Source organism: Syngnathoides biaculeatus, chromosome 12 (assembly GCF_019802595.1).
Source record: "Syngnathoides biaculeatus isolate LvHL_M chromosome 12, ASM1980259v1, whole genome shotgun sequence".
Lineage (NCBI taxonomy): Eukaryota > Metazoa > Chordata > Actinopteri > Syngnathiformes > Syngnathidae > Syngnathoides > Syngnathoides biaculeatus.
The window spans coordinates 27,494,104-27,782,461 of NC_084651.1; the positions used below are offsets into that span (position 1 = coordinate 27,494,104).

Below are 288,358 nucleotides of genomic sequence, written 5' to 3' on the forward strand. Positions count from 1 at the left end.
TGCCATCGGTGACGTGATCCACTCTAGTGGGGGAAAAAAATGGTATCATAGCTGTCAGTCGTGCCCTGGATGGATCAACCATCCGCAATTTCAGGGACCAGAAAGGGGTACCATCACCACCATCCAGTGTGTTTGTGAACAGTGTAAGGACATTGGACTGGTTGAGAATGGCTGTGGTTCGCTGCCAGCGTTGACAGGTGCGTCAGTGTGTGGGCAGCTGATTGGTTCAAGTGGAAGTGTAGTTTGCTGGACTGGCTCTCACCTCCTGCACCACCGTATTGGCTGCCATGGTGGTGAAGACTTCCCTCATTATGTCTGCAGGAATAATTGTGAATATAATTATCATACATCTGCTTCCAATAAAAAAAATGCTTTGCTCTGCTCTAGATAACATGGCAGCCGCCTAGCAGGAGATAGATTGGGTGGAGAGGAGTTCCCCGAGGAGGTTTCATCGACTGCCCGTGAATTTGTTTTAACTCAAACCAAGACAAAAAAACGTGGACTACAAAGGCTAGTTGTGCAGCTGCTTTAAAAGAAATGTGTCATCACTTTTGCCGATGACATGGCCAGCCCGGAAGCAGTGTGGCAGTCCAAAACGAGAGCTAGCTACGATGGATATTTTTCAGACTGGAGATTAGTCAGATACTTAATTTGAACTCTTGGCCAAGAATGTTTAATCTAGTGGCTAAACTGCACTATGCACAAACATTTTATACACAAATATTTAATCCATCCATACATTTTCTTCGCTGTTTATCCTCACAAGGGACGCGAGAAGTGCTGGAGCCTATCCCAGCTGTCAACAGGCAGGAGGCGGGGTACACCCTGAACTGGTTGCCAGCCAATCGCAGGGCACACAAAGACAAACAGCCACACTCACAATCACACCTAGGGGCAATTTAGAGTGTCCAATTAATGTTGCATGTTTTTGGAATGTGGGAGGAAACCGGAGTGCCCAGAGAAAACCCACGCGGGCACAGGTAGAACATGCAAACTCCACACAGGGTGGGATGGGATTGAATCCGGGTCCTCATAACTGTGAGGCCAACGCTTTCCAGCTCCGCCACCGTGCCACCCACAAATATTGAATGCAAAAAAAATTTCAAGTTAAACAGTGTTAAATACTTTAAGACTGTAATATGTTCTATTAACAGTATTAATAAAATGTTCTGCCATTATTGAGCATTCATTTTGGTTGGTTGAGGGACTCTGTTCTGACAATTACAGGGACCAGGACAAGCGTGTCCTGTGGCCTGTCCCGAGGTATAGAGTACCGCTACATCAGCACAGGTACAAAGATTATTAATGATTGTTGAACAGGCATTTTTTTCAAAAGCAACACAAACCTAGCAAAATAGAACTACAAATACATATTATTCCTAATATTTTGAGCAATGCAAATTAGCGGTGCGCATTGTACATTGCTAGAAGGATTTTTTTTTTTTTAGGTCAACTTTGAGGTGCACATTATATTTCAGGACGCATTATACTCGAGAAATTACGGTAATGTATCTGCGGTACTTTTTCTCGGCATGAAACCACACTGTTGTTCACAGATACTTACCACTGTCCTGAGTCTAGCCTCCACTACTCTTTCCCATAACTTCATTTATGGCTCGTCAACTTTATTCCTCTACAGTTCCCAGATTTCTGCAAATCGCATTTGTTCTTGAAAACGGGAAGTAGCACACTTTTCCCCTATAGGAATCTTCTCGCCTGCAAGTATTCTGTTGAACAAGTTGGTCAAAAACTCCACAGCTACCGCTCCAAATCGCTTCCATACATCCACAGGTATGTCATCAGGACTATGAAACTAAATATCTGCCACCAGGTTTTGAATTAAAAATGGCACAGAAAATTTTAGGTTGTAAAATTCACATTGTTATTTCCAAGTGATCACATTTTCAACAGCAGAAATTCACCGTCAAAATTCAGTGTTAAGAAGGCAGGGTTACTTCAGGTCAGAACCCAACACCCAGCCAATCTGCTTTCTTAGTCACGTGATGTCACATACTAAGAAAGCCTAAATTTTCCTAATCATCATACCAACCAACAACTGACCTTTTCCTGTCATAGTCCCAACATTCAAAGTCCCTACACTCATTTGTAGGGTCTGTGCATTTCTGCCTTAATACTGAATTTAGAAAGTGAACTTCACTACAGTGAATTGTAGCTGGTTGAATCTCAGGAGACAGGAGACTGAAAATATTGCGTTTGAATTTTAATGGTTGATTTTTTTTTTAATATGGGTTATTTGTTAACATCGAAAAGTTAAACAAATTCAGCTATTGAAAATGTGATCACTGAAATTTGAATTTTACAACATAAAATTTACTGTGGCATTTTTAATTCAAATCCTGGTGGTTTACTTCCGTACAGGACTTACTTCTTTTTCATTTTTCATCCTCTTTCGTGCCCTTTGAACTTCCCACTTACGAACCATTGCCACTTCCTGGTCCTTCAAACTTTCATCTTCCACGCTTCCTTCTCTCTCATTTTCTTGATTCATCAACTTCTCAAAGTATTCTTTCCATGTATTTAGAACACCATTGGCACCAGTCATCAGTCACACATTTTCATCTCTATCCTGAATTACCCTTTCCTGCTGCACATCCTTCCCATCTCTATCCCTCTGTCTGGCCAACCTGTAGACATCCTTTTCTCCTTCTTTCGTGCCCAACCTGGTGTACATGTCATCATATGCCTCTTGTTTAGCCTTTGCCACCTCTATCTTTGCTCTACGACGTATCTGAATGTACTACTTTCGCCTCTCCTCAGTCCACAGTGTCCAACTTTTTCTTTGTCAACCTCTTTCCTTGTATGACTTTCTGTATTTTGGGGTTCAACTACTAAATCTCCTTCTTTCCTTTCCTCTCAGAAGACACACCAAGTACTCTCCTGCCCATCTCTCTGATCACCTTGGGATCACCTTGGCTGTAGTAGTCCAGTGTTCCGGGAGCTCCTCCTGTCCATCCAGAGCCTGTCTCACCTCTTTCCGAAAGGCCGTACATCATTCTTTCTTTCTCACCTTCCACCACATTTTTCTCTGCTCTACTTTTATCTTCTTAATCTTTCTTCCCACTACCAGAGTCATCCTACACACCGCCATCCTATACTGTCGAGCTCCACTCTCCCCTACTTCTACCTTACAGTCAGTAATCTCCTTCAGAGTACATCATCTGAATAAAGCCTCATCACTTGATCTGATACTCTTTTCGCTTGCAAGACGTTCTTAGCCGGCTCTTTATTTGAAATAACCCCTACTCCATTACTCTTCCCATCTACTCCATGGTAAAATACTTTAAACCCTGCCCCTAAACTTCTTGTCGTACTACATTTTCACATGCTCTCCTGGATGCACAATATATAAACCTTTTTCCTAATCATCATGTCAACCAACAACTGAGCTTTTCCTGTCATAGTCCCAAAATTCAAAGTCCCTACACTCATTTGTAGGGTCTGTGCATTTCTCTACTTCTTCTGCCAAAGAATCACTTTCCTCCTCCTCTTTGTCTTCCACCCACAGTAGCTGAATTTCCACTGACGTCCTCCAGCTTCACGGTGTGTGTGTGTGTGTGTGTGGGAGAGGTGGGGGGGCGTTGTTAACCCGGGCCGATCCAGTATGGTTTTCTTTAAATGAACACTCATATTTGTTTGGCAAAGTTTTTACGGCGGATGCCCTTCCCGACGCAACCCTCTGCATTTATCCGGGCTTGGGACTGGCCTACATAGGGCTGCATTAGTACATAATTTACGATTACCTTATAATACAGTAATAATACTTGAACTGATCTCTGACTGAGTGGGAGAATGTGAGCGTTTATCTAATAAAATAATAAAAATTGTACTTACATTTTGTACTGTACAGCAGTGGTCCCCAACCACCGGGCCCGAGACCAGTCCCGATCCGTAGACCATTTTGTACCGAGCCGTATAGAATGAATAATAGTTGATTCGTTTCTTTCGTCCGAGTGTCTTATTTTGAAAGTCAACCAGTTCCACCCTCACCTCATTTCTCTGCTTGACTATTTGGCGCTAACCCACGTAAAATGAACCAGAAAAAGTTCGTTGGATATTTTCTTTGGAAAGGGTATATAAGACAACGATGAGACAAGAGAGAAGTTGCAGACTGCTCGCAAAAAAACCAGCTGCATTTCAAAGAAAATACTAAGACTCCTATCAGTGTTACGGATTCATCACAAGAGGTGGTTCACAAGCCCTGCACCGATGGCGATCAAAACGAGAGCCCAAAAGTGAGAAGTGCTATTACAAAACTGATTGAGCATTTTCATTGTGTGGACCCTCCCGCTTTTTTTAATGTGCCCATTATGCTCGAGCAGGGGACATCAAGGCAGTTACTACAGTTCAGTGTTGTGTCATTGTCGAAAGCAGATAACTCGATGAGCCAAAGTTTTCTTCTGCTCAACCACATCAAATAATATAATTGTTTTTGCCAATAAAGAAAAGAGGATTAGTGTTTGGAAATACCTGGACTCCCTATCTTAAAAAAAACAAAGACCAAGTCTGAAACCTTGGTGTTCTGAAAGATTACGACCTTTCAACTGTTATATCAAATCAATTACTAAAATTGGCTTTTACCATATATAACATCCAGAGTGAAGGCTTGCATGTGTCAAGCAGACCAGGAGAATATCCATGCTTTTATCTCAATTAGACTTGACTATTGCAATGGTTTTCTAAATGAAATCCCCAAAAAGAACCTTTAAAAGCCACAGTTCATTCAGAATGCTGTAGCTTGGTTTCTCACCAGAACAAAGACATCAGCGTGTATAACTCCAATTCTAAAGTCTTCACACCGGCTTCCAATCAGCTTTAAAATATATTTTGGTGTTCTGCTACTCCTCTATACATCACTAAATGGTTTAGGTCCTGAATGGATGCAAAAAAATGCTTATGGAATACAAACACAGTAGGGCTCTGAGATCGACAGATGTCACCCACTCCCAAGAGTTTATGTTTTTAAATCCAGGTTAAGAAGTTTTTCCTCATGCTTTTTAAGAGTATTTCCACTTTTCAATATTTCTTGCTCTGTCTTTAATTGTACTTTTTTCATCTTTTCCCTGTTTTAAATGTTTTATTTTTTTGGACTTAAATGCTTTTAATCTTGCAAAAAACAGTTACCTTGTGGATGAAATGTAAACATTTTCTTTCTAAACACCAATAGACATTTGTCCTAAGCCAATGTCCTTCTTTCCATTCATACACCTGATTTTCTCTTTTATAATTAGTTTTTCCTTTTTTGTCATTAGCAGTCATAGTTGTTCAATATAGTTTCTAATAAATTTCATCTAAAATTTCACTGCCTGATGTTTTGGTTTATTGTGGACGTCAACAACTCTGATATTTAACATGTAGCAATCTTCATACAATTTTTTAGACTGATTAATAAAAGGTTTGTTACTTCGTTTTCCTAAATGTAACCCATCTAAAAAAAAGAAAATGGTGCTTTTATTTTTCTAGACAAATGCTAACCCGGAAGTGGGACGCAAGAGTTCAACTCCACCGAATTTACCCAATAAATTATCATTGTCTTCATCCAACCCATATATGCTAAACAGTACATGTATATACACACACACAGACAATTTACGAGATAAATTAGATGCATTATGATAATATATATTTACATAAACATTGAGGGGTGCAAAATGTGATGCACAAGCTGTTTTCCTTTTTATTTTTGGAATTAAAATAACTTAATTCAAGAAAAACAATCTATTACTTTGGACTTCCAATTAAAAGATGCTGGTATGTTTGTTACATTTTCTTTTATTTCTGAAGATATCATATAGGTTACGCAAAAAATTAACGGGTGCCAATAATGGTGAGCAGTACTGAAGAAAAAATTGTCAAACAAAGTACAAGGTAAAAGTAATAATAAATTGTTTCAGATGTTTATTTTTTAAGTATATAATACATTTTACAACAATGTATAATCTTATGTCTGCTGCAAAAACCAGGCAATATATGGCCTTCTTAGAGGAGTAGTGGGGAAATGGAAAACATTCATGTAAGGTGCTCATGGACCCTCAATAATAGAGTAACAACCTCAAGTAAAATATAGAAGCCCCTTTGTTCAACACCAAAGGTAAGAAAACTCAAAAAAATGTAAAATAAGACAATGTAAATGTGAATTAGACATTGGTTTTCTTTTTCAGACGGAGAGGAGACTGTACATTCCACTGCCTCGGTCCAGCAGGCCTGCATCACAGAAAAGCTGAGCTTTAGCAACGTTTAACATGCAATTGGATATTACTTTGATTGCCTTGTATTGGAATGGCTTGAGCCTCATCATTCACAGAGCACACTTTAACATTAATACACCATTATACAAGCATGTCATTCAAGAAATAATTTCGGATGAGTTATCTTAGAAATTATCCAAAAATATATATACTGTATTAATTTTACAATCATGGCAACTCACTTCTTTTCATCTGACCGAACATGAAGAACGTTCGTCTCCTCATAGGAACCTGTTAGTAATTAGAGACAATGATGGATGACGCTGTAATTTTAATTACTTTTTGTAATATTGTAGTAATAACAATAATTGTGATAATGTTGACCATGACAATTAATATGCAATATTAATACGGTCGCATCTATAACACTAATGCTTGCTTTCATAGCTTAACCTGCTATGACGCACAGCTCATCTGACTTCAAACCTTGACACATGCCTACATCCATCCATTTTTTGAGCTACTTGTCCTCACAAGGGTCACGGGAGTGCTGGAGCTTCTCCCAGCTGTCTTCGGGCAGAAGGCGGGTTTGGAGGAACTGGTTGCCAGCCAATCGCAGGGCACACAGAGACAACCATCCATACTCACAATCACATCTAAGGGCAATTTAGAGTCTCCAATGATGCATGTTTTCGGGATATGAGAGGAAACTGAAGTGCCCGGAGAAAACCCATGAAGGGACGGGGAGAACATGTTAACTCTAAACAGGCTGAGCTGGGATTTGAACCCTGGTCCTCAGAACTGTGAGCCAGACGCTTTAATCAGACGCGCCACCCCGACATTAAAAAGACTAAAGAAATTAAATAAAATTGATAAATATTTATAATTTAGAGTCTCCAGTTAATGCATGTTTTTGAGAAGTGGGTAGAAACAGGCAGGCACGGGGAAAACCTGCAAACTCCACACAGCGGGGCTGAGAGATGAAGCCTGGTCCTCAGAAATGTGAGTCAGATGTTCTAAACAGTTGCGCCACAGTGCCACCCCTCCATTGACTTGACTAAACAAATTCAACAAAATTGATAAACCACATTTCTACAAAAAGTAGATGACTTGAGTGTAATCATGCAACCCATTTTAGCAAAACAGTGTAAAGGAAATTTCGTACTTGTTGCTTTATCACTGTAGATAGCACTGAATCCCTCAAAGGTTACATTGAAGATGTCACCTGGATAGGTTGGGGTGAGGAGGAGAAACTTATGCTGTAAGGTAATACCAAAATACTGTAGGTCTGTATAAAAATAGTAGTTGTGGTATTATACCATTGGGTGTGCTGATGGCTCTGTTACCCACACCACCTTGAGGTATTACTGCAAAAGACACACACGCGCAGACACACACACAAACACACACACACAGACAAAGGATTATTCATTGTTTACATATGTTCAAGAAAGATTAGTGTCATAGAGATCATTTAAGCAGGCACATCTGAAAAAGTACTTCATTGCTTGTTCTGGATCTTTTGACAAGGATCCACAGTTGGGATGGAGAATCTACAGAATATGAGGACTATATCTCGAGTTGCTCTACGAGATGTGTAAAAATATGATTATCATGTACATCTCTCACAATGTTTTCATGCTTTCAGTCCCTGCTGGTGGGCCTCCAAAGTAAGCAACACACTACCTCTTGCTTTGCCTTGCTCCCAGCATGTCCTGCGGCACTAAGCTGCTAAGCATGCGGGGAGGATGTAAATGGCTTTGAAAGTGCATGTTTTGTGCTCATTATTTCGTGAGTCATTATTTTATTTGTTTTATTATTTGCTACTTATGCTACTGTTTGCTGTGGCAAGATAATTTTAGTTTTGATGTGACACCGTGAGTGTCCAACATTGTCGGTACAACAATGACCTGCCTACACAGGTACTAAGTTTGTGGGGCATTTTAAGCTTCTTCTGCTTACAGATATGAAATGCAATTGTTCCTCACTGACTTGTGAGCTGACTGCCATTTTATGGTAGCTTTAATACATGCTAAAACAAGTCCTAGAATGCATGCTAACAGTCTAACCAGTGTGTTTAAGTATACTTTGTTGGAAAAGTCACATTTCCAAATGTTGAAACTCAGTGTGCAGATAAGGTGCAGCACATTATGAGCCGCCATGTACAATGTGGCGCCTACTGCATTTCGAAGAGAATTTAAGACCTCCAACGATCATGAAAATATGGTACATTTAAAAAAAAAAAAGAAAAAGAAGCAAAATCTGCAAATATGCAGGGGAACAAACGGTGATCCGTGAATGGCGAGGGCACACTATGTTTAAAACGAACAAAAAAATCCTTGCGATTGGTTGGTGACCAGTTCGGGATGTACCCCACCTCTCACCAGAAAATAGCTGGGATAGGCTCTGGCACGTCTGCAACCCAAGTGAGGTAAGCGGAATGGAAAATGAATGAAAGAATGAATTTTTTTTTTTTTTTAAGGACCATACAAACTGATTTCTTGTAATGTGTCACTCTAAATAAAACCGTTACTACATTACTGATTCTGATACTAAGATATCGTATTGAATACCTCAAAACAAATCTATTTTCTGAGCTGATTATCCTCATGAGGGTCGCGGGAGTGCTTGAGCCAATCCCAGCTGCCATCGGGCAGGAAGCAGGGTACTCCCTAAACTGGTGAACACCCAATCACAGTAAACATCGAGACAGACAACAGTAACACTCACAATCACACCTAGGAGCAATTTAGAGTCCCCAATTAATGCATGTTTTTGGGAGGAAACCGGAGAGCCTGGAGAAAACATGCGGGGAGAACATGCATATTCCACACAGGTGGGGCCGGGATTTGAACTCTGAGCCCAACACACGACAGTTGCACCACCGTGCCGCCCAAAATAAATCAAATCAAAGACAGACAATATAAAACTACAAATAAAATAGTGGTATTATTCAGTGTGTTCGTGTGAGATGCAAATGTTCCTCATACAATATTCAGAATGTTCCTAAGAGGTGATGATAGGTCTTGGGATATCTGAATCAAAATGCTGATTTTAATATTTATTTAGTGATTTGAAGAATTGTGCATCACATTATAGCCTAAAAATACAGAGATATTTGTTTGAGGCCATATGGCCCTTCTCTTGAGTATGAAATTAAATAGATTTACAATGAGCCAGTGTTTGGTTAGTAAACTGTTCGGAATTATGTGTTTTGTAAAATTGATACTCAAAGTTATTAAAAGAGAATTATAAACATTGTGTGGATGTCATTAATTACTCATGCCATTTCACAACTTGCAACAGGACTCAAGGATCCACAGCTGTTAATGTTTACTGTACAGTAATAGGGACATGCACCACCATGAATTGTTTTAAAATTCAACTGATGCACCTGTTCTTTCCAGAGAGCTGGATTTTGACCTTGTTCTGGGAAGGACACGCAAATGCCTGCAACAACAAAAGATATTTTTCACAACCATGCATCTGCATACTGTACTTGTATTTAGATGCACACTGTAGATCTGCAGCCTCTGTAAATCGAGTGAGATGTAAAATCCACTTCACTCAAATGATCTCAGTGACATCTTTCTTTTAAGGTTTTGTTCAAAGTTTACGAGAGCGGGATCACAAAAAATGTGAAGGACAAATCAAGATCCAAGAATACAAATGTACCATTCAGACTTTGTTTGTCTTGCTGGCAGGCGATTTGGACCCTGTGGCTGTGGAGTGGAGAAGACATAAGGATGCAAAAGCCTCGACCGAACAGGAGAGCAATGGACTGAGTCCTGCAAAAAAAATAAAAATAAAAAAACATCATGATTTGAAGGTCCATCACACCATGAAGCACAGGCAATGAAAGAAAGTAGTAATCTTGAGATGTTAATGTTAAATTTCAGTGTCAATCAGTCATAATGTTATCCGGCAACCAAAATCGCACATCACCAAATGTCACATTAAGTGAATACATGAGTCAATTCTACAAATTATGTGCCCTCCCACTTAGAAATCATGGAGGGGTCTGCAATTTTCATCGTAGGTGCATGTCCACTGTGAGAGAGATAATCTAAGAAATCCAGAAATCAGAATCACATTTATTTGTGTAATACAGCTGCAAATAAGTATTTAAACATCTGAGAAAATCAATTTTAATATTTGGTACAGTTGAATTTGTTTGCAATTACAGGGGTCAAACGTTTCCTGCAGTTGTTCACCAGGTTTGCATACACTGCACGAGGGATTTTGGCCCACTGCTTCACAGAGATGATCTCGAGATCAGACAGGTTTCTGGACTGTAGCTGAGAAACACAGAGACTCAGCTCCCTCCAAAGATTTTCAATTGGGTTTGGGTCTGGAGACTGGCTAGGCCACGCCAGAACCTTGATATGCTTCTTATGGAGCCACTCCTTGGTTTTCCTGGCTGTGTGCTTCGGGTTATTGTCATGTTGAAAGACCCAGCCACGTTCCATTTTCAATGCTCTGACTGAGGGAAAGAGGTTGTTTCCCAAAATCTTACAATACATGGCCACGGTCATCCTCTCTTGAATACAGTGCAGTCGTCCTGTCCCATGTACAAACAAACACCCCAAAAGCATGACGCTACCACCTCCATGCTGCACAGTAGGGATGGTGTTCTTGGGATGGAACTCATCATTCGTCTTCCTCCAAACACGGTTAGTGGAATTATGATGAAAAAAATTCCATTTTTGTCTCTTCTTACCAGAAAACTTTCTTCCATGACTCCTTTGTATCATCCAAATGGTCAATGGCAAACTCAAGAACCTGTCTGATCTAGAGAAGATGTGTGTGCAAACCTGGTGAACAACTACAAGAATCATTTTACCTCTGCAATTGCAAACAAAGGCTACTGTACCAAATATTAACATTGGTTTTCTCAGGTGTTCAAAAACTTATTTGCAGCTGTATCACATAAATCATTTGTTAAAAAAAAATCATGCATTGTGATTTCTGGATTTTTCTTTTTAGATTATCTCTCTCACAGTGGACATGCACCAACGATGAAAATTTCAGACCTCTCCATGATTTCTAAGTGGGAGAACTTGCAATATAGCAGGGTGTTCAAATACTTATTTTCTTCACTGTATGTCCCCCCCCCCAAAATACCCACGTGAAGTGAAATCTGTGTTGAAGTTGATTTTTTTTCATTTTCATGTTTTTTCATTCAATGTACATTTTTTTTTCCATTGAGTGTTTTTTCCATTGACTATTTTTTGTTTTATAGTATATATTTTTTGTTTCTTGTCTTTTTTTTCAAGCTGTTAAACCCCCTAACCACCCACTTTATAAACTTTTGTCAGACAGTATTAAGATTTTCTCACATTTATCTTGTTTAAACACTCTAAAAGTTCAAACTTTCAGAGCTAAAAAAAAAATACATTACTGCATTCCAGAAGGCAACCAAAGATCAAAACCTGTAAGAAGCCAGAACATTTATTTGAGAACTACATATATAAACATCCCATTATCCATTCTTCAGCTTTATTCAGCACCGGGTGTAAGCGTTTTCCTATAAAAAGAAAATTTATTTTTGAAATAAATGTAATTTTAATGATTAATGAGGTTGAACACAAATTATTAATAGCGACTCGGGTGTATTTTACAGTTCTTCTGACCGGTTGGCGTTATGGGTTGTTAAAACTTTTTTTTTTATTCTTGGCGACAATATTTTTATAAACATATTTCTACCCTCGATTATGTTGGAAAACTAAAGCCCCAACGCTTTGTGCAGGTGCACAGAAACCCTGTGGGGCCCGCTGGCCGCCCCAGGGACTTAGGGCGGTTGATAATGGTCTACAGTGCCTTAGCCAATCGGGACATGGAACACGATGCACATGCATCCTCCGTTAAAAAAATAAAAACATGACAAGATTTTTAATGGAAATTGAGTTAGTTATTATTAGTCCTTGGTTGAGTTTACTAGGTTTTTTTTTCAAGGAAAAAAAATGATCCATTTTAGTATAGTATTTATGAAATTATTAATTTTTAAAAACTTTTATACGGTTTCTGTCAGGTGTAGACATGCAAACAGAATAGGCATGAAAAAGGTGACCATAAAAAAACATTGTAGTGGGGAGGTGGGGTCATCCCTGGGCCCCTGCAGAGAATTATTGATTGATCTGAACACAAATTAAGCAATCTGGAAAACTGAGTAAGGCAAAAAAAATAATTCTTCATGTAGAAAACGTTACACCGCTCAAGCACATCTTGATGTATGAATTTAAGATTTAAATTTGTTATGGCCTAGAGAAAGGCCCATCTGCACCTGATGCTTTCTTGAAGCTGTGCAGCATGAATAGCATTCTTCTCTTTAAGTGCTCTCATTCTGAAAAAGAACTCACTAACGTCTGTTTCACTTAATTTTTCACCATGATCAACTTCAAAGGCTAATCCCAAATGTATCCTCCAGGAAAATATTATCCATCCATCCATTTTCTGAGTCACTTATCCTCATAAGAGTATGCTATTAACTGAGACAAATTAGTCCCCCACAACTATTTTTTTTAATAGCTCTATACACACTTACCAGTCATTTAGAACCCACAACGCTCTCGTCCTTTGCACCTGTGCAATCCATTTTTCATGACGAACCAGGTGTTTTGGAAAAGTGTTAAGAGTGGATCCATCCGCCCCAGTGTTCGAGCAAAATCCAGCAATACGTTGAGGCAGCATTTTGGCTAACACGATGAAAAAAAACCATGGAATTTTTCACCGGTTCAATAGGTATAAACCAATCTAAACACTCGACCTCACGGCTGTAAAAGCGTTACACAAATGCCTCGAGAAGATTTCATGGTGGGAGATGCAAAAATCCATATACAAAATCATGACGTGTGGTGAAAAAAAAGGATGGATCCATTCCGATTGACTTTTTCTCCCCCTTAAGAACGTACTAAAAATCATGATTTACGTGTCGGTTGACCTTCAACCAAACAAAAATGTAATTTTTCTCTAAACTTGATTGTTTTAATGAAATATTTAGTAGGATGATCAAATGGTAACTATTCAATTCCTGCTGCCCTGAAAAATAGAAATGGCATGAGTCCACATCGTCGACCGATTCAAAGACCTCAAACGGGGTTCATACTCAGTCTGACCCAAAAAATGTAAGGGCTTTTTAGGGGCATTCTTAGGGGCTGACACGGAAAAAATTTAGGGCCGACACGAAAAATTTAGGGCCTTCGTGGGAAAACAAGAGTAAGGAAAAAAGACTCACCCAATGGTGCCATCAACCGTTCTTGGTTCATCAAATGTTCCAGTACCTCAGTACCTGTGATCACCTGTCGCCCCTTGTGGTAGTTCTCATTGCTATGACCATTGTCAACGTCTTCACATAACAGTATACAGAAAAACAGATTCCAACTACAATTGCAACTATATACACAAATGTCTTCTACTGATGTCTGTTTCAGCACCCCTACTCTAGCTCCTTGAGCCTACCCAGTGCCACCTCTATTTGTTGCTGCAGAGGTGCCAAAATGGCTCTCTTGTCCTTTGCTTTGCCTCTGAGTGCATTGGCCTCAGTGATAAACCTCAGATTCCTCTTTTCTTCTGCCTTCTCAATAAGCGTAGATATGTCAGTCTCTATTCTGGATTTTTTGGCTTTGAGGCAGTAGAGATGAAAAGTGGGCAGCGATGCCAAATGGATGGAGCAAGGTACAAAGTCTTCCTTTCTCACAGTGGTAGTTTTATGCAATGTCACTGTCTGGGAACATGACTGCAAACACTTTGGAATTATATTCACAAGATTTGTAACTGTAATGGCTGAAGATCACTTTTAAGGTCCACACGATCTCTGCCTTTAACGAGTCTGTCTTCGTGTATTGAACTACATTCATAAAGCCTGACTTCCGGCTGGTTGAAGTCGATGACTGGACAACTGTAGGTGCGCATGCACTGCTAGTACCACTGCCTGAAGTTGATGCTTCACTATCTTGATATTTTAGAAACAGATTCATACCAGCGGAAGATGAGAGAGTCTTCGCCAAATCAGTGTGTCTCCTGTTTTTCCGGTGTGACTCCAGCGCTTTGACGCACATCCTTTCAAGCTGGTAACTCTGCTTGCAGAGATGGCAGTAAAACATGTGCCGATCTTTTGGATCTCGACGAACCCAGCTCCCGAACTCCTTACTTTCAACCCAAGCATATTGAAAAATGCACTTCCCCATGATACAAGTTGGATCGATGAAAGAACTACGCTACGTCGCAACGAAGACGAAGTGAAATGCCTACTCACGGAAACAAACAATGGAATATCGACAAGATGGCGACAAGTCGTCAACAAGGTGACTTCTGTTGACAATTTCCGGCTGTTTTGAACGCCAGACGGATCGCAATTTTTTTTTTTTTAAATAAAAGAAGTTTTTGCCGGTAGAGTTCCTCCCTTTGATTTTTTTTAATTTAAGGCCTTTTTAGGGGCTTGACCGGTTTTCGCGGATTTTTAAGGACTTTTCGGAGCTCCTAAATGCACCTTTGAAAATTTAGGGGTTTTTGGGGACTTTTAGGGCCGCGTGCAAACCCTGTCAAATATGGATTCTGAAATTTTGATCTGGCGGTATCTCGATCAGAATGTTTTTCTTCTTTGAAAAACCACAACCCAAGGTATAAGAGCCTGATAGCAAAATTTCCCCCTCCTCCAAAAAAGGGGTGGGGTGGTATTCGACAGTCCAGGTCATCATAATTTAGATTATTAAAGTTTTTTTTTTTTCTTACTCGGCCCAGGAGACATCACACACACAATTCACTCAAATGATACATTCCTACCTGATGGGTAAGCATTTTGTGATGTTCATTTAAGTTGCAGTTCTCCATCTGCTTCACCATCTGACGCTCCTTTTCAGCTTCCTTCAGGGTAAACTCCACTTCTGCTGCGAGTTGCTCATCTCCGGCAAAAAAATCCTTTACTTCATGACGGTAGTCTTGCATTGTCACCTAAAACAAATCATACCCGTGTCATAATTTAAGTGCCTTCATTGCCTCCTACATACCAATGCAGTATTCCAGTTTTTCCTTTGGCTTTATAACACAACATCCTGAGGCTGCACAACAATACCCCAATTGAACTAATGAGAAAAATATGCAGTGTGACACATGTACCTTTAGGTAATTAGTGAGATCTTTGAGAACAGGAGACTTTTTCCGTTCCAATAAGTGCTTGAGGCTAATAATAAGAGGAACCGTGTTCTCTATGAAGGCCTTCTTCTTGACCTGAGGATCCAAAAACCGAGCTGTCAACCTATAAAAATTCACTCCCACAACAATTTCTCATAAAAAAAAAAAAATTGTTTTAATTTCCATATTTTCAAAACATTATCAACATTTCCGTGAAAGACATAATCTTTAATAAAAGTTTTCAATATCTGTCATGTTAAAGTTTTAATTAATCAAGTCTAATCATGGTGGACAGTTGCAGCCTGAACCAAAGTACCACTATATGAGCTTTTGTCACTGAGTCAAAAATAGTGTCTATGAATTAAATTCACCTTTGCAAATTCTGTTTTCAACCATGGTAATAACAAACAAAAACAAACATTATTGATAAACTGACTTGGATAATTTATGTATGGACAATAGCTCTGGTTTCTTTTATCTGAAATGTACTTGTACAAGTAATACATGTAAGAAAAGTAAATGTAATTATGTCTTGCATGTTTTAATAATCTATATTCTAAATCCACAGTTGTTGCTGAAAAGATAAAAAATTCGCTACTTGTCGGAGGAATACATGCAAGCTTAACCTGACTCTTTAATTACTTGTTGGAATCAAGAAATGCACTCAAATATGTCTGCCATTAACTCACCTGAGAAGCCATATTATTTTGAACTGCCTGAAGAACTGCTTTTGCCATAGTGGCCATGTTGCCCTCTTCCTGCTCCTCTCCTACAGCACTTCCAAGTGTTGGAGACGTGACCTGCAGCTTCATCTCCTTCAGAGTCAGTATGTTGAAAGTCTCTGACAAAATGTTTGTACCATCTGCATCAAGAGGAAGCTCTTCAACTGCAAAGCAAGCTGCAATATAAAAAGGCAGAAGAATAATTTTTAGGGCTTTGTTGTACCACATGTTACTACTCCAAGTTCCAAGGGTGAAGTACTACAGTGATTATAAAATTCAATACACGCTTTTAAATACCAAGTTGTTGCTATATGAAAAAAGAAGACAAATCATTTACATCTTTCTCCACCTTTAATGTGACATACTTATATAACTGTTGAAAAAAATTGGGAGAGGAAGTAAAAATAAACAGCTGTATGTGACTGTTCAGCTCTCAATTTGACTGTGGAAATGACTTGTGCCCTGCCACCTTAATTTCTCGTGTAATGTACCGTACATTTGTTCCACCCCGAGAAAATCTTCAAAAGCCTGTCTCTCTTGCAGCGTGTGCAAACCTGGTGAACAACTTCAGGAAACATTTGACCTCTGGAATTGCAAACAAAGGCTACTGTACCAAATATTAACATTGGTTTTCTCAGGTGTTCAAATACTTATACTTACTTAGATCGGTAAAAATCATACTTTATGATTTCTGGATTTTTCTTTTTAGATTATCTCTCTCACAGTGGACATGCACCTATGATGAAAATTTCAGACCCCTCCCTGATTTCCAATCAGAGAACTTAATATATAATATAGCAGGGTGTTCAAATACTTATTTTCTTCACTGTAAATTCACAAGTATATACAGCAAAATGAACAAGTCAGTTGAATAGACATGTTGCTCCGTCTTGATTGGTAATTGCTTTTGAATTCGCTGATTTGATCAACACCAAAAATCCTGATCATGGAATGCCTACTTATTCATTGGTCTGCTTAATTTAATAAGCACCCAAATGTTTAGCTTCTGTCTTTTGATTGCTGGACTTAACCAATGCAGCTGGGGGTTCACCTACATTTGCACACATACAATTACCAGTTATTGAGGGGGAAGTATTGTTTGTTGAATTCCATCTCTATTTTTCTATTTCTTTTTGGAGTTAATCAGGACCGTTATGTGCTAGCTACGACTTAAGAGTTTGAATGTGTTAATTTGAAATAAGTGAAAGTTTATGGTATTAAGGCATGACCTGTTAATATCTGGTAAATGTATTTTTGCGCCCTTTTGAGGAGTCACAAAATGCTGGAAGGAATACCGGAAAATTTGTAGTCAATCTGTTGTAGCATTGGGGGAAATCATGTAAGGCTTCCCAGCATGACAAGCTGGATGTGTAAATAGCGATCTGCTAGTTACGTATTTTGTTAGTCGTAGTTTCTGTTTCCTCATCGTGTAATACTGTGGTACCTCTACTAATGAACGTCTCTAGTAACGAAAACTTCAGATTACAAAACGCCCCCTTGAAAAAAATGTTGTTTTAAGTTACGAAGGAAAATTCAGTATTCGAAGGAAAATTCAGTATACGAAAGGCAAAAATAGGCGCTGGATTCGCAGCCCCCAAATTCCATCAAATGTAAACATCCTTGATCTTGGTTTGAAAGTGGCGCAATAGAGCCACTCTCTCATTGGCTATAGCTGTAGCATCTTCCTGGCATTCCACTGGCTAGGAGTGATGTGACGTTTTACCCATGATGCTTTTCGTTTGTCTTGTACACTCGAGTGTGAACGAATCACACCCTAGCAGTTTCACTCTGGATACTCATCACTGAGTGCTTTCACACACTAGTGCACTTTAGTAAACTACAACTCTTTCGTATTTCTTTTATTGCAATTTTTCTTCACCATGCGCCCCAAGAAACTTTAGTGGAATTAAGTTGTGTGCGTGCGTACATTCATATGTATGTTTTCTCTCAACTGGCAAACATTTGCCTCCTCCTCCGTCCCACACAATGCCTTTTGCCTGTCACTCACCCTTCTCTTCACATATTCGGCCAACGCCAAAGGTAAATGAAGATAATTTTGATTATTCTTTACATTTTGTACTTTGAATGCTAAGTTTTTGTTGGGGTCCAGGGGTTTGGAATGGATTAGGCTATTTACATGAAAAAAGCGCTTCTACTCACGAAAAATTCGCGTTATGAAACGATTTCCGGAACGAATTAATTTCAAAAGTAGAGTCCACTTCAGTCATATGTGTTGTAGTTGTGGATCATTTTGCTGTACCTTAAGTTAGCGTTCTGTTTCAAGACCCCATTCATTTCACTGTGACAAGATCATTGAGAGCTTGCTTGTGGCCATTCCTCGCTCAAAAAAGTAAAAAAATTAAATTCCTCTAGCAAAGCTGAAGTACTTCTACTCACGACAGGGTCCTACTTGATAATAATCGCATACGTACTGTAAAAACAATTTTGCATCAAGAAAATTGTTGAAAAAAATCTCAAGATAAAAGAATGCAATCAAGCTTGGAAGAATATTATACTGCAATTAGTTTGAGATTCTTAATTCTGCAATGCAAGATGTGTTTTCTTTTATGATGAAGCAAGTGATTTTTGAGGGTTTCAGCTGTCACGTCAGTGGTCACAAAACTGAAGTAAGAGAATTTCTCTTCCCACAAGGAAAAAAAAAATCTGAGAAAAACCTTGAAAGAAGAAAAGATGAACGGTGCAGACCTACGGTGTGTGTATGTTAGAACCACCACTGCCTTAGACAAATTACAAGGTGACGCATGACCAGTGACCACGTTCACATCCAGTTTAAGTCATCATAATCCTTTAATAAATGTGTAGATATTTTATTGTATACAGTGGTACTAATTACAAAATTAATCCGCTCCGGAAGTCGTTTCGTAATGTGAAACCTTCGCAAGTAGAAACACATTTTACATGTAAAGAGCCTCATCAATTCCAAGTTAAGTTAATTTACCTGAAAAATAAGCATTCATAGTGTACATATTGTAAAGAATAATAAGAAATGATGTTCATTTACTTTTGGCATTGAAACCATGGCAATCAAAAAGGCGTCGTGGCGTCTTCAGAATGGAGGCACGCACACAACTAAATTCTGCAAAAATTAATAAATTCCACTATACAACTATAAATTCAAAAACTTTCAATGTTATTTTTTTTTTTTTTTTAAAGATTGTTGCTGCTCCGAGCCAATGGAGGGATGTGATGCCAGAAAGATGCTAAGTGCGAGCCAATAGGGGGAACTGCTCAATTGCACCACACATACCAAGAGACAGGATCATGGCTAAAGATTGACATCCCTCCGCCCCAATGTGATGCGAGGAAACTGCTCCAGCAGTGGCCAATGCGAGAGCACCTCTACCGTGCTGCTTTAAAACCACGATACAGTACAAGATGTTTAAATTCGGTTTAATCCAGCCCCCCCCCGAATTTATATCCTGAATTTCTTTCGTAACTAGAGACAAAAAATTTCCAGGGAGGCTTTTCATTACATGAAACTTTCATTACAAACTTTCGTAAATTGAGGTACCACTGTATTTCAAAAAATGGTTAGATTTAAGTCATCAGTCCAACTTATAATGTGGTCAGTTTTACTGGGTTATTTACCATTTTTGATCATCTAGAAGACAATTCTTAGCAAACGGCTTTTTATTCATAGACGTGTTATAATGAATGCTTGTGTTTCATCTTCAAGAATCAGTTTAAATGCAGGTTGTCGTTTCTTTTATGGCACCACAAATTGCCTTGTAATAATTGCTCACCCAGTACACTTTGGTTAATCTTGTTGGTGATGTTGAAGCGCTGAGCATCACTGAAGTGTTGCAGCAGAAACCGGTAAATCCGAAAACGTTTCTCACGATGCTGAGGACCTTTGAGGGAGAACCTAACTTTTTCACTAAAAATATTTGGGAAAGGAAAGAATAAACACCATCGTATCAGGGAGAGACTTGATCATGGGCTAAAAAATAAATAAATAAATAAAAAATTTAAAAAAGGGATGGAAATGACCTTGCAGATATTTCCTGGCAAGTTGCATGGTATTCAATTCCTACCTTCCAGTTTGAGGGAACTTGTTGTAGGAATTGTGTCCACTGTAGGAATTGAAGTGGTAGATGCACTCAATAAAATGTTGGCCAAACATTTCTGGGTTCTTCTTCAGGAGTAAGTGGACAAGACAGTACTCACACAGACTGTAACAGACAGAACACAGTAGGTGTTTATTTTATTTATGTAGGTTTTCTCAGAAAGCAGCAGCATGTCAGTTTCTTCTGAACTTTCACTGGATGTTTTGAAATGGCAAGTACAAAGCATAGAGATAAAGTAAACTTTCTTGAAAATTCCGGAAAATACAAATGCAAACACTATGGGCGTCCGGGGGTGTGGCCCCCCGGGAAATTTTTGAAAAAATGGATGGCTGTGGTGCATTCTGGCGATATCTGTGAACAAAATTCAGACAAAAATTGAAAGTAAAATTGCTAAATCCGAACCAAAGAAAAATCGGGCAGAAGTTCCCCAAGGGCCAAGCCCAGATTTATTTGCCCCCCAACCCCCTGGATAGCACAAAATCGTATTTGTCATTAAAATATGTCATCTTATCTCAAGACAAATGAATTAAGTGAACTATTCAGTAAAAGGACATCTAAAATTATCTTTTTCCCCCACATTATACATATTATAGTATATTACATTGCTCATATATATATATATATATATATATGAGTCAAGCTGCAGATAAACTTGCGGGTATGATTAGGGATGGCCTTAAAATAACTTACCAGATTAATATAACATAACTGTAAATTAAAAATAAAATAAACAAATACATAGATAAAATAGAATGCAGCCCTATGGGGGCGCAAACCAGTGCAATCTGTCGGCCGGTCCCAAGCCCGGATAAATGCAGAGGGTTGCGTCAGGAAAGGCATCCGGCGTAAAAACTGTGCCAAACAAATATGACCGTTCATCTAGAGAATACCATACTGGATTGGTCGTGGCCCGGGTTAACAACGCCCGCCCCTGCTAACCTGCAGGGCGTCGGTGGAAATTCAGCTACTGTGGGTCGAAGACAAAGAAGAGGAAACAGGATCAGTCGTCAGAAGAAAAAAAAGGAATGCACATAGCTCACAACGGAGTGCAGGGACTTTGAATGTTGGGAATATGACAGGAAAAACTCAGGAGTTGGTTGACATGATGATTAGGACAAAGGTTGATATACTGTGCATCCAAGAGAGCAGGTGGAAAGGTAGTAAGGCTAGATGTTTAGGAGCAGGGTTTAAATTATTCTACCACCGAGTAGATGGGAAGAGAAATGGAGTATGTGTTATTTTAAAGGAAGAGCTGGCTAAGAATGTCTTGGAGGTGAAAAGAGTATCAGATCGAGTGATGAGACTAAAATTTGAAATTGAGGGTGTTATGTATAATGTGGTTAGTGGCTATGCCCCACAGGGCGGATGTGACCTAGAGTTGAAAGATACATTTTGGAAGGAACTAGATGAAGTAGTTCTGAGCATCACAGACAGCGAGAGAGTTGTGATTGGTGCAGATTGTAATGGACATATTTGTAAAGGAAACAGGGGCGATGAAGAACTGATGGGTAAGTACGGCATCCAGGAAAGGAACTATGAGGGACAGATGGTGGTGGACTTTGCAAAAAGGATGGAGATGGCTGTAGTGAACACTTATTTCCAGAAGAGGGAGGAACATATAGTGACCTACAAGAGCGGAGGTAGAAGCACTCAGTTGGATTATATTTTGTGCAGACGATGTAATCTGAAGAAGATTACTGAGTGTAAAGTAGTGGTAGGGGAGAGTGTACCTCAACAGCATAGGATGGTGGTGTGTAGGATGACTCAGGTGGTGGGTAGGAAGATTAAGAAGACAAAGGTAGAGCAGAGAACCATGTGGGGGAAGTTGAGAAAGGAAGAATGTTGTGCGGCCTTTCGGAAAAAGGTGAGATAGGATCTCGATGGACAGGAGGAGCTTCCAGAAGACTGGAGTACGACCGCCAAGGTGATCAGAGAAACAGGAAGGAGAGTACTTGGTGTGTCATCTGGTAGAAAGGGGAGAAGGAGACTTGATGGTGGAACCCCAAAATACAGGGAGTCATACAAGGAAAGAGATGAGCAAAGAAGATGTGGGACACTGAGAGGACTGAGGAGAGGCGAAAGGAGTACATTGAGATGCGACGTAGGGAAAAGGTAGAGGTGGCAAAGGCTAAACAAGAGGCATATGAAGACATGTACACCAGGTTGGACACAAAAGAAGGAGAAAATGATCTCTACAGGTTGGCCAGACAGAGGGATAGAGATGGGAAGGATGTGCAGCAGGTAAAGGTGATTAAGGATAGAGATGGAAATGTGTTGACTGGTCCCAGTAGTGTGCTAAATAGATGGAAAGAATACTTTGAGAAGTTGATGAATGAAGAAAATGAGAGTGAAGGAAGAGTTGAAGAGGCAAGTGTGAAGGACCAGGAAGTGAAAATGATTAGTAAGGGGGAAGTCAGAAAGCCACTACAAAGGATGAAAAATGGAAAGGCAGTTGGTCCTGATGACATACCGGTGGAGGTATGGAAGCAATTTGGAGTGATGGATGTGGAGTTTTTGACCGACTTATTCAACAGAATACTAGTGGGAGAAAAGATGCCTGAAGAATGGAGGAAAAGTGTTCTAGTTCCCATTTTTAAGAACAAAGACGATGTTCAGAGCTGTGGGAATTATAGAGGAATAAAGCTGATGAGCCACACAATGAAGTTATGGGAAAGAGTAGTGGAGGCTAGACTCATGACAGAAGTAAATATCTGCGAGCAACAGTATGGTTTCATGCCTAGAAAGAGTACCACAGATGCATTATTTGCCTTGAGGATGCTAGTGGAACAGTACAGAGAAGGTCAGAAGGAGCTATATTGTGTCTTTGTGGATCTAGAAAAAGCCTATGACAGAGTACCAAGAGAGGAACTGTGGTACTGCATGCGTAAGACTGGTGTGGCTGAGAAGTTTGTTAAAATAGTACAGGACATGTATGATGGCAGCAGAACAATGGTGAGGTATACCTTAGGTGTGATAGAAGAATTTAAGGTGGAGGTGGGACTGCATCAGGGATCAGCTCTGAGCCCCTTCCTGTTTGCAGTGGTAATGGATAGGCTAACAGATGAGGTTAGACTGGAATCCCCTTGGACCATGATGTTCGCAGATGATATTGTGCTATGCAGTGAAAGCAGGGAGCATGCAGAGGAACAATTAGAAAGATGGAGACATGCACTGGAAAGGAGAGGAATGAAGATTAGCCGAAGTAAAACAGAATATATGTGCGTGAATGAGAAAGGTGGAGGGGGAAGAGTGAGGCTACAGGGAGAAGAGATAGCGAGGGTGGAGGACTTCAAATATTTCAGGTCAACAATCCAAAGCAACGGTGAGTGTGGTAAGGAAGTGAAGAAACGGGTCCAAGCAGGTTGGAACAGCTGGCGGAAGGTGTCTGGTGTGTTATGTGACAGAAGAGTCTCTGCGAGGATGAAGGGCAAAGTTTACAAAACAGTGGTGATGTACAGATTGGAGACGGTGGCACTGAAGAAACAACAGGAAGCAGAACACACGAAAAAAAAAACTGGACTTAAAATGATGTGAAAACGGACATAAAAGGTATCACATCTCATAATGTTGATGTAACATAATCCATCCAAGGAACGGAAGACTTGAGAAAATCTTACCACTTAAATGGTGTAGTGTACAACAAATTTGGATGACAGCAAAGTACTTTCTCACAGCAGCAGGGAGTTCATGGGTTAATATAGCGCATTTCTGCTAGATTTAGACAAAAAGCAAATATTAAAGCCATTGGAAGAGCAAAATAAAACCAATGAACGATTTGAAGAATATAGAATTGGAATGACTGCATGTTTTAAAGCAAACAGTGGCAATCCTGAAGATCACACTCCAGGGAGTGTGTATCAAGAGCAATTAAAAAATGCTCTTCATCCATCCTTCCATCCATTATCTACCGCTTTTCGGGGTCGGGTCGCGGGGGAAGTAGCTTCAGCAGGGATACCCAGACTTCCCTTTCCCCAGCCACTTGATCCAGCTCTTCCGGAGGGATCCCGAGGCGTTCCCAAGCCAGGCGAGAGACATAGTCTCTACAGCGTTTCCTGGGTCGTTCTCGGGGTCTCTTTCCAATGAGATATGCCTATAACACCTCACCAGGGAGGTGTCATAAAATGCTCTTTATGCGAATTCAAATAATCCTGCAAAACAATGGATTGAAAAACATTGGGTTGACAAACCGACTGGCAGCCTGTAACAATATGTTAACCAAGCACTACATGCAGAAAGACTGCTACAAAATAAGAAAAAGAAAGTTGACACATTTCTGTCAGAGGAAGGAGAAATTTATGGCGCTTTATGCGAAACATTTAATAATCATGGCCGCAGATGAGGAAGAGGCAGGGGAAGAGTAATGGGGAGGGGATGCAAATTTGATCAAAAAGAAATTTTTTGCTGGTGTTGTGGTGAAAAAGGTCACATTTCACGTGACTGCCCTAAAAACAAAACACCGACCACCGCATAACTAGAGCAGCCATCTCCCCATCAAAAATGTCACAACTAATGCTCCCAAAATGCAACTTTTTAATTTGCCCCATATGTTTGTTGGGAAGAGATGGCTTGCTGAAACTAGGACAGGGCTTAATTCCCTCTCTGACAGGAAATATAGAAGTAAAAAGAAAAAAAGGAATTACTGGGAGGACAGTTAAATATCTTGCAATATAGGAAGCCAGCACTCTAATATTACACCTTGGATATTCCAACCAAACCTCCCACAAGAAGAGGAGCTCTCTTGCTGGAAACAGCTCAAGACGTGATTGAAAAACCACAAAATGAGGTAGGAAGTGACTCATTGCATGTGACTATGTATTATAAGATACTGTAAACGTATAATCGTGGGCCAAAATCATGATTGATTATCTATACTCATATGGTATATCAGTCGTGGTGGCAGGAACAAGACTGACTGACAAACTAAATGCATTACACAAGGAATGGACACCATCACACACGTCATTGCACAAACAAATTTAACAGGAGTGGAAGAGTTTGGAAGAATTTGTATTGGTAGAACGAAATGTTCCTGATTGGACAGAAAAAGAACCAGATTTGGATTGGGAAGACCGAACTTTAGAGACTACCTTATTGGACAGTGTTAAACAATCGGAGACCAGATGCTGCTGCATTCACAGTGGTATCACAATCTGCACAGACAATACTAGAAAAATAGAGGAATGGTGACAACTTCAGGGAAAACAGCGGCACATGCAGAGCTACTACAAATTTTGCCCATAGTAGTTTAATTACCAAAAGAAATAGCCATGTAAATGTCCAGTCCACACATCAAAGACAGAAAAGTATCATTAGCAAATTGATTTACAGATGAAACAGCAAAAGAAGTAGCAGCCAAAACCTTTATGGGATTAGCTGACCATGCAACAAACGAAGACGTTCTTTCAGATGATGTGTTAAACAAAATGCAACAACAAAGCTTACCAGCAAAACTAAGTGTGAAAAAATAAAGGTGCTACATTACAAAATGGGATTTATGTCAGCAGATACAAAACCCACTCTACCAAAAAATGTTTGTGGTATTGTATTGAGCATTGGTAAGTCTCAGGTCTCAACAGTGGGAATGGTAGCCCTGATACAAAGGATTTACCCATGGATTTCATTTGTATGCAAAAAAATGTTTGTAGGGCTTGTTTGACCTGTGCTCGACATTATCCACAAAGGAATGTGTATCCAAAACGTGGTCAGTTTCCTCAGGCTACACATCCATCCATCCCTCCATCCATTTTCTTAGCCGCTTATCCTCACAAGGGTCGTGGGGAGTGTTGGAGCCTATCCCAGCTGTCAACGGCCAGGAGGCAGGGTACACCCTGAAATGGTTGTCACCCAATCGCAGAGCACATGGAGACAAACAGCCGCACTCACAATCCCACCTAGGGGCAATTTAGAGTGTCCAATTAACTTTGCATGTTTTTGGGATGTGGGAGGAAATCGGAGTGCCCGGAAAAAAACACGCAGGCACGGGGAGAACATGCAAACTCCACACAGACAGGGCCAGGATTGAACCCAGGTCCTCAGAACTGCGAGCCCAACACGAGGGTGCATGAGAGTTCGCCCAACGAGTCTTCATGTGTTTTGTGGACTTGGAGAAGGCATTCGACCGTGTCGCTCGGGGAGTCTTGTGAGGGGTTCCTCGGGAGTATGGGGTACCGAATCCCCTGATACAAGCTGTTCGGTCACTGTACGACCGCTGTCAGAGTTTGGTCCGCACTCCCTTGCAATAAGTCAGACATTTCCGGAGAGAGTTGGACTCTTACAAGGCTGCGCTATGTCACCGATTTTGTTCATAATTTTTATGGACAATTTCTAGGCGCAGCCGAGATGTAGAGGGTGTCCGGTTTGGTGGCCTCAGCATCGCATCTCTGCTCTTTGCAGAAGATATGGTTCCACTGGCTTCATCAAGCCGTGATCTCCAGCTCTCACTGGAACGATTCGCAGCAGAGTGTGAAGCGGCTGGGATGAGAATCAGCACCTCCAATTCCGAGACTATGGTCCTTGGTCGGAAAAGGTTGACGTGGCCTTTCAAGTGATGCAGACTTTGTATCGGTCCGTTGTGGTCAAAAGGAAGCTCAGTCGAAAGGCGAAGCTCTCAATGTACCAGTCAACCTATGTTCCTACCGCACCTATGGACATGAGCTGTGGGTCGTGACCGAAAGGACAAGATCCCCGATACAAGCGGCCGAAATGAGCTTCCTCGCAGGGTGTCTGGGCTCTCCCTTAGAGATAGGGTGAGAAGCTCAGTCATCCGGGAGGGGCTCAGTGTCGAGTCGCTACTCCTCCGCATTGAGAGGAGCCAGATGAGGTGGCTCGGGCATCTGATTCGGATACCTCCTGGACGCCTCCTGAGTGAGGTGTTCTGGGCATACCCCACCAGAAAGAGATGCCATGGGCGACCCAGGACTATGTCTCTTAGCTGGCATGGGAACGCCTCGGGATCCCTCCAGAAGATCTGGAAGAAGTGGCTGGGGAAAGGGACGTCTGGGTATCCCTGCTGAAGCTACTTCCCCCACGACCCGACTCTGAAAAGCGGTAGATAATGGATGGATGGATAAAATGACACGGTAAATCCGCAAATGTAAAACCACATTCTTGTGACAATAATCAGGCCATGAGAGTTGCAAGTGTTACAATATGCGTACCTGCAAATGGATCTAGGGCCTATGTGTTTTCCAAAAATTTTATTTTCCATGTGCAGATTTGTGCAGGTGACAAACTGCAATAACTTGCCTTTGAACCAGTTTTGTGGTTGAAGGGAGTGACTGCTTATTTAAAAACTAAATTAGATGTAGAAAAATAGTTTCAAATCATGATGGGCATTTCCAGACAAAAAAATAATTGGCTCATAATAGAAAAACAAGCATCAAAAACTTGTTCCAAACATTGTGTTGTTTGCCCGGATTCACAGATAATACCAATACCTGATAATGAATGCAAAAAAAAAAAAAAAAAAGAGAGGGTTTCCGTGTGTCCATTAACTTCTTTTTAAAAATAAACTGTTTTCTAATGACGCGTCACCAGGAAACTTCACATGCATCAAATTGATAGGAACATGGATGTGTGAACAATTTTTGTGCAATTGTCACGGTGGTACCAATCTTTTTGATTTTTTACGCCGGATGCCCTTCCTGACGCAACCCTTCTGCATTTATTCGGGGAGAGAGAGCTGGAGCCTATCCCAGCTAACTTCAGCTAGAAACAGACAACACCCCGAACTGCTCGACAGCCAGTCGCAGTGCAGATATCAAAACAATCACTGAGCGGGAATCGATCCCACGCTGCCTGCACTCAAAACGGCACTCTGAGGGAAACCCAAACTACAACGTCGCCCCCAGGAGGAATGAGTTTGACACCCTTGCACTACACCATCAGAAAAAAAAAATTAACAAGTTACTGTGCTTTAATAACTTTATTATTGCCATACGTCTATTCATCCTGTCTGTTTATGAATTAACATCTACTGTACGTGCAGTTTTACCCGAACACTGGCATGGACTGAGGAAAAGCTGAATGACATGGGCAAAATAGCAGAAGGAAACACGTGGATACACCTTCCACACTGTAAAAGGTTATCTCAGCTGAGTCACCCAAAGGGAAAGGTGAGCAAAATCGAGCATAAGGTGGGTGCATATTTATAGTATGTGAAAATACCTGAAGGCTGGTGAAGATTTAAAAGACACCTGACTCATTTAGGGGTGACTTGGTCGACAACTTCAAAATGGCTAAATAATATGACAGCATGTTGGGCTGCTACGTTGCCAGCCAAAATGATAATTTTGTTCATGTGGTATTTTTGGGCACCTGTAAAGCTGACAAAAATACATAATAGAACCAATAGTTATACTTAGTCAACTATGCCTACCACACATAAGATAGAGGTGAGACCTCATTTCAAATAACATGTTAAACAACTATGCGGCAGTCACCGAGGCATGAGGGAAGGAGTCTATGTGTGCCTCCCAATGAATCAGTTAAGCATAATTTGAATTCCTTGGCCGAGTCAAATTGTAACACTCAAATAAAGGGACTCTACAAGAAATAAGGTATAGATCAAATAAATGGTATCTGACAAATAATGTCCGAGACTCCAGGTGGAACACCCTGGTGGCGGACGAAGGTAACAGATGGACCCCCTCCTGGGGAACATAATCATATTCTCGGCATCACAAACACCTAATCACTTTGCTTTAGACAAAAATGGGCCTTACAATACAGGTAAATTTAACTTAAAAGTTCAATTATTCCCCCGGCTGTTAAGCCTTCTACCACATTTTGCTGGGGACTCCATTTATGGGTTTATGCTCAGGGAAACCCCTATTTTCTTCTCACCATTACCAATTTAATGCTACCCTAAACCCCAATGCCAAACAAAAGCGTCCGTATACTACGGAGGGAGTTTAAGTATTTTAACCGAAAAAGTGTGATGAATATTTTTTTTACAAATAGGAAACAACTGGTTGTTCTTAATGTAGAATGCAGCTAACAGGCTAAACTATAGTTGCATCACGCGCATGGGCCCTAGGCCACTACTACGGGTCATTCCAGCAGAAATCCCAACAGTGTACAATGAAGGTAATGACTAAAACAACTCCCAACACCACTTGTCAGAAATGGAATAGTGTTTATCCAACAACTAAGGCAGTAAATAAACTGACTAAACTAAACTAATCCATCCATCTGTTTGTGTCTGAAGGTCTGTTTTCAAAATGATTTCCTTTTTAGTGGATGTTGTTCCTCATTTATGTTAATCGGCATGTGAAACTGATTGGATGCTTCTGAAATGGGAAAATTTATTCTCATAAAGGGTATGGAAGGTCCTTAATGCACATTTTTGCTAATATTAGTTTTTTAATGCAGAAATCCATTATGAAGGAAACATTTTTATTTTTCAATATTCTGCAAAAAATTATTGTACAATGCTGGATTCGCCGGAAAAAGACGGAAAACCCCGAGAAGTAACGTGACGTCAGACCCAGAGACAACATGACGAGCATTGGAATACATTGTAAGAACGACGATGTATTTTCCGATATTTCGAGCGATGACCACTATTCTGAAGGGTCCCACGAATATGGTGAAAAATGCAAGTGTTAGAAAGGCGTTAAAGATTATCAATTTGAGCCAGTGAGACAGCACACATGTTTGAAATTGCTGCCGATGAAAGTAAAGACCCAGCTCGGAGGACATGCTTGTTTTGGAAACACGGAACTGGTAAGTATTAATGAAGTTGTTTTGTTCATTTAGCCATAAACTGATAAATATCCTCACAAGGGTTGCGTGAGTGCCGAGTCTATCCTAGCTGTCATCAAGCAAAAGGAACTGGAGATCCCGGAAAAAAACGCACACATGCACAGGGAGAACATCCAAACTCCACAAAGGTGGGGCCAGGATTGAACCCGGGTCCTCATAATTGTGAGGCCATTTACATTAAGATTTTTCCTCAATAAGTAATTATTTATATTATTATTATTAAAACCAGCATTTGTCCAATCAACGGTTGTTCAAACAGTCCAATTCTGGAAAACTGTCATATCTTCAGGTTAATCCAACATACTGCTTATCGACACCTCGTGAGATGGTGTTGGGAAATTGTTGGCAGAAATAACGGCGTGGCACTTCCTCTGTCAAAGATTCATGACACCTTTCCTAATCCAGAGAGCAGAGAGTACATAGGATTTAAATAGTCTACATCCTGATTTTTTTTCTTTGTGTAAATGTTGATGTATATGTTTGCATATGAAGTCAACATACACCCCAGAACTAGATACATAGCATTTTTATTGAACTGTATGCCTATATTTTGTATAAATATGTTACATATTATTTGCACATAATTATTATTTGGTCTTTCAATAAGAGTACTTTCAGAACACCTGAGGTTGAAATACATGTTGCAGTATTCTCTCTGCTGTCAGAAAGATATGTGTTCCTTTCTCGTGAATAGGCACTTCATCAGTCTGGTAACTTTTGGAATGGATCAAAGATGGAGATTGAGCATCTGCTGGTTTGATGTCAACCTATTGTGCAGAAGATGATCCTGCAACATCTGTAATTAATATAGAAAATTAAGGTTCAAAGTTTACAAAATGAGAAAAAAATGTGTACATAAAGCATTAAGCATAAAGCATTCATTTCATTTCAATCTATTTCATGGTGCCCAAATTATTCTTGATAAATTGCAAACAAGTCTGCTATTCTGTGAGTGACTAGTTTGTAATACTGCTTGTTTTAATACTATGTAGTATTTTATGGAAATTAAAAACCTTGCAAAAATAAATAAAGTTTTGTATACATCCATCCATTTTCTCAAGCAGTTATTCTCACAAGGGTTGCGGGAATGCTGGAGCCTATCCCAGCTGTCAATGGGTAAGTGGCGGGGTATACAGTGAACTGGTTGCCAGCCAATTGCAGGGCACAGTCGCACTCACAATCACACCTAGGGGCAATTTAGAGTCCAATTAATGTTGCATGTTTTGGGGATGTGGGAGGCAATTGGAGTGCCCAGAAAAAAACCTACGCAGGCACGGGGAGAACATGCAAACTCCACACAGGGAGGGTTCTGCACTGTGAGGCCAATGCTTTCCAGCTGCTGCACCGTGCCGCCATTTATACACATTATTATCCTGTTTTTCGAGTTGAGAATGGTCAAACGATTTGCAGTAAAATATTTTTCGCTAAGAACGACATTTGCTTCTATCATTCAATCATGTAAACTGTGTTAATAGTTTTCAGGGGAAAAAAATACCTACTTCCGCAGCTTGTCCTTTAACAAAAGCTCTTCGCAGTTTTGGTATTTTCTCGGGGCAGCTGAGCTTGTCGAAGCGTGTCCAGGTTCAGCAGCCGATCCAAGTTCGCGTTTTGAGTCTTTAGCAACAGCGATCTGTTTAGGTGTTGGAACTGGCTGTATGGTAGGTTTGATCCAGGTTTCAACAGTTTTAAAACCCCTCTCAGACATGAGTCCACCAGTAAAAGAGTCCGGGGTGAAATGTTACCCGCATATGACAGAGTGCCGACCGGGTTTAGAAAAATTAGCAAAATTAGTTTGCACAAATCTTACCCACGTTCTTCTGAGGCTTGGGTCTTTTGAAAAACAATGTAAACTGTGTTCAGAATAACTCGAATTGGTACAAAACTGAACCACACACGGGTTCACCATTTTTACGGATTGGTTTTAGTTTATAATCAATGAGGAATCCTCGAAACGTATGGGGTTTTTCTTCGACGTAAACCACCGACGCTCGGTGCTAATGCTAGTCCCACAACAGAATGTTTATCTTAAGTGACGTCAGAGGTCAGCCATGCGAAAGGAGGCATTTTTCAAACAGGAAACTAGGTCAAAGTTCGCGGACTTTAATTCCTAAACATATTTTTCGGTAAAAACATCAAAAAGGTAATGCATATGGTATAGTTGAACATATATTTTTGTCTAGATAAGATAATTTGCGTTAGAAATTACACATTCCATACACTTTAATGCTTGAAACCGAGTGGACTTATACAGTGCTGCTACAATTTTTAATCCAAATACAGGAAATAAAATGTGATTTACCTGGCAATGGCAGGCTCAGGATCAACCAGCCCCACCATGAAACGGAAAAAGAGAGAACCCTTCCATTTCACAAACTCCTCCTGAAAATACATATGTAAAAAAAGGTTTAGCAATAGACAATATGTAGTTATAAATACCCTTTTAGAGTCTGTCTCCCATTACGTTCATTTAAAGGGAAAACAGGAGTTAAGTTGAGTTGTTTAAAGGAGACGTGCCACATTTTTTTCTGGGTCCTGTCTCCTAAAAATGAACAACTGCTCACCCTTACCCATTATATCAGTGGGTAAATGCAGAGGAGAAGAAGTCTCATGACTATGAACAACAAAATATACTTAAAGTAGCCATTAAGCCTCTTCTAAAAAAAACAGGACTGGATGCTTCTGCATTCGCAAGATATAGACCGATCTCTAATCTTCCTTTTATAGCCAAGATTGTTGAAAAAGTTATTTTTAATCAAGTGTAGGAATAATTGTGATCATAATTATCATACATCTGCTTCCAATAATGAAATGCTTTGCTCTGCTCTAGATAACGTGGCAGCCTCCAAGCAGGAGATAGCAAGAACAAAAACATCTAATCATCAGAACTGTTAGAACTGCTGCCTGTTAAAGAAATGATGACCACACATGTATTGAGCAATCTTCCACACATGCACACGCACATGAACAAACATGCACACCTTGTTTCAAACTGTTTTGCTTGTCGTCTGCTTTTTGTAACATCCATGTAAATAAGGGACGTCTTAAAACTAAATAAATAGAGGTGCTGAGGAGAGGATAATCAGAGAGTGCAGTGGTGAATTGTACGAGACAGTTCCTCTCCTCTCTCCTCGCGAGACTTGAACTGGTGTCTTTGCTTCCTTTTTTGTCCTGTTTAATGAATGTCTGATTGGTGAACCTGACATCAAGCCAGCAATTTCTTGAGTTTAAATGTTAAACATTCCAACAAAAGATCGCTGGTCAATAGTTTATGATCGACTCAGAACGTCTCGATACATCTGCACTACATTTAACTTGAAGAGCCATGTGACATGCGCACATTGAATAAATACTTGATTAAAAAGTTACAAAAAAGTTAAGATTCCTGTCACAAACTGCCATATACTGCACATTTACTTAAATTATGAATTATTACAAAGGTGGTCAGTTTTCAATCACAAGTACAGTAAATTACAATACTGTGTCACTGTGTGGCGTATGTCCAGTATACTACCATTTGATGTCTAAGTTGTTATATTTTGAGTTCTGTTGGGGAAAAACATGGGAAATGTGTTCAGAGAGGAATAAGTGTAACTGTCGTTTATACACATTCGATTGTTTTGGTGAAGTCGAATGAAAGAAATATTTTGTTTCCTCACTTGTCTTCATTTCAGTTTGAACAAAGGGGACACTTTCAAAACTTGTAGTCATATAAAGATTATTTGTCTTAATTCTAATCAGCCAGTCAAGGATCATTTATGCACACTGAATTTACTGTATCGCCGTATGATAAAATGCAAACTGCTCTCATCAAGTTGCATAATCCACGTTAATGCCTATTTTTTTAAATGCATTATCTTTTATGAATGTGAAGCTAAAAAATGACTATATTTAAAAAAGGCAACCAATTAGCCAGTCATTAAGTGAAAGGTTAAAAAAAAATATTTTGAGCCGAGCAAGGGATCATGCCATCCCAACAGCTCAAGGGGTACAGAACTCTTTCCATGCCCCTTTTACTATGAAATCACTTCTGGCATGTCTCCATATATGGTATGTAACAAAAATAATATACAATACTGTGTAGTTGAAGTTAAAGTTCTCCGTGAGACGTGATGATCAGGATAATAAATATTCTGAAAATGTACACAGACAAAAAAATCTGACAGGAAGATGGTACATGAGCAATGTTCCCTCTAATTTTTCATGTCTGGCCATACAAACAAGCTCCCTGACCACACCCAGGACCACTGTGATCAAAATCTGAAGGGCTCACTGCGGGCACACACCAGTATCACGCCTGGGATCATAGAAAGTTTCATGGCTTATGAAAAGAATCAAATGAAAACACCAATTTCCATTAGTTTGCTTTTAAGATAACTCACTTGTCCCACTTAAAATGAAAGAATTTTCCTCCCTGAATTTGATATTCATGACCAGCATTTTGTGTATAATGTCTGCGGTCTCATCTACTATCAGGGTATGCCAGGGTGCATTTTTAACCTTACACATAGTGTCATTCTGCTCATTGATTGAATTCACAAATTCAATTCTGGTATAGAGCTCGTGCACCTATGTCACCGAAATCACATAAGTGGCCATATTGCCGGTCAAACATCGCATTGTTCAATGCTAAGTTGGTTGGAGACGAAACGAAAATACGTTTAAAAATGAGAGACACTTTGCATAGGGGACCCATATTTAATGCAAAAGTCTATGTTTTCGCTGATAAGAAATTGGACTGTTAATTCGCTTTTGCTTGTCTCGGACAACTGGATATACAGGTGTATCTGTTGTGTAAGTCGTCGAGATTTACACAGAAAAGTTTGAAAGCTTAAAAAAGTCTGGATACATACAAATACTTCGTTACTGGATTTGTTCTCAACGGGGAGACTGCTCGTGAACGAAGAAATGTGTTTGGCTACACGTTAACCTTTGCCGAAATCTATCAATCTTTTCAGTTAGTATTCAAAACAAATACCAATATTTAAACAAATGAACCCTTCGTTTTACACAAACTCGCATTCATTAATTAGTGAGAGGTAGGAGCGGGGCGCATCGCCGCAAATAGGAGGCCGGCTGGCTAGAACTTGCCTTTATGTGCATCCGCTCGATGTATTGGCCATACCTGAATCAAGCGATGAGGTGGATGGTAGTCTAACGTCTTTTTGGGGGGTAGGGGTACGCTGTCACACTGCCTCGTGATTGACGGAATGAGAGCCCCTGGTGTAACTGAATTTTCATTGACATGGCTCAAGATGTTGATGACTTTCGACGTGAAGCACCTCAGTACATGCTCAGGACGCTAAACTTGCATTTCCTGGTTTGGGGTGAATACCGGTTGTTTTGGAGCAGGCTTGTTTAGTTAACAATGTTTATGACAAACACGTAAATCTCAAGATTTCATCTTGAGAGAATGTGAGGGGAGGGGCGTTACTGATACTAGTGTTAGTGCCTCAACATGGCTACGCTCATGAAAGCAAAACAACAAACTCAAACGCTTGTTCGTTCAATGTTGTCAACTAACATCCACATTAATTTTAGGCAATTTATTCCTCAATTTTCTGGGGGAATTGTCATGAAAACTTGAAAATCCAAAATTCTGGGAAAATCCGGAGGACTTTCATCACTACAATGCGTATTTAAAAAAAGAGAAACCATTGTAATAGGCTTCAGCCCTTGTACATGACAGTCGCGGCCACACGTAAACCTACGTAAACCTCTCAGCGACAGGCGGGTTATTTTCTTTTTTTAAATACGCATTGGACTCATTTGAGAGGAATGCATATTAAAGGAAAAAAAAACACGTCTGTCAGGGAGAGGTTTATCGAAGTTTAACGTGTGGCTGCAACACGTTGCCGTGTACGTTGGAGACGACTCCCTGTCTTTTTTTTAACGCATTGTTCTCAAATGAGCCAACTTGTCATTATAAATATGTCTTGGGAATTTAAGATTGGGAATAATAATTCCTACCTGAAATGAAGTGATTGCTACACAGTCATGTGTATTTATTTGGGCACCATCCATCACATTTAATTGCCGAAATCTATCGATATTTTCTCATTTTTTCACCTGGTATTCTATAGAATGACCTCTGAATATATGTCTCATCTGTTGTAACAACCAACATCACAACAAATCGAGCGTTGTGAATATTCTGGTCTGGTTCAATGTCCCTAACACTGTCAAGCAGCCCTCTTTGGCCGGCATTATGGCGCCGTGAAAATGGTGACGTCACATGCACGATACTCACATACTTTGCCATGTGATTGTGGATTTGTTGAAGTGACATCAATGATGCATTCATTTTAATGGCAAGTAAAATATTGTCAATGAGAACTTGTAACCTGCTCAGGGTCAGATTTTTTTTTGTGTGTGTGTCATTCTGTGTCATTCTTTTTCTCCAGGTTCTTTGCGCTCTCCCACAATCATGTACCAATCTCTTTTCCCATCTTGAGTCTTTGTATAATTCCAACAGCATTCAAATATATTTTCTGTTGAATGTGTAGCTTGAGGTAGTCCAGCTTCCATTTAGTCCATATTTTTCCATTGGAAAAGTCACTCACAACTTTTGCTTTGTTGCATGTATTGCAGAGCATATCTTTGGGTTTGGGAGTCGAAATATAACATTCACTGCCCGTTTGTTTCACCATAATCAGGAGTTAGCATTAGCATTACGTAACTCCTCTGCATGTTATGAAGTGTTTACAAGCAGAGCATATGCATACTGTCAATGCCATGACTGGCTGCGTAGCATAACTGCATCATATCGTATGATTAGTTGGACACCTGTTACTCACTGAATTACACAGCAAAATGATACAGACAAAAATATATTTCATTTGCAGTGTGTTCACTGCGCTGAATAGGTTTTTGAGAGTGTGCGACCAGTGTGCAATTGTGCATCTTAGAGGGAACATTGTACATGAGTCCATCAGTATAATTTTTATCATATTCTATAATAGTACAAAATTGTCAACTGCACACTTCGTGCAGTTCATTTTTAATGAAAGAACAGATTTTATTCCAAGAACTTTTTCTCAAACTTAAAATGATATTTTGCAGAACCTTTGTCTCTTCTTACCTGGAGGAGGTTGGTCAGCATGATGAGAGTCTGCTCCCTGATGATTGCTTCATCATCTCGTAGACAGGCAGAAATGTTGGAAATATAGTGATCCAACAGATTTGTGTATCGAACACATAGATCACACATCACAATCACAACATTGTTGCGTACAGCGACTTCTGTGCCAACCTTCAGCTCCCTGGCAAACACTGGCAGGTACTTTTGGACGAGTTCCTCATGCTGCAGACACAGCTTACCTGATCCAGTAAGACAGCATTGAAAAAAAGAGCCAACCCTTCTCACACAATTTTTAAATAAAGAAAAACAAGAAACAGGAAAACAAAAGTTTGCTTACCCAAAGTAATGACACCATGTGCTCTGACTTTGGTTGGCAGTGAGTTTGCTTTAAACTTCGAGACAGGCAGTGAAGCTGTTAGCTCATCCTGAGAATCTGGAAATAATAAACAGAGAAAACCATCAGTAACCTTTCAACCATCTTCACAAAAAAGAGTGATGCAGTTTGAGTTTCATAAGGGAATCTAAAGTTTGTTTCATTTTCCCATGATTTAACAGACGTCCCAATACAAATTATGCTGTTAAAAAAGGTCAGAAGCTTGGGAAGGTTGGCTTCCGGTTTCCGAACTGGTGAGAATAATTCAAAGCGGCTCCGACTTGCGAGTCCGTTCAATAACTAAATCCTGCTGAATTTGGACCGAATGTTGTGAGCGCTCGACGTGGGACGCCCCTGGTGATGACTTCAGTGGACTAAAATAATCATCTGTATAATTTTAGTACCCAAATTGGAGCAGTTTGTGTTTGTGTTGAAGCTGCGGGGCCAAGCCTAGCCTAGCCTAGCCCCGGAAAACAGCAAAGTTTGTAATCAAACATTTGCTGAGGAGGTAAACATTCAAGAATGAGTACCTACACGACCTGCAAAACCTACGTTTTGTTTACAACGAGGACCGTGAGTACTTACTTACTTATACCAATTTAAATGTGCCTTTCGGCCCAGACCTCCTTAGCTTAGCTGGCTAACAACGGTGAGCATTTGCGATCAAACAGTGCTGTTGAAGAAGCATCGAAGGTGTTTATCTTCATAACATGTACAACTGGGAAAACAAGGGACGTGAGGACTTATCGGAAATTTAGTCTTATGTTAGTACCCAAATACGAGCCATATTGTTCGCGTTGAAGCTGCTCGACCCTAGTTTAGCCCAGCGCGCAAATAACGTTACCTAATTCCTTAAATCTACATATTCTTTGAATCGTTATACCCATTATATTTTCACACAGATAGTATGTGATTTATGGACCCGATGTGCTGACTGTCCTTATTTGATAGCTTTTATCCGACCTAAACTTTAACATAGATTAAGTAGTATGTAAATTGTGCATCTTACATGTTGACTTTGTATATTTGATTGCTTTTATATGACTTTAACTTTAACATAGACTAAGTTGTGTGTGAATTGTGTATCTTATGTGCTGACTTTGTTTATTTGATTGCTTGTATTTTGTCTATCTGAAGTCCGTTGGGCAGCACATTATTGTGCTATCTGTTGGCCGGTCCCAAGCCCGTATAAATGCAGAGGGTTACGGCGGGAAGGCCATCCGGCAGAAAGTGCATCCGGCGTTAAACTGTGCCAAACAAATATGAGCGTTCATCAAATGACTTCCATAAAGTGGTCCGGGCTAACTACGCCCACCCACGACACTGTTAATTTGCAGGCCTTAGGTAGAAATTCAGGTAATGTAGGTCAAAGACAAAAAAGACGAGGAAAGTGACTTAGTCAGCAGAAGAAGAAGAGGCATGCACAGTCCCTACAACTGTGTGTTGGGACCTTGAATGTTGGTACTATGACAGGAAAAGCTCAGGAGCTAGTTGCCATAATGATTCGGAGAAAAGTTGATGTTTTGTGCATCCAGAGAGCAAGTGGAAAGGGAGTAAGGCAAGAAGCTTGGGAGCAGAGTTTGAATTCTTTTACCATGGAGTAGATGGGAAGAGAAATGAAGTAGGGGTTATTTTAAAGGAAGAGCTGACTAAGAATGTCTTGGAGGTGAAAAGAAATTTGAAATTGAGGGTATTGTGTATAATGTGATTAGCGGCTATGCCCCACAAGTAGAATGTGACCTTGAGTTGAAATTTTGAAATGAAACCAGACGAAGTTGTCCTGAGCATCCCAGAGAGAGAGTTGTGATTGATGCAGATTTCAATGGTCTTGTTGGCGAAGGAAACAGGGGTGATGAAGAAGTGATGGGTATGTATGGCATTCAGCAAAGGATCTTTGAGGGTCAGATGTTGGTGGACTTTGCAAAAAGGATTGACCTGGCAGTGGTGAACACTTATTTCCATAAGAGACAGGAACATAGTGACCTACAATAGCGGAGGTAGAAGCACGAAGGAGGATTATATTTTGTGCAAACGATGTAATCTGAAGGAGGTTACTGATTGTAAGGTAGTGGTGGGGAGGAGTGTAGGTTGACAGCATCGGTGGTGTGTAGGATGACTGTGGTAGCGGGTAGAAAGATTAACAAGACAAAGGTGGAGCAGAGAATAAGGTGGTGGAAGTTGAGGAAGGAAGAATGCGATTTGGCCTTTCAGAAAGAGGTGAGAGAGGCTCTAGATGGACAGGAAGAGCTCCCGGAAGACTGGAATACTACTGCCAAAGTACTCAGAGAGGCAGACAGGAGAGTACTTGGGGTGCCTTCTGGTAGGAAAGAGAAGGAGACTTGGTGGTGGAACCCCAAAATACAAGAAGTCATCCAAGGAAAGAGATTAGCGAATTAGAAGTGGGACATGGAGAGGACGGAGGAGAGGCAGAAGAAATACATTGAGATGCGACACAGGACAAAGGTAGAGGTGGCGAAGAGGCATATGACATGTACACCAGGTTGGATACGAAAGAGGGAGAAAATGATCTCTACAGGTTTGCCAGATAGAGGAATAGAGATGGGAAAGCTGTACAGCAAGTAAACGTGATTAAGGATAGCGATGGAAATATGTTGACTGGTGCCAGTAGTGTGCTAAGTAGAAAGAGTACTTTGAGAAGTTAATGAATGAAGAGAAGGTGGAGTCGGAGAGGCAAGCGTGAATGACCAGGAAGTGGCAAATATTAGTCAGGGGGAAGTTAGAAAGGCACTGAACAGAATGAAAAATGGAAAGACAGTTGGTCCAGATGACATACCAGTGGAGGTATGGAAGCAATTTGGAGAGGTGGCTGTGGAGTTTTTAATAGAATACTAGCAGGAGAGAAGATGCCAGAATGTCGGAAAAGTGTGCTCGTCCCCATTTTTAAGAACAAAGGCGATGTTCAGAGCTGTAAACTATAGAGGAATAAAGATGATGAGCCACGCGAAGTTATGGGAAAGAGTAGTGGAGGCTAGACTCAGGACAGAAGTAGGTATTTGCGAGCAACAGTATGATTTCATGCTGAGAAAGAGTACCACAGATGCACTATTTGCCTTGAGGATGCTAGTGGAAAAGTACAGAGAAGGTCAGAAGGAGCTCCACTGCTTCTTTGTAGACCTAGAGAAACCCTATGACAGAGTACCAAGAGAGGAACTGTTGTATTGCATGCGAAAGTTTGGTGTGGCGGAGAAATATGTTAGAATAGTACAGGACATCTATGAGGGCAGCAGAACAGCGGTGAGGTGTGCCGTTGGTGTGTCAGAAGAATTGAAGTTGGAGGTGGGACTGCATCAGGGATCCGCGCTGAGCCCCTTCCTGTTTGCGGTAGTAATGGATAGGCTGACATGTGAGGTTAGATTGGAATCCCCTTGGACTATGATGTTCGCAGATGATATTGTGATCTGCAGTGAAAGCAGGGAGAAGGTGGAGGAACAATTAGAAAGATGGAGACATGCACTGGAAAGGAGAGGAATGAAGATTAGCCGAAGTAAAACAGAATATGTGTGTATGAATCTGAGGGGGGGAGCAGGAGGAGTGAAGCTTCAAGGAAAAGAGATAGCGAGGGTAGATGACTTTAAATACTTGGGGTCAACAACAGAGAGCAATGGGGAGTGTGGTAAAGGATTGAAGAAACAGGTCCAAGCGGGGTGGAACATTTGGCGTAAGGTGTCTAGTGTTCAATGCGACAGAAGAGTCTCCGCTAGGATGAAGGGCAAAGTTTGTAAAACAGTGGTGAGGCCGGCCATGATGTATGGATTAGAGAGGGTGACACAACAGGAACCAGAACTTGAGATAGCAGAAATGAAGATGCTGAGGTTCTCGCTTGCAGTCAACAGGTTGGATAGGATTAGAAACGAGCTCATTAGAGGGACAGCCAACGTTGGATGTTTTGGAGACAAGGTTAGAGAGAGCAGACTTAGATGGTTTGGACATGTTCAGAGACAAGAGAGTTAGTATATTGGTCGAAGGGTGCTGAGAATGCAGTTGCCAGGCAAAAGAGCAAGAAGAAGACCAAAGAAAAGGTTGATGGATGTTGTGAGGGAGGACATGAGGACAGTGGGTGTTAAAGAAGAAGATGCACGAGATGGGCTTAGATGCAAAAAGATGATACGCTGTGGCGATCCCTGATGGGACAAGCCGAAAGGAAAAGAAGAAGCAGCAATTAAATTGTCATCTCTATCTGTAAGTGTTCGTATTCCATTTGGATTTGCTATTGAAGAGATGAAGCAGGGAAGAAAAATATCTTCAAAAAGTTATTTGCGTTGGAATGCTCTTGAAATGTTTAATTTCACAAAAGAGAAATGAGAGAGTAAAAGAGTGACTACTGAGCTCGGAGTTCACTGTGTGACTGCATGCTCACAAAAAATAAAAATATTGCAATTAGGTTTTTCCAATATCCCAATGTGTGTTTTTGCCATTCAATTAAAAACGTTCATGTAATACCTGGGAATCTCCCTCTGTGTGTGGTGAGGATAGATTCCACAAGCAGGATCATTCTTTGGGTCACTCTAGCAGGACAGTTGAGCGACGCAAGACCAAAAGTGTGAAGGTATTTCACCTGGAAGACATTATCAATTCAAAAGCACATCTTGAAATCACTATTAGCTAAACAACAGGCGGTCAATGTAATTTAATTTTACTGTATACTGTTTCATAGCACTGAACATTGCCCAGAAACATTATTTTAATGGAAAGTTATTCTCACCATTAGCTCCTCATTAATGTTTTGGGTTCCATTTTCATTCAGGATGATACCAGCTAAATAATCCTCACAGACTGACACCAGCTGACCACAGTGATGATTCAGGAAAGACTAACAGGGGACAAAAGTTATCCAAAACAAAAAACTAATTTGTCTTTTCATCAAAAATTTAAAAATAAGGAGGCAGGATTTCCACCTGGGTCTGTTTGATATCTTCACTGCTGCCAAGTTGGTGAAGAGTATCGATAGCTGCACTGATAACCTCAAGTGACATGGTAAAGGACTTCAACCAACACGTTAAATCATCTGTGGACAAACAAATTAATTAATCCAGATGTTAAAAGAAATGTGACCGTTCCATAATAAATTACGCACCAACTATCCTATCTTTTGTGTCTTCATTTAAGTGAGCAGAAATTTCTCCAATCACACACATAATGTGACAACAGGTTGTCACACTCACTTTCTTTGAGCTAGGGGGAAAAAAAAGTTTGGACTCTTCGTAATCAAAATCCACACGATTGAATGTAATCTTTGTGGATAAATGTCCACTGTACCTGACCATGTCTTCCCAGAAATCCAAAATTTTTCCACAAGGAATTTGGGGTGATGCAGAAACTACCGTGGAAAGTAGCAGCCAGGCTCCAGCACTGTGATCAGCCTCAGTGTGTGAAATTAGGTTATTTATAAATGTTGCAGTCAACTGATTTTGTTTCGTCCAGACAGTGATGGCTCGATTGAAATACTGGCTGAAGAACAAAAGATATAATTTATTGTAATCAAAATCACCAAATAAAAATATAATCACTGTCCAAATAAACAACTTTGAAGGCCTACAAAAGTAGATTTTGAATCTTTTTAAAGAAACACATTAACTGGAATTGCAACATGTAAAGGGTTCCACTTATTATATTTGACATGAAAATTCCAGTGTTACATGACCATCCTTCACATAGAAAGACAAACTGACAAACCTAAGGTTCTGACATTCATCACAAAGCATATTTAGCAGCTTCCAGGTCAGCCTCTGACTGGCATCCAGATGACGGCTCGCAGAGTATGGTTTGACCTGGCTGAGCAAGAAGTGGTCCAGAGCCTCCAGGGACTTCTCCTGGACAGAGTTCTCAGAATCCACCACAGCTGGTACCACACCATGTAGCCATGCTTTCTGCACTAGGTTGCAATCTGGTCTAGCCTGGTTATGGCAATCAGCAGGCACACAGAAACATCATGAAAGGCAGCATAATGGAAACAATGCATTACACATTAAATTATTAGTTGTCTGAAAAGTTTCTCAACTGTGGGCTCACATCCAGGATTTCTCCCACACACTGCAATGCTTTCTTCTTCACAGATACAGCCGGGTCTCTACAGCGCTCTGAAAGCATAGACAGGTTCTCCCACTTCATTGGGATCACACCATGCTTCAGAAGACCCACAAGGGCCTGAGGAAGGGATTTAAAACTAAAGTTTAATGATCCATCCAAAAGCTCTAAATCTGCAGACTGCACATTGATTATGGAATTATCAGTACCCAGTTCACAATACCTGCAGTGCCGATTTGCGAACATTAGATTTGGAGTCTTGTATACGCCGCAAGAGAAGAGTGATGTTCTCTTTTGCTGCATCGAAAATAAACATGTAAATTACAACAAATCATCTAAAATGTCTCCTCAACATACCATTCATGTAAATGAGAATTGTTCATGTGAACTCAATGACAAGTTGTGCTTCATGTTCTTTTTCAAACCTAAAACTTTCAGTCTGAGTGAGAAATCAAATAAAATGTACTTCAATGTTATGAGTATGGAATTGAGAACTTGGTAGTTGTAGCCAATAGGTTAACCATAACTGTCAAACAGTTCATTATAGCACCAAAACCACAAAGCTGTTCGTTGGGCATGAGAAGTCTCTTCACATGCATGTCGCACCCTGAAGTGCATGTGAAAGCATTATTCTATAGGTCATTGTTTTTCAAACAGGGGGCATGGCTGCCATGGACACTTTTCATATTAAGTTACAACTAGCAGATGGAGCTAACTTTACTACTAAGCACACAAGCCACACCATCCACTGAAATGACTGCAGGAATTCAACAAGTTACATTTTACCTGAGAAAAAAGGTAGTTTTTTTTAATCTTGGTGCCTTGGTAAAATCGCCAGTGTAATTTTTCACCTGTAAAAGTGACCACTCAAATTTTTCATGTCTGATCAAACACGTTAAGGCCCTAAGCAGTCCCCTTGACCACTGTGAGCAACATCAGATGTGTCATCCACTGAAGTTACATAGCTTAAAAGAATCAAATGAAAGAATTTACATTCCTGTCAGAACACTTTTATGAACAATTGTGTTTTTGCAAACTTACAATGAAAATGACAAACTTATGTTCTCAAAAAATACACTGCTAACCAAACCATTCAAATTATAAACTATGAACTCTAAGTTTTAAAGCCCGCTTCCAAATATATTTCATTCATTTTTTAAATTGACTGATGTCCCTGTTTGTTTTTCTTGGTGTAAAACCTACTGCTTGCACAATATCTTTTGTCGTGACTTGGTGACAGCTGAATGATACTCTCAAACTGTTTAATGGTGAACATTATTTTTGCTTCCTCTATTTAAAATACAGAACAATGTTTTGGGATTTTCTGAATTGTCTGTGCGTTCATCCTTGACGAGGGTGTCAATGTGGACGTTTAACAACACACAGTCTCATCCTGCACTATTTGACTGATTGAATAAAAATCAAGGGGCATAACTTTCGCTACGTCAGCTTTATCATATACTTTGCCATGTGTTTGTGAATTTGTTGAACAGACAACAGAGATGCACTCCTTTTGATGGTAAGGAGAATATTGTCGATGAGAATTTGAACTTGCTCTGGAATTGATTTATTTCCCCAGAGTCATCTCATTCTTTTTCTCTGTATTTGGCACTCTCCCCCTTCTCTTGTTGGATGGTTGAAGCTCGGTAGCAGGAACAAGAATGGAACGAAGCACCAGCTTGCTGCTTGAAAGGCTTTGTTGGCTCCTTTGAATAATACTCTTCAACGGTTTCCGGCACTAAACTTTTACTCTACTCACCCGCATCTATATGCGCTCCTTTACTCATTATAATCCTCCCCCCCCCCCCCCCCCCCCCCGGTACACACCTGCACAGTCCTATCTCACACACATATAAACGCATTCACCCACACACACCAAGCTTGTTGTCATGATACCGTAACAAGAAAGTTCTTGCCCAGTTCCACCGCTTTTTCTTCTATTTGCACATACTCTATCAGTCATTGCATCTTAAAATAGCATCTTTTTTTTTTTTTTTTAACTTTCGACATTATTATCAAGAGTAAACAGCGTGTTTAGCTCATCTTCGCTCTGTGTTGCCAAGCCTGCCTTGCTAAACAGGTGTTGGGCGGCGCATAAGGATGCTACCCTGGTCACTAACGTTTACAGGCTGTGTAAGTACGTATGTGAATTTAATGGATGGAGCAGACAGTCACCCCTCAGTCATTGAATCACATTGCAAAATGTCACAAATTCAATAGTTGTATGTTATGCTTTCAATTCGGGTTGGATTTTTATTTTTTCGTGTGCAATGCAGGGACCACAACAATGTGGAATTGTGCATACGTGCAATTTAGAGGCAACATTTTTCTCAAGCAATAATGTTTGCAGGCTAAGCCTACAGGTGTAAGACTATGTGGGGGACAGGTGGGAGGTGAACTGCAAGAAGAAAAACAAAAGGTGTGTTGCAAATAAAAGTTTGGGAACCACTGTTTTAGGTAAAGCACAATAAATATGGAAGTAAGTGGCTACCTTAAATGATTCCCACCAAATGTGAAAAAACACATTGTTGAGTGTAAGACTTCACAAGAAGTTTTGGTTCATGGACCAGACAAAAAAATGTTTGCATGAAATGCGTAGTGTCATGACTTCATATGACTCACCATCAGAGAAAATGCTGTCGTTGCTACAGACCTCAACAGTCCTGAATGGCAAAGAATGGTAGGTTTTCTGATGCTGCTGGGAAGTTCCTGAAACACAGTCAAATGATTCAATGGAAATTAGCATTACTAATCCAAAAATTCTTTCCCAGCTTGTCTTTAAATGACAAATACATTTTTCATGAAGTGTAATCCAACAAATGAAAATTCATCTCAAACCCTATGGTATATTTTTGTTGCACACGACATGTAGGCCACTACCCAACCAGTCTATGTTTTGTGGACTTGGAGAAGGCGTTCGACCATGTCCCTTGGGGATTCCTGTAAGGGGTTCCGAATCCCTGATATGGGCTATGGGGTCCCTGTACGACCAGTGTCAGCATTACGGGCAGTAAATCTGACTCATTTCAGGTACGGGTTGGACTCCACCAAGGCCGCCTGTTATCACTGATTGTGTTCATAATTTTGATGGACAGAATTTCGAGGCGCAGTAAAGTTGTAGATGGGGTTCAGTTTGGTGGCCTCATTATTGCAGCTCTGCTTTTTTGGAGATTATGTGGTTCTGCTGGGCTCATGAATCCGTGATGTCCAACTGGACCGGTTGGCAGCTGTATGTGAAGCAGCTGAAATGAGAAATCGACATCTCCAAATCTGAAACCATGGTCCTCAGTCGCAAAAGGGTGGTGTGGCTCCTCCAGTTCGGGGATGAGATCCTGGCCCAAGTGGAGGGGTTATAGTATCTTGGGTTTTCTTCGCAAACGAAGAAAGAATGGAATGAGAGATGACTAGCCCATCGGAAAAGCATCTGCAGTGATGCAGACTTTCTATTTGTCCACTGTGGTGAAGAAGGAGCTAAGTCGAAAGGTGAAGCTATCAATTTACCGGTCGATCTACATTCCTACCCTGACCTATGGTCATGAGCTGTTGGTCATGACCAAAGGAAGAAGATCTCGGGTACAAGCGGCTGAAATGAGTTTCGTCCACAGGTTGTCCGGGCTCTCCCTTGGAGATGGGCTGAGAAGCTCTGTGATCCGGGAGGTGCTCAGAGTAAAGCCGTTGCTCCTCCACATTGAGAAGAGCCAGATAAGGTAGCTGGGGGTTCTGATTCGGATACCTCCCTGGTGATGTGTTCAACCATGTCTCATCGGAAATACCCGTGGGACGACTCAGGACACGCTGGAGAGACTATGTATGACAAGCACAGGGACGCCTTCTGCCTTTCGTCTTTGGACATTTCTGGAACATTCGTTCACTTGGAGAATATATGCTGGAAAGAACATTGACCTGGTTGGGAACATTTGTTCAATGTTGGTGACTATTCTTCGTTTGGCTCGACTACTAGGTTTTTTCACTTCTATTCTGTATTGGTTGTTTTATCGTCTTCGTGTTGTATTGTGTCTGTGATTAAATTGCCTTAAACCCAATACAACTGCTTTGTCACATTTTGCTGGTTTGAGCAAAGGGGATTTTAGTCTACATTCACACGTAAATAAAGTGGGTTCTCGTCCGGGATCGAATTCATTTGACATTTGAGACATCTGTTTAAAAGCGTTTTTCTTCATATTTGCAACTTAAACTGTGAAGCCAGCAAAATATAGTTTAAACTTGAGCACTTAATTCAGTCCCCTGCCCCTGAATAAGTCTGTGCTTTGCACAAGTCTGCTCTTTTGCAACTTGCTAGTCATTTCTGACTTGATGTCAAACCTGCTATGAGAAAATTCCAAATTTTGAAAATTGTTTTGAGTCATTACATTGATAAATTTTTTGTTCCTAATGTTTTGGCCTGGTAAAAGAGGAACCTGCTAATGTTTTGGAATTAAAGGAACTGTAATTAAAACACATTGAAAGAGAGAGACAAAGGACAGACATCGAACTTGGAAAATTAGAATTTGACAAAGACATTGAACTGAAGAAACTTGAAATGTCCTCTGATTCAGTTAGTTCTTCATCTTTTGATATCACATGGTATGCCAAAATGGTCCCTCCTTTCAATGAGAAAGAAGTTGGTAAGTACTTCCTCTACTTTGAGAAAGTTGCTGAAAACCTCAAGTGGCCTAAAGAGTCATGGACTAAGCTATTGCAAATATAATATAAAAAAGGGAAAAGCTCAGGATGTATATCCGGCCCTTTCTGTCAAGCAAAGTTCTGATTATGATTTTGTCAAAAATAACCGATTGGAAGCTTATGAGTTAGTGCCTGAAGCGTACTGTCAGAACCTTTGAAATACTCAAAAGAGGGACAATGAGAGCTTTGTAGAGTTTGCTAGGGGAAAGGAAACTTTGTTTGATAGGTGGTGTAGTTCAAAGGGGGTTTCAGATTGGCAGACTTTGAGGCAGTTAGTTCTGATGGAGGAATTCAAGCAAAGTGTTCATTCTGATCTCTGGACTTAATTGGATGAAGAAAATGTTAAAGACTTATTTGATGCAGCGATGTTGGCAGATAATGGTTTTTGACTCACAAGAGTTATTTTCAGTCTTCTAGCAATTGCATTTTTTTCGCCAAAAGGACTATTCAACGGGAAAGACTGCTTATCTATCATAGAGGGTCAAGTGGTGATACAGCAGGTTCAAATTCTTCTGACAAGCAGTCACATTCTTCTTCCAAACCCAAGTCTTCTAAGTGACACTTGTGACTCTGGTCCTGTCTGTGCTTATTGTAAGTAGCTGGTCACTTCATTTCTGCTTGCAAAAGGTAAAAGTATGTTTCTTTCGGCTTGTCCCTTTCGGGGTCGCCACAGAGTGTCATCTCAGATGAATGCACATATATGTTTGGCAAAATTTTTTTACGCCGGATGCCCTTCCTGACGCAACCCTTCTCAGGGAGTGGAGGTTGCACTTTAGTTTACCAAACCAGTGCTCTAACCACTGAGCTACGGGGCCTCCTAAGTTTAACCACTGCGAGCAGGGTTCTGCTTGCAAAAGGTCAAATACAAAAATCACTCCACTAGTCCCCTAAATTCTTGTATATCTATCACACCTTAGCCTTCCTTGCCTGGTGGTTCTGAGGAGAGTTTTGTTTCTGACAATAAACTTTCAGATTTTGAAGTTCTGAAGAAGTATTTACCTTTTATTCACACTGGCTTGGTTTCACTTATGGGAGATAATTCTATTCTATTCTGAGGGACACTGGAGCTCTTCAATCTTTAATTTTGAAGGATGTTTTGCTTTTTTCTGCAGAGTCTTTAGATACTCAGATGTTATTCTTACGGCTATAAGTGGCAGTTCTCTTGCTCCTTTACATTTTGTGAATTTGACTTCAGATCTGGTTTCTGACACCATCGAAGTTGGTGTTCTTGACTCTGTTGTTCTTGACTCTCTTCCAATTCTGGGTGTTGATTTGTTGATCGGCAATGATCTTATGGGGGCTCGAGTTGGCGCTGAGCCCATTGTCACTGTTTCTCCCGAGTCTTCACCCAGTACAGAGAAGTTGGAGTCTGACTTTCCAGGTATTTTTCCATCTTGTGTAGTGACTCGTTCTAAGTCAAAAGACATTTCTTCCAAGACTTCTTTGCCGAATTATTCCATTTGTGATTTACCAGATACATTTATGGTTCAGTCTTCAGCCATAGAGGGTGAGGACTTATCTTCGAAGAGGAGTAACTCTTCAGGTCTTACTGATAAGTCTGAAAATTTGTCGAATGGTGATCACATTTTGTCTAGAAAGCAGCATCTTAGTGCACAAAGTGACCATGTTGAGCTAAAAGATTCTCAAGCCAAAATGTAACAAAATGACAAAAAGTCAAAAGAGCTTTCATTCCTGGTGAAAAAGTGTTAAGTTTTACTTTCCATTCCTCGACAAACACTCAGAGGTAAATGTCAGGGTCAATATTGAATAAACAAAAAGGTTAGCGACACTGACTACATTGTCCTGACTCCTGGCCATCGTAAGCACAAAAGGTTATGTCGTTTGAACATGTTTAAGAAATATCATGAAAGGGCTGAAACCAAATAAGTCAGTTGTATTGTTACAACACTGTCCTCTCCAGTTACCGATTGTACAGTTGATGATAATGTGTCAATGACAATGTTAATGATGTTGTTAGCGATGTCAGGTTTGATGATTTGAGTGATAATGCTTCACCAAAGTTGGGCAATTCTGATGTGCTAGCTAACCTTGATGAGAAATTGACACATTTGTCAGCTGACCAGAAAGCTGAAATGTCATTTGCTTTTTGAGTTTTCACACCTGTTTCCAGATATGCCTGGCCGCACATGCCTAGTCATGATATAGATGTGGATGATGCTGTGCCTGTGAAACAACACCCATATCGAATGAATCCTGTGAAGAGAGAGATTCTGCAGAAGGAGGTGCAGTACACACTGGACAATGATATTTTAACCCCACTGACAGTCCGTGGAGTTCACCTTGTGTACTTGTGCCTAAGAGTGGTGGTGGTGATGGTTAGCGCTGCTGCGCTAACATGAAATGCACTGTCACGAACTGACTCCTACCCTCTGCCAAGAGTTGATTGATTACGTCTGTCAAGCTACATACATGAGTAAGTTTGACCTTCAGAAGGGCTTCTGGCAGGTGCCGCTCACGGACCGTGCTAAGAAGATTGCAGCATTTGGTATACCAGACTGACTGTATCAATACAAAGTGATGCGGTTCGGCTTAAAGAATGCCTCAGCAACGTTCCAAAGGATCGTCAACAATGTGACATTGGGTCTGGAAGGTGTCAAAGCCTAAATGGATGATGTCATTGCTTACGCCATGGAATGGGATGTTCACCTGAAGAGGATCCGGGAGTTCTTCGAGAGACTGTCAGCAAGGAAACTGACTGTCAATCTTGCGAAGTGCGAGTTTGGAAAGGCCCAAGTTGAATTTTTGGGGCATGTTGTAGGGCACAGCCTGGTACAACCAGTTGGTGCTCAGGTGGAGGCTATTGCATGTTTCCCAGTTCCACAGTGTCAGAGACAGCTAATGAAAATATTTTGTTATTCCAGGGTGTAAAGTTGTGTTTGTTTGATACTTGTGTTGTATTTTTCTGTTTTCATTTCTGTATTTTCTGCTTTAACGTGGTTTAAGTGTTGCTTAGTTATATTAAAACCAAAAGTTTCTCTGTAACTTTCTTTTTACCACAGATGCATTATTTGCCTTGAGGATGCTTGTGGAAAAGTACAGAGAAGGTCAGAAGGAGCTACATTGTGTCTTTGTGGCTCTAGAGAAAGCCTATGACATAGACTCATTGTACAGGACATCTATTAGGGCAGCAGAACAGTGGTGAGGTGTGCTGCAGGTGTGACAAAGTTGATGTTTTGGAGACGAGGTTCGAGAGAGCAGACTTCGGGTTATGGTTTGGACATGTCCAAAGGCGACAGAGTGAGTACATTGGTGGAAGGTGCTGAGGATGGCGCTTCCGGGCAAAAGAGCGATAGGATGCCCAAAGAGAAGATTGATGGATATTGTGAAGGAAAACATCAGGGCAGTTGGTGTTAGAGAGGAAGATGTAGGAGATAGGCTTTGATGGAAAAAGCTGACACGCTGTGGCGACCCCTTAACGGGGCAAGCCGAAAGAAGAATTATTGGGATTCAAATAGTCTTTTTGATCATGCTGTTCATTGACCTTAGATCAACAATGTCTCAGCACAGTGAGGCATAAAACAAGATGTTCTCAGAGGTTTGACTCATCAGGCTTCAGTTTTATCAGCAGGTTGCAATCAAGATACTGGAAGAGTCACAGAAAGCAAAACTTGAGAAAGGACTTGACGTCAAGTTAAGATAAACATGGCTGCTGTTTGATTCCCACGTGAGGACAACAATTAATTTTCCGATAATTCGGGCAAAGAACATGATTCTGAAGGGTCTCATGAAGACGGTGAAGAATACGAGCTTTATAAAGGTGTTAAAGCAGGGGTGTCAAACATACGGCCCGCGGGCCAGATCCGGCCCGTCTGGTGGTTTGGTACGGCCCGGGGAAAAAAGCTGCATTGTATAAAAAAATATGAATTTTCTTTAAAATTTGTAGTTCTTGTATTATTCGCTAGGGGGTGCAGTGTTTTAGTACGTGCAGACAACATGAAAGCAACACTGTGGCGGAACTAGGACCACCTTGACCTGGTAAAATTGAACGTCTGTACAGCGTCTATTGGCGACAATTGCATTATCTACTTTTCTGTTTGCCTCGCACCCTCATCAGCAAAATGTTTTTGTCAAAAAGGAGAAAAGTAGACACGGAGTGTCGGACTTTTCAAGAAAAATGGACTTGTTCTTATATGTTCACGGAGGTGAATGGGAAACCCGTGTGTTGGTGTACCAGCAGCAAGTTTCGGTGCTTAAAGAATACAATATTCGGCGCCATTACGAAACTCAGCATGGTGAAAAATACAACAGTTTGCATGGAGAATTGAGAAAACAGAAGGTAAATGAAATGATGGCGCGTCTGAAGAAACAGCAATCTGTTTTCACCCGGAGCCGAGAAGCCAGTGATGCTGCGGTGAAAGCCAGCTACCTAATTGCGAGCCAAATAGCAATGGCATCAAAGCCGTACAGTGATGGAGAGTTCATCAAAAACTGCTTGCTGACGGCTGCTGAAATTGTGTGTCCTGAGAGGCGACATGCTTTCGCCAATATAAGCTTGACAAGAAATACCGTGGCAGACAGGATTTCGGAACTCTCTGCAGATTTGGACCACCAACTAAAACGCAAAGTGGGGTCATTTGTGACATTTTCTGTTGCGATTGATGAGAGTACTGATATCACGGACGTCGCTCAACTGGCCATATTCATTCGTGGAGTTGACAAGACTTTGAATGTCACAGAGGAGTTTCTCGAGCTGGTGCCGATGATCGACACCACAACAGCTGAGGACATTTTCAGCTCAGTCGTTGGAGCGCTGGACAGAGTCGGAGCGGACTGGTCACGCGCCGTAAGCCTGGCTACTGACGGTGCGCCGTCAATGATCGCTAAAAAGGCAGGTGTTGTGACAAAGTTCAGAGATAAAGTACAAGCCGCAAATGGGGGAGGTAATTTTTGGACATTTCATTGCATTTTGCATCAGGAGGCATTATGCAGCAAATCGCTAAGAATGCATCACGTCATGGAGGTGGTTGTTCGAACTGTTAATTTCATCCGAGCCAGAGGTCTCAATCATCGTCAATTTGACAGCTTTCTCAGTGACTGTAACATTATCCATGGTGTGCCTTACCACACGAACGTACGATGGTTAAGCAGAGGTGCTGTGCTAAAGCGCTTCTTTGATTTACGTGATGAAATCGGACAATTCATGGAGAAAAAAGGTAAACCTGTTCAGGAATTACAGTGCCATCTGTGGCTGCAGGACCTTGCGTTTATGGTTGACATCACTGAGCACTTGAATATTCTTAACAAAATGTTGCAGGGACGCAAAAAAATCGTAACAGTATTATGACAGCATACGTGCATTCAAGTTAAAGCTCGGGTTATGGGAGACGCAGGTGGCAAGCGGTGACCCTGCTCATTTTCCCTGTTTAAAAGATATGTGCGCAGCAAGCGTTAATTCTGACGTGAAACGGTACAAAGAGAAGATTTCAGGGCTGTTGATGGAGTTTGACAAAAAATTTCAGGTTTTTAGCGAACTCGAAACAGATTTTGCAGTTTTTCGCTCACCATTCACAGTCAAAGCTTCTGATTTGCCCGTTGCCATGCAACTTGAAATCATTGATTTGCAGTGTGATGTAGAACTGAAGGACAGATTTGCCTCTGTAAGCTTGGACACATTTTACAAGTACCTCCTACCAGGCTATCCCGCATTGACAGCACTATCTGCTAAAACATTGTCCATGTTTGGGACAACCTACCTTTGTGAGCAAGTTTTCTCACTAATGAACATTAATAAAACAAAGCTGCGCTCAAAGCTCACACATAAGCATTTGAATGAGATTCTGAAATTGGCTGCTTCTCAGGACATGATGCCTCATATTGATGCACTTGTGCAGGATAAACGATGTCAAGTTTCAAGGGCAAATTCCAAGCAAGAACGAATAATTGCTGTGAAAGTTATTCATTTGTTCAAATTGCTTTCCAGATGTTGAAAAACAGTGTTTTTAAGTTCCACAAGGCTGGTACTAAATGTTTTTGGAACATTGTTACTATTTCTGTGATCAGTTTAATGTACAACACACTTAAATATATGTTTAACTGTGTAAAAGTGTTGTTAAAATTGCACATACTTTATTTATGTTCTTATGTTATTCTCTTGTTCGTAATATATTGTTCATAATGTAAAAGGAAAATTCTGTTAATAAACATTTTGATAATTTACTCGTTCTTTGCACTAATTATTAGTATTAGTGACTAATACAAAGGAAAAAACTGGGCTTATTGTTAGTTCTATGTAATTTTGCAATGAGTTTACTGGTCCGGCCCACTTGATCTCAAACTAAGCTGTATTCGGCCCGCAGACCAAAGGGAGTTTGACACCCCTGTGTCAAAGGTTATCAAATTGAGCCAGTTCAACAGCACACACGTTCAAATGCAGACAAAATAGCTGGCGATGAAGGTGCCAAGCTAGCAGTCAGACCCAGGGAGGAGGACATGCCTCGTGTTGGAAACATTGACTGGTAGGCATTTGTGAAATTTTTTTATTTACCCATAAACTGATAAACAGAAATATCTTCTTTATCACGAATGAATATATGAAGCTTTCAGTCTTGTTTTAAAATTATGCAAATGCCGTGTATTTAGTCTGAGTTGGTATATTTTCAAAATAAGGATTTTAACGAACGAAATCCATTTAAAATGTGGTCACGTTAGTTTAAGAAGCAATAGCTGGTCATAACTTGCTTCACCATATAGTTTCACGTGGCAAACTGATGCCATAACCAGACAGGACCCAGACACATCCATCCTCATTTTAGTCAAAATTTTCCCAAGATGTCATGAGCAAAACTGCGAAATTTTATCCTGAAAGCTGCAAACCGGTAGCTTGTAGTTTGTTTGGGCGCTAAATGCTTAAAATAGAAATAGGGCAGATGGTTCCGTGTACTGGACTGATACGGGTCTTTGAGCCGTCGATGTGAATGTGAACAAATTTTAATTTTTTTATTATATCCACGTCTGTGCATGTAAATGCAGCATACCCATGGAAACAGAAGAAAGATGTTGTTGCCAAGAGAGTCAACATATTCACCAGAAAATGGCCGATCATCCAGACCTTCCACTGCAGTGCACCCAGGATGTATTGCCAGCTGTCTGAACTCGTGAGTACTTGAGATTACAGATCTCCAATTCAGGCAACAGTATCGGCAGTGACTGGATTTTCAAAAGCATGAGAGCTATTTTAAAAATTATATTAATATTTCTCCAAATCAGCCCAGCTTTTTGCCATTTACATTCAGATTTTCCTGCTAAAAGCAATATTTGTCCAATCAATGCTTGTTCAAACAAAGTCCCTCTGGGAAATTGTCATAGGAGTATACCTTCTTATTTTCAGGTCGATACTGCTTATAGACAGCTTGTGAGATAGTGTTGGGGAATTGTAGGTTTTTAAAAAAAATAAATAAAAAAAAATAAAAAAAACGTGTGCCGCTTCCATCCTGCTGTGTGTCTAAGATTTGCGACACTGGATTTAAATGGTCTACATCCAGATTTTTTTTTGTTTTTTCTTTGTGTAAATGTTGACGTTTGTGTTGGTTTATGAAGTAAACATACACCACAGAACAAAAATCATCACATTTTTATTGAACTGTATGGTTACATTGTGTATAAATATTTTTCATAACATTTTCAATGAATGCTTATTTGGTCTGTCAATATGAGCATCTTGAGGACACCTGAGCTTGCAATATCCTCTCTGCAGCCAAAAAGATGTGTTCCTTTCTCATGAACAGGCACTTCAACCGTCTGGCAACTTTTGGAATGTACCATAGATGGAGATTCAGCATCCGCTGGTTCGATGTCAGCCTCTTGTGCAGAAGATGCTTCTTGCAAAATCTGTAATTAATATAGAAAAATGACACTTTCCGGCTGCTCCGCCGTGCCGCTGTTTATACACAATATTATCCAGTTTTTCTAGTTGAGAATGGTCACAATTTGCTGTTCGCCGTGAATGACATATGCTGCTTTAATTCAACCATGGTAACAGTGTTCAAAGTTTTCAGGAAATAAAAGATGATCAACATACCTCTGCAACTTGTCTTTTAGCAAAAGTTCTTTACAGTTTTGGTACTTTCTGTGTGGGGGCTGAGCTTGTCGAACCATGTCCAGGTTAAGCAGCTGATCCAAGTTTGCATCTGGTCCCTTTAGCGACACTGATCTGTTCAAGTGTCAGAACTGGCTGTATGGTAGGCACTGATCCAGGTTAAACATTTTTTTTTTTTTTTTTACATTTAAAATCCATCTCAGACATGAGTCCTCCAGTAAAATAGTACAGGGTGAAATGTTCACTGCATATGACAGACTACTGACTGGGTTTGGAAAAATTTCCTTTCTTCGTTTGTACAAACCTGACCCACCGTCTTCTGAGGCTTGGGTCTTTGGGAAAATAATATTAACTGTGACCTGAATAATTTGAATTGCTACAAAAATGAACCACACACGTCTTCACCATTTTTATAGATTGTTTTTAGCTTACAATCACTGAGGAATTCTCGAAATGAATGGGTTTTTCTGCAATGTAACGACTAAAAGCTAGTGCACAATAGCATGTCTCCTAGCTGTGACGTCAGAGCTAAGCCACACGAAAGGAGCCGTTTCTCTAGGTCTGGTAAAGTAGGTCAAAGTTCGCGAACTTTCATTCATAAATTTACATTTTTGGGTAAAAACATCGAATAAGATATGCATTTTACGGTACAGTTGAACATATATTTTCATCTAGATAAGATAACTTGACTTAAAAATTGATGTTACATCCACTTTAAAGTTAATTCAAAACCACTACAAAGACAAACAAGACTTTACCTTCTGTACTTTCCCCTTCCAATACAGTCTGTGTTACAGCTAGAAAAACAGAGGTAAGTGTAATTCAGTGATTCTGGAGTAACAAAAACATCCACATTTCCTTTGCATTGAATTGACAAAAAAAAAATTGAAAAATATTCTAGGAACTGTTGACATACTGTAATTGACACTTCTGAGGGAGTTTTTAAAGGTTGTGCTGATTAATGAATTCAGTTCAAAAGTACATAATAATAAATTCAGCATTATGAGATGGGAAATTGAGACAAGAATGAGCTTTTTAGGAGAAAAAAATATTTGGAATTACTGGCAGAGAAGAGGTTTTGGACAGCATAGGTGGCATTGTGTGAAGGCAATTCCAGACACTGGGCCAGGCAGGTGAAGAAGTGGCTTTGGACAGTGGGTGAGGGGTCATTACGTCGCGCAAACAAGAGGCTCTGAATTAGGAACTGGTGTGGCAAGTAGCAGGAAAGACTCGGATCGTCATATTCCTCAGGCCTCCTCTCCGGCTGCCCGAGTAGAACCATCACGACATCCACAGAGAACAGGCGTGACACCATCTACCAAACCAGCCAACAATATTGGTGAACATTTTGTTTGTTGTGAAGATGTCAAAGTAATAGTTATCACAATGAAGCTGTATTATCATGTACTAAACATACCTTACTTTTAATCTGCATGTACTATTTGTAAAGAGTAAAGATACTACCTTTGAGTGTCTTGAGAAGTTATGCAGCCACCTGATGAAGTGTGCATAGTCTGTATTTGACATCTCAGATGTCAGGATGCCAACAGCCTGGGCTCCATGGTATCTAAATTCACATTTTTCCACAATCTAGGTGTCAGAGAAAAATACATTGAATGACATTACATAAAATGACAAAGTGCTACTGAAACATCACAACCAGCACAATATTTTATCTGAATGACTAACCTGGAAACAAATGTGCTGCAGGAGCACTTTTAAGAAAGGAAGTGCCAGATCCTTCAGCTCATTCACAATGTGACTGAAATTTCAAATGCAAAGAATCAGGTTAGAGTACAAATAGTAAAATGATTCAAATGGAAAGTACTTATGTTACTAATCCCAAAAGCATCAGAATCAGCTTTATTGGCCAAGTGTGTCACAACACACAAGGAATTTGTCGACTGCCGCCCTGGTACGACATTCAGAATAAAGAACTAACAAACTCACAAAATTAAATGCCTATTTATAAAGGACAGTATGTGTTTCACTACCACTGAAAATCGAGGAAAAAAAAAAAGCTAGTGATTTCCTAATTGTGTTACCACTTATGTGGGCTCCATCTAGTGTTACATCAAAGAATCACTGGATAAAACTTTCTTTATACTGCCCCGTTTGACTAATGCACTGACATCACGGCAGCTCTTCTGAAGGTTGTTTGGCTTTATACTCATGCGCAACCAAGGTGCTAGTGTTTCCAAAATATATTGCAGTTTTTCCCTATAAGTCAGAGGTGTCGCTACGACTGGTAATGGCTAAGACCCCACAGGGTGGGGTTTCCTCAGCACATTTGATCATTCCCAGTAGTCATTTTTACTTTCCTTTCCATAAGGAAAAAAGCAACAATTGCAGTCGTGGAAGCGTGGCTACTTGAACAAATGAACCTAAATGACCAGAAGATATGTTTAATTATGCTGCAAAATCGATCAAAAAGGCAGCAGTGTAGATTATCTGTGTGGCGTGACAAATGGTGAGACATCATCACAGCAAGTGACTAAAATGAGAGATGAGCGCCACGGCTTTCGCAGCAAAGCCAGCTTTTTTGACATGCAGCAAACTAAGATACGGAGAGGTGCTAAATGGGGCAATACATGGGTCACGTGATGTAATGAAGGCATTCTCGGACGCGAGACAGCGGGAGTATAAAGTGGATTTAAGTCTACTTTTACGTTTAATATTTACATGTAATCGTTGAGAACTGTTTAAAGAAATGATCAAAGTACAATTTTTAACTTATGTACATTTTAACTGAACCGTTAAGTACAGTTAATTTTATTTTTGTATATTTAAGCACAGCATTAACATTCAAACTGGATGTTTCAGTGGCTTATTAAAATGCCGAATTTACTTTATAGGAATTAAATACTTTGATGAACGCTTAAGTCTTCTATGCAATGTTGGTCATGGTGGTAATTGGAGGGCTGGGGGCTCATGTACAAAGACTTGCATGGACATCCTACTGAAACATGGTGTTTGCTCAAATGCCGAAAACATACGCACAAAAACAACCAGATGTATGAATCTGTGCAATCGCATGAATTAAACCACATTTCTTTCATTCATCTCCAATCAATGTAGAATTGAGCGCACGGAGTACCTGGCTCATTCCTGACCACATCCCCAATTTAAATCAAATCGTCTTAAAATTAACCCTGCCCTTGAGATCCCAATGTCTGCATGATTAGAAACAAAATTAAAATGATCAAGGTAAAAAAGAAAAATGTTTTTCTGAATGTAAAGTTGCTCAATGAGGTGGAGGTATCCAAGAAAATCCTCTTTTGTGAGGCTCTCCTCCAGCCTTAACAAGTGAAAGAGGAGCGAATGGGACAGCATGTCACAAGAACGCACACAAAAGAGATGGTCAGACATAAAGGTGGATTTGAAGAAGATCTTTCTTGTTATTTTAATAAATTTTAAATCATGTGCAACCGATGCACACGTTCAAATTAAGTAAATGGACTGGATTATTTTTATTACTGCAATTGTAGCCATGAGCTACATGTTCGGGAGATTGGACCACGGTCCCTGGTGTCTCCTCTGGCATCCCCAGTATCTCCTAGGCAATTACGCTCAAACAACCACCTGCTTTACTCGTGCAGAGTGAGAAAACTAGTCCTCTACATCTGTACAGGGGTGGCATATGATTATCCATCTTCTACAGCTTCTCCAAGTCACGTCACGGGGGCCAGTAGCTTTAGCAGGAATGCCCAGACTTCCCCTTCCCCAGCTCTTATGGAGATATCCCGAGGTGTTCCGAGGCCAGGCCAGCTGAGAGCCATAGCCTCGCCAGTTTGTCCTGGGACGTCCCCAGAGTCTCTTTCCAGTGGAAGGTGCCAAGAACATCTCACCAAGGAGGCATCCGGGGGGCATCTGAATCAGATGCCCCAGCCACCTCATATGGCTCCTCTCAATGCGGAGGAGCAGCGGCTCGACACTTAGTCTCTCAACCTATCTCTAAGAGAGAGCCCGGACACCCTGCGGAGGAACCTTGTATCCGTTCTTTTGGTCACGACCCACAGCTCGTGACCGTAGGTAAGAGTCAGAACTTAAGATTGACTGGTAAATTGAGAGGTTCGGCTATCAACTTAGCTCCCTCTTTACCACAATGAACCAGATTCAATATCCGAATCACTATTCTATTTCAGTACTATGTCAAAAGACAGTCATTTTGGCTTGTCCCGTGAGGGGTCGCCACAGCGTGTCATCTTTTTCCATCTAAGCCTATCATGCATCTTCCTCTCTAACACCCACTGTCCTTGTGTCCTCCCTCACAACATCCAACAACCTTTTCTTTGGTCTTCCTTTCGTTCTTTTGCCTGGCAGCTCCATCCTCGGCACCTCTCATTCTTTTGCCTGGCAGCTCCATCCTCAGCACTCTTCTACCAAAATACTTACTCACACTTTCTCACCTCTGAACATGTCCAAACCATCTTGGTCTACTCTCTCTAACCTTGTCTCCAAAACATCCAACTTTGGCTGTCCCTCTAATAAGCTCCTTTCTAATCCTATCCAACCCGTTCACTCCAAGCGAGAGCTGTCCTCCTACTGTATATAAAAAATAAGAGATATATAGATATACTGTGCACGATTTAGATGGAGTAAATGTCTTTGGATGACTCGGCTCAGTGAATATCCCATTAAAGCTCATCTGCATAAAATGCCAATAATCGGGCGATTGTGATTAGGCCAACAAATTCAGCCTTAAGTCTACTTGGGACATCATTAGTCACGAGACAACTGTGGGGATTTTTGGTAATGGAGGAAGAGTTTTTCTCGGCCAGCCATTAACATTTTCTCACATTTTTCATTTAAACACTCTCAAAGTTCGAACCTTCATAGTTAAAAAAAGAGGGCAGTACTGTCAAGATCAAAACCTGTTAGAGGCCAAAATATTTGAGAAATAAATATCTAAACATCACTCCATCGATTTCCCTCTGCATTATCCAGGATAAGCGTTGTCCAATAATAAAAGTTTTTAGAAAAAAAAATATTTTAATGTTCAATCTATGAGATTGAACACAAAAAAAAGTATTAATCACGACTGGCTTTTTCCTTTCCCCCCTTTCTGCAGCTCTGCTGTAGCATCTTTCTCCGCTAAAGCAGGTGTGTGCTTAAGAGTGAAAAACAACAATGGGTCTTTTTTGGTGCCTTCTTTTTCTGGGTGAGAGTATTCTCATAAAACAGAGAACTGAAGCCACGACGAAACACCGCAAGAACCACCTGCATCCTTAAGCGGTACTCAATGCGGGCGACCACACCGCCCGGTACTTTTCAAAAGTCTGTAGCCTTTGTCAATATGTTGAATGGCCATATCTATTACAATAGTAAGTGCGTAACACTATACTTTATGGAATGTGAACATGTGTGCACCATATGCTGTCACATTTGTTATTTGCATTTTTTTGGGCAAATGGTTCCATAATTGCAAGATGACGTGAAATGGGAAATGTTGTTTTTTGTTCCCAACTTAAGAAATTCGGTGGGATGATTGAGTTTAAAATGGATTGTCACGTTTAGGTTTTAAGACAACACGTCTTTGTTGCAACTTCATACCGTTATACTTTGATTTATCAGCTGATTGGCGTAAGCAGGATGGCTATGTTTATCAGGCTTCAGTCCATAATCTTTCAACATCATTGTGGTGGCATTAGAACTATTTTCCATTAATGTCACTCAATTTTCTATGACTGTTCATAGCTTAGCTTCGTGCATGTGTGCGACTGTACTTTGAAAAGGTCATGGACACCCAGGCACCCTATTTTTGTTTGTTTATTTTCGGCAATCAGAGAAGCCCATGCTCGTTCACTACATCCGCTTGGCTTAGAGACAATGTGTTTCATGTGCACATTTGTTGTTGCGGAAGGTTCCCCCCCACTTTCTGTAATGACTGAGCACCTAAATGCATCCTCTTTTTTGCGGCGATAGTTCCAGGACTACTGCCATGGCACAACGCGGGATCCGTTCATACTCTATGGGGCCAGCAGCCACCTAAGACCTCCACCCCTCTATGGCGCGGCCCGATACTTCGAACAGTTAACAATGGTCTACAGTCAGCCAATTAGGATGCAGCACACATCCTGGTTTCGCTTTGCGAATCAGAACACAATGTGCATTCCGACTCTGCAAAAAAAATCTGCTACACTGTAAAAAATTGAACACAAAAAAAAGTGTTATCACAAGACCAAGTAAAGTGAACCGCACTGTCGTGAGGTAGCACTGCAGCAGTAACTCTGAAGAACCAGTACTGTACTTTAACAATGCAAAACCTAATAAAAATTACCATCTTCAAATTTATTAAATTTTGTATTTGGTTTGAAAGTTGACCCTCAATACTGTTTACCAGACAAATTGTATGGCTTGATCACGTGCGGCGAGTACTGCAGGAGTTGGTACAAGCAAGGTTGGTCTCCCTCTGTCGCCTTTATTCATCATCAGGATCACATAGAGAAGTCTGTGGAAAACTCTCCTCAGGGACTGGACAGGTTGAGAAACAGACAATCCAGATGATTAACAACCTTCTATTACGCATTATCTATGGTTACACTAAAAATATGTGATTTAAAAATACTTCTTTTTGGTCTCCATGTTTTGGTGTGCAAATCATCTGCATGCCATAGAAGGCCATCTCAGGGATGCTCTGCATTTTATTAATATTTCTGAATAGAAACAACAATCAGCAGGTTCCTGTATAAATAGTGTGATAAAGAAACAAAATATTAACTTACTGTCCAACAGCAAAGTTTATCTCTCCAATGACTGGCTCAAAGTAAAGCAACTTGCTAAAAATCTGTAGACAAAAAAAGGGTAAATTCAAAAAGGCTGCAGATCAGAAAAAAAAATGCCTGCAATGTAAATCATTACCAAATCAAATGTTATTTATATAGTGGTTTTCATATATAAAAATTCAATACAAAATGCTTAAAGAAAAAAAATCCCAGCAGCGCACACGTACACACACAAAAACACAGAAACGAGCTGTCAAAATTAAAGCATCAATACATGTGATTAATCACAAAATAATATGCATTGACTAAATGTAGGAAGAATTTTGAAAATAATTATCATACATCTGCATCCAGTAAAGAAATACTTTGCTCTGCTCTAGATAACGTGGCAGCTGCCTAGCAGGAGATAGCAAGAACAAAAACATCTAATCAGAATTGTTAGAACTGCTGCATGTTAAAGAAATGATGACCACACATGTATTCAGCAATCTTCAATACATGCACACGAACCAACATGTACACCTTGTTTCAAACTGTTTTGCTTGTCGTCTCCTTTTTGTAACATCCATGTAAATAAGGGGGCTCTTAAAACTAAATAAATAGAGGTGTTGAGGAAAGGATAATCAGAGAGTGCAGTGGTGAATTGTACGAGACAGTTCTTCTCCTCGCGAGACTTGAACTGGTGTCTTTGCTTCCTTTTTGTTCCGTTTAATGAAATGTCTAATTGGTAAACCTGACATGTACTTGGTCCTTCGAGCTGGCTCTCAAGATACCTGAGGTTTCCAGGGGCTGAGTCGATGTCCAGGCAAAGACCGAGGCCACGCCACTTTCAGGGACTGGGCCTCAACTATGCGTCTGGAGGCTGGGGGTTGACGAGAAGCCAAAGGAAGTAAAGGCATCGCTGGTGAGTAGGGAACTCCCACACTCATGAGGAATGAGTGAATGGGCTGGGTGACTGGGGCAGAACCAAACCTCGAGAATACTAGTCCCTATGGAGTAGAATAATTGATCTATAAAACTGAGAAAAGGGGAACGTGTGTCCTGTACATACTTGATCTCCGTGAAACGTGTGCATGTGTAAAAGTGTGAGTGGATGTTCGCTACCTTATTTGAACCGGAAATTGTTTGAGGATGCAGAGGTAAGAATTTTTCGACATTTGTGGTAGAAGCTTCAGAATTACCTCAAACAGAAAGTAATTGTCACCCTCTTCAGAGGGAAGTCAGTATAGTCACTCTCGATGAACCACTGGCTCCAACAGGGTAAAAACAAATAGCAAAATAGTTGATAAATAGCAAAATAGTTGATACAAAATATCTGAGAAGAAAAAAAAATGCATAAGGACGATTGTTTTGTAAAAAGCCAATGTCCTACTAAAATAAAACATCTAAATTTGGGGATAACACAAAATGGCTTTGATGGCCAGCTCAACACACACATACACACAAAATATATATAGGTACTGGAGGATAAAATAAGAAACACAAAATTAAAAAAAATGGATTCAAGATGTGAAAACGGCCATAAAAAGTATCACATCTCATAAAATTGGCGTAACATAATTCGTCCAGGAAACGGAAGACTTGAGAAAATCTTACAACTTAAATGGTGTGGAAGTACAACAAATTTGGATGACAAAGTACTTTCTCACAGCAGCAGGGAGTTCAAGGGTTAATATAGCACACTTCTGCTAGATTTAGACAAAAAGCAAGTTTTTCTGCCATTGGAAGAGCAAAATAAAATGAACCACTTGAAGAATATAGAATTGGAATGACTGCATGTTTTAAAGCAAACAGTGGCAATCCTGAAGATCACACTCCAGTGAGTGTGTATCAAGAGCAATTAAAAAATGCTCTTCATGCAAATTCAAATAATCCTACAAAACAATGGATTGAAAAACAATGGGTTGGCAAACTGACTGGCAGCCTATAACAATACGTTAACCAAGCACTACACGCAGAAAGAGTGCTACAGAATAAGAAAAAGAAAGTTGACACCTTTCTGTCAGAGGAAGGAGAAATTTATGGCGCTTTATGCGAAACATTTAATAATCGTTGCCGCAGATGAGGAAGAGGCAGGGGAAGAGTAATGGGGAGGGAATGCAAATTTGATCAAAAAGAAATTATTTGTTGGTGTTGTGGAGAAAAAGGTCACATTTCACGTGACTGTCCTAAAAACAAAACACCTACCACCGCATAACTAGAGCAGCCATCTCCCCATCAAAAATGTCACAACTAATGCTCCCAAAATGCAACTTTTTAATTTGCCCCATATGTTTGTTGGGAAGAGATGGCTTGCTGAAACAAGGACTGGGCTTTCTTCCCTCTCTGACAGGAAATACAGAAGTAAAGAAAAAAATGAATTACTGGGAGGACAATTAAATATCTTACAAAATAGGAACCCAGCAGTCTATTATTACACCTTAGATATTCCAAACAAACCTCCCACAAGAACAGGAGATCTCTTGCTGCAAAGAGCTTGAGACATGATTGAAAAACCTGTACTCAGATGGTATATCAGTCGTAGTGGCAGGAACAAGACTGACAAACTAAATGCATTACACAAGGAATGGAAACCACCACACACATCATTGCACAAACAAACCTATTAAGAGTGGAAGAGTTTGGGACAATTTGCATTGGTAGGACGAGATGTTCCTGATTGGACAGAAAAAGAACCAGATTTGGATTAGGACGACTGAACTGTACGGACAATATCTTATTGGACAGTCTTAAACAATCTGAGACCAGATGCTGCTGTATTCACGGTGGTATCACAATATATACAGACAATACTGGAAAAATAGAGGGATAGTGACAACTACAGGGAAAACAGTGACATGCAGAGCTACTACAAAATTTACTCATAGCAGTTCAATTACCAAAAGAAATAGCCATATATAAATGTGCAGTACACACATCAAATACAGACAAAGTATCATGAGGAAATGGATCTACACATAAAACTGCAAAAGAAGTAGCAGCCAAAACCTTTATGGGATTAGCTGACATTGCAACGAATGAAGACATACTTTCAGATGTGTTAAACAAAATGCAACAGCAAAGCTTACCAAAATGTGGAAAAATAAGATACAGATACAAAACACATTCTACCCAAAAATGTTTTTAAGTGGGCAGAAATCTTGAACCATGGGAAGTCTCCGGTCTCAACAAGGGGAATGGTAGCCCTAGTACAAAGGCATTACATGACCCATGGATTTAACTTGCATGCAAAAAAAAAAAAAAATTATAGGGCTTGTTTAAACTGTGCTCGACATAATCCACAAGGGAATGTCCATCCAAAACGTGGTCAGTTTCCTCAGGCTACACATCCATCCATCCCTCCATCCATTTTCTTAGCCGCCTATCCTCACAAGGGTCACGGGGTGTGCTGGAGCCTATGCCAGCTGTCAACGAGCAGGAGGCAGGGGACACCCTGAACTGGTTGTCAGCCAATTGCAGGTCACATGGAGACGAACAGCCACACTCGCAATCACACTTCGGGGCAATTTAGAGAGTCCAATTAATGTTGCATTTTTTTTGGGATGTGGGAAGAGACCGGAGTCCCGGAGGGGGCCCACGCATGCACGGGGAGAACATGCAGGCTCCACACGGTCAGGGCCGGGATCGAATCCGGGTCCTCAGAGCTGTGGGGCCAACGCTGTACCAGAAAATACACATTGATTTCATTGAACTAAACAAAAGTAAGGGAAAACAATAGTTTAGTCATCGCTGATGCTCTTTCAAAATGGGTAGAAATATTCCCAGCTAAACAACCTGACTCACTAACTGTAGCTGAAACATTACGCAAAGACATCATACCAATGGAAGACATTTTGTCAACAAAGTGGTCGAGAAAATGGGCTCATGTTCCACATGAACTTGAAACACCAATCTTCTTACAATCCACAAAGTTAGAGAATGAAAAACAATTTAAGAAATTATATCAGCATTGATGTGTAAAACCATTTTTGTGCCATTGTCATGGTGGTGCGTCGGTAACTTTTTTTTTTTTTTTTTTTTTAACACCGGATGCCTTTCCTGACGCAACGCTTCCGCCGCATTTATTCGGAGACAGAGCTGGAGCCAATCCCAGCTAACTTCTAAGGGAGTTGAAGTATTTTAACCGTATTTTAACCGAAAAAGCGTGAGGAACATTTATTTATTTATACAAATAGTAAACAACTGGTTGTTATTGATGTAGAAAAAAACCTAACAGGGTAAACTATAGTTGCATCACGTGTATGGGCCCTCAGCCACTACTACATGTCATTCCAGCAGAAATCCCAATACAGTGTACCCTGAAGGTAATGACTAAAACAACTCCTAACACCACTTGTCAGAAATGGAATAGTGTTTATCCAACCACTAAGGCAGTAAATGATAAACTGATATTTTCTACTAATGTTGTAATGTAGCTTTACAGGGACAGGTGTTAAGGTGGGAAGTTTCAACAAAACATGGTGTCTTGATATCCATCGGGAAACTGCCCCACTGCTCCCATGCAGCGATGTGTGGTGGTGTTGTGTTGGTCAAAAGTTGTATGACACACTGATAAATGCACCAGGAACGTGTGCACTGGTTTCACTGCTCGTATCTGTGACTGCGTTTCCATCCAAAGCAGAGGATATACAATTGGCCGTATCCATCTTTGGACCTCCTCTTGGTTCCTCCCGAAGGCGAAGGTCCTCTTAGAAAGATGGAGATCCGACATACGTTGATGCAATTGGCATCCCACGAGGGGTACCAGATGAGTATAAGTTATAGATGTGACAGACAGATGTGACAGAAGAATTTAAGGTGAAGGTGGGACTGCATCAGGGATCCGCTCTGAGCGGCTTCCTGTTTGCTGTGGTAATGATAGGCTGACAGATGACATCAGACTGGAATCCCCTTGGACCATGATGTTTGCTGATGACACTGTGATCTGCAGTGAAAGCGGGGAGCAGGTGGAGGAACAGTTAAAAAGATGGAGGCGTGCACCGGAAAGGAGAGGAATGAAGATACTACGTGAAACCCAATGGTAGAGCAGACCGGACATTCTGTTCACTAAACTAGCCATCCCGGACCTTCCTCCTCTGACATGCACCTGGATCAAAGATGTTTTGACCAACAGACCCCAGACTGGAAGAATCAGCTCCCAACTTTTCTCCACCTGCAGAGCGAGCACCGGCTCACCACTGGGCTGCCTGCTGAGCCCCCTTCTTTACAATTTCTACACTTCTGGCTGCAGCCCACTCCACAAGAACAACATAATCAAATTTGGTGATGACAACATTGGTCAGTCTGATCTGAAAGGGAGACAAGGCGGCCTATAGAGAGGAGGTCCAGAAGCTCACAACCTGGTGTTCAGACGACAATCTGACACTGAATATTACAAAAACAAACGAGATCATTGTGGAGTTCAGGAGGAATGGAATTGAACCGCCTCCACTACTCAATGGCGAGTGTATGGAGAGAGTAACCATTCAGTTTTCTACGAGTCCTGATCTCTGAGGACCACTCCTGGACAGACAACATCTCAGCGGTCATCAAGAAGGTTCAGCAGCATCTCCACTTCCTGAGAGTCCTCAGGAAAAACAATCTCGACACAAAGTTGCGCCTGGCCTTCTACCGGTCATCAATTGAGAGACTGCTGACATACTGTGTCTCCATCTGGTCCGGGAGCTGCACTGAGGCAGACAGAGCAAGGCTTTAGGAGGGCAGTTAAAGTAGCACAGAAGCTCGTTGCCTGCCTTCTCCCCCTCAATGGCGGACATTTCGTATGTTCAGTGCCTCAGCAGCGCTCCAAAAAAAAAAAAAAAAAAAAAAAAGCACGATTGACGGTTGATCTCCGCGGACTGGGTGCCAACGCAACATGAGCGAGAGAAGAACACCACGGGCAGTAGTAGCTGGAACAAAAACAAGAGGCGATGGCCGGTCAACTAAACCTCTCTCCTGGGTCAGGTCTACGCAATCCGCAAACTCCAGAGGAGACGTTTTCCATACTGCTCCGCCTGAAGGGCATCATTTACTGGACAAAAAGTCATCAGGGTCCATGTCTGGGCAGTTCGTTCTGTCACGAACGTGGGGTAAGACCCAAATGCAGGACTCCAAGGCAGTGACATGATTTTCGAGGGTGGTATAATTCCCGGGAGATGTCATACACATTTCGTCCGCGCAGTGCCTCAGCAGCGCTCTGGGGGGGGGAAAAAAAAAAAAAAAAAAAAAAGGGATACTGCACACCCCGGTTCTCAAATGTTTGCACTCCATCAATCTGGAAGGTGGCAGGGTTCATACTCAGTCTGACCCAAAAAATTTAAGGGCTTTTTAGGGGCATTCTTAGGGGCTGACACAAAAAAATTAGGGCCAACAAGGGAAAAAAATTAGGGCCATCGTGGGAAATCAAGAGTAAGGAAAAAAGACTCACCCAATGGTGCCATTAACCGTTCTTGGTTCATCAAATGTTACAGTACCTCAGTACCTGTGATAGTGATCACCTGTCGCCCCTTGTGGTAGTTCTCATTGATATGACCATTGTCAATGTCTTCACATAACAGTCTACAGAAAAACAGATTCTAACTACAATTGCAACTATATACACAAATGTCTTCTACTAATGTCTGTCTCAGCACCCCTACTCTAGCTCCTTGAGCCTACCCAGTGCCTCCTCTATTTGTTGCTGCAGAGGTGCCAAAGTGGCTCTCTTGTCCTTTGCTCTGCCTCTGAGTGCATTGGCCTCGGTGATAAACCTCAGATTCCTCTTTTCTTCTGCCTTAGCAATAAGCGTAGATATGTCAGTCTCTATTCTGGCTTTTTTGGCTTTGAGGAAGTAGAGATGAAAAGTGGGCAGCGATGCCAAACGGAGCCAGGTACGAAGTATTCCTTTCTCACAGTGGTAGTTTTTAGCAATGTCACTGTCTGGGAACATGACTGCAAACACTTTCGAATTATTTTCACAAGATTTTTAACCGTAATGGCTGAAGATCGCTTTTAAGGTCCACACGATCTCTGCCTTTAACGAGTCCGTCTTCGTGTATTGAACTACATTCATAAAGCCTGACTTCCGGCTGGTTGAAGTCGATGACTGGACAACTGTAGGTGCGCATGCACTGCTAGTACCACTGCCTGAAGTTGATGCTTCACTATCTTGATATTTTAGAAGCAGATTCATACCAACGGAAGATGAGAGTCTCTCCTGTTTTTCCGGTGCGACTCCAGCACTTTGACGCCCATCTTTTCAAGCTGGTAACTCTGCTTGCACAGATGGCAGTAAAACATATGCCGATCTTTTGGATCTCGACGAACCCAGCTCCCAAACTCCTTACTTTCAACCCAAGCATAATTTAAAAATGCACGTCCCCATGATACAAGTTGGATCGATGAAAGAACTATGCTGCGTCGTAACGAAGATGAAGTGAAATGCCTACTCACGGAAACAAACAATGGAATATCGACAAGATGGCGATTAGTCGTCAACACGGTGACTTCCGTTGACAATTTCCGGCTGTTTTGGACGCCAGACTGATCGCTATTTTTTAAAATAAAAGAATTTTTTAGCGGTAGAGGTCCTCCTTTTGATTTTTTTTTATTTAAGGCCTTTTAGGAGCCCCTAAATGTACCTTCGAAAATTTAGGGGTTTTTAGGGACTTTTAGGGCCGCGTGCGAATCCTGGGTGGTACAGATGCAGAAAAGCAAGGACCAACAGACTGAGAAAGGTCCAACCCCCACTGAACTCTCGTTTTTCCTCGAGCCGTGCTATTAGTCAATATATGAAAGTACACTGATTTCAACATCTAGAACAATATATTTTATGCATTCCATTCTACATATTTATTTATTTATTTATTTAAAAAATTCTTTTATTTTTTTTTTTTAGATGAGCCACACAATGAAGATATGGGAAAGAGTAGAGGAGGCTAGACTCAGGACAGAAGTATTTGCGAGCAACAGTATGGTTTCCTGCCTAGAAAGGGTACCACAGATGCATTATTTGTCTTGAGGATGCTCATGGAAAAGTACAGAGAAGGTCAGAAGGAGCTACATTGTGTTTTTGTACAAAGAGAGGAACTGTAGTACTGCATGCGCAAGTCTGGTGTGGCAGAGAAATATGTTAGAATACAGGACATGTATGAGGGCAGCAGAACAGCGGTGAGATGTGCCGTAGGTGTGTCAGAAGAATTTAACCCATTTGTGGGCAGCGTCCCATTTTTGGGACATCATGATTTTCACGCATTATATCCTTCAGTATATCAAAATATTTTAGTGTTTTAATCTGAAGCCATAATTTGGTATCAGGAGAGGATAACTCAATGGTCAAAGCACAGTCATTTCCCTTTCCTTCCTGACCCAACATGGCTGCCTCAAGTACACATGGAGCGTTTTCCAAGAGAAGAAAGGGAGAAAGGTCAATATGCAACCACGTTTGTCTTCAAAATGCTAATCCATCAGTATTATTAACGTGTAAGTGTCATTCTAGAATAAGAATTAATTAAAAAACATATCTGTAGTATATACCACTTCACAGAACTGATAACTAACCCTAACCTCGGAATGAAGATTAGCGGAAGTAAAACAGAATATATGTGCGTGAATGAGAGGGGCAGAGAGGAAGAGTGAAACTCCAGGGAAAAGAGATAACGAGGGTGGATGACTTCAAATACTTGGGGTCAAGAATACAGAGCAATGGTGAGTGTGCCAAGGAAGTGAAGAAACGGGTACAAGTGGGATGGAACAGTTGGCAGAAGGTGTCTGGCGTTTTATGTGACAGAAAAGTCTCCGCTAGGATGAAGGGCAAAGTTTATAAAACAGTGATGAGGCTGGCCATGATATACGGATTCGAGATGGTGGCACTCAAGAGACAACAGGAAGCAGAGCTGGAGGTAGCAGAAATGAAGATGTTGAGGTTCTCGCTCTGAGTGAGCAGGTTGGATAGGATTAGAAATGAACTCATTAGAGGGACAACCAAAGTTGGATGTTTTGAATTTCATGTGTTCCTAAAGAACGTATCCATACTTACAAAGAAAACCCGATCTGACAGATAACTGAACCAGCTAAACAGTACCAGAGAGGCTAACTTAATAAAATGTGGTTATCAATTGCATTAAAGGCGAAGCCAAGGTCCACTGTCACAAAGACAGTTTTTGTGCGTCTACATTACAACTGATGTCATTTAAAACCTTATATTCATTACCTGAGTACAATTGTAGGCACTTTGGGGTTTGTCTCTGAGTGTGAAAGTCTGCAGAAGTCTGAGGAGACTTTGAACCAGAAGAACCAATGCATTTCGGATCCTTTTAAGGTCTTGGCTTGATAAATGGAGTTCCTCTTCCTCTTCCTCCTCTTCATCCATTTCCATCTACAGGTAACAAACTTGGGATAAGTATTGGCTGACATCGTTCAGCAACATCAGTGGAATTACATAAGCTACTGTACTGTACATGGGTCTTTTCAGAAAAATGTTAAAAATCAAATCTTGGGTCAGTTTGAGTCATGCTTTGGCTCGTTAACATTTTACACCTAGAAATAGACAGTGAGATTTTTTAATATGCAACGCAATTTAGCTTTGCTCTGGTCAAAACGCTGTTATTTTTAATTCAAATATGGAAAAAAGCCTTGGTGTGATTGGTCCTTGACGATATCACAGCCTCTTGTGGCAGCTAAGCGTTTAGAGTTAAATCGCATTTGGATCCCTCAATGTGAGGTCGCTATTTTGAGGTTGGGCTCATCCTCCATGCCCGGAGCTGCGTGGCACATTCACGACTCGGCCACATTTTGGCGAAAATAAACACGCTTCGTCATTTCATTCATAGTTATGTTACCAAGAATAACTATTTCAAAAACACAACACGTATACTTTAAAGACAATAAGTAGGTTGGCAAGTTGGGAGCCCAAGCTGGTGTGTGAAGTCGACAGGTTCTAACTACATATAGTCAGGCTGCCCTCCACACAGTTTGGCCTCTGGCACCAGTCCTCCTTAGAGAGGTTTAGCCCTATTCCTCTCTGGAGTTGCCCAGAGTGAGAAGTAAGTAGCAGGTGTGGGTGGACAGCTGGGGGAATGGGTTCTAACCATTTCTGCCTATGCAATAAACAGCTATTCAGAGAACCCACCCTTTTTGTAGTCCTCGAAGGAGGTGCTTGAGTCCTCTCCTGCTGGGGATGCCATCCTTCTAAGGGGTCCTTCAAAGCTCACGTGGGCAAAGACATGGAAGGTCGTGATCAGAGGAATGGCCTGTTATTGGACTTGTTGCTCACCAGAGATTGTCCATAACAAACACCACAAATAATAGAAGTGTCCACATGTGCACTTGGGACCAGGACACTCTAGGTTGCAGTACGATGATCGATTTTGCTTGTGTTATCGAACTTGCAGTTGTATGTCTTGAACACTCGGGTGAAGAGTCTGACAAGGCAGGCCCTAATGTATTGTGAGGGTTTGCTGGGAACTTCTGGCAGAGGCGGGAGGCGGAGGAGATTGAGTCCAAGTGTGTGCAATCTTCCGTGCCTCGATTGCAGTAGCCGCTGACAGGACCTGTGGCCGTGGCGTAGTCAAGGCCTATGGTGGCAGGAATCCCCGAGGACCTTGGTGGACACCAGCGGTGAGGAATCCCATCAAGCTAAAGAATGAGTCCTCTTGGGACTTTTTGGACTGTGGGACTCCTGTGGCAGCTGATAGGTCGGGGCTGGCCAAGCGGAATGGACCTTTGGTGGTCACTGAGGCAAAAACCTTGACATGGGAGAAGTTTGGTGAGGTCATGGTGAATAACTTCAAGATGGCTTTGAGGAAATTCTGGTCCACATCTGGCGTCCAGTGCACCATTGACACTGTATACTGGGGAGAGAGCGTGGCAGACCTTGGCTTGGGATGTTGTGAGTCAATGGGGAGTATACTTCAAAGACGCATCAATTCCACCATCATGCTCTCTCATGAGGAAGCAGAGTCTGGGGTCAATGAAGTAGGCTCTTCTATCTCTTGGGTTGAGGTCACCGAGGTAGTTAAAAAGTTCCTCTGTAGTAGGCTCCAGGGGTGAATGAGATTTGCCTGGAGTGCCCAAAGAATGGATGTTGTGGGGCTGACCTGGTTGACACGCCTCTGCAACATCACGTGGGCATCGGGCACTGTGCCTCTGGATTGGCAAACTCGGATGGTGCTACGCTCTTGTAAAAAAAAGAGGGACCAGAGAAGCGTGTTCTAACTCCTCAGCCTCCCTGATAGATCTCTTTAGGGCTGTTGGAGAGGAGGGTCCATCGCGATGTTGAATCTTAGATGCGGGAGGTGCAATGTGGTTTTCATCCTGGGTGTGGAACAGTGAACCAGCGCTACACTATCGGCAGGGTCCTCGAAGGTGCATGGGAGTTTGCCCAACCGGTTTATTTAGGTTTTTTGGACTTGAAGGTGTTCGATCTTGTTCCTCTGGGAATCCTGTGGAGGGTGCTTCAAGAGTATGGGGTGCTGAAACCCATATATAGGCTTTTCGGTCCCTCTACAACCAGTGTCAGGGTTTGGTCGGCATTGCCATCAGTAAGTCAGACTAGTTTCCAATAAGGGTTGGACTCTGACAAGGCTGCCCTTTGACACCAATTCTGTTCGTAACGTTTATGGACAGAATGTCCAGGGGAATATGGGGGTTCACTTTGTCTCTGTAGTGCATATTTGCATTTTGCAGATGATGTAGTTTTGTGGGCTTTATCAGGCAATGATCTCTAACACTCACCGGACCGGTTTGCAGCTGTGGGAGAATCAACAATAATCTACTGGGATAAGAGTCAGCGCCTCTAAATCTGAGACCATGGTCCTTAGTCAGAAAAGGGTGGAGTGCCCTCACCAAGGACTGGATGAGATCCTGTCCAAAATGAATGAGTTCAAATATCTTTGGGTCTCGCTCACGAGTGAGGGAAGAATGGAATGAGAGATGGACATGCGCCTCTGCATCAGCATCTATAGTGATACGGACTTTGTATTGATTCGTTGTGATGAAGGAGGAGCAAAGTAAAAAGGTGAAGCTCTCTACCGGTTCATTTATGTTTTATGTCACAAGCAGTGGGTCGTTACCGAAAGAAAAAGCTCACGGATACGAGCGGCCAAAACAAGTTTCCTCTGCAGGATGTCTGGGCTCTTTCTTAGAGACAGGGGGATTAGCTCAGACAGGAGGGGCTCAGAGTAGAGCCACTTTTCTCCCACATTGGGAAGACCCAGATGAAGGGGGTCGGGGATCTGTATAGATGCCTCCTGAATGCCTCCTTGGTGAGGTGGTCCGGGCACATTCCACCAGGAGGATACGCTGGGGATGACCCAGGACATGTTGGAGTCTTGCCTGGGAGTGCCAACCCCTCAGATGAGCTGGAGGAAGTAGCTGGGGAGAGGAAATTCTGGCCTTCCCTGCTATATTTATTTACCCGTGACAGGACCTCCGATAAGTGTAAAAAAAAATAAATAAATAAATGGATGAATGGTCTATCGTCAACAATGTCACAGATTCATTTTGAACTGTTATGCATCAAACAGTACAAAAAATTATTTTGACGGCACGGAAAGTTTAGCATTGCCTTTAAGATCAACCATATTAGTGTGTCATTTGCTTTTACCTCTTGAATTTCCTTCCGGTGTGGTTTGGAACGTTTGCCCTCAGCTTGAGAACTTTTAAGCGTGTCCTTCTTGCGTTTTCTGCCAATGTCCTGAGGCCAGCACTGAGTTGTTGCACGCAAGCACGTGTGGAAAAAAATCTCGTGAAAAACTTTGTTTGCAATACTTCCTAGAAGACAGACAATTATGTTTAACTGTTTGATGAGAAGGTGAATACGAAAAATATTTTCTATGGTGTGTCCACAACTCAGTGAGACTGCTTACCTGGGATTCCAAGCAGTAACAGATAGAGGGACGCAGCATGGAGGCTTCTGACCCTCTGTTGAGCATTTGCGGCTTTGGCTTTTGCTGTCAATACAAAGAAGGACAGCACTGCCACCAAAGATTGCACCGAGACACCACTCTCCCTAAGTTGTTCCCAGATCCACTGCAATAGAATAGAATAATAAAATCACATTTATCCAGTTATCTTTTATTTATTTGTACTGTATAGTAGAAAAAAATCCTTATGGGTCAGCCAAGAAGGACACTTGATGGGTTATTTTCAGTTATTGTTGCACATAATAAAAAGTAGTTTGAGTTTGAAGTCAGTAGTTATTTTTATATATCTCTTTATTCTGTCATGCATGATATTACAGTGGGGATCAAATATACCTGTGAACGGTCATCGGTGCTTGAAAACTCCAACTGTTCCTTCGAAAGAACCAGTAGGCATGTGTACAGACTTTTAAAATCTTCCTCTCCACAAGATGCTAGTTCCCATTCTATGTTATCTTCCATTGGTATTGTCGCTGTAAATTCTGAATCCCACACATCATTCACCCAAGCTGAAAATAAAAGTTCAATACATTACCAAGAAGCGCAACAATTATTATTTTTAACAAGGCAGAACGGTGGACGACTGGTTGCCTCACAGCTCTGAGGACCGGAGTTCAAATCCCAACCTGCCTGTGTGTAGTTTCCATGTTCTCCCCATGCCAGCGTGGGTTGTCTCTGGGAACCCCGGTTTCCTCCCACATCCCAAAACATGCAACATTAATTGGACACTCTAAATTGCCCCGAGGTGTGATTGTGAGTGTGGCTGTTTGTCTCCATTTGCCCTGCGATTGGCTGGCAACCAGTTAAGGGTGTACCCTGCCCCATGCCTGATGACAGCTGGGGTAGGCTCCAGCACTCCAGTGACCTTTGTGAAGATAAGCGGCTAAAAAAGAATGGATGGATGGATTTTGGAGAGGGGCAGGACAGTAGAGCAGCTGGATTGCATTGGCTTCACAATTCTGAGGACCCGGGTTCGATCCCAGCCCACCTGTGTTGAGTTGGTGTGGGTTCTCTCTGGGCACTCTAATTTCCTCCCACATCCCAAAACCATGCAACATTAATTGGAGACTCTGTTATGACTTGGACAGTAGTTCATGTGCAAAGATTGACTTCCCTCCTACCCAACGGGATGCGAGGAAGATGCTACGTGATAGCCAATAGGAGAGCAACTCTATTGCGCCACACAAACCAAGATACAGGATGTATAGGTTCGGTGGGATTTGAGGAATTCAGCTCCATTTTTTGTCCTTTCATATCCTGAATTTACTTCCTAACTAGAGAAAATATTTTTCCGGAGGAGGAGTTTTGTAATCTGAATTTTTCGTGACGTTCATAATAGAGGTAACACTGTAATAATTTTATCATCATGGTTTGTGCCCATTGTGTGTGGAGTGCCTGGAGAAAACCCACACAAGTACTGGGAGAAAATGAAAATTCCACAGGCGAGCCGGGATTGAATGTGGGTCCTCAGAACTGTGAGGCAAACGCTTTACAGCTGTTCCACTGTGGCTCCCCTCTCCAAAATACTTTAAAATATTTTTGAATACGTGCCCTGTGATTGACTGGTGACCAGTTTAGGCTGTAGTCCGCTTATTGCCCGAAGTCAGCTGGGATAGCCTCCAGAACTCCCATGACCCTTGTGAAGATGAGCACCTCAGCTATTGGACGGATATATAATATACTGGATTTATGCATTTAATATAACTTCAAATTCGTGTGTATTTTCCAAAACAATGCTTGGGAGGATAAGAGGTTTGGAAAATGGATGGAGTTTGTACTTGGACATTAACTACAGTGAAGAAAATAAGTATTTGAACACCTTGCTATATTGCAAGTTCTCCCACTTAAAAAAAGTCATGGGTCTGAAATTTTCATCGTAGGTGCATGTCCACTGTGAGAGATAATCGAAAAAGAAAAATCCAGAAATCAAAATGTATGATTTTTTTAATGATTTATTTGTGCAACAGCTGCAAATAAGTTCGGACACCTGAGAAAACGAATGTTAATATTTGGGACAGTAGCCTTTGTTTGCAATTAAATCAAATATTTCCTGTAGTTGTTCACCAGCCACACTGCAGGAAGGATTTTTGGGCCACTCCTCGACACAGATGTTCTCTAGATCAGACAGGTTTCTGGGCTGTCGCTCAGAAACACGGAGTTTCAGCTCCCTTCAAAGACTTTCTATTTGGGTTAAGGTCTGGACACTGGCGAAGTCACGCCAGAATCTTGATATGCTTCTTAAAGCGAAGCAAACTTATTTGTATAGCGCATTTCATACACAAGGTAACTCAATTTGCTTTACATGATTAAAGGCATTTGAAAACAGAGATAAAACATTTAAAACAGGATTAAAACAATAAAAACGACAAGTTTTTTTTAAGACAAAAATGCATACAGTGCAAGTATTATGATCAAAAAGTGGACATATTCTAAAAAGCATGAGAAAAAAAAGAAGAGTTTTCAACCTGGATTTAAAACCATTCACACTTGGGGCTGACCTGACCTCTGTTGGCAACTTATTTCATTTGTGTGCAGTATAACCATCACCATGTTTGCTTTGCACTCTGCGCTGCACTATTTGACCTGAGTCAGTCAATCTCAGAGCTCAACTGGGTTTGTATTTCTTAAGCATTTCTTTCATGTATTCAGGACCTGAATCATTTCGTGATTTATAGACCAGTAGCAGAAGCCAGTGCAAGGACTTTAGGATTGGAGTTATATGCTCTGACTGCTGTGTTTTGGTCAGAAAGCGAGCTGCAGCATTGTGAATGAGCTCCAGCTGTTTAATACTCTTTTTGGGGAGTCCAGTCAGAAGACAATTACAGTAGTCAGGTCTACTTGAGATAAAAGCATGGATGAGCTTTTCCTGGTCTGCTTGACGCATACAGGATTTGACTCGAGATGTGTTTTTCAGATGCTAGAAGGCAGTTTTTGTAATTGATTTGATACAGGGTTCATACTCAGTCTGACCCAAAAAATTTAAGGGCTTTTTCGGGGTATTCTTAGGGGCTGACACAAAAAATTTAGGGCTGACACGGAAAAAATTTAGGGCCGACACGAAAAATTTAGGGCCATTGTGGGAAATCAAGAGTACGGAAAAAAGACTCACCCAATGGTGCCATCAACCGTTCTTGGTTCATCAAATGTTCCAGTACCTCAGTACCTGTGATCACCTGTCGCCCCTTGTGGTAGTTCTCATTGCTATGACCATTGTCAACGTCTTCACATAACAGTATACAGAAAAACAGATTCTAACTACAATTGCATCTATATACACAAATGTCTTCTACTGATGTCTGTTTTAGCACCCCTACTCAAGATCCTTGAGCCTACCCAGTGCCTCCTCTATTTGTTGCTGCAGAGGTGCCAAAGTGGCTCTCTTGTCCTTTGCTCTGCTTCTGAGTGCATTGGCCTCGGTGATAAACCTCAGATTCCTCTTTTCTTCTGCCTCCTCACACAGCCTGTCAGCCTTCTCAATAAGCGTTGATATGACAGTCTCTATTCTGGCTTTTTTGGCTTTGAGGCAGTAGAGATGAAAAGTGGGCAGCGATGCCAAATGTAGCCAGGTACAAAGTCTTCCTTTTCCCACAGTCGTAGTTAATGTCAGTGTCTGAGAACATGACTGCAAACACTTTCGAATTATTTTCACAAGATTTGTAACTGTAATGGCTGCAGATCACTTTTAAAGTCCACACGATCTCTGCCTTTAATGAGTCCATCTTCGTGTATTGAACTTTGTTCATAAAGCCTGACTTCTGGCTGGACAACTGTAGCTGCGCATTACGGATCACAACCGGCTACAAATAACCAGTTATAACCGGCTTTCTTTTTTTTTTTTTTAAACCGAAACCGTAATCGGACTTTCGAAATCGGTTAAAATTTCTAATCATTTCTTCCGGTTCCGGTACTCCACATTGCGCTACTTTTTCAACATCAATTCCACTTTTTTCAAGTTTCGCTGTTAGAGTAAAGTTGGACTCAAAAGAACATTCAGTTAAATCAAAGAAACATCAAACATGGCATCGAGGAAACGCTACAAAGTATGGGAGTAAACTTGTTTTATTGGCAAACATCAAAACACTACTCGCATACCGGGGGGGACTCTGTGAACTCATCACTCCGGAAGAGCAACAACAAAAACAGTCCGTGCGGAACCTTGCACGCCAACTCGAGGTCCCGCGGGTGATATATGCAAACACCACTATGGTACCGTTTTTTTGCTACAGCTGTTCGGTTAAAAACGGTTATGGAAGTAAGCGGTTTGTTGCGATCCCGAGTGCGCATGCACTGCTAGTACCACTGCCTGAAGTTGATGCTTCACTATCTTGATATTTTAGAAACAGATTCATACCAACGGAAGATGAGTCTTCGCCAAATCAGCGTGTCTCCTGTTTTTCCGGTGCGACTCCAGCGCTTTGACGCCCATCTTTTCAAGCTGGTAACTCTGCTTGCACAGATGGCAGTAAAACATGTGCCGATCTTTTGGATCTCGACAAACCCAGCTCACAAACTCCTTACTTTCAACCCAAGCTTCTTGAAAAATGCACTTCCCCGTGATACAAGCTGGATCGATGAAAGAACTACACTACGTCGTAACAAAAACGAAGTGAAATGCCTACTTGCGGAAACAAACAATGGAATATCGACAAGATGGCGACTAGTTGTCAACACGGTGACTTCCGTTGACAATTTCCGGCTGATTTGGACGCCAGACGGATCGCTATTTTTTTTTTTTTAAATAAAAGATTTATTTTTTAGGGAGAATTTTGGGGGTAGAGGTCCTCCCTTTGATTTTTTTCTCATTTAAGGCCTTTTTAAGGGCTTGGCCTGTTTTCGGGGATTTTAAGGACTTTTAGGAGCCCCTAAATGCACCTTAGAAAATTTAGGGGCTTTTAGGGACTTTTAGGGCCGCGTGCGAACCCTGTGATATGATTGTTGAAAGTCAGGTCGGAATCAATCAGAACACCAAGGTTTCTGACTCTTTGGATTTTAAAGATAGAGAGTCAAGGTGTTTACTAACACCAATTCTCTTTTCTTTATTGCCCAAAATAATTGTCAGTCTGGTTGTGATTTAGTTGAAAAAATTTTTGGCTCATTGCATCCAACTTAGACAGTGGCACAATACCTCAATTGAACTGTAGTCGTCTGGAGAACCTGCTTAATATAACTGTGTGTCGTCTGCATAGCTATGGTAGTCAAAATTAAACTTTTGAAGAATTTGACCCAATGGTAGCATATACAGGCTGAACAGGAGAGGTCCAGGAACTGATTCTTGAGAGACCCCATAGGTCATTGCCATTTGCTGAGACCGAGCCCCTCCAATGGTCACAAAGTAGCTCCTTTCCTCTCGGTAGGACTTAAACCATTGAACAACCTTTCCATTTAGTCCTACCCGTTTCCAACCTGTTTAGCAGTATATTGTATACATTATATATTCTACCGTAACATTGAATCGTCCAGTGCTGTTTTTTAGAAGAGGCTTAACAGCAGCAACTTTGAGAGCTTTGGGAAACTCGCCAGACTGAAGTGAGGAATTGATTATTTGCTGCAAATCAAGTAGCACTGACTTCACAATAGTTTTGAAAAAGTCAGATGGTATTGAGTCAAGGGAGCTCGTTGATGGTTTCAACTGCTGAACAGTTTTCTGTACAGTTTTTTGGTTAACTGTATCAAATTCTGACAAGTTAATGGAGTTTTTTATGAGTGGCTTCAAATCTGAGATTATTCTATCTTTTTGCTGATTTGTCAGCTGTTACTAGTCTTGGATCTATCTGATTCGGGGGGGGGGGTTTAATCTTGTCAACCACAGCAAATAGAGCACGAGTATTGTTGCGGTTCTTACTATGACTTCAGAAAAGTGTTGTTCTCTAGCTCGAACTAATTCTAACAAAGACACTGACTGTAGAGGTCATAGTCAATTTGGAGTTTAATTTTTCTCCATTTGCGTTCCGTTTTCCTACACTTCGATTTAGATGTCTTGACCATCATTGTGCTCCTCCACTGTGTTCTAGGTTGCATCAGGATGGTCTTAGTTTTAACAGGAGCAACAGCATTCATGGCATCTGTGATTTTCGAGGTGAAATTGTCCAAAAAGGTCATCAACGGTCTCAGCAGCCACAGTCTTCATAAACTTAGTGGCAGTACTCTCATTTATGTACCTTTTCCTAATAGAGATTGTCTCAACCTTTGGAAGAATCTGTAATTTAAAAAAAAATACACAAAAATGGTCAGAAATAGCCATATCCTTAATGTCATTCGATAGAATTTCAACATCCTTAGTGATGACGAGGTCTAAGATGTGACCTTGAGTGTGAGTTGGACTCTTAATATGTTGAGAGAGGTCAAACGTGTCTACTATTGCAGAAAGGTCTGTGGATGTTGTCAACATGAATATTAAAGTCCCCTGTTGTGACAAAATAGTTGTACTCAGTACAAATAACTGACAGCAGTTTTGAAAAATCCTCCATAAATTTACCATTGTACCTTGGAGGTTTATAAATGATTAAAGTGATAACCTTTGGGTCACCCTTAACTAAAAAACACAGATATTCAAAAGAGGTAGAATCACCCACTGGAAATTCTTTACCTTGAAATAATAATTTAAAAACAACAGCAATACCACCATCTTTTTTCCCTGTACACTTGTTCATAAAATTAAAATCTGATGGTGTTGCTTCCTTTAAAATGGTATTACAGCTACTTTCTGTTTACCACGTTACATTTCATAACAAAAAGTCCAGGCCATAGGTTGTAATAATGTCATTGATCAACATTGATTTGTTACCCAATGACCTGATATTAAAAAGAGCTAGTCTGGCTAAAAAGAGCTAGTCTATCAGAGATTGCTGGAGAGAATGGTTTGATAGACTCACATTTTATCCTCACTAAGTTGGAAATTCTACTTTTTTGGTGCCATATCTTTTTGCCCAACTTTCTGTCCCTTGTAATTACAGGGATGAAAAATGCCTGATTCTCCATAGGGGTTGGAGTTATTCTGGAAATGACCCGGTAAATAGTCAGATTTACAGATCTTTATGGGTGGAGGAGGGGCCTTTCGCTTCTTCGTGGACTGTGGTTTCAAACGAGGGGGCGTGGGAGGAGGATCTTGGCGTGGTATGGGCTGGACTCCATCGTTGACAATGGTCTTCATCCTATCTATCTTTGGTGTTCTTCTCACTGCAAAAGCGTTTCACATTCTTAATGGCTCCATCACCAACTATTAGTGTTTGGGGTCCCAATTTTTTCTTGGATGATTTCATTTCATACCTTTCAGTGTTGGTTGAGGATGAGCCTTCTTGGCCTGGGACTTGTAAGAGTGCCTCGAATCTATTTGTAAGTCTGACATCAATATTTTGCACTGACTCACATTCTTTTATCTCGCCCTTTGCTGTAACGCTAACCGCTCACTTGGTGTTGAGGCAGCTCGCAACGCAGGCCAGCAGGATTCTTTACTAATCTCCTGGTGCTTTTGTCTCTTCCTTTATAAATGTCCCATATGTTTGGGCTTTGCGCCCAGTAATAGGGAGAACTGCTGGGGCGTCCATTATACTTTCCACAGTTTACATCAGTCCTCATTGTTGAGCTAGGTGGCTGTGTGTTAGCATGGCTCTGCTCACCATTTTGAGACATCTGAAGAGTGGTTTCATTTCCCGACTGTCCATTTACATCCATGTAGACTTCAAGACGACAGATTTTCGATTCCAGAATTGACACCCTCTGCAGTTGTCCATGATAGTCCTCAGGAGAGAAGGGAGGCATCTTGACAGCTGGTCTTGTTGCTAACATCAGGCTTGTGCTAATTAGCAGGCCACGCTCATGTAATGACGGAACAACTGATTATCCACAAAAAAGAAAAATACACTCCCATAGATTTAAAAGTATCCAGGAGTCGTTGCTTTTAAAATATAACATTTTAGAAGAAAACGAGCTTATCAGCAGGGAAAAAAAAAGTTTCAACAGGGGCAAAGCAAGGAGAGCAAGAGCAAAGAAGAAAGTGTTTGCACTGTATGAGAAGCGAGAGATAATGAGCCACTCCTTGGTTTTCCTGGCTGTGTGCTTCGGATCATTGTAGTGTTGAAAGATCCAGCCACGACCCATCTTCAATGCTCTGACTCAGGGAAAGAGGTTGTTCCCCAGAATCTCACAATACATGGCCGCGGTCATCCTCTCCTTAATAGAGTGTAGTCGTCCTGTCCCATGTGCAGAAAAACACCCCCAAAGCATGATGCTACCACCCCTATGCTTCACAGTAGGGATGGTGCTCTTGGGATGGATCTCATCATTCGTCTTCCTCCAAACACGGTTAGTGGAATCATGACCAAAAAGTTCCATTTTGGTCTCATCTGACCACAAGACTTTCTCCCATGACTCCTCTATATCATCCAAATGGTCATTAGCAAACTTAAGACGGGCCTTCACGTGCTGGTTATAGCTGGGGAACCTTCCGTCCCATACGTGATTTCAAACCATGACACCGTAGTGTATCACCAACAGTCACATTGGAAACGGTGGTCCCAGCTCTTTTCAGGTCATTGACCAAGTCCTGTCGTGTAGTCCTGGGCTGATTCCTCACCTTTCTAAGGATCATTGAGACCCCACGAGCACGGGCACTGGGTGTTATGACAAGCTTGACCTGATGACCAAAAAACTAGATTGCTTTTTTTTTTTTTTCATTGTTTTGCACAAAGTAATACTTCTTGTCAGATTACATTGTTAGGCAATCCCTCTATCACATTGTTTTTGTAATTTGCAATTTGGCTGGAATATTCTGTGGTTCTGACTAAAATGAAAAGGCTCCTGAATTTCAGCGTGAAAAAAATATGTATATATATTTTTTTTTTTTAAATAATCAGACATTCATTGATCTGGTGACAATACAAAAACTATATGGTCGTGATTCACTGTAGTTCTTGCTTTCTATGAAATTTGACTACTACTACTCTGACTATTTGCTTCCTCTCAGTTTGAGCATCAAAAAATGAGATGCACAGATACGGAGAATGGGCTGTTTGAATGTCACATTTACATTACAATTAATATAAGGCATCCAGGTAGTTATCTAACAGAGAGTCAATGTTTCCGTCAAACATTTCTTCGCGATTTACACTGATTACTGGGCAATAAAATATTGCCAAACCTTTAACATATAAACTGGCATACAATTCTTACAATTTAGGACTCATTTTAACCAACTGTGAGCATGTGTGGGAGGGAAAATGGGGCATGAAATCAACACCAGGCTACCACTGCATACTCAATTGGCTTATGTTACGTGCATTTACAAATCTATCCATCCCTCCATTTTCTGTATGGCTAAACCTTGATCAGTCGTGGGCGTGATCAAGCGAGGAGAGAAGCGGGTACAACTCTGAACATATCGCCAGCCAATAGCAGGGCGCATAGAAATTAACAACCATGAGCACTCTTTTCAATAACCTACCATGCATGTTTTGGGGACCTGTGAGGAAACCGGAATACCCATGGAGAGGACACGCAAACACACAGCGGAGACTGGATTTGACCCGGTAAAGCCTAAACAGTGAGGCAGATATCCAAACAAGTTGTCCACTGTGGCGTTGCATTCACAAATTTCCTCCATATTTTCCACACATACAGGACAAGAGGACAGTTCCTGCGTTTTTTTAATGTTGTATCTGAAATATTATATGGCCTGATTGTGTGTTCGCCCGGAGAGAACGAAACCTTCAGTGTCCAAGAAAAAAAAAATCCAACCGGAGCACATGATATAGCAAGTCTCGATATAACAAACAAGTTTATTCAGTGTAAAGGAAATAATTACGCTGACTTAAACCGGACGCAATGCCAAAGGTTTTAGCAATGCAAATGCAAATAATGACGTATGTCGTACAATCCAGCTCATGCTCTATGAAAATGTTTGAATTTTTGTGTATCTACTAACATGATTTGTTAAAGCAAGGTTCATTTTGTGAGCAAATGACTCGAATTGGCGAGTTTACCTTGTGGGACTTGGTGAAGGTTCAAAAACTGCAACGCAGACATCAACTCCATCTTGAATAAACCCGCCACAAGAGGTCTGCACACAGATAACGTCAGTAGATACACTAACTGTTCGAAATCATAGGGTCACCAACGTGGCTACGTGGCGGCCATGTTGGAAAGGTTGAGCTTCTCCGAGAACAATGTATGGACGCTGAAATTAAGTCTTAACTTGCTCATTTCTCGGCTGATTTTCATAAATATTACAATCACTGCTACGAATAGACATCATTATAAAAAATACGAAATATTATCGTATTGGATTGGGACTCCAAGGGCCCTTGTCGTACTTATGTGCCCTTTTGCGCAACCTTATGTAGCACTGTGCACTAGCAACTTTGCTCTTTCGGTCGTCTTGCCGTATACATGCACACTCATCCACACAGGCGACTTTTGACCTTCCTACTTTAGCAACAACATTGGCACGCACAATGGCGTAGAATTAACAACTAGACATCGGACTCTGTATCCAGCATTGGTTCCGCCATGGTCAACAGGCTTTGACTTCCGGTCAGGCCAAAAAGCATGGTAAACATGCACACATTTTTTATGGAAAAGGATGCGATAAATCTAAATACTTGGAATGTTTTGGATCCCTAGAGACGTGAATATAATCTAAACATTTGCAGCAGGCCCAGGAAGGTTAGAAAACCTAACCCTAACCCACATATATACGTAATAGGAGGTACAGACATGAAGGTTAAGATGAAACAGGGTTAACGTATTCCAATTAAATTTGATTTTATTATGTTTCACAATCTATAACTGTAAGGATGTCAAATAATGTTAACTTTCACGTGAACTAGTACCCAAAGCAATGTTTTGCCCTGACCGGAAAATGACGCCAAATTACCATCTGAAAGGGGTTTGTGCGCGGTCTGTTTTTTTCCTACGTCGTTGCACACGAAGCACAAATGTATGAATAACGCATCTGTATGACGTTAGATCTAAGTAGCTAATGGCTCGCATCACAGCAAAACCAGCACGCTATAGCAGCCGTGTGCATAAGTAGTGGCTATGTTTGTAAGGTCAACGTTCCAGTCAAAGTTAACGCATATACATTCCAACTAAAGTCGAAACTTGTTCATTTCCCAACCAATTTTTACGAGGCTTACTTGTCAACTCGAAATAGTCTGCTAGCAAAACAGAACAATTGAAACATAAAAACCTGAAAAATATCTTCCTCTTTTCTTTTCGGCTTGTCCCATTATGGGTCTCCATAGCATGTCATCTTTTTCCATCCAAGTGCATCTCGCTCTCTAACACCCACTGTCCTCCCTCACAACATCCATCAACCTTTTCTTTGTCTTCCTCTCGCTCTTTTGCCTGGCAGCTCCATCCTCAGCACCCTTCTCACAATATACTCTCTCACTCTCTCGCCTCTGAACATGTCCAACCCATCTAAGTCTACTCTGTCTAACCTTGTCTCCAAAACATCCAACTTTGTCTGTCCCTTGAATGAGCTCATTTCTAATCCTATCCAACCTGCTCACTCCGAGCGAGAACCTCAGCATCTTAATTTCTGCTACCTTCCAGTTCTGCTTCCTGTTGTTTCTTCAGTGCCACCCTCTCTAATCTGTACATCATGGCCGGCCTCACAACCGTTTTATAAACTAGTGGAGACTCTTCTGTCATATAGAACACCAGACACCTTCCGCCAACTTTTCCACCCCGCTTGGACCCGTTTCTTAACTTCCTTACCAGACTCTCCATTGGTCTGTATTGTTGATCGTGTCTCCTTACACGCTTTAATGACTCCCCGTCATTTACTCTTTGAACCGGTTTCACTCTTTTTAAACCAAAATTGGACTCACCCTGTTGTTTTCTCTCCGTCTCTGGATCCCGTCAACCGTCGGATACCAGCCGACGGGCTGCACACCAGTCCGGGAAAGGGTTTTTAGGCTCTGAAAGAGTCTGCCGTGGTCACGGTCTTTCTGGTGCTCAACACATCCGCTGGAATCCTCAGGCATCTTGGGATCCGGCTCGAAGGACCAATTTAATGTCAGGTTTCAGCAGCCTAGGACATTTAAAGTACAATTCTCAAGGAAGGAAGACAAGAGGAACTTTTGGCTCACGAAGAGAACGTGGGATGTGTCTCTTTCACAATCTCCAACCCGTTCTAATCACATCTCCACATCTCCACTTTTTTATTCCTTAACGTGGTCCGCATCACAACAAAGCAAATGTAACAAACAAAGCAAATGTGACAAAAACAGTCTATGTGAGTCTTTGCGATGTGTTCACCATTCTCTTGAGATCGTCAGTCTTTATGTTGTTTTCTCCATCACTGTCTGGTGTTTCCACGGCACCCAATGTAACTCTCGATTGCATCACGTCACACAAGCAATGAAGCATTAAAAACCAAGAAAGCAAATATGAGATAACTTTATATCCAATTAATCCAACAGCTTCGTCGGGAACCAATCCTCGGCCGCCCGATGACCATGTTCACGCTTCGTCGGCAACCTATCCTCAGCCATCTGACGACCACGCTCCAGCGGCGACCAATCCTCGACCACCTCACAACCATGCCTCGATGGCGACCAATCTTGGGCCACCTGGCGACCATGCCTCAATGGCGACCAATCTTTAGCCGCCTGATGACCACGTCTCGATGGTGACCGATTCCTGGCTGCCTAATGACCACGGCTCAATGACGACCGATTCCCGTCCGCCTTCTGCACCTGTTTCGGCGACAATAGATTCCCGGCCACTTGATGACCACGTCTCGATGTTGCCCGATTCCTGGCTGCCTTCCTCCTGTTTCGGTGGCGACTGTTTCCCGGCCGCCTGATGACAACCCTTGGACACCGACTAAGTACCGGCCGCTTGATGACCACGTCTTGATGGCGACCGATTCCTGCCCACCTTCCCCTCCTGATTCGGCGGGATTTGGTTCCCGGCCGCCCAATGACCACATCTTGGTCAGCTGGATTTGAATCTTTCCTGTGTTGGTGGTGTGCAACCAACAAGAACGTGGAGAGAATAAACTACATCCACCACAATGTCAAAATTAGGAAATTGGACTCAAAAGTGTTTTTGAGGCTGTGCATGAACAACTTAACCCAACTTAACAACTTAAGCCACTTAATTAATCTCATTTCAAAACCAAATGGCCATGGCCATGCTCCTGGCTGAAAAAGGTGGTGTCTGCGCTCTCCTTGGGGACCGATGCATCTTCATCCTGAACCGTATGGTTGCCGACGGTAGTCTGACCAAGGCTAAGAAGGGCTTAGGGTCCTCGACGGTAAGGTGAATGAGCACTCTGGTGTTGACACCTCCATGAAGGACAAATGGATGAGTGTGTTCGGCAAATACAAACCACTCGTCTCATCTATTTTAATTCCATTGCGGTTTTTACAGCAATTTTGACTTTGTGTGGTTGTTGCTATATTCTCTGGCTGCGCGCTTGCCTAAACTGAATTATTGTCACACAATCTCACCTATGGAGAACAAAATGGCGTAGATGTATCCTTTGCTGGGGTCAAATCATGAGGGAGTATTCCGGCTGACTAGCCTGATCTGTTTCCAGATCCCGGCTGTTATGACGATGCATAAACAACTGTGATGGGTGATGTGACAATTGAAGCAAATTTTGGATAAACAGGAGGGAAATGTTGGATTAAATGGATATAAAGTTATCTCTTATTTGCTTTCTTGGTTTTTAATGCTTCATTGCTTGTGTGACGTGATGCAATGGAGTTACATCGGGTGCCGTGGAAACACCAGACAGTGATGCAGAAGACAACATAAAGACTGACGATAAGGAATAAAATGGAGATGTGCAGGTGTGATTAGAATGGGTTGGAGATTGTGCAAGAGACACATCCCACGTTCTCGCGAGCCAGAAGTTCCTCTTGTCTTGCTTCCTTGAGAATTGTACTTGAAATGTCCTAGGCTGCTTAAACCTGACGGAAGCTTGAATGTGGTCATTGGATGGTCGCCGTCGAGGCATGGGCATGGCTCAGTGGCAGCTCAGTCGCCACCGAGGTGTCCAACACTTCCGCTTCCAGTCCACATGCACCGGCTGTTTTTTTCGCCACTGTTCCGGCACCGGCAGTGAGTCTGAGCATCCTTTACTTTCACAGGATTTCCCCTTGTCCTTCTTGGATCATCATTTGGTCTTCTGTTCCTAGTGGTTCCATGGAGTCCGTGTTTGGGACCGCTGAGCTCTCAGGCTGTCTAAAAAGAAGAGACTGCAGATCCTGCTCTGACGGATTACTGCTGAGGAGCTCTTGGTCTATGATCTGGACTTAGTGCTGGGAGATCTGCTCCTGAACTGCTTTTTGTCTTTGTGTCTGTTTCTGCCAGTAGGGGGGAAAGAGAAGCCATTTGTGCATTATTTTCTTTTATTAATCAAAATTATTTTCAAAGGACTTATCTTTTTAAAAGGCTGCTTGTTCTGTACTGCTAGATATCAGTTCTTCAGTTTTGCACATTTTATCATTATCGCGTGTTCATCAGTTAAATTTGTACACAGCTTTGTTCATTCAATGTTTTGGTGTAATTTCCCATCTGACCTCTGGGTGACAGCACTCATTCGTTCATGCTTAGTGCACTTACGGAGAAGCACCAACTTTTTCTTGTGTTACAAAGCACCCACCAAACGCACATGAAGTTCATCATTGTGTTGTCCATCATTTCGTAGCCTTCAGAAAGCATTGGATTTTCACTACCGTTCTTTATACATGTTAACATGCTCAGGGTAGAATGCAGAATTAACACCCAACCAAACTCTGCTTCAATTGTTCAATAAAGGATCTATAGAACACTCGTCTCCAGGCTCTTGAACAGAGTTTGGATGGCCGTTAATTCTGCGTTCTACACTGAGCCCGTTAACACGTAGAAAGAACAGTACACTGTCCCCTGCCAGTCCCTGTCCCGGCTGTACCGGTCCCCGATGCAGCACACACCTGCTGCACTCATCAGAGACTCATACCTGCGCCTCGTCTCAAGTAATCACGTCCCATTGATATAGAACCACACGTATGGTCTGGCCTCTGCCAGATTGTTGCCTCATGCCTCGTTGCAAGTTCCTGATTCTGTTCCTGCTCTCTCGACTCCTGCCTACCTATTGACCTGCCTCTTACGCCTGCCGATTCCATTGCTGCTGCTACCGCTTGACTGCCCGTTGGGTTTTTGACATCGGTCTGAATAAAGACGCTTCCCAAACTGCCTCTGCACCTCCTAAGTTGTGCATTTGGATTCAACCCCGTGTTCTGGTCGTGACACACTGCTATTTTACTTTTATAATTGCCGCCTACATTTTAATACACTCTGTCTGCTGCCGAGTTAGTGGTACATTAGCCTATATTTAATCATGAATGCTCATGTCATTTGGATAGTGGGCTAATATAGATGCAACATGTGTTGTGAAGTATGTCTTATGCCCATATTTAGTCATGACTGCATAATTTCCTCATGTCCTCAGTGGGGCTCTGCTCTGTAGCCAGAAGTGTCCATGATATCTGCATCTCTGCACGTAGGCTAACCTTGCTGAACTGCATACTGGACACTTTGTAATAATCCATTGCCAGCTAGAAGTGGTTGAGACAGAAACCCTTTGTCAAGGTGCAAATCCCCGATGTTATGCCACAGGTTTGATATCACCCATTGTCTGCCCTTCTGACAAGATAAAGGATGTAAGGCGGCCGCGAGCCGGTCACCATCGAAGCAGGAGCGTGGGGCGGCTGCGGGCCAGTTGCCGTAGAAGCAGGAGCGGGGGGGCGGCCGTGGGCCAGTCGCCGTCTACACAGGAATGAGAGACTTCTGAATACCTGTCGCCGCCAGTACCAGAACGAAGGGGACCATGATGATGCTGGACAGGAACATGAGGCGGCCGACGAGCTATCGGCGCCTGCTGGACAGGAGCGGGAAGCAGCCGATGAGCCGCCGCCACCTGCTGGACAGGAGCGGGAGGTGTGGGACGAGCCGTTGCCGCCTGAACAGGAGCGTGGGATTTGGAGAGTGACTCCTGAAAAACCACAGGCCGCAAAATCCTGCATTCTTGCTCTTTCGGTGTTTGACCTGGCACACCTGAACTGGGCGCTTGCCTTTGAATGAGAGTCGACGGCTTCAGACAGAATCCGAGTGGCTCAGAATCAGGGTTCCCGGAGGAGAACTGACAGAAACTGGGGGGCATGAATAGATCGTTCTTGGGTACAGCATGGAGCGACGGGAATGATAAAGTTTAGTTATAGTTTTCCTCTTTACTGGAGGAAAATAGTTCGTCTCGTCTTTATCTGAATTCACTCCATCCTCTGAACTTAAGCCCTCTGCAATTCGTTTCTGAGTTTTGTCTTTTGGGAAAACACACATTAGAGGCACTCTGGCAGGGTTATCATCGATCCCCAATTACGCCCTTTTACTTCGATGCACGCCTGGAAGTCTGTCGCCACCGTGACGTGGGTGTGACGCGCCAGCGGATCTGTTACCACCAGCGACGTGAGCTAGGTTCGGAATCGGGTCGGTGGATACCATGGTGTGAGCGTGGGTCAGCAGTGCATTTGTTAAAACCGCGATGTGGGAGTGGCGAGGCGGCGGATCTGTTTCCACCGCAACGTGAGCTTAGCTCGGTAGCAGATCGGTGGCTACCACGGTGTGAGCATGGGTTTGCAGTGAATCTGTTGAAACCGTGACGTGAGCGTGGCGCGGCAGCGGATCTGTTGCAACAGGAACGTGAACTTGGCTCGGTAATGGGTCCATTGCTACTGCGGCGTGAGCGTGGGTCAGCAGCAAGTCTGTTGCAACTACAACGTGGGCGTAGCTTGGCCGGTTATCTAATTCTCGCCAAACCTAGGCTGTGAGGACTGCAAGTTCGACAGTCTGTCGCTCTATTTCCGCCCTCAACTTGCGATAGATGACCTCATGATCCTCGCGTCGCTGCACCTCGAGAGTTGCAAATCCCTCCTCCACCTATGCCGGAGGCTTTCCGTTTGATACAGCGTCTGCTGGCTTGGTTGTCGGCGACGCGTCGGTGGGAGTCGGCTGTGGCTTGGTCGCTGGCAAAACGTGGGCGGATGTCGGCTGTGGCTCAGCCGTCGGTTGAGCGGGATGCCGCTGTGGCTTTGTCGCCTTGGTCGGAAGACACCAGGTGGCACCCTGCTTGGGCGTCTCCTCTGGCCGCCACGCAGAGGACCCGGATAGATGGCCAAGCGGGTTCCCAGTAAAGGATTAGAGGAAGAAGATTTGGGCTCACAGGGCAAAGGCATTCGGAACCTGGATGCGCGGAAACACGCAATGAAGTCATGGAGACTCATTACCGGGAGAGAGAATTCGCCTTCGTCATCTGAGTCAGAATCAGGCAGCCGGTCATATAAATTCAGGTCTTCCTCATAGTCCGAAAAATCTGAGTCCAAAAATATATACCGTGGAGAGCGAGTCAGAGTCGGGACGTAATCGTGGTACACGTACGGTGCGGGAGCCAAGATAGAAAAGATGACATAACGGAGCCCACCAAGATAGGAGATGGTTGATCCTCAGGCAGGCGGCATCCCCGTCAACGTGCACCGCGACGCCGCGTCTTCCCTGCTTTGTCCTGTTCTGGCCAGTCGTTTTGTCAGGGCCCAACGGTGCGCGGACCCAAATGCAGGATTCCATGGCGAGGACATGGTGATCAGTGGGTTTTATTCTTAGTAGCACAAAGCACACTTACAGACTCAGGGCACAACGAACATAACGAACTGGCGAATATCAGTGAACAAAACTCCAACTTAAATTCAGCATCTAATTATAGTCCCAATACAAAACAGCTGTGAGCGGTGGCAGGTGTCACCGACAAGGGCAGTGGTCCACCCTGACTCATGACAGTTGCCTTCATCATAAGGCTTAAATAGGCCTTTTGTTCTTTTGCTGGCTTCCGGTCATCTTTTGAATAGATATTAAAGTTCTGCTACTAGTCTACAAATCACAAAATAATTTACAGTGCCTTGTGAAAGTATTCGGCCCCTTGAACTTTTCAACCTTTCGGCACATTTCAGGCTTCAAATATAAATATATAAAATGTTCATATTTTTTTCAATAATCTACAACAAGTGGGACACAATCATGAAGTGAAACGAAATTTATTGGATATTTTATACTTTTTTAACAAATGAAAAACTGAAAAGTAATATAAGTGGAATAAGTAAGATAGCAATATTATTCTGCCCCTTTACTCTCAGTACAGCAAACTCACTCCAGAAGTTCAGTGAGGATCTCTGAATGATCCAATGTTGAGTGATGATGATAAATAGGATTGACCTGTGTGTAATCAAGTCTCCGTATAAATGCACCTTCTCTGTGACAGTCTCAAGGTTCTGTTTAAAGTGCAGAGAGCATCATTAAGACCAAGGAACATACCAGGCAGGTTAGAGATACTGTTGTGGAGAAGTTTAAAGCCAGATTTGGATACAAAAAGATTTCCCAAGGTTTAAACATCTCAAGGAGCACTGTGCAAGCAATCATATTGAAATGGAAGGAGTATCAGACCACTGCAAATCTACCAAGACTCGGCTGTCCCTCTAAACTTTCACCTCGAACAAGGAGAAGACTGATCAGAGATGCAGCCAAGAGGCACGTAATCACTCTGGATGAACTGCAGAGATCTACAGCAGAGGTTGGAGAGTCTGTCCATAGGACAAAAATCAATCATACACTGCACAAATCTGGCCCTTATGGAAGAGTGGCAAGAAGAAATATGTTTGGGGAAAAAGCAACACACCTCATCACCCTGAAGACACCATCCCCACTGTCAAAAATGATGGTGACAGCCGCATGGTTTGGGCCTGCATTTCTTTAGCAGGGACAGGGAAGATGGTTGAAATTGATGGGAAGATCAATGGAGCCAAATACAGGACCATTCTGCAAGAAAACCTGTTGGAGTCTGCAAAAGACCTGAGACTGCGACAAAAATGTATCTTCCAACAGGAAAATAATCCAAAACATAAAGCCAAATCTACAATGGAATGGTTCACAAATATCCAAGTGTTAGAATGGACAAGTCAAAGTCCAGACCTGAATCCAATCGAGAATCTGTGGGCAGAGCTGAAGCCTGCTGTTCACAAACGCTCTCCATCCAACTTCACTGAGCTCGAGCTGTTTTGCAAGGAAAAATGGGCAAGAATTTCAGTCTCTCGATGTTCAAAACTGACAGAAACATACCCCGAGCCACTTTCAGATGTAACTGCAGCAAAAGGTGGCGCTACAAAGTATTAATGCAAGGGGACCAAATGCCCCACTTTTCAGGTTTTTATTTGTTAAAAAAGTTTTAAATACTCAATAAATTTTGTTCCACTTCACGATTGTGTCCCACTTGTTAATTATTGACAAAAAAATTAAATTTTATATCTTTATGTTTGAAGCCTGAAATGTGATTAAAGGTTGAAAAGTTCAAGGGGGCCGAATACTTTCATTACTTACTTATACTTTTAGGTCCTGAACACATGAAAGAAATACTAATGGAAGACAAACCCAGTAGAGCTCTGAGATCGACTGACGCAGGTCAAATAGTGGAGGACAAAGTCCAAAGCAAACATGGTGAAGCAGCTTTTAGCTATTGTGGTACACACAAATGGAATAAGTTGTCATGGTCCGGCTGGTCCAGCCCTGGCTGTGTGGTTCCCCGCACAGCTGCTCTGATTAGGAGTCGCACACCTGCGCCTCATCGGCAGTGATTACCCCGGTGAATATATAGAACCCAGGGGACGACTGGTCTTTGCCAGATCGTCGGTGTACCGACCTCCGCCTGTCCTCGGACCGACCCCGTAAGCTTGACGTCTTTGATACTCCCGCCTTCTCTCTTCTCCCATGTACTGACCCCTGTCTGCCTGCGGACCTGCTCTCTACGCCCGATGTCCTGACTACCGCTGCTCAACTTGACCATCTGCCTTATCCCTGACTTTGAACCGAATAAACACTTTTCCCGAACTACCTTTGCATCTCCGGAGTCCTGCATTTGGGTCCTCCCTCCGTCTTGATGGGTCATGGCATAAGTTGTCAACAGAGGTGAGGTCAGCCCCAAGTGTGAATGTTTTTAAATCCAGGTTGAAAACTTTTCTTTTTTCTCATGCTTTTTAGAGTATATCCACTTTTTAATCATATGACTGTACGCTTGACTGTATTTATATATTATATAAATTATTATATTATATATAATTTCTTTTTTTTTAAATATATATTGTGTTTGTCATTTTTATTTTTTTTATCCCATTTTAAATGTTTTATCTCTTTGTTTTCAAAACCTTTTAATCATTAAAGCACATTGAGTTAACTCATGGATGGAGTTACTTCGTGCATGAAATGTGGTGTACAAATAAATTTGCTTTTCTGGCTCAAGCCAGATTTGTTTTCATTTTTTTTGGGGGGGGGGGGGGTTCAGTACGGCCCTTTCAACATTTTGGATTGCAAACCCCTGGCCAAGATGGATGTTAGCAGACGCAGAAGGATGGTCAACCTCTGAGCTCACTGGATGCAAATGTCCTTTTTTTATTTAATCTTATACTTTAAAATACGCGACAACAGCAATGCATGTAGTGCTTCAGGGAACACTTTGAGTAAATTTGAACCTCAATAATCGATCATTAATGGAATGAGGAAGCATTGGGTCTTTTTGTCACGGTTGCTTTGTCACATTTCCTTTGTTGTGATGCCGACCGCGCTAAGGAATAAAAATGAGGATTCGTGGGCAGATTGGGTTGGAAATGATGAAAGAGACACATCTCACGTCCTCCTCGCAAGCAAAAGTACCTCTTGTCTTCCTTCTATGAGAAATTGTACTTTAAATGTCCTGGGTTGCGTGCGCCTGAGTCCAAGCAGGTTGGAACAGCTGGCGGAAGGTGTCTGATGTATCTTATGAGACAGAAGAGTGTCCGCTAGGATGAAGGGCAAAGTTTATCAAACAGTGGTGAGGCCGCCCATGATGTATGGATTAGAGACGGCGGCACTGAAGAGACAACAGGAAGCAGAACTGGAGGTGGCAGAAATGAAGATGTTGAGGTTCTCGCTGGTTGGATAGGATTAGAAATGAGGTAATTAGAGGGACAGCCAACATTGGATGTTTTAGAGACAAGGTTTGAGAGACCAGACTTCAATCGTTTTGACATGTCCGAAGGCGAGAGAGTGAGTATATTGGTAGAAGGGTGCTGAGGATGGAGCTGCCGGGCAAAAGAGTGAGAGGAAGATCAAACAAAACGTTGATGGATGTTGTGAGGGAAGACATGAGGACAGTGGGTGTTAGAATTCTCATGGCCCTGCCGGTCTTTGTCCTGACTGTGCCGGTCCCCGATGTGCTCGGCTGTACGCGATTGAGTTCACCATCCGAGCGGCAGAAAGCCTGTGGAACTCCTCGATGTGTTCTTTCAGGGGCTATCCCCCAGGATTCAAGACCGCCTCACCACAGTGAAACTGCCCACGAACCTGGACTCGCTTATCGCCCTCTCCCTGAGCATCGACCAGAGGCTCGCGATAGAGGGATGGATCGACGCACTACAGGGGGACGCCCAACGAAACCTCGTACAACAGACCGCGCTCCAACCAGGTGGGCCACCTCATGTCTTGCTGCCCTGTCAAGCCCGCACAACCCGCACACAGGGTGTCCACGCTGGTGAGTTTAAACTACACCGCTGTCGGACCGACTGAGTCCCTGCTTCGGGATATGCAAAGCGCAGATGTACGTTCATGTTAGGTTACGGCTTTCATCGACTCCGGATCAGATGCGAACCTCCTTAAGCCGCAAGTAGTCGACTTAATGGGGTTGGAAATATTTAAGACACGGTGTCATGCATGCTTACATGGCGAACGGCATGTTTTTGTGCCGAATAACCCACCACACTCAGACAATGGACATGACATTCCCTGACGCACACACCGAACACCTGAGTTTCCACGTCTTCGACTCCCAGAATAGTGACATCCTTCTGAGGAGCCCCTTGCTCAAGCAGCATAACGCCGTCATTGACTGGCCTTGTGGCCAAATCAAATCATGGGCCTCAGAATCTGGCGTGGCGTGGCGTGCCTCGCACCCCGTGAGAAAGGTGACCCGCAGTACTGCAGGACTCGTAACCGGAGCCAGATTTGTCGCTAGTGCCTCCCTGCTCTTCCAATTTGAAAGAAGGGTTCTCTGAAGCAAAGCCTGAGTCTCTCCCGCCTCATGGGCCGTATGACTGTGCCATTGAATTACTGCCTGGCCCCTCACCCTCGTGTGGGAGACTCTTTTCTCTTACAGGCCCGGACCACCAAGCCATGAGAGACTATGTGGAGGAGTCGCTGGTGGCAGGCCTTATCCGACCTTTGTCTTCACCCGCTGGCGCTGGTTTCTTCTTTTTTGAAAAGAAGGACACAACCCTGCGCCCCTGCATCGACTACCGGGCCCTGAATAACATCACAGTTAAGAACAGGTATCCCCTTTCCCTAATCTCCACAGCCTTCAAACTGCTGCGAGGGGCTCGAATTTTCACCAAATTGAACTTTTGGAACACATGCCACCTGGTGCGTATTTGGGAGGTGGACGAGTGGAAAACCACCTTGAACATGGCCACGGGCCACTACGAATACCTAGTGATGCCGTTTGGGCTCAAAAATGCGCCTGCGGTATTCCAGAATTTCATAAACGATGTCCTGCGTGAAATGCTTAAGAAACATCTTTTTGTCCATCTCCACAACATTCTGATTTATTCTCCAGACGAGGACGTCAGGCGCGTCAGGGCTGTGGTGCAGCAACTGCTGCGGCACAACCTATATGTCAAACCAGAAAAATGTGAATTTCACCAGCTCTCCGTCGCGTTCCTGGGTTTCAATCTTACGGAGGGGGAAATCCACATGGATCCCAGCAAGATCGAATCCGTCCTTCCATGGCCCACCCCCACGAACATCAAAGAGGTTCAGAGATTTATTGGATTCACTAACTTTTATCGTAAATTTATGAGAAACTTCAATGGAGGAATGGAAACACTGGCTGGAGGGGTCTCAGATTCCTGGTACTGACAGACCACAAGAACCTTGAGTACATCAAGACTGGCAAAAGACTAAATAAATGCTCGACAAGCCAGGTGGGCACTCTTCTTCACTCGTTTCTGGTTCACGATGTCCTACCGACCACGGACCAAGAACGGAAAGCCCGATGCCCTTTCACGAGTATACGAGGGGGAACAAGCTGAAGCCAGGCACGCCCCGATTCTCCCGGAATCCTGCATTGTCTCGATCGTCTCGTGGGAGATTGAGACCGAAGTGAAGGAGGCACTGAAGGACTCTCCCAGCCCGGCCAGATGCCCCGCCAACAGATTGTAGTGCCCCCACTGAGGGGGAAGAAGAAGTTGTGTGAGCCTGACTATCATAGGATGCTGTCAGGTTTAAAAAGGCTGACTCTCTATTAAAAAAAGGCGAACAGACAAAGCTTCAAGTTTTACTTGCTGCAAGGGGAGCGACAGGGCCTCTCCCTGCTTCAAACCAACTCCAACTCATGTCCCCTTGCAGCTTCTTTTTGTTCACATAAATCACATGATGAGTGTATGTGTGTGGCTGATTGACTACATCTGTCTGATTGATGACATCTATTTTCAAGACAATACGTTCAAAGGTTGAAGGTGGTGATGTGTAACCAACTACAGTATGTACAAAATGAGAACATATGAATGATTACTTAAAGAGATGTGATATAACAGGACACGTCACTGACCATATCCCTGACGAAGCTGTCCCTGACTAACCAAAAGGCTGCGTAAACCTGACAAAAAACAGTAACTCAGTTCTTGATTGTTTCACTGCTAATATATATATAATATTTTCATGAATTTGTGGAATTCCTCTATCAGGGGCCATAATTTGAGGGTTTTCCAAGATTTGATATATTTTTTAGAATTTTGTACACAGGTATATTGTGTTTGATTTGAAGTTTACCATATAAGAATCAATAGGTATTTTATAGTGTGTTTTTATATTCTGAAGAACCAGTCCAGGCCAACTAGTCATAGAATGTGTACTTCATCCTTGGAATCCATGAAAGAACAGACGTTGGTGCTTTGTGTGGAGGTTGTAACTTCAGAGCACAGTTATGCCTGCCAGCCTGATACCCAGAAATGGAAGTACCATGATACACCCTCGTTGAGCAAGAGGAGATGCAGACTAATTGTCACGACCCATCGGAACGGGAGTAGGACCCAAATGCAAGGCTCGGAAGATGCAAGGTAGTTCAGGGAGAAACGTTTATTATTCCGTGGTCGGGGATCGGGGAGGCAGTCAGGTGCAGCAGCGGGAGTTGGGACGTCGGGAGAAGAGAGCAGGTGAGCGGGCAGGCAGGAGTCGGTACACGGGAGATCGATCAAGGAAGGCAGAAGTGTCAAGGGAGTCAGGCTTACAGGGTCGGTCGGAGAACAGGCGGAGGTCGGTACACGGGTTGACGATCAGGGATGCGGAAGTACTCGAATGGGGCATGAAGCTCAACGATCTGGCGCGGACTAGTCGTCATCGGGGTCATATAAATACGCAGGATAATCAACCTGCATGAGGTGCAGGTGTGCGCCTCCCAATCAGCGCAACCGGGCGGACACCCGCACAGCCCGGGCTGGAGCGGCAGGATCATGACACTGATCTCCACAAAACAAAGTGTCCGCAGAAGCAGGCCAAGCTCTGCATTGGCAAGATCTTACATGAACTGGAAGAGCAGAAGAAACTGTTTGATGATAATAATAATCATGTTGCTACTGCTCGTTTACATGATCTAATATTGCATGTGTATCTTAACTGTAAGTGTTTCTAGTTATAAATGTGTAGTAACGTTTGTATATTTTACGTCTACAAATGGATGATATCATTGAAGTACTCAATGCTGGAAATTTTAAATTGTTGAATAATAGTATTCGGAATTGTTTGTTACAAGTTAATTACATTACATTTACATTACATACGTTACATTTTTATGTTCACTTTCAGATATCTTATACCACTGAACAAAAATACTACAATAAAAGTTTCCTGTTGTATTTTACTATTATAAAATAATAAAAGTGAAAGAAAGTCATACGTTATGATGAAAGGGATAATGGCTGTAACGTTTAGTAGGCCGATTTGGATAAATAAAACTAACGTAAATGCCCCAGATGACTTATAATGATTTATAAATTTGAGAGCGATACTATGGAATTTATTGATAACATTTCCGAGATTTTTCATCCTCTTGTACAAAAAGTGTCCGAAAAATTCCTTGTCATTTGTGGAATATATCGATTGAAATGCCTGCTGGACGAAGACGAGAGGTAGGCGTTTCAGTTGACATATTAAGGTCTGTACCTCCTATTACACATGTTTGTCAATGTATCATCTCTAAACCTTCCTGGTCATGGTGAAAATGTTTAGATTATATTCATGTCTCTAGGGATCCAAAACATTCCAAGTATTTAGATTTATCGCATCGTTTTCCATAACAATATGAATATGTTTACCACATTTACGTAAAATGGTCGGGACAACCAGTGACGTCACTACGATTTCGGTTTAGTCCATTTGCACAATTTGAGGGGTGAGGTACCAAAGGATTTTCTGAGTTATCCAAAATATATTAGATGAAATTTATGTTTTATATAACTCAAAAAACATGTTATTTCACACTCATTACTCCTTAGCATTAATAGCTAAATACAATTATGTTTACATCTTTACGTAAACCCTACATATTTATCAGTGTGTTCGTCCTGCATTGGCGCGAAAGAAAAGGAAAGCAGGCCTTTCCACCAGTCATGCTTGAATCAAGCTAATCACATTTGTTAGCAGAAAATAACGGAAGTCCGAGTTTTTCTTTCAAAATAAATGTTTAAATCATGACTGACATGATGTAACCTTTTACTTACAAATACCAACCGAAGCTTCACGAGATTGAATTGACAAGGCTGAAGCTCAGCAGTCCCAAAGAGCAAGATTTTAGTGGTTTTAGTCCTGTTCAACTTGATGTCCGTTTCAATTGCGACGAAATAGTTGTTTGTATCCTGTATTTCAAATCACTTGTACTTGTGACTATAAAATTACTCAAGTAAGAACTAACTTTTTTTTTTTTTTTATAAATGTCGAGCCTATATTTCGAACTTTAATATTTACGTGCTTTCTCTCGATGAGGTGTTGCTTCTACGCTTGGAAATAATGAACTGGTAGGTTGCATCAGTTCCATTTTTTTTAAAACCATGTGTAGACATTGGTATTATGTGGCGGTTGAGAAGAACAAGATAGATTTATTTTAAGTACTTGGCGTAACGTGAAGATTTGATTTTCCCAAACACGTGGCAAATGATTTACATTCCCTCGATATTTACCCACATTTGTAACTTATCGTGCAAAGGAGATGCGGCGATGATTCCGGCATCAACAGCACACTAGAAGTCGATTGTAGAGAGTAGATTTTTTTAAAATTGATTTTTTTATTTATTATTATATTTTTTAGTATATAAAGATTCGTAGATATTACCACCGGAAAGATTAGGCGGCGCACTAGTTTCCGGTTTCAAATACTAGTTATTCCATTTTTTTCAAAGTTTATCCTCACTCAAAAGTAATGAGTTTTCTGACGATTTTTTCTTGTCTGTATTATTGATATTCGTATGGCGTCTATGTGAATGAATCTACGATGATGTACTGTATTATCGCTGTGAAAGACCAATTGCTATCTTACGTTGATAATAACCCTAAATATAGTAATGGTCACCGTTTTGAAGACCAGTTGGGACAATTACCTTTTTGTGTTTCATTGTTTCTCCCTCTCACACCTTTTTTACATGCTGCTCAGCATGAGACAAGAATTTCGAAGCGTTTCCCCTCAATGCCCCACACCTGATGAGTCTGAGGTGCCGCTGGGGACAGCCATGGAGACAGGAGCTACTCAGGGTGATTTAAGGAAATTACCTTAACCCAAACAGGAAACGAAAAGTGCCCCTGAAACAGCTATTGTTGCCAACTGATTTTTAGAACATTAATTGGCTGTTATTGTCTTGAAAAAATAAAGTCTCATTGTGGTTACTCTTAATGTCGCATAATCTGTATGGTGGAATAATATTTTCACACACTATTTACATTTGAATATAATTTTTTTTCTAGGTAATGGTATAAAAACTGAGAATATGTCATCGGAAGTAATTGTCACCAAAGAAATGGAGGAAGAAGAGCAGCTTCTGAGGGTGGAAGGAGAAAAGAAGGAGAAGGAAATGATAGTGAAGGTTTGTTGCTAATCAATCCAACCAGTCACTGACAAATGTTGATCTGTAACATAATGTTTAAAGGGTGTATTTAAATCCCCTCCTCAAGCAGTCAGCCTATCATGGTGGACGGGTTTGTGTGTCCTGATGATACTAGGAGCCAAGTTGTCTGGAGATTCACACCCCTGGTAGGGTCACCCATGGCAAAAAGGTCGAGGTGAGGGACTAGCCAAAGTATAACTCCAAAGCTCCTATGACAAGTACAAATTTTGAATCTCGGTTTTCCTTGCCCGCATGGGACCCGCTTCCTATGGGCTCAGCGCCTGTGAGGTAGGGGTCAGATACGATGTGAGCTAGATGGTGGCCAAAGGCGGTCCGATACCCGGCTACAGAAACTAGCTCTACGGACATGGAATGTCACCTCTTTGGCAGGGAAGGAGCCTGAGCGTGAGGTTGAGAAGTTCCGACTAGATATAGTCGGACTAGCCTCTATGTACGCCTTGGGCTCCTGTACCAGTCCTGTTGAGAGGGGTTGGTGGACACCAACAGTGAGGGATGCTGTCAAGCTGAAGAAGGAGTCCTATCGATCATTTCTGGCCTGTGGGACTCCCAAGGCAGCTGATAGATACTGGCTGGCTAAGCGGAATGCAGCTTCGTCAGTCACTGAGGCAAAAACCTGGACGTTGGAGCAGTTCGGTGAGGCCATGGAGAACGACTTCAAGATGGCTTAGAGGAAATTCTAGTTGACCATCCACCGTCTCAGGAGGGGGAAGCATTGCACTGTCAACACTGTGTATAGTGGGGATGGGGAACTGCTGACCTCAAGTTGGGATGTTGTGTGTTGGTGGGGAGAATACTTTGAAGACCTCCTCAATTCCACCAACACGCCTTCCTGTGAGGAAGCTGAGTCTGGGTTCTCAGAGGCGGGCTCTTCTATCTCTGGGGTTGAGCTCTCGAGGTGGTTAAAAAACTCCCCAGTGGCAGGGCCCCGGGGATGAATGAGATTCGCTCAGAGTTCCTAAAGGCTCTGGATGTCGTGGGGCTGTCCTTGTTTACATATTGCGTGGACATTGGGGACAGTGCCTCTGGATTGGCGGACTGCTGTGGCGGTCCCCCCTTTTACCAGAGTGTTACAACTATTGGGGGATCACACTCCTCAGCCTCCCCGATAAGATCAATTCAGGGGTGCTGTAGAGGAGGGTCCATTGGGAAGTCGAATCTCAGATTCAGGAGGAGCAATGTGGTTTTCATCCTGGCCGTGGAACAGTGGACCAACTCTACACCCTCTGCAGGATCCTCGAGAGTGCGTGGGAGTTTGCCCAACCAGTCTACATGTTTTGTGGACTTGGAGAAGGAATACAACAGTGTCCCTCAGGGAGCCCTGTCGGGAGGGTTCTTCGGGAGTATGGAGTACCGAGCCCCCTGAGACGAGCTGTTTGGTCCCTGTATGACCGTTGTCAGAGTTTGGTCCGCATTCCCGGAAATAAGTCAGACCCGTTTCCGGTGAGAGTTGGACTCCGCCAAGGATGCCCCTTGTCACTAATTTTGTTCATAACTGTTATGGACAAAATCTCTAGGCACAGTCAAGGTGTAGAGGATGTATGGTTTGGTCAGCATTGCATCTCTGCTCTTTGCAGATGATGTGGTTCATGAAGCCGTGATCTCCAACGCTCACTGGAGCGGTTCGCAGCAGAGTGTGAACTGGCTGGGATGAGAATCAGGACTGCCAAATCTGAGACCACGGTTCTCAATTGGAAAAGGGTTGGGTGCCCTCTCCAGGTCGGGGAAGAGCTCCTGCCTCAAGTGGAGGAGTTCACGTATCTTGGGGTCTTGTCCACTAATGAATGAAGAATGGAGCGGTGGATCGTTGCAGCGTTCGCAATGATGCAGACTTTGTATCGATCCGTTGTGGTGAAGAGTGAGCTCAGTCGGATGGGGAAGCTCTCAATTTACCAGTTGATATAGTTTCCTACCTTCACCTATGGGCACAAGATGTGGGTCATGACCGAAAGAACAAGATCCCAGTTACAAGCGGCTGAAATGAGTTTACTTTGTAGGGTGTCCAGGCTCTTCCTTAGTGATAGAGTAAGAAGCTCGGTCATCAGGGAGGGGCCTAGTGTCGATGAGGTGGCTGGGCCATCTGATCCGGATGCCTCCCTGATGAGGTGTTCCGGGCATGTCCCACCGGAAAGATACCACGGGGACAACCCAGGACACGCTGCAGAGACTGTCTCGGGTGGCCTGGGAAAGCCGCGGGATCCCTTGGGAAGAGCTGGGCAGTAGTGGCTGGGGAAAGGGAAGTCTGGGTATCCCTACTGAAGCTACTTACCCCGCAATCTGACCCATAGAAGCGCTACAAAAATGGATGGATGGGACATTTATTTATTTATACATTTATTTATTTTTTTGTATTTGTATTGTCTAGTCTCTGGCTGTGAATTAAAACAATCTTGTCTGCTTATTTATGAAATAACCCTGAACTGGTTGCCAGCCAATCGCAGGGCACATGGCGCCAGACAACAGTCGCACTCACAATCACTCCTAATTGCAATTTGGAGTCTCCAATTAATGCATGTTTTTGGGATGTGGGAGGAAACCGGGAGACCGGAGGAAAGATTGAAACTTGTAACATGGCCAAGACCAAAAAGCTGTCTAAAGACAGCAGAGACAAAATTGTACAACTCCACACGGCTGGAAAGGGCTACGGAAAAATTGCCAAGCAGCTTGGTGAAAAAAGGTGCACTTTTGGAGCAATCATAAGAAAATGGAAGAAGCTAAACATAACTGTCAATCTCAATGGGAGTGGAGCCCCATGCAAGATATCACCTCATGGGGTCTCAATGATCCTTAGAAAGGTGAGGAATCAGCCCAGGACTACACGACAGGACTTGGTCAATGACATGAAAAGAGCTGGGACCACCGTTTCCAAGGTGACTGTTGGTAATACACTAAGACGTCATGGTTTGAAATCATGCATGGCACGGAAGGTTCCCCTCCTTAAACCAGCACATGTCAAGGCCTGTCTTAAATTTGCCAATGACCATTTGGATGATACAGAGGAGTCATGGGAGAAAGTTTTGTGGTCAAATGAGACCAAAATGGAATTTATTGGTCATAATTCCATTAACCATGTTTGGAGGAAGACAAAAGATGAGTTCCATCCCAAGAACACCATCCCTACTGTGAAGCATGAATTCCACATAGTGATGGAGCTATTCAGATTGTTTTCAATACAAATACCAATATTTTAAAAAATGACCCCTGGTTTTACACAAACTCGCATTTATAATCTATGATTGGAAAAAAATAGTGATTGTGATCGGCTCCTCGTACACGGAAGCACGTTGCGGCCACACGAACTTCGATAAACCTCTCTGTGACAAACCTTTTTTTTTTTAAAATATGCATATTTCTCAAATGAGTCCAATGCGTATTTAAAAAAAAGTTTTTTTTTTTTTTAAAATGCATTGTTCTCAAATTAGCCTACTTGGCATTATACTTCTTGGGAATTTGAGATTTAGAATAATAATAAAATAATGAGAATAATTCCTATCTGAAATGAAGTGATTATTACACAGGCGTGTGTGTATTTTTGTTGGGCACCATCCATCATGTTTTAATTGCCGAAATCCATTGATATTTTCTGGTCTTTTCAGCTCGTATTCTATAGAATGATGTCTTTGAATAACTGTCTTGTCTGTTTTACCAACTGACAGCACAACAAGTCTCGGGCATTGTGAACATTCTGCTCCAGTTCAATGTCCCCCACACTGTCGAGCAGCTCTTTTTGACTGGCAATCTTGCGCTGTGAAAATGGTAACGTCACGTGCACGAGCTCAGTATTTGATTAGTCTATCATACAAATGTAGATAAAATTTCAGAAAAAAATGTTTTAAAAATTCTTCCAACAGAAATGAAATAAATTAGCGTCAAAGTCAGTCTCAAGATTTTGTTCGAAATGTCTCTTAGATTCGGCAAGTTCCAGTTCTCTCTGGAATGTGACGTCAAGTCACAACAATATTTAGCCAGAAAGTGAAAAAGCTAGCAACGATAATGAGGAAGCGTGTTGGATACAGCTGTTCTGCGTCAAATACCGATGAAGTCACCTGACATGAATGGCCGAAAGATGAACAGATAGGCAGGTTATGGACTAGGTTTGTGAAGACAAAGCGGGCGCATTGGACTTACTAATCAAAAGTCGACAGTAATATGTTCCAAGCATTTCACGGAGGACTGCTTTGAAAACCCGGTGCAGCGTTCACTTGGCTTCGGTAGCAAGTAAGTACATACGTGTTCAATTGTTTAGTATTGACAAGTATCTACCTCGTTTTAAATCTAACTCCGATACAGATATATATGTCAGCTAATCCGTATCCATGTGATGTTTAGGAGGTGGCGGAATTTGTACACTGTATAAAGTTAGTGTACTGTTGACGCACTGTATGAAGTTAGTGTACTGTTGACGCTGAGGTCTTCCTCAAATTTGACTAGGGCAATGTGTGCTCTCAAATGTTTGGTGCATTATTTAAAATCCGGGCTTCATGCATATAAATAACGTGGAGAATTTGCTATAAACAATGGACATTACTCTGATCTAACAAAATATTACAAATTAAAAATATGAATGACATTTTTCTCATCTTGCTGAAGGCCAAAGTTACTACCTTGTGGCTGTCTTAACTATCCACTTGTGCCTTTCACCAGACAAAGAGAATTGTAACCCCAAATGGAAAAGACGAGCTTATGAAAAATGAGAAAGCTTAAGAGTAAGTTTAATCATCCATCATGTTACAGTTTTCTTGTACATGTAGTCCTCAGATCTGTGAGTCATGCGGTCAGATAAATTTTAGAAATCTGAATTTGAATTGATTTCAGTGCCTCATATGATTGGTGGTGTGGTATGGTTTCCAAATCCATGTTAAAAAAATACTATACTTATAGGATGAAGGATTTAACCAAGGCAGCAGTATCTGCATATGTATGAAGTAATGTAATTTCCATGTTTCAGGGTATGTGGAACGCCTGTTGGAAGCGCTCCGGACCTTCTATCTGGATGCATACCTAACGACTTCCTCTGCTGACGCCCAAGCACCACCACCTCTCAGCAGCCAGTACACAAAACCAAACAAAGACTTTGCTATTCTGTATCATTTTTCAAGATTTTGAAATCAGAGCTGTTGAAATGATATGTTGTGAAAATAAAAAAAAATTACGAATTTGAAGAAGCCGATTTAAAAACTGTGTCCGGTTTGTTAAACGGTAACAAAATTGTATCCTGATGGAACTTCAGCGGCAGAAGTTTTATGTTACATAATTCTGACGCACGTTCAATAGTCATTTTCCTCAACTTGTGTGAACCTCTGTAAATATGACCTCCATAGTGAAAGCAAGGTGAGGTGGCATACTCTGAATTTGAACTCTCTAGCTCCTAATGACATTTTATGGAATGAAACTATCATATTGAGCATGTGCATATACAAATGTTTGTTGAATGATGGTTTCACCTTCAGTAGTTTGTAAAAAAAAAAAAAAAAAAAAAAAAACTTTTTCAGTGCTGTGATACTTACAGATGATATCAGAAATTCTTCAACCATTTCGCTTACTCTAATTAGTCAACATGAAAGGCAAATTTTGCACCAGAACAGCAAAAGATATTTTTGAGTCGAAACTGTCACATAATGACAGGAATGTCCATCAATTATTAGTCAAGGATCAACACCCACACTTTAGTTTTCATGCAAAGAAAAGGGTAATGTTCATCAGCTGGGCATAAATCCTGTGAACATGGCATCATCTTCAAGTCATGGGGGTGGACATTCTCATCGATGATGATGGTATAACAACCCTGTTGCTCTAGCCAAGTGGTCCCCAACACCACCTCACCAACTGTCTGTACGCCACGTGGCGATTTCTTTGATGTCCTTCTCCTGTGAAGGTGTTTCTGCTATAATAGTATTGAAAGACATGCCAGGGTGTCTCCAATACAAATGGGTTTAGGCAGAATGGGTGAAAGCCTTCGTGGTTAACAATGCAAACCAATGGAGTTCCATACAACTTCCAGGTGGTTTCTGTAATTTCCTTACTGCAGCGGCATTCTCTCTGGGAAGGCATTGGCTGGCAGTTTCCACACATACCCCTGGGTAAAAAATATAATCAGTTAAAATAATGATTTTTGGTTTGTTTTAAGCACAAAGTTGTATTTCATTATCTTTTGCTCGCCAAGATAAGGCTGCAATTATGCCGCTGTGTCGTAAAGCCTTATCATTTATTAATTCATTATCTTCTGACTAAAGAGTGAAAACATGACATGCTTGAATGTATGCAAAGCTACCTTAACAACAATTAAGTAATGGATGATGTTAAATGTATAAGTTCCCCCTTATGTCTTTCTAATACAGATTACAAATTACATATTTCTATGTATATGGCTATTAGCTACAACTACTGATCATTTAGTTCAAATAATGATTATCACTGGCAAAATGTAAGTGTACTGTACTGTCCAACTCAGAGCGTACTATAGATCTGATCTTTCAACGCAGAACGATACCGAAGGTTTCAATTTTTGTTTTACGCTGACTCAGTTGCTAGTACAACAACAACAAACGACTGACTGTTGTGCGCAAGCAGCATCAGACGATTAAACGTGTTTGAATTAGATTATTTTGTCAACACAGTGTACGCAGATTTCTTGAGGCACCTACCAGTCTATGTTTTGGGTGCAAAATTCCACGTCAACTTGGTCAGGTCTCGCCGAATTCTGTACTTGCGTTGTGTTCATCAACTCCGGTTCGAACATATATGGTTGAATTAGACCAGTTTTTCGAACATGGTAATCATTACAAAATTCCTCCTCTTCAGTTCCTATCTCTTCCACAGAGCATTCCATAAAAACTTCATCACTGCTATCTCCTCAAGATCCCACTCGCAGCGTGTATGATTGTCTTTGTAGGAACCCACTGTGTTTAGGGGGGGTTGTCTTAGTGTGATGTCACTTGGAAGCAGCTACAACAGAGGGTTTTGAGTTCCAATGAAAATGTGCACTTTGGTGCTAATTTATTTCTTTTCTGTTGTGTTGAGAATTTTAAAAATATTTATTTTATGAAATTTTAGCATTTGTATGATAGACAAATAAAATACATTTCCTCTGGATTCGTACTTTAAGGGGTTGACAATGGGCCTTTCCGACTGGCGATCTTCAGATTTCCCCCCCCCCCAGCAACAGTTGCCATCCCCCACAATCTTTCAAAATGGCGAGTGAACAATACATGTTTGAACTGGATTCTCTATCACAAATTCATTGCGGTATGTTTTTTTGCCAAATGCTCAAGACTTGTCCAAGATGATTCTACAGAGAGGTCTCAAATATTTAACGTAACGATATGATCATGGAATTAAGATTTTGGACGGAGCAGAAGGGAACGTGAGTTACAGCTAAATGTTGGCATTAGATGCTAAAAAGGTTGGGGCCTCACAAACTTCATGTTGAAATCCAACAGGATAAAATTGTGGAATCGTACTGCACATGTAAAGCAGGGTGAGTAATTTTTACTTTGAAAGATCACAAGTAAAGTTGTTTTTTTTATAAGTGAGTAGGTGTATTCATTTGACTTGGCTCGTAATGTAACCCAGTGCCCCGTCTTAAAAGTCTGATGCGATACAAATATGTAAATAAACATTTCTCTTGCATTACATTGCGCATATACGTATCACAAACCCGACTCGGTGGGATAAAACATTACACGTCATTCAGCAAGTCAGTGATACACTAAAAAAGTGAAAGTTCTCCCTCTTACCTTCGAACATATAGCCTTGTGTTTTTTGATATTTTTCACACTGAGTTGTACGTGAGGTCTTCCGCAAGCTTTAATCCTTCGGAGACACTTTGCCAACTGTGTTTTAGGCTTTGGAAAATTAATCAACCGGGCCCCTTGTAACCTAGCAAGATATCTTTCGTGAGAATTGCATGCTCCCCAAACGCATCTGAGGACCATTTTCTTCCAAATATTAACTTTTCAAAATGCACGCTACTGACAAACAGTGTTGTTTGTCGGACATGGCTGCGGGAGGGGCGGGACAAGCCAGGGGTTAAGACAATGCGGCTATCTGATTGGCTGTTATTGTACGAGTGATTGACATGTCGGGAAGGTCCATGGTCTACAGTCCTTGGCCATTCAGGATGCAGAACACGATATACGATTTCCCTTAGCAAATTAGAATATGGAGCACAATGTGTAATCATATACTATTAAAAAAAAGCATGCTACATTGTAAATAATTACACACACAAAAAAAATCTGTGTAATAGCCAGGCTGCGTAAAGTGAACCACATTATTGCGAGAGAACCGTGTGTGTGCGTGTCCAAAAACCTGTACGTATGCTATGTACAAAAACCGTGCATTTCTGTACTCAAATCAACTGTAGAGTTGTAACCAAAATCCTTTTACCCTTCAGTGATGCTTAATTTCAAATAAAGTTCGAGTCTTCATATTTACAAAAAAAAACCATGCACTAAATGTGTGCAAAACTGATACATACCCCAAGCGACTTGCAGCTATAATTGCAGCAAAAGGTGGTGCTACAAAGTATTAAGGCAAGGGGGGGCAAATAATATTTTACACCCAGCTTTTCAGGTTTTTATTTGTTAAAAAAACTTAAACAACTTCTTGATTGTGTCCCATTTGTTGATTCTTGCACCCCCCCAAAAAAAAATATATATATATATCTTTGTTTGAAACCTGAAATGTTGAAAGGTTCAAGGGGGGCAAATAGTTTTTACAAGGCACTGTATATACACAATTTTGTTTGCTGAGTTGTGTACGTGTAGTTGGAAGTATGTGGCCATGTCACACTCTGCGACATAAATTGCCAAGTGTATGATGGTGCATTGCAGTGGCAATACGTATACAATACAATCAATTTTGTCATTGGTCCTCGGTTTGTGTGTGAGGGGATATGGTCTCCTTTAACAAAGCAGCTTTGTCACATTTTGTAATCACCAGGCTCGACAGTCGTTGGAGAGAGAGACTCATGAAATGCGGTTCAAAAGACTACAACATTTGCTTAAGAAGAGTAATATATACTCCAAATTTCTGCTGACTAAAATGGAGCAACAACAGAATGAGGTAAAGTATCTCTCACGGGAGCTGTTGTCGTGTTAGGAAAGTATATATTTTTAACAGTCTTCAGAATGATTGTTCCTTAAAAGTTGGCCTTCCATGTGTTTTTCTGCTCACTTAGGAGAAAGTCAGGAAGGAAAAGCTTGAAAAGAAGGCCAAGAAAGTGAGAAGATATTTTTCTTAAACATGAATACATTATTCTCACAGGCGTAGTAATTGTATGTCTCTCTGTGTTTTATGTGCAGACTACAAACTGCACTGAGCCTGGAAAAGGTAGACGCTTGTGTAACAGAATAAGAAAACTGCAAATGTTATTTATTTCTGTTCAGTTAATTTATTTTTTACTGGTTCCTTGCAAACTAGATAAAAAGAAGAGACAAAGGGAGGATGACTACAAAATTGCTGATATCATGTCCAAAGAAGTATTGCCTCATTTGTCTTTTTATTTTATTTTGATTTTCCTTGCTTTATGCATTCAGTTTGATCTTTCCTACAGGAAATCATATCACGGGCTAAGAAAGTAAAAGTGGAGGAAGCGGTAAACTGTCTTGCTTTTTTAATTTAGACCACAACATTTAAAGATGAAGTCAGTTAATTTAATTTTAAACTAGTTTATGAATGCATGTTCTACCCTCCAAATTAGGAACCTTCCCCTGCCCAGAAGAAACTTGATGCCAAGGATATCGAGAACATGAGTGATTCCAATGAAGAACTCAAGAATCGTTTGGCTGAGACAGTGCGAGACAATGTCAAACATCTCCTTGACCCTGACAGAAAAGTGAAGGGAGAGCCAGTTCCTGCTCAACAGCCACAACTTTTCACTGGTGGGGTCATGAGGTGGTACCAGATCGAGGGTGTTGAATGGCTTCGAGTGAGTGGATTTAGAAATCCTAAATGGCATCTTAATTCTAAAGTAACATTTTGATGTTGCACTCCTCTCATTTGGTACCTGTTTTCAGTACATCTTATCAAATCAAAATCTTTTATAATCATGACATGAATGCAGTATTTTTTTTCATTTTTTTTTTTTTTTTTAGAAAATGGAGTGGAGGACTTTCTATAGTAGTACCCTTTGCATAAGCTGCCTCCAAATCTTTTTAGCAAAAAAATTCATCTAACCATCCATTAGCTGAGCCGCTTATCTTCATTTTTGAAAATGAAGCATATGTTTCCACATAGCATTTGGTCGCACCCTCATGGGATATACATAACAAAGGTTTTTAACTGTCCACTGAAAATTTTGGCACATTTTTTTACTATGGGACATGCACAGCACAGTCAAGTTGGGATTTCGGTGTGTGGGTAAAAAACATTCCTTGCATACGAGTAAAAGTTAATCCTAGACGTAATACACATACAAACCGGCTACTCTTGTTGTATTTTCATGTGAAAAATGTGACTTATTTCACACTGAAATTTACACCAATCCCAAAATCCTTATTTTTTATTTTTCTGACAGATGTTGTGGGAAAATGGCATCAATGGGATCCTGGCTGATGAGATGGGACTGGGTAAGACAATCCAGTGCATTGCACATATTGCCATGATGATTGAAAAGAAGGTCATGGGCCCATTCTTGGTGGTGGCGCCACTCTCCACTTTGCCCAACTGGATCAATGAATTCAAGCGCTTTACACCAGAGGTAAGAGAGTGGGAAAGGTCGACATTACCAGTTCTCTTACTGTTAAGCATTGTGTCATTTCTTGGGAAGAAAAAAATTGTATGGAATTTAATAGAGCTAAAGTTTGTTGGTTGTTGGAGTTTCAAACTACACTCGTTGGACTGTCATGCAAGAAAAGTAACCATTTCATAATAAAATGGAAAAACATTTCGGCGCTAATGACTCCAACTCAGTTTGACATGGATTACAATCGCTCACTAATTACAATCAACGTTCTCCCTGGTAAGAAATGAGCGAGCGAGCAGACGAACAAAATAGCTTTTACTCCAGATTCAAAATACACTTCCACACTATGCACCCACCAAGCCGCATCACCTTCCATTCCACTGTTTAACATCCATGAAAGGGACGTTAGACAGATCTTCAAACAACAAAAGATCAACAAAGCGCTGAGCCCAGATCTTTTCCCCGCCCTGCCTCAAAATCTCTGCAGACCATCTTGCTCCAAGGCTCTTCAACAGGTCTCTACAACTGTGTGAAATACCAACCTGCTTCAAACGTTCCACCATTATACCAGTCCCCCAAAAAGCAGCAGTCTCAGGTGTCAATAACTACAGGCCTATTGCCTTGACATCTGTGGTCATGAAGTACCGTATTTTCACGGGTATAAGGCGTACTTAAATGTCTCGGATTTTCTCCAAAACGGACAGGCCTTATAATGTGGGGTGCCTTATACGTGACCCGTTGTCCAAAATTTGTAACTGACTGGAAGCATTTCCTGCTGACACGCTAGTTATATAACAGAAAAGCGGACGTGTGAGAGGACAGCATGTTGAAGTTACAGGAGAAAGTCTGGGCGTGGAGAGCATGCTAAGGGCATGTCCCCCCTGAAGGTACATAATGCTATGTGTTTTGTGCTAAACAACATAGCTTTGGCTAAGGTCCCCCAAAAATGGTACCAATAAAGTGGTATGGTTACAAAGAACAAACAACCACCGTGAATAAACAAGCGCAGCCAATGAACTCGGAGCTTGCTGCTATACTGGGAGCCTACAAGGTGAGGTGGCCCAACTTGGAAGAAAAATACAAGCAATGGATTAATTAACAAAGAAGAAACTCGCCATTTAAAAAAAAAACAAGGAACCAACTTAATTTGCTGGACATTGACGTGAACAGGGTAAGCAGTGTGAAGTTGCGAGTGGCGTGGGATATACCATATACACAGTGAGGTTGGTTGTACTTTATTAACGTATTTAATAATGTAGCTATTCTATATAGCGACACTATCTTAAAGCATACGGTAGCATACATGCACGCTATTTAAAAAGGCACCCGGAGGAAAACTCGAGTTCGGTTGTACTTTAATGAAGTATTTAACATTGTAATCAGTGAACTTGGTTGTAATTTACAAAAGTATTTGCATTCACGTGCATTCACGCTACCGTATGGTTGCGATTATCTTCTCTGTACAGCTATATAGTGTATAGCTACATAGTTAAATACTTAAAGTACAACTGAACTCACGATTTACAATGTTAAATATGTCAGTAAAGTACGTACCACTGAACTCTATTTCCTATCTGGTACTTTTTTAAATCACGTGCATGGATGCTCCCGTATGCTTTAAGCCAACGTTGCTATATAGCTGTGTCCTTTGCGGTGCGAAACCTGTATGTAAATAACGTTTGAAGTGCATGTTTTGTGTCAATTATTTCTTCGCTCATTGTTTTGTTGTCTGCTGGTTGTGCCGTTCTGTTTGGTGTGGTGTAAAGATTTTGGTTTGATGTGAAACCGTGGGTGAAGATGGTGCATTGACTCATGACTCCTTCCACCGCTATTAGTGGGGGGGAAAAGTTTAAGGCTGTTCTTCTGCTTGCAAAAATAAGGGTGCAATTGTGCCTCACTGTCTCACGAGCACCACCATGCCTGCGCCTAATAATACGGTGCACCTTGTGCGTACGTTAAATACTGGAATTGCACCTGCATCTGAGACTGCTCCCTGAACGTGCTGGACCACCTCAAGAGCTCACAGGTCCCCAGCTGGACCCACTGCAGTTTGCCTACCAAGCTAACAGGCCCGCGGATGATGCCGTCAGCATGGGTCTGCACTTAATCCTTGTAGATCTTGACAGCGAGGGTATCTTTGCGAGGATCCTGTTCGTGGACTTCAGCTCTACGTTTAACACCATCATCCCTGAACTCCATTCCTCCAAAGTTCTCCAACTTAGCGTCTTGCCTGCAATCTCTCGGTGGTTCTCCAACTTTCTGACGGACAGGACACAGCAGGTGAGGCTGGAGACACCACCTCATCCACGCGCACTATAAGCACCCAGGCACCCCAAGGTTGTGTCCTCTCCCCTCTGCTCTTCTTGCTCCACACAAACGACTGCACCTCGTGGCATCCGACTGTCAAACTCCTGAAGTTCGCAGATGACACCACAGTCATCGGCCTCATCAAAGTCGTCGACAAGTCTGCGTATCCACAGAAAGTGGTGAGACTGCAGTTTTTGTCTGGTCAGCACAACCTGGCGTTAAACATTCTAATGACTGTAGAGATGATTATAAACAGCAAAGCACAGGCTGTCACAAGAGCTGCTGAGACAGTTCTACACAGTGGTCACCCAATCAGTACTGTGTACCACTGCCACAAAAAAGGACAAACTCTGACTGCAACTGACAATCAAAACCGCTGAACTGATTGTCGGACCACTCGACCCACTATTGAGGACTTGCACGCAACACGAACTAGGTCCAGAGCGGAAGGATCCTTTCAGATCTGCCGCATCCTGGCCACCAGCTCTTCCAGCGCCCTCCGTTGGGAAAGCGCTACAGATCAATGCAAGTCAAAACTCATATCCTGCCGGTCCAACCAATATTAGTATTAGTAACATATTTTGTAGACTATAGCAATATGTCACTTTAAACTGCTCCCTTTGCACACTTGTCATTGCAGTGGTCTATAATGGGAATCACGAACAGGTAAAGGCAGTCTGTACAAGCTTAACACAATGTGGGACGTTGACACAGTTATACCTTACGTGTTCTAAATGAAGATTTTACATCATGCATGACTCAATAATTCCTATAAACAGAAATGTCTCTTCTTCATTGTTCTTGTTGCTTTGTTGTTCTTTGTTCTGAATATCGTGCCAGGGCAGCACCAACTGGTGGAGAAAAATCCCTTGCGTGTTTTTACACACTTGGCCAATAAAGCTGATTCTGATTCTGATAATACCACTTTTTGAGCCATGCAAAATACCATTTGTAACTTCTAAACATTAATTAAATCAGTAATGTTGCATTGCATTTTAACTCACTTGAAGAAAAAATTATATATTTAAATTCCGTTTTAGGGCAGCCTTCAATGTTCTAGGTTCCTTTCAGATATTGCAATATTTGTGCTTTATGGCTGCATTTCAAATGTTAGATAAATTGGTTGCGCTTTTCGGTTGGAAGAAAATTTGAACCTTTTTTTTCATTGTGATAGCCTTCAAATCTAAAATTCCAAATTACTGAAGAATCTGCCTCATTGGCTCCTCTGTTCACTGTCCTGTTGTAAATGTACCATATTTTCTGGACAGCGCGCACCTTTTAATAGGCCTTGCCAAGTCAGTGTAGCACCCCCCCCCCCACACACACACACACATGAGCCACGCCGAACCATACCTCACGGATGTACTGTCACAGTATCTACTCGTACGTTTTAAAAATTAGCTTTTTGCACAGACTTTGTAAATGTTAATATACATACCTAGTTTCCAAACAGTGATTGTAACACAGCAGTAAACACACCAGGAAACCGGATCCAGCGTCAGAAGAAAAAGAGGAATGCACAGAGCCTACAACTGAGTGTAGGGACTTTGAATGTTGGGACTATGACAGGAAAAGCTCAGGAGTTGGTTGACATGATGATTAGGAGAAAGGTTGATATTCTGTGCATCCAAGAGAGCAGGTGGAAAGGTAGTAAGGCTAGAAGTTTGGGAGCAGGGTTTAAATTATTCTACCACGGTGTAGATGGGAAGAGAAATGGAGTAGGGGTTATTTTAAAGGAAGAGCTGGCTAAGAATGTCTTGGAGGTGAAAAGAGTATCAGATCGAGGGATGACACTAAAATTTGACATTGAGAGTGTGATGTATAATGTGGTTAGCAGCTATGCCCCACAGGTAGGATGTGACCTAGAGTTGAAAGAGAAATTCTGGAAGGAACTAGATGAAGTAGTTCTGAGCATCCCAGACAGCGAGAGAGTTGTGATTAGTGCAGATTGTAATGGACATATTGGTAAAGGAAACAGGGGCGATGAAGAAGTGATGGGTAAGTACGGCATCCAGGAAAGGAACTTTGAGGGACAGATGGTGGTGGACTTTGCAAAAAGGATGGAGATGGCTGTCGTGAATACTTATTTCCAGAAGAGGTTGGGAACATATAGTGACCTACAAGAGCGGAGGTAGAACCACGCAGGTAATTATTTTGTGCAGACGATGTAATCTGAAGGAGGTTACTGACTGTAAAGTAGTGGTAGAGGTAGAGCAAGGAACCATGTGGTGGAAGCTGAGAAAGGAAGAATGTTGTGCGGCCTTCCGGAAAGAGGTGAGACAGGCTCTCGATGGACAACCGAAGCTCCCGGAAGACTGGACGACGACAGCCAAGGTGATCAGAGAGACAGGCAGGAGAGTACTTGGTGTGTCATCTGGTAGGAAAGGGGAGAAGGAGACTTGGTGGTGGAACCCCAAATTACAGGGAGTCATACAAGGAAAGAGATTAGCGAAGAAGAAGTGGGATACTGAGAGGACTGAGGAGAGGCGAAAGGAGTACATCGACATGCGACAGGGCAAAGGTAGAGGTGGCAACGGCTAAACAAGAGGCATATGAAGACATGTACACCAGGTTGGACACGAAAGAAGGAGAAAAGGATCTCTACAAGTTGGCCAGACAGAGGTATAGAGATGGGAAGGATGTGCAGCAGGTTAGCGTGATTAAGGATAGTGATGGAAATGTGTTGACTGGTGCCAGTAGTGTGCTAAATAGATGGAAAGAATACTTTAAGAAGTTGATGAATGAAGAAAATGAGAGAGAAGGAAGAGTTGAAGAGGCAAGAGTGAAGGACCAGGAAGTGGAAATGATTACTAAGGGGGAAGTCAGAAAGGCACTACAAAGGATGAAAAATGGAAAGGCAGTTGGTCCTGATGACATACCGGTAGAGGTATGGAAGGAATTTGGAGAGATGGCTGTGGAGTTTTTGACCAACTTATTCAACAGAATACTATCGGGCGAAAAGATGCCTGAAGAATGGAGGAAAAGTGTTCTAGTTCCCATTTTTAAGAACAAAGGGGATGTTCAGAGCTGTGGAAACGAAAGAGGAATAAAGCTGATGAGCCACACAATGAAGTTATGGGAAACAGTAGTGGAGGCTAGACTCAGGACAGAAGTATCTGCGAGCAACAGTATGGTTTCATGCCTAGAAAGAGTACCACAGATACATTATTTGCCTTGAGGATGCTCGTGGAAAAGTACAGAGAAGGTCAGAAGGAGCTACATTGTATCTTTGTGGATCTAGAAAAAGCCTATGACAGAGTACCAAGAGAGGAACTGTGGTACTGCATGCGTAAGTCTGGTGTGGCAGAGAAGTATGTTAAAATAGTACAGGACATGTATGATGGCAGCAGAACAATGGTGAGGTGTGCCTTAGGTGTGACAGAGGAATTTAAGGTGGAGGTGGGACTGCATCAGGGATCAGCTCTGAGCCCCTTCCTGATTGCAGTGGTAATGGATAGGCTGACAGATGAGGTTAGACTGGAATGCCCTTGGACCATGATGTTCGCAGATGATATTGTGATATGCTGTGAAAGCAGGGAGCATGCAGAGGAACAATTAGAAAGATGGAGACATGCACTGGAAAGGAGAGGAATAAAGATTAGCCGAAGTAAAACAGAATATATGTGCGTGAATGAGAAAAGTAGAGGGGGAAGAGTGAGGCTACAGGGAGAAGAGATAGCGAGGGTGGACGACTTCAAATATTTAGGGTCAACAATCCAGAGCAATGGTGAGTGTGGTAAGGAAGTGAAGAAACGGGTCCAGGCAGGTTGGAACAGCTGGCGAAAGGTGTCTGGTGTGTGATGTGACAGAGTCTCTGCTCGGTTGAAGGGCAAAGTTTACAAAACAGTGGTGAGGCCGGCCATGATGTACGGATTAGAGACGGTGGCACTGAAGAAACAACAGGAAGCAGAACTGGAGGTGGCAGAAATGAAAATGTTGAGGTTCTCGCTCGGAGTGACCAGGTTGGATAGGATTAGAAATGAGCTCATTAGAGGGACAGCCAAAGTTGGATGTTTTGGAGACAAGATTCGAGAGAGTAGACTTCGATGGTTTGGACATGTTCAGAGGTGAGAGAGTGAGTATATTGGTAGAAGGATGCTGAGGATGGAGCTCCCAGGCAAAAGAGCGAGAGGAAGACCAAAGAGAAGGTTTATGGATGTGGTGAGGGAAAACATGAGGGCAGTTGGGGTTAGAGAGGAAGATGCAGGAGATAGGCTAAGATGGCAAAAGATGACACGCTGTGGCGACCCCTAACGGGACAAGCCGAAAAGAAGATGATGAAGATTGTAACACAGCAGTAAAATGGCTCAAACCCAACAGAAAATTCATTGTTTTTATTCATCTTCCTGTTCACTTAAACCTCTAAAGCAGGGGTGGGCAACCTGCAGATCTTTAGCCACATGCGGTTCCTTACCTCCTTTCGTGCGGCTCTCGTGAAGTCACGAAAGCATATCAAAGTTCTGCTTATGTGCGTGGGCTTTGCTTGAGTTCATTACGGTAGTTGTGAGTGAGCGTTGCTGGCGTTTATCCGGGGTATTGTGACAACGATGTGCACACGTTGTGAGTCACTGTATGAGACTGGACTGCTTAGCGTGTGCTGTAGAAGGGTTAGAAGGAAAAAAAAAATGCGATTGCTACTGGGGAAGATTGGCTTTACTGTTCCTGCAACCTAGCTCAGCTATGTGACGAGAAGGAAGCGTTAACCCTCAGCAGGACAAACTCTGCACGCAGAAGAGGTCTTCCCCTGGCTCTCCGACCACGGGAAGAGTAAGCATGGTATTTTTGCAAAACTGGCTTTCGCATTGAATGAAAATAGTTTTAAGTTTCCCAGTCGGATGGTGTTCTTTGGACATCCATCCATCCATTTTCTTTGCCGCTTATCCTTACGAGGGTCGTGGGGAGTGCTGGAGCCTATCCCAGCTGTCAATGGACAGGAGGCAGGGTACACCCTGAACTGGTTGCCAGCCAATCGCAGGGCAGATAGAGACAAACAGCCGCACTCACAATCACACGTAGGGGCAATTTAGAGTGTCCAATTAATATTGCATGATTTTGGGATGTGGGAGGAAACTGGAGTGCCCGGAGAAAATCCACGCAGGCACGGGGAGAACATACAAACTCCACACAGGTGGGGCCGGGATTGAACCCAGGTCCTCAGAACTGTGAGGCCAACACTTTACCAGCTGCTCCACCGCGCCCCCTTGTTTAGACAAAATTGTCAATTTTGCTCAGAATGCCAGGGAAAAATGCAGTGAAACGAACTGGAATTTCCAAAAGGGTCTAAACGTTGCAGTCACAAGTGAGTCACTCTGGAAAATCACACAGAAAAGCAGGTGCAGTTTAACAAAAAAAAATAAATAAAAATCAGCATCCAGAGACTCACGCTTGCATAATATCAAGTGGCTTGGAACATTGCAACGACCAAAAAGGGTAGTTATTTAAAAAAAAAAATACTTTGTGATGTCGCTGGAATCTTGTCCTGAAACAAAAATCTTCAGCAAATGGTCAGACCTTCAACTGTCCAGCCACACTATTGAAAAGAGAATATTGGACATTAGTTTGGCTACTTATTTACACTTCCACCCAGGTCTCCAATCATGTGAGTATTTTAGTGTTACATTAGATGAGAATTGTGACATACATGACTTGATTGAACTGGTAGTTTGTCTGTGTGAGAAAGCCCACAATTAAAAACTTTAAAAATTACTGCCCTGCGGTTTTGGTACTCTGTAGGAGTTGATTTTTCTCATGTTGGTGTGTGACATTTCCAACACATCTAGCTGAGCAAAGGTATGTGTGTGGAGGTAATGATCACGTGTATGATGTGGAAGAAGACCCGAGGATGACCCAAGATGCGCTGGAGAAACTGTTTCTCTTGGCTGGCCTGGGAATGCCTCAGGAAGCCTCCGGAAGAGCTGGAAGAAGTGCATGGGGAAAGGGAATCTGGGTATCTATGTTGAAGCTACTTCCCCCGTGACCCAACCCGCAGAAGAGGTAGAAAGTGGGCGGATGGATGTGGCTCTTTGCCGAAACACAATAAAAAATGTGGCTCTTCGTCTGACTGCTTGGCCACCCCTGCTAAAGTATCAGTGTTGAAGAACCTCGGAAAGTCTCAGACATCATTTCAGTCTGTGTTGGTCTCAATGTAATTTTAAAATTGATTATCCCCTGAATTTGTGCTGCTCTCCTCGCATTGCATTCAAGCCTTTTAGTCCGTTAGTAGATTCTTTCACGCTACTCCACATTTTAAAAATTCACTGGAAGACCTTCGCATGTGTCCAATTTTGTGAAAGGTTTTAAATTGAAAAATATATATTTTCCGGTCCGGAGTGTCATGCAGCATCCTATTTTTAGGGCACCAAAAACCAGCGGCATCTTCTTCTACACACACTGTTTTCTTCTACAGCCAATTGATGTAGATTTTTCTTCTCCTGCACCAGAAATTAAGTCTCCTCCAAATTGGAAGAATCTGTGCATTTTAGCCTCATCGCTAAATATGCTGCAGGGTTCCTAGCACCTGAAAAAAGTAGCGGATTGTCAACTGGAAAATACAGTAAATGGTGTACATCAGTAGGGAGGGGCTTTGAATTACAAAAGCTGCTGAGGAAAACTGAGAGATGAGTCAATACATAGCTTTGGTGTGTAATTGCAGTATAAATTGGGGAAGAAAATGAAAATTTGTACAATTCTCTTTGTCTTGTCATTTGTCTCCTATAGGTGTCTGTGCTGCTTTATCATGGCCCACAAACAGAGAGAGGCAAACTGCTGAAGCACATACGCAGATCCCAGGGGTCCCTCAGTATGCTTCCTGTCGTCATTACCTCATTTGAGATTGCCATGATCGATCGAAAGTTCCTTCAGGTATCATACATTTGTTTAACTGGATTTAACGTAATACTACAAAATGTGAATGCCATCTTAAAAAGAAAATTACTCCAAATTCTGGTACAAGGTCCTTCACTATTTTTAATCTGTGATTTGAGGCAGATGTGCAATGTTTTTTTTTTTTTTTTTTTTAAGTACTGTACATGATAGAACTTCATATTTTATTTATTCCTTTCAGCGTTGTCAGTGGAAGTACTTGATTGTGGATGAAGGCCACAGAATCAAAAACCTCAACTGTCGACTAGTGCAGGAGTTGAAGATGCTACCCACTGACAACAAGCTGCTGCTCACTGGGACTCCACTGCAGAACAGCCTGGCTGAGCTCTGGTCCCTACTCAATTTTCTCTTGCCAGAGGTCTTTGATGACCTTAAGAGGTAAGTGTTCTTAGAGCCACATGTTCACCAAATGGAACAGTTTATTGTAATACTCGACTGTTCTGTGTGGAACCGTAAAACCATTTTAACACATGCACGTCCAGCCGCTCTGCGGTCTCTATGCCCCTCACAAAGTCTTTATAAAGAAAAAATAAATCTTTAAATAGGCAGTGCTTTTATTTTAAAAGTTATGATTTTATCTGAATGTGCATGTCTGGGCTGCACAAGCAGGCAAGAGTAACACTTGTCTTTCAGTGTTGGCAACCTTTAAAGACTTAAGTGCAAAGACTGAAGGAAGTGATCCCAGAAGTCCCAGTACCTCTGACTTAGGCCCTCAACTAGTAGTTGAGGATTGTGAAGCCAGAAGTACAATTGGGTAATACTGGGTAATAGGGATCACAATTAATCGGTTATAACCAGTTTTCGATTGTTTAAAACCGAAACCGTAATCAGACTTTCGAAATCGGTTAAAATTTCCAATAATTTCTTCCGGTTCTGATATTCCACATTGCGCTATTTTTTCCAATATCATTTCCACTTTTTTCAAGAATGTTAACATTAAAACATTTTTCCAAAAAAAAAAAGAACAAAAATTTAACTTACACGAGTGCGGTGTTGAAAGCCACATTCAACAAGCTTGTTTGTCAATATTGTATACAAACTACCCCATTACCGTGGAGTAAATTAATGATTGATGGTGTAGCGCCGGAGAAAAGGAGTCGGAGGTGGAGTGTCGGATACAGGAACAAAACTTGTTTTATTGGCAGACATCAAAACACTACTCGCATAACGGCGGGAAGTCTGTGAACTCGTCACTCTGGAAGAGCAACAACAAAAACAGTCCGTGCGGAACCCCGCACCCCAACTCGAGGTCCCGCGGGTGAATTATGTAAACACCACAATGGTACCGATTTTAAAACCGGTTAATTGTTTTTTTGCTACAGGTGTTCGGTTAAAACCGATTATGAAAGTAAGCGTTTTTTTGCGATCCCTACTGTGTAACTTCGTAAAAGTGCTTTATTTGACATTCTAATGAAAGCTCGCACAAACTAGTTCACCACATTTAGTTTGTAAACACTGAAACTATGGGGGGCTGTTGTCATCTTAATTTTAAATTATATCGGGTCTTCCAAGTTTGATAATTCACTTTGATAGACACCAGATTAGCGGCACGGTGGAGCAACTGGTTAGATTATTGGTCCCACAGTTCTGAGGACCGAGGTTCAAATCAATGCTCCACCTGTATAGAGTTTGCATGTTCTCCCCATGGCTGCGTGGGTTTTCTCTGGGCACCATGGTTTCCTCCCACACCCCAAAAACAAGCATTAATTGCAGACTCTAAATTGCTTTTAAGTGTGATAGTGAGTCTGACTGTTGTTTCTCTATGTGCCGCTGCGATTGGCTGGCAACCAATGTTCCCTCTAAACTGCGGTGGTGCGCAATTGTGCACTGATGTGATCACTGCACAGACATTCTGCATTGCGCAAAAAAAAAATCCAACCAGAATTGAAAATATAACAACTATTCAGTTGTTACCATTTTGCAATAAGATTCAACGAGTCAGGGATGACTCGTTGCTACATTCAACGGCCCGATTCACGTACTCCAATGCCTTCGGTAATGGGCAGTAAGTGAAAGGATTCACCACTGTGTTCTTTTAGTCACTTTTTATTGAACACTTCTGCAGCACACCGAACTGTAACAACGAACTACTGCGTAGCCACAGTCGTTCTCCCGCTTAGTTTACTTAAGGCCGGCCCCCTCTGCTCTTAAAATGGTACACTCGTAAGTACATATATGACAGACCGTACTTACGCAGCCCATCAATGTAGTTTACAATAACAGGGTCCTTATGTGCCTCCTACCACTTAATTTTGACTATCATAGCTATCATGCCTATATTTAGCACTTCCCAGATGACTACAGTTCATTTGAGGTTGTGACTGTTTAAAACGTTAACTGGATGAGCCAAAATTTTCTTCAATTAAACAATAAAACTCAGACTTGTTTTAGGCAATAAAGAAAAGACACATTTCTTGTGTATGAAATACACTATATGAATTTGCTTTTCTTAAATACTTAAACATTGGGCACAGAGGTAAAGCGTTTAATACTACTGTTTGAAATTCAGCACAATTAGACTACAGAAAGTGACATGTCCAAATTACAGTCCATTTACTTTAGGTAAATCTCTCCAAACAAATTATGAGTACATTTTACAGGAGTCTGCAATTTTATTTTACCCTGCAATAATGTGAATTGTTTTGTTTGAATTTGTATTTCCTTTTGGGGGATCAGAAATCTGAATGCATGATATCAGCGTATCTAATTAAATAATCCAAAGTTGACAACTGCAAAAATTTTGATGTGCCATTAGGCCCACACATCAAATAATTTATCCACCCATGCATTTTCTACTGCTTCTCTGAGGTTGGGTCATGAGCATGAGCATTAGCAGGAACTCCCAGACGACCCTCTCCCCAGCCACTTCACCCAGTTCTTCCAGGGGGATCCTGAAGCGCTCCCAGGCCAGTGGAGGGAGAGTCTCTCCAGCTTGTCTTCAGTTGTCCCATGGTTTTCCCTGGTGGGACGTGCCCAGAACACCTTACCCATGAGGTATCTGGATCAGATGACCCAGCCACCTCATCTAGTACTCCCTAGATACTCCCGGCTGACTGGGCTTCTCACTCTGAGAACTCGAACACCCTGCAGAGGAAACTCATTTCGTCTGCTTGTATCTGGGATCTTGTTCTTTAAGTCACGACCCATAGCTCGTAACCCAAGTGAACGTAGGAACATAGATTGACCTTTAAATTGAGAGCCTGACTGGGTTTAGCTCCTTCTTTACCCCAATGGACAATACAAACTCACATCACTGTAGATGCTGCACGATCTGCCTGTCTATCAAAAAAGACCCCAAGATACTTGTACTCCTCCACTGGGCAGGACCTTATCCCCAACTTGTAGAGGGTATGCGAGTTTTTATTGATGCGAGCGCTTGAATGGGGGGAAGAAAAAAAATTATATCTTGCTCTTCAACCTCAATTCTATTGCATTTTTGTTTGTACTAATTAAAGACAAGGTGAAGAATGACTAATAGTTTATTTTTTTCAATGTCTTGCTTGTTGTGTAGCTTTGAGTCTTGGTTTGATATTGACACACTTGGTGAGCCAGAAAGTGTGGTGGCTGCTGAGCGTGAAAGGAACATCCTGAGCATGTTGCACCAGGTCTGTTCTCAAACACGTATTTAGTTGATTGTCTTTTGAATTACATGTATTGTTGAGCCAAATAATATTCCTTTTTCTTAGATTCTGACTCCATTTTTGCTGAGGAGACTGAAGACTGATGTGTCACTAGAGATTCCTCCAAAGAAAGAGATAATTGTTTATGCCCCTCTGACTGCAAAACAGGAGAATTTCTACACTGCTATTGTGAACAAGACCATCGCCAAATTGCTTGGTCACCAGAAGGTATCTTCATTAATTATTTTAAGATCTATGGAGATTATTGGAACATGTCACAAACATGTAAACATGAACTAGTGTAGCCCTATATGAAAACTGATTTTTCAGTTTATTCCGTAATATACAGATGGAACGGAAAGTATTCAGACTTACTTAAAGAGCGGGTGACATCCCTATAAACATTCTAAAATAGATATTGTCATGAAAAATACATATAACAGTATTCACTTCAATGTCTATACGAAAAAAAAAAGTGAGCGGAGAGCGCGGCATCCATGCACAAAGTTGCGCAATTGAGTGTCCCTCGGCATCCAAGTGGTTGCCATATTAGTGGCGTCATCTGTCCTTGACGTCATCGTCACTTCTGCCGTTGAAAACGCGCAGTGCCTGCTACTATGGAAGCCGAACAACAGAGATATTCGGATTTTTCCAACGCCCCTTCTGACACGGAAGCTCTTTTCGAAAAGGACAACACCACACAACCGAGTGAAGTTACCGGGGTAATATTACACTATTGTTTCGAGCCCTCAGGGCAATATTACACTATTGTTTCAAGCCCTATTCAGATGATATGCCATCACGGCCAAACCGCATCCCGTCCGATCCACTTCCGTGACGGAGATGAGCCATTGCGGCTCATCGCAGCCGGCCGGTGTGGCTTATGACAAAGTTGAGCGGTGCTGCTTTAGGGGGGGGCTCACGGACGCCACAGTACTCGATGAATACAGTCGAGAGCCGCCCCCGTCGCAAAGCCCGACGCGCAGCCTTCGCGGAAGATGTGACCGCCGAACGCGGCGCCTCAGCCGGTGTGCCTGAGTTTCAGCCCGCCGTGCTATATAAGGAGGGGGTGGAGGCTGAGTGAGACATTGTTAGCTGGGCGACGTGCACATCGACACATTTCATATGCGGATCTTTTGTTACGTTATGAGAGAGACCGATTACGTGGTCCGCCTCAAACTATTATTTTTTTTTTAGTTGCTGTATGCGCACATCAACACATTTTATACGCGGATCTTTTGCTACGTTATGAGAGAGACCGATTACGTGGTCCGCCCCAAACTATTTTTTTTTTAGTAGCTGTATACACACCTCCCTGTTATTTGGAACCCACGAAGGTCTCGTCCTCTGCACACGTGCAATCCATTTTTCACAACGAACAGGGTCTCTTTCAAACTTATGAAGGGTAATTCCATTTTCCCGAGTGTTCAAGTAATGTCCAGCAATGCAATGAGCCGGCATTTTGGCTAACACGAGGGAACAACGAGCTACCGTCCCGGAGGTAAAACTAATGGAAACAAACGAGTCCACTAGGGGGCGCCTCTGTCTTGTACGTCACTTCCTGCTTCTTCTCGAAAACAAATCCCTGAGAGGATTTTCATGGCGGGAGTTACTAAAAGCTGTATATGTCAAAATCATGTTTTGTGGTGAAAAAACACATGGAACCATATTGGCTGTGGGTTTTTCATTAATAATATACCAAAAATCATCCGTTTGACGACACTTGAGCTTTAAATTTTCCACTGCTATATTGCATTCATTTGCGAAATGCATTTAAGTATTTTTCCATTTTAATTTACAGACAGCATCTTCTAATATATATTTTTTTTCCAGATGAAAAAAGAAACTGAAATATCATTCTGCTGTACGTATTCAGACTCTTTGCTCAATATTTAGTAGAAGCACGCTTTTGAGCTAATACAGCCATGATTCTTTTTGGGACTCATGGAAGAAGTTTTTTTTACAACTGTACTTCGGGAGCCGCTGCTGTTTCTCCTGGGAGATCAGTCAGGTTGGATGGTGAATGTTGGTGGACACCCATTTTCAGGTCTCTCCACAGATGATTAAAGTCCCACTGACATCCCTATTTACATTGTACAATAGATATTGTCATGAAAATTACATATAATATTCATTTTGTCTGTACGAAAAAACAAATATGAGCCGAGAGCGTGTCATTCATCCGCAAAGTTGCGGGAATCTCACTCCACATCAAAGCGGTAGCCATAATGCCTGCTATGTCATTCGCAGCTGTCACACTGGTACAGTCGCCGTGAAGACACTGTGCCACCTGCTATGAGAGACGGACAACAGAGATTTTCAGATTTTTTTTTTTCTTTTTTTCCGACGCCCTTTATGACACGGAAGTTCTTTTCAAAGACAAGAACATCTCGCAATCAAGGGAAGTGACCGGGGCAATATTACCGTATTGTTTCGAGTCAAATTCAGATGATATGCAGATCACTTCTAATTAACAACAAAGTCCTCGACAGTATATATGACAGTATGTGTACTTAGCCGCGAACGATGACAACGGCGTAAAGCGGCGCGAGCGTTGTCGTTGCTCGCTGAAAGAAGGATTACGTTGTCCCCCCCCCCCCCCCCAAACTATTTTTTTAATAGCTCTATGCACACCTACCTGTCACTTGGAACCCACAAAGCTCTCGTCCTTTACACCTGTGCAATCGATTTTTCACGACGAACCAGGTCTTTTGGAGTGAATCCATACCATACCATACCAAACCATACAAAGAGCTACCTTACCGCAGGTAAATCTGGTATAAACACATGAACCCGCCTAAGTAGGGATCTGCAAATAATGTCACTTCCTGCTTCTTCTCCAAAACAAATCCCCCGTGGATTTTCTCGGCGGGAGTTACAAAAAGCCATATTCGTGAAAATAATGTTATGTGGTTAAAAAAAAAAAAAAAACATATGGGTCCATTCCGGCTACCTTTAAAAAAAAAAAAAAAAAACACATTAAAAAGCATGCTTTTGGTCTCTGTTGGACTTTAATTACTGAGTTGTTCTGAAGCCACTCCTTCGTTATATTAGTAGTGTGCTTTTGGTTATTGTCTTGTTTGAAGGAAAACTTTTGGGCCAGCCTGAGGTTCTGAGCCCTCTGGAGAAGCTTTTTGTCCAGGATATTCCTGTACTTGGCTGCATTCATCTTTATTTTTTTTGTTTTTATTGCAGCCAGTCTTCCTGTCCCTGCAGGTGAAAAACACCACAGTATGATGCTGCTGCGACCATGCTCCTCTGTTGGGAATACTGTATATTTGATTGGTAATGAGCAATGCCTTGTTTTCTCCACACATACCCACCTTAGAAATAAGGCCAAAAAGTTCTATCTTGGTGTCATCAGACCAGAGAAGTCTTACTTCTCACATTTTTGGATTCCCATTTTATTTTATTTTTTTCGTAAACGCTATGTGAGCTTTCGTTTGTCTTTCGCTGAGAGAGAGGCCTCTGTCACGCCTCTCTGCCATAAAAGTGGAGGGCTGCAGTGATGCTTGACTTTCTAAAACCTTCTCCCATCTTCTGACTGCATTTCTGGAGCTCAGGCACGTTGATCTTTGGGTTCTTCACCTCTCTCACCAAGGCACTTCTCCCGATTGTTCAGTTTGGCCGGATGGCCAACTCTTAGAAGGGTTATGTGCAGCAGATTTTTTGTAACTTTGCCCAAATACCTGCCTTCTCACAATTTTGTTGATGTGGTCTTCAGGTAGTTCCTTTGACCTCCTGATTTTCATTTGCTCAAACATGCACTGTGAGCTGTATGGTCCGATATACAGGGTGTCCTATAAGTCTTCATGCATAGGAACTATGTTTAACAAAAAACATTTTTAAATCTAATATCCCCTTGCTTCTGTAATATGCTGACAGTATGTCTTTGATCACATATTGCTTGATCCAAAACACTGTTTGGAACTTGACAAGTTTTGTCCCGTGTGTGTGTGTGTGTGTGTGTGTGTGTGTGTGTGTGTGTGTGTGTGTGTGTGTGTGTGTGTGTGTGTGTGTGTGAGTGTGTGAGTGAGTGAGAGAGATACTCGTCCCATGTTTTCTGTTAAATATGCTGGCGACCATAGGATTGCTTGCTGAACCAGCCATGCGGGTGATGTCCGTTTGTTGGTCTTTATTCAAATGCATTCTTTGGTTATCTGAAGTACAAAGAAATGCATATTAGAACCGTATATGTATGGAATGTGTTATGTCTCCTATGTTTGTAGACATACGGGACACCCTGTAGACAGGTGTGTGGCTTTCCCAAATATACGTAATATAATTTTAAAAATTGTAATGGGGTCTGAATACTTTACCCACTGTAACCATTCTAGGATATAGAGATTGTGCACGTGACCAATGTTCCCTGTAAGCTGCGCACCAGGTTTTTTTTTTAAACATGGCAGCACGCGGTCTCGAACAAGCTGCTGCTCGGCCACACCATGCACACACTCCACTTTCATGTTTACCTGACACTGCCCACCTCCCGCTCTTAAAGAGGTACACTCATAATTACAAACACCTCACACCACCGGTGCTTTAGTTAGAAACACAGTCTGGGCAACGTAGAGCAAAGACGAGTTAGACATGCTGCCTATGTTTACTCAAGATCATAATGGCAAAAGTAAAAAAAAACAAAACGAGAAATACTGTTCCTTTAATGAATATTTGAGTATGTGAACAATAATAATAATAATGAAGAAAAAGTGTTGAAACTGGATGAGATTTTCTCTTTTTTGAGTAAAAAAAGGTCTGGTCTGAAGCCAAAGTAGAAAGTACTGGATGAGATGGTGTCTAATGTTAAAATTCCACACAAGCACACAAAGCACAGCTAATATAGTGTCCAAAAAGCTAATTCTGTATTTGAAAAATAGGAAACATCATAACATTAACCTTAAAATTGTTTGGGAGCATCATTCAGCTTAGCTATTGCTAAATATTCTGCAAACAATAATTCAGTTTTACACCAAGAAAAACAGACGGGGATATTATTGTGGGTTAAAAATAAATAAATGAAACAAAGTTGGAGGCAACATTTCAAATTTACAGTTCATTGTTGGCTTGTTTTGGTCAGCAATGTATTTTCTTGTTTGGTGACATTTTCATTGCAAGTTTGCAAAAACAAAATTGTTCTTAAAAATTTCTGATGGTAATGTAAATCCTGTATGTAATCTGAATCTCTGAATGAGGCATGAAACTTCAATGGATAACAGCGATCTGACCACAGTGCATAAGTCTGATGTTGTGCACAGTGGTCAAAGGGAGGGCTTGCGGGCTTAGCGTGTTTGCTCAAACAGGTAAAAAATAAGAGAGAACGTTGCACGTGACGTCACCATTTTTACGGGACCATATTGCCGGTCAAACAAAGGTGTTCGGCAGTGCGAGAGTTGGTAAACTGGAGCAGATTTTTAAAATTGCCCCAGACCTGTTGGTTGTATGAATGTACATTGTGTTGTTTATACTGATTCACTAAAGGAAACCGCACGTCGTGTCCTGCCTCCTGATTGGCTGAGGGACTGTAGACCATTGTCAATCACCCTTAGTACCTGACTGCAGCTTTGGGGGTGGGTGGCAGGCCCCATGCCGTTTCAGCGCATGGCCGGTGTCTATGTACTAATGGGATCGTGGCAAAAAAAGAGGGTGCATACAGGTGCCCAGTCAGTGGAAGAAAAAAAAAACTTGCACAACGTGAAAGCACACATGAAACCCATAATGGTCTCTAAGCCAAGCAGAAATAGTGAAGGGCAGGTACCCTTCGTCTGATTGTTTGCGTGCAAATGTGCGCATGAGCGTGCAAGCTTTTGAAATGCGGGAGCTCACGTGCAAGAAGCTAAGTTTTTTTCTAATGGTGAGCCAGTAGCGGCACAGTCAGAAAATTGAGTGATGATAATGGAATTAGTTTTAAAGCCTAATGCCACCACGAAGATGTTGGAACATTTTTGATTGTAGCCTGATTAACGCAGGTATTCTGGTCATGCCACTAAGCTGAGGTCAAATTTGTATGAAGTCTCAAGTAAGACATGCTGTCTTATTAAACTTAATTATCCCACCCATTTTCCTTACTTGGGAACCATAAAAACAATGGGACATTTCCTGTTTCATGTCACTTTGCAATTATTTAACCCTTTGCGAAACAATGCAAATGGAAATGTTACAGTGTACAGTATATAATACTTGTGGCCTTACAAAGTAGTGTTACTTACTCTCCTAATAGATGTAGCCGTTGACAAAGCCTGCAGACTTTTGAAAAGTAGCACAATTCTTTTCCAATTGCTGTAAATACGAGCCGGGAAGTGTTGTGTGCTAAGATCCAATAAAGCAAGTATAACAGCGAGTCGATGCTCCGTATTATTAGTACTCCTGCCATTGACCAGACAAAACAAAAATAACAAAGTACAATGTTCAAGCGTTAGAGCCAGAATACACACAGGTGGAACGTGACGTGTTGGAGAAATGGCGTGATGCTGACGGAGGGCATAACATGGAGCTCGGAGATGTTCCTGACAGGCTCGTTTCGAAAGACTTGTGTTCGTGTTCTCTTGGTGACCAAATGCCAACTGTGGCTGCATAACATATATAATATATACTAGATAATAGATACGAAGTTGTTAATTTGGATGAAGATGTGTTACATGGCAATTTACTTGTGATCCATGACAGTTTGATGAAAGGACCACTTGTACATCCAGTGGAAAATCAGTAAGTACACATTTTTAATCTTAGAATCCTATGTGAATGCTATGTGAGCTCTATGAATGCTATGGGCTATGTCCAGTTACTGCAAGCTTATTTTTCAAGTACTGTGTAGGACTAATGGTTTATTTATATCTGGAATATAAAATGCAAAAAAAAAAAAAAAAATTGCGAGTTCCCTAAAGTGATTACATGTATATATCCATCCATCCATTTTCTTAGCTGCATGAGGGTCGCGAGATTGCTGGAGCCTATCCCAGCTGTCAACTGGCAGGAGGCAGGTTACACCCACGCAAACACGGGAGAGAACATGCAGACTTCAGACACAGAGATCTGGGATTGAACCCGGGTCCTCACAACTGTGAGGCCAACACTTTACAACTGGTCCACCGTGCTGCCTTAAAAAGTATGTTGTTGCTTATACAGTACTGGCACGAGAGGCTATAGCTAAACGGCTAATAACCAGTAATGGTTAGATGCGTGGAAATTTCCCCGACTGATGAACGACCCTCAACTGTGACATCCACTGCTTTATCCTGTCAGGTTGACCCCATGGGATGTTAAAGAAGGACAAATTTGGATGCATTTTCTCAGTTTTGTTCCACAACACTTTGGTATCTTGGCTTAGCTAGAACAAATGGTCTGGAATGCTCAGCACCAGCGACGTCAGGGGCGGGGTTAAGGACATTTCTTCCGGGTTTGGCTGTAAAATCTGGCACATATGCAGATTTTGCTTGGATTTAAAAAAAAAATGTTCTTAATTTTTTTAAAGTTTTTTTTTCAATGAATGTCCAAAATCTATGTAATAATAATATTAGTGTAATTTTTCGAGTTTAAAGCATCCTTAAGTATAATGGGCACCCCAAAGTTGACCAAAAAAAATCAGGAAAACCCTTCTACCAATGTACAATGTGCACATCCAATTTGCTGCTACCCATATGCTCAAAATATTGGGAATTATCTATGTTGATGTTTTGTTAGGTTTGTACTTGTAGTGTTTTTCAAAAAACGTCCCGTACAACAATCATTAATAATACTCATTGTGCACGTGCTGATGTAGTCATAATATAATCTCAGGACAGGCCACAGGACACGCTTATCCTGGTCCCTGCAATTGTCAGAACAAAATCCCTCAACTAAAATAAATGCTCAAAGATCAATTAACATTTTATTACTACTGTTGATAACACATTTTACAGTCTTAAATATTACACACTGTTTGACTTAAACATTTTTTGCATATTTGTGCATAAAACATTTGTGCATAGTGCAGTGTATCCTTTACATTACACATCCTTGGCCAAGACATTAAAAGCAACATCTGGCAAACCTCCAATCTGAAAAATATCCATCGTAGCTACCTTTGGTGACTTGGTCCAGTTCAGGTGCCTCCTGAATTTATGACCAGTGATCCTATTTTGCTCCCACAGCATGTCATCCCATGTCCCATCCATGGGGTTTGTGGGGAAACATTTTTTGAATCCCAAGAGTTTGGTTCCGCAGCGCAGCTGCTTGCCCACCTGACGCCATAGCTTTCCTTTGGCGTCAGGTGGCCATCAAAACAACGTGAGCTCAAACTACATAGAAACGAGGGTAATGAGCACATTTAAAACAAAAAAAACGACCATTTATATTGTGTGCGCGCTCCTGTTTTTTTTTTTTAATGTGCCCATGATGCTCATATTACGTAGCTTGAGCTCATGTTATTTTTAGAAGACACTGAAGCAAGCTATCGTCGTTATGGACTGTGGCGCTACTTCTGGGTTAGCGGCATCATCGGTATGAGTGATGACACATTCCTCTTAAAAGCAGCTGCACAACTAGCCGTTGTAGTCGACGTTTTTTGTCTTGGTTTAAGTTAAAACAAACCTACGGGCAGTCGTTTCTGATCTTTGGTGCAGTAGCAACAAACATGCTATGGTAACGATCGTAAAATGCAAGCTCCCCAAGGAGGTCATAGAGTTAAGGTTGGGGGTGCACATTACCGTAATAAATATAAATGTTTAGCATAAGACATTAAATATCATATCGAAATGTATATGTATACCTTTTTTTTTTTAACCACTCTATGTACCAACTATACAATGTGATTGTATTTTTTATTTTTCATCCATACCTAAATATAATGCGCTTTATTAACTTTTTGAAAATATTTTTGGAAAAATGTACGCAATTATTTTCGACCTTACTTCACATTGGAGGGTTTATTGTACATAAGAATTTTGGGGAGAGTCTTCCTTTAAACAAGGGCACACTAACTTGTGCTCCTGTGTTGTTTCAGAACCGGCCATTAAATTCGATTTGTAATATTTTAACCCTACATCAGGAGTGTCAAACTTAATGTAGCTCAGGGGCCTCATGAAGGAAAATCTATTACCACGTGGGCCAAACTGGTAAATCATGGCCTATATTTACCAAACTATATACTTTATAACTTAATAACAACTTCATTAATGATTTCTTTGTTTTAATAAAGTCCAAAAGTAGGGGCCCAACATCGCTGTTAATCATAAAACATTCCAATTTTTTTAATTAATTCTGAGGAAAAAGAACACAATACCAGTTATTTACATAAGTATACTACATAACGCAGAACTATATAAGGGTGTCATTTCTCCGGCAGAAATATATATAATAACAGCACAATCCTGTTCCCTAAACACCTGCAAGAAGAGAATATATTGTTCTTATACTACATAACTTTTTTTGCGCTCTAGCAGCTCTTTGGTCAAGCGATTCATGTGCTACATAACATCCACCATAAAAGCAAGGTCCTGCATCCATTCTGCGGAATGAAATTCTAATCCTGGTTTGCCCTTTTTTTCCATGAGCTGTCCTAATTTCTCCTCGTGAATCAAAGTAATCCCTCAACCCAGCACCTGCTTAACTACCATACCTCAGTGTGGTATGGCAGGCCATTGATGTGGTCTTGTCTCTGAGAATACTGTCAAACTGATGGTGGTTTCAGAGTTCTGGATTTTGATGACCACCTTCATGATGTTAGCCATCTTTAATGACTTGAAACACAAAGCCACATGGTGCAAAATACAATGAAAAGTCCCAAAATCACGTCCTCCATTTGCAGGTTGCACTTCCTACGAGTTCAGTGAAAATATCAGATGATGTCATAGCTTTCATTGGCACCCTCCCCACGCACTCTTCTGTGACTGTGTCATCATCTCCATGGATGAAAATGGCTAGTTGTACAACTTTTGTAATGTCCGTACTTTCATTATTTGCAACTCAAAATGCAATAGATGACTTTACTTTTTGCTGTAACTGGCTGTCCAAATCTACTGAAAGCCGGGAAATCCCATCTGCAACTGTTTCTCGTCAGGCATATACAGTGAAGAAAATAAGTATTTGAACACCCTGCGATATTGCAAGTTCTCACACATAGAAATCATGGAGGGGGCTGAAATTTTCATCTTATGTCCACTTTGAAAGATATAATCTAAAAAGAAAAATCCAGAAATCACTATGTATGATTTATTTATTTATTTATTTTAACGATTTGTGTGATACAGCTGCAAAGAAGTATTTGAACACCTGTCTATCAGCTGGAATTCTGACCCTCAAAGACCTGTTAGTCTGCTTTTAAAAGTCCACCTCCACTCCATGTATTATCCTGAATCAGATGCACCTGTGTAAGGTTGTTAGGTGCATAAAGACACCTGTCCACCCCAAACGATCAATAAGACTCAAACCTGTAACATGGCCAAGACCAAAGAGCTGTCCAAAGACACCAGAAACAGACTGCCAAGCAGTTTGGTCAAAAAAGTTCCTCTGTTGGAGCAATCATTAGAAAATGGAAGAAGCTAAACATGACGCCCAATCTCAATCGGAGTGGCGCCCCATGCAGGATATCACCTTGTGGGGTCTCAATGATCCTTAGAAACGTGAGGAATCAGCCCAGGACTACACGATAGGACTTGGTCAATGACCCAAAAAGAGCTGGGACCACCGTTTGCAAGGTGACTGTTGGTAATACACTAATACATCATGGTTTGAAATCATGCATGGCACGGAAGGTTCCCCTCCTTAAACTAGCACATGTCAAGGCGCGTCTTAAGTTTGCCATTGACCATTTGGATGATATAAAGGAGTCATGGTGTTTTAAAACATTTCTGATACCTCGCTCAGGAGTTCGGTATCAAATTTTAATAGGTTCGTCGGAGATAGGCACTCAGAAATGAAGACAAGACACACTTCTGGCTACCAACAATTGGCACTTTATTGGTCCCACACAGAAATGGTAACACAAGCACAAATCACGTGGTATGAAGCTAAGTAATATCCAACCAGCTCTTAGAAGAATATCCAGCTCTTACCGTGCGCCAATAGGAGGGAGAGCCAACACTCCAGGTAGAGCAGCTTCAATACCGGCTGGGCGTCCGTACGCAACCCGCAGCAGACTCTACCGAGAGTATCCAAAGTCCTCCTTTTATACTCTAAGCGTGTGCGGAAGGAGGGGTGAGTGGCCAATTCATCCCGCCTGACGCCACACTATTCTTTGTTACCAACAGATGGCGTTGCACGACATCATATAACACAAAAACATCTTTTTATGACATTGCTGGTTATCCAAACATCCTTTTATGACATTGCTGGTTATTCAAAGCTATTGCGATCGTCTTTTAGGTTATACAAAGCTGTTGCGAAACATATACGAAGCTATTGCGAAACATCTTTTAATTATGGAAAAACAACACAATAAAATTATTCTTACTTCACATGGGATAAAGTTATTTGGTCAGATGAAACCAAATCTGAACTTTTTGGTCATAATTCCACAAACCATGTTCGGAGGAAAACAAATGATGTTTTCCATCCCAAGAACACCATCCGTACTGTGAAGCATGGAGGTGGTAGCATCATGCTTTGGTGGTGTTTTTCTGCACATGGGACAGGACGACTGCACTGTATTAAGGAGAGGATGACTGCAGTCATGTATTGTGAGATTTTTGCGAACTATCTCTTTCCCTCAGTCAGAACATTGAAGATGGGTCGTGGCTGGGTCTTTCATGACAATTACTCGAAGCACACAGCCAGGAAAACCAAGGAGTGGCTCTGTAAGAAGCATATCAAGGTTCTGGTGTGGCCTAGCCAGTCTCCAGACCGAAACCCAATAGAAAATCTTTGGAGGGAGCTGAAACTCTGTTTCTCGGCGACAGCCCAGAAACCTGTCTGATCTAGAGAAGATCTGTGTGAAGGAGTGGGCCAAAATCCCCTCCTGCAGTGTATGCAAAGCTGGTGAACAACTACAGGAAATGTTTGTCCTCCATGATTGCAAAGGCTACTGTACCAAATATAAACATTGGTTTTGTCAGGCGTTCAAATACTTATTTGCAGCTGTATCACACAAATAAATCGTTAAAAAATTCATACATTGTGATTTCTGGATTTTTTTTTTTAGATTATCTCTCTCACAGTGGACATGCAGCTAAGATGAAAATTTCAGACCTCTCCATGATTTCTAAGTGGGAGAACTTGCAATATAGCAGGGTGTTCAAATACTTATTTTCTTCACTGTATTTGCGAAAGCCTAGCGGCTTTCAGGGCACACAATTGCTGCTGTCTTCATCATGCATGTTTTTGCGAATTCACCCTAGTTAAATGGTTTTTAAGCCATCACGATTTCATTAGCAATGAGCTAGCTAGCCTTCACAGCAGCGTCACTGATGTCTCTGCTGTGAGTAAACACAGACTGCTGTTTCTGCAGACATCCTAACAGTTCATTCACCTCTCCACTGCCCTTCAAAGTTATTTGTTGGGATGAAAACTCAAATAATAACGGTTATATTCTTTCAGCACCAAACATGCTGTGAATGCATCAAACATACAGCGTTCTCATTCATTTCTCTTAATAAATAGGAGGATAACCATTTATCTTGGAACACTGCACTCTGCGTTTTCGTTTCTCTTTGTTTGACATAGATATATTGGAGCAATAATGGTGCCAAAGCATACTGGAAAAGTAAAAGCTGCTGCAATAAATAGCGCAGACAGAACACAAAGCAGCTCTTCTGGGCTGCACACTGGGCCTACTTGCTCTTCCCTGGTATAAACGATTTTGCTTTCTGAACACAATAGTTGTTGTTAGAACAGCATTTTTATAGAAAAATTCAAGATCACTTTTATGTCCATGCCATCGTTTTATACTTAAAAAAAATCGTCTTGCGGGCTGTATGTTTAACACCCCTGCCCTAGTTTATTCATCCATTTTTTTTTTTTAAGCCACATCCTTATTGGGGTGGTAATTGGGACCCATCTCGTCTGATGGCGAGAGGGTACACTAGTTACTAGTCAACGAGGCACATGTACACAATCACCTACACTTGTGTTCACACAATGGCCTTTTTGAGTTTTAGATTAATTGAAATGTAGGGGACCACCTACCCCCACCACTGCAGAGTTTTGTTTTAGAAAAGCTAATGCACTTGGTCAGTGAATGTTGTAGAATTGAAAAGGATGTTTTTTTACATGCTTTCAGACTGAAGCACCTGTGAGTTTCACTTCGAGCGGAAGACCAAAGCGTTGTAGTCGAAATTACAATGAAGCTGAGGATACACCATTGGGCCTAGAGAAATATCTAGAAAAGGTCCAAAAGGAGCAGGAGCAGAGGTCAGAAACCAATCTCCAGAATTGTATAAAGTGCATGCCATAGTTATGTGCCTCAAGTAACATATTGTGCCAGTCATATTTTAAATTGCCCATGTCCTACAATTTCAGCTCCTTTCCAGTACTGAACATCCATTGCCCTCTGGATGCTCAGATTAACCTAAAGATGCAGAATATTCTCATGCTGCTAAAACGATGCTGTAACCATCCTTACCTGATAGAATATCCCATAGATCCAGCCACACAAGAATTCAAGGTAAAATACATTAACATTTGGATGTTTTTTGTCAAATAGTTCATTCAGGTGTAAGGAGAAGTCCGGTCGTTTGGATTAACAATGTATCCAATAGGTCATGTCATATGTACTGTACCTTGAAAATTTAAGGTTAACCCTCTATCATTTAATGGTGTATTGAGAAGATTTTTATCGGCAATTATGCTTATGTAACATAATACATGGGCAAACAAAGAAATCATCGCCGGTTTGTAGTGTCTTCACATGCGGTACCATCACGATCGGACACAGTAAAATAACTTACTGTATCGTGAAATTTTGCCATAATTCAGATAGAAATAATTCGCGGAAGGTCCGGTGGCATGTTCTGCCCAGTAAGAAAAAGAATCTTCTAAGGACCGGAGTGCCGGGAGAAAAGCTACGCAGCCACGGGGAGAACATGCAAATTCTACACACACACACACCACACACACACACACAGAGACAAAACTACCCAAAAAAAAAAAAAACAAAAAAAACCCCTCCACAAAAATCAAACCCGCGTCCCCAGAACTGTAAGGCTGAGCTACCGTGCTGCTGTTGTGGAGGCAGTATTAACTTCCACCAAGCCGAAGAGCATTTCATTATCACTTGGATCCTGGCCACCCTGTTGTCTAAAACAACCTTTCCCACAATATAATACCTTTCACTGATGGGTTCTACCATCCTTCATGGCCACGAGTGCTGTCTTGAGTGCAGTCCTCCGCTGGCTGACCCAAACGCACTCCAAAATCGATAGGATGGATGAATGGTGTGTCCCGCACGTCGGCCTCCACGCAGTCAGACTTGTCATTCCTGTCCAAAGAACCATCCGCATATTCAACATTATTTACAGCCACAGGTTCAAATCTGTATGGACGTATTCCTCCGTCTTGCCGAACAATCAATACTGCTCTTTCTTCATCAGATGAGGATAAATCAAATAAATCAGCGCTGGCCATAAATGTTTCCCAATCTTTGTTTGCCCACATATTACGTCATATCCGCGCACATAGGTCATGTGACTCACCAAAATGGCGACGCCCATGAAAATTCGTAATTGCCGATAAAATGTTCTCAAAACACCATTAAATGATAGAGGATTAACATCAAATGTTCAAGGTAGAGTAGATATGACATGATACATTGTTAATCCAAATGACCGAACTTCTTTAAAATGTTGAATGGTGAATATTTAAGAACTTTTTAAATAGCTCCTAATTTCACTTTTAAAGACATGAGAAATAATACTCTCATAAGAAATACTTTCTATTTCATTTTTTCAAACCTCTCCAGTTTAGCAAGTTAGTCGTCCATTATGGGGGCTTTCTATGCCATATCTCACTGGAGCAGTTTTCCTCTGCAACAGAGTTTATTTTCCCTTTGTTGACTATTTATTTTACATCCTGTTGGAGAGAAGGTTTGAGAAAGTATAGAGGGAGAGAATAAAACAACCCTAACTACAGGTTATAATCACCCCCTGGCAACGAAGGAGGTGGGTGGCATTTGATCCTTGTGAATTTCTGTGTATCCTATGACTGATTCCCGGATCTACAATGGGTTGTTTTCACGTGACGTCACCCGTTGTGCTGCCTCGAACGGCGGCCATTTTCGATCCCTGAGCTCCGTTACTCATACATAGGCAAGGTGGACAACATTATGTTTCTAACTTCATTTATTGAAGACGCGACCGACAGAACATCAAGCCCAGATTGACTTTTTGGCTACCTGGCATACACACATCATGGGATTCAGGACTGCATCACAAAGGCGCAGTATTGTGCCCTTGATCTATGTGACAGAAATCACAAAGGAAGGAGCACTTACCTGTAACAACACAGAAATGAAGGGTGGTGGAATATTATTTTTTTAATATCGAGGCAAAATCCATTTATTCCATTTTTTTCCAAAAAGTAAAACCCGTATATTAGTTCACCATAAGCAATTTTATTATTTGTTTAAAATTTGGTAGAAAGATAAAAGAATAAACAAATCCAGTATTTCACAAAATTTTCAAATCTTTCAAATGACTAACAAAAAACGATCTTAACTGTAATGTTTGCCTTCTGAAAAGAGTATCGATTAAGCTTGTTAGCTTAACTCGGTGACACATAAGCACGATAGAGTTTGAGACCGGGCAGCGGGATAGCAGCGTCAGGCAATCGTCCCCAAAGCCAAGTCTTCGTCAAAGTCTTAAGTGTTAGAGGATGTCCCCGCCGACGCAGCCGGATTTGTGTACCAGATCGTGAGGCTTTGAAGAGCGCATTGACTAGTAACTCTGAAAAGGCTTCAGCGAATTGGCGAGAATTGTCGAAAAAAAGTCAGAAGAAGGCTCTCTGATGGTTAGCTAGTCCTCTCTTGTGTACTTGAGTTCTGAGACGCCCGTGAAACACAAAAACACAAACAGTAACCAAGAGTATTCCATAGACTTCCACACTGGGTACGTGTTAGGTTGAGAGGTTAAATGGCGACACGCAGTGCTGTGTGGGTAATTCAGCACAAAATGTGACATCAGTGAAAACAACCCATTGGGAATCATCACTGCATTATGTGGTTCTAAATGTAGTAGCACTTTAAAAGCAGAGGAGAGGTTATGCATAAAGCCAAGGATATTTGTGATCTGCACCCTCCCCCACCACAAACCTTCCCCAGACCCAGTCCAAGTTGCCCTCCCACGTGTGTTTATGAATGTGGTACATTCTCTCTTGATATCGTCTTTTTGAATTCTTAATGCAGATCGATGAGCAGCTGGTACAATGTTCTGGGAAATTTCTTATACTGGACCGGCTTCTCCCTGCACTCAAGAAACGAAACCATAAGGTACAACAACACCACTGCTTTATTTAATTATTTAAAGTGGTTATCATACCCATTATAGTTCTACATTTAAAACCTGTTTATACCTGTTTTTGTCTAACACCAAATACAGAATAAAGAAGAAATCAATGTTACCCTATTTGGGAAGTTCTACATGACATAATAGTCTAAAGAAATGTATCCAATTAACATGTTTGATTTTTACAGGGTATCATATTTTGCTGAGCACTAACATTGTGTGAATTGTGACACAGGCCATGGATTTGTTCAGATAAAAGTGTAGTTATGGAAGTTTGTTTGTCAAATGCATCCTAGTCTGCTGTCATTTTTTAAAAAGCCAATGATGAGCGCAAGACAGTATTTGAAACTTCTTATGTCTTCAAACCCCAAGATCATCTCGGTACACTTTGCTCCAAAAACTTAGTGTCGTTGTATGACAGCCACCTTTAACAAAGTTTACAAGGGGTGAGATTGGAGTAGGCTCTATTTCCAGCAGGCTCACAAATACAGGTCTTATTACAATGATTAATTCTGTGCGACATGGAGCTGTAGCTGTTTGTGGCCACTATGCCTCACAAGGTTGGAAAGTCAGCAAAGAGGTGGCAAAGGGATGTTTTAGGCAAAAATAGACAATGAAGAGTACGCATCTTGAGGGTGCCTAAAAGTCATTAAATTACCTGTGTAAAATTTAGCATAGCAAACACCTGGTTGTCACTGGCCACCCAAAAAACGGAAACTTTTGTATTCCTGCTTCCTTAACCAGCCAGTTTGTTTGCACTAGACATAGAAAACCTGGTTTATATCTGACTTGCATAAAAGTTGTTCCAAATCTCATGATGTGCACAGCAAGGTTGGGGGAAGGAAATGATTTACTGTTGAACAATGGTACATGATCACCTCCCAGTGGTGGTAAGAGACACACATTTAAAGTGACAAAAAAAATCTTACATTTGTAATGAACAATACAAACCTTGCCTTGGCTTTCATTTTTAATTTCTGCTGTCCATTTCTTCTGATCAACCTTGATATGGTTCTACACCTTCATTGGAGTTAAACTGTGTTAGATTATAACGATTGGACTTGATTGAGAAAGCCACCCCCCTCAATATGACCCTAGTCACAATGCATGTCAAAGCAAATGAGAATAATAAGCAGCCCAAAAAATGGACATGAAAATATAGTATACTATATATATATAATAATAATAATATATAGATAGTAAGTATCCTATAGTAGTATGGAGAAAAAATAAACTTTTAGAGAGCAATGTCCGCAAATGGTCAACCGCGAATGGGCAGGGGCACACTGTATTAGCTCAAAAGGCTTTTTCCTAAATACTGAGAAAAAGTCTGAAACTTGTGATTGTGCCATTTCAGTTTTTGATAAGTCTGGACTTGTTTTTGTTTTTTGTTTTTTTTGTCATTATGGGGTGCTGTGTGTACATTGGGGGGGGGTTTAAATGATTTTAGCAAATGGTTGAAATACAACAAGTGAAAAGTTTAAGGCGGTTTGAATACTTTCCATACCCACTGTATTATATCTAAATACATCAGGAGTAAATGCAGATGCTTACCTTTCCATGTTTTTTTCCAAATGTTTTTTTTTTTAAATACAAAACCAATATACACTACAGTAGGTTTTTATTAACCAGTGTAGTTAACCTATTTACAATTTGTTTCAGACCAGTTGGTTGGCAAATCATGAAAACTAGTAGCAAAGTCCCTTACACCCTGGACACAACTGAATTGTTAAGTGCCGGGTCACCAATAGATTTTAAGATGAGTCAACAGTTTACTCCATTTGGTCTGGCTCATTGTTTGTGTTAATATTTTAAACACTGTTGTTGTTAAGGTCCTCCTCTTCAGTCAGATGACCTCCATCTTGGATATTGTAATGGATTACTGCTATCTGCGTGGCTTCCAGTACAGTAGATTGGATGGCAGCATGTCCTACATTGAGAGGGATGAAAATGTGAGTCAAAATAAGATCTTGGTGAAGGTGGAAGTGTTGGGCTTTTTGATGCATAAGTACATCAATATATTTCTTTCCAATTACCCTTATTGTGAATACAACTGTTCCTCCTCTGGTGTTTCTTCCAGATGACCAAATTTTCCAAAGACCCAGAAGTTTTCATTTTCCTGTTGAGCACCAGAGCTGGAGGCCTTGGGATCAACCTGACAGCTGCTGACACTGTCATTATTTTTGACAGTGACTGGGTAGGTCAACAAAAGGGAGTACACATCCGGTGAAGAAAATAAGTGTTTGAACACCCTGCTAATTGCAAGTTCTCCCACTTAGAAATCATGGAGGGGTCTGAAATTTTCGTTGTAGGTGCATGTCCACTGAGAGAGATAATCTAAAGAGAAAAATCCAGAAGTGACTTTTTAATTCTTTGAGTGATACAGCTGCAAAAAAGGATTTGAACACCTGTCCATCAGCTAGAATTCTGACCCTGAAAGACCTGTTAGTCTGCCTTTAAAAGTCCACCTCCACTCCATGTTTTATCCTGAATTAGATGCAACTGTGTGAGGTCGTTAGCTGCATAAAGACACCTGTCCATCCCATACAATCAGTAAGACTCAAACTTGAAACATGGCCAAGACCAAAGAGCTATCCAAAGACAGCAAGACAACATTGTACAGGTCTCGGTCGTCCTGTTGTAGTGGCACATGGGGACTACTGAAGTAACAGTTAAGTTGCATCCTTGTTCCACCACCGGAATGTCCTTTCCTCCAAGGCACCTTTTGCACTTCCCCATCTGACAATTGCTGGTGACGTTTACCACGTCGCAAGTTTGGTAAGCTGGACAGGTGTAGCCTCCTTGAGTATGGTCCCGGGTACTGCTTTTCCATCTTATGCGGAGCCACTGGACCTGCTCCAATTTGTCACCCTCCGTCATTGCGCAGCAGAGTTGGACCATGGCACCAAGGACAAGGATACGCGTGACCCAGCAGACGACACTGCCACCTCTTGGTCCCTCGGTCTTCCCTGGTTCGGCCATGGCGCCTCTCCGATGATGGTCTTCCAATCAGCAAATACCAACACGGCATCTGTATTACGACAAATAGTGCATACTACAAACGTGATTAGTTCTCTCTTGTATAACATTTTGACACCGGTACATTTACCCATTTTTCCTCTCCAGGGTATAAGACGCTACAGTAGCATCTTGCCCTGGAGCTATAATTTCTGCTGCTCGGGGAGGACCGTCTGGCTGTTTTACTCAAAACTTTTGCGCCTGCCAAATCAGTGGAGCCAAATCCTCCCTCCCCTCTAGTGGTTATCACCACAGGTTTAGGTATTTATTTTACCTTGTTTCAAGGCAAGGCTTCACTACCAATTGAGCAATTTTGTCACCTCTTTCCAATGTAAGGGGCTGTTCTGCTAATAATTTGCATACCGCTCCAATTTCTCCTTGATAGTCCGCATCAATTACTCCGGCTTGTTTTGTTTCGAGATAGCTTTTTCAATGTTTCCTTAAGAATTCCATTCATTCGCTCTATTAACCCAGCAGCCTGCGGATAATAGAGAATGTGATAGATCCATTCTACATGGTGAGTCTTTGCCCACTCTTTATACTCCTTTTCCCCCTATTTTAATTCGCTCAGACACATACCATTTCCATTTGATAATACTAGCTTCCTGTGCGGTTCCTATTCTATGTGTCGTCGGGTTACCTTTAACCCATGTCAAAATCGGTACGTGTTCTCATTAACACCTCATGGCCCACCGTTGAGCCTCAGTTTCAACCAATGCCAATAGCATGCTAATAGCTGCTTTTCAAAAGGTGTGTACCTTAGGCCTGCTTCTGGGAGCTTTCTCGACCAGAATCCCAAGGGTTTACGAATCTTATCTTGCTTTTGCCACAAACTCCAGTTAGCGTATTCATTTAACGCCGACACGTGCAATTCTACCGGTCCCGATTTCATTTTTCCCAGTGACACTGCTTGCTGTATCGCTTCCTTCGCCATATCAAATGATCACTGTTGTTCTTCTCCCCAACTAAAGTATCATTAGTTCCTTAGGAACTTTTAGCTTTTCCATGTGCTCTGCTACCACTCGGTGGCAGATTGTGGGACTATGTAAATAACCCTGTGGTAGTCTGGAAAACGTGTAGTGGCGCCCTTCCCAGGTAAACGCAAATTGACTAATCCTATCCTCAGGAATAGGAATAGTGAAAAATGCTTTAGCCAAATCTATGACCCCATACCACGTTCCGGGATGATGTTGCACTCGTTCTATAATTGTCACTGCGTCGGGTATCGCGGAAGTCAATGCAGGTGTGTGTTTATTCAATCCTCTGTAGTCTACTGTCATCCTCCCAGAGTTATCTGATTTCCTGACTGGCCACAACGGATTGTTCCAGTTTGTCGTCACTGTTTTCAATACACCAGCTTCTAAATATTCTTTAATGGTCACCGAAATTTCTTCCTGTCCTCCAGGTATCCGGTATTGCTTTTGACTAACTACCTGTGTAGCTTGTGGTATCGGAAAAGGTGGCATTTTTACTTTACCCACCAATATTGCATGTATTTTCAGTGGATTTACTCCGAATTCAAATCTCCCGTCTGTCAAATAAAGTGTCATTCCGGCTAATATGTCTATGCCCACTATCCACTCTGGGATAGGGGTTATAATCACCATATATGTTTTTATAGGCACATTTCCTATTTTCAAAGGTAAGTTTACATGTTTTCCATAAATCACTTTTCCTCCTAGTCCTGTTAATGGTACTAGGGGTCCTTTCATTTTCTCTGGATTTCCATAAATTATTGAGGCCTCCGCCCCGGTATCTACTAACGCTGTTACTGTTTGACCTGATTTATCCCAATAAATTTCCATATCATATACTTCAAAAGACACAGTCGTAGTTAACAAAAAGGAACCGGTGCATCCTTTGTAAAACTGTACATGCAAACATAGTGCACATTATTCAGAAGATATAACAAGCATACAATATAGTATTTGGATAGCTTTTTCGGTAAACAAAGATCTTTGTAACGTTAAGTCTATTGAAACACTTGTAGAAAGGCAACACCCGCGCGCGCACACACGTGTACAAACACACGTACGATAGAAAGGCAACACCCGCGCGCACACGCGTACAAACACATACACGCGCGATAAGAGTATTGTTGTAAGCAGTATTATGTGCAAAAGTGAACGTTCATTCATTTCCTATATTGCGTTATCCTGTGTATAATCTACTCTAGTCATGAACAATTCTGGCTCTGGCTGCGCTTGTGGGACCGGCCCTCGCACTCGCTCCCCATTTTCGTCCAGAATTGGTTGATCGTCCGCCCCCATCAGATCATGGATTCGATCTGGTATCACGCGTCGCTGCTCTTTTCGGCGCGTGAAAGGGTGTATCTGCAACCCCTTTAACGAGGGATACAACCCAGTCTGTGGTGGCGGGTCCGGTCTTATCCCCCCACATATCCCCGTTCCACTCCTCCGGATTCCACTGCGCTGACAGCCCAGTGGTGAATGAACGGATTTGCGCTTGTTCTATTTTACGAGGTTTCTTCTTTCGCCCTCTTCGCGCCACTCGGGAGATATGCATTACAACTCTTTCCGTTATACTCTGTATTTTTGCCAAATGCTTCTTTAATTCTTTCACTATAACCTCTAGCTGGATAACCTCTTGCGCCTTTTGATTTTCCGTGCTTCTAATCTTATCCAACTCCAACACGCAATTTTTCCAAGCTTCCGCACACATCCACAACATCAGCTGCGTGCCTCCCAGCGGAGCACGAGCATTCACATCAACCCGCCTCAACATATCACATAATGCCAGCGGCGTGGCAGCGGGATTCACTCCTGTCCACGGTCCGGGGCGTCCCCCACGCTCCCGTAAGACAGCTTCTATCTCGGAAAGTGATGCCTTCCCACCCGGGCACCACGTCCTCCTCTGGTGCCTCTTGCGCACCCTTAGTTTTCCTTCTAAAACAACGCATCCTGTTTTTATCTCCTGCGCGTAGCCTGCACGATCCTGCCGACAACGCCAAAAATGTTTTATTGAAAGGATCGGTGCTGGTCGGCGCTCAGGAGACAAAGACGACACTCAACAAAAGACCAACGTTCCCAAATGCTATTTAATGCCTCAATAACTGGCATATTTATTTCGACCAAATGCAAGTTCTCAAAACACAGTTGACATTGCGTGAAATCAATCATATGAGCCCCTTACCTATGCCGAGAAGGTGGAGAGCCGTCACCCAGGTAGAGGTCCGCTTTGTCAACCAGCTGGGCGTCCGTACGAAACCCGCAGCTGACTCTACCTGTTTGTACTCTGCATCTCTCTATTATACTTTTCAGTTGCGTGCGAGAGAAAGGGCGGGTGGCCTACCCGTCCCACCTGGCGCCGCAACAATTGTAGCCAATTTACTATTGACACCTAAGTGTGTCCTTCAGGCTCTGAGAAACATAACAGTCAAGATATCCCACAACAATGTTCGTCTTTGAACAAGATAGTATGGGAAAAACAAGTGAGAGTGAAACGGTCAAGACGTCTTGACCAGAAAAACAAGTGAGATATAACCATGGTTGCACAATACATTCGGGTATTCGACGGTTATGGGAAGCATCACTAATTAACACTCCTTTCACATCCCAAGAACACCATCCCTACTGTGAAGCATGGGGTGGTAGCATCATGCTTTGGGGGTGCTTTTCTGCACATGGGACAGGACGACTGCACTATATTAAGGAGAGGATGACCACGGCCATGTATTGTGAGATTTTTGGGGAACAACCTCTTTCCCTCAGTCAGAGCATTGGAGATGGGTCGTGGCTGGGTCTTTCAACACAGCAATGACCCGACGCACACAGCCAGGAAAACCAAGGAGTGGCTCCGTAAGAAGCATACCAAGGTTCTGGTGTGGCCTCGCCAGTCTCCAGACCTAAACCCAGTAGAAAATCTTTGGAGGGAGCTGAAACTCCGTGTTTCTCAGCTACAGCCCAGAAATCTGTCTGATCTCGAGATCATCTGTGTGAACCAGTGGGCCAAAATCCCTCCTGCAGTGTGTGCAAACCTGGTGAACAACTACAGGAAACGTTTGACCCCTGTAATTGCAAACAAAGGCTACTGCACCAAATATTATCATTGGTTTTCTCAGGTATTCAAATGCTTATTTGCAGCTGTATCACACAAATAAATCGTGAAAAGAAATCATACATTGTTTCTGGATTTTTCTTTTTAGATTATCTCTCTCACAGTGGACATACACCGACGAAAATTTCAGACCCCTCCATGATTTCTAAGTGGTAGAACTTGCAATATAGCAGGGTGTTCAAATACTTATTTTCTTCACTGTCGGGGTAAACCTATTCTGGGGCATTTGAGATGAAGTTCATATGCTCCGAGTAGCATTCTAACGGTGATTTCCAAATATATACCATGTTGACGTGTACTTTAGACTTTAATCAACTGAACACATTTTACTGCTGCAGCCTATGTTTTAACAAGGAAAATTATTCTCAGAACCCCCAGGCAGATCTGCAGGCTCAAGACCGCTGTCATCGTATTGGGCAAACCAAACCTGTGGTTGTGTATCGTCTGGTTACAGCAAACACCATCGACCAAAAGATTCTGGAGAGAGCTTCAGCAAAGAGGAAGCTGGAACAGATGATCATCCACAAGAGTTAGTCAACTTTTCATCTGCACAACATCTTAGTGTCTTTACACTAGTGTTATGGCTATTGTGCAATTGTCCAACAAGTAAATGACTATAGAAATGTGTGAAGGATGCAAAGATACTACATCTTCATGTATCATCGTGGTCATCAAGCCACCCAGGGAAACCTGTATTACCATGTCAAAATTTGATAGTTGACCAAAAAACTGTAGAGAAAAATGTTCAGCAGCGGGAACCATCAACAAGCTGTCTTGACTAAATGGATAGGTTTCCAATGACATCACCGCCACCCTTAAACCAATTTGATAAATTAACGATACAAAAAAACTTCACGCTTCACTTATCACCTGTGTTCTCTAACCTCTATGACACACAAGATGGTGTAATTGGAAACCTATCCATACCATCTGACTGTGTGAAATCAGTGCTTTCTGATTCGCAACAAATAATCAATTGGTCACTCCAGTCTGGTGAGTTTCCTAAAGCTCCTAAAGTAGCTGCCATTAAGCAATTTCTTGACAAATTGACAAATTTCAATGAGGTTTCTGAACTAAACACAGTACAGAATCTGCTCTTATCAAAGTGATAAATGATATAAGATTGAATACTGACTCAGGAAAGGTGTCAGTTTTGGTCTTGTTGGATCTTAGTGCGGCTTTTTATACCGTAGATCATTAAATGCTGCTGACCGTTTTGGAAACGTGGGTAGGACTAAATAAAACGGTCCGTAAATGGTTCAGGTCCTACCTGGAGGAAAGGAGCTACTTTGTAACCATTGGTTGTGCTCAATCTCAACAAATGGCAATACCATACAGGGTCCCTCAAGGGTCAGTTGTGGGACCCCTCCTGTTCAGTCTATATATGCTGCCCTTGGGTCAAATTTTCCAGAACTTCAGTTTTGACAATCATCGCTATGCAGATGACACATAGTTATATGTAACAGTGTCTCCAGATGACTGTAGTTCAATTGAGGTGTTCCGCCACTGTCTAAAGCAGATAACTGGATGAGCCAAAATTTCCTTTAATTAAACTACAACAACACTGAGAATTGTTTTTGGCTATTCATAAATACTTGGACTCACTATCTTTCAAAAGCAAAGACCAAGTCCGAAACCTTGGTCTTCTGATAGATTCTGACCTGATTTTTAACAGTCATATTAAATCAATTACCTAAACTGGCTTTTAGCATCTGAAGAACATATCTAGAGTGAAGTGTCTCAAGCAGTCCAGGAAAAGCTCATCAATGTTTTTATCTCCAGTAGACTTGACTATTGTAATGTTCTTCTGACTGGGCTCCCAAAAATAGAACATTAAACAGCTGCAGCTCATTCGGAATGCTGCAGAACAAAATGACCAGAACAAAACGGTTGTAGCACATAACTCCAATTCTAAAGTCTTCACGCTGGCTCCCAGTCAGTTTTAGAATAGATTTTAAAGTTCTGCCACTGGTCTATAAATCACTGAATGGTTTAGGTCCTGAATACATGAAAGAAATGCTAATGTGTAAACACCCAGTAGGCCTCTGAGATCGACTGACTCGGGTCTAATAATGGAGTGCAGAGTCCAAAGCAAAAATGGTGAAGTTGCATTTAGCCATTATGCTGCAAAAAAAATTGAACAAGTTGCCAACTGAGGTGACATCAGCCCCAAGTATGAATGTTTTTAAATCCAGGTTAAAAAACTCCTGTTTTTCTCATGTGTTTTGGAGTACTTCCACTTTTCAGTGATATTTCTTGGGTTAAAAGCTGTTTTGATTTTACTTTTTTCCCAAAATTTTATTTTTGTATTTGAATGTTTTTAATCATGTAAACTGCATTGAGTTACCTTTTGTATTTAATGCGCCATACATATTTGCTTTGCTTTCAATGAATAATGTGGCAGTTGGTTTTTTAGAAATAGTCACATATTCAAGTCTTAAAAAGATTGACTTAAAATAATTGGTTATTAATAGAAATGGAAAACATTTTTAAACAAAAACTTGTGTTTTCTACCCGCCCAGATAAGTTCAAAGGTGGCAGGGCAGAGCTGAACCAAACTAAAAGCTGCATTGATCTTGATGAACTGAAGGAGCTGCTCCAAGCCAGAGGGACTGAGAAGCAAGTTGTTGTCAAATATGTCATATTCCCTCCTATGTTTCTTTGCTGGACTTCACGTTGGCTGTCACTTTTGTCATTCCCAGGGAAGTGAAAGCATCAAAGGGGAAGGTGCTCAGCGATAAAGATCTGGAGTTTTTATTGGACCGTAGTGACTTGCTCGGTGGGTACTTGAGAATTAAGTGTACAGTAGGAAGAAAAAATGTGAATGTGTATAAATGTCTTAAACTTCTTCACAAATTGGTCATAAAATATCTGCCTAAACTAATCACATACAAAAATGTTTTTATTGAAAATAATGTAAACATTCACAGGTCAAGGAAAAGGAAAAAAAATCTCCAAAAACTAAGTTAGGTGTGAGCCAACCTTGAGTCAAGTTATTAGACAAGATTGGGAGTGTATCTTAAAACCACTCTAGCCACACACAAAAAAAAACCCACAATAGGTTAGCGGAACAGTTGGATGTTCCATTATACCGGGGATGCTCAATGCGTCGATCAAGGCAGTTTTGGTCGATCGCAACGGCGTGCCGGAAAAAAAAAAAGACGTCAGCCGTATGTTTCTGACCTTTAGCTCACTGTGCATGTGTAAACAATGGCTCTTAGTGCAGTAAAACACGCTAGTCAGGGAGTTCCCCCCTATTTTAAGCCCTCGCTTTTTTCTTAAAGGGGAACTCTGGTGGTTTGGATTAACAATGTATCAAATAGATCATGTCATATGTTCTGTATCTTGAAAATGTGATGTTAATCCTCTCTCATTTAATGGTGTTTTGAGAAATTTTTTATTGGCAATTACGAATTTTCATGGGCGCCACCATTTTGCGAGTCACATGATTTATAGTATGTGCGTAGATGTGACGTAATAGGTGCGCAAACAGAGGCTCGATTACGATGGGACAATTATGGCCAGCGCTGATTTCTTAGATTTAACCTCATCTGATGAAGAAATAGCAGTATTGGTTTGTCGGAAAGACAGAGGAATACTTCCATACAGATTTGAACCTGTGGTTGTAAATAATGTACAATTTTTGGATGGTTCTTCGAACGGGAATAACACTGAGTCTGACGAGCAAGCTCTGGTGAGCAAGCTCCAGGGGCCGGCTGCCGGAGCTAGGTCGCAGCCCACCGCCGGAGCTCACTCGCGGCCCCCACGCCGGAGTTTGGCCGAGGAGAAATCAGCGCTGGGCATAGTTTCCCAACGTAAGCGAGCCTTTGTTTGCCCACGTATTACGTCACATCCCCGTACCTCGGTCATGTGACTCACCAAAATGGCAGAGCCCGTGAAAATTTGTAATTGGTGATAAAAAAAATCTTCTCAAAACACTATTAAATGAGAGGATTAACATCACATTTTTCAAAATATAAAGAAAGCTTATCAAACATGAGTATGGCTGCTGGCTCGCTTTTATACAGAATGGGAGGCGGACTTTTTTATTTTTCACGGTCATTTTCGAAGTGCGTTTGCCTCATCTGCAAGTGCACTATTGTAATACGAAAGAAGAGAAATTTGTAGCGGTGTTTTCAAACTGTTCATGGAAAATATGATACCGACTGTCCGCCGAAAAACGAGCTGAGAATGAGAAAAGTGAACAAGCTAAAACCCAAATTGGCTAGACAGCAGTCACTTTTCACACAACATAATTCGACAGCGAAAGCTGCCATCGAAGCATCGTTCCAGGTTAGTCACATCATTGTTAATAACAAGAAGTCCTTCCAAGATGGAAGGATGGTAAAAGAGGCTTTCATTGAAGCAGCCGACTCATTGTTCCAATCTTTTAAAAATAAGATGGAAATATTATCTTAAATAAAAGCTCTGTAGCTGTCAATGAGTATACAACGCTGTGAATCCATGGCTGAGAACTTAAAGGAGAAATCCAGTGCTTACATGAACAGTGTATCCAATAGGTCATGTAAAATATACCCTATTTTGACAATGTCATTCTAGTTGACAGGCGCAATTAAAAAACGCAACCTAAAAAAACAAGTAGGCATTTCAAAACCTTTTACCTTTTATCGTTAACTTCTTAAACCTTTAACTGACATTTCAATTGTAACATGGTCCCAATATTCTTTTAAGATTGTTTTCACGTTGGGCCAATTATATATTTGTGCAATCACTGTTGTAATCTCCGCTCTCTGCGCTATTTGCTTATTTGTTGTTGACCAGTATTTGAAATTAATGTCTTTGAGAAATATCTGCACCATTTGCATAATTGACACCATCATAATTGACACTGTTCTAGATTATTGCACTACTGGTCACTTTAAACTGCTTAAATTTCTGTACCAGACTATTGCTCTGTCATTTCAAACTGCTCTTAATGACCAGAAAAAAAAGCAGTCTAACCTTTTATTGCTCAACGACTCTCTGTGCTGTGTTTTTATGCCTCAAAAATATTTTCTATGAAATGGTTGTCGTGCTAGAGCAGTTCTTATTACCAGAGATAAATTCATTGTTCTTTTCATGCTTGAAAAATAAAGATGATTCTGATGACCAATTTATGCTTTAAGAAATTCCAAACGGTTTACTTTTTTGTCCAATTGACGGAATTATTTTGTAACTCAAATAGGCAGTCATCTGAAAATATTTAGGAATTAAAACTTCAAGAAAATGAAACAAAATGGGTCTTTGTGGTGGAAAAAATAAATTCCTACTATAGCAGTGTGCTTCTCAGTCGTCTGATTTAGATATGCTTAACAAAGCCACATGGGTGAGGCGAATTAAACAATTTTTTTCTGGAGGCCTCATTGTAGTTCTGGTTTCCCTCCTATGACTGTGAGTCCATCTAATGGGCATGATAGCCTCATACCCCCCAAAATTGTTTTTAAATCAGAAGCAAGAAAATGTTTATATTTTTCACCTTACTTTAAAAGGGGAATGGGTAGTTCTTCAAATGTTACATTGCATTTTTAAAATTGATGAAAAGGAATTTTGGTATTTTAGCAAGAAACGTGGTCTGTGCACGTTTGCTTTCTTGGACCATGTTAAATTAAATGGTGAGCCTGATCTGTTCCACAAGCCTTTGACACCTGTGGGTTACTTAATAGAAATTGTTTTGTAAAAGGCATTTAGTTATACAATGTAGTCAGTGTTTGGTTGACCAAGAATCCAATCTGGCTCAACTATGCAATTATGTTAATTTGAAAATGCTTTTGTTTTTGGAAAATGGAACATTATGATTGAGAGTTCTTGTATCTGTTTCAAACTCAAAACAAAAGAACAAAAGAATTGTGTGCTGGCTGTAATACTGAGACTTATTCTGGAATTTCAGATAAGGAAAAGGGGACAGCGAGGAAAGAGAAGATTGGCGTCTTCAGAGTTATGGAGAATGGTGAATCCTCAGAGATCACCTTGACTTAAAAAGAGCTGCTATAATCACCTTCATAATGTTCCCAGAGACGTAATCTTAAGATCAGGTGACCTCCAACATGTTTAGACCTGGAAAAATTACATACATACTGTAAAAATATGCTTTGCTGTTCATTTTATATTTGAACTAAGATTTACTGTAACTGCTTTGTTTGTACATTTAAGTCTTTTTGTGATATTCCTGTTCATGCATTTCCTCACCTTTCTCCCATACCTGTACTCTATTCCATCTGCCTCACTTTGTTCATCTCATGCTTCAGTACACTGAAAGCAAAGAAAATATACTTTCTGTGAAGTGTTGACACCTAAGGACACTAACCACAAGTAAAAGCCACAATGGAGATATTTGCATATGTGATAAAGGTTATGTGTACAGTGACAAAAGTTACGCAACCATAAGTTTTTCAAACTTCAGACTTTCTTTTTTGATTTGGAAACCTTGTAGTGGTGCCCTCTGACTTGTAAAGCATGGTTAATGTTGAAACAATGAAAAACACCTTTATGCAAATAACCCGTGTTGTTTGATCCATTTTTTAAAGGTTCAATTATAAGGAAATTTCTTCCACGATATGCATTTTTCCCCCTCTAATATAGATCAGTTTGGGTAGATTTTACTTGCAACTTGTCCAGTGACTTGCTGTTTTAGGTTTTTGTTTATCCAGGATTAAGATTTATAATGCACCGTATAGCAGCTTTATTTCCGTTTTGGTCTTGCAGTTACTCTTTTCACAAAAGTTAGCATAATGAGGAACTACCTTAATTGTGGTGAAAATCTGTCTTTCTAAAACTGGAATGGGTTTTGAGGGCCACAATAAAGTGCTAACAGTTGTTCATTTGTGATTTTAATTTATGGAATACTGTACAAATTGTTTACCAAAAGTATAACCAGTCATTTGAATTAATTTATCACAGTGACAAAGACGAATCCTCTCTTATTAGAGTTGATATTTTAAATACCAAATTATATTTGTACAATCGCACTAGAAACCATCTGACTAAAGAAATTAACATTGCAAAGAGGGACTATGCAGCAAAACTGGAAAAACAATTTTGTGCTAATGACTCCAAATCAGTCTGGGATGGATTAAAGTTGCTCATTTATTACAAGCGACATTACCTGCCAGTAGACAACAATAGACAGCTAGAAGACAACCTGAACAGCTTTGACTGCAGATTTGAAAAGGACACTTTCTCTCCAAACACCCTTCAAATCACACCACCGTCCACTTCAACATCTCTATCTCCACCCTTTACCATCACTGAATGGTAGGTGAGGTAGATCTTCAAACACCAAAAGATCATCAAAGCGCCGGGCCCAGATCTTGTATCCCCATCCTGCCTCAAAGTCTGTGCAGAACAACTTGCTCGTGTCTTCACGTAGATCCTCAACAGTTCTCCAGAACTGTGTGAAGTACTAACCTGCTTCAAACACTTAATCATACCGGTCCCAAAAATGGCAGCAGTCCCTGGTCTTAATGACGCCAGGCCTGTTACCTTGACATCTGTGGTCATGAAGTCCTCTGAACACCTTGTGCTGGAGCACATCAAGAGCATCACAGGTCCCCAGCTGGACCCACTGCAGTTTGCATATCGAGCTAATATCTCGACAGAGAGGGAACCTATACGAGCATCCTGTTCATGTACTTCAACTCTGGGTTGAACACCATCATCCTTGAACTCCTCTCCTGCAAGCTTCTCCAGCTCAGCGTCTCACTTGCCATCTGCCATCTACAACTTCCTGCCACGCAGAACACAGCAGGTGAGCCTGGGGGGGTACCAGCTCCTCCATACGCACTATCGGCACCCAGGCCACCCAAGGTTGCGTCCTCTGCTATTCTTGCTCTACACAAACTACTGTAACTCCGGGCACCCGGCTGTCAAACTCCTTAAGTTTGCAGATGACATCATAGTCATCGCCCTCAACAAAGACGGCAACAAGCCTGCGTATCGACGGGAAGTGGCAAAATTGAAGCTTCGGTGTGGCCAACACTACCTAGCGTTGAGCACTAAAGACTAGAAATGATTGTGGACTTTGATTCAACCCCGTCCAAGTCTACTTTTACCCTTCGAAAGTTAAAGCAAATCAATATTGTGAATTTTTGTAAATTGTCATAGAGAAAAATGCATTTGCAAGGTCAACAACTGAAGACAACTTCATGCCAGGTGGAATTTGGCTCCAAGGGTTTGGCATACAAGGAGACGGAACATTTCCTGCAGCATAAACACCTTACAAATCTTGAACATAACGCCATTCGGTTGGTTGAGCTTGAGGTCTGTTTTTTTTTTCCCCCCAATATTGGCATTTGGATGTGCATTTTAGATAATTACAGCTTTGAGCAATGTTTCAATCCTGCTGGAATACCATCAAGAGCATCTGCGTGCAATGTGTATTGACGCTGTACAGGGGGATAAGACTATTTAGTCTTAATCCGAACAGGAGGACAATTTTTAATTGGTCCAACATCATGCTTACTGGTACCCCACAGTGTTAATGAGCTTGCTCCAGCAAAGGAGAAATGTCCAGAAGAGTTTGTGTGTGAGGTAAACTGAGCGCAGGCCACATGTGAGTGCGCTAAATGCCTTTGTGTGCATCAACAGATTCTGAAAAACACAGTTGGATCTGATGTTGGTGGCCAATCAGTTGCGCGCTGACGTTGATAAACAAATAGGCCTCGATCCTGCCATTTTGCTGCAAGGTGGTTTGCTAAAGAAATGTGTGGTGCTGAACAGACATTAATGACAGACAACTATGCTGGTGTTAGTGAGACAGATGCTGCGCTGAAGTCTGTCCAAAAAAGTCACTGATATTCAAGGAGTCATATGGTTCTCTGTAAAAAGTCTCCCCAAAATGTCTGTCTGCTCCATCAACCATGTTGTCATAAAATGCAATTTGTGGCTGGTCATTATGTCACAAGTGTGAGAAATGAACTGAGCTTCAAATTTTGTGAGATCGGTGCAAATTGGAGCACTGACTCACCAATGATAAATGTTTTGAGTGTTGTCGGGACTGAATCTAACACATGGTGATTCCACATTATCCACCGGACGTGTTATTTCAATACCATTGGGGGTGGATGTTGGTACCAATCCCAATTTTATCATGAGCATCAAAGGTGTGGTCCCCCCTTTTATAAGTTTGTCAACTAGTTGGATTTTTTTTTAGGGTACCTAAGTGTCCAGACCCTGTGTATATCATTTAGGATACAGTCTAGTGAGTCGTTAGCAAATGATGCAGCGTTTGATTAGCATTTCTCGCTAACGTTCTCATTTGCCATCAGGTTTGAGAGTGTCAGCATTCGCTTGAGCTTGCTACGCATGGGTTTCAAAGTCAGGATATGAGAGGAGGCGACTGTCACGTGGTGTTGCCGGTGTGGAGGAGTTGATTCACAAGGAGTATGAGGAGTGTTTGAAATCACGCGAGGCAGAATTTCGGGTGCAACTGGGATTATACTCTGCATATGGATGAGCAGGTGCTGGTCTGTAGCCAGGTCCATTCTGCTGATGTCATCACCTTCAGGAGGACTGGAATGAGCGCAATGTGTTGCACAGGAACAGTGAGTTGTACTATCCCAGAGCTGGGAAATGGGAGGAGGTCTAGTGGGAGCTGACAAATTACAATGACTGTGACATTTAATTCATGGAAGTCAGAACAGCTCAAGAAGCCAATTAAATCTGGTGATGTGGATGTCTTCCCATGTGGTTTTTGGCGTAAATTGGAGGTCAGGGTGCTTACATCGTGATCCTGCCAGGATGCCTGCTGTCATCTTGTCTATCTTATCCCATTTGGTGTAATTTTTAGATTTGCGTTGTAATTCTAAATTTGGATTTATGGGGCACCATGTGACTCTTAATTGCCCCTAAGTGTGTTTGTGAGTACTTCTGTTGTCTGCCTCCATATGCCCTGCGATTGGCTGACAACCATTTCGGGGCGTACCCTGCCTCCTACCCGATGACAACTGGAATGGGCTCCAGCTCGACTGGAACCCTCATGAGGATAAGCGGCTCAGAAAATAGATGGATGGGATACCATGTCACTTGTTTTCTGCGCATTATACTTGGGGAAAATGACCTTTTTATTCATTGTTGATAAATAACATAACCCTTGGAGGTTTGCTCCACTGTGACTGTGGCTTATGGGTCCTCCTCATTCAAACACAAAAAGAAGGATGAACATAGTGAACATGGAAGGGTCTGAAATTTTCATCGTAAGTGCATGTCCACTGTGAGAGAAATAATCTGAAAAGAAAAATCCAGAAATCACAATGTATGATTTGTTTTTAACGATTTGTGTGATACAGCTGTGTGACCTAGAGTTGAAAGAGAAACTAGATGAAGTAGTTCTGAGCATCCCAGACAGCGAGAGAGTTGTGATTGGTGCAGATTGTAATGGACATATTGGTAAAGGAAGCAGGGGCGATGAAGAAGTGATGGGTAAGTACGGCATCCAGGAAAGGAACTTTGAGGGACAGATGGTGGTGGACTTTTCAAAAAGGATGGAGATGGCTGTAGTGAACACTTATTTCCGGAAGAGGGAGGAACATATAGTGACCTACAAGAGCGGAGGTAGAAGCACGCAGGTGGAATGTATTTTGTGCAGACGATGTAATCTGAAGGAGGTTCCTGACTGTAAAGTAGTGGTAGGGGAGAGTGTAGCTTGACAGCATAGGATGGTAGTGTGTAGGATGACTCTGGTGTTGGGTAGGAAGATTAAGAAGACAAAGGTAGAGCAGAGAACCATGTGGTGGAAGCTGAGAAAGGAAGAATGTTGTGGCCTTTCGGAAAGAGGTAAGACAGGCTCTCGATGGAAAGCAGAAGCTCCCGGAAGACTGGACAACGACAACCAAGGTAATCAGAGAGACAGGCAGGAGAGTACTTGGTGTGTCTTTTGGTCAGAAAGGGGAGAAGGAGACTTGGTGGTGGAACCCCAAAATACAAGGACTCATACAAGGAAAGAGATTAGCGAAGAAGTGGGATACTGAGAGGACTGAGGAGAGGCGAAAGGAGGAGATGCGACGTAGGGCAAAGGAAGAGGTGGCAAAGGCTAAACAAGAGGCATATGAAGACATGTACAGGGGGATAGAGATTGGAAGGATGTGCAGCAGGTAAGGGTGATTAAGGATAGAGATGGAAATGTGTTGACTGGTGCCAGTAGTGTGCTAAATAGATGAAAAGAATACTTTGAGAAGTTGATGAATGAAGAAAATGAGAGAGAAGGAAGAGTTGAAGAGGCAAGTGTGAAGGACCAGGAAGTGGAAATGATTACTAAGGGGGAAGTCAGAAAGGCAGTACAAAGGATGAAAAATGGAAAGGCAGTTGGTCCTGATGACATACCGGTAGAGGTATGGAAGCAATTTGGAGAGATGGCTGTGGAGTTTTTGACCAACTTATTCAACAGAATACTAGCGGGCGAAAAGATGCCTGAAGAATGGAGGAAAAGTGTTCTAGTTCCCATTTTTAAGAACAAAGGGGATGTTCAGAGCTGTGGGAACTGTAGAGGAATAAAGTTGATGAGCCACACAATGAAGTTATGGGAAAGAGTAGTGGAGGCTAGACTCAGGACAGAAGTAAGTATCTGCGAGCAACAGTATGGTTTCATGCCTAGAAAGAGTACCACAGATGCATTATTTGCCTTGAGGATGCTCGTGGAAAAGTACAGAGAAGGTCAGAAGGAGCTACATTGTGTCTGTGTGGATCTAGAGAAAGCCTATGACAGAGTACCAAGAGAGGAACTGTGGTACTGCATGCGTAAGTCTGGTGTGGCAGAGAAGTATGTTAAAATAGTACAGGACATGTATGATGGCAGCAGAACAATGGTGAGGTGTGCCTTAGGTGTGACAGAGGAATTTAAGGTGGAGGTGGGACTGCATCAGGGATCAGCTCTGAGCCCCTTCCTGATTGCAGTGGTAGTGGATAGGCTGACAGATGAGGTTAGCCTGGAATAGCCTTGGACCATGATGTTCGCAGATGATATTGTGATATGCAGTGAAAGCAGGGAGCATGCAGAGGAACAATTAGAAAGATGGAGACATGCACTGGAAAGGAGAGGAATGAAGATTAGCCGAAGTAAAACAGAATATATGTGCGTGAATGAGAAAAGTGGAGGGGGAAGACTGAGGCTACAGGGAGAAGAGATAGCGACGGTGGAGGACTTCAAATACTTAGGGTCAACAATACAGTGCAATGGAGAGTGTGGTCAGGAAGTGAAGAAACGGGTCCAAGCAGGTTGGAACAGCTGGCGAAAGGTGTCTGGTGTGTTATGTGACAGAAGAGTGTCTGCTAGGATGAAGGGCAAAGTTTACAAAACAGTGGTGAGGCCGGCCATGATGTACGGATTAGAGACGGTGGCACTGAAGAAACAACAGGAAGCTGAACTAGAGGTGGCAGAAATGAAGATGTTGAGGTTCTCGCTCGGAGTGACCAGGATGGATAGGATTAGAAATGAGCTCATTAAAGGGACACCCAAAGTTGGATGTTTTGGAGACAAGATTCGAGAGAGCAGACTTCGATGGTTTGGACATGTTCAGCGGTGAGAGAGTGAGTATATTGGTAGAAGGATGCTGAGGATGGAGCTCCCAGGCAAAAGAGCAAGAGGAAGACCAAAGAGAAGGTTGATGGATGTTGTGAGGGAAGACATGAGGGCAGTTGGGGCTAGAGAGGAAGATGCAGGAGATAGGCTAAGATGGCAAAAGATGACACGCTGTGGTGACCCCTAACGGGACAAGCCGAAAGGAAAACAAGAAGAAGAGTGTGATCCAGCTGCAAATAAATATTTGAACACCTCCCTATCAGCGATAATTCTGACCTTCAAAGACCTGTTAGTCTGCCTTTAAAAGTCCACCTCCACTCCATGTTTTATCCTGAATCAGATGCACCTGTGTGAGATTGTTAACTGCCACTTGCCAAGCAGGTTGGTGGAAAAAAGGTCCACTGTTGGAGCAATCATAAGAAAATGGAAGAAGCTAAACATAACTGTCAATCTCAATGGGAGTGGAGCCCCATGCAAGATATCACCTCATGGGGTCTCAATGATCCTTAGAAAGGTGAGAAATCAGCCCAGGACTACACGACAGGACTTGTTCAATGACCTGAAAAGAGCTGGGACCACCGTTTCCAAGGTGACTGTTGGTAATACACTAAGACATCATTATTTGAAATCTTGCATGGCACGGAAGGTTCCCCTGCTTAAACCAGCACATGTCAAGGCCCGTCTTAAGTTTGCCAATGACCATTTGGATGATACAGAGGAGTCATGGGAGAAAGTTTTGTGGTAAGATGAGACCAAAATTGAACTTTTTGGTCATAATTCCACTAACCATGTTTGGAAGAAGATGAGTGATGAGTTCCACCCAAGAACACCATCCCTACTGTGAAGCATGCTTTGGGGGTGTTTTTGTGCACATGGGACAGGATGACTGCACAGCATTAAGGAGAGGATGACTGCGACCAGTCTCCTGACCTTAACCCAATAGAAAATCTTTGGCGGGAGCTGAAAATCTGTGTTTCTCAGCTACAGCCCAGCAACCTGTCTGATCTAGAGAACTCTGTGGAGGAGTGGTAACCCTAACCCTACAAAATGGAAGAAGCGAAACATGATGGTCAATCTCAATCGGAGTCGAGCCCAATGCAAGATATCACTTCGTGGGGGCTCAATGATCCTCAGAAAGATGACCTGAAAAGAGGATGGGACCACCGTTTCCAAGGTGACTGGTAATACACAAAGATGTCATGGTTTGAAATCATACATAGCATGGAAGGTTCCCCTGCTGAAACCAGCACATGTCAAGGCCCATCTTAAGTTTGCGAATGACCATTTGAATGATACAGAGGAGTCATGAGAGAGAGAGTTGTGTGTTCAGATGAGACCAAAATTGAACTTTTTGGTAGTAATTCCATGAACTGTGTTTGGAGGAAGACGAAAGATTAGTTCCATCCCAAGATCACGATCTCTACTGTGAAGCATGGGGGTGGTAGCATCATGCTTTGGTGGTGTTTTTCTGCACATGGGCAGGATGACTGCACTGTATTCAGGAGAGGATGACTTCGGCCATGTATTGTGAGATTTTGGGGAACAACCTCTTTCCCTCAGTCAGAGCATTGAAGAAGGATTGTGGGTGGGTTTTTCAACATGACAATGACCCAAAGCACACAGCCAGGAAAACCAAGGAGTGGCTCCGTAAGAAGCATACCAAGGTTCTGGAGTGGCTGAGCCAGTCTCCTGACCTAAACCCAATAGAAAATCTTTGGCGGGAGCTGAAAGTCTGTGTTTCTCAGCTACAGCCCAGCAACCTGTCTGATCTAGAGAACTCTGTGGAGGAGTGGTCCAAAATCCCTCCTGCAGTGTGTGCAAACGTAGTGAACGACTACAGGAAACCTTTGACCTCTGTAATTGCAAACAAAGGCTACTGTCCCAAATATTAACATTGTTTTTCTCAGGTGTTCAAATACTTATTTACAGCTGTATCGCACAAATAAATTGTTAAAAAAATCATACATTGTGTTTTCTGGATTTTTCTTTTTCGATTATCTCTCTCACAGTGGACATGCACCTCCAATGAAAATTTCTGACCCTTCCATGATTTCTAAGTGGGAGAACTTGCAATATAGCAGGGTGTTCAAGTAATTATTTTCTTCACTGTACACCCTGTGAAGGAAGGACAGGACAAGGACCAAAAAAGAAGCATGCAAGAAAAGGATCGTGAACCCAGCAATACAACTGAAATGTGGTGGGACTGACTAAGTGAATTATAGAAGTGTATAGAACAAGACTATAAGTGGGGGTATACATAAGAACTTTGCGTAAACATGCTTCATTTGTTTCAATAAGGTAATGTTCCTATACCCAGTGAAAGTATCCAAGGTTGTGTACCCACAGACACATGCAAGTGAATTCACGACGTTGTGCATGCAAAAAGACAGACAGAAATGTCCTATAATTGCTATTTCTGCAATACGGAGGCTAAGGACCCCACCAAATTAAACGAGGAGAGAACTGGAACTAAGGACAAAACCCGAAAGCAACCCTGTGGACAGGACACGTCCCACGCCGAGGGACCCAGGATGGTCTGCTGCCCCCCTCCGAGACATCCTGACGACTGACCACCTAGTGGTGGCGACGGGGACCTAATGCCACACCCCAGCCACCCCTCCTCGACCACCACCCTCCCCACCCTCAGGAGAACAGGAAGCCCCCCCACAATCCACATGACCCGTGATGGGACCAGTCCCAGCTCGTCCCGAGGACTGGAGAATGTCCTTTATTTGTTGGGAATGGAGGGCAGATAGGGGCACCCACCGAGAACGATGAGGTTGTGAACCCAAGGAGCAGCAGCGACAAGCCATGAGATGGGAGCAGTCATCCAGCCCCAGGGGCCAGGCATCAAAAACACCACCATGTAACTCAGTGGAATACCCACCTCCACACTTACTATTACTGTCAACTTCCTGACTGGTAGTCACTGGCCCTGCCCCGTGAATCAATGCCCCGCCCAGTGGTGTGGTGAATTTAAAATCTAGAGGACCCATGAGCTGATCTTTATGGTGTTTTCTTGACATTGCCAGCCCTCTCCAATGGCCGCTAGGTCATATTAATGCTTCATGACATTGACACGTGCATGGCCTTAGCTACACAGGGCATATTGGTTTTGTCTCTTCTGGAGACCTCCCACCTCCTGTGTGCTGCGACTCCAGAACTTGCAAAGTGCATCTGTAGGGCTTTTCACCCTCCCTGCCCAACCATTTCTCCCTCAGGCTCTGCCTGGAACTTGGGTCTTCTCCTGGACCGACGGCAACCTCCATAGATATAGGCCTCCTTCTGTGTTGGTTCCCAGCCTTCATCGCCAGCTTCATGTCATTCATGATGTCGGGGTTGCCTGCCTTTCCTTTGAGGTTTCTGTGGCTCGCCATGTCCATCACTCCTTCATCTCTTCCTTTGTGCTGCTGCTCATGCTCAATTTAGTTTTCTTCTTAACATTGCACCTGCTCATTTTACTTATCGTGGGATCCTGTTCTTGTACTCTGTGAAACGCACTTCACAACCAGCTAAACAACATGCTAAGCCATTGTAGTCCTTAACATTTGCAGTGCATACCTTAACAAAAACGGGCACATTGTAACCTCTCTGATGTTGCTGTCCCAAACTGACTATGCCCATACACAGATTGTCACCAAACTGATACAGGACATGCTACGTGAAATCTCTTCATCCAAACCAGCTTATTAATTGGTAGAATTCCTCCATACCTCATACGCCTGAGCTTTGTTGAAAGCATCCTTGCTAAAGCTCTAGCAAGCCCCATTACGCCCAAGGTTGTTGGCAATCATAATATCCATCCATCCATCCATCCATCCATTTTATTAGCCGCTTATCCTCACGAGGGTTGCGGGAGTGCTGAAGCCTATCTCAGTTGTCACGGGCAGGAGGCAGAGTAGACCCTGAACTGGTTGCCAGCCAATTGCAGGGCCTAATCATAATAGCAATCCTGATTTGTATCTGGCACCAAATTTGCATGTGCACCCTCACAAAAGCCATGCATTACCTGCATCCCAGTAAGTCGTTCATCCGAGATGCAGCGGATGGGATTTGTGGTCTGAAGCCCATGGGGGATGGGTCATGCTGTAGCGCAGAAGCTACACCTAGCTACCAGGGTACTACTACTTGCACAGAAATTGTTGGATCCAAATGGCTAGTAAACACATTAGCCTCAGCGCAACACTAAGTCACGACCACCACGAGTCGACTCACCCTGCCAGATGAAACTATGTGGCTCGACTTCCCCAAAGATACTATTTTCCATCCTGAGGACATCGCCCTCGATCACCTGCCAGCCGAAAATTATGAGAGCGAAATTGAGATTTTTCACTTTTCCATAAAATACAAATTGGAAGTCAACCCTGAAATGCTGAAACAGATTTAATTTAAAGGAACTCAGGCGAATATCACAAACATTGACAACACCCAACATGCTATCAGTACTGGGGCCGGAATGCCCAAGCTCCCGCTCATACACCCCTGGTCTGGAGCAGACAACGTCTTAGTTACCTCGGTCAGCCTCACTTACTCCATGACTTTTGGCATCGTCTACCTGGTCTATCGAAAGACCTGGGAACCTACTGGGCCGTCCGACCCAGTGCTCAAGTGTGCGACACAAAAATTTTCCATGGAAAAGAATGACAGAACTCGACTAACTAAGTCGACTAACACCATACAGATAGGGAAGGAAGTCCTCCTCGACCTAAACTGCCCACCTGACCTCTCCACCCCATTTTTAATCTAGACTAGGATTCAGCTCTCTCCAAGTTTAGAGACTCCACTTGGCACTTTCCCTCTCCTCGATCGATGCGTCAGGTTCAACATCTGACCACTATACCCCTATGTGCTAAGTTGAAGCATGTTTCTTGTTTTGTTTGTTGTTTTTCCCTTTCTGTCTTCCTCCAAGGTTTATGAGATTGATGAAAATTAATAGGTTTCTCATCATTTTTCCAGTGTTGTGCACAGAAAACAAGTGACGTGGTGCCCCATAATTTCAAAATTACATTTAAAATGCATAAAAAATTAAGACAAACCAGAATTGACACGGGCGTGCCTCCTGGTAACTTTACCCATTCCAAACTAATTGTTGTGTTCTATATTTTGGTTATTTAGTTTCTACATGTCTGTGTTCCATGTCTTGTGGGCTCATTTGTAGCTGTGTCCAGCTGTCCTCGTGAACTTCCTACGTAGTGTTGAACAATCAGTTGCCTCCAGCCACTCCTGTCTTGTCCAGGTGTTCCTCATTGTTTCGTCCCTGTGCACTTTGCCCCTCTCGTGTCCACTCCTATCAAGCTTCGATGGTAGCAGGTTGAGGAGGTATCTTCAGACCCCAAGCCGCTTCTTGCTCATGCCTCAGTGGAGACTGACACCAAACTGGCTATTACTCATGCCCCGGCAGAGACTGACATTGAGATGGCTCTTGCTCATTTCTTAGCGGCACATGACCCCAAGTCGCCTCGGTGCTCGACGGACAGCAGCCGCCGCCTCTTGACCATGCCTCGGTGGTGCTCGACTGCCAGAAGCCGCCACTTGACCATGCCTTGGTGGTGCTCAACCAGCAGTGTAGCTCCTCCCTCTTGACCATAGCTCAGCAGTGCTTCATTCACAGCTGTCACCTGCTCCTGTTTGGTTCCTGCTTTGCCATTGGAACCCTCCTCATGGACGTCTGTCTGAGTGGCCCCGAAGGGAGTCTAGTGCTTGGCGTCCTAGCCGATCACCTGAACTGCTCAGCCAAGCTCCGCGCTTTAGGTGGCCTGGACGGCCACCGGAAAGACTTGGGTGGGTATTGTGCTGTCCTCTGGGACCCCTTCTCCCCGCCTCTGGTTTGTGGTTTTTTTTTTTTTTTGTCCCGTCTGAGAACTGTGCTTTGGGATCGGATTCTGTCACAGGAGTGGCCAGGCCACTGCCCTGCGTGCAGCTGCCTCCGGCACCAGTTCCTCACCTGTGCCTCAGTGTCTCTAATTATAGCATGTGTTCAAGCATTGTGTGTTGGATGGGGAGTTGCCAGTTCGTGTTGTTGAGACTGCATTAGTCTGTGTGAGTATACAAGCTTTGTCTCGTTGTCAAGGTCACCATTCCTGTGCTACAACAACAAAGTTTAGTTGAGCCTTATTTTACCTAGTAGTTATCCAACCTCGTTTTCATGTTTTTTGGACCTTGTCTTGTGCCGTGTGTTTTTGTGCTTTTGCCTTTTTTGGTCTGCTTTCCTGAGTAAGACCTGAGCCTGGATTAAAACCCACCTTCGACATCATGTCGCTCCGTCAGAGTCCAACCCCATGTCCCTTGCTCGTGACGGCATCTATTTATTTATTTATTTATCTATTTATTTTTAATTCACTTCAGATGTACAGGTCATGACTCATGGGTAATATTAATAAAGTTTTGAAAGGTCTGACTATATCCTCTGTACATACAGTAGTGTACAATGCTGTATGCAGAAACCAAAACAGGTACAGTACAGAACTTCTCTTGCAGGTCTTTTCGTTGTTACCTTATATATCAGAATCAAAATCATTTTATTTGCCCAGGTATGTCAAAAACATGCACAGACTTTGTCACCGGTATTTGGAGCCGCTCTTGTATGACAACAGACAGTGACAGCAAATACTTTTGAGACAAAAAAACACATTCACTGAGCAGTAAAAGGATACCTGAGTTGTAGTAATACTGGTACATTTTGTTTTGGGTTTTTTTGGCAATTTTTCAAAAAAATGACGGAAGTTTTTAATCACTATGAGAATATTATTCTGGGTACAAATGGTACAAAGAAATGAATGAATTCTGCCGTGCTAATTGATAAATATTTATGAAATGTTGTTGAAAAAGCGAAATGAACTATTGGGTGATATACTATAGTTGTCACATAGCTGAGTCTTTAACTGCAGTGTAGCAGATGGTAACCAACTTTGAAGAGAAAATAGGCAAATTAAAGCATGACTGCATCTAGCCCAGGGTGTGGTTACGCTGTTAAGGTGTCAGGTGATTCATGTGTACCTCCTTCCTGGCATGCTGCAGAAAGGGCTTCATAACCGGTATCGCTGCACACTGAGCGGAACGTGTTTATTTTTGATAGGTTCAGGAAATATTGGCACACATTTGTTTTATTTTTATTTGAAATAATTATATGCAGTATCACCCCAAGGGCTAGTGTCATCATCTTGTAAAGCTCCAACTGATTGTTGTTTGAACTTATCTTCTCTTGAATTTATGGAGCGTGTGAAGTTAATTTTGCAGCATTTTCAATCCAACTCTGAATCAATCTCCAATGGAATTTGTATCCTCCTCGCCTTGGTTAGTGTCAAACTTTACACCAGCTTTGACTTCAACTGTCCGTGCCTTCCTCAGTACAACAGACTGTACTCTTTGGGAGTGATGGTTGTTCCACCGATTATCCTTTTCGTCCTGGGTGTCCTGGTCAATCGACACACAGGTGTCATGATGGACGAGTTGATAAGACCTGGTGGAAAACGGTCTAAAAATACAGCTGTGGTGACGTAAGTTCGCTTTTTTATTCATTATTCATCCATTCATCCATCTTCTGGACCTTATCTTTACTATGGTGGCCCGGTGCGCTGGAGCCTATCCCAGATAATTATGTGGGAGATTTGGGTACACGCTGAACTGCTGTTAGCCAATTGCAAAGGCATTTCATTCATCAGTAACTGAAATGAAGTATGTAAGTAGTAAATGAAATGTAACGCGAGACAAGCCCTTTTTAATTTTAGGTCACTGGGTAATAAATCAATTTTGATTAACTACAACCTATGAACTGGACTTTTTGTTTTTAAATGAAATGCGGTCAACAGAAAGTAACTGTAGTAGCATTTCAAATGAGGTAGCACAAGCAAATTTTAATTCTTTGAACAAGTGTCGAATAGGGAAAAAAGGTGGTCGTATTGCTGTTATTTTTTAGTCATTATTTCAGTGTAAAGATATTATACTGAGGAATTTTAGTGCTTTTGAATATCTGTTTTTTAGTTAAAGGTGACCCAAATATTATTGTTGTGATAGTTTATTGACCTCCAAGGTATAATAGAGCATGTATAGATTTTTTGGAGAACTGCTGTCAATTATTTGTACTGATTGCAACTATTTTGTCATAATAGGAGACATTAGCATTCATGTTGACAACATTATGGAACTAAAATACAAAGAACTCTTTGCCATCGTAGACACATTTGACCTCTGTCAACATATCGAGTCCAACTCACACTCAAGGTCACATCTTAGACCTGGTCATCTCGAACGATGTTGAAATCCTATCACTTGACATTAAGGATATGGCTATTTCTGGCCATTTCTGTATATTTAACTACAGATTCTTCCAAAAACTCAGACAACTTCCGTGTCTATTAAGAAATGGTACATAAATAAGAGGACTGCCACTAAGTTTACTGAGACTGTGGCTGTCCCACAGACTGTGAATGCTGAGACAGTTGATGACCTTTTGGACAATTTCGCCTCAAAAATCACAAATACAATGAAGGCTGTTGCTCCAGTTAAAACTAAGACCATCTTGAGTCGACCTAAAACACCAATGATGGTCAAGAGATCTAAATCAAAGTGTAGGAAAGCCGAACACAAGTGGAGAAAAACTCCAAATTGACTATGACCTCTACAGACAGCGTCATCGTAATTTTAACCAAGTTAGTCAGGGCTAGACAGCAACACTGATGAAATTGCCAGTAAGAACCTCAACAATACTTGTACTCTGTTTGGTGTGGTTGACAAGATCACAACCCCCTGAATCAGAAAGCTCCAGAAGTCAAAGCAGCCAATAAATGCAATGAGTATGCCTGTTATTTGGTGAAAAAATACAATCCACCACGTTAAATATTAGCACAAATCAGCAAAATGATACACTGATACTACATCTTAAAGGAAAAGGGAAAGCTATATGAACATGTCAGAATTTGATACAGTTGACCAAAAAAACTGTAGTAAAAACTGTTCAGCGGCTGACTTTGACTTTCTTGACTCAATACCATCTGGCTTTTTCAAAACTATTGTGAAATTGCTGTGATCTGATTTGCAGTAAATAATCAACTCAATACAGTCTGGTAAGTTTCCTAAAGCTCTTTAAGTAAGCTGCTCTTAAGCCCCTTCTAACAAAACAGAGCACTGGATGATTCCATGTTAGTAAGCTATGCACCCATCTCTAATCGTCCTTTCATTGCCTAGATTTTCATTCAATTCAATTTTTCAATATTTAATCAACTCAGCAGTTTCTTTGATTTAAATTTTCCATCGGGTTTCCAAACTTATCACAGTACAGAATCTGCTCTTACCAAAGTGCTAAATGATATAACATTGAATACTGACTCAGGAAAGTTGTCAATTTTGATCTTGTTGGTTCTCAGTGTGGCTTTTGATACCATAGATCACAATATGCTGCTCATCAGGTTGGAAAGGTGGGTAGGACTAAATGGAATAGCTATGCAGACGACACACAGTTATATGTAGCAGTGTCTGCAAATGACTGAAGTTCAATTGAAGTGTCGTGCCACTCTAAAGCAGATACGGTGGTGAAGAAAATAAGTATTTGAAACCCCTGCTATATTGCAAGTTCTCCCACTTAGAAATCATGGAGGGGTCTGAAATTTTCCTCGTAGGTGCATGTCCACTGTGAGAGAGATAATCTAAAAAGAAAAATCCAGAAATCACAATGCATGATTTTGTTAAACAAATTATTTGTGATACAGCTGCAAATAAGTTTTTGAACACCTATCAGCTAGAATTCTGACCCTCAAAGACCTGTTACTCCGCCTTTAAAAGTCCACCTCCACTCCATGTATTATCCTGAATCAAATGCACCTGTGTGAGGTCGTTAGCTGCATAAAGACACCTGTCCACCCCATACAATCAGTAAGACTCAAACTTGTAACATGGCCAAGACAAAAGAGACAAAATTGTACAACTCCACTCGGCTGGAAAGGGCTACGGAGATTGCCAGGCAGCTTGGTTAAAAAATGTCCACTGTTGGAGCAATCATTACAAAATGGAAGAAGCTAAACATGATGGTCAATCTCAATCGGAGTCGAGCCCAATGCAAGATATCACTTCGTGGGGGCTCAATGATCCTCAGAAAGATGACCTGAAAAGAGGATGGGACACCGTTTCCAAGGTGACTGGTAATACACAAAGATGTCATGGTTTGAAATCATACATAGCATGGAAGGTTCCCCTGCTGAAACCAGCACATGTCAAGGCCCATCTTAAGTTTGCCAATGACCATTTGGGTGATACAGAGGAGTCATGGGAGAAAGTTTTGAGGTCAGATGAGACTAAAATTGAACTTTTTGGTAGTAATTCCATGAACTGTGTTTGGAGGAAGACGAAAGATTAGTTCCATCCCAAGATCACGATCTCTACTGTGAAGCATGGGGGTGGTAGCATCATGCTTTGGTGGTGTTTTTCTGCACATGGGCAGGATGACTGCACTGTATTAAGGAGAGGATGACTTCGGCCATGTATTGTGAGATTTTGGGGAACAACCTCTTTCCCTCAGTCAGAGCATTGAAGAAGGATTGTGGGTGGGTTTTTCAACATGACAATGACCCAAAGCACACAGCCAGGAAAACCAAGGAGTGGCTCCGTAAGAAGCATACCAAGGTTCTGGAGTGGCTGAGCCAGTCTCCTGACCTAAACCCAATAGAAAATCTTTGGCGGGAGCTGAAAGTCTGTGTTTCTCAGCTACAGCCCAGCAACCTGTCTGATCTAGAGAACTCTGTGGAGGAGTGGTCCAAAATCCCTCCTGCAGTGTGTGCAAACGTAGTGAACGACTACAGGAAACCTTTGACCTCTGTAATTGCAAACAAAGGCTACTGTCCCAAATATTAACATTGTTTTTCTCAGGTGTTCAAATACTTATTTACAGCTGTATCGCACAAATAAATTGTTAAAAAAATCATACATTGTGTTTTCTGGATTTTTCTTTTTCGATTATCTCTCTCACAGTGGACATGCACCTCCAATGAAAATTTCTGACCCTTCCATGATTTCTAAGTGGGAGAACTTGCAATATAGCAGGGTGTTCAAGTAATTATTTTCTTCACTGTACACCCTGTGAAGGAAGGACAGGACAAGGACCAAAAAAGAAGCATGCAAGAAAAGGATCGTGAACCCAGCAATACAACTGAAATGTGGTGGGACTGACTAAGTGAATTATAGAAGTGTATAGAACAAGACTATAAGTGGGGGTATACATAAGAACTTTGCGTAAACATGCTTCATTTGTTTCAATAAGGTAATGTTCCTATACCCAGTGAAAGTATCCAAGGTTGTGTACCCACAGACACATGCAAGTGAATTCACGACGTTGTGCATGCAAAAAGACAGACAGAAATGTCCTATAATTGCTATTTCTGCAATACGGAGGCTAAGGACCCCACCAAATTAAACGAGGAGAGAACTGGAACTAAGGACAAAACCCGAAAGCAACCCTGTGGACAGGACACGTCCCACGCCGAGGGACCCAGGATGGTCTGCTGCCCCCCTCCGAGACATCCTGACGACTGACCACCTAGTGGTGGCGACGGGGACCTAATGCCACACCCCAGCCACCCCTCCTCGACCACCACCCTCCCCACCCTCAGGAGAACAGGAAGCCCCCCACAATCCACATGACCCGTGATGGGACCAGTCCCAGCTCGTCCCGAGGACTGGAGAATGTCCTTTATTTGTTGGGAATGGAGGGCAGATAGGGGCACCCACCGAGAACGATGAGGTTGTGAACCCAAGGAGCAGCAGCGACAAGCCATGAGATGGGAGCAGTCATCCAGCCCCAGGGGCCAGGCATCAAAAACACCACCATGTAACTCAGTGGAATACCCACCTCCACACTTTTACTATTACTGTCAACTTCCTGACTGGTAGTCACTGGCCCTGCCCCGTGAATCAATGCCCCGCCCAGTGGTGTGGTGAATTTAAAATCTAGAGGACCCATGAGCTGATCTTTATGGTGTTTTCTTGACATTGCCAGCCCTCTCCAATGGCCGCTAGGTCATATTAATGCTTCATGACATTGACACGTGCATGGCCTTAGCTACACAGGGCATATTGGTTTTGTCTCTTCTTGGAGACCTCCCACCTCCTGTGTGCTGCGACTCCAGAACTTGCAAAGTGCATCTGTAGGGCTTTTCACCCTCCCTGCCCAACCATTTCTCCCTCAGGCTCTGCCTGGAACTTGGGTCTTCTCCTGGACCGACGGCAACCTCCATAGATATAGGCCTCCTTCTGTGTTGGTTCCCAGCCTTCATCGCCAGCTTCATGTCATTCATGATGTCGGGGTTGCCTGCCTTTCCTTTGAGGTTTCTGTGGCTCGCCATGTCCATCACTCCTTCATCTCTTCCTTTGTGCTGCTGCTCATGCTCAATTTAGTTTTCTTCTTAACATTGCACCTGCTCATTTTACTTATCGTGGGATCCTGTTCTTGTACCTCTGTGAAACGCACTTCACAACCAGCTAAACAACATGCTAAGCCATTGTAGTCCTTAACATTTGCAGTGCATACCTTAACAAAAACGGGCACATTGTAACCTCTCTGATGTTGCTGTCCCAAACTGACTATGCCCATACACAGATTGTCACCAAACTGATACAGGACATGCTACGTGAAATCTCTTCATCCAAACCAGCTTATTAATTGGTAGAATTCCTCCATACCTCATACGCCTGAGCTTTGTTGAAAGCATCCTTGCTAAAGCTCTAGCAAGCCCCATTACGCCCAAGGTTGTTGGCAATCATAATATCCATCCATCCATCCATCCATCCATTTTATTAGCCGCTTATCCTCACGAGGGTTGCGGGAGTGCTGAAGCCTATCTCAGTTGTCACGGGCAGGAGGCAGAGTAGACCCTGAACTGGTTGCCAGCCAATTGCAGGGCCTAATCATAATAGCAATCCTGATTTGTATCTGGCACCAAATTTGCATGTGCACCCTCACAAAAGCCATGCATTACCTGCATCCCAGTAAGTCGTTCATCCGAGATGCAGCGGATGGGATTTGTGGTCTGAAGCCCATGGGGGATGGGTCATGCTGTAGCGCAGAAGCTACACCTAGCTACCAGGGTACTACTACTTGCACAGAAATTGTTGGATCCAAATGGCTAGTAAACACATTAGCCCTCAGCGCAACACTAAGTCACGACCACCACGAGTCGACTCACCCTGCCAGATGAAACTATGTGGCTCGACTTCCCCAAAGATACTATTTTCCATCCTGAGGACATCGCCCTCGATCACCTGCCAGCCGAAAATTATGAGAGCGAAATTGAGATTTTTCACTTTTCCATAAAATACAAATTGGAAGTCAACCCTGAAATGCTGAAACAGATTTAATTTAAAGGAACTCAGGCGAATATCACAAACATTGACAACACCCAACATGCTATCAGTACTGGGGCCGGAATGCCCAAGCTCCCGCTCATACACCCCTGGTCTGGAGCAGACAACGTCTTAGTTACCTCGGTCAGCCTCACTTACTCCATGACTTTTGGCATCGTCTACCTGGTCTATCGAAAGACCTGGGAACCTACTGGGCCGTCCGACCCAGTGCTCAAGTGTGCGACACAAAATTTTCCATGGGAAAAGAATGACAGAACTCGACTAACTAAGTCGACTAACACCATACAGATAGGGAAGGAAGTCCTCCTCGACCTAAACTGCCCACCTGACCTCTCCACCCCATTTTTAATCTAGACTAGGATTCAGCTCTCTCCAAGTTTAGAGACTCCACTTGGCACTTTCCCTCTCCTCGATCGATGCGTCAGGTTCAACATCTGACCACTATACCCCTATGTGCTAAGTTGAAGCATGTTTCTTGTTTTGTTTGTTGTTTTTCCCTTTTCTGTCTTCCTCCAAGGTTTATGAGATTGATGAAAATTAATAGGTTTCTCATCATTTTTCCAGTGTTGTGCACAGAAAACAAGTGACGTGGTGCCCCATAATTTCAAAATTACATTTAAAATGCATAAAAAATTAAGACAAACCAGAATTGACACGGGCGTGCCTCCTGGTAACTTTACCCATTCCAAACTAATTGTTGTGTTCTATATTTTGGTTATTTAGTTTCTACATGTCTGTGTTCCATGTCTTGTGGGCTCATTTGTAGCTGTGTCCAGCTGTCCTCGTGAACTTCCTACGTAGTGTTGAACAATCAGTTGCCTCCAGCCACTCCTGTCTTGTCCAGGTGTTCCTCATTGTTTCGTCCCTGTGCACTTTGCCCCTCTCGTGTCCACTCCTATCAAGCTTCGATGGTAGCAGGTTGAGGAGGTATCTTCAGACCCCAAGCCGCTTCTTGCTCATGCCTCAGTGGAGACTGACACCAAACTGGCTATTACTCATGCCCCGGCAGAGACTGACATTGAGATGGCTCTTGCTCATTTCTTAGCGGCACATGACCCCAAGTCGCCTCGGTGCTCGACGGACAGCAGCCGCCGCCTCTTGACCATGCCTCGGTGGTGCTCGACTGCCAGAAGCCGCCACTTGACCATGCCTTGGTGGTGCTCAACCAGCAGTAGCTCCTCCCTCTTGACCATAGCTCAGCAGTGCTTCATTCACAGCTGTCACCTGCTCCTGTTTGGTTCCTGCTTTGCCATTGGAACCCTCCTCATGGACGTCTGTCTGAGTGGCCCGAAAGGGAGTCTAGTGCTTGGCGTCCTAGCCGATCACCTGAACTGCTCAGCCAAGCTCCGCGCTTTAGGTGGCCTGGACGGCCACCGGAAAGACTTGGGTGGGTATTGTGCTGTCCTCTGGGACCCCTTCTCCCCGCCTCTGGTTTGTGGTTTTTTTTTTTTTTTTTGTCCCGTCTGAGAACTGTGCTTTGGGATCGGATTCTGTCACAGGAGTGGCCAGGCCACTGCCCTGCGTGCAGCTGCCTCCGGCACCAGTTCCTCACCTGTGCCTCAGTGTCTCTAATTATAGCATGTGTTCAAGCATTGTGTGTTGGATGGGGAGTTGCCAGTTCGTTGTTTGAGACTGCATTAGTCTGTGTGAGTATACAAGCTTTGTCTCGTTGTCAAGGTCACCATTCCTGTGCTACAACAACAAAGTTTAGTTGAGCCTTATTTTTACCTAGTAGTTATCCAACCTCGTTTTCATGTTTTTTGGACCTTGTCTTGTGCCGTGTGTTTTTGTGCTTTTGCCTTTTTTGGTCTGCTTTCCTGAGTAAGACCTGAGCCTGGATTAAAACCCACCTTCGACATCATGTCGCTCCGTCAGAGTCCAACCCCATGTCCCTTGCTCGTGACGGCATCTATTTATTTATTTATTTATCTATTTATTTTTAATTCACTTCAGATGTACAGGTCATGACTCATGGGTAATATTAATAAAGTTTTGAAAGGTCTGACTATATCCTCTGTACATACAGTAGTGTACAATGCTGTATGCAGAAACCAAAACAGGTACAGTACAGAACTTCTCTTGCAGGTCTTTTTCGTTGTTACCTTATATATCAGAATCAAAATCATTTTATTTGCCCAGGTATGTCAAAAACATGCACAGACTTTGTCACCGGTATTTGGAGCCGCTCTTGTATGACAACAGACAGTGACAGCAAATACTTTTGAGACATAAAAACACATTCACTGAGCAGTAAAAGGATACCTGAGTTGTAGTAATACTGGTACATTTTGTTTTGGGTTTTTTTGGCAATTTTTCAAAAAAATGACGGAAGTTTTTAATCACTATGAGAATATTATTCTGGGTACAAATGGTACAAAGAAATGAATGAATTCTGCCGTGCTAATTGATAAATATTTATGAAATGTTGTTGAAAAAGCGAAATGAACTATTGGGTGATATACTATAGTTGTCACATAGCTGAGTCTTTAACTGCAGTGTAGCAGATGGTAACCAACTTTGAAGAGAAAATAGGCAAATTAAAGCATGACTGCATCTAGCCCAGGGTGTGGTTACGCTGTTAAGGTGTCAGGTGATTCATGTGTACCTCCTTCCTGGCATGCTGCAGAAAGGGCTTCATAACCGGTATCGCTGCACACTGAGCGGAACGTGTTTATTTTTGATAGGTTCAGGAAATATTGGCACACATTTGTTTTATTTTTATTTGAAATAATTATATGCAGTATCACCCCAAGGGCTAGTGTCATCATCTTGTAAAGCTCCAACTGATTGTTGTTTGAACTTATCTTCTCTTGAATTTATGGAGCGTGTGAAGTTAATTTTGCAGCATTTTCAATCCAACTCTGAATCAATCTCCAATGGAATTTGTATCCTCCTCGCCTTGGTTAGTGTCAAACTTTACACCAGCTTTGACTTCAACTGTCCGTGCCTTCCTCAGTACAACAGACTGTACTCTTTGGGAGTGATGGTTGTTCCACCGATTATCCTTTTCGTCCTGGGTGTCCTGGTCAATCGACACACAGGTGTCATGATGGACGAGTTGATAAGACCTGGTGGAAAACGGTCTAAAAATACAGCTGTGGTGACGTAAGTTCGCTTTTTTATTCATTATTCATCCATTCATCCATCTTCTGGACCTTATCTTTACTATGGTGGCCCGGTGCGCTGGAGCCTATCCCAGATAATTATGTGGGAGATTTGGGTACACGCTGAACTGCTGTTAGCCAATTGCAAAGGCATTTCATTCATCAGTAACTGAAATGAAGTATGTAAGTAGTAAATGAAATGTAACGCGAGACAAGCCCTTTTTAATTTTAGGTCACTGGGTAATAAATCAATTTTGATTAACTACAACCTATGAACTGGACTTTTTGTTTTTAAATGAAATGCGGTCAACAGAAAGTAACTGTAGTAGCATTTCAAATGAGGTAGCACAAGCAAATTTTAATTCTTTGAACAAGTGTCGAATAGGGAAAAAAGGTGGTCGTATTGCTGTTATTTTTTAGTCATTATTTCAGTGTAAAGATATTATACTGAGGAATTTTAGTGCTTTTGAATATCTGTTTTTTAGTTAAAGGTGACCCAAATATTGTTGTGATAGTTTATTGACCTCCAAGGTATAATAGAGCATGTATAGATTTTTTGGAGAACTGCTGTCAATTATTTGTACTGATTGCAACTATTTTGTCATAATAGGAGACATTAGCATTCATGTTGACAACATTATGGAACTAAAATACAAAGAACTCTTTGCCATCGTAGACACATTTGACCTCTGTCAACATATCGAGTCCAACTCACACTCAAGGTCACATCTTAGACCTGGTCATCTCGAACGATGTTGAAATCCTATCACTTGACATTAAGGATATGGCTATTTCTGGCCATTTCTGTATATTTAACTACAGATTCTTCCAAAAACTCAGACAACTTCCGTGTCTATTAAGAAATGGTACATAAATAAGAGGACTGCCACTAAGTTTACTGAGACTGTGGCTGTCCCACAGACTGTGAATGCTGAGACAGTTGATGACCTTTTGGACAATTTCGCCTCAAAAATCACAAATACAATGAAGGCTGTTGCTCCAGTTAAAACTAAGACCATCTTGAGTCGACCTAAAACACCAATGATGGTCAAGAGATCTAAATCAAAGTGTAGGAAAGCCGAACACAAGTGGAGAAAAACTCCAAATTGACTATGACCTCTACAGACAGCGTCATCGTAATTTTAACCAAGTTAGTCAGGGCTAGACAGCAACACTGATGAAATTGCCAGTAAGAACCTCAACAATACTTGTACTCTGTTTGGTGTGGTTGACAAGATCACAACCCCCTGAATCAGAAAGCTCCAGAAGTCAAAGCAGCCAATAAATGCAATGAGTATGCCTGTTATTTGGTGAAAAAATACAATCCACCACGTTAAATATTAGCACAAATCAGCAAAATGATACACTGATACTACATCTTAAAGGAAAAGGGAAAGCTATATGAACATGTCAGAATTTGATACAGTTGACCAAAAAAACTGTAGTAAAAACTGTTCAGCGGCTGACTTTGACTTTCTTGACTCAATACCATCTGGCTTTTTCAAAACTATTGTGAAATTGCTGTGATCTGATTTGCAGTAAATAATCAACTCAATACAGTCTGGTAAGTTTCCTAAAGCTCTTTAAGTAAGCTGCTCTTAAGCCCCTTCTAACAAAACAGAGCACTGGATGATTCCATGTTAGTAAGCTATGCACCCATCTCTAATCGTCCTTTCATTGCCTAGATTTTTCATTCAATTCAATTTTTCAATATTTAATCAACTCAGCAGTTTCTTTGATTTAAATTTTCCATCGGGTTTCCAAACTTATCACAGTACAGAATCTGCTCTTACCAAAGTGCTAAATGATATAACATTGAATACTGACTCAGGAAAGTTGTCAATTTTGATCTTGTTGGTTCTCAGTGTGGCTTTTGATACCATAGATCACAATATGCTGCTCATCAGGTTGGAAAGGTGGGTAGGACTAAATGGAATAGCTATGCAGACGACACACAGTTATATGTAGCAGTGTCTGCAAATGACTGAAGTTCAATTGAAGTGTCGTGCCACTCTAAAGCAGATACGGTGAAGAAAATAAGTATTTGAAACCCCTGCTATATTGCAAGTTCTCCCACTTAGAAATCATGGAGGGGTCTGAAATTTTCCTCGTAGGTGCATGTCCACTGTGAGAGAGATAATCTAAAAAGAAAAATCCAGAAATCACAATGCATGATTTTGTTAAACAAATTATTTGTGATACAGCTGCAAATAAGTTTTTGAACACCTATCAGCTAGAATTCTGACCCTCAAAGACCTGTTACTCCGCCTTTAAAAGTCCACCTCCACTCCATGTATTATCCTGAATCAAATGCACCTGTGTGAGGTCGTTAGCTGCATAAAGACACCTGTCCACCCCATACAATCAGTAAGACTCAAACTTGTAACATGGCCAAGACAAAAGAGACAAAATTGTACAACTCCACTCGGCTGGAAAGGGCTACGGAGATTGCCAGGCAGCTTGGTTAAAAAATGTCCACTGTTGGAGCAATCATTACAAAATGGAAGAAGCTAAACATGATGGTCAATCTCAATCGGAGTCGAGCCCAATGCAAGATATCACTTCGTGGGGGCTCAATGATCCTCAGAAAGATGACCTGAAAAGAGGATGGGACCACCGTTTCCAAGGTGACTGGTAATACACAAAGATGTCATGGTTTGAAATCATACATAGCATGGAAGGTTCCCCTGCTGAAACCAGCACATGTCAAGGCCCATCTTAAGTTTGCCAATGACCATTTGGGTGATACAGAGGAGTCATGGGAGAAAGTTTTGAGGTCAGATGAGACTAAAATTGAACTTTTTGGTAGTAATTCCATGAACTGTGTTTGGAGGAAGACGAAAGATTAGTTCCATCCCAAGATCACGATCTCTACTGTGAAGCATGGGGGTGGTAGCATCATGCTTTGGTGGTGTTTTTCTGCACATGGGCAGGATGACTGCACTGTATTAAGGAGAGGATGACTGTGGCCATGTATTGTGAGATTTTGGGGAACAACCTCTTTCCCTCAGTCAGAGCATTGAAGAAGGATCGTGGGTGGGTTTTTCAACATCACAATGACCCAAAGCACACAGCCAGGAAAACCAAGGAGTGGCTCCGTAAGAAGCATACCAAGGTTCAGGAGTGGCTGAGCCAGTCTCCTGACCTAAACCCAATAGAAAATCTTTGGCGGGAGCTGAAAATCTGTGTTTCTCAGCTACAGCCCAGCAACCTGTCTGACCTACAGAACTCTGTGGAGGAGTGGTCCAAAATCCCTCCTGCAGTGTGTGCAAACCTGGTGAACAACTACAGGAAACCTTTGACCTCTGTAATTGCAAACAAAGGCTACTTTACCGACTATTAACATTGGTTTTCTCTGGTGTTCAAATACTTATTTACAGCTGTATCACACAAATAAATAGTTCAAAAAGTCATACATTGTGATTTCTGGATTATTCTTTTAAGATTATCTCTCTCACAGTGCACATGCACCTCCAATGAAAATTTCAAACCCCTCCATGATTTCTAAGTGGGAGAACTTGCAATGTAGCATGGTGTTGAAATACATATTTTCTTCTCTGTAAATAACGGAATGAGCCAAAATTCCCTTCAATTAAACCACAACAAAATAGTTTTTGACAATAATGAAAAAATTACTTCTGTTCATAAATACCAGGACTTACTATCTTTAAAAAGAAAAGGCCAAGTCCGAAACATTGGTTGTCTGATAGATTCCGACCTGATCTTCAACAGTTAGTGGATATCAAATCAATTCCTAAAGCTGCCTTTTACCATCTGAAGAAATTATCGAGAGTAAAAGCTTGCATGTGTCAAGCAGACCAGGAGTAGCTCATCCATGCTTTATCTCAAGTAGACTTGACTATTGTAATGGTCTTCTGACTGGATTTCCCAAAGAGAGCATTTAACTGCTGCAACTTATTCACAATGCACAAGCTCAGGTTCTGACCAGAACAAAGAGGTCAGAGCAAGGAAATAAATACAGTATTCATCTCTTTCTGCAGATATTTATTCTCAGCCATGGTCCAGCGGGCCCTACTTGCACCAGTGGTATGGATCCTAGTCACTTTACTGGATGGAAAAATTTTCATCTGTGCCTTCAGTGTGACTGTCGATCCTGTACTATTCTCAGGTAATGCTCTGTGGTGAGCCCTGCGAACTGTACTGTATACACAGTTGGGGTGCACCAAATATTCAGTCAGCAAAACTTTTCTGAAAAGTTGCTTTTGAGCCATTTTCAGCCAAAAGAGTTGTCACTGAAACAACACAACTGCAATAGGATGTTGTGATAAGCCTGGAAGCAAAAACTGGTGATCTTGTGGTTGTATACTATAACGTGACTAAACATGATGTGAAACTGTCCATACCTCCATCTTCTTAGCCGCTTATCCTCACACGGGTCGCGGGAGTGCTGGAGCCTATCCCAGTTGTCAACGGGCAGGAGGCAGGGTATACCCTGAACTGGTTGCCAGCCAATCGCAGGGCATGTGAAGACAGACAACAGTCACTCACAATCACATCTTGGGGCAATTTTGAGTGCCCAATTAACGTTGCATGTTTTTGGGATGTAGGAGGAAACCGGAGTGCCCAGAGAAAACCCATGCAAGCATGGGGAGAACATGCAAACTCCACACAGGCGGGGCCGGGATCAAACCCTTGACCCTCCACCGTGCTGCCTAATGTGGAGCTGTTGAAGCTAAAGTTTGCGTCGCATCTCGTGTCAACCCATCATAGGTCACTGAATACTGACAGGTATCGTAATTACAAAGGAGCATGAGTAGTAATTAACAGGAGGAGGCATGCTAATTGATATATTATCATGAAATGTACCATATTTTCTGGATGTGCCGTGAACCCCATGGCCTTTTTTCTGATGTGGAAAAAATTTTACGCTAGCGGCTATGAGTTTAACCGTTTCTGGGCAGGGGGGTTTAATATAATCGAAAATTTTAAGTCCAGAGTATCATTTTCTGAAAGTATCACATTTTTCTCTCTACAAAATTTGATTTGGTCCAGAGAGAGTTAAAAGAACTCCAAAAACTTGGTTCAAACATGGCCGTTCTCGACAATGCACTTGGTTTGGGGATATGCAGAGGCTTCAAATGTGGGGAAGAAGGAGACTTTACTCTCACTGGGCATAAAAGAAGAATGTACCTCAATTGAAAGAAAAAGATGTCGTGTAGGAGAGCAGGTCCCAAGACCAGGCAGAGGCAGATTGGAGATAATGCAGTTTACTGATCAAAAAGTAACAGAGGCAATCCTCGATGTGGCTCAGGGCGCAGGTGGAGACAGGCTTCAGCAACAAGAAGTGGACAGTGGAATGAATTTTGAAAGATTGAGGAAGCTTCAACTGGAGGTAAGTGGAGTTAATGATTTTGGTAATAGGGAAAGGCCCAATGTAATGCGGAGTGAGTTTACAAGACTCAGTCTGAAGTGGGAGGCCCTGGGAGGAAAACTCGACAGACTGTATTTGGGGCTAAGAGTGTTGATCCATGAGCTGTTTGTTCTGAGCCAGAGATTGGCTCATTGCCACTCGAACTTCCTTCCACACGCCCTGAACTCTTCTGTAAATTGTCTTGAATTCCTGAAGGATGAAGAGTGGGGGTTGGAAACCATAGCAAGCCATGAACGAGACATATCGGTGGCAGAGCTGGGGAGGGAATTGTGTCTTCAACCCATAAACGGAATGTGTTCCAAGAGGATGGGTTGCGTGCAGCAACAAAAGGGAGAGCTGAGTCCAAGGACTGGCTTACTCACTCCTTTGGGTGTCAGTCTACGGATAGTACCCCGAAAACAAGTTGCCGCTGTGCCCACTGCTTTGCAGAATTCCCTCGAGACCTGAGAAGAGAAGTAAGGACCTCTATTGGAAACAATATCGATGGGTATTCCACGGACTCTCAACCCATCCTTGAGCAGGAGGTTAATAGTTTCCAGAGCAGATGGGAGCTTCGAGAGGGACGCCTAGTAAACATACTGTATTTGGAACAGCATTCACTGATGCTGAGATAACAGTGTTACCTTCTGAGGGAGGCAAGCCTGTAATGAAGACCATGGCGATGTGAGACCGGTGGCAGCTAGGAATTGGCAAGGGGTGCACCAGACAGGCTGTGGGGGTGATGTGAAGATTTTGCTCGAGTGCAGATGGAACAGACTTGGACAACTTCATCTGTGTATCTGATAAAACCTGGCCACCAGAAGTGCTGTTGAAGGAACTGGGTTGTCTGAAAGATGCCAGGGGGACAGGTTAGCTTTGAACCATGGGCCTACTGGAGGACGTTCCAATGTGTGGAGTCGGGCACACACAGGCCGTCAGAAGGACCGGTCTTGGGATCTAGTTGGTTCTGTGGGTTTCCTTGACCACCTGATTAATTTCCCACGTGACTGCACCAATGAAACAGGAGACTAGAAGAACGGGTTTGGGGTCGACTGCTCTGGAGGAGGGTGAGTGGATAGGGGAGAAGGCATCTGCTTTGGCGTTCCGGGGTCCTGGATGGAAGGAGAGAGTGAAGTTGAACCATTCGAAAAATAGCACCCAGAGGGCTTGTCAGCGCTTAAGTTGTTTAGCTGAACGGAGCTAAGAGAATCCTGTAGTCAGTCCAAATGATGAAGGGTGTAATTTCGTATTTTTGTAAATTTCAGCCTCTACATTCTGCCACAAGCTAGTATGAGCAGAGTACTGCTAATATTCACTAGACAAGGAAAACAAAATTGAGGAAAAACATCCAGACTCACCCCTCATTCTATGAGGTATTAACAAAGCTAAACTCAACCAAGACCTCCCTAACCACAAGGAGCACATAGAATGTCTGACCAGGGAAAATAACACTTTAGACCACTGCTGTACCACGGTAAATAACACATTCTGTGCCATTCTCCTCACTGTTCTAGGTTCCTCAAATTATTGCTTAATCTACTTAATACCTACATACAAGCAAGAACTTCAGTGTGCGAAAGAAGACTTTGGTAAAATCAGTGAACTGTTTTGACTGCACAGACTTGAGTGTCTTTGAAAATTTAGCTAGCAGCCTGGACAAATATGTGGATGCCGTTACATCATTTGTCAGTTTCTATGAAGAGGTGTGGGTACCAACAAAAACTTTTCACACAATCACAATGACAACCTCTGGTTCACTGCCAAACATAGGCACCTTTGGTAATCAGTTTGGCATGGATTACAATTGCTCACTAATTACAAGCAACGTTCGCCACCGGTAGAAAACGAGGGGGCTTGCCGAAGACCTAAATAGCTTTAACTGCACATTCAAAATAGACACTTCCACACCATCAACCCACCAAGCCGCACCACCTTTGACTCAACTGTTTAACATTCATGAAAGGGACATTAGATCTTCAAACAACCAAAGATTAACAAAGCAGTTGGCCCGGACCCTGTGTCCCCATCCAGCCCCAGTCTGCGCAGACCAACTTCCTCCAGTCATCACACAGATCTTCACCGGGTCTCTAGAACTGTGCAAAATACCTGCTTCAAATGTTCCACCATCATCCCGCTCCCCAAGAAACCTGCAATATCGAGTCTGAATGACTAGAGGCCTGTTGCACTGACATTGGTGGTCATCTTTGAAGGTCTTGTGCTGGACCGCCTCAAGAGGGTCGCAGGTCCCCAGCTGGACCCACTGTGGTTTTCCTACCAAGCTAACAGGTCTGAGGATGACGCAGTAAACATGGGTCTGCGCTTCATCCTTGAACACCTCAACAGCGTGAGAACCTATGTGAGGATCCTGTTCATGGACTTCAGTACTGTGTTCAACACCATCATTGCCAAACTCCTCTCTTCCAAGCTTCTCCGGCTAAGTGTCTTGTCTGCCAGTGGATCTACAACTTCGTGATCGGCATGACAGAGTAATTGAGGCTGGGGACACCATCTCATCCATACGCACCATCATCCTCAGGGCACCCAAGGTTATCCTCTCCCCGCTGGTCTTCTTGCTCTACACAAATGTCTGCGCCTCAATGCAACCAACAGGCAAACTGGTGAACTTCGCAGATGACATCACAGTCATTAAGCTCTAAATTCTGCGTATTGACAAGAAGTGGAGAGACTTGAGCTTTGGTGTGGCCGACACAATTTGGAGCTGAATCCACTAAAAACCCTAGAGATTATTTTTTTACTTCAGGAGGCACCCTTCACCACAGCTGCCCCTCACGCTGTCCAGCTGTCTTGCGTGTCGAGACCTTCAAGTTCCAGGAGTTACAGTCTCACAGGACCTGAAGTAGGAGACAAACATCGTAGCCATCCTCAAAAAAGCCCAGAAATGGATGTACTTCCTGCGGCTTCTGAGGAAGAATGGAACTGCCACAAGAGCTGCAGAGTTTTACACTGCAGTTATCGAATTAGTAGTGTCTACCTCCATCGCAGTCTGGTTTGGGGCTACCACAATAAAGGACAAATTCCAACTGCAACGGACATTAAAAAATGCTGAACGGATTGTTGGCACCACCCTACTCAGCCTTGAGGACTTGCACACCATCTGAACACGGACAAGAGCAGGCAGGATCCTATCGGACCCTGGACATCCTGGACATCAACTCTTCCAAATCCTTCTCTCGGGTAGGTGTTACCGGGCAATGCAAACCAAAACTTGCAGACATTTCAACAGCTTTTTCCCTCTTGCACTTAAATTCTTGAAAAGCTATCATACAATTCCACTGTAACGTGCTGCCAGTTTTCTGCCTTCAGTTTATCACATCCTGCAGGGCCAATTAGTATTATATATTTTAGACTATTGCACAACTCGTCACTTTAAACTGCATGCACTCCTTGAAGTCTTGACACCATTTGCACAATGTTCATTGCACTGGACTATCACTCTGATGGGCATTGTGACTGCTCTAAATGCTAGAAAAACTCTGCATCCTTTGGACAACTTTGAGTTAAAAAAAAAAATGCTGTCAATTGACTGATTGCCCGCAGTTGTACTCAACATTTATGTTGTACTAGGGCTCAAACTACTAGAGAGAAATTCCTTGAGTGTTGTTTCAACATGTCGCTTAAACATAGTGTTCTTATCTGTTGTATATGATGCATATTAATTGAGTTGTCATTCCTTAGGTTTGCCCAACAACACTGGATTGGATGTGATCAAAATCATGGCTAAAGTGCCCTGCAAGGAGGATGTCATCTTCATTAATAGCTCTTTCCACAAAGCAGTGGCTCGTTATGTTCGCTGCTATTCACAAGTAACCAAAAGCATACCCATCTCATACCCATATCTTTTCTTTTCAACCCAACAAGTATTTGGGTGTGAATGCTGAGAAATGTTACAGAGTCAAAATGTCAAAGAAATGATAATTACTATGTCTGCATTGAAGCAAGGTTCTGGGTTGGACTCTCAGCTCTGGAATTTTTGTTTAGAGTTTGCATGTTCTCTTGCCTTTAGCTTATGTTTTTTTTTTTTTAATTCAAATTTCTGCCTCACATGGAATTGTCGACCCATTAATAGTAAAAAATTAAATGGTAAAAATGAATTGCAATCTAATTTCTTTCTACCATCGTTACTAAAATTCTATTCCTAACTAGGGAGTTGGCTGGTCCATCCTCCTTTTCCTGATTGTGCTGGGAGCATTGGGACGACTCATCAAGCCTTGTTTTGATGACCATGCCACCTTCCTGCAAACACGCTATTGGAGCAATTACCTTGATGTGGAGCAGAAACTCTTTGATGAGACATGTGTCCTCCATGCACGAGACTTTGCACGGACATGTGTGGTGCAGTTCTTTGAAGACATGAGGGAAGATGTTGAATTAAGTCCCCCACATCCTCAATCCATTAAACATTTTAAGGAAAAGGGGGAAGACAAAAAAGGGGAGGGACTTCATGGGATAACAAAGCAAGAGCAAGTGGACAACTTACTCAATAAATGGTATTTCGGTAAACCTGAACTGGATGTTACCAGAGCTGCCTACAGGCTGCTTTTTACCTGCAAAAAAGAAAGGGGAAATCTTTTATTCTGATGTATTGACCTCACTTTTGGGTAAAGTCCAGATGGTTGTGGGCGCCATGATGGGGGTATTCAATAACTTCTGTTTGGCCATACTGTAGAAAAGGAGGAATATTACCTGAAAACACAACTGTTAATTGATAATATTGTGTTATAGTAAAGGTCATCTTGAATGTTTTAGAGTAACAAATAGCTGCTTGTACTGTATTGCATTGCAATAACAGGGTTCGCACGTGACCCTAAAAGTCCCTAAAAACCCCTAAATTTTCAAAGGTGCATTTAGTGGCTCCTAAAAGTCCTTAAAATCCGCGAAAACCGGTCAAGCCCCTAAAAAGGCCTTACATTTAAAAAAAATCAAAGGGAGGACCTCTACCGCCAAAATTCTCCCTAAAAAATAAATTAATCTTTTATTTAAAAAAAAAAATAGCGATCCGTCTGGCGTCCAAGTCAGCCGGAAATTGTCAACGGAAGTCACCGTGTTGACAACTACTCGCCATCTTGTCGATATTCCATTGTTTCTTTCCGTGAGTAGTCGTTTCACTTCGTCTTCGTTACGACGTAGCGTAGTTCTTTCATCGATCCAACTTGTATCACGGGGAAGTGCACTGGAAAGGAGAGGAATGAATACTAGCCAAAGTAAAACAGAATATATGTGTGTCAAAGGGAGGGGTGGAGGGTGAAGAGTGGGGCTCCAGGGAGAAGAGATAGTGAGGCGACTTCAAATACTTGGGGTCAACAATGGAACCAATAGAGAGTGTGGTAATAAAGTGAAGAAAAGGGTCCAAGCAGGTTGGAACAGCTGGCGGAAGGTGTGTGGTGTGTTACAAGTATTTGAATTTTATTTATTGTATTTATTTGTGTGATACAGCTGCAAATAAGTATTTGAACACCTGAGAAAATAACCCTAACCCTAATATTTGGTAAAGTAGTTTTTGTTTGCAATTACAGAGATCAAACGTTTTTTGTAGTTGTTCACCACACCAGGTTTGCACACACTGCAGAAGGGATTTTGGCCCACTCCTCCACACAGATCTTCTCTAGATCAGACAGGTCTCTGGGCTGTCGCTGAGAAACACAGAGTTTCAGCTCCCCCCAAAGATTTTCTATTGGGTTTCGGTCTGGAGACTGGCTAGGCCACACCAGAACCTTGATATGCTTCTTACAGAGCCACTCCTTGGTTTTCCTGGCTGTGTGCTTCAGGTCATTGTCATGTTGAAAGACCCAGCCACGACCCATCTTCAATACTCTGACTGAGGGAAAGAGGTTGTTCCCCAAAATCTCACAATACATGACCGCGGTCATCGTCTCCTTAATACAGTAGATTCGTCCTGTCCCATGTGCAGAAAAACACCCCCAAAGCACGATGCTACCACTCCATGCTTCACAGTAGGGATGGTATTCTTGGGATGGAACTAATCTTTCATCTTCCTCCAAACACGGTGAGTGGAATTATGACCAAAAAGTCCCCTTTTGGTCTCATCTGACGACAAAACATTCTCCAATGACTCCTCTGTATCCTCCAAATGGTCATTGGCAAACTTAACACAGGCCCTGACATGTGCTGGTTTAAGCAGGGGAACCTTCCGTGCCAGGCATGATTTTAACGTCTCAGCGTAATACCAACAGTCACCTTGGAAACGGTGGTCCCAGCTCTCTTCAGGCCATTGACCAAGTCCTGTCGTGTTGTCCTGGGCTGATTCCTCACCTTTCTAAGGATCATTGAGACCCAACGAGGTGATATCTTGCAAGGGGCTCCACTCCAATTGAGATTGATTGTCATGTTTAGCTTTTTCCATTTTCTAATGATTGCTCCAACAGTGGACCTTTTTTGACCAAGCTGCCTGGCAATTTCTCCGTAGCCCTTTCCAGCTGCGTGGAGTTGTGCAATTTTGTCTCTGTTGTCTTTGGACAGCTCTTTGGTTTTGGGCGTGTTACAAGTTGTCTTTATGCAGCTAACGACCTCACACAGATGCATCTGACTCAAGATAATACATGGAGTGGAGGTGAACTTTTAAAGGTGGACTAATTGACCAATTAACCAGAAGTGTAGCTGATGGACAGGTGTTCAAATACTTATTTGCAGCTGTATAACACAAATAAATCATTAAAAAATCATACATTGTGATTTCTGGATTTTCTTTTTAGATTCTCTCTCTCACAGTCGACATGCACCTACGATGAAAATTTCAGACCCCTCCATGATTTATAAGTGGGAGAACTCACAATACAGAAGAGTGTTCAAATACTTATTTTCTTCGTTGTATGCCCAGCAACTGACTGACGACCAGTTCAGAATGTTGTCTGCCTATCGCCTGAAGTCAGCTGGGTTAAGCTCTTAAAATGATACAGTAAGTCGTGTTGAAAAGGGATTGATTTATTCTTTTGTCTTCTCTTTTGTTCCATTCTATGAAGAATAAGTTATGTGACACCAAATGCTTTGAATCGGTGAAGGTTTCATCTTACCTTTTTTGCATAGGTAAGAGATCCACCCCCAGGTTCTCATAGAAAGATGCAAAAAGACATTTGAAACCTAATGCAAAGGTTCTGATTTATTGTCCTGACAGTAATTGTGAATTTTATCAGATGTGAATAATCTGAATGTGCCATTGTGCCTCTGTATATCCAGAAAAGCCTTCAGCCATCAATAAACAAAAACATTTCCTACTCAATATTTTATTTTATGTAACTGCATTCACTAGATGCTAAGAAGTATTTTCCAAAACAAGTCTATATTCGCAACATTACCATTCTACAACACTCCCATTTCTGGTTCCCAGTGTGTTTTTCTTTTATTTATCTTTAGATTCTGTTTGAGTATATGAGATATCTGTGTTGAAGTACTAGTTTCTAGAACACTGTTCAAACAAGAATTCTTGTGGGTGTGGGTCAGAGTACACTACACACAATGTAACCCAAACTGATTTTTTTGTTGGAATTTTCATGTTTGAGCTCTATCATAGATAAGCAACTGTTGAAAATTTGAAAAATCCTTGTGTGTGTACCATGCCACATTTTCTTCTGTGCACTTGTGTATACTAACACCCCCTCGGTCCACAAAGACAAAGTGACTGGATGAATGAGTCGAGGATTCGCTCTATTCATAATTCCAGCGTAAACCCTCTTGTCATCCAATACATTTAGAGGCAGTGGGAGAAGAGGAAAACAAGCACATATGCTGCACATGATGGTTCATCAAATCTGGGAAAATTAGAGCCGTGGACTGTGTTTATGTTATTTTGAGTACATGGCACGTACCGGGAAAAAAATGGCCGGCAAGTTGCAAATTGCCTGCTGGCCATACTTTGGACACCCCTGTTATAATCGCTTTACTGGAAATTCAACTGATACTCTGTTGTACAACTTTTGTGTTGCACACTGTACAGAGAAGCAGAACAGACACATGTAGGCATGTAAGTTGAGATGTTAGAGTGAAAGAGCCTCTATACCTCTTCTGCTGTGAGGGTGGGGACAGAGTCTTGACTGTTATGAAACGCCACCTAGACAGTAGAATAAAATAAACCGGGGACTCCTCCAACAACTAGTTGTTTTTGGTTCATTAGTCTCTGGCTACAACGTGAAATATTTTTTTATACAAAATAGTATTATGAGCATATTTTTTTCAGTTCTTAACTTGGGTGTGTTTGCACGTTTTCACTTGTAGACCTAGTTTTTTTTTTCTGTTTTTCCACTAGGGAGGATACCAGAGGGCGGGTCCTTGCTGTGAGTCATCACTGCTGCCCACAAAGCTGACACAAACTCATATGTTGAGCTTAGCACGAGAAGGAAGACTTGTCTTTTCAGTTGTCAAAGTTAGCTACATGTTGCGTGTTTTTTTTCTCAAGACATCATTTTCACAGAAGGCATATCTAAATGGAGTCACATGTTTTGGCTGAGAACACTGGTAAACTGTAAGTTAGTTTGACCGACTTTGAATGTTGACTTTTCTTAAAGAGAATTTACATGTGTGCATGTTATGTACCATAACTGTTTTCACACATCAAAATGCTGGATTAGATACTCTTTTAACGTTTCATCTTTCTTTTTCTCTTTTTAGCTTGACATGACTTCAATTCAGCTTCTGTGATTTTACTCCAACATTCCAAACATGGCAGCTTATGCCCTTGTCAGGGAGAACTTTAAGTTTGGCTCCCTCTTCTTCAAAAGTAAAGATGTAATGATCTTTAATGGTATGATTGCTCTAGGCACTGTGGCGAGCCAGACCGCATACAATGTTTTCGCCTTTGATTGCCCATGTTCACCTGGAAGAAATTACTACTATGGCATTGCTGCCATTGGTGCTCCGGCTTTGGCGTTGTTCATTGTTGGAGTAATGTTGAACAAGAGAACATGGGACCTAGTCTCAGAGTGTCGACTGAGGAGGTTCCGGAAACTGTCAGCAGCTGCAGCATTTACAGTACTGGGAAGTATTGTTGGTAGAGCCTTGGTGGCACCTCTGACATGGACCGTTCTATCCTTGCTGCAGGGTTTGGCATACACATGTGCCTTCAGTGAGTTTACTGATCCCAGCACTATGAAGGACTTCCCCCCTGGTTATAATACAGAGGACATGGCAAAGTTCCCTTGCAAGGAAAGTGTTCCAACAGAGCTGCAAAACTTTTGGCCAGAAATTGACCGGCGTCTGAAATATGAGTCACAGGTATAGGGGAAAAAATGTTTTACCAGTAATTTGAGAAGGACTTTGAGAAACATTTGGTTGGTAAAAAATATATTATTTTAATAATGAACCAAATTTACCACCCCCTGTCTACAAGACAGGAGAATGTAGATTGAAATACCATACTCAGTCTTAAAATCCCAAAATATCATGACAAACACCTTTTTGATTTAATGTTTTGCTGTTTTCAGTTGATAGGCTGGCTAGTGGTTGCTGGGACGTCTGTGATGGTGTTTATGGTCATGTGCACGAAACATTGCTCCTCGCCCCTTGGATATCAGCAGGAAGAATACTGGTCCAAGTATCGCGCCAATGAAAAGAACCTCTTTCATCGTACAGCCGCTGTCCATGCCCAACTTATGGCTGCAAAGTATGTTAAGAGCTTCTTCGGTTTTGTGGCTTTGGATCAGGAGGAAAAGGAACATGTAGCCGAACACCAAGCTGCAGCCAGTCCCATCTGCAGCACAGAGTGGAACAGAGTGTCTGGTGTCTACCTTTACAGAGAGAAGAATGGACTACCTCTATACAGCAGACTCAATAAATGGGCCACATACAGCGAGGAGAACAATGTTGAGGCTTTTGATAAAGAAATGGATGAAATAACCAGTTTTATTACTTAGCACAGTCCAGTTACTGATGTTCCATTGCACAACATTGGTACCCTTACTAACTTGTCAGATTTCGTTAAAACATTTAGTCATCCATTATATATTTATACCCATTTACTTTTGAGTAGTACGAGGAGCACTGGAGCCTATCCCAGCTGTCAACGGGCAGGAGGCAGGGTACACCCTGAACTGGTCGCCAGCCAATCGCAGGACACATAGAGACAAACAGCCGCGCACCTAGGGGCAGTTTAGAGTGTCCAATTAATATTGCATGTTTTGGGATGTGGGAGGAAACCGGCATGCCCGGAGAAAACCCACACAAGCACAGGGAGAACACGCAAATTCCACACAGGCAGGGGCGGGATTGAACCGGGGACCTCAGAACTGTGAGCCCAACGCTTTACCAGCTGATCCCCCGTGCCAAGCACAGCTGTAGAGCATTGGCCTCACAGTTCTAAGGACGGTGGTTCAAATCCCAGCCCCACCTGTGTGGCTTTTCTCTGGGCACTCCGGTTTCCTCCCATATCCCAAAAACATACATTAAATGGAGACTCTGGATTGCCCATAGGTGTGATTGTGAGTACGACTGTTGTCTGTCTCCTTGTGCCCTGCGATTGACTGGCAACCTGTTCGTGGTGTACCCTGCCTCCTGCCCGATGACAGCTGGGATAGGCTCCAACACTCCCGCGACCCTTGTGGGGATAAGCAGCTCAGAAGATGAATGGAGGTATATATATATATATATATATATATATATATATATATATATAATATATATATATATATAATAGCAATGACAATACGGTACTCCGCTCGCATGGATTGCTACGATTATATTATTAATCTTTTTCCACACAGAGACTTCTCCATTGTGCCATGCTCAAATGAGTGGAGCCACTCTTATTGGCAGTAAATCAAGTTGGCTAACCCCTCCCACAGTGAAGCAGCCCATGTAGCCGTTGATCTTCCAGGTTGTGCTATGAAATTAACAATGCCCGTCTAACCTGCTCCTGGAGGACAGTTGTGCTACCTGCCACACTAGATTTACACTGTTCATGAAAATAGGGGCCTGTAAGTTTTAGCAGTTACAACATATATTTACACTCTGGTCAGCCATTCATCAATTTATCCATTCATCCTTGCTGTATAGCCTAACAGTTGTTCTTATTAGGTCCATGTGTAAGCTGGAACCGATCCTAGATGACATGGCAAGAGGCAAGGTACGCCCTGGACATGTCTCCTGTCTTTAGCACATATAAGCAAACAACTATTCACAGTCAGATTCCCTTCAAATAGGTCTTTAAGTGAGTGACCTGGTATCATGTTTCTGGAATCTGGTCGGAAGCCAGATACCCTACAGCCAACTCATTATGAAAATATCAATAATGAAACCAATATTGAAAAACATCAAGATGCATAGTGAAAAAAAAACATACAAAAATCTGTACTTGTAAATTTTATTCCTTGTAACATGTTTTATTTATTGATTGTATTTCATTATATTTTTCGTACAGTTTTGATGTTTTAGGCTTGGAAGTGTTTAATTTACCACAAAAAAAATAAAAAAAGATAATACTGCACACACTCAAAATCTCAAGATATGGTGAAAATACAAGGGGCCATTTATAAATTGGGGAGGATCAATGACTACCTGGTCCTGGTGGTGGCAGGCCGTGAGGGTTGTGGGGGGTTGGCGGGAAAAGAGGGGTGGCGTTTGGCCCCTACAACCTCCTCTGGGTCCCTGATGCGATGCAGGCACAGCACCTTGAATGAATTGTAAATAATCATTTTGGATAGAGATAAACAGTCTGAATGAGGCAGTGCAGGATCCTTAAAACTGGAACTGAGTGACATAGCCCCTATTAGACTTCTCAATTTTATATAAATCCAGACAAAATTAATAACTGTTTAAAGCGCTACTGACACCAAAATATACATTTTAAAACAGGTGTTATTATGAAAGTTACATATACAGTTGCAAAAGTATGACTTGACATCCCAGTGGTGGCCATACTGTATGTGATGTCATGTCCAGACATCACACTGGATCCCTCACATTGAAAACACGCCGTGCTGAATGCAAACGGTAGATGAACGAGAGCGATTTTTTTTATTTTTCTGACGCCCGACCCACCCACCTCCGGGTCGGGGGGAACGGCACACTGCGCCACCGCTAACGATTCCTCAGGCCACCGCTAAGGGGGCCCTGCGCCATCGCTAATGGCAGCCCATGCGCATCGACACATTGACACATTCTGAGAGAAGGACTCCATTATGTCGTCGGGCGTGGATTTCTAGAATGTTCTAGAAGGACAAGGGTGGCTGTCGACAGTGCTTTTTATTAATACTGCTGCTTTGGACAAGTGCACAGACACCACAGTGACTTCCCGGAACATTCGCTGGAAATAACATTTGCCTATTTCAGAACGTGTAATTAACCACATTATAACGTGAAACATATCATGTTATGACATGAAACATCCACATTATAACGTGAAACATACCACGTTATAACATGATAGCAACCTTTTTTTTGTGACTGTGGCAGCAATATACTTCCTTTTGTGTTGCTGTTTTTCTTTATTGGGTTAGGTGTAGCCAAAAATTTCATTATGTCCTACTCTTCATTGAAATATGTTTTGTCTCTTGTCTAAACTAATTTTTGGCTCGGGGGCCACATTGACTTAAAATTTGACAGACAGGCCAGGTCAGCACAAGATACGACGCATACACAAAAAATGCATTTGTTAACAGTACGTATCAAACATAAACAGAAAAAGGATTAAAGTATTAACATACTTTTTAATGAGAACAATGTTGTTGATCACCCATTTTAGCCAATGCATTAAAGTCTGGTTGTAATTTTGTCTCAATTTTCAGAACAGATCTGAGGTGTTCATAACTCATCTGGGATCTGTAGGGTGCTTTATTAGTGTTCATCACACTAAAAGTCTATTCACACACATATGTAGACCCAAACAACACCAGCATCTTCTGTGCCATCTTCTAGATGTTTGGAAATTTGGCTGCACTTATAGAGGCATAAAACTCATACAATTTCAGGGAGTTGAATTTGCCCTTTAACACCATGCCACACTGGAGATCAATCAGTTCCAGTTGCAACTCCTTTGGCATAATTTCTGGGTCTTGTGAGAAGGAATATGACACCAGCTGAAGTGCCTTGTCAATTATTCCAAAATCACAAAACCAACAGCAGAATTCCTCATTCAGGTCATCCAGTGATTTCCTATATTTTTTCACATGTTGTGGGACCTCTTTTAACAAAGCCAGTGTGGGGAAATGAGCAAAATGACTTGTCTGACATCCGCCCACCTATCCATCCATTTTCTTAGGCGCTTATCCTCACGAGGGTCGCAGAAGTGCTCGAGCCTATCCCAGCTGTCAATGGACAGGAGGCAGGGTACACCCTGAACTGGTTGCCAGCCAACGCAGGGCACAATGGAGACTAACAGCTGCACTCACAATCACACCTAGGGGCAATTTAGAGTGTCCAAATAATGTTGCATGTGTTTGGGATGTGGGAGGAAACCATAGTGCCCGGAGGAAACCCATTCAGGCACGGGGAGAACATGCAAACTCCACACAGGCGGGGCCAGGATCGAACCGTGGACCTCAGACACTTTCCAGCTGAGCTACTGTGCCGCCCCTTGTCTGACATTTGCATTGAAAATGAATCCAGCATAGTTTTTGAATGTTCTTAAGTTTGCTTCCATTTAATGCACAATTAGTTTTTTCCTTGTAGCTTCACATCCAGCTCGTTCATGTATGTATGTCCACAATAAACGCTAAATCACCAAGCCAATCTGTGTCATTGAGCTCACGGAAATTGTCAATATTCTCAGGTTGCTCCAAAAATGAAATAATCTGGTTGAACTCCCTCACATGTTGATATATATTTCCCAAACCTTAACCAGCGGAGATAAGAGATGTAATGTAAGTCAATGTGATCAGCATCAATTTCTTCAAGAAAATGAATAAACTGACCATGGTGAAGTCCCCTCGCTCAAATAAATTTAACTAGTTTCACAACTGGCTTCACTATGTGGACACAGATTTACATAGTGCTTTCTAGTAAATTACCAAATAAAAATGGGAAAATTACCTCCTGCTCAGGATTGTCTTTCACCATGTCCTGAATTCTCTTGAGCATCCTGTTTTTTCCTGTCAGATTTGGTGACCCATCTGTGGTTACGTTGGCGAGTGTACTCCAAGATAACTTGGTTTTGTATGACTGCTGATTTGCTGTTAAATAAGTCCTCTCCTTGTGTTTTTACTTTCAGGGATTCCATATCCAAAAACTCCGTTATCTCAAAATTCTCATTAGTGGTGCTTGACCAGCAGCCGCTTCTTTCCCCTTGCTCCAGCGGTGGTGCTTCCCCCGCAGACACCATGTGTTCTTGTTGCTTGCTTACTTTGTCATTGGGACTATCCTAATGGATGTCCACCTGAGTGGCCGCGTAACAACCCTTGTGCTTTCCGTCCTAACTGACCTGAACTGCTCAGCCAAGCACCTCGCTTTGGTTGACATGGATGGCCACCGGACTGACTGGGGACAGTGACAGGAGAGAAAATGAACGAGCTGTCACTGGTAAACAAATCAAACCCAGAGCAATTTCAAATTCTCATCAGCAATATTCTCCTAGCTATTACCAGAATGCAGCTCTGCTGTCAGTTCAATAAATTCACAATCACATGGCAAAGTTCCTGAGTATACAGGAAAGCTGACGTAGCAAAAGTTATGCCTATGAATTTTTTAATTCAATCAAATAGTGGAGGGTGAGACGGTGTGTAATGTTAAAAGTCCCCATTGGCACATCCTCATCAAGGATGAAAGCACAGAAAATACAAAACGTTAGCTCTGTATTTTAAATACAGTGAGCAAAAATAACGGTCACCATAAAACTGTTTGGGAGCATCATTCAGCTGTCACCAGGTGAGCCGTAGGTGTGACAGAAGAATTTAAGGTGGAGGTGGGACTGCACCAGGGATCAGTTTTGAGCCTTTTCCTTTGTTGTGGTAATGGATAGGCTGACAGATGAGGTTAGACTGGAATCCCCTTGGACCATGATGTTCGCAAATGATATTGTGATTTGCAGTGAAAGCAGGGAACAGGTGGAGGAACAATTAGAAAAATGGAGGCATCCACTGGAAAGGAGATGAATGAAGATAAGTCCAAGTAAAGCATAATATACAGTACGTGCATGGATGAGAGGGGGCAAGGGGAAGAGTGAGGCTCCAGGGAGAAGAGCTAGCGAGGGTGGATGACTTAAAATACTTGGGGTCAACAATCCAGAAGAATGGTGAGTTTGGTAAGGAAGTGAAGAAATGTGTCCAAGCAGGTTGGAACAGCTGGCGGAAGGTGTCTGGTGTGGTATGTGACAGAAGAGCCTCTGCTAGGATGAAGGGCAAAGTTTATAAAACAGTGGTGAGGCCGGCCGTGATGTACAGATAAGAGACGGCGGCGCTGAAGCGAAAACAGGAAGCAGAACTGGAGGTGGCAGAAATGAAGATGTTGAGGTTCTCGCTAAGCAGGTTGGATACGATTACAAATTAGCTCATTAGAGGGAAAGCCAATGTTGGATGTTTTGGAGACAATGTTTGAGAGAGCAGACGGTGGTTTGGACATGTCCAGAGGTGAGAGAGTGAGTTTATTGGTAGAACGGTGCTGAGGATGGAGCTGCCAGGCAAAAGAGTGAGAGGAAGACTAAAGAGAAGGTTGATAGATGTTGTGAGGTAAGACATGAGGGCAGTTGGTGTTAGTGAGGAGAATGCAGGAGATAGGTTTAGATGAAAAAAAGATGACACGCTGTGGCAACCCCTAACAGGACAAGCCGAAAGGAAAAGAAGAAGATTCAGCTGTCACCATGTCACTACAAAAGGCCTCCACAGTGTCCCTCCTCAGGTTTACCGTTCTGGGCAGGATGTGTGACTCTCTACATTGGACATGCGGTTGACAGGGGTGTCCAGGAAGTTGGTGCTCAAATTCATTGGACCTTTTGAGAGCATCTCCATCATTAACCCTGCAGCCGTGAAGGTCAAGCTCCACTCTTCCGGTCTTCCACGTCCCCTTGCTCAAGCCTGTTCTCTGATATTGCTTTTTTGGTTTCTCTACTTGGTGGACTGCTGGTAGGTGGGGGCCCCAGTTCCACACCTGACAGCAATGATGATCTGCTGGCCACTTAAGGGGAACAGAAACAGAAGAAAGACGTCAGATTATTTCATTGCCTCACCTTGCCCCCGCTCATGGTCTTCGTGTCAGAATCTTGTGTATGTCCAACTGTTGGTTCAAGTACGGTATATTGCGAGTTTCATTTCCCAAGCCTAGTTCTTACTCCCAGCCGTTCTTCTACTGGTGTGACTCCGTCCTCCGGTTCTACCAGCGATATATTAGGTACTGCTTATTGTGACGCGCACTGGTTTGTCTATTTTTCATTTGTTACTATGATGGCTGCCGCTTGCGAGTTATGCACTTTTTTCCCTTTGTGCTTGTTTCTACGTAAATTCTTTTATCTGCGTCTATTTTGGTTTGTCCTGCCATAGCTGCTGCTTGCGAGTTACATGCTCCTTTAGTTCCCTTTTGCCATTGTATGCTACGCCCAGCCTCTTATGAATAAATTCATTGTATGCAACACTACCTTGTGTCTGCCTTTTTGGGTCCTCAATTCCTTTTGTGTCGTAAAAGCACTGGGTGCAATTCACACATTCTGCCTCATATTTAATGGATATTAAAACTCTACAGTGGAACCTCCAGAGATTGAATATAATTTGTTCTTGCGAAGTGTTCAAAGTCTGAGTTGTTCACCATCAAATTTTTCCCATAGGAAATGCAGACAGACAACAATTGCACTCACAAGCACACCTCGGGGCAATTTAGACTCTCCAATTAATGCATGGTTTCGGGATGTGGGAGGAAACCGGAGGGCCGGAAGCCCACGCAAGCACAGGGAGAACATGCAAACTCCACAGAAGTGGGGCCGGATTTGAACCCTAGTCCTCAGAACTGTGAGGCCAACGTTCTCCAGCTGCTGCACTGTGCCACCCAATGGCATTTAATATTTATTGAATTGCTTTTTTTTTTTAAAATGTTCTAATTCTATCTATTTTTTTTTATGACCAATCCCTTTCAGATTCAATCATTTTAGATTTTTTTGCCTCCCTTTAGTCAAGCTAGTGTTCAAACTATGCATAACCTTGCAGTGGGTTACAGTAATATTAAATGTACTTTTTGAAGAATTAATATTAACTTTTAATGAAGACTAGGGCAACAGCTGTTGTATATTTTATAACTATATGTTCTTCCGATTATACTGCACTATAACCAAGTAATCGGATAGAAATGTCAAACTTATTTCTGTCTGAAGCGGTGGGTACATCCATGGTTACATATTAGCCTGTATGGAAAAATTATCCCCCTAAAACCTTGAGGTGGACACCTACCCTTTTTTAAATTTTTAATTAAATCGGTTGTTAAACTGCTAAATTAAACACTTAAAACATGAATTCATTTCATAATTGTCTTATTTTGAGATTTAAGAGTGTTACTTTTTGTCGAGCTTGTGAACCACTGCATAAAGAATTAAGCCACTTCCTAAATATTTCCAATTCCCATGATAAGCGGGAACCAAGCATGACTCATGAGATTTTGGTTAGCCTTTTCGGCATACTGCAAGGACTTGACTACTTGTATGTCTGATAAAATAGTTTTATTACACCTCTGCTTGAATTTATGATGAGCCGTATAAGTTGTTCAGGCAGTCTCTCTCTCTCTCTCTCTCTCTCTCTCTCTCTCTCTCTCTCTCCTCTCTCTCTCTCTCTCCTCTCTCTCTCTCTCTCTCTCTCTCTTTCTCTCTCTCTCACACACACACACACCACACACACACACACCACACACACACACACAAACAATCGACAATGACGCTACGTTTGTCAAGATGCGAGTCAAATAATGAACCTAGAACTTCTTGGGTGTGCAAGTTACGGTGTTCTAATGTATGGTGACGTTCTGTCTCCGAGTGGGAACTGGACTGCATGTTGCTTTGCCACGTTTCACTAAATGACGTAATGAGGTGCAGGCTGAGGTTTCTGATGCAGTCGCAACTTCCCGGCTAATCGATTGACACAACGGACGCTTCGTTTTCAACGTCTTGGTTTCGGTTCGCGCATAACGCTTCCATTATAATTATTTCAGGAACAAAAGTTTATGCAGCGTTCGTTAGTCTATACTGTATAGCTTGGTTGACGACTCTGAAGTGCTTCCTGGTTGGATTTGCAGCCATTTTGAATTTTGCGCTAAGAATCAACTAGCCGGCAGTGCTTCTGGTAGCTGTCTCAGCCACCCACCGCTCCCCTTTTCACACATCCTATTAAACCTTCCCACGAGACGGCAACACACTTTTCAACAAGTCCACAATGAATCCCGAATAGTAAGTACGACTATTACTAATGGGGTATTACGTTCGTTACTGTTGTCGGGCAAGTGGCGCTAGATGACCTGCTAACATCAGCTGACAGCGTCTGCAAACCGGAACACCAAATCGAACGCGCTTAATAAACATACTGGTTATTGTTTTTTAACGTTACAAGGTTGTCGGTCAACGGTGATATACTTGAATGCCTTTCCTCGAAAATGTTTGGTGTGAAGCTTGGAGACGAGTCTAAAGTTGCACTGGGCAACATCCTGAGTGACAGCTTTGATAGTACTGCACAAGCATCATATCGTGTACATATTCACGTATTAACTTTAGTCTTTGGCTCTTGGGTGAAAGACATAACACGTGAAGGCTGTTTGTGTTAATACGAGCCCGGTTACACTCAAACTGAGACTCGTTTGTGTCAGGCGGCAGAGAACGAAAAACCCCAATGTTTATGATCCGTGTAAGTCATCTGCTCAGCTCAGAGAACCGGTGGCACTGGTTCGTTCAAATTTACGATAATCTGAAAATTTCGCTACTAGCCCGAACTCTTTACCATAGAGTATAGCGTCACAATTGAGTGTGGACTGAGCAAAACATGACTTTAATTTAGTTGTTGATATATTTCAATAGTAAATTCTGAGGTGTTTCGAAACCGCCCCTCCAAAAGTGTCAAGTTAGACATGAGAAAATCACGTGCCAAGGACATGCCTACATTCTACCACAGTACCTCTAAGCAATTAGTCATACTGTTGCTTCTGCTTTTCTTTACTGAGGCTAGTTTATTCATTGAATTTTATATAGGAGTTGGTGTTTCGTTAATAAATTCCAATGGCTCAAACTTGAAAAAGTGTTTTACTGTTAGGAATGGACTGTTGTCTTTTTAAGATGGTTTGAAAATATTTAATTCACACATCTCAAATGCTGACTTGAATATTCAATATGGTGTCACTTTCTGTGTCAATATTGTCCTTGAAGAAATAAGGTGTGTGAATGATTTCTGTCTGCCGTTATGAAGTGTAATTTTCAGCCAAAATTTACAGTGCTTCCTCCGGTATTTTTTTACAACCAAGGAAGAAAATTATTCATATAGAAAAAAATAGACCTGCTTAAAATGTTGGTCATCATTCAACAGTGTATATTCTATCTTTTACAGTGACTATTTATTCAAACTGCTCCTGATTGGTGATTCTGGTGTTGGAAAATCTTGTCTCCTGCTCCGATTTGCAGTAAGTTTTTCCAGAAAAATAGGGACAGCCTTTTTGTATTATTTTATGTATTCATCTTAAGATCTTAGTCCAAGCATTAATGTATCATCTGTTTGATTGAATGACAATGCACTGAGGCCTCTTAAATTATGATTCTCTTATTGGGGAAACTTGCTACAGCGTGTCTGCAACTACTTCTGTTAGTGACTACATGAGGATAGACAAATGAATTGTATTGCTGATGTAGTTCTCTCCACACTTATCGGTGAAATGTAAAACAAAATCTGGTTGCTTACCACAGGTGCTCTGACTTTGGTTATTTTTCCATGCTCAATAATGGTAACAATGAAAACCAGTGATGCTCGAATTAATTTGATTTGTTATACTTCTTGTACTGTTCTAAAATTATAGTCCAAGAAAGGAAAAGTCCAATTTGATTATTTGAAAACTACCTATTGCACCGGTAAGAAAGGGCATGGTCATGTTTTGACTGGCATTCTTTAGCTACCACATCTCTGTACAGAAAAGCTTTCTTTTTATTTTAAAATAACTTACTTCATGAAGCTCAGTCACCGTAGCTTAGCCATGGGTAGAATCTCGGCTTTGCACTTGTTGCTGGTACCATAAATCATTGCGGACCGAGCTGCTGCCTTTTCAGCTCAGCCGCTGGCTGCCTTACCAATGTAGCATTGGTGCACATTGTATTGGATCAACATTATCACATCAAACAGGGCTCGTCACTAACTTTTCCAAGTTTGTTACACAAGCGCACAATTTGGTCGGATCCTTTTTTTTGAGGGGATACAGTATGACCATGCCATATCATAGCTTTCCATGAAGTAAAAATTGACGGTGACTCAAGATGTAATATATGCAAAATAATTTACTGTGAACAAGAGGTTTTTCTGCAACAGCAGTTGTTGACAAAATAGGTCAAGTATCCATACATTTTCTCTGCAACTTATTTTGACTAGGGTTGCCGGCGTGCTAGAACCTATCCCAGCTATCTTTTGGGAAAGAGGTGGCATACAAATAAAAAAAGCATGCATACTCACATTCAAACCTATGGGCAATTTAGAGTCTTCAATTAACCTTCATAGGTGGGGGCAATTATTTAAAAATAAAAATAAAATTAAAAGCAACTTGCTACTAGCTGTTATAGTCAGGGCTGCTAACCCTCTTCCCCTGGGAAAACCACTTAATTTTTAGCATCGCCTCAACCATATGTTAAGATACATTTATTAATAAGTGCAAAAGTGTGCTATCACCATATAAAAATATCTTTTATAAATATTCAAACTATTTTGCATTATATTTACTATCTTTGGAGTTAGCTCCTCAGTGGTAAGACCCCAGGAGTGGATGAGATTCCAAAAAGCTCTTGATGTTGTGGTGATGTTTGTCCTAGTTGACATGCTTCTGCAACATCGCCTGGACAACGGGGATGGTGCCACTGGATTGGCAGACTCGGGTGATGGTCCCCCCTCTTAAGAAGGGTGACCGGAGGGTGTGTTTTAACTACAGGGCCATCACTCTCCTCAGCCTCCCTGGTAAGCTTTATTCAGGGGTGCTGGAGAGGAGGGTCCCCCAGGAAGTCGAATCTCAGAGTGAGGAGGAGCAATGTGGTTTTTGTCCTAGCCATGGAACAGTGGACCAGTTGGACACCCTTGGTAGGATCCTCGAGGGTTAGGCCAACCTTTCTAGTGTTTTGTAGACTTGGAGAAGTCGTTTGACCGTGTCCCTCTGGGAATCCTTTGGGAGTACGAGATACCAAACACCCTGAGACAGGCTATCTAGTCCCTGTACGACCGGTGTCAAGAGTTGGGTCCGCATTGCTAGCAATAAGTCGGACTCGTCTCCGGTGAAAGTTGGACTCCGCCAAGGCTCCCTTTTGTATGTTCATAACGTTTATACACAGAATTTCTACGCGCAGCCCAGAACTAGAGGGTGTCTGGTTTGGTGGCCTCAGCATTGCATCCCTGCTCTTTTCAGGTGTTGTGGTTCTGTTCGCTTCATCAAACCGTGATCTCCAATGCTCACTGGAGTGGTTCGCAGCCGAATGTGAAGCGGCTGGGATGAGAATCAGCACCTCCAAATCTGCGACCATGGTCGTTAGTCTGAAAATGGTGGCTTGCCTTCTCCGGGTCGGGGATGAGTTCCTGCCCCAAGTGGAGGAGTTCAATTATTTTGGTGTCTTGTTCACAAGTGAGGGAAGAATGGAGTGGGAGATCGACGGGCGGATCAGTGCAGCGTCTGCAGTGATGCGGACTTTGTATCGGTCTGTTGTGTTGAAGAGGGAGCTCAGTTGAAAGGCAAAACTCTCAGTTTACCAGTCGATATACGTTCCCAACCCTCACCTATTGTCAAGAGCTGTGGGTCGTGATCGAAAGAACAAGATCGCAGATCCAAGCGATTAAAATAAGTTTCCTTTACAGGGTTTCCGGGCTTTCCCTTCAAGATACAGTGAGAAGCTCGGTCATCTGAGAGGGGCTCATTGTTGAGCCGCTGCTCCTCCACATTAAGAGGAGCTAGATGTGGTAGCTAGGCCATCTGATCTGTATGTCTCCCGTACCCCTCCCTAGTGAGATGTTCCGGATGAATCCCAGTGGAAGGAGACCCTTGGGATGACCCAGAACACGCTGGAGCTGGTCTGGGAACGTCTCTGGATCCATCCGGAAGAGCTGGATGAAGTCGTTGGGGAAAGGGAAGTCTGGGTATCCCTGCCAAAGCTACTACGCCCGTGACCCGATCTGTAAATGTTGGAGAAGTGGGATGAAATGAACTGATAAAATGGTTGAAAGTATGACCACTTTGGTCGCAATCTCGAACCCTGTTAAATCTGCCGCTGTGGTTGCCTTCTCCAACGAATACCGATGGCCCCGTTTCCAGCCTTCAGCCATGACCCCTTTTTTTCTTTGATTAACTTAATGGGGCCCTCTGTGAATCCACAACGCATACATGCGCATAAGCAATGCACAGTAAGTCAAAACTGGCGTCAGAAGTAAAAGGTGCTTGACACAATTAAAAAAAAAAAAAAAAGTACATTAACTTGTTTCATTTGAGTGGTAAAATTATTACTCGTTTTTTTAACTTGGAAGTTGACTCGATTTGCGATCGACTTGTTCGTATTTCTACTTTGCAGTTTAATTAAAAACCCCCGCTCGTGTTCATGACATGTAATTGTATATCCACATACTTCATATTTTAACTAAACTGATACGCTGTTGTATTCCTTGTGAGACACACTTTTAAGATATTTTAATGTCATATTCTAACCAAATGTAAACTATTTGATTTTTTTAATAACAGCAGTTTTAATGATAAAAATATAATTTTGATTTGGTGATAATGCATATTTGCTGGGTAAAAATGTCAAGGTTTCAAACGGATGTTCTCTGTGTGTGTGTGTGAATATGTAGTGAAACAAAGTGACCTTTTTTCTTTGCAGGACGATACGTACACAGAAAGCTACATCAGCACAATTGGTGTGGACTTCAAAATACGGACCATAGAACTCGATGGAAAGACCATTAAACTTCAGATTGTACGTAACACAATTTGTCGAATGCTCAGTTTTCTCTTTAAAAATTTGTCAGTTGTTTGGTTACAGCACTGTTTCCCAACCTTTTACATTAGAAACATCTCACAGCACACCACCAAATAAAAATGTCACAAAAAGTATGAATGGTCGTAGACAATCTGGTCTCAAGTTAATCACAATTTCACTTAATCGATTTGTAATCTGGGCCCATTTAGTTTAACACAATGCTCAATGTGTTAAAGCACAATGTCCTCCCATGAAGCAATGACCAAATCTCTTGTATGACTGGGAACGTGTATTGTATATTATGGCATCCAATAAAAGAGTTTTTAATTTTCGTACCCGTTACTAGACGTCACTGATATGGATATGTAGATGAGCAAAAATATATGTTTGTAATGAAATAATATTTATTCAGACAAATTGATGGTCAGGCAGTCAGGGTGCAAGGGTTTTAGCTTTTATTGAGCACTCTTGAATGTTCCAGATTTGGCTTCATCTTGGATGTATTTTCTCTATTCATGGCAAGGGCTACCAGAAGGAATGTAATTTCTGTCAATCATTTGTGACCTCCATTTACATTGAATAGGGAGCTACATTTTGGAATACGAGCAGAGTGAGGATTTATTTTCACCAGGGCAAACTGAAAGTAGACTTATGTTCAGACCCAATGTTTGAGCTGATCACAAGGCTGGAGCATGTCTTTGATGGCTGCTAGTGTGTACTGTTAACACATTTGAAATTAATAAAAATGAATTCCGGCCCCAAATTAAATTATTTTACTTTTTTGATTAATATGATTAAAAATATAAATTAGTCTATAAACTAGTGAAAAAACACTTTTATGACGAAATAAAACAATTAATTGATAAGGTGACATGGTGGGCGACTGATTAGAGCATCTGCCTCACAGTTCTGAGGACTGTGGATTAAATCCTGGCCCTGCCTGTGTGGACTTTCCATGGTCTACCCGCGCCTGCATGTTTTTTTTTTTTTTCGGGCACTCCAGTTTCCTCCCACATCCCCAAAAAAAATTAATTAGTTGGAGAGTCAGAATTGTCCTGAGGTGTGATTTTAAGTGCGAATGGTTATTTGTTTAGATGTGCCCTGCGATTGGCGGGTAACCAATTCAGGGTGTCCCCTGCCTCCTGCAACTAAAACAGCTGGGATGGGCTCCAGCACTCCTGTGACCCTTGTGTGAAAAAGTGGCTTCGGTCAGTGTTTTTCAACCTTTTTTGAGCCACGGCACATTTTTTACATTGGAAAAATTTTGTGGCACACCACTAACCAAAAATGTTACAAAATGACACTCTGTATAGTATATTTAATTACAATATAATTTCTCTATTTATACTCAGTGTGAAACCTGTGCCTGTTTAGATGAACACAAAGCCGATATCCTGGCAGGAATAGAAGAAAGACACACACGAAGCTCTTCTTCAACAGCTCTTAGTCTCTCTCTGTTTTTAGTTTTTATAGCAGTTGGGCTTGAAAAGCTCAGCTCACACAGATATGTTGTGGAAAATGGGAGCAATGTCAGAACAGCTTTGTTGGCCAGAATGGGGAACTCCTTGGCAGCAGTCAACCAAAAACTGTCCAAAGGAAGATCAGCAAATCTTAGTTTTAAACCACGATCCTGTTTCAGTTCAGTTAGTTCCTCCTGCTCTTGTAAAGTCATGTCCTTTCCAACAACTGATGCTGAGCTGTATGGGTCCCGAACCCAGTCAAAGCATTCAGTGGAGGCTGAAGAGAAATAAAATAACTTCTCCTCAAGACTTTTCAAATGTTTACCTATTACCTCAGACAGTGCAGCAGTGTTCCTTTGCCGTTTGTCTGTGAGTGGGAACATCTCCATGTTGGCATGTTGCACATTTTGTTGCCAGAGGTGCACCTTTAAACGGAATCCATTTATTTTATCTGTGCTTGTATGCAAGTTTTCATTTCGGCCCTGCATCCTTGTGTTCAGTTCATTAAGATGATGAAATATATCAGCCAGGTATGCCAGCTTTGCGCACCACTCATCACTTGCAAACAGATTTGAGTAATCAGAGCTCTCATTTGTCAGAAACATTTTAAGTTCCTCTCGCAGCTCATATACACGGGTCAGCACCTTGCCGCGCGACAACCATCGGACCTCCGTATGGAGCAATAAGGCTTTATGCTCCGCTCCCATTTCCTCACACAGAGATGCAAATATACTGCTTTTCAGAGGTCGTGTCTTTACAAAGTTCACTATGCGCACCACATCGTCCAACACAGGAACCAGTTCTGCTGGTAAAGTCTTAGCAACGAGGGCCTCACGGTGCAAAAAACAGTGCGTAACAATCAGATCTGGGTTTCTTTCCTTCACTCTACTCACGAAGCCTTTGGTGCGCCCGACCATGGCTGCAGCTCCATCAGTGCACACACTTGTGCAGTTTTCCCACGTAAGTCCTCCCTGGTCAAGATATTCCGATGTTACCCGAAAAATTTCCTCTCCAGTTGTTTTTTCTGGCAATGCCTTGCAAAATAGGAAGTTTTCTCTAATGGTATCCCCATCCACAAAACGCACATTGGCCAAGAGCTGAGAATGTCCACTAATATCCGTAGACTCGTCAACTTGCAACCCAAATTTCCGACTGATGCGTATCTTTTCCAAAACATGGCTTTCGATGTCTGTAGACATATCATCAATACGCCTGGCAATTGTGTTATCAGAGAGCGGTTTTGTGGTTTTTCTCATAAACGTTGCCTGTTTCTCTGTGTTTACACGCAGGCGAACAAAATAGTCTATCGGCTTGTTTTGAAGCGACGGGTGTGTCGTTTGGAGATGGCGTTTAAGCTTGCTTGGCACCATGGTGCTGTTGGATAGCTTCTCGCCACACACCAGGCATAACGGAATAGGTGTCGTCTCATCCCCGGTGAAAGTAAATCCAAACGAAAGATAGCTTTCACTATATTGCCTTGAGATCACTGTCTTTGCTTTCTTTTTCCCACCACTCATACTAGGGCCTTCATCCGGGTCAGAATCTTGTCCAGGGCCCAGTTCGGAGTTTGCACTTGTCCTTTTTAAAAACTTCTCCATGACTGTCACCACGGCCTCTTAGGTGCAATCAGCTACGTGTTGCCACACAGACAAACATTACATTACTCTGCCAGCCTTTACAGCACGGACACTGGACAATGACATAATATTTGCAGAAAATTATTAATAAATGTTAATTAAAAAAAAGTGATATTGGATAATTTCTAACGGCACACCTGACGATCTAGTCTTCTCATCAAGCTCATATTTGCAAGAGCCTGGCACCTTTCAGTAAACACAATCTCCACTAACCTTCATCATGCACATTTTTACACATTCAGCCTCATTAAATTGTTTTGAATCCACTGCGATTTCATTAGCAATGAGGTAGCTAGCCTTCCTAGCAGAGTCACAGATGTCTCTGCTATGAGTAAACAGACTGCTGTTCCTTCAAACGCACCAACAGTTCATTCACCTTCTTCTCCGCTGTCCTTGTTGTTGTCACATTTGTCGGCATGAAGGCTCAAATAGTGGCGATGAAGGTGATATTCTTTCAGCAGTGCAACATGCTGTGAACACACCAACCATACGCATACAGCTTTCCCATTCACGTCAATGAAGAAACCAATCATTTTGGAATATGCTGCACTCTGCGTCCCCTTTTCTCTCTTTTGATAGACATATTAGGGCAATGAGGGTGCCAAAGCACACATTAAAGTACCATACATCGCGTAATAAATAATCCGGCAGGATACAAAACATCTTGTCCGGACTGTGCACTTGACTTATTCTGTCCAGGTATTAATGGTTTGCTTACTGAACACAATGGTTATTGTGCCATCCACTGCACGCAGTCAAATCATCATCTGCTTTTATTGAAAAATTGCACCTCATTCTTATGTCCATGTGATCATTTTATACTTTACACCATCATCTCATGGGCTCGTATAAACCGGTCTGCGGGCCAGATCTGGCCCACGGGCTGTACGTTTGACACCCTTGCCTTAGCGAGAGTGCTGGAGAGTCCTACCGTTGGGGACGTCAATGCTCACTTGGGCAATGACAGTGCGACCTGGAAGGGCATGATTGGAAAGAATGGCCCCCTCAATCAGAACCCGAGCGGTGTTCTGTTATTGGACTTCTGTGGCCACCAAGATTTGTCCATAACAAACACCATGTTCAAGCATAAGAGTGTCCACATGGTCACTTGGCTCCAGGACACCCGAGGTTGCAGTTCGATGATTAACTTTGTGGTTGTGTCATCGTATTTCCAACTGCATGTCTTGGACACTTGGGTGAAGAGAGGCGTGGAGCTGTCAAATGATCACCACCTGTTGGTGAGTTGCCTCTGATGGTGGGGGCAGAGCGGTCCAAAGTGGAAGCCCCAAATGTATTGTGAGGGTCTGCTGTGAACTTCTGGCAGAATTCACTGCCAAAGGAGTTTCAACTGTCACCTCCGACAGGTGTGGGTGGGGGGGCATTGAGTCCAACTGGCTTATGTTCCGCGCCTCTATTGCTGAGGCGGAAGACCAGAGCTGTGGCTGTAAGGTGGTCGGTGCCTGTTGTGGCAGCAATTCCTGAACCCATTTGTGGACTCAAACATTGAGGAATGCCGTCAAGCTGAAGGAGTCCTATTGGGGATTTTTGACATGTGGGACTCTTGAGGAAGCTGATGGGTACTGGCTGTCTACTGTGGTGGTCACTGTAGCAAAAAAATGAGAATGGAAGGATTTCGGTTGAGGCCATGGAGAAAGACTTCTAGTTGGGGTAAAGGAATTTCTGGTCTACCATCTGGCACGTCAGGCGGGGTAAGCAGTGCACCATCAACTCTGTGTAAAATGAGGATGATGCGCTGCTGACTGCGATTCGGGATCTTATGAGTCTGTAGAAGAATACTTTGAAGACGTCCTCAATTCCACTGATGCCTTACCATGAGGAGGCAGAGTCTGCGTTATTGAGGCGGGGTCTCCAATCGCTGGGGTTGAGGTCACCGAGGTGGTTAAAAAGCTGCTCAGTGGTAAGGCCCCAGGAGTGGATGAGATTTGCCTGGAGTTCCTAAAGGCTCTGCTGTCTTAGTTGACACACCTCTGCAACATCGTGTGAACATCGGGGACAGTGCCTCTGGATTGGAAGGTATGGTGGTGGTCCCCCTTTTTAAAGGAAAAATCCTGTGGTTTGCATGAACAGTGTATCCAATAGGTCATGTAAAATGTACCCTATTTTGACAATGTGATGTTAAATCATCCCTCATTTAATTGTGTTTTGAGAAGATTTTTATTGCCAATTATGAATTTTCCATTTTCGCGAGTCACAGTACCTACGTGCGCTGATGTGACGTGTACCGTGCCGCAACAAAGGCTCGATTACATGGAACACCATTTATGCCCAGTGCCAATTTCTCATATTTATCCTCATCTCATAAATGCAGCCCTATGGGGGCACAAACCAGTGCAATCTGTAGGCCGGTCCCAAGCCCGGATAAATGCAGAGGGTTGCGTCAGGAAGGGCATCCGGCGTAAAAACTGTGCCAAACAAATATGAGCGTTCATCTAAAGAATCCCATACCGGATCGGTCGTGGCCCGGGTTAACAACCCCCCCCCCCCCCCCCCCCCGCACTGCTAACCTGCAGGGCGTCGGTGGAAATTCAGCTACTGTGGGTCAAAGACAAAGAAGAGGAGGAAACCGGATCCATCGTCAGAAGAAAAAGAGGAATGCACAGAGCCTACAACTGAGTGTAGGGACTTTGAATGTTGGGACGATGACAGGAAAAGCTCAGGAGTTGGTTGACATGATGATTAGGAGAAAGGTTGATATTCTGTCCATCCAAGAGAGCAGGTGGAAAGGTAGTAAGGCTACAAGTTTGGGAGCATGGTTTAAATTATTCTACCACGGAGTAGATGGGAAGAGAAATGGAGTAGGGGTTATTTTAAAGGAAGAGCTGGCTAAGAATGTCTTGGAGGTGAAAAGAGTATCAGATCGAGTGATGAGACTAAAATTTGAAATTGAGGGTGTTATGTATAATGTGGTTAGCGGCTATGCCCAACAGGTAGGATGTGACCTAGAGTTGAAAGAGAAATTCTGGGAGGAACTTGATGAAGTAGTTCTGAGCATCCCAGACAGCGAGAGAGTTGTGATTGGTGCAGATTGTAATGGACATATTGGTAAAGGAAACAGGGGCGGTGAAGAAGTGATGGGTAAGTACGTCATCCAGGAAAGGAACTTTGAGTGGGTAGGAAGATTAAGAAAACAAAGGTAGAGCAGAGAACCATGTGGTGGAAGCTGAGAAAGGAAGAATGTTGTGCGGCCTTCCGGAAAGAGGTGAGACAGGCTCTCGATGGACAACCGAAGCTCCCGGAAGACTGGACGACGACAGCCAAGGTGATCAGAGAGACAGGCAGGAGAGTACTTGGTGTGTCATCTGGTAGGAAAGGGGAGAAGGAGACTTGGTGGTGGAACCCCAAAATACAGGGAGTCATACAAGGAAAGAGATTAGCTAAGAAGAAGTGGGATACTGAGAGGACTGAGGAGAGGCGAAAGGAGTACATCGAGATGCAACGTAGGGCAAAGGTAGAGGTAGCAAAGGCTAAACAAGAGGCATATGAAGACATGTACACCAGCTTGGACACGAAAGAAGGAGAAAAGGATCTTTACAGGTTGGCCAGACAGAGGGATAGAGATGGGAAGGATGTGCAGCAGGTTAGGGTGATTAAGGATAGAGATGGAAATGTGTTGACTGGTGCCAATAGTGTGCTAAATAGATGGAAAGAACACTTTGAGAAGTTGATGAATGAAGAAAATGAGAGAGAAGGAAGAGTTGAAGAGGCAAGAGTGAAGGACCAGGAAGTGGAAATGATTACTAAGGGGGAAGTCAGAAAGGCACTACAAAGGATGAAAAATGGAAAGGCAGTTGGTCCTGATGACATACCGGTAGAGGTATGGAAGCAATTTGGAGAGATGGCTGTGGAGTTTTTGACCAACTTATTCAACAGAATACTAGCGGGCGAAAAGATGCCTGAAGAATGGAGGAAAAGTGTTCTAGTTCCCATTTTTAAGAACAAAGGGGATGTTCAGAGCTGTGGGAACTGTAGAGGAATAAAGTTCATGAGCCACACAATGAAGTTATGGGAAAGAGTAGTGGAGGCTAGACTCAGGACAGAAGTAAGTATCTGCGAGCAACAGTATGGTTTCATGCCTAGAAAGAGTACCACAGATGCATTATTTGCCTTGAGGATGCTAGTGGAAAAGTACAGAGAAGGTCAGAAGGAGCTACATTGTGTCTTTGTGGATCTAGAGAAAGCCTATGACAGAGTACCAAGAGAGGAACTGTGGTACTGCATGCCCAAGTCTGGTGTGGCAGAGAAGTATGTTAAAATAGTACAGGACATGTATGATGGCAGCAGAACAATGGTGAGGTGTGCCTTAGGTGTGACAGAGGAATTTAAGGTGGAGGTGGGACTGCATCAGGGACCAGCTCTGACCCCCTTCCTGTTTGCAGTGGTAATGGATAGGCTGACAGATGAGGTTAGACTGGAATCCCCTTGGACCATAATGTTCGCAGATGATATTGTGATATGCAATGAAAGCAGGGAGCATGCAGAGGAACAATTAGAAAGATGGAGACATGCACTGGAAAGGAGAGGAATGAAGATTAGCCGAAGTAAAACAGAATATATGTGCGTGAATGAGAAAAGTGGAGGGGGAAGACTGAGGCTACAGGGAGAAGAGATCGCGAGGGTGGACGACTTCAAATATTTAGGGTCAACAATCCAGAGCAATGGTGAGTGTGGTAAGGAAGTGAAGAAACGGGTCCAGGCAGGTTGGAACAGCTGGCGAAAGGTGTCTGGTGTGTTGTGTGACAGAAGAGTCTCTGCTAGGATGAAGGGCAAAGTTTTCAAAACAGTGGTGAGGCCGGCCATGATGTACAGATTAGAGACGGTGGCACTGAAGAAACAACAGGAAGCAGAAATGGAGGTGGCAGAAATGAAGATGTTGAGGTTCTCGCTCGGAGTGACCAGGATGGATAGGATTAAAAATGAGCTCATTAAAGGGACAGCCAAAGTTGGATGTTTTGGAGACAAGATTCGAGAGAGCAGGCCTCAATGGTTTGGACATGTCCAGTGGGGAGAGAGTGAGTATATTGGTAGAAGGATGCTGAGGATGGAGCTCCCAGGCAAAAGAGCAAGAGGAAGACCAAAGAGAAGGTTTATGGATGTGGTGAGAGAAGACATGAGGGCAGTTGGGGTTAGAGAGGAAGATGCAGGAGATAGGCTAAGATGGCAAAAGATGACACGCTTTGGCGACCCCTAACGGGACAAGCTGAAAGGAAAAGAAGAAGAAGATCCTCATCTGATGAAGAAATAGCAGTATTCGTTGATCTGGAAGACAGAGGAATCTTTTCATACAGATTTGAACCTGTGGCTGTAATTAATCTTAAACATTGCTTGCAAGCAGGCAAAAAATGTTTCGTAGCCGAGCAAGCTACTGGTTCCGCTTGTGGTTGTGTTTAAACATGCTGCTGTTGTGTTGAACAGATTATATAACCAGAGCTGCAGATCCCAACCGTTATTGAGCCAACAAACATAGTTTATAATTGAAACATCTCACAGCTCCCCAACAAACAAAAATTTCACAATAGATACATTAGTTGCTGAATAGAGCGCGTGCACCTACGTCACCGAAGTTACGTGACTGGCCATATTAATGGTCTAGCAAAGCATTCTTCAATGTTAAATCGGCTGGGGACGGCGCGAAAATCTGTCTTATAGCACGACGCCCAGAGTTCTGTTCGATACTGTTAAACATTTAGAAGGTGATAATAAACGAAGGTACGTGGAAAAATGAAAGACACTTGGCATAGAGGACCCATATTTAATGCCAAAGCCGATGTTTTCGCCAATAATCCTGTTATCTTGGACAACTTGATCTACACTTATCTGGTGAGTAAGTCGTCGAGATTTACACGGAAGAGTTTGAAAGCGTAGAAAAGTCTGGACGCATAGAAATAGTTTGTTGGTGGAACTGTTCTCAAACCAGAAAAAATCTCACATAGTGATGGAGGCACTCAGATTTTTTTCAATACAAATACTAATATTTAAATAAATGACCGCTGGTTTTACACAAACTTGCATTCATTAACTATGTTTGGGGGAAATAAAGAGCGAATTTTGCTCCTCTGTACATGAAGCATGTTGCAGCCACACAAACTTTGGTGAACCTCTGCGTGACAGATGTTTTTTTTTTTTTTTTTTTTTTTTTAAATATACATTGTTCTCAATTGAGTCCAATGCGTATTAAAAATAAATGAAGAACCGCTGGGATAGGCTTCAGCCCCTATACACGGAAGCGTTTTGCAGCCACAAATTAACCTACATAAACATCACTGTGACTGACGATTTATATTCTTTTTTTAAATGCGCATTGGACTCATTTGAGAACAATGCAAAAAAAAAAAGGTCTGTCGGGGAGAGGTTTACCTAAGTTTAACATGTGGCCGCAACACGCTTCTGTATATCTTGGAGACGACACCCTGTCTTTTTTTTCTTTTTTTTAAAGCATTGTTCTCAAATGAGCCAACTTGGCATTATAAATACTTCTTGGGAATTTGAGATTGAGAAGAGTAATTCCTAACTGAAATGATCACTACACGGTTGTGTGTATTTGGTTGGGCACCATCCATCAAGTTTAATTGCTAAAATCCATCCATCTCGTATTTTCAGCTGGTATTCCATAGAATGAGCTCTTTGAATATCTTGTCTCGTTTGTTGTAACAACCAACAGCACATCAAGTCTCAGGTATTGTGTATATTCTGCTCTGGTTCAATGTCCCCAGACTGTCGAGCAGCTCCTTCTACAAATGTACAATGCGCACCACCAATTTGAATTGAAGTTTTGGAAGTCTCATTCGACATCCAAGTGATTGCCATATTGGCTGCATTTACTGTCCGTGACGTCATCCCGGACATTGGCCATTGAAAACACACTGTGGCCCCGACTGTGGGACACGGCCCTTCAGACATTGAAGCTCTTTTCAAAGAAAACATCTCACAACTGAGTGAAGTGTTTGGGGCAATGTTACCCTATTGTTTCGAGCCATATTTGGATGACATGCAGATCACAACCAAACCACATCCCTGCCTATCCACCTCCGCGCTGCGGTGATAAACGCCCACTTCCGCGGCAGACATGAGCCACCGTGGTGACGAGCCCCCCCCCGACAAGGCTGGCGGCAGGCTCGGCCTTGTTGCGGAGGCCGTCCTTCAGCGGCTGCTGCACGGAAGCCTTCCGATGCGCACACCAACACATTTAGTTAGCAACCCTGATTTATGCATTACGCCCCCTACCTCCACTATTATACCACGACAAACCGGGTCTCTTGTAAACTTATGAAGGGTAAATCCATCCTCCCGAGTGTTCAAGCAATGTCCAGGAATTCAACGAGGTGGCATTTTGGCTAACACGAAGGAACAACGAGCTACCTTCTTGGAGGTAAACCTAATAGAAACAAAGGAGTCCACTTGAGGGCGGTCCTGCCATGTACGTTACTTCCTGCTTCTCAAAAACAAATCCCTCGAGAGGATTTTCATGGCTGGCGTTACAAAAAGCCAGCTAGGTCAAAATCATGATTTGTGGTGGAAAAAACACTTGGGTCCATGTCGGCTCCCGTTTCTTCCTTAATAACATACTAAAAATTATGCATTTTATGACAGTGGCACTTTAAATATTTGTGCATTAAACGTTTGTGCATAGTAGTATCCTCTACATTACACATCCTTGGCCAAGACTTTTAAAGCAACATTTGGCTCATCCCCAATATGAAAAATATCCATCGTAGCTACCTTTGGTGATAACCACCTGAAGCCATTGAGGCGATCCGTCATTGTTTTGGACTACCGTGCTGCTTCCGGGTTGGCGGCGTCTCGGGACGAGTGATGATGCATTTCTTTTAAAGCAGCTGCGCAACTAGCCGTTGTAGTCTACATTTTTTGTCTTGGTTTAAGTTAAATTAAACTCACGGGCAGTTGTTTCTGATCTTTGGCAGTAGCAGCAAACATGCTACGCTAACAATCGTAAAATGCAAGCTCCCCAAGGAGGTCATAGAGTTCAGTTTGGGGGTGCACATTACCGTAATAAATATAAATGTGTAACATAAGTTAACAAATATCATCTAAAAATTTTTATGTATACCTTTTTTTAACCACTCTATGTACCTGTATACAACTATACAATGTCATTCTATTTTTTATTTTTCATCCATACCTAAATATAATGCGCTCTATTAACTTGAAAATATTTTTGGAAAAATTTGCACATTATTTTTGAGAAATTAGGGTAATTACACAAGTATATACAGAAAATGAACAGGTCATTTAAGTAGACTCATTGCTCCACTCCCCCACACCTCAGGAATTTTCATGTATGTGTATCTGGGTACCAGAATTATTAAACTATGTAAACAGTATTTATCCATCCATCCATCCATCCATCCATCCATTTTCTTAGACGCTTATCCTCACAGGGGTCGCGGGAGTGCTGGAGCCTATCCCAGCTGTCAATGGGCAGTAGGCAGGGTACACCCTGAACTGGTTGCCAGCTAATCGCAGGGCTAAACAGTATTTATAGTTTACATATTTGAGACCAAGCTTACAACAGTACACACATTTACAGTGGTACCTCTACTTACAAAAGTAATCCGTTCTGGAAGTCATTTCGTAATGTGAAAGTTTCTCCTGCAGAGACTCTTATATCATAACACAAAAGACACCTTCCGCCAGCTGTGCCAACCTGCTTGGACCCGTTTTTTCACTTCCTTACCACATTCACCATTGCTCTGGATTGTTGATCCCAAGTATTTGAAGTCATCCATCCTCACTATCTATTTTCCCTGGAGCCTCACTCTTCCACTTCCACCCCTCTCATTCACGCACATATATTCCTTGGATGGCTTTTAATAATCTTGCAGAAATGTGCAAGGAAAACATCATCGACGTGAGCGATAGCCTGACAAGTTAAAACATTTTCTGGATGAATCTTTAGAATAAATTCTGAAATTTTATGGAATTTCCACAAAAAAATGTTCTGGCTGACTGAATAGTGGATGCTTCCTCATGCGCTGCAATCTGCTCCTGCATTGTTGTGTGTTGCATCGCCTCTCGCCTTTTGCTTCTCCGTCGAAAGGTCCTCGTCGATCTTGGGATAAAAAGTCAGGGCACCCCTGATATAGGGTGTCCCAAAAAAATGTATACACACTTTAAATAATTCTAAAGGTATTATAATTAGATTTTTTTTTTTAACATGTAAAAGAATTTACAAATATCTTTATTTAAAGTGTATGTATTGTTAAAAAGAAATGAACTATAATAAACAAGTTTACAATTATTTAAAGTGTGTATACATTTTTTGGGACACCCCATACATGGTGAGAAAACTAAATTTTGCATATAAACAATTTTGACTTGCATCTTTGGTGTCGGTAGCAATTAGCAACCACAAAGACAGTTGATAGCACAGCTCTTCCCATGTGTACGAGTCATACTTAAGTCATGCTTTTCATATATTCACGTTTGCTTATGCTGCTAGATTGTAAAGATATTTTGGTTTTTCTTCAAATTGTTTACTGATATTTAACAAGGTAGTCCGTACAGCAAACCTTTTTGTGACCAATAAAAGAAGAGAACCATGTTCAATGGTTTGTGGTGACACCATTTGATGCACTTTTAATTTTTAGTGTGTGAACACAAAACGAACCACTGCATAGAGGGGCATTAGTTATAAATACTATCTAATATTTTTTCTTGTTTTTGTTTTGACAGTGGGATACAGCAGGTCAAGAGCGGTTTCGTACAATCACGTCCAGTTACTACCGAGGTGCTCATGGTATCATTGTAGTATATGATGTCACAGATCAGGTAAGTGTAACACCACAGTATTTCCTACTTTGAAATACTCATTATTCTGTATGATTTCGCCTTTTAATGAAACCCTCAATTCAATTATGATAAGCATTTTATAAAAAGTATTCCATTCCATTTTCACATGGGCTATCTCGATCATGTTTTCTCTCAACTCCAACTCTTCCAGCCTTGAGTATCTGTTGATACAAAGTGCCAATGTGATACTTTTACTTTTTTCAAAAAAAGGTCTACCAATGTGATACCTTTTTATACAGTTTGGCCAAAATGTCATGCTGTGGTGCCTCAAATCAAATGGATGTAATTTTTGGTGCAGGAAACAATAATGTTGCAAACATATTAAATACATTGAAATATTCCTCGTAAACTGAAAGTTCCACTTTGTGCACAGAAAAAAACCTTAAATGCTCCGAAAACATCACCTTTGTTCATAAAAATGGGGACATCCTCAAGGCAAATAGTGCATCTGTGGTACTCGTTCTCGGCATGAAACCATACTGTTGCTCGCAGATACTTCTGTCCTGAGTCTAGCCTCCAGTACTCTTTCCCATAACTTAATTGTGTGCCTCATCATTGATATTCCTCTGTGGTTTCCACAGTTCTAAACATCACCTTTATTCATAAAAATGGGGACTAGCACAATTTTCCTTCATTCTTCTGGCATCTTCTCTCCCGTTCGTATTCTATTGAATAAGTTGGTCACAAACTCCACAGCCCCCTCACCAAATTGCTTATTATCTTCATTCATTAACTTCTCAAAGTACTCTTTCCATCTCCTTAGTACACTACTGGCACGAGTCAACATATTTCTATCACTGTCCTTAATGACCTTTACTTGCTGCACATCCTTCCCATTTCTATCCCTGTGTCTGGCCAACCTGTAGAGCTCCTTTTCTCCTTCTTTCGTATCCAACCTGGAGTACATGTTGTCATATGCCTCTTTAGCCTTCGCCACCTCAACTTTTTCCATACGGTGCATCTCAATGTATTTCTTACGCCTCTCCTCAGTCCTCTCCGTGTCCCACTTCTTCTTCACTAATCTCTTACCTTGGATGACATCTCGTATTTTGGGGTTCCAGCACCAAGTCTCCTTCTCCCCTTTTCTACCAGAAGACACCCCAAGTACTCTCCTGCCTGCCTCTCTGAACACCTTGGCAGTGGTATTCCAGTCTTCTGGGAGCTTTTGTTCTCCATCTAGAGCCTGTCTCACCTTTTTCCGGAAGGCCACACAACATTCTTCCTTTCTCAATTTCCACCACATGATTCTCTACTCTACCTTGGTCTTCTTAGTTCTCCTACCCTCTACCAGAATCATCCTACGCACCACCATCCTATACTGTTGAGCTACACTCTCCCCCACCACAACCTTATAGTCGATAACCTCCTTCAGATTACACCGTCTGCACAAAACGATTGTTTCGAGTCATATTTAGATGATATCCGATCACGGCCGAACTGTATCCCGTCCGATCCACTCCCACGACGGAGATGAGCCATCGCGGCTCATCGCAGCCGGCCGGTGTGGCTTATGACAGAGCCGAGCGGTGCTGCTATAGGGGGGTGCTCGCAGTCGAGCCGGGGCACTTTATGCGCGCACGCGACTTAGTAACGCATTCTCGGCTGGGTTCTTCAGAGCCGCCCCCGTCGCAAAGCCCGAGGCGCAGCCTTCGCAGAAGCTGTGACCGCCAAACGCGGCGCCTCAGCCAGTGTGGCTGAGTTTCGGCGCCCGTTGTGGCATATAAGGAGGAGGTGGAGCCAAGCTATGTTGCTTTTAGGGATATGTTCAAAGTCGCCGTCGTACGCGCTGAACACTATTGAGACATTGTTGGCTGGGCGACGCGCACATCGACACATTTCATACGCGTATCTTTTGTTACGTTATGAGAGAGACCGATTACGTGGTCCGCCCCATTCTATTTGAGCTGTATAAACACCTACCTTTTATTTGGAACCCACAAAGCTCTCGTCCTCTGCACCTGTGCAATCCATTTTTAACAACGAACAGGGTCTCTTTCAAACTTAAGAAGGGTAATTCTATTCTCCCGAGTGTTCAAGCAATGTCCAGCAATGCAATGAGCCACCTTTTTGGCTAACACGAAGGAACAACGAGCTACCTTCGCGGAGGAAAAATTTAATGGAAACAAACGAGTCCACAAGGGGCGCCGCTGTCCTTTACGTCACTTCCTGCTTCTTCTCGAAAACAAATCCCTGACAGGATTTTCATGGCAGGAGTTACAAAAAGCTGTATACGTCAAAATCATGTTTTGTGGTGGAAAAAAACACATGGGACCATATTGGCTGTGGGTTTTTCATTAATAATATACCAAAAATCATCCGTTTGACGACACTTGACTTTTAAGACAGGCCTTGATATGTGCTGGTTTAAGCAGGGGAACCTTCCGTGCCATGACGGCTTAGTTTATTACCAACAGTCACCTTGGAAACGGCGGTCCCAGCTCTTTTCAGGTCATTGACCAAGTCCTGTCGTGTAGTCCTGGGCTGATTCCTCACCTTTCTAAGGATCATTGAGACCCCACGAGGTGATATATTGCATGGGGCTCCACTCCGGTTGAGATTGACCGTCATGTTTAGCTTCTTCCATTGTCTAATGATTGCAACAACAGTGGACCTTTTTTCACCAAGCTGCTTGGAAATTTCTCTGTAGCCCTTTCCAGCCGTGTGCAGTTGTAAAATTTTGTCTCTTGTGTCTTTGGACAGCTCTTTGGTCTTGGCAAGTTTGAGTATTAGTGATTGTTTGGGGTAGACAGGTGTCTTTTTGCAGCTAAACCTCACACAGGTGCATCTGATACAGGATAATACATGGAGTGGAGGTGGAGTTTTAAAGGCGAACTAACAGGTCTTTGAGGGTCAGAATTCTAGGTGATAGGTGTTCAAATACTTATTTGCAGCTGTATCATACAAATAAATTGTGAAAAAAAATACATTGTGATCTCTGTATTTTTCTTTTTAAATTCTCTCACAGTGGACATGCACCTACGATGCAAATTTCAGACCCTTCCATGATTTCTAAGTGGGAGAACTTGCAATATAGCAGGGTGTTCAAATACTCATTTTCTTCAATGTATTTGTTGGTTATGGACACGTGCAAGTGAAATCACACTGGTGGGCATGCAATAAGACTGACAGAAATGTCCTATAATTGTTGTGCCTATAACACGGATAGTCAGGACAACACCCAATTATTGAAGTAAATTAGTGCCACCAGGATTTGAATTTGAAATGCCACAGAAAACAATTTGAATTTGAAATGTAAAGTGATCACATTTTTAATAGTTTCTACAATATGCTGTCGGAAATTCAACCGGCTACAATTCGCTGTCTGAAATTCAACCAACTACAATTGGCTCTCTAAAATTCAACCGGTTACAATTCGCTGTCTGAAATTCAACTGGCTACAATTCGCTGTCTGAAATTCACCGTCTGTGCCACCAGGCAGGGTTACTTCAGGTCAGAACCAAACACCTAGCCAATCGTAGTTTCACTTTCATAGTCACGTGACGTCACATACTAAGAAAGCGTAACTACATTGGCTGGCTGCTGGTCGCTCGATCGCTCCTATTTTTTTCCGTTTTATTTTTTGCTTGCTCATTTGCTCCTTTTTCCCTCTGTTTTATGTTTCGCTTGTGGCCAGTTGCTCACTAACAAGGGGAGTCGTGGAGTCTGTTGTTAGTTAGAAGTGATCCGCGAATCATCTAAATATGGATCGAAACGATAGGGTAATATTGCCCCAGTCACTTCACTCGACAGTGAGATGTTCTCTTCTTCGAAAAGAGCTTCCGTGTCAGAAGGGGCATCGGAAAAAAATTGAAAATCTCTGTTGTTCCTCTCCCAGAGTACGTGCCACTAAATGTTTTCAATGGCGAATTTCCCAGTGTCACGTCTGCTGATGACGTTGCAGGCAATATAGCTAGCACTTAGATATCGAGTGAGACTTCCGCAACTTTGTGCATGGATGACACGCTCTCTGCTCATATTTATTTTTTCGTAGAGACATTGAAGTGAATGTTATATGTATTTTTCATGACAATATCTATTTTAGAATGTTTATAGGCATTTCACTTGGCCTTGAAACGCTCAGTTAGAACTTGGGTAGATTAAAAAAAAAAAAAAAGAACTTGAGAATTAAACCAAAGATGAAAACCTGTTCTAGGCCAAAACATTTATTTGAAAAATGAATGCATTAACGTCCCTCCATCAATTTTCTTTCTTTATTTATTTATCCGGAGCCGGGTATGAATGTTTTCCCTATAAAAAGAAAAATATGATTGTCCTGGCTGTTCGTCCTGCCATGGCATGAGTATTCGGCCCGCTTGAACTTTTCAACCTTTTGCCACATTTCAGGCTTCAAACATAAATATATAAAATATTTTTTTTTGTCAAGAATGAACAACAAGTGGGACACAATCATGAAGTGGAACAAATTTCATTGGATATTTTGTACTTTTTGAACAAATAAACTGAAAAGTGGGACATGCAATATTATTCGGCCCCTTTACTTTCAGTGCACCAAACTCACTCCAGAAGTTCAGTGAGGATCTCTGAATGATCCAATGTTGACTGATGATGATAAATAGAATTGACTTGCGTGTAATCAAGTCTCCGTATTAATGCACCTACTCTGTGATAGTCTCAGGGTTCTCTTTAAAGTGCAGAGAGCATCATGAAGACCACGGAACACACCACACAAGACCGAGATACTGTTGTGGAGAAGTTTAAAGCTGGATTTGGATACAAAAATATTTCCGAAGCTTTAAACATCTCAAGGAGCACTGTGCAACCAATCATATTGAAATGGAAGGAGTATCAGACCACTGCAAATCTACCAAGACCCGGCCGTCCCTCTAACGAGGAGAAGACTGATCAGAGATGCAGCCAAGAGTCGCATGATCACACTGGATGAATTGCAGAGATCTACATCTGAGGTGGGAGAGTCTGTCCATTGGACAACAATCAGTTGTACACTGCACAAATCTTGCCTGTATGGAAGAGTGGCAATAAGAAAGCCATTTCTCAAAGAACTAAAAAAAAAAAGTCTGGTTTAAAGTTTACCAAAAGCAACCTGGGAGAGACACCAAACATTTGGAAGAAGGCGCTCTGGTCAGATGAAACCAAAACCACAATGCAAAACGATATGTTTGGCGTAAAAGCAACACAGCTCATCACCCTGAACACACCATCCCCACTGTCAAACATGGTGGTGGCAGCCTCATGGTTTGGGCCTGCTTTTCTTTAGCAGGGACAGGGAAGATGGCTAAAATTGATGGGAAGATGAATGGAGCCAAATACAGGACCATTTTGGAAGAAAATCTGTTGGAGTCTGCAAAAGACCTGAGACTGGGAGGGATGTGTATAATGTGATTAGCGGCTATGCTCCACAGGTAGGATGTGACCTTGAGTTGAAAGAAAAATTTTGGAAGGAACTAGACGAAGTAGTCCTGAACATCCCAGACAGAGAGAGAGTTGTGATTGGTGCAGATTTTAATGGACATGTTGGCGAAGGAAACTGGGGCAATGAAGAAGTGATGGGTAAGTACTGCATTCAGCAAAGAAACTTTGAGGGGCAGGTGGTTGTGGAGGACTTCGCAAAAAGGATGGAATTGGCTGTGATGAACACGTATTTCCAGAACAGACAGGAACATAGAGTGACCTACAAGAGCGGAGGTAGAAGCACGCAGGTGGATTATATTTTGTGCAGACGATGTTATCTGAAGGAGGTTACCGACTGTAAGGTAGTGGTGGGGGAGAGTGTGGCTCGACAGCATAGGATGGTGGTGTGTCGGATGACTCTGATAGTGGGTAGGAAGATTAAGAAGACAAAGGTAGAGCAGAGAATCAGGTTGTGGAATTTGAGAAAGGAAGAATGTTTTGTGGCTTTTCGGAAAGAGGTGAGACAGGGAAGTGGCAATGATTAGTAAGGGAGAAGTTAGAAAGGCACTGAACAGAATGAAAAATGGAAAGACAGTTGGTCCCGATGACATACGAGTGGAGGTGTGGAAGCAATTTGGTGAGGTGACTGTGGAGTTTTTGACCAACTTATTCAACTGAATACTAGCAGGAGAGAAGATGCCAGAGGAATGGAGGAAAAGTGTGCCAGTCCCCATTTTTAAGGACAAAGGCGATGTTCAGAACTGTGGAAACCACAGTGGAATAAAGATGATGAGCCACACAATGAAGTTATGGGAAAGAGTACTGAAAGCTAGACTCAGGACAGAAGTAAGAATCTGCGAGCAACAGTATGGTTTCAGGCTGAGAAAGAGTACCACAGATGCAGTATTTGCTCGTGTAAAAGAACAGAGAAAGCCAGATGGAGCTACATTGCATCTTTGTAGACTTAGAGAAAGCCGATGACAGATTATCAAGAGAGGAACTGTGGTACTCCATGTGCAAGTCTGATGTGGCGGAGAAATAAGTTAGAATAGTACACGACATGTATGAGGGCAGCAGCACAGCAGTGAGATGTGCTGTAGGTGTGTCAGAATAATTTAAGGTGGAGGTGGGACTGTATTAGTGTTTTGTGCTGAGCCCCTTCCTGTTTGCGGTAGTAATGGATAGGCTAACAGACAAGGTTAGACTCAAATCCCCTTTGACCATGATGTTCGCAGATGATTTTGTGATCTGCAGTGAAAGCAGGGACCAGGCGGAGGAACAATGAGAAAGATGGATGTATGTACTGGAAAGGAGAGGAATGAAGATTAGCCAAAGTAAAACAGAATATATGAGTGTGAATGAGAGGGGCCGAAGAGAGTGACGGTCCAGGGAGAAGAGATAGCGAAGGTGGACAACTTCAAATATTTGGGGTCAACAATACAGTGCAATGGTGAGTGTGGTAAGGAAGTGAAGAAATGGGTCCAAGAGGGATGGAACAGTTGGCAGAAGGTGTCTGGCATTCTTTGTGACAGAAGAGTCTCCGCTTGGATGAAGGGCAAAGTTTATAAATACTGGTGAGGCCGGCCATGATGTACGGATTAGAGAAGGTGGCTCTGAAGAAACAATGGGAAGCAGAACTGGAGGTAGCAGTAATGAAGATGCTGAGGTTCTCGCTTGGTGTGAACAGGCTTAGTAATGAGCTCATTAGAGGGACAGCCAAAGTTGGATGTTTTGGAGACAAGGTTAGTGAAAGCAGACTTCGATGGTTTAGACCTGTTCAGAAGCGAGAGAGTGAGTATAGTGGCAGAAGGGTGCTGAGGATGGAGCAAAAGAGCGAGAGGAAGACCAAAAAAAAGGTTGATGGATGTTGTGAGGGAGCACATCAGGACAGTGGGTGTTCGAGTGGAGGATGCACTTATGGAAAAAGATGACACGCTGTGGCGAACCTCTAACGGGACAAGCCGAAAGAAAAAGATGATGTGCAAAACTGATACATACCCAAGTGACTTGAGCTGCAATTGCAGCAATAGGTCCCGCTTTAAAGTATTAATGCAAGGAGGCCAAATAAGATTTCACGCCCCTTTTTTCAGGTTATTTGTTAAAAAACTTTAAAATATCCAATAAATTAAAGTTAGTTAATTCTATGTCTTTGTTTGAAACCAGAAATGTGGCGAAAGGTTGAAAAGTTTAAGGGGCCGAATACTTTTGCAAGGCACTGTACACTATAAAAAAAAATCATGCTACTCGTAAACTGTAAAAGAATTACACGCACACGCAAAAAATGAAAGTGAGGCCGTGTATCGTGAACCGCGTTGTACCAAGGGAACACCAAGAGGTGAAAGAGAAATTCTGGGAGGAGCTTGATAAAGTAGTTCTGAGCAACCCAGACAGAGAATCTTGATTGCTGTAGACAGAGGGTCGGCAACCCTAAAATGTTGAGAGCCATATTTCACCAAACAAACAAAAAAGTAGTTTGTCTGGAGCCGCAAAAAATGAAAAGCCTTATTTTACCCCAATTTTGAAGGCAACACATGCTGTGTATGTTATATATTAGCCTGCTATCAAAATAATAGTGAGTTTTCATGATTATTTTCCCTGCATCGTACCCTGGAGAGAATGAGGCATCATATGACAAACCTGCTGTACAATGGTGTTTTAAGTTTAACTTTACATTCTTAGAATTACTGTATAGAAATGTCATAAAGAAAACAATTTTCACATTTATTTTGAGGATAAAAAGAAAAAAAAACAGCCACAAAGAGAAAAATCTTACAGTTTTAGAAATACATTAAATTTTAATTATCAGTCTTAGAGGTTGGATGAGAAATTTAATAATAGTGACTCAGACGTATTTTACTGTTGCACTGGCTGGTTCGCCAGGTTCTGGTGTTAGCCTCCTTGGTGCAGATGTCTGCTAGTGAAAAACGTGGCTGTGGGTCATTGTTGGCACTCTATTTTCTTTTGGCCAAGAACATTCTTTTGGGACCAAAGGTGCAGCACAATATGTCATGACTTCGTAGAAAACACTTTCTACAGCTTTCTACAAAGCTGCGGCGCATTGTGCCGATACGGTGCAGAGCCCACCGATTGCCTACGTGGTGGCAATCCCAGTATTTAAGGTGTTGACAATGGTCTACAGTCCCTTGGACAATCAGGACGCAGAACACGATCCACGGTTTTCCTTAGCTAATTAGAATATGGAGCACAATGCGCAATCATATGCTACAAAAAAAGTGCTACATTGTAAATAATTACACACACCCACAAAAATCAGTATAATAGCCAGGCTGCGTAAAGTGAACCACGTGCGTGTGTAAAACCTGTATGTATGCTATGTACAAAAAACTTGCATTTATGAACTCAAATGAACTGTAGTGAACAGTTTTATTTGTACATGGAACAAAATCCTTTTACACTTTTGATGCTTAATTTCAAATAAAATTGAATTCTTCATATTTGAAAAAATAAAAACCCATGCACTAAATGAAAAATGTAATGCTGCAAATGCCATTTGCCACTGTTTTATTGCATGTAGTACTGGATTGTTCAGTTAACTGTTGTCCTCGTGTCTGGAAGCCAAAAATTCAAACTCATCCAAAAATGATCTCCACAGAAGATGGAACCGGAAATAAGGACAAGAGAAGAAAATCCCCACTCCATGCATGTGACTTCCCACCATGCAAATGGATCTGTAGTGTATGGGAAATGAAAAATTTGTAGAATAATAACAACAATAATGACAATAATGATAATCCCTGTAAATAATCCAATGACCACCTTGATAATGAAGAATGCAGAAATCAAAGGTCTACTTCCACACTGAGGAAGGTTTTTCTTTTTTTCTTTTTTTTTAATCAGAAGGCATCCTACCAAGAAAAGGAAATCAAGTCTAGATTTAGCATGTTAAGGAAATGTGGCCAATTATCTAGGAATATGTGTAATTGACCCCTCCTCAAGCCATCACTTTATCGTGTTGGAGGGGTTTGTGTGTCCTGAAGAACCTAGGAGCTAAGTTGTCTGAGGCTTCACGCACCTGGTCGGGTCACCTGTCGCAAATAGGTTCTAGGTCAGGGAACAGACAAAGTATGGCTCCATCAACCCCTATGTCGAGTAAAAATTATAGATTCAGGTTTCCCTTGCCCAGACATGGATCACCGAGGCCCCCCGTGGAGCCTAGCCTCGAGGTGGGGCTCGAAGGTGAGTGCCTGTTGGTCAGGCCTGGACCCATGGGGTTTGGCCGGGCTCTGCCCGATAGAATAACATGGGTTCCCCTACCTATGGGCTCACCACCTGTGAGAGGGGACATATGAGTCGGGTGAAATGTGATATGGCGGGGACCTTGGCGAGCCGATTCTCGGCTACAGAAACTAGCTCTAGGGGACGTGGTATTTCACTTCTCTGGCAGGAAAGGATCCCGAGCTAGTCTGTGAGGTTGAGACGTTTCAACTAAATATACATGTCCTGGAAAAGCTCACTATACCAGCTAAATTTCATTTGGAATTAATCAGTCACTTTAAATAGTGGTAGTTGTTTGTTGACTCTCAATAGTTCTGTTTGATGTCACAGGAATCCTTCAACAATGTTAAACAATGGCTGCAGGAGATTGACCGGTATGCAAGTGAAAATGTCAACAAGTTGTTGGTCGGCAACAAGTGTGACCTGACGACAAAGAAAGTGGTGGATTACACAACAGCAAAGGTAAAAGTTTGACAACAATTAACAAATCCAACATGAGATTATGCTAAATAGATAACTTTCTCGTGTTTGTGTTGATATGGGATTACTACAGCTGTCACAATTCCAAGTTTTTACAACATTTTTTTCCCCCTGAAAACTATCACGGAGTGAAAAATAAGGCCTCCCCTTAATTATTGCTATTTGTATTATTTGCTTTTAAAACGGCGGCACTTGGATGACTTTAGCACACCTGCCTTGAAGTTTAGAGGAATGGAATTCAAATGGTGGGGTTTAGTGGAGTTTGCATGTTCTTACTGTCCCTAATGTGTGTTTTCTCCAGGTACTCTGGTGAGGGTGAATAACCCTTATACATGCGTGGTAGGTTGATTGAAGACTCTAAATTGCCTATAGGTATGAATGCATGTACAAATCAGTTTGTTTCTATATGTGTCCTGCGATTGGCTGGCGACCAGTTCAAAGTGTACTCTGCCTCTCACCCAAAGATAGCTGGGATAGGCTCCAGCACATCTGTAACCCTAGTGACAATAGGTGATACAGAAAATGGATGGATGCTTTTGAATCAGTATTATTATTTACAAGCCCAAACCAAATGACAATGTTCCATATAAACACTTCAGTCGCAATATACAAACCACATCCAAAAATTTCATTTGGTTTTAAAGGGTTGGAATATTTCTTGTCAAACCGATCAGAAGTAAAACTCTGTGCATGCTTTATCTTGATTTAAATGTGTGATGACATCATGCTTAAAGCATGGTGTAAATATGGCTCAAGACTGAGCTCGTATGTGACATAGATCTTGTTTTTAACTACTTAAAAATTGTAATCGTTTTGTTTAATTAAAATAAACAATCTCGACTACTGTGCGAAACAGATGACAGATGTTCAGTTTAATAAGGCCAAATAAAAAAAAATGTGGTACCAATTTCCAACATTTCTTAACTCGGGTCAGTAGGGTTTTTTTTTTTTTTTTTTTTTTATATTTTTACTCTGTCTCCAGCACATGATGCCACCATTTTCTTGTCAGTTCTCGTTAATTTAGGCTCTCTCGTGCATAATGAAATAAAAATTTGTGAAAGCTTGTTCCAAACAACATGAAGCAATGTCAAAAATGCGACATGGCAAAACATAATTATATAATTTGACTTGATATGGCTCAGTAACGCAATGACATGGGACGAGGCAGTTATGCTATCTGACGCTTGTGAACACACATGCAATATACACACAACAATCCGTCAACAAGTGGCATGAAAAACGTAATCAGCTCGCACAAGAAAACGGCACAGGGCCACGCCGCTGCCCACCACCGCAGCTGTCAAATACCAGACATAACGCTGTGCTTCCCCATATGTGCACTTGTGGTGTGCTGGGAATGTGTGTGGCCGTGGAGAACTACGTCCCTCACATACAGTGCCTTGTGAAAAATTCGGCCCCCTTGAAGTTTTCAACCTTTTGCCACATTTCAGGCTTCAACCATAAAGATAGTATTTTTTTTTTGTCAAAAATCAACTAGTGGGAGACAATCGTGAAGTGGAATGAAATTTATTGGATATTTTCAACTTTTTTAACAAATAAAAACCTGAAAAGTGGGGCGTGCAATATTATTCGGCCCCCTTGCATTAATACTTTGTAGCGGCACCTTTTGCAGCAATTATAGCTGCAAGTCGCTTGGGATATGTCTTTCTCAGTTTTCCACATCAAGAGACTGAAATTCTTGCCCATTCTTCCTTGCAAAACAGCTGGAGCTCAGTGAGGTTGGATGGAGAGCAATTGTGAACAGCAGTCTTCAGCTCTGCCCACAGATTCTCAATTGGATTCAGGTCTGGACTTTGACCTGGCCATTTTAACACCTGGATATGTATATTTGCGAACTATTTGATTGCAGATTATGTTTTGGATTATTTTCCTGTTGGAAGATAAATCTCTGTCCCAGTCTCAGGTCTTTTGCATACTCCAACAGGTTTTTTTCCAGAATGGTCCTGTATTTGGCTCCATTCATCTTCCCATCAATTTTAACCATCTTCTCTGTCATTGCTGAAGAAAAGCAGGCCCAAACCATGACACTGCCACCACCATGATTGAGAGTGGGGATGGTGTGTTCAAGGTGATGAGCTGTGTTGCTTTTACGCCAAATATCGTTTTGCATTGTGGCCAAAAAGTTCGATTTGGTTTCATCTGACCAGAGAACCTTCTTCCACATGTTAGAGATAAGCAGCCACACTCATCACACCTAGGGGCAATTTAGAGTGTCCAGTTAATGTTGCATGTTTTTGGGATGTGGGAGGAAACTGGAGTGCCAAGCGAAAACCCACGCAGGCACGGGGAGGACATGCCAACTGGATCCTACCGGGTCCTCAGAACTGTGAGGCCAACCCTTTACCAGTTGAGCCATAGTGCCGCCTTAAATGAATAATATAATTCAAAATTTTAAAAATACTTACTGTGTTATATCACTGTATAGTTACCATTCATCACTCAGAGACTTCTGCTGGAGCTGCCATGTGGGTACCAGAATGTTTCATCAACAGTATAGCATTTATACTTTGCCCACTTGAGACTTAAATTACAACACAAGTGTTTGGTTAAACAATAACAAAAAAAAAAATATTACAGTACACAAACAAATCAAACGTGTGATGTCTTTGAGTGTAGAGCTGAATGTCTGCGGCGCATTGTTGTGACGTCACCTCCGGCGTGCCACTGTTGGATCACTTTCAATTTGCCGGTGTGGCAGTTCCTCCTCTCTTTTATTCACGAGGAGAACGCAGGATGTCTCTCTCTCACCGTTTCCAACTCATTCTGGCCACATCTCCACAAATCCTCTTTATTTACACAGCAAATATTATAAATAAAGCAACCGTGTGTCAATAAGAAAACGCCACTTAATGTACACAGATTAAGCATAACAAAAGAGCATTAAAAGCAAAACAAGAGAGCAAATGTAACGTTATGTACAATTTATTTAATCCAAATCCTGTAACATGACAAAGCTGTCAACACAATTGCTAAACTCGACAGCTCGGACCATGCTGTCACATGCTTTTGAAATTTTTCAAACCAACCTTTGCTTGCCGAAAAGCCTCGTCCTCGAGGGGTTGAATGCTTCATTGCAGCTTCAAGTTGTTTACCACATCATTCTTTATGTGCCACGCTGCTGATTCACGCCATAATAGCGCCACAAAAAGCGTAACTTCTGCGATCTTTGATCATATCCAAAGGTTTCACAAGCTGAAAGGAAAAGGAGTTGCTAACCAATGATGACAAAAGTACTTTTTACCATTAATGCGACTTCTTGTGCTTCATACGTCATGCAGGCGTTGAGACTTCCATTCGTTAATTGTGAATGTAATTCAATTTGATTTGCCATTATGATGGTATGATGGTGAACACTTCTTGCCGACAAAGGCATCTCTTTTATTCATTTGATTATCTTGTCTTTATGCGAAGTTGGCAAAATGTTGATTGGCACCGTCGCATATGAATGCTTTGGCAAACTCCCCATCTGTGAATTTAAACACAGCAGAACCCTCCCTCTCCACAAAGGCTGTCCACTCTTGCTGAAAACTTCGGTACTGCTCATATTTTTTTCTTTGAGCGACCTTTGTCAAAAGTTTCCATAATTATTGTTCCGACATGATCAGTGTTCAACCATTCTGGGGCCATGGTTAGTTAGCTAGTCAGATTCCGCGTCATTCCCATCCGAGGATCCGTCCAAATAGCCATTATTTACAGCCACAGGTTCAAATCCGTGTGGACATATTCCTCCGTCTTCCCGATCAACTGATATTTCTATTTCATCAGATGAGGATAAATCCAAGAAATCAGCGCTGTCCATGATTGTGTATTCCTTTGTTTACGCACGGGATACGTCACTTTCTGTTTTTTAGGTCATGTGACCTCGTAAAAATGGTCAAAATGGCGCCGCTCATACAAAAATGATTACTTGGATAAAAGAGCGCATTAGTTATTTGCAATTTTTTTTACTAGAATTTTTCCGGATATGCTTATATTTGTAATAGGTTAACAAGATAATCGTCGAGGTCAGTAATCACCGGTGTATTCCCTTAAGTATAACTATTAGTGGGGCGTAGGGTTTTGTGATTATTGTTGCATGGTTGTGCAAACAGATAACACCACACATTGTGCCCTATTTGGAGTTCATTCTGTGCTGTTTTCTGGTCATAGTATGCTTTCTGGCTTTCCACACTTTTCCTCAGATGTTGCTGGGCAAAGGCAAATGTGACCTTTAAAATAGCAGGGTTCGCACGCGGCCTTAAAAGTCCTTAAAAACCCCTAAATTTTCAAAGGTGCATTTAGGGGCTCCTAAAAGTCCTTAAAAATCCCCGAAAACCAGTAAAGCCCCTAAAAAGGCCTTAAATAAAAAAAAAATCAAAGGGAGGACCTCTACCGCCAAAATTCTCCCTTAAAAAAAAATCTTTAAAAAAAAAAAAAAAGCGATCCGTCTGGCGTCCAAAACAGCAGGAAATTGTCAACAGAAGTCACCGTGTTGACAACTAGTCGCCATCTTGTCGATATCCCATTGTTTGTTTCCGTGAGTAGGCATTTCACTTTGTCTTCGTTACGATGTAGCGTAGTTCTTTCATCGATCCAACTTGTATCATGGGGAAGTGCATTTTTCAATATGCTTGGGTTGAAAGTAAGGAGTTTGGGAGTTGGGTTTGTCGAGATCCTAAAGATGGCTACATGATTTACTGCCATCTGTGCAAGCACAGTTACCAGCTTGAAAAGATGGGCGTCAAAGCCCTGGAGTCGCACCGGAAAAACAGGAGACACGCTGATTTGGCGAAGACTCTCTCTCATCTTCCGGTGGTATGAATCTGTTTCTAAAATACCAAGATAGTGAAGCATCAACTTGAGGCAGTGGTACTCGCAGTGCATGCGCACCTACAGTTGTCCAGTCATCGACTTCAACCAGCCGGAAGTCAGGCTTTATGAATGTAGTTCAATACACGAAGACAGACTCGTTAAAGGCAGAGATCGTGTGGACCTTAAAAGTGATCTTCAGCCATTACAGTTACAAATCTTGTGAAAATAATTCCAAAGTGTTTGCAGTCATGTTCCCAGACAGTGACATTGCATAAAACTACCACTGTGAGAAAGGAAGACTTTGTACCTTGCTCCATCCATTTGGCATCGCTGCCCACTTTTCATCTCTACTGCCTCAAAGCCAAAAAAAGCCAGAATAGAGACTGACATATCTACGCTTATTGAGAAGGCTGACAGGCTGTGTGAAGAGGCAGAAGAAAAGAGGAATCTGAGGTTTATCACCGAGGCCAATGCACCCAGAGGCAGAGCAAAGGACAAGAGAGCCACTTTGGCACTTCTGCAGCAACAAATAGAGGAGGCCCTGGGTAGGCTCAAGGAGCGAGACTCGTAGGGGTGCTGAGACAGACATCAGTAGAAGACATTTGTGTATATAGTTGCAATTGTAGTTAGAATCTGTTTTTCTGTAGACTGTTATGTGAAGACCTTGACAATGGTCATATACAATGAGACCTACCACAAGGGGCGACAGGTGATCACTGTCACAGGTACTGAGGTACTGGAACATTTGATGAACCAAGAACAGTCTTTTTTTCCTTACTCTTGATTTCCCACGATGGCCCTAAATTTTTTCCGTGACGGCCCTAAATTTTTCGTGTCAGCCCCTAAGAATGCCCCTAAAAATCCCTTACATTTTTTTGGTCAGACTGAGTATTAACCCTGAATAGGCATGTCGATCAGTCATTTATTGATGTCGTATAGGCGGTGGCTATGTTGGCCTCACAGAGTTTTGGTATTGTAAGTGCAGAGAACTTGATCACCTAATCCCAATGACTTAGTTTAACATCTTCTATGTTTTTTTTTCCGCATCAATAAGCTTCAGACGCTGGCTGACGTCACTCCTCACCATAGGATTAGGTCTGAGAGCAATTTTAATCCAAATAAAAATGAACACTAGATGGAAGCAGTTGTACCACTAATTACTAAATAATGGAATAAGGTTGAAACAAGCGATGGAACAAAACTGTTTTTGGTGGGTGCCATGTTTATATACCCCATAGGACACAATATTCTGTGTGCCTTGAGAGATAGATCAAGGTTCTCTAAAATGGGTCGCACGAGAGGTTCAGTTTTAAAAAACATCAGGGATTAAATGAGTTAAAGAGGATAAAAAATGTAGACAACACCCTGAGGACTCAAATCCTGCTGCCAAATTGATCAGCCAATTTATACTCACTTGGAACATCAGTAGTGCCGATGTATGTTAAAACACTTCCCGTACCGCTTCTCAATCGTCTATCAGTGCTCGGGTGAAGCTGCATGTACAGTTGATGTTAATTCATGAACAGACAAATGACAATAATCAAGTTATTGAAGCACAGTAACCTGTTACATTTTTTTTTCAATTTATCAAAGACTTGCGTCAGCATCACCATCAGATGTCTGTATGTGACAATGATTTAAATGAATTATCATTAAATGAATTATGTATATATATATATATATATATATATATATATATATATATATTATATATATATATATATATATATATATATAATACTGCGAGCAACAGTATGGTTTCATGCCTAGAAAGAGTACCACAGATGCATTATTTGCCTTGAGGATGCTCGTGGAAAAGTACAGAGAAGGTCAGAAGGAGCTACATTGTGTCTTTGTGGATCTAGAGAAAGCCTATGACAGAGTACCAAGAGAGGAACTGTGGTACTGCATGCGTAAGTCTGGTGTGGCAGAGAAGTATGTTAAAATAGTACAGGACATGTATGATGGTAGCAGAACAATGGTGAGGTGTGCCTTAGGTGTGACAGAGGAATTTAAGGTGGAGGTGGGACTGCATCAGGGATCAGCTCTGAGCCCCTTCCTGTTTGCAGTGGTAATGGATAGGCTGACAGATGAGGTTAGACTGGAATCCCCTTGGACCATGATGTTCGCAGATGATATTGTCATATGCAGTGAAAGCAGGGAGCATGCAGAGGAACAATTGGAAAGATGGAGACATGCACTGGAAAGGAGAGGAATGAAGCTTAGCCGAAGTAAAACAATATATGTGCGTGAATGAGAAAAGTAGAGGGGGAAGAGTGAGGCTACAGGGAGAAGAGATAGCGAGGGTGGATGACTTCAAATACTTGGGGTCAACAATACAGAGCAATGGAGAGTGTGGTCAGGAAGTGAAGAAACGGGTCCAAGCAGGTTGGAACAGCTGGCGAAAGGTGTCTGGTGTGTTATGTGACAGAAGAGTGTCTGCTAGGATGAAGGGCAAAGTTTACAAAACAGTGGTGAGGCCGGCCATGATGTACGGATTAGAGACGGTGGCACTGAAGAAACAACAGGAAGCTGAACTGGAGGTGGCAGAAATGAAGATGTTGAGGTTCTCGCTCGGAGTGACCAGGTTGGATAGGATTAGAAATGAGCTCATTCGAGGGACGGCCAAAGCTGGATGTTTTGGAGACAAGATTCGAGAGAGCAGACTTCGATGGTTTGGACATGTTCAGAGGCGAGAGAGTGAGTATATTGGTAGAAGGATGCTGAGGATGGCGCTCCCGGGCAAAAGAGCGAGAGGAAGACCAAAGAGAAGGTTTATGGATGTGGTGAGGGAAGACATGAGGGCAGTTGGGGTTCGAGAGGAAGATGCAGGAGATAGGCTAAGATGGCAAAAGATGACACGCTGTGGCGACCCCTAACGGGACAAGCCGAAAGGAAAAGAAGAAGAAAAAGAAGATCATTAAATGAATTATCAATTACAGAAATGGTTTTACACATCAATGCTGATAAATTTCCCAATTTGTTAGTGGTTCCAATAGATTTGATATACATCATTATATAGCAATGTTTTTTGTTTTTCAAAGTAAGTTAGTGTATACACAGAATCCCATTTTTTTTAAATTCATTATTAGGTACCGTTCCTCTCATAAATTTAATTTTCTTAGCCGCTTATCCTCATAAGGGTCACGGCAGTGCTGGAGCCTATCCCGGCTGTTATTGGGCAGGAGGCAAGGTACACCCTGAACTGGCCACCAGCCAATCGCAGGGCACATCAAGACAAACGACACTCGCACTCATAATTACACGTAGGGACACTCTAGAGTATCCAACCAATGCTGCACGCCTCTGGGACGCAGGAGGGAGCCGGAGCACCTGAAGGAAACCCACACAGGCATTGGGGGACATGTAATTCCACACAGGAGGAGCTGGGGCGAAACCCTAGTCCGCAGAACTGTGAGGCCATAGGCTTACAGCTGCGTCACTGTGACGCCTTTTTTCTACCATGAGAACCCAATTATTATTTTGAAATGCCTGTTGCAATTTGAAAGCAATTTTCCCCATCTAATTTAGTGTTTAAATAAGCAGTCACTCACTTTTAACCTTGAAACTGTCATAAAGGCAGGTTATGGTAGTTTGTGACCTGTACAAATATACACAGGGAATTGAGGATGTTTGGAAGACACATAAGTCCTAGTTCCATTCGCAGTTACACATTTTGTAACATCGAGACTGTTCCCTCGTTTAACATGGGGGTTACATTCCAAAACATATCCGCGTTTAGTAAAATTCATGTACTAGAAATCGAACTTTTTTCATTCATTTATACATTTCTTTCATTTACAGGATGTTTTTTTTTTATTTACAGTTACGTTTACATTTTATTTACAGTAAATTTACTGTTTTACGTTTTGTTTTTTCCATTTAGAGCACTTTTTTATATTTTGTTTTTTGTTTAAAGTATTTTTCTTTTAAGGCTGTTAAACCCCTCTCCACATACAAAAACTTTTCTCAGACAGGTATTAACATTTTCTGACATTTCTTTTGTTTAAACACTCAATGTTCAAAACTTGATAGTTAAAAAAAGGCACTAATTCTAGAACGAAACAAGGCTAAAATATTTCTGAAATATCTAAACGTCATGTCATCCATTTTCCACTGCTTTAACCAGGTTAAGCGTTTTCCTATAAAAAATATATATACATAGTTTTAAGAAAAATATATATTCTATCTTATCTATGAGGTTGGACAGAAAGGGAAAATATTAATAGCGACGGGCCATTCCTTTTCCCCCTGGTGTAGCTCTGCTGTCGCATCTTTTTCCACTGTAGCAACTTATTGCAGTATGCTAAACTAAAAAATTACACATGGACACACACAAAAAAAATCAATGGAATAGCGAGGCTGCGTACAGGGAACTGCGTTGTAGCTAAGGAACACTGTCAACCAATTTTTTGTCATATGGACCTGCCCATGCCGGATCTCTCATTGTGTTCAGGAGTTCGCCGATTCTCTGGGCATCCCGTTCTTGGAAACCAGCGCCAAGAATGCCACCAATGTGGAGCAGGCCTTTATGACCATGGCAGCAGAAATTAAAAAGAGAATGGGCCCCGGGGCTGCAGCTGGTGGTAGTGAGAAGCCGAATGTGAAGCTGACCCCTGGCACTACCGTCAAGCCTTCATCGGGAGGCTGCTGCTGAGAGCAAAACGAAGCCCCATACTGCTCTCTTGCCATCTACTAGACAGGCCTGTATGCCTGGCTGCCATCTTCCTCAAAACTCTACCATAATCTGACAGGGTAGGGATGACATGAGTCATGAGTATGTGAGAACAAGATGAAGTTGCCTGTATTTGTACAATAATGTAGCACACTACCAAAAACAAATAAAGCATTCATCTTGTCACCCTGTCCTGGTTTTGATGACAAATTGTACAAAATTGTGATCATTTCACCTGACCTGGCTGAGACAACACGATCACCTTTGTCTGTCCTCTGAGACTAGTTTTATTCCATTTGAGCATGAGACATACGGGAAGTGTGTGTGCCTATGTGCACATGAATCAAAGCATTCCATTTTATGATTTGGTGACAAATTTCACAGAGGAATTTTTATTTTGTTTGTGTTGTCCCCATTTCTCTTGTTTTGGCTTTCTTTTAGTAATTTTGTTACTTGCATGTTCTGTTTGGTCTCCATGTATTTTTGATTTGATTCTGACAAAAAAAAAAGGTCCCAATTCAGCACCTCAACTATAGTACTATATATATATATATATATGTGTGTGTGTGTGTGTGTGTGTGTGTGTGTGTGTGTGTGTGTGTGCGTGTGTGTGCACATGTATGTATGTATGTGTGTGTATAAAATAAGTATTTGAACACCCTGCTTTATTGTAAGTTCTCCCACTTAGAAATTATGGAGGGGTCTGAAATTTTCGTCGTAGGTGCATGGCCACTGTGAAAGAAAGAATCTCAAAAGAAAAATCCAGAAATCACAATGTATGATTTTTTTTTTAATGATTTATTTGGTCTGCACACACTGCAGGAGGGATTTTGGCCCACTCCTCCACACAGATCTTCTCTAGATCAGACATGTTTCTGGGCTGTCGCTTAGAAACAGAGTTTCAGCTCCCTCCAAAGATTTTCTATTGGATTTAGGTCTGGAGACTGGCTAGGCCACACCAGAACCTTGATATACTTTTTATGGAGCCACTCTTTGGCTTTTCCTGGCTGTGTGCTTCGGGTCATTGTCATGTTGAAAGACCCACTCATGATCCTTCTTCATTTCTCTGACTGAGGGAAAGAGGTTGTAAAATTTCATAATACATGGCTGCGGTCATCCTCTCCTTAATACAGTGCAGTCGTCCTGTCCCATGTGCAGGAAAAACACCCTCAAAGCATGATGCTACCACCCCCATGCCTCACAGTAGGGATGGTGTTCTTGGGATGGAACTCATCATTCGTCTTCCTCCAAACACGGTGAGTGGAATTATGACCAAAAAGTTCCAAGTTGGTCTCATTTGACCACAAAACTTTCTCCCATGACTCCTCTGTATCATCCAAATGGTCATTGCCAAACTTAAGATGGGCCTTGACATGTGCTGATTTAAACAGGGGAACCTTCCGCGCCATGCATGATTTCAAACCATGATGTCTTAGCGTAATACCAACACTCACCTTGGAATCGGTGGTCCCAGCTCTCTTTAGGTCATTGACCAAGTCCCCTGACCAATACTTTCCAGCCATGTAGAGTTTTACAATTTTGTCTCAAGTGTCTTTGAACAGCTCTTTGGTCTTGGCTATGTTACAAGTTTGACGGGTGTCTTTATGCAGCTAACAACCTCACAGAGGTTCATCTGATTCAGGATAATACATGGAGTGGAGGTGGACTTTTAAAGGCGGCCTTACAGGTCTTTGAGGGTCAGAATTCTAGCTGATAGACAGGTGTTCAAATACTTATTTGCAGCTGTATCACACAAATAAATTGTTAAAAAAAATCATACGTTGTGATTTCTGGATTTTTCTTTTTAGATTATCTCTCACAGTGGAGATGCACCGACGATTAATATTTGAGACCCCTCCATGATTTCTAAGTGGGAGAACTTGCAATATAGTCGGGTGTTCCAATACCCATTTTTTTCACTGTATATATATATATATATATATATATATATATATAAAATGCAATGCCTTGGGAAAGTATTTGGCCCTCTTGAACTTTTCAACCTTTTGCCACATTTCATGCTTCAAACATAAATATATATCATTTTTTTGTCAAGAATCAACAAGTGGGACACAATCATTGGATATTTTATACTTTTTTAACAAATAAAAAACTGAAAAGTGTGGGGTGCAATATTATACGGTCCCTTTACTTTCAGTGGTGCAAACTCACTAGAGGTTCAGTGAGGATCTCTGAATGATCCAATTTGACTGCTGATGGTAAATAGAATCGACCTGCGTGTAATCAAGTCTTTGTATAAATGCACCTGCTCTGTGATAGTCTCAGGGTTTTGTTTAATGTGCAGAGACCATCATGAAGACCAAGGAACACACCTGGCAGTCCCGAGATACTGTTGTTGAAAGGTTTGAACCCGGATTTGGATACAAAAAGATTTCCCAAGCTTTAAACATCTCAAGGAGCACTGTGCAACCAATCATATTGAAATGGAAGGAGTATCAGACCAATGCAAATCTTATCAAGACCCGGCCGTCCCTCCTAACTTTCACCTCGTACAATGAGAAAAGTAATCAGAGATGCAGCCGAGAGGCCCACGATCACTCCGGATGAACTGTAGAGATCTACAGCTGAGGTGGGAGAGTCTGTCCATAGGACAACAATCTGTCATATACTGCACAAATCTGGCCTTTATGGAAGAGTGGCAAGAAGAAAGCAATTTCTCAAAGATATCCATAAAAAGTCACCCGCTTTCCTTTCGCAGGGACAGGGAAGATGGTTAAAATTGATGGGAAGATGAATGGAGCCAAATACAGGACCATTCTGGAAGAAAACCTGTTGGAGTCTGCAAAAGACCTGAGACTGGGACAGAGATTTATCTTCCAACAGGAAAATAATCCAAAACAAAAAGCCAAATTTACAATGGAATGGTTCACAAAGAAACATATTCAGATGTTAGAATGGCCAAGTCAAAGTCTAGACCTGAATCCAATCAAGAATCTGTGGGCAGAGCTGAAGACCCATGTTCATAAACACTCTCCATCCATCCTCACTGAGCTCGAGCTGTTTTGCAAGGAAGAATGGGCAAGAATTTCAGTCTCTCAATGTGCAAAACCGATATACATACCCCAAACGACTTGCAGCTTTCATTGGAGCAAGTGTTAATGCAAGGGGATCGAATAATATTGCATACTCCACTTTTCAAGTTTTTATGTGTTAAAAAGGTTTAAAATATCCAATAAATTTGGTTCCACTTAACAATTCTGCCCCACTTGTTGAATATTGACAAAGATTTTTGTTTTTATATCATTGTTTAAAGCCTGAAATATGACAAGGTTGAAATGTTCAAGGGGGCCGAACACTTTCACAAGGCACTGTATGTGTGCGTGTGTGTATATACACACATTGCTAGCACAGTAATCCCAGCCCTGCCTGTGTGGGTTTTCTCCGGGCACTCCAGTTTCCTCCCACACATTAATTGGACACTCTAAGTTGCCCTCAGGTGTGATGATGAGTGTGACTGTTTTCTGTCTCTATGTGCCCTGCGATTGGCTGGCAACCAGTTGAGGGCATCCCCCGCCTCCTGCCCGAAGATAGCTGGGATTGGCTCCTGCGACCCTCATGAGGATAAGTGGCTCAGAAAATGGATGGATGCAGGTGTGTGTAAATCTTCCTCACTTAGGGACCTCACAGAGTGGAAGGTTGAGTATTGCACAGTATCTTCAGTATAAGTTGAAAAGTTAGTAATAGACCAGACCTGAGATGTTTGACTGAGCCATGACTCCTTGAATTCGCCTCTCTCTTGGAGACGACTTGAGCCTGAAGAAGGTTAACACAGCATCCCCACAGGGGGTGAGAGGATTTTTTTTTTCTATACACACACTACAGTATGTCAGATCTCATGTCAGTTCTTTAGTCCTTAAATTGTTTTGACTTAACATGTAATACTTAAAACTGAAAATAAATAATGTATCCACAGATCCTGTGTATCCTGTGATTATTCAGTCACCCAGCTCATGGTAATCTGAAAAAGATTACTTACAATTAAATGTGTCATGTTTGTGGTTACATTTGTTGTAGTTTCACCAAAACAACAAAAAAATGACCTATGCAGTAATGCTATTAGGCTAACACTTGAATTTGCCAAGTAGTTAAATGTTTGCACACTGTGTTGTGGTTATCTAATTACAGAATTGCATGAATACAGTGGTCTGTTTTCATCAAGGCAACAATTTACTTGAAAAGATGGTCTGGAAATACAATTTTCTAAGATTTCAATAAAGGTGATGGAACAGTGTTTTGTATACATGGTCCTATTCAAACAAGCCCCAAATTCTGTCCAGATTTTGAGTCGAATGTGTGAATACTTTGATTCGAAAAAGTCAAACTTGTCATAGTATACTTGCCAACAATGAGGGTAACAGTGCATATAGAAAGTATTAATACTTGTACCAAACTTTCTCCAATATTTATCAAACCAAGAAGTCACAATTACAGTAATTGCCACGAGACACATTTATGTATGGTGTATACAAAGACTGCTTAAAAATAAATTAAATTTTTTGAGGCTGTATAAATGTGGAAAAGGCAAAACTTTATGAATATAATGCGAGAAAACAGTTGACACAAAACTTTGAAATCAAGAATTGTTCACAAATCTAATGAACACTGAGGGCTATATAATGTTTCTCACATGAAACCACAATTCACAACACTTCCTTGTCAGGTATGTTTACAAAGCATTTTTTTTTGCAGTACATAACGTATTCATTGTAATTATTGACAAAATGACAATGTAAAAAAAAAAAAAAACTCTTTAGCCTGGTGAGCAGTAGTAAGGACATCAGCTGCAGGCTATGACTGTGTTGCAGCCATCCTGTGTGATCAGGGGATGCAAATAAGGAATACATTTCCACACATCCAACCCACCCACTGACGAGTGTTCCTTCCCCAGCTCCATCCATGACATTCACTCTGTGGAAGCCCAAGTCCACGTCACTGCCAAATTTCTCCATTTAGTCTCACTGAACTGGATCGCTGTCCTGATTAACATGGGTCTGATTGTTCACGTCAATAGCGGACAGGATGGAGGACTCAAGGTGTTTGGTGTGATTCGCAATGGTTCTTGACTGTCCCTCAATTAACACCAGCATGTTTCTTAACACTGAAAAGGAGAGAAAGGGAACAAAACAAGAGTCTTTTAAGTTTGTGATGCCTGTTGTCAACCATGCACCCGAGGGAGGAAGTGGAAGCTTACAAGGGAAGGTGCTGTCCATGCAGCTGAGAAGCATCTCTCCAGTTTGCAGAATATGAGAGGTCAGGTGCTTATGGCTACTCACCTCTCTCTGAAATCTCTGAGAACAAAACCATCACTCAATTGTGTCAAACTGATACTTTTAAGTTTTGAATCCCTGAAATTGTGGACAATACCTGATACTCAGGAAGTGACCTCTTCATGTTGTCATTGTCTACGGTGGGTCGAGCCAACATCTCTATCTTATCAGAAGCCTTGTAGAGCCAGTGGATATATTGATCCAAGAGTGAGCAAAACATCTGTCACACACACACACACACACACACACACACACGTTTCACACACACTATCTGCCTCTGACACTCAAAATTTGAGTTGCATAGAGCACTGTCTGCAGTGGATGCGATATGTTTCGGGATAATCGTGCTGGCCATCGTAGCACAACATCAAATAGACTTTTGCACAATACAGTCTGCCAAATCTAAGACTAAATTAGCCATTTTCCTGGAATTAAGTAGTAAAATTATTATTTGTGCCCATAAACTATTTTGGGGGAATACAAACCAGGAACATCTGATGCATGGTGAATGTGCTTTATTTCTAGACCACTCATGTCACTTCAAGGCAATTCCAGCACTTTTACAATCAGCTCATTCCCCCTTTCACATGAATTAGTAGCTTGCTTGATGTAAGCCTTCTATTCCAATGATTATCGGTTTACAAGCAAGCACAAATTGCATGTTTGATATAATATAAACACCTCAATCAGAATAAAAATGTCAAATCTGAATGGAATTTCATCTGATTTCACTGGGGTAGAATATTCAAATTTATAGAAGATAATTCGGAATACAGCGAGGAAAAGATGTCTGTGACTGCTTCATCTGGACAAATGCACAGTCGTGATGGAGCTTCGTGGAACCAGTTGGTTGTAGAAAGGGTTCATTTTAAGAGTTCATGCGCAAAAGCCGAGAAACACCAATTAAAAAAAAATGGCCCATTAAGTAGCCATTTATATTACTTTTCATTTCACATAATCAATTCTGTAGCAAAACAAAGGTCATGATAAAGACTACTTAAGTAAGTCATTCAATGCAAATAGCGATAAACACTTCTTGACTTTTTATGCAAAACACACTATTTCCACAGACCCAATGAATGCCCGGGAATCAGGTCACGTGTCATGTACTCTGATGCAACATCTCGGCGCCCTAGCTGACACAGCGGACAATGTCAGGACATTTGTAGCTAATTGATTGTTCTGTAATCAATGGATCCTTTTGATGACGCAAACGAGCCTGTAGGTCCTTTCTCTTCAGGGATGGAAAAGGAAGCAGCAACCGTCAGTAAAAAAAATGAGTATTTGAACACCCTGCTATATTGCAAGTTCTCCCACTTAGAAATCATGGAGGGGTCTGAAATTTTCATTGGAGGTGCATGTTCACTGTGAGAGACAGAATTTTTTTGGGGGGAGGCAGCTAATTTTCAATATATTTTATTCTTTCATGACCTGTTCAGAACATTGTCATCATATTTATTTCACAGGAAATTAATAATATGCAAATATTTATCTGGTTTTGCAATGAAACAAGCAGATTTATCTGGTTTGGCATAAAAATGAAGTCTTAATGATCTAATTAGTTGATTTCCCAAACACAAACATTTCTCATTGCTTTCCTTTGTTGCATATTTTTATTCAAGAAAATAGTGATTTTGATATATTCACAGTACATAAAATCTACAGAAACAAAAATGTATATATCTGGTTTTGCATCTTAACTTTTCATTTCTTGAAGCTACATGTGCACGGTACCATCTGCTGGCCATGTTTGTAATTACAGGGAGCTGTTTCCTCATGAGTGATGGATTGAATTCACACATTTGTTTTGGCTCTTGGGAATGACCATGTACTACAAAAAAATGTATGAACAAATAATAAATCGACAAAATGTAAGATAAAAAAATGAATAAAAAGAAAGTGTGAATGTTTTTCGTGTTCATAAGTGCTTCCAGTATGATATGGCTAATTTCATGTTTTTTTACCTTGCATGCATACGCAGGCATAGGACAGTGAAAGTGCTTGTGGAACTTGGGAGAGGGCACTGAAGATACATGCCTGCATAACTTTGACAATAATGTAAAGGGGAGATTTATGATTATTTATCTTTATTATTATCTTCTCCCTTAACTCTTCTCACTGTTAACCAAACTATCAATACACTATCCAGACTCTCAATATGACTGCAATTCTCCACAAAACATCATGCCAAATTCTGAACCACTTCCCGAATGGTGTTACAGCCGAGGAGGGAGGTTTCGGACGTCGTCATTTCTGGCCCCTCCCCCAAATGAGTCTCGCTTCACAGAAATGCCCATTAATTACTCGACACGCTCTGAAGCCTTGGCACATTTTGTAACATGACAAATGCGGCATGGCCTGATTGTTTACGCACAGGATAAATTTGAAGGCTCCCGAAAGAGAACCTTTTAACTACAGTGTTCCCTCGTTTGATGCGAGGGTTAAGTTAAAAAAAATACTTGCATTAAAGGGCCACCGACACGTCAAACATTATTTTTACTATCTCATTAATTTAAAAAAAAAAAAAAAATTCAGCCAGAATGGACCAGTCCGTTTGTTCACAGCACGTCAGAATGTTGCAATATATGGATTTTTGCATCTCCTGCCATGAAAATCCTCTCTAGGCATTGGGTGTTGCAAATGAACCAGGAAGTGATGTTTTTTTTTTGCAGACACCCACACTGGCGGGTTCGTGCGTTTATACCAGTTTTACTGGCGAGAAATTAGCTGTTTTTTTTCTGTGTGTTAGCCAAAATTCCAGCCTGTTGTATTGCTGGATTTTGCTTGAACACTCAGGACGATTGATTCACTCTTCACACGTTTCCAAAAAACCTGGTTCGTCGTGAAAAATGGATTGCACAGGTGCAAAGGACAAGAGCTTTGTGGATTCCAAATGACAGGTAAATGTGTATAGAGATATTTAAAAAAATAATAGTTGGAAGGGACTAATTTTTTTTTATAGCATAAGTTATGTGTGAATTTAGAATAAATCCCCAGGTATAAACACTCGACCCCTCCACTCTAGGTGTCTACAAAAATCGTCACTTCCTGGTTCTTGTTCAACACAAAAGCCTTAAGAGACTTTTCATGGCGGTAGATTGAAAAAATTCAATATACAATATATAATTCTGAAGTGCTGTGAAGAAATGGATGACTCCATTCCGGCTGATTTTTTTGGGTGAACAACATACTAAATTTTATGTTTTAGGTGTCAGTGGCACGTTAAAACACAAAATGTTCAAACCATTGGAGATTTAAAAAAAAAAAAAAAGTACACTATTCTAGAATGAAACCAAACATCGAAACTGGTTTTAGGCCAAAACAATCACAAAATAAATTGAGATCAGACACAATTGGTTTGGGAAATATTGTCAAAGCAGTAAGCAAACAAATAGGAATTGGAGACTATTCAGTTGTTTTTGGAAGCCATGCCGCTGAAAGGGGTCTCTACTTACGTGTGTATGTTGCATCAGAGAGCAATTTTGGTCCTGGTCCTCCCGGACGACCTTTTGAGGGTCTTTCAGGTAGAGGCCACAAAGCTGCTCTACCAACGTCTCCCCCTCCTGAAGACTTTCCTGAGTTAGTCCTGCAACAACAGACTTTTTCCATGAACTGGAACTTGTCTTCACCACCTCAGTTACCATGATCAGCTAATGATGAACAGAAAATAGCGCTCACTAATATGAAAATGTTGCATTTGCACTGCAAACCCAATATGACACACTTCTGTTTTGAGTACAGCGGTTAGAAGAAAAGTCAAATGAAGTTGGGAAATTGTGGAAAACAAAAACAGATACAATGATTTGAAAATAATTTTCAACCTATGTTCAATTGAATACACTCCAAAGACAAGATATTAATATATTCAAAGTGATAACCATTTCTGGCAGCTATTCTCTCCTTTTGAATTTGATGCATTGTATCACATTCAAGAGAACCTGAGAAACCTGTTTGGAACATTGGAAACAGTGATTTGCAAAATGTATGTTTCATGTGGGCGGCACAGTGGATCAGCTGGTAAAGCGTTGGCCTCACAGTTCTGAGGACCCGGGTTCAACCCCTGCTTGAGTGGAGTTTGCATGTTCTCCCCATGCCTGTGTGGGTTTCCTCTGGCTACTCCGATTTCCTCCCACATCCCAAAAACATGCAGCATTAATTGGACACTCTAAATTGTTTATAGGTGTGATTGTGAGTGCGGCTGTTTGTCTTTATGTGCCCTGTGATTGGCTGGCAACCAGTTCAGGGTGTACCCTAGCTCCTGCCCGTTGACAGCTAGGATAGGCTGTAACACTCCCTGCGGACTTCCTGAGGATAAACGCCGAAGAAAATGGATGGATGGAAGTTTCATATGAATCATATATTTTTAGACAACGTTCTCACATTTTATTGTTCCAAAGCTCTTAAAAACAGTATTCTGTGTCTTGGATAACCGGTGAAGAAAATGGATGGATGTTTCATATGCATCACATATTTTTAGACAACCTTCGTACGTTTTATTGTTCCAAAGCTCTTAAAACATTATTCTGTGTCCTTTCAAATGTGCTCAGGCCTGTTTTGACTACTCCCTGTTTTTCTTTTCCTTTCTCATCCTCTGCATGAAGATAGTTTTGAGTGCAAATGGGTGAAGCTGCATGACAATGAGAGACTGGACTTCTTTTTTTTGTTACAGTTTCATTCCAGTGTACCAAGTTGTAACAATGTGATTTTTGCTGGTTTTTTTGCAAAGATTTCTCTCTTTCTTGTGATAAAAACCCCAAAAGGCAGGATTGCTTCTTTACTTATCTTGACAGAAAAAGATTTGCCAAAACATGTCATGATTTGATATAAAAGGAGCAATCCTGAAAGGCTCAGATGTTCACAAGCAGGGCTGGGCCAATCTTCACCACTTTGTGAACAACTGCATGAGCAAAAAGTCCAGCAGTTTCTGAAAGTTTCTCAACAGACAATGACAAGGAAGTTAGGTAATTCATCTTCTATGGTCCATAATATCATGAAAAGAGTCAGAGAATCTGGAGACATCTCTACAGCTCAGTGGCAAGGCCAAAGACGCCAATAACGTCAGGCAGCACTGGATTTAAAAAAAACGGGATAACCGTGTAAATGATATTGTCACGTGGGATCAGGAAAACTTCAGAAAAATCACTGTCAGGTCATACAATTTCTTGCTATATCTACAAATTCAAGTTAAAACGCGACAATGCAAAGTGAAAGTTATAGAACAAGAAATACTGCCAGGTTCTTTGTGCCTTAGTTCATCTGAGATGGAGTGACACAAAGTGAAAAAGTGAGTTGTGGTCTGATGAGTCCACATTTCAAGTAGATGGAAATAATGTTGTGTCCTCCAAGCCAATGAGAAAAAGGACCATCTGGATTATAATCAGTGCAAAGTTCAAAAGCCTGCACCCATGGTGGTTTTGGGGGTATGCACGCCTTGGACATATGTCAAGCACCATGAATGCTGAAAGGTAGCGGTTTTGGAGCAACATTTGCTGCCATCCAAATAATGTCTTTTTCAGGGACGTCTCTTAATTGTTTCAGCAAGACAATGGCGAGCCACATTCTGCACTTATTACAGCAGCATGGCTTTTTAGTAAAATAGTGCAAGTACTAGATTGGCCTGCCGGCAGTCTAGACATGTATCTCATTGAAAATGTGTCACATTATGAAACATGAACTAGGACAAAAAGAGACTTCATACTGTTCAACTGAATCTGTACATCAAGCAACAATAGGGAACATTTCCACCTATAAAGAATCAACATTCAGTGTCCTCAGTTTCCAAATGCTTAGTGACTGTTGTTAAAAGCAAATGTTATGTTATATAACACAGTGGTAAACATGCCTGTGCCAACTTTTTTGGAATCTGTTGCAGGCATCAGATTCAAAATGAGTGACTTTTTGAAGAAAAGAAATAAGAACAGTTTTAACATTCAATATCTTGCGTATGCAGTGTATTCAATTGAATATAGGTTTTAAAAGGAGTTGGAAACCTTCTTACTCCCTTTTTATGTACACGATACAATGTGCTAAATTCACTGGAATTGGGGTCTGCAGTAAGAGAACAATTGGAAGCCTCAAAGCTCATGTTTATTGAATGACATGGAGTACCTGATTCAGTTGCACTCTTATTTATGTTTATGGCTGCGCTTCCGTCATCTCTTTTGCTCTTGTCCAGTTTGGCATCACCATTTTTAGCCAGTTCTTTTCTTGGCTGTGATATAATAGAGAATATCGAGGTGTAGTCCAAACCATCACAAATGGGTGTAACTGGACAGTTTAGCCTGGCTGTTGCATCCTTTACCTTCAACATAGTTGAAATAGCTCCAGTCATACATCTGAACCATGTAAGTATTACTCACTTTAATTCATGGAATTAAATTCACTTATCCATTTCATTTTCGTCACTAGGGTTGTGGAGCGTGTCCCAGCTAACTTTGGGAGAGAGGCAGAGTATGTCCTGGACTGGTTACCAGCAAATTACAGGACACATGCCAAACAACCATTAACACTAACACCTAAAAACAATGCAGACTCTCCAATTAACCTAAGGTTTTGTAAGGTTTGAGTAATCCACAATCCCCAGAGAAACCCCAGATAAGCACAGCGAGAACATGCAAACTCCTTATATGATTTAATATTAAAAAAATATATATATCTTTCACAATTTCTGACAATAATTCCCAATGTAATGTAAAACTAATGCTTGGTGAAAATGGGGCCTCATAGTAGGTGCACCCTGCAACTTTTGAAAGTATATGCCACTTCCACAATACTGACCTGTCTAGTGAGGAGGAGCACATTCCTCTCTAAGTGATCGGGTAGAGACCAAAACTCCTTGTCAAGGTCCGCACCTGCAGATTGTGACTGAGGAAGAACACTTGTTGCATGAATAACACTGGAAGAGGGTCGTGCATTCTGATGATTGTGCAGACTTTGACATTGACACTTCATAACACCTTTGTCCAGAAAGTCCACACTGTCCGAAAACAACCCAGGGGAGGGTGTTGTAGAGATAAATGAAGAGTTTAGACCTGTAAAACAGATTTTCTGCTTTTCTCCTTTTGTCTTTATGGTATTGCTTAGGTTTAAGTCTGACCCAGACAGGCTGGTGCGACAAAGATTATCCAGTTCAATACCAGAATCCTTTAAGTTCATGTCGTGATGTTGGAGGGCGTCACCCTGGAACTCAATGCTCTTCCACTTACTGTCCATCTGCCCAGGACTTAGAGGGTAGGTGTAGTCCAGCAAAGCTTGATACTCTTTGTTTGGATCCCAGGCTCCAGTGTACTTATTTGTGGACATGGGCAAAGATTTAGGGATAGCGCAGTTCCAATAGTTTGCTTCATAATATGACATGGTTCGTCTTCTTGACGTCCCTCCTATATAGCAGATACTTTCTTTTTTTAGGTCTGTTTGGTCTCTCTTAGAGTAAGAGCAGGGGCATGGACTATAGGTAGGGTACAAAACAGTGGATGTTAGTTGCCGCCTCAAAGGAAGGTCTTTTTCCTGGAACTCCAGGATGGAGCTGGAAAGACCACATTGAATTGATTCAACAACTGTTTCTTCATGTTGTAACCCACTGCTAAAATCTGAGCTCTCCAATGGTAAGCTCCACTCATCTTTAGATGCTGAATAAGAGGAGACACCACTGGGAGTGAAGCGGTTGCTCACTGGGTATGGGTCTTCTTCTAACCAAGTAAGCAAATTATTGTTGATGGAATGCTGACCATGTATTCTGCTGACACCAGCATGCATCTGCTATGAAATAGGAAAGAATATATTAAAAAAAAAACAAAAAATAAAAGTCAGTCAATGTACAGTGCATCCTTTATGAGAGTCATGACAGGAGGTTTTGAGATTACAATGGCACACAAATTAAGTCTAGAATTAGCTGTTGGAAAATGTTTTTTTAATGTAATTGTTTAATAGCAATGGCCTAGAAATAGTTTTAATGTGAATACTTGCAATACTTGTGATTTTACTAACTCAATTTCTGTAGGTTGGTGAAAGACTGGGGTGCATCCAGACGTGGTCAAATTCGGGTTACGTCGCACCTCTGAGCTGAACTCCATTATAAACCGAGGAACCCCTGTCTGGAACTCATTTTAATAATTCCTATTCTCATAGAACACGACGGGGCATGTGTTCATACACTGCAATGTGCAGTGTTCTGATGACCACTTCCGGGGTGTTAATGCATTCTTGTTTAACGTGGGAGGCTATAAGCAGCGTAGTATAATTTCACTAACGGGGGAAGCTAATCTATGACAACATTAAAAGAAACCATAGAAAACTATTGGAAAAACTGAAGTAAATATACTTCAAGAGGGTAATATAGTTGAATATGTATAAATTTATTACATACTGCAATTTTTTCCAAAAATATTTTCAGTCAATAGAGTGCATTATATTTAGGTATGGATGGAAAAATAAAAAATAGAAATCACATTGTATAGTCATATGAGGGCCCGTAGCTCATATACAGGTACATAAAGTGGTTAAAAAAAAGGTATACATTTCTATATGATATTCGATGTCTTAACTTAAAAGATTTATATATATTACGGTAATGTGCTCCACCAACCTAAAATCTGAACGCTGACCTCCCGTGGGGGATGGGGGGGCTTTGCATTTTACGATCGTTAGTGTAGCATATTTGTTAATACCGCATCACACATCAGAAACAACTGCCCGTGAGTTTGTTATAACTTAAACGATGACAAAAAATGTCGACTATAAGAGCTAGTTGTGCAGGCGCTTTTAAAAGAAATGTCATCACTCTGGCCGATGACGTGGCCAAACCGGAAACATGAGCTGAAACTACGTAGTGTGATCGTGCGATCATTAAAAAAAAAAAAAAAGGATAGCACACACAATATAAATGCTCACTTTTTTAAAAAAGTGCCCATTCCGCTCATTTCTATGTAGTTTGAGCTTTTGTTTTGATCGTGACCTGACGGGATGAAGCCGAATAGGGGCAAGAGGGTGCACTATTAGCACAGTGGATGTTCCTCTCAAAGCGCTGACAATAAGAAATAAAGGGAAGCAAGACTCTTGGGATTCAAAAAATGTTTCCTCATAAACGCCATGGATGGCACAGAGGATGACATGATGTGGAGCAAGATGGGATCACTGTTCATGAATGTAGGAAGCACCAGAACTGGACCAATTCATCAATAATGAGTTTGACAGTGATGCATCTAGGGTAGCTACGATGGTTATTTTTCACATTGGAGATGAGTCAGATGCATCTTTTGAAGTCTTGACCAAGGATTTGTAATGTAGAGGATAAACTGCAGTACCCACAAATATTTAATATTTAATGCATAATAATGTCAGTTAAACAGTGTTAAATGGTTTATTTATTTAAGACGGTAATACAGTGAAGAAAATGAGTATTTGAAGACCCTGCTATATTGCAAGTTCTCCCACTTAGAAATCATGGAGGGGTCTGAAATTTTTTATTGTAGGTGCATTCCACGGTGAAAGAGATAATCTAAAAAGAAAAATCCAGAAATCACAATGCATGATTTTTTAACGATTTATTTTTGTGATGCAGTTGCAAATAAGTATTTGAACACCTGTCTGTCAGCTAAAATTGTGACCCTCAAAGACCTGTTAGTCCACTTTTAAAAGTCCACCTCCACTCCATGTATTATTCTGCATCAGATGCACCTGTGTGAGGTTGTTAGATGCATAAAGACACCTGTCCACCCAACACAAACATGACAGTCAATCTCAACCGGAGTGGAGCTCCATACAAGATATCACCTCGTGGGGTCTCAATGATCCTTAGAAAGGTAAGGAATCAGCCCAGGACCACAGGACAGGACTTGGTCAATGACCCAAAAAGAGCTGGGACCACCGTTTCCAAGGTGAATGTTGGTCATGCACTAAGACGTCATGGTTTGAAATCATGCATGGCATGGAAAGTTCCCCTGCTTAAACCAGCACATTTCAAGGCCTGTCTCAAGTTTGCCAATGACCATTTGAATGATACAGAGGAGTCATGGGAGAAAGGTCTGTGGTCAGATGAGACCAAAATGGAACTTTTTGGTCAAAATTCCACTGACCGTGTTTGGAGGAAGACGAATGATGAGTCCCATCCCAAGAACACCATCCCTACTGTGAAGCATGGAGTGGTAGCATCGTGCTTTGGGGGTGTTTTTCTACACATGGGACAGGACGACTTTATTAAGGAGAGGATGACCACGGCCATATATTGTGAGGTTTTTGGGAACAACCTCTTTCCCTCGGTCAGAGCATTGAAGGATGGGTCGTGGGTAGGTCTTTCAACATGACAATGACCCGAAGCACACAGCCAGGAAAATCAAGGAGTGGCTCCGTAAGAAGCATATCAAGATTCTGGCGTGGCCTAGCACTGGCTAGACCTATTCTCCGGACCTAAACCAAAGAGAAAATCTTTGGATCTAGAGAAGATCTGTATGGAGTGATCTGAAATCCCTCCTGCAGTGTGTGCAACCCTGGTGAACGACAGGAAACGTTTGACCTCTGTAATTGCAAACAAAGACTACTGTACCAAATAACATTGTTTTCCTCAGGTTTTCAAATACTTATTTGCAGCTGTATCACACAAATCATTAAAAAAAAAAAAAAAAATCATGCATTGTCATTTCTGGATTTTTCTTTTGAGATTATCTCTCTCACAGTGGACATATACCTACAATGAAAATTTCAGACCACTCCATGATTTCAAAGTGGGAGAACTTGCAATATAGCAGGGTGTTCAAATACTTACTTTCTTCACTGTATGTGAACTCATATGCATTATCAACAGTATTAATAAAATGTTATGCCATCGTTGAGCATTTATTAGAGCTGGTTGAGGGATTCTGTTCTGACAATAGCAGGGACCAGGAGAAGCGTGTCCTTTAGCCTGTCCCAAGATATACATTACCATTGGATCAGTACATGCGCAAAGATTATTAGTCATGATTGTTGTACAGATGTTTTTTTTTTTGAAAAACAATACAAGTACAAACAAAAGTACAAACTTAGCAAAATATAAATACAGATAATTCCTAATATTTTGAGCATATGGATAGCAGCAAATTGGTGGTGTGCATCGTACATTGGTAGAAGGGTTTTCCTGATTTTTTTTTTTTTAGGCCAACCTTGGGGGGGCACATTATACTTGAGAAATTACGGTAATCTTCTGTCTTTGTAAAGCTCTCCATCCTTAAAGTGAATGGAAGTTTTTTTTTTTTTTTAAATGCAGAATTCGAATCTGAAATCAGTTATGAAGGAAACATTTTTATTTCTCGATTATTGTCAAAAAATTATCGCACATTCTTGGATTCGCCGGAAAAAGACGAAAAAGAAGCGGAGACAGTTGAATGAAAACGTGACGTCAGAACTGGTGGCAACATTGGTGAGCATTGGAATACATTGAAAGAATAACGATGAATTTTCCGATATTTCGAACGATGAACACTATTCTGAACGGCGAAGAATACGAGCTTTGTAAATGCGTTCAAGGTTATCGATTTGAGCCAGTTAGCAGCATACACGTTCGAATGCAGATAAAATAGATGGCCATGAAGAAAGTGCCCGCACGCAGTGAGCAGGACATCCCTGGTGTTGGAAACAAAGACTGGTGAGTATTTAAGTTCTTGTTTGGTTTAGATAGTCATAAACTGATAAATTGTAAAGACTTTGATATCCTGAATATATATACAAAATTTTCGGTCTTGTTTTAAAATTATGCAAATGCAGTGTATTTAATAAATAGGGACGCGACCACCTCGCCGTTCATTGTACAGTGTGATGGAGCTTCCTGTGCTTGTATGAGAAACTATCTGTGGTACAATGTGTTCACCTGTAGTGACGTCAGAGGTTAGCCACACGTGTTTTTCCAGAAACAGTAAACTAGGTTAAAGTTCGTGGACTTTAATTCATAAACATATTTTTGGGTGAAAACCTCAAAAAGGTTAGGCATTTTATGGTATTGAACATATATTTTTGTCTAGATAAGATAATTTGCATTAGAAATTAGACATCCTATACACTTTAAACGTTTTTATTTGCACACAAATGAGACGGCATGATGGGACGACCGGTGAGCACACAGTTGTGAGTACCAAGGTTGAAATCCCTGCCCGGATTGTGTGGAGTTTGCATGTTCTCCCCCTTGCTGTGTGGGGTTTCTATGGGCACTCCTGTTTCCTCCCACATCCAGAAAACGTGCACAGTAATTGAAGACACTAAATGCCCGTAGGTGTGAAGGCGAGTGCGAATGGTTGTTAACAGTGCCTTGAGAACGTATTCGGCCCCCTTGAACTTTAAAAAAAGCCAGATTTGCCTTTTGGAGCTGATTGGCTGCATCATCGAAGCTCCACCCAGCAACCTTTCTCCCTCTCTTCTTTTTCGCCATTTTGCACAGCTGTTGACTGTGTGTGCATATTCTCTCTAGTTCAAAATGAATCCAAAGCGCTCATGCTTGATCTTAAAGCTGCTGCCGAAACACCCAAGCTGAAGAGAAAGATGCAAAATTAGAGGATTGCTTAAAAATGAAGCTGCTTCCATTTTGTGGACAGCGGATTGCAAAAAAAAAAAAAAAAAAAAACCCACCCCCCGCCCCAAAAAAAAAATAAAAATAAAAACGTGCCTGGTCACAGGATGAAGAGGAGGGGAGGGAGCTGATGGATCAGCAAAAAAGTGAAACGTTGAGATGATCAAAGACCGCAGAAGTTATGCTTTTGTGGCGCCATGATGGTGTGAATCAATCGGCAGTGCCCCACATACAGAATGATGTGACATACATCAACCTGAAGCTGCAATGAAGCATTCAACCCCTCGAGGACGAGACATAGGTTGGTTTAAAAATTTTCAAAAGCGTGCGACAATATGGTACGAGCTGTCGAGCTTAGGAATTGTGTTGATGCCATTATGTCCTTGCACAAAATGTTGAATTAAATGGATTAATTGTAGATAAAGTTCTCATATTTGCTCTCCTGTTTTGCTTTCCAATGCTTAATAGGCTTCAATTGACTTGTTTGCTTACGGTTGCTTATCAACTTTATCGTGTTTGTTACATTTCGGACCGCCCTAAGGAAATAAAAAAGAGGATTTGCGGCGATTTGGCCAAAACTGGTTGGAGATGGTGAGAGAGACGCGTTCCTCTTGTCAGGAGGGTGTGCCACACTGGCGAAATGGAAGTGATTCAACAGCGGCACACCCGAAGTGACATCACAACAACGCGCCACGGGCATTCGGTGCTCCACGAGAAGACCACGCGTTTGCTTTGTGACTTTCTGAACCACAATAAAATGCTATTTTATTGTTATTGTTTAACTAGACACTTGTAGTGTTGTAATTTTGTCTCAAGAGAGCAATGTATAAAAGCTGTGCTGTTGAATCTTCTTCAGATTATGTGTGTGTGATGATGATGATGGTGTATTTCGTGACGTGATTACAGTGAAAAATAAATATGACAAAAAGGTCACAAATATACAGAGAACTATATAGTGGACAAGCGCTACACCCTCGCTAGGATCCTCGAGCGTGCATGGGAGTTTGCCCGCCCTGTCTACATGTGTTTTGTGGACTTGGAGAAGGCGTTTGACTGTGTCCCTCGGGAAGTCCTGTGGGGGGTCCTTTGGGAGTATGGGTTGCCGAACCGCCTGATATGGACTGTTTAGTCCCTGTACAGCCAGGGTCAGAGTTTGGTCTGAATTGCTGGCACCAAGCCAGACTCGTTTCTGGTGAGAGTTGGACTCTGGTAAGGCTGCCCTTTGTCACCGATTCTGTTCATAGTTTGTCCGGATAGGTAGGTTTGGTGGCCTCAATATTGCATCTCTCCTTTTTGCAGATGATGTGCTTCTGTTGGCTTCATGAAGCCATGATTGCCAACACTCACTACAGCGGATTGCAGCAGAGATTGAAGCGGCTGGGATGAGAATCAGCACCTCCAAATATGTGACCATGGTCCTCAGTCAAAAAAGGGTGGTGTGCCGTCTCCAGGTCGAGGATGAGATCCTGCCCCAAGTGGAGGAGTTTAAATATCTTGGAGTCTTGTTCATAAGTGAGGACAGAATAGAGCAGGGGATTCAATGCGGGCGTTGTCTTAATCTCTTGGGATAAAGAGAGAGCTAAGTAAAAAGGAAAAGGTCTCAATTTACTAGTGGATCCCCGTTCCTACCCTCACCTGCAGTCACAAGCTGTGGGTTGTGACTGAAAAAACAAGATGCCGTAAACAAGCAGTCAAAATGAATTTCTCTGGAGGGTGTCCAGGTTCTCCCTTAGAGATAGGGTGACAAGCTCAGTCATCCGGGAGGGCCTGAGTGTCGAGCTGCTGCTCCTCCGCATTGAGAGGAGCCAGATGAGGTGGCTGGGGCATCTGATTCGGACGCTTCCCGGACACCTTCCTGGTGAGGTGTTCTGGAAATGTTCTACCGGAAAAAGACCCCGGGGACGACCCAGGACACGCTGGATCCCCCCGGAAGACCTGGATGAAGTGGCTGGGGAAAGGGATGTCTGGGCATCCCTGCAAAAACTACTGCCCTGGCAACCCGACCCAGAAAAGTGGTAGAAGATGGATGGACATCATAAATATGATCCATATGAATTCATTAAATATGATTACTTCTTGGATATATGATGTCACTGCACTTGAATATGATTTTAATTAAAGACAATTATTTTCAAAACACTGTACTTGCCCTCAGTTGATGAAGTTGCTGAGTCTTCTTTAAAATAGATAGCTGTCCGACAGAGAACAGAGGCTCTCTCATCACATACTGTCTGTCAGTCAGATACCTGGAAGTGGTCGCCATGGTAACACATTTCTGGGGCTGTTCTTCCTCCCCTTTTGTAGCTCCTTTGTCACTTGCAATGTCTTCTGCATTCAGTCTTCTGCCGTGTTTCATATATGTATCTGGAACATGCGCCTTCGATGGAGAGCTGCATTCAACGGTATTCATTGGATAAAATGTCATATATGAAGATCCTGGCAATGACATGAACATTAAAAAAAAAAAAAAATTAAAAAAATCAATTTCAGAATGTAAAAATTGTATAATTTTAAAATAATTGTACAACCATTATATATGCCTGTAAGTCACAGAGAAGAGGCAAACATTGTCAGACCCCTTGTAGAGTAAGGTTACTGACCAATCTATCTTTAAGAACAGTTTTATCAGGAGTGGAGGGAGTTGGCATACGGGTGTTGCTGTATAGAAATTTCTGGGAGGCTCACAACACCCCAGTGTGGATGGACCAGTAAAGGGTGAGACTGATACTGTAGTTCAGAACCATCCAAAAGCCTAAAGTACAGGGAGTCCTCGGTCTACGACTGAGAGCCAATCCTAGAGTAGCGATTTAACACGAATTTCAATTTAAGTCGGATTATACCATAAAAATCAGAATTTACATCAAAATACTTTGTATAAAAAACAAATACATTGAAATAAGATGATGTACTGAGCATTACTGCTGAGAGATGGATGGAGAAGAAGAAGGGGAGGCTGTGCTTAGCGATTGGGAAGGAAACTGGTCCTCAATCCTCTCCATCTCGACAAGTATCAAACAACCTTTTTTGTGATCATTGTATTTGACATAGGAACGGAACCCTTCACATGCGCTAAAATACAGGCTTTGTCTTGAATAATTGTTATCACGGTCGACCGACTCAAGCCTCGGTGGTGTTGGTGTCTCTCCTTTCTCTCATCTTATGATCTTCAGCTTCGTTTCCATGGTAATGGATTTTCTTTTGGCTGCAGAAGCATTGCTAAAAGACACAGCTTTCTTCTTTGGGGCGTTAATGTCTAAAAAGGAGGACAAAAAAATGAAAAGATACTCCTGGCGCACAAACACGGACAAGCATTAGCCAGACAAAATGCCGGACGGGGGGCGGGTGTTGTAAAGTCGAAACGTCTTGGGTTGAGACCGTTTTAACCCGAGGACTCCCTGTATTGTCCCGCTTATTGAAAGGGGGTTGGAAGCTCAACATATGCAAAGAAGATCATCATTATTAAACAATCACAACAGCCTGTCAAGTCTTTTACTTCTTTACAAATTAATTTGAAAGAGGAACCAAAGTAAGACAAAAGCAAAAAATGCTGACAATTTTTTTTTCTTCATCTGGGGAAATCTCACAGGAGGGTTCTATTCACACTCAGTTCTTTCAATCCTCCAAATAAAATAAGATTCGTTAGTATGTCTACACATGAAGTTTTCAAACTGTTGGAATAAAAGGTTTTCCACAAATGTTTGGAAGAAAGTCCAGTTTTCACTAAGTAGCAGATACAGTACCAAACAATATTTTGTTTTCTTTATTTTAGTGAGAGTAACGCCTGCTTTTCGCCAGTACCTCCCTTACACATTTCTCATTTACTCCAAACTTTCTTTCTGCTGCTCCATTACCATTTTCGGCACATTTCAATACTTCTGGCATGCAATCTGCAGAAAATTATTTTCTTTTCAAAACCATTTTTGTGCATTCCTTCTCACTTCTTTTTATAGGTTACCACTAATGTGGAATTTTCAGAGGTACAGAAGTAACATGTCCAGATACAGTGTCAGTGTGAAAATAATGGATTAGTGGCTCAGAAAATAGATGGATGGATATAATAATGTGCTATTAATTTGACATATACAGTGTCTTGTCAAAGCATTCGGCCACCTTGAACTTTTCAACCTTTTGCCACATTTTAGGCTCCAAACCAAAATATAACGTTCATTATTATTATTATTTTTTTTTTAATCATGGCTCAACAAGTGAGAAACAATCGAGAAGTGGAAAGAAATCTATTGAATATTTTATACTTTTTTAACAACAAAAAAACTGAAAAGTGGGGTGTGCAATATTATTTGGCCCCTTTACTTTCAGTGCAGCAAACTCACTCCAGAAGTTCAGTGAGGTTCTCAGAATGATCCAATGTTGACTGGTGATGATAAATATAATCCACCTGTGTGTAGTCTCCGTATAAATGTACCAGCTTGGTGATAGTTTCAGGGTTCTGTTTAAAGTGCAGAGAGCATCATGAAGACCAAGGAACACACCAGGCAGGTCTGAGACACTGTTGTGGAGACGTTTGAAGCCAGATTTGGATACAAAAAGATTTCCCAAGCTTTAAACATCTCAAGGAGCACTGTGCAGGCAATCATATTGAAATGCAAGGTGTATCAGACCACTGCAAATCTACCAAGAGCCGGCCGTCCCTCTAAACTTTCACCTCAAACAAGGAAAAGACTGATCAGAGATGCAGCCAAGAGGCTCATGATCACTCTGAATGAACTGTAGAGATCTACAGCTGAGGTGGGAGAGTCTGTCCAACAATCAGTTGTACACTGCACAAATCTGGCCTTTATGGAAGAGTGGCAAGAAGAAAACCATTTCTCAAAGCTATCCATAAAAAGTCTCGTTTAAAGCTTGCCACAAGCCACCTGGGAGACACACCAAACATGAAACCAAAGCGAACACAATGCAAAACGATATGTTTTGCAAAAAAGCAACACAGCTCATCACCCTGAACACACCATCCCCACTGTCAAACATGGTGGTGGCAGCCTCATGGTTTGGGCCTGCTTTTCTTCAGCATGGACAGCGAAGATGGTTAAAATTGATGGGAAGATGAATGGAGCCAAATACAGGACCATTCTGGAAGAAAATCTGTTGGAGTCTGCGAAAGACCTGAGACTGGGACAGAGATTTATCTTCGAACAGGCCAATAATCCAAAACATAAAGCCAAACCTACAATGGAATGGTTCACAAATAAATGTATCCAGATGTTAGAATGGCCAAGTCAAATTCCAGACCTGATTCCAATTGAGAATCGGTGGGCAGAGCTGATGCCTGCTCTTCACAAATGCTCTCCATCCAACCTCACCGAGCTGGAGCTGTTTTGCAAGAATGGGCAAGAATTTCAGTCTCTCGATGTACAAAACTGATAAACACATACCCCAAGCGACTTGCAGCTGGAATTGCAGCAAAAAGTGGCGCTACAAACTATGAATGCAAGGGGGCTGAATAATATTGCATGCCTGACTTTTCACGTTTTGTTAAAAAAATTATCCAACAAATTTCTTTACGCTTCACGATTGTGTCCCACTTGTTATTGATTCTTGACAAAAAAAAAATTATCTTTATGTTTGAGGTCTGAAAAGTTTAATGGGGCCGAATACTTTCACAAGGCACTCTAAATCGCTTTGGAGTATAAATCGCACCTCTGGCTGAAGTATGAAAAGAAAATGTGGTTTATAATTCGAAAAATATGGTAATATTATTCCAAGTCGTGCACTGAGATGACGGGTCATTCATTTTAACAAAGATAAGACACTTTTGTTTGCTCCTGCCGTTTGGGGCACAAGTGAGTCTTTGTGCATGTTCTTCTTCATAAGTTTTCACCGCTTCTTTGTTGGTTTTCAAAACTTCTTCTGGGTCAGAGGACTAAGCATCAAAACTGTGAACCGAAGTTTTAAAATTTTAATGATTCCAGGAGAGCTACAATGTTAGTCCCGGTTCCAATTGGTTCTCGATTTTCAGTGCCCAAATCCACGTCTGAGATGCACAAAAAAGAACAGCGCCGCACAAATCTCGGTCCACAGATGTACAGCATTGCTTACCTACCTATATCTGTGTGTGTTTTCTCTCTCTATCTATCTATCTATCTATCTATATATATATATATATATTGAGCAAGTTTCTTTCGGCGTCGCCACAGCGTGTCATCTCAGATGAACGCATATATATATATATATATATATATATGTTTGGCACAATTTTTACACCGGATGCCCTTCCTGACACAACCCTTCTCAGGGAGTGGAGGCCCCAGTGGGATATGAACCCACAACCCCTGGTTTACCAAACCAGTGCTCTAAACCACTGAGCTACAGGGCCTCTATATCTATATATATCTATATATATCTATATCTATAGATATAGATATATATATATCTATATATATAAAAAGAAGAAACCAGAAATCATTATGTATGATTTTTTTCAACGAATGTGTGATACAGCTGCAAATAAGTATTTGAACAGCTGTCTATCAGCTAGAATTCTGCCCCTCAAAGATCTGTTAGTCCATCTTTAAAGGTCCACCACTCAATGCATTATCCTGAATCAGGTGCACCTGTGTGAGGTCGTTAGCTGCATGAAGACACCTGTCCACCCAATGCAATCAGTAAGACTAAAACTTGTAACATTGCCAAGACCAAAGAGCTGCCCAAAGACACCAGAGACAAAATTGTATCAACTCCACACGGCTGGAAAGGGCTACAGGGAAATTGCCAAGCAGCTTGGTGAAAAAAGGTCCACTGTTGGAGCAATCATTAGAAAATGGAAGAAGCTAAATAAGACTGTCGATATCAATCGGAGTGGAGCTGCATCCAAGATAACACCTCATGGGGTCTCAATGATCCTTAGGAAGGTGAGGAATCACCCCAGGACTACACGACAGGACTTGGTCAGTGACCTGAAAAGACATGGGACCACTGTATCCAAGGTGACTGTTAGTAATAGAATAAGACGTCACGGTTTGAAATCATGCATGGCACGGAAGGTTCCCTTGCTTAAACCAACACATGTCAAGGCCTGTCTTCAGTTTGCCAATGACCATTTGGATGATACAGAGGAGTCATGGGAGAAGGTTTTATGGTCAGATGAGACTAAAATGGAACTTTTTGCTCATAATTCCACTAACCATGTTTGGAGAAAGACAAATGATGAGTTCTATCCCAAGAACACCGTGCCTACTGTGAAGCACGGGAGTGGTAGCATTATGTTTTGGGGGTGTTTTTCTGCACATGGGACAGTACGACTGCACTGTATACAGCAGAGGTTGACCGCGGCCATGTATTGTGAGATTTTGACGAACAACATCTTTCTCTCAGTTAGAGCACTGAAGATGGGTCGTGGCTGGGTCTTTGAACATCACAATGACCCGAAGCACACAGCCAAGAAAACCAAGGAGTGGCTCCGTAAGAAGCATACCAAGGTTCTGGTGTTGCCTAGAGAGTCTCCAGATCCAAACCCAATAGAAAATCTTTGGAGGGAGGTGAAAATCTGTGTTTCTCAGCGACAGCCCAGAAACAAGTCTAATCTCGAGAAGATGTGTGTAGAGGAGTGGGCCAAAATCCCTCCTGCAGTGTGTGCAAACCTGGTGAACAACTACACTAAACATTTGACCATTGTAATCGCAAACAAAGGCTACTGTACCAAATATTAACATTGCTTTTCTCAGGTGTTCAAATACTTATTTGCAGCTGGATCACACAAATAAATTGTTAAAAAAAAAATCCATTGTGATTTCTGGAATTTTCTTTTTAGATTCTCTCTCTCTCTCTCTCTCTCTCTCACTCTCTCTCACAGTGGACATGCACCTCCAATGAAAATTTGAGACTCCTCCATGATTTCTAAGTGGGCGAAGTTGCAATATAGCAGAGTGTTCAAATACTTATTTTCTTCACTGTACTTCTTGTGGCTTCCGAGGAAGCATGGCCCTGTCACAAGAGCTGCGGAGACAGTTCTACAGAGTGGTCATCGAATCAGTACTGTGTACCTCCATCACAGTCTGGTTTGGGGCCGCTACAAAAAATTACAAATTCCAACTGCAATGGACAATCAAAAGCGCTGAACCGATAGTCGGCACCACTCTATCCACTATTGAAGACTTGCATGTCACTCAAACTAGGTCCACAGTGGGCAAATCCTTTCTGAGCCTCCACATCCTGGCCACCAGCTCCTTCCGCCGGGAAAGCGCCACCGATCAATGAAAGTCAAAACTAGCAGGCATTCGAACAGGATTTTCCCTCTGGCAATTAAGTCATTAAATTCTTGATCAGCAAACCTATTATTTTCTGCCATTGTTGGGACACAACCTCACATCCTGCTCGTCCCATCAGTATTTGTATTCGTAATAGGTTTTGTCGACTATCACACAATTTGTCACTTTAAACTGCTCCCTTTGCACAATTGTCATTGCACTGGTCTATAACGGGAACCACGAACAAGTAAAGGCACTATGTACAAGCTTTACACAATGTGGGACGTTGACACTCTTATCTCCTACCTGTTCTTGTTACTTTGTTATTCTTTGTTCTGAATGTCATATCAGGGTAGCACTTGCTGCTGGAGAAGCATTCCGTGTGTGAATTTACACACTTTCCCAATAAAGTTGATTATGATGTTTTTTTGGTGGGTCAGTGTAATGAATCATCAATTAAAAAATGTGAGGCCATAAAGTTAGCTAACAACTTGATGAGAATGATATAACATACACATTGGTTTTCTAAACCTCAGACATACAAGCATTAGCATGTATTTTAAGGAAGGAGCGGGCCAATTAATTCCCTTTAACGTGTGGTTAACTGGAATAAATTATCTGGCCAAGAAACTAGAGTAGAGTTCCACATTACACAAGGATGCTATGTCCCCTTGCGAGGCTCGTGAGCAAGAGGTGTTTATGGGCAAATGACTGACATTTCTTTGGGCATGCCTCGTTCCTCTACACTCATTGATATGATCGTTTTCCTTGCACCAAGCTTGTTTAAAATAATTACAATTAATTTTGAGCAATTAGATGCGGCCAAGGAATAATGACATATTATTTATATTTACTTTTGCTTGTGAAGAGAATAATAATGAACATAATTTAATAATACTCTGCTGTCAAGTCATAGACAGTTTTGACATATCACAAAAATGTTTTTTTTTTTTTTACTGAAAGCCATGGATATAATTGTCTAAATCCATCTGGACCAAACTGTATGTTATTTCAGATCAGGACTGATGAGCGCAACGGTGATATGAGCATGGTAATTAATCACAAATGGTATGGTGGATGGACTAAACTATAACGCAATGCCATGTGGACATAATTACAGTTTCACATTCTCTATTATAATAAAAATTGTGTGACAATTCTGTGGTTGCCATCTTAGCAGTCCTGCGAATGGGTTTGTAATTTTACAGAGGGAACTCATGAAATCATGCAATAGTGCCATACGGTTGGTTCCGCATAGTGCGGACAAACCAATAGCAACAAGCATTACTGGAAGATCACACGACCGAACTACGTGGAACTGTATAAAAACCTCCGCAGTTACACTGCGAACACTGTGAAAAGAGTAACAATAAATCTAACCAAATGACCCACAGTCTTGAAGCATAAAAAGCATGATTTCCGCAGGAAGCATTCAACAGATTGGCAATGCAGCAATCGAAACAAAAATGCCGTTTCACGTGGCATAACGATTATTGTGGCATACAGACCTCGTCTAGACATGGCGAATGGATACTGTTCTTGGGAGAAGTCACGGAATTATCAGTCAATAAATGAACAGGCTGATGAATTAAGGCTCCTTAGCGAACTATTGAGAGACGTAAAAAGATCTGGAAAATGCGGTGATGGTCACTCACACTAATTACCAAAGTATTTCGCCTGAGGGCGTCCATTAGTAGTAACTAGCCGTCTCATTTGTTGCGCTAGCCTACTTCCTCCAGGCGTGTTGCGTTTATGAGCCTCTGTTTAAGTGCGGAACTGACAACACCCCTTTAACATTGCTCTTCTTGCTTTCGCTATATCCGCCAAATAGTACTAACAAAGAAACTAAACCCGTATGCTCTTTGTATCAAGAAATTGAAGTCGTATTTGAGCACATTTTATGGTGTGGTACTTTACATGCGCCTAACATTTCACTTGAGCGGGGAGAATATGCAAGTGCAAATTACTCATTGCTGTACTTCATATTGTGATTTGTCCCTCCCCCACGCCATTTTTCTCCTAGCTTTTGGTAAATTGCTCCAACAAAAACACTTATGGTTGAGGTGAATCCTAAGAATTCAACGATGCTGTTTGATAATGTTTTTTCGTATTCCGGGTTCCCTTTATAGTATCTGACTGAGGGAGTGACGTGTGATCGGTGGAGAAGGAAAAGGGGTGTGTGCGCACGAGAGAACTCTTTCCCTGTTAACTTGAACAACGTGCAATGTACGTCAAACTCGTTGCCATATTAGATTTGGCTACGTGCTGCGCCACTCTCAGCTCCACCCTGTGATTGGCTGGCGACCACTTCAGGGTGTACCCCGCCTTTTGTGAGGACAAGCATTAGGGAAAGTATCACTAAAGGCCAGGTCCTACTGGAAGGTAAAATCTGCATCTCCGTACTGCTCCTTAGCAGAAGAAATCAAGTCCTCTAAAACATTCGAGAAGACTGTTGCAGTGACCATGGATTTAAGAAAGCAATGTTCACTAACACATGCACTGAATATTGTGTTGGATTAATCTGATATAAAGTTATTTCATATTTGCTTGGTTGTTTTTAATGCTTCTTTGCTTAATGTGCTGCAATCAAGAAACCCATTGGGTGCCATGAAAACTTTTGCTTTGCTTTGTGATGCGGACCACGCTAAGGAATAAAAATGAGGATTCGTGGAGATGTGGGCAGAACGGGTTGGGGATTGTGATTAACACATCCAACGTTCTCGTGAGCAAGAAGTTCCTCTTGTCTTCCTCCCTCAAGAAATTGTACTTAAAATGTCCTCAGATGCGTGAGCCTGGCTATCACCGGATACTATCACCGGGCACATCACTAACAATGTCCCTGACTAAGCAAAAGGCTGTGCACCACAAATCATAAGCGACTGGATACATTACACTGGACTTCAAGCAGCTTGGGTTCTGTTCTTCACCAGTTTTCCTACAAACCGTTGGACCTTTGTTTCCTAATAAATGTAAGTTACTTTCATCACTAAAGAGGAACTTGGACCACTGGCCAACAATCAACATCCTTTTTCTACTTGGCCCATTTGAGATGCTTTGTATGTGGGCTCAGAAGTTGCTTGAGCTAGGGAACCTGACAGTTGTAACCCATCTTCTGGATGTGACTGACTGTGTTGGTTTTTGCAAGCTGTGCCTCCCGGCTCATTCCACTTTTCCTAGATATTAGCTAGATCAAGAGTGACCAACCAGTCACAGATCAAGAGCCACATTTTTCACTGTGTTTCGGAAAAGCACCACATCATACACATGAACATCATTCCCTCCTCACACACATTTTTGACTCTGCTTACAATCTTGTGAATTGGAAACCGGGAGTCGGCTTATGGTTTAAAATCACTGTGTAAAGTCACAAATGTGCTTTTGGGAAAATGGTCATAAATTCAAATAAACACTACAAACTACATTGTAAAGTGCAAACACAAAATCAGAAGTGGAAAATACCAAAACGAAAGCAGAAACACCAAAACGAAAGCCCAGTGGTGGTCAAGAAGTACAAAACCAACGACATAGAATAAAAAAATGACTGCGCACTCTGCATCCACTATGTCTCCTGCCATAGTCAATAGGCTCTGACTTCCGGTCAGGGCAAAAAGCATCGTAAACATACACACATTGTTTTGGAAAGCGATGCGATAAATCTAAATACTTGGCATGTTATGGATCCCTGGAGACATGAATATAATCTAAACATTTGCAGCATGCCCAGGAAGATTTAGAAGATACATTGACACATACATATGTAATAGGAGGTACAGACAATAATATTCCCCATGGTCAAACATGTCAACTGCCACGACCACCTCTCGTCTTGGTCGTCAGGCATTTTAATTGATATAGAGCTCGTGCACTTGCATCATAAAATCACTTGACTTTTGTGTATCCATTTAGCCATATTGCTGGTCAAGCTAAGCATTGTTCAATGCTGAGTCGGTTTGAGACGACACGGAATTGTGTCTTGTAGCACGATGCCCAGTCTTGTCCGATACTGTCAGACATTTAGAAGCACAAAATAAATGACGGTACATGGAAAAATTAGATGCACTCGGCATAGAGGACACGTATATGATGCCAAAGTCGATGTTTTTGCCGATAAGAAATTGGACCGTTAATTCGCTTCCACTTGTCTTGGACAACTCGATGGATCTGTTGAGTAAGTCGTCGAGATTTACACGGAAGAGTTTGAAAGCATAGAAAAGTCTGGACGCATACAAATACTTCGTTGCTGGATCTGTTCTCAATCAGGAATAAATCCCACATAGTAACGGTTTTGACTGCTCCTGAACGGGAGTGCGTTAGGCAACACTTTAACTTTTGCCGGAATCCATCGATCTTTTCAGCTATTATTCAATACAAATACCAATATTTAAATAAATGACCCATGGTTTTTACACAAACTCGCATTCTTTTCCTATGATTGAAAAAAAAAAATTACAGTCGTCTCCACGGAACATACACGGAAGCGATGGCGGCCACACTTAACCTCTGTAAACATCTGCAACAAACTTTTTTTTTTTTAAATACGCATTGTTCTCAAATAAGACAACTTGGCATTGTAAATACTTGGCAATTTGAGACTGAGAAGAAAAATTCCTACCTGAAATGAAGTGATCGCTCCACAGTCATGCGTATTCGATTGGGCACCATCCATTACATTTAATTGCTGAAATCCATCGATCTTTTCTGGTGTTTTCAGCTAGTATTCCATAGAATGATATCTTTGAATATCTGGCTCGTTTGTTGTAACAACCAACAGCACAACAAGTCTCCGGTATTGTGAATATTCTGCTCCGGTTCAATGTCTCCCACACTGTCAAGCAGCTCTTTTTGACCGGGAATATGGCGCCGTTAAAATGATGACGTCACGTGCACGAGCTCTATATTCCACAAATTACAATGAATTTTTTGGACACTTTTTGTACAAGAGGATGAACAATCTGACACGTTATCAAATTCCACAATTTCGCTCTCAAGTTTATAAATTAATCATCTGAAGCGTTTACATTAGTTTTGTTTATCTAAATTGGCCTACTAAATGTTCCAGCCATTATCCTTTTCTTCATAAATTATGACTTTCTTTCCCTTTTAATATTTTATAGTTATAAAATACAACAGGAAGCTTTTATTGTATACCAAAATCTAGTATTTTTTCAGCGGTATAAGGTATCTGAAAGTGAACATAAAATGCTCATAATATACGCACTCACTTGTAACCAACAATTCCGAATACGATTCTTTAACAATGTCAAATTTCCAATATTAAGTACCTCAGTGATATCATCCATTTGAAGGACATATACAGTGAACAAAATATGTATTTGAACATGCTATATTGCAAGTTCTCCCACTGAGAAATCATTGAGGGGTCTAAAATTTTCATTGTAGGTGCATGTCCACTGAAGAGAATCTAAAAAGAAAAATCCAGAAATCATAATTTATGATTTCTTTAACGATTTATTTGTCTGATACATCTGCAAATAAATATTTGAACACTTGTCTATCAGCGATAATTCTGACCCTTAAAGACCTGTTAGCCCGCCTTTAAAAGTCCACTTCCACTCCATGTATTATCCTGAATCAGATGCACCTGTCCACCCCATAGAATCAGTAAGACTTGTAACTTGGCCAAGACCAAACACCTGTCCAAAGACACCAGAGACAAAATTGTACAACTCCACATGGGTGGAAAGGGCTACGGCGAAATTGCCAAGCAGCTTGGTGAAAAAAGGTCCAAGGTTGGAGAAATCATAAGAAAATGGAAGACGCAAAACATGATGGTCAATCTCAACCGGAGTGGAGCTCCATACAAGATATCACCTCGTGGGGTCTCAATGAGCCTTAGAAAGGTGAGGAATCAGCCCAGGACTACACGGCAGGACTTGGTCAGTGACCTGAAAAGACATGGGACCACTGTATCCAAGGTGACTGTTAGTAATAGAATAAGACGTCACGGTTTGAAATCATGCATGGCACGGAAGGTTCCCTTGCTTAAACCAACACATGTCAAGGCCCGACCTAAGTTTGCCGATGACTATTATTTGGATGATACAGAGGAGTCATGGGAGAAGGTTGTGTGGTCAGATGAGACCAAAATTGAACTTTTTGGTCAAAATTCCACTAACCGTGTTTGGAGGAAGACGAATGATGAGTCCCATCCCAAGAACACCATCCCTACTGTGAAGCATGGGGGTGGTAGCATCATGCCTTGGGGGTGTTTTTCTGCACATGGGACAGGACGACTGAACTGTAGATGAGAGGATGACCGCGGCCATGTATTGTAAGATTTTGGGGAACGACCTCTTTCCGTCAGTCAGGGCACTGAAGATGGGTCGTGGCTGGGTCTTTCAACATGACAATGACCCGAAGCACATAGCCAAGGAAAACCAAGCAGTGGCTCCGTAAGAAGCATATCAAGGTTCTGGTGTGGCCCCACCAGTCTCCAGACCTAAACCCAATAGAAAATCTTTGCAGGGAGCTGTTTTTCAGCGACAGCCCAAAAACCTGTCTGATCTAGAGAATATCTGTGTGGAGGAGTGCGCCTAGGCATACCGTTTGCATTGTAGACGAGAGAGAGAGAGAGAGAGAGAGAGAGAGAGAGACAGACAGACAGACAGACAGACAGACAGACAGAATCTAGACATACCATTTGGATTGTAGACCAAGAACCTTCATCAAAAATGGCCAGTCTTTCAGTTGCTTCATTAGCAGAGTTAAAAACTCTCGTCTTGGACCACCCATGTCAACTCCTTTCTCAGAAATACCAGCATCATCAGTAAATCTGACCTTCATGTTACACGTTTCAGAGTATGTTGTACGCTTGAAACCTCTGACTGCTCCATCCCAAAAATCAGCCCCCTGAGACATTGAACCTCCTGACTTTTTGTGTCGATAAGACATTATAGGTTTGCCACCATGTCCTGCACTGTCATGGTCGTCTCCTCGCTGCAAAGATGATTGTGATTGGTGTACATTCCAGACAGTTCAGAATTTACTACCTTGATTAAAAAGTAATCTAAATTCCAAAAATACTACGGAGTAAAACCAAACACCAGGAATATGCTCATTTTACTCTGTTGGATGTTGGAAATTCTCCATATTGCCTCAAGGTGCTCCTCCACATGTGGTCAAAAAAGAGCTGTGTATTTGCTGTTGAAATATTACAATTAAAACATTCAAATGTGTTAAATATTTACCCTCATCAAGTGAATGACATTAAAAACGTAAAAACAACTTTTTTCATGTTATTTACCTATAACAAGAAAGATTGACTGGATTTGTTTCAGGTAGATCAACATCTTCAGCGTCAGATATTACTATCTGAAAAACAAATGAAAATGTGTAATAAAATGTCCGACAATAATGTATTGAAATGTATGAAATATCAATGGCAAAAATTAGACATTACCTGGGCAGGCTCAATTGTTGATGAAGGTCCCTCTGTATCTATGAAACATTCTTGAAATGGTCACATTATTCCGCTAATTGTTCTAGTATTAATGTAAGAGGCTATGCAAAAAATGTAAACATTGTGAATACCACACGAAAATGATTGAGTTGGCTACATAGAACCAAACAACAAAAAACAACTATATAACTAAGTGTATAGGAATAAAAATTTGTTTACGACTTGGTTAGTTCAACAGAAACTAGCTCTAGAGACATGGAGGGTTCGTACAGAATTCGTAGAGAATCAAAATTCCATGAATTTTCCATGACTTTCCCGAGACTCAATTCAAATTTCCATCACTAATATTGGATTGACTGATTGTGGTAGACGCCAATATTTCAATGATAGGATCATGTGTTTCCACTTAAGTGCCGAAGCTTACCAATGTAGTAGGTGCATCATAATGACTGTGAAATTTACGGTTGTTAAAAATATAAACTATAATTGTATAAAAGTCTATAAAAGTATTGTTGATAAGAATCTCATTGGCTTTGTGTATAATCAGTAGGGACATGGGCATCCTTTTACAAAGCCATTCAGCCTTGAGTTTGCTTATCCTCAGCAGTAAACCACACTCCTAAGTGAATTCTCATCTGCTGTGTTGTAAGGTAAGAGTACTCTTCAGTTACGAAGGCTTTACGCACGCAAGCAATGGGCTTCAAACTTGCCTACAACCCAGACTAACAGACGAACATGGTGTAAAAGCCACTGCACATGTAGACGTCACTAATAATTATACAGTATACTGAAGTCGAGTCTGAATTAATTAGAGGGTGATCATGCTCATGGCAGCAAGATAATGCTCGAGAGCAGGATATTAACGTGATTGGATTTTTCCATTGTTGCTTTGTTTTGCTGTTGTTTTTATGCTGAATTAGAATCTGAAATCCATTATGAAGGAAAAAAAAATATAAAATAAAAATTTAAAATATATAAAAATATGGCAATATTTGAAAACTGTCAAACAAACAAAAATTTCATGGTCAATATCTTATAAAAGGCACAAGATAGTTAAAACTTTCTTTCCATTTGGGATTTAAGTACTTGAAGAATCATGTTCTCTGAGGTTTCTGTTGAAATGGTATGCAGCTTAAATGTCACCTGAAAATCGGATGAAAATATTTCATTCTACTTAAAAGCCTGCAATTTTTTTTTTAAATGATAAACAAAGTCTGTCCCATGGTGGTAACTATTACACATTCTGGTTTGTTTGCAAAATATTACGTGAATATAGGAAATGCGCCTACATCATAAAATCACGTGATTTTCATTAACGCCACCATACTGCCGGTCAAACAAAGCATTGTTGAATGTTAATTCCGTGAAGAGTGAACGAAAATATGTCTGATACCAAGAGACCCAGAGTATTGTCTGATACCGTTAAACATTTAGAAGTTGATAATAAACAAAGGTAGGTGTAAAAATTAGAGAAGGGCTCAGCAACCTTTATGAGGCCGAGGGCTACTTCGTGAGCATCGATCGTATAAAGGGCTTCGTGACCTGTTTGCTTTGTTTCAGACTCAGTTCATTACACGTACATAAAATATTTTTGCTTTATTTTATTGCAATAAATGACATTCACGTAAGCAAGCCAGGGTCAGAATTTAAAGCATAAATAATAGTAACAATTTGTGGCCTACGGTATTTTTAGAACATACCTCACGGGCACCTTATATGGTCCTTGCGGGCTACCATTCACCCGCGGGCACCGTGTTGGTGACCCCTGAATTAAAGACAATTTGCATAGAGGATCCATTTTTAATGACAAAGTCGATGTTTTCTCCAATTGACTTTTAATTCGCTTCCCTATCTTGGAAAGCTGAATATTCACATGTATCTGGTGAATAAATCGTTGAGGTTTACACAGAAGAGTTTGAAAGCGTATAAAAGTCAGGACACGTACAAATATTACGTTGCTGGATGGGTCATAGATGTCGTGTCCTGTAGAATTGAAAGAAACAAATCTCTTGTGATGTCAAAAGTAACTTCTCCAGGAGTATGGGGTACCAAACCCCCTATACGGGCTGTTCAGTCCATGTACGACCGCTGTCAGAGTTTGGTCTGCATTGCCGACAATAAGTCGAACTTGTTTCGAGTGAGAGTTTTATGGACAGAATCTCGAGGCGCAGCCGAGGCGTATAGGGTTGCCTCAGTATCGCATCTCTGCTCTTTGCAGATGATGAGGTCTTGTTGGCTTCAACAAGCTGTGATCTCCAACGCTCATTGGAGCTTTTCGCAGCAAAGGGTAAAACGGCTGCAATATGAATGAGCACCTTCAAATCTGAGACCATGGTCCTCAGCCGGAAAAGGGTAGCGTGCCTTCTCTGGGTCAGGTATGAGATCCTACAGGGTTCATACTCAGTCTGACCAAAAAAATTTAAGGGCTTTTTAGGGGCATTCTTAGGGGCTGACACGAAAAATTTAGGGCTGACACGGAAAAAATTTAGGGCCGACACGAAAAATTTAGGGCCATCGTGGGAAATCAAGAGGAAGGAAAAAAGACTCACCCAATGGTGCCATCAAACGTTCTTGGTTCATCAAATGTTACAGTATCTCAGTACCTCTGACAGTGATCACCTGTCACCCCTTGTGGTAGTTCTCATTGATATGATCATTGTCAACGTCTTCACATAACAGTATACAGAAAAACAGATTCCAACTACAATTGCAACTATATACACAAATGTCTTCTACTGATGTCTGTCTCAGCACCCCTACGAGTCTCGCTCCTTGAGCCTACCCAGGGCCTCCTCTATTTGTTGCTGCAGAAGTGCCAAAGTGGCTCTCTTGTCCTTTGCTCTGCCTCTGGGTGCATTGGCCTCGGTGATAAACCTCAGATTCCTCTTTTCTTCTGCCTCTTCACACAGCCTGTCAGCCTTCTCAATAAGCGTAGATATGTCAGTCTCTATTCTGGCTTTTTTTGGCTTTGAGGCAGTAGAGATAAAAAGTGGGCAGCGATGCCAAATAGAGCCAAGTATGAAGTTTTCCTTTCTCACAGTGGTAGTTTTTAGCAATGTCACTGTCTGGGAACATGACTGCAAACACTTTTGAATTATTTTCACAAGATTTGTAACTGTAATTGCTGCAGATCACTTTTAAAGTCCACACGATCTCTGCCTTTAACGAGTACGTCTTCGTGTATTGAACTACGTTCATAAAGCCTGACTTCTGGCTGGTTGAAGTCGATGGCTGGACAACTGTAGGTGCGCATTAGGGATCGCAACCGGTTACAAATAACCGGTTATAACCGGTTTTCAGTTTTTAAAAACTGAAACCGTAATCGGACTTTCAAAATCGGTTAAAATTTCCAATCATTTCTTTCTGTTCCGGTACTCCACATTGCGCTATTTTTTCAACATCATTTCCACTTTTTTCAAGTTTCGCTGTTAGAGTAAAGTTGGACTCAAAAGAACATTCAGTTCAATCAAAGAAACATCAAACATGGCATCGAGGAAACGCTCGGTATACTTTCATGCCCTTTCCGAAAGTCCGAAAGAATAATGTTAACATTAAAACGTTTTTACAAAAAAAAAATAACAAAAATTTAACTTACACGAGTGCGTTGTTGAAAGCCACATTCAACAAGCTTGTTCGTCAATATTGTGCACAAACTACCCCATTACCGTGGAGTAAATTAACATCGATGGTGTAGCACCGGAGAAAAGGAGTCGGAGGCGGAGTGTCGGACACAGGAACAAAACGTGTTTTATTGGCAGACATCAAAACACTACTTGCATAACGGGGGGAACTCTGAACTCGTCACTCCGGAAAAGCAACAACAATAACAGTCCGTGCGGCCCCAACTCAAGGTCCCGCGGGTGAATTATGTAAACACCACTATGGTACCGGTTTTAAAACCGGTTAATGGTTTTTTTTTTTTTTTTTGCTACAACTGTTCGGTTAAAATCGGTTATGAAAGTGTTTTTTTGCGATCCCTAGTGCCCATGCACTGCTAGTACCACTGCCTGAAGTTGATGCTTCACTATCTTGATATTTTAGAAACAGATTTAAACCAACGGAAGATGAGAGAGTCTTCGCCAAATCAGCATGTCTCCTGTTTTTCCGGTGCAACTCCAGCGCTTTGACGCCCATCTTTTCAAGCTGGTAACTCTGCTTGCACAGATGGCAGTAAAACATATGCCGATCTTTTGGATCTCGACGAACCCAGCTCCCAAACTCCTTACTTTCAACCCAAGCATAATTTAAAAATGCACTTCCCCGTGATACAAGTTGGATCGATGAAAGAACTACGCTGCGTCGTAACGAAGATGAAGTGAAATGCCTACTCACGGAAACAAACAATGGAATATCGACAAGATGGCGACTAGTTGTCAACACGGTGACTTCAGTTGACAATTTCCGGCTGATTTGGACACCAGACGGATCGCTACTTTTTTTTTTTTTTACATAAAAGACTAATTTATTTTTTCGGGAGAATTTTGGCGGTAGAGGCTCTCCCTTCGAGATAGGGTGAGAAGCTCGGTCATCCGGGATGGGCTCAGTGTCGAGCTCCTGCTCCTCCGCATTGAGAAGGGCCAGATGAGGTGGCTGAGGTATCTGATCCGGATGCCTCCCGATTGCCTCCCTGGTGAGGGATGTCCCAGGCATGTCCCACCGGAAACAGACCCCGGGGATTACCTGGGACACTCTGGAGAGACTTTCTCTCAGCCTTGGGATCCCTTCTTATGAGCTGGATAAGCGCATGGGGAAAGGGAAGTCTGAGTATTCCTGCTAAAGCTACTTCCCTCGGATGGATGGAATATACTGTATATGCATTTAAATAAATTTCAAACAACTAACCACAAAGGTTTTTTTTAACTGAAATTAATTTATTAGTCGGTTAAATTAATTTGGCTCATTAGTTTTCAACCCTTCAGCCCTTTTCAACCGTCTCAAGTCTTCAACTGTGTCCAGTATGAAAAAGACTACATTTGAGTGTGAAGACCATCAAAATGAATTACAATACTCTGTAAATCAAACTTTACTCGTATATTTTACTTTATTTATACATCTGTAATTATGTGAGGACTGTCATTGTGAAAGTGTAACAGTGTGTTTCTCCTCTGCTTCTGGGTACCACCATAATAATATTAAGAATCAAATAAGACCTACTTTGATGAAAAAACACAATTAGCATAAATATGAGTCATAAAGAGTAACAAAGCTATCCATCTACACTGACCTGTACCAGTTAAATACCAGCCACACAGCCAACCTCTCTCCACCGACCACATCCTTCAACAAACTGCATCTAGCCTTCGGAATGCAGATAGTTTGGTCAAAGATCCAATCTAATCCAGTGTGCAGTATGTCATTCGGCACTCTACAGAAAAGTATGACAATTGAAGGTACTACATCAGTACCCTAATTTTTGCACCATTACTCATTCATGTCTCTTAAAAACGTGAATCATTGTGGTGATCTTGAAGTTTTCTTAGGAGAATAGAGCAATTTATCAGTGGATGACGAGAAGTCCATCTTGGCTAGGATACACACTTTAGGTCTCGCATGGATTATGGTACGCCACTCAGCAACATACTTTGTAGCGTTCTCATTCTGATCTAAATGTCACATTGCAGACAATTCCAAAGTATATTCCAGGTGGAATAATGTACAACACAGACAATGAACTAGAAGTCCACACAGCGACCCTTCCTCTCCCAGTCTCCGTAGCGGGTGGGCTCTGGACCTCGGGGACCTCCCTTTTCCTTGGTTCCAGGATTCACATCTTCAGGAAACCCTTTGGGATGAGAAATACTTTAGTCATATATTTATAACAACTTCACTTAACTGTGCTTGGTGCTATGCTCTCTGTGTGACCTTTTCTTTGAAAACAGTGCTTGATTAGTGTCACTGACATTACTAGTTAGAAAAATGAATGCTATGAAAATAAATATTGGAATGACTTTTTTCTTAAAATTTCCGAGATGCAGTATGAAAGCTCATTTGCTCATTGTGAAATTTAGTCAACACAAGTTGGCTGGAAACATGATGGGTAGATAAATTAGCTAAACTTACAGTTGAGGCCAGGGGTTTAAGTACACTGTGGAAAAACAAAGTTTTTTTTTTTTCAAGTCTCACGGTCTGAATCCAAATAAGAATAAAACTCTCCTGTTTCAGGTCAGTCAGCATCACCAAAATTATTGAGTTTTGTTAAATGGCACAATAATGAGAGAGAGAATTTCTTAGCGAACTTAGCATTATTTTCTTCAATGTCAAAAGTTTACATTTACAAAGCACTGTCTTAAAAGAACATGGGGAAGCCCAGATATTGAGGTCCTTGCTTGAGAATATCCTGATAATTTAAATGACTACATCTGACTTAAGTGATGGCACACCTGTTGGATGTATTTAAGGCCACACCTAAAATACTCTGCTTCCTTGTTTAAAATCATGAGGGGGAAAAAAAAAAAAAAAAAAAAAAATAAAAAAATCGGCCAGGGAATTGGTGAAAGAATCATGTAGCGCAACAAGTCTGCGTCATCCTTGGGTGTAATTTTCAGATGCTTTAAGGTGCATAGCTCATCTTTTGAAACAATTACATGCAAGTATAACCATAATGGGAAAGTCCAGCCACCATACCTCTCTGGAAGGAGACAGGCTCTGTGCCCCAGAGATTAACATGTTTTGGTCCGAAATGTACAAATCAACTCCAGAGCAAAAGCCAAAGACCTTGTGAAGATGCTTGATAAAGCCAGTGTGATGCTGTGAGCGTTCCCAGTGCTGAAAAGTCTCCTTTTGATTAACATGTATGCACATATATTAATCTGCATGCGCGCATATTTTGAAACTTTCAGCAAGTCTGAAACATCCCCATCCATGCTTCAACATGTGCCATTCGACAACTTGTCGCAGAGTGTTCATGTTCATTATGGACGTCTCAGAAAGACGAACGTACATATACGTGTATATCTTTTTATCAACTTTTGTTTTAAGGTTAGGTTAGGATATAACTACGTTAGCACCCTCTATGGAGAAGAAGGGGAACTATGAGACCGGGGGGATTTCCCAGTAAGTGTCTGCTACGTACCCAGAGTTCCCCTGTTAGTAACGCATCCGCATTCATCACAAGTAGACTTTTCAGTACGAGGGAGCGCTCAGACCGTCACACCGGTAAGAAAGTGTCATTATCCACAGTGACTCAAGTTCTCCACCGAAATGGGCTGAAATGCCATTCACTGAGAATGAAGCCATTGCTTCAAAAGAAACCAGCCAGATTACAGTTCGCAAAAAGACACTAAGACAAATATCTTAACTTCTGGCGACATGTAGTTTGATAAAACTAAAGTGGAGCTGTGTGGCCATAATGACCAAAGTTACATCAGGAAGAAAAAGGGGGAAGCTTGTAGACTTGAGAACAGCATACCAACTGTGAAGCATGCAGCTGGCAGTATCACGTTGTGGGACTGTTTTACTGCAGCAGAAACTGGAGCTCTTCATAAAACAGACAGCATCATGAAGAAAGAACATCACATAGAGATGTTAAGGCAACATCTCAAGACATCAGCTAGAAGCTAAAAACTGGGCGCAAATAGGTCCTCCAAATGGACAATAACGCTAAACCAGGGGTCGGCAACCTTTAAAAGAGCCATTTTGACCTGGTTTCCACGAAAAAGACAACAACACTGGGAGCCACAGACATTTCTTGACATCTGAAATAAAGACGTTAGCTTATATTTACAGTGCCTTATGAAAGTATTCAGCCCCCTTGAACTATTAACCCTTTAGCCACATTTCAGACTTCAAACATAAAGATATAAAAAAAATTTGGTCAAGAATCAACAAGTGTGACACAAGTGTGAAGTGGAACGACATTTATTGGATATTATATACTTTTTTTTTTTTAAACAAATAAAAACCTGAAAAGTGGGGCATGCAATACTATCCCCCCCCCCTGCATTAATACTTTGTAGTGCCACCTTTTGCTGCAATTACAGCTTCAAGTCGCTTGGGAGATCATTTTGTACACTGAGAGACTGAAATTCTTGCTAATTCTACCTTGCAAAAACAGCTCGAGCTCAGTGAGGTTGGATGGAGAGCATTTGTGAACAGCAGTCTTCAGTTCGGCCCACAGAGTCTCGATTGGATTCAGGTCTGGACTTTGACTTGGCCATTCACACTTGGATATGTTTATTTGTGAACCATTCCATTGTAGATTTGGCTTTATGTCTTGGATCATTGCCCTGTCTTTTGCAGACTCAAAAAGGTTTTCTTCCAGAATGGTCCTGTATTTGGCTCCATTCATCTTTCCCATCAATTTTATCCATCTTCCCGGCCCTGGTGAAGAAAATCAGGCCCAAACAATAAGGCTGCCACCACCATGTTTGACAGTTGGGATGCTGTGTTCAGGGTGATGAGCTGTGTTGCTTTTACGCCAAACATATCATTTTGCATTGTGGCCAAAAAGTTTAATTTTGGATTAATCTGACCAGAGCACATTATTCCACGTTTGGTGTGTCTCCTGGGTGGCTTGTGGCAAACTTTAAACTTGTCTTTGAGAAATGGCTTTATTCTTGCCACTCTTCCATAAAGGCCAGAATTGTGCAGTGTACGAATGATTGTTGTCCTATTGACAGACTCTCCCACCTCAGCTGTAGATCTCTGCAGTTCATCCACAGTGATCAAGGGCCTCTTGGCTGCACCTCTAAGTCTTCTTGTTTGAGGTGAAAGTTTCGAGGGATGGCCAGGTTTTGGTAGATTTGCAGTGGTTTGATACTCCTTCCATTTTAATATGATTGCTTGCACAGTGCTCCTTGAGATGTTTAAAGCTTGGGAAATATTTTTGTATCCAAATCAGTCTTTAAACTTCTCCACAACAGTATCTCGGACCTGCCTGGTGTGTTCCTTGGTCTTCATGATGCTCTCTCCACTTTAAACAGAACCCTGAGACTATGACAGAGCAGGTCCATTTGTACGGAGACTTGATTAGACACAAGTGCATTCTATTTATCATCATCAGTCAACATTGGATCATTCAGAGATCCTCACTGAACTTCTGGAGTGAGTTTCCTGCACTGAAAGTAAAGGGGCCAAATAATATTGCACACCCCACTTTTTGGGTTTTTATTTGTTAAAGTATAAAATATCCAATAAATTTCATCCCACTTCATGATTCTGTCTCACTTGTTTTTTATTCTTGACAAGAAACATTAAATTTTCTATCTTTATGTTTGAAGCCTGAAATGTGGCGAAAGGTTGAAAGGTTCAAAGGGGCCGAATACTTTCACAGGGCACTGTATTTTTCCGTCCATATTTTTATACAAATATATCCTTACACTTGTAAAATAGTGTGTTTATGAAATCCATACAGTCATCCATGCTCACATTCGTTTTCATAAAACCATTTTTAACTCTGGTAAAACAAAAAAAAGTTTGTCTCTTTCAATTGAATTAAAAATCTGAACTTAAATTATCGATATACCATCAAGCAATCATCTTTTAGGCTTTCGTAGAGTCAAGTGGAGCCTTGACGTGAATTTCAAAATACTGTAAAATTTGTAATTATGAGTGTAGCCCTTTAAGCGCGTATTGGGAAGTAAGGTATACGAGCGGAAGAGTGAACGTAACCGAGCAGCTTGTTGTTGGAGAGTTCGGTGTGATGCCAGAGTGTTAATTAAAAAAAGCAACTAATCAACCCAGCAGTGACTCCTGTCATGCAGTTCAAAGGAAATGCTCGTCAATACTAAGAAAATGTATACACTGTAAACTTTTTACCTCGAAGAAATCTCAAAATTCTCTTAATATTGTGGCATTTGACAAAATTAAATAATTTTGAAGATCCTGACTGACCTGAAATAGGAGAGGTTTAATCTGATTTGACATAGTGAGACAAAAAAAGAAATATTTTTGCAAAGTGTATGTAAACTACTGGCTTCAACTGTATTTGCACACAAGGGATATATTAATGTTGGGAGATTTTTTTTTTTTAATAGAATCGAACTTTAATGCATATAGAATTTAAAGCCCAAGTGACATGTCTACACACACACACACACACACACACACACACACACACACACCACACACACACACACACACACACACACACACACACACACACCACACACACACACACTCTAAAATAGATAGTAATGAAAAATACATATTATTCACTTCAATGTCTTACGAAAAAATAAATATGAGCAGAGAGGGTGTCATCCATGTGCAAAGTTGCGAAAGTCTCACTCGACAAAGTGGTAGCCATATTGCCTGCAACATCATCATCAATGTCACACTGGGACATTCACCATTAAAAACACGTAGTGGCACCTGCTACGGGAGAAGAAAAACAGATATCGGATTTTTCCGACACCCCTTCTGACACGGATGCTCTTTTCGAAGAAGAGAACATCTCACATTGGAGTGAAGTGACCGGGGCAATAATACCCTATCGTTTCTAGATATATTTAGATGATAAGCAGATCACTTCTAACTAACAGACTCCCCGACAGCATGACAGTATGTAGCATACTCAGCCGCGAGCGACAACAACGCCGCGGCCGCTGACGATGGCGCACTCAGTCGTGAGTGACGACAAAGCCGTAAAGCGCCCGGCTCGGCGTCGCAGTGAGCCACCCCAGCCAAAGCCACAATCGGCGGACACGGTGCCGACGCGCACATCGATACATTTAGCACCCCTGACTTACCGGTGCGGATCTTTTGTTATGTTCTTTGAGCATTACGCCCACCCCAACTATTTTTTTTGGGGAGCTCTATACACACCTACCTGTCATTTGGAACCCATGGAGCTCTCGTCCTTTGCAACTGTGCTATCCATTTTTCATGACGAACCGGGTCTTTTGGAAACATATGAAGAGTAAATCCATCCTCCCGAGTGTTCGAACAATATCCAGCAATACAACGAGCCGGCATTTGGCTAATACGAAGGAACAAAGAGCTATCTCCCAGCAGGTAAAACTAGTATACACACACTAGGTCACCTGAGTGCAGTCCTGCTGACAACGTCACTTCCTGCTTCTTCTCCAAAACAAATCCCTCGAGAGTATTTTCATTGCGGGAGTTACCAAAGGCCATATACGTCAAAATCATGTTTTGCCATGAAAAAACGGATGGGTCCATTCCGGTTGCCTTATTTCAAATTTTTCATTAAAAACATACTGAAAATAATGTATTTCATGTCAGTGGAGCTTGACAACACAGTGAAATATTACAAAAGAGTAACTGAAATACCATGTGTATTTTTCTCCATTAAAAAAAAAACCAAATTCTTACTTTCCAGAACATCTTTAGTTTTCTCCTCATCCTTGTCAAAGCGCCCTTGGGGAGTAACAGCTTTCTTCTGAGGCTCTCGCTCTTTCACAGGACCACTGGTGGACCGGAACCATCCTGAGTACAACCCAGAATAGACTGTTTTCAAATGACGTCACACACCTTCCGATTTAGAACACTGGCGCCATCTTGGTTTGGTGTATTCGCGAAAACACAGTACCAAAGCAGGAATCATTTCAGAAAGGCGTATGAATGGGGACGTACTACTATGTTATCGGTTGCTCAAACGGGCGTTATAAAACATCTTTCTTTTAACTGCCAGCTGTGATCAAGAACCAGTGCAAGAAAACGGAGCAGTTATCAACCAAACGGCAAATACTGTGGCTATCTCCTATTAGTAGAGTCGATGAAGCAGCCAAGCACAATACTCATGTGTGAATGCAATGCATGTCTCCAAAATCGGTATTTTCTGTTTCATTATAAGTTTACAAAAACAAGTTACCTCACCACTAGCTGTTTTGTGATTGAGTTAAAAATGTAGCTGTGGAAGTGGAGAAAAAGGTGCGGGCTCCACTTGGTACTTGTCCCAGTCAAATCTGTGTGTGTGTGTGTAACAAAAACGAAAATAATAATCTACACCTCTTCCGCTGGTATGATCAACATAATTTAACACAACGCTGACATATTTACATTGCATTGTGCGGTAATTAGCAGTGTGGGGAGATAGGTTGCTTACAATGCATACCGCTGCATGACGAACCCAGCCATTTATGAATTGGTTGTCGGCCTCCAGACTTTTGTAATTCTTTAGTTGGTCCACGGTATATGCGCTTGTCGCGAAGAGGAGATAGTGGACGACGTCTGGATAGGTTACCGACGCCCACAGTTGTTGTGTGCTCCATTTGTCTTTCTCCAAGGCATGGGTCGGATTGTCGATCAAAGCACACCTCTTGTCATAACGATTTCTGAAAACAACATCTAATGGACACCGATAACTTTCCAAAGTCTTTTTAGCCATCATGCGTCACTTTTAATCGTCGTTTGAACATTTGTGTAACTCAAAAAGCATTAGGAGAGAATGACGCGTCAGTCGAGTGAACCCATCCAACAGGGCCAGGTGCCCCGGATGTAGTCACGTTGTCGAAAACGGTCTTTAAGACACTTTATGAATGATACGTTTAGAATGCAGCCCTATGGGGGCACAAACCAGTGCAATCTGTAGGCCGGTCCCAAGCCCGGATAAATGCAGAGGGTTGCGTCAGGAAGGGCATCCGGCGTAAAAACTGTGCCAAACAAATATGAGCGTTCATCTAAAGAATCCCATACCGGATCGGTCGTGGCCCGGGTTAACAACGCCCGCCCCCGGCACTGCTAACCTGCAGGGCGTCGGTGGAAATTCAGCTACTGTGGGTCGAAGACAAAGAAGAGGAGGAAACCGGATCCAGCGTCAGAAGAAAAAGAGGAATGCACAGAGCCTACAACTGAGTGTAGGGACTTTGAATGTTGGGACTATGACAGGAAAAGCTCAGGAGTTGGTTGACATGATGATTAGGAGAAAGGTTGATATTCTGTGCATCCAAGAGAGCAGGTGGAAAGGTAGTAAGGCTAGAAGTTTGGGAGCAGGGTTTAAATTATTCTACCACGGAGTAGATGGGAAGAGAAATGGAGTAGGGGTTATTTTAAAGGAAGAGCTGGCTAAGAATGTCTTGGAGGTGAAAAGAGTATCAGATCGAGTGATGAGACTAAAATTTGAAATTGAGGGTTATGTATAATGTGGTTAGCGGCTATGCACCACAGGTAGGATGTGACCTAGAGTTGAAAGAGAAATTCTGGAAGGAACTAGATGAAGTAGTTCTGAGCATCCCAGACAGCGAGAGAGTTGTGATTGGTGCAGATTGTAATGGACATATTGGTAAAGGAAACAGGGGCGATGAAGAAGTGATGGGTAAGTACGGCATCCAGGAAAGGAACTTTGAAGGGCAGATGGTGGTGGACATTGCAAAAAGGATGGAGATGGCTGTAGTGAACACTTATTTCCAAAAGAGGGAGGAACATATAGTGACCTACAAGAGCGGCGGTAGAACCACGCAGGTAGATTATATTTTGTGCAGACGATGTAATCTGAAGGAGGTTACTGACTGTAAAGTAGTGGTAGGGGAGAGTGTAGCTCGACAGCATAGGATGGTAGTATGTAGGATGATTCCGGTGGTGGGTAGGAAGATTAAGAAGACAAAGGTAGAGCAGAGAACCATGTGGTGGAAGCTGAGAAAGGAAGAATGTTGTGCGGCCTTCCGGAAAGAGGTGAGACAGGCTCTCGATGGACAACCGAAGCTCCCGGAAGACTGGACGACGACAGCCAAGGTGATCAGAGAGACAGGCAGGAGAGTACTTGGTGTGTCATCTGGTAGGAAAGGGGAGAAGGAGACTTGGTGGTGGAACCCCAAAATACAGGGAGTCATACAAGGAAAGAGATTAGCGAAGAAGAAGTGGGATACTGAGAGGACTGAGGAGAGGCGAAGGAGTACATCGAGATGCGACGTAGGGCAAAGGTAGAGGTGGCAAAGGCTAAACAAGAGGCATATGAAGACATGTACACCAGGTTGGACACGAAAGAAGGAGAAAAGGATCTCTACAGGTTGGCCAGACAGAGGGATAGAGATGGGAAGGATGTGCAGAAGGTTAGGGTGATTAAGGATAGAGATGGAAATGTGTTGACTGGTGCCGGTAGTGTGCTAAATAGATGGAAAGAATACTTTGAGAAGTTGATGAATGAAGAAAATGAGAGAGAAGGAAGAGTTGAAGAGGCAAGAGTGAAGGACCAGGAAGTGGAAATGATTACTAAGGGGGAAGTCAGAAAGGCACTACAAAGGATGAAAAATGGAAAGGCAGTTGGTCCTGATGACATACCGGTAGAGGTATGGAAGCAATTTGGAGAGATGGCTGTGGAGTTTTTGACCAACTTATTCAACAGAATACTAGCGGGCGAAAAGATGCCTGAAGAATGGAGGAAAAGTGTTCTAGTTCCCATTTTTAAGAACAAAGGGGATGTTCAGAGCTGTGGGAACTATAGAGGAATAAAGTTGATGAGCCACACAATGAAGTTATGGGAAAGAGTAGTGGAGGCTAGACTCAGGACAGAAGTAAGTATCTGCGAGCAACAGTATGGTTTTATGCCTAGAAAGAGTACCACAGATGCATTATTTGCCTTGAGGATGCTCGTGGAAAAGTACAGAGAAGCTCAGAAGGAGCTACATTGTGTCTTTGTGGATCTAGAGAAAGCCTATGACAGAGTACCAAGAGAGGAACTGTGGTACTGCATGCGTAAGTCTGGTGTGGCAGAGAAGTATGTTAAAATAGCACAGGACATGTATGATGGCAGCAGAACAATGGTGAGGTGTGCCTTAGGTGTGACAGAGGAATTTAAGGTGGAGGTGGGACTGCATCAGGGATCAGCTCTGAGCCCCTTCCTGTTTGCAGTGGTAATGGATAGGCTGACAGATGAGGTTAGACTGGAATCCCCTTGGACCATGATGTTCGCAGATGATATTGTCATATGCAGTGAAAGCAGGGAGCATGCAGAGGAACAATTGGAAAGATGGAGACATGCATTGGAAAGGAGAGGAATGAAGATTAGCCGAAGTAAAACAGAATATATATGCGTGAATGAGAAAAGTAGAGGGGGAAGAGTGAGGCTACAGGGAGAAGAGATAGCGAGGGTGGACGACTTCAAATACTTGGGGTCAACAATACAGAGCAATGGAGAGTGTGGTCAGGAAGTGAAGAAACG

At 41.9% G+C, this 288,358-nt stretch overlaps 7 protein-coding genes and 2 long non-coding RNA genes across 36 annotated transcripts; 6 read left to right on the forward strand and 3 right to left on the reverse strand.

Annotated features, from left to right (window-relative positions):
* Window positions 1–5,899: 5,899 nt before the first annotated feature.
* On the reverse strand, window positions 5,900–102,486 carry ncapd3 (non-SMC condensin II complex, subunit D3). Of its 8 annotated transcripts, none has more exons than XM_061836461.1 (38): window positions 102,457–102,486; window positions 85,726–85,802; window positions 85,188–85,279; window positions 76,085–76,257; window positions 75,695–75,857; window positions 75,433–75,599; window positions 72,958–73,026; window positions 72,040–72,204; window positions 62,871–62,932; window positions 62,714–62,801; window positions 62,486–62,619; window positions 57,835–57,907; window positions 57,610–57,735; window positions 57,208–57,460; window positions 56,904–56,942; window positions 46,029–46,115; window positions 43,630–43,703; window positions 43,392–43,526; window positions 43,056–43,276; window positions 42,639–42,830; window positions 42,457–42,554; window positions 42,278–42,387; window positions 42,085–42,192; window positions 41,823–41,937; window positions 37,326–37,421; window positions 36,989–37,227; window positions 32,210–32,289; window positions 20,113–20,250; window positions 19,822–19,955; window positions 16,025–16,233; window positions 15,321–15,431; window positions 14,988–15,155; window positions 9,882–9,994; window positions 9,601–9,656; window positions 7,526–7,573; window positions 7,372–7,431; window positions 6,449–6,497; window positions 5,900–6,222 (listed from the first exon to the last, which is right to left on the reverse strand). In XM_061836461.1, exons 1-38 carry the CDS (start codon window positions 102,469–102,471, stop codon window positions 6,156–6,158), a joined length of 4,404 nt encoding a protein of 1,467 aa, XP_061692445.1. In that variant the 5' UTR covers window positions 102,472–102,486; the 3' UTR covers window positions 5,900–6,155. The 8 variants fall into 8 exon arrangements, with proteins under 8 accessions (XP_061692445.1, XP_061692444.1, XP_061692446.1 ...); XM_061836460.1 differs by lacking the exon at window positions 102,457–102,486 and adding an exon at window positions 87,580–87,886; XM_061836462.1 differs by lacking the exon at window positions 102,457–102,486 and adding an exon at window positions 86,619–86,636.
* Window positions 89,663–90,942, forward strand: LOC133509461 (uncharacterized). The gene is made up of 2 exons (XR_009797348.1): window positions 89,663–89,824; window positions 89,902–90,942. It is a non-coding gene; the product is annotated as an uncharacterized LOC133509461 (long non-coding RNA).
* hells (helicase, lymphoid specific) lies at window positions 101,543–156,790 on the forward strand. Of its 2 annotated transcripts, XM_061836470.1 has the most exons (23): window positions 101,543–101,877; window positions 102,510–102,607; window positions 102,818–102,936; window positions 111,919–112,041; window positions 112,157–112,198; window positions 112,281–112,308; window positions 112,399–112,457; window positions 112,532–112,573; window positions 112,679–112,906; window positions 113,495–113,677; window positions 122,687–122,830; window positions 123,033–123,229; window positions 126,363–126,456; window positions 126,538–126,699; window positions 139,661–139,791; window positions 139,900–140,044; window positions 142,778–142,861; window positions 144,710–144,829; window positions 144,958–145,074; window positions 150,342–150,501; window positions 152,495–152,591; window positions 152,675–152,751; window positions 155,860–156,790. In XM_061836470.1, exons 1-23 carry the CDS (start codon window positions 101,870–101,872, stop codon window positions 155,946–155,948), a joined length of 2,547 nt encoding a protein of 848 aa, XP_061692454.1. In that variant the 5' UTR covers window positions 101,543–101,869; the 3' UTR covers window positions 155,949–156,790. The 2 variants fall into 2 exon arrangements, with proteins under 2 accessions (XP_061692454.1, XP_061692452.1); XM_061836468.1 differs by lacking the exon at window positions 101,543–101,877 and having other exon boundaries at window positions 102,276–102,607.
* Window positions 106,664–107,990, forward strand: LOC133509462 (uncharacterized). The gene is made up of 3 exons (XR_009797349.1): window positions 106,664–106,731; window positions 107,620–107,681; window positions 107,924–107,990. It is a non-coding gene; the product is annotated as an uncharacterized LOC133509462 (long non-coding RNA).
* Window positions 156,791–178,648: 21,858 nt separating the features above from the next.
* Window positions 178,649–188,904, forward strand: calhm3 (calcium homeostasis modulator 3). The gene is made up of 4 exons (XM_061837486.1): window positions 178,649–178,935; window positions 182,936–183,063; window positions 188,002–188,129; window positions 188,470–188,904. The coding sequence occupies exons 1-4, from the start codon at window positions 178,649–178,651 to the stop codon at window positions 188,902–188,904; spliced, it is 978 nt and encodes a 325-aa protein (XP_061693470.1).
* A 3,734-nt stretch (window positions 188,905–192,638) lies between these two features.
* LOC133509940 (calcium homeostasis modulator protein 2-like) lies at window positions 192,639–194,948 on the forward strand. 3 transcript variants are annotated; one of them, XM_061837483.1, is made up of 3 exons: window positions 192,639–192,799; window positions 192,946–193,548; window positions 193,758–194,948. In XM_061837483.1, the coding sequence occupies exons 2-3, from the start codon at window positions 192,997–192,999 to the stop codon at window positions 194,184–194,186; spliced, it is 981 nt and encodes a 326-aa protein (XP_061693467.1). In that variant the 5' UTR covers window positions 192,639–192,799; window positions 192,946–192,996; the 3' UTR covers window positions 194,187–194,948. The 3 variants fall into 3 exon arrangements, with proteins under 3 accessions (XP_061693467.1, XP_061693468.1, XP_061693469.1); XM_061837485.1 differs by having other exon boundaries at window positions 192,641–192,792; XM_061837484.1 differs by having other exon boundaries at window positions 192,639–193,548.
* Window positions 194,949–202,085: 7,137 nt separating this feature from the next.
* Window positions 202,086–243,813, forward strand: LOC133509942 (ras-related protein ORAB-1-like). Of its 3 annotated transcripts, none has more exons than XM_061837488.1 (6): window positions 202,086–202,618; window positions 203,763–203,835; window positions 207,263–207,358; window positions 220,170–220,265; window positions 230,223–230,354; window positions 243,378–243,813. In XM_061837488.1, the coding sequence occupies exons 1-6, from the start codon at window positions 202,605–202,607 to the stop codon at window positions 243,543–243,545; spliced, it is 579 nt and encodes a 192-aa protein (XP_061693472.1). In that variant the 5' UTR covers window positions 202,086–202,604; the 3' UTR covers window positions 243,546–243,813. The 3 variants fall into 3 exon arrangements, with proteins under 3 accessions (XP_061693472.1, XP_061693473.1, XP_061693471.1); XM_061837487.1 differs by lacking the exon at window positions 243,378–243,813 and adding an exon at window positions 239,641–240,045 and having other exon boundaries at window positions 202,094–202,618; XM_061837489.1 differs by lacking the exons at window positions 230,223–230,354; window positions 243,378–243,813 and adding an exon at window positions 239,641–240,045 and having other exon boundaries at window positions 202,087–202,618.
* A 213-nt stretch (window positions 243,814–244,026) lies between these two features.
* On the reverse strand, window positions 244,027–267,858 carry cep68 (centrosomal protein 68). Of its 16 annotated transcripts, none has more exons than XM_061837473.1 (8): window positions 267,545–267,782; window positions 259,829–260,115; window positions 251,925–252,905; window positions 251,256–251,358; window positions 248,603–248,733; window positions 245,245–245,367; window positions 245,072–245,168; window positions 244,027–244,978 (listed from the first exon to the last, which is right to left on the reverse strand). In XM_061837473.1, the coding sequence occupies exons 1-8, from the start codon at window positions 267,591–267,593 to the stop codon at window positions 244,836–244,838; spliced, it is 1,914 nt and encodes a 637-aa protein (XP_061693457.1). In that variant the 5' UTR covers window positions 267,594–267,782; the 3' UTR covers window positions 244,027–244,835. The 16 variants fall into 16 exon arrangements, 12 of the variants coding, with proteins under 12 accessions (XP_061693457.1, XP_061693453.1, XP_061693454.1 ...); XM_061837469.1 differs by having other exon boundaries at window positions 251,256–251,448; window positions 267,545–267,778; XM_061837470.1 differs by having other exon boundaries at window positions 251,256–251,448; window positions 251,925–252,902; window positions 267,545–267,775.
* Window positions 267,859–276,995: 9,137 nt separating this feature from the next.
* On the reverse strand, window positions 276,996–285,549 carry sdhaf4 (succinate dehydrogenase complex assembly factor 4). Its single transcript, XM_061836876.1, has 3 exons — window positions 285,317–285,549; window positions 284,575–284,688; window positions 276,996–279,082 (listed from the first exon to the last, which is right to left on the reverse strand). The coding sequence occupies exons 1-3, from the start codon at window positions 285,471–285,473 to the stop codon at window positions 278,973–278,975; spliced, it is 381 nt and encodes a 126-aa protein (XP_061692860.1). The 5' UTR covers window positions 285,474–285,549; the 3' UTR covers window positions 276,996–278,972.
* Between the last annotated feature and the right edge of the window lie 2,809 nt (window positions 285,550–288,358).

Excerpts from the sequence above, each read along its gene's own strand:
- ncapd3 (XM_061836460.1), bottom strand. The coding sequence starts at position 87,735 with ATGCCTGAGGATTCCAGCGGATGTGTTGAGCACCAGAAAGACCGTGAC. Across the intron at positions 57,461-57,609 it reads ACTTCTCAAGACACTCAAAG|ATGGTGTCACGCCTGTTCTC; the intron begins GTAGTATCTTTA and ends CTGGTTTGGTAG. Across the intron at positions 9,657-9,881 it reads AGACAAACAAAGTCTGAATG|GCATTTGCGTGTCCTTCCCA; the intron begins GTACATTTGTAT and ends TTGTTGTTGCAG.
- hells (XM_061836468.1), top strand. The coding sequence starts at position 102,421 with ATGGTCACCGTTTTGAAGACCAGTTGGGACAATTACCTTTTTGTGTTT. Across the intron at positions 126,457-126,537 it reads TCCTGAGCATGTTGCACCAG|ATTCTGACTCCATTTTTGCT; the intron begins GTCTGTTCTCAA and ends CCTTTTTCTTAG. Across the intron at positions 144,830-144,957 it reads ACATTGAGAGGGATGAAAAT|ATGACCAAATTTTCCAAAGA; the intron begins GTGAGTCAAAAT and ends TGTTTCTTCCAG.
- calhm3 (XM_061837486.1), top strand. The coding sequence starts at position 178,649 with ATGGAGCGTGTGAAGTTAATTTTGCAGCATTTTCAATCCAACTCTGAA. Across the intron at positions 178,936-182,935 it reads AAAAATACAGCTGTGGTGAC|ATATTTATTCTCAGCCATGG; the intron begins GTAAGTTCGCTT and ends CTCTTTCTGCAG. Across the intron at positions 183,064-188,001 it reads CGATCCTGTACTATTCTCAG|GTTTGCCCAACAACACTGGA; the intron begins GTAATGCTCTGT and ends GTCATTCCTTAG.
- LOC133509940 (XM_061837484.1), top strand. The coding sequence starts at position 192,997 with ATGGCAGCTTATGCCCTTGTCAGGGAGAACTTTAAGTTTGGCTCCCTC. Across the intron at positions 193,549-193,757 it reads GTCTGAAATATGAGTCACAG|TTGATAGGCTGGCTAGTGGT; the intron begins GTATAGGGGAAA and ends TGCTGTTTTCAG.
- LOC133509942 (XM_061837487.1), top strand. Across the intron at positions 207,359-220,169 it reads AGACCATTAAACTTCAGATT|TGGGATACAGCAGGTCAAGA; the intron begins GTACGTAACACA and ends TTGTTTTGACAG. Across the intron at positions 230,355-239,640 it reads TGGATTACACAACAGCAAAG|GAGTTCGCCGATTCTCTGGG; the intron begins GTAAAAGTTTGA and ends CATTGTGTTCAG.
- cep68 (XM_061837469.1), bottom strand. The coding sequence starts at position 267,593 with ATGAGACGGCTAGTTACTACTAATGGACGCCCTCAGGCGAAATACTTT. Across the intron at positions 245,368-248,602 it reads CTCTGATGCAACATACACAC|ATGTTTTGCTCACTCTTGGA; the intron begins GTAAGTAGAGAC and ends TGTGTGTGACAG. Across the intron at positions 245,169-245,244 it reads GGTCACTTCCTGAGTATCAG|AGATTTCAGAGAGAGGTGAG; the intron begins GTATTGTCCACA and ends TTTTGTTCTCAG.
- sdhaf4 (XM_061836876.1), bottom strand. The coding sequence starts at position 285,473 with ATGGAGCACACAACAACTGTGGGCGTCGGTAACCTATCCAGACGTCGT. Across the intron at positions 284,689-285,316 it reads GCTGGGTTCGTCATGCAGCG|GATGGTTCCGGTCCACCAGT; the intron begins GTATGCATTGTA and ends GGTTGTACTCAG. Across the intron at positions 279,083-284,574 it reads AACTAAAGATGTTCTGGAAA|GGTTTCCTGAAGATGTGAAT; the intron begins GTAAGAATTTGG and ends CTCATCCCAAAG.